This window comes from Battus philenor, unplaced genomic scaffold (genome assembly GCF_028537555.1).
Source record: "Battus philenor isolate CCGP_79_NKW_IND1 unplaced genomic scaffold, ilBatPhil1.0.hap1 SCAF_3, whole genome shotgun sequence".
NCBI classification, from domain to species: domain Eukaryota; kingdom Metazoa; phylum Arthropoda; class Insecta; order Lepidoptera; family Papilionidae; genus Battus; species Battus philenor.
In genome coordinates, this window is record NW_027181693.1 from 14672827 (window position 1) to 14943678 (window position 270852).

The 270852-nt window shown below is 34.1% G+C and overlaps 6 protein-coding genes and 1 long non-coding RNA gene across 12 annotated transcripts; 1 reads left to right on the forward strand and 6 right to left on the reverse strand.

Moving 5' to 3' along the window:
- Window positions 1-15720: 15720 nt before the first annotated feature.
- On the reverse strand, window positions 15721-17404 carry Chrac-16 (chromatin accessibility complex protein 1). The gene is made up of 2 exons (XM_068770732.1): window positions 17205-17404; window positions 15721-17081 (listed from the first exon to the last, which is right to left on the reverse strand). Exons 1-2 carry the CDS (start codon window positions 17328-17330, stop codon window positions 16812-16814), a joined length of 396 nt encoding a protein of 131 aa, XP_068626833.1. The 5' UTR covers window positions 17331-17404; the 3' UTR covers window positions 15721-16811.
- A 2513-nt stretch (window positions 17405-19917) lies between these two features.
- LOC137926934 (arginine kinase) lies at window positions 19918-23721 on the reverse strand. Of its 4 annotated transcripts, none has more exons than XM_068770680.1 (3): window positions 23615-23721; window positions 21472-21650; window positions 19918-21017 (listed from the first exon to the last, which is right to left on the reverse strand). In XM_068770680.1, the coding sequence occupies exons 2-3, from the start codon at window positions 21635-21637 to the stop codon at window positions 20116-20118; spliced, it is 1068 nt and encodes a 355-aa protein (XP_068626781.1). In that variant the 5' UTR covers window positions 21638-21650; window positions 23615-23721; the 3' UTR covers window positions 19918-20115. The 4 variants fall into 4 exon arrangements, with proteins under 4 accessions (XP_068626781.1, XP_068626783.1, XP_068626780.1 ...); XM_068770682.1 differs by lacking the exon at window positions 23615-23721 and adding an exon at window positions 23410-23550; XM_068770679.1 differs by lacking the exon at window positions 23615-23721 and adding an exon at window positions 23058-23318.
- A 25053-nt stretch (window positions 23722-48774) lies between these two features.
- Window positions 48775-87990, reverse strand: LOC137927106 (uncharacterized). The gene is made up of 3 exons (XR_011107741.1): window positions 87908-87990; window positions 84338-84448; window positions 48775-48914 (listed from the first exon to the last, which is right to left on the reverse strand). It is a non-coding gene; the product is annotated as an uncharacterized lncRNA (long non-coding RNA).
- A 159-nt stretch (window positions 87991-88149) lies between these two features.
- Window positions 88150-92791, reverse strand: Adi1 (acireductone dioxygenase 1). Its single transcript, XM_068770595.1, has 4 exons — window positions 92594-92791; window positions 91419-91585; window positions 90139-90271; window positions 88150-89004 (listed from the first exon to the last, which is right to left on the reverse strand). The coding sequence occupies exons 1-4, from the start codon at window positions 92714-92716 to the stop codon at window positions 88873-88875; spliced, it is 555 nt and encodes a 184-aa protein (XP_068626696.1). The 5' UTR covers window positions 92717-92791; the 3' UTR covers window positions 88150-88872.
- A 3309-nt stretch (window positions 92792-96100) lies between these two features.
- LOC137926837 (uncharacterized) lies at window positions 96101-231225 on the reverse strand. Of its 3 annotated transcripts, XM_068770552.1 has the most exons (7): window positions 231067-231225; window positions 199147-199184; window positions 152335-152381; window positions 134391-134452; window positions 115723-115813; window positions 97973-98688; window positions 96101-96521 (listed from the first exon to the last, which is right to left on the reverse strand). In XM_068770552.1, the coding sequence occupies exons 5-7, from the start codon at window positions 115778-115780 to the stop codon at window positions 96411-96413; spliced, it is 885 nt and encodes a 294-aa protein (XP_068626653.1). In that variant the 5' UTR covers window positions 115781-115813; window positions 134391-134452; window positions 152335-152381; window positions 199147-199184; window positions 231067-231225; the 3' UTR covers window positions 96101-96410. The 3 variants fall into 3 exon arrangements, with proteins under 3 accessions (XP_068626653.1, XP_068626654.1, XP_068626656.1); XM_068770553.1 differs by lacking the exons at window positions 199147-199184; window positions 231067-231225 and adding an exon at window positions 188289-188344; XM_068770555.1 differs by lacking the exons at window positions 152335-152381; window positions 199147-199184; window positions 231067-231225 and adding an exon at window positions 146209-146329.
- A 5475-nt stretch (window positions 231226-236700) lies between these two features.
- On the forward strand, window positions 236701-245362 carry LOC137927085 (calaxin). The gene is made up of 5 exons (XM_068770867.1): window positions 236701-236921; window positions 239670-239772; window positions 243175-243437; window positions 244599-244721; window positions 245260-245362. Exons 1-5 carry the CDS (start codon window positions 236701-236703, stop codon window positions 245360-245362), a joined length of 813 nt encoding a protein of 270 aa, XP_068626968.1.
- A 2552-nt stretch (window positions 245363-247914) lies between these two features.
- On the reverse strand, window positions 247915-257239 carry LOC137926952 (17-beta-hydroxysteroid dehydrogenase 13-like). The gene is made up of 7 exons (XM_068770700.1): window positions 257167-257239; window positions 252841-252979; window positions 252146-252297; window positions 251119-251296; window positions 250327-250512; window positions 249274-249456; window positions 247915-248031 (listed from the first exon to the last, which is right to left on the reverse strand). Coding segments are annotated over exons 1-7 (921 nt in total). The 5' UTR covers window positions 257169-257239; the 3' UTR covers window positions 247915-247950.
- Window positions 257240-270852: the final 13613 nt, after the last annotated feature.

Below are 270852 nucleotides of genomic sequence, written 5' to 3' on the forward strand. Positions count from 1 at the left end.
CGGGAGGTGTTGATCCGATGGACAGCTGTATAGGTCGATATCGCGTTTGCATAAAATCAAGAAAGTGGACAACAAGACTGTTCTATCACCTCTTGAACATGACTGTGATAAATGTTCGGATACTGTACAAAAAAGTATGTACAGCGAACGGAAAATCCCAGAAGGACATTATGAAGTTAGCAGACTTCAGAAGCGAGAGAGATACCTTAGGTGCAGATACCTTATGTCGATATCAAAGTCGCACAGAAAATAAAAGAGGGAGACCTAGTAGTAGCCGTCGCCGATAAGAGATATTAGAGCCGTCTAAAAAACCACGGGAGGGTATACAAGTCCTACCCTCTACTGACGTTCGTTACGATCGTATTGGCCATGAGAAAATATTTATGCATTCAAGAAATAAATGTTAATACAACAATTGTAGGAAACTTACTTCTTGGATATGTAATAAATGTAAAGTTTCTTTATACGATAATAAAAATAACCAATGTTTCGCATTATTTCATGCCTAAGATCATTGTGTATTAATCGGACATTTATATGGCCTTAATGCTTAAAGTATCAAAATTGTTAATTGTTTTTTTTTCCGAAATATCTACATAAAATATACGTTGGTTTTTTTTTATTATTTTTCCCTTTATCTAGATCTTACAGCTAACGCAATGATATTTTTTTAAATTTTATTTATAACATCAGGCTTCTAAGGGTTATCAATAGTAACTTTAGAATAGTTTGTTTAAATTTTCATTGTCCAACAACCGACATATAAATGTTTATTTATATATTAAATTATTTATTTATATGTTAAATTATATGTCATAGAAATAGCCTTCTAGAAGAATTATATAAGTAATTTTAACGTGATTAACATTTTTTTATACAATTTATAACAGTACTGTGATGTACATATTACATTTACGTGTATTAATATATGTTTTTATATTTATGCACGTCGACAAATTAGCCTCTGGAAGTTTTTTCAAGAGTCATGACAATTTTGCCGACATCATATGAATATCATAATTTTGGTGATTAAAAGGAACTTTTCCAATACGACACAGGTTTTAAAAATCTTATGTTCGATAAACAGCTCAACAATTACTCTACAAACAAATTCGAACGCTCCGCTCCGCTCTTTGTGCTGCCAGTGCTTTGTAACACCCAACATAAAGATTTACAAATATTTGTCAAAATTTTAAAATTATTTTTTAACAAGCATTTTCTAACAATTAATCGTTTGACAACGCGATCAAGCCGACATTTATTATTGAATTATAATAAAATGGAGGATTTTTAAAATGTTAAGATGTAAAATATTAAGTAAATCAAAAGAAAGTTTGATTTGTTTTTATTTATGCAAAGAGTTTTTAGTTTAATAACCTCTTTTGTATAATTTTCATTGTAATACATGGTTACATTAATTGATGTTTATCGTACATGTGTATGCAGTGTATAATCACTCGTACATTTATTTATTGTTTCTCTGATGACGAGGAGAATAAACTTAGTGTCGGTATCTAAATTCCAATCGGCGTTCGAAATTTAATTAAACGTCATATAATAATTTATTTCTAAAGAATATTGTGGCTCTAATGGCCAGTAATATAGTGCTGGTGAACTTCGTTTTTTTTTCTATGTGTTATAGACATTACGTCCGTGCCTTTGCTATTACAATAACATTTTTTATTTCCAATTTTTTTTGTTCTCGTTTTTGCATGTAAGTGTTTACGAATGTCGTTTTTCTTATTCCGCTATTTGAATAAGAGTCTTTACCAGGCTACTGACCGTCATCCAACATACAGACTGTATAAATATTTTATATTTAATTACGCCGTTTTTTAAAATGAAATAAGGACGCGTATATAAATAGATTGCACCAATAAGATGAGCATATTCAGAATAATCTTCATATTTATCATATTCATAATCTTTAAAATTAAATATACCGTATAATGTCTGGTAATTTCCTTTCATTAGATTTGATTGCTTGATTTAGTGTGGTCAGACAATTAACGTCAATCTGACATTAATCGGTTTTTACATATATAAGTTTCTTTGATGATTACTTTGACTTTTACGTTTACCGGTTTTTATATGTATTTATGCTCCATACTAAATCCGTTTGAAAATTGTTTTGGACGTTGAAGGCACTTCAAACATATAATCGTAGATAATTTCATAAAACGCTACCTACTATATATTTTCACGAATCATTCTTTTTAATCATAATATTTTTGAACTAACTAGTTTTTTTTAATCTCATCCGACTTAGAAGAATTATTAAACATACTTGTTTAAATTTATAATGGTACATTTAGATTAAGGAGTAGTAGTCTGCGGTAGAGGAATAAGGCTTGCTATCGTAGGTCGCGAGTTCGATTTCCGGAATACAATCTATATAATTCAAACTATTAAATTTGTGAATTAAAAACGTAACGCTGACACTACTCACAAACAAGTTTCCAGAGGATGGGCTGCAGCGTTCTCTGTATACTATTATAGCCTGCGATCGCTCACCCGCCTGCCAAGCAGGGCGATTATGTGTTTTCCCCCATAGATATGTTCGTGGAAGGCACATGCTATGCTGGAAGCGTCTATGGGCTGAAACGACGACTTTTATGCGTGCAGAACAGATGACTGCTGATGAATAAAGGTTCTAGAGTGGAATCTGTGCGCCATGTGGCCTGACCACTACCTAAAGTTGTCAATGTACTTGGCTATGCCTGTCATATTCGTAGTCGTTTGGTTTCATTTACGTATTTTTAGAGGTTCATTTCTAAATATATTTCTTAGAGATATACCGAGCATAGTTTATGGCCCGTTGACTGACTGTGAGGCCCGAAGTGGGAGACCACGTTTCTGTACCGAATATAAGTTAAATAAAGATCAATTATTCTTATCAAAGTCTATAAATATAGAAACGTCGAAGTGGTCTCTTTACGATTAAATAATCGAATTGCACTCGCAACGCTTCACAAAGATTTCGCTGTTACGTTATTTACACAACAACGTTCTATTTCTTTTTTTTAAAACCACCAAATTTTAAAGGGTCACTTATATAATCCAGTGTTGCCAATAGATATTAGATAATCGCTAAACTTGTTACAGTTTTGCAACCGGAAAGTAGTATTAATAGCGCATCTAAATTGACCAAATTGAACGTTACTTACCCGTGATATATATTGCATAATGACATTTAATAATACTTACGATTATTTATAAAAGAAGACTTTTGTTATCTCATAACCTATAACTTCTTCCTGTTTTGACGTCCGCCATTTTGACAGTTTGTCATAATATATTTGTGTTTTGTTTCTTGTAAAAAATACCGATTAATAAACTTAATTAGTACGTATGAAAGCAATTGGTACATTGCTATTATTATTATTATTAATGGTAACATTGCACCTGCAAGCAACAAGCGATATTAATGTCTCGGCTTTTGGTATATATTTTTAATTGAAATAAACTGGAAATAATTGTTAATATTGATTTATTCATCTTTAATTCTGTTTTTTATAAAAAATTGTTTACATTGTACACTATGATTGAATTTTTATTCACTTTGAATAATAATAGGATAATTAATTATTTGTGATATATGGATATCACTAACCTTATTCCAAATTGAAAATAAATTTTCCCATTTTATTTATAATTACTCAATGATAACAACAAAAAGGTTAGATATTTTTTTTATCAAAGAGGTCACTATAATAAACAAGTTAGAGGAAGACGCTTTGAGGAGTGACTGTGAACATGGCTTTCAGAAAGAAAACATACAGATTCAAACCACCGTGGCAAGTTTAATATTGCTTAATAAACTGTATTATAGCATCTTTTCTTAGTAAAGGAACATGGATCCTAAAATTGAGTGAACGAAACGCTCTCATGGAATCGCCCCTTAACCTACGAAAGAACTATCTTCTATGGATGATGACAGACTGTGGGAATGGTCACAAAAGCATATGATCATGGAATACTTGCTTTCCTGACAGCATGGGACTAAGAAGATCTCATATATCAAGCTTTAATTATGATAATATTAAATGATAATATTAAACCAAATCAAATAAAAATATTATTTATTCAAATATAATGTTACGTGAAATTTCGGATCATCGAATAACATTGACAGTCTTACAGAAAGCTACCACCAGTTCCGAAGGCAGTTTTACTAAGTAGAGCCGGCGAGACATTCAACAGTTACTCGTTTCAAATACATTTTCACAATGAGTTCAAATGAAATCAAAATATTCTTTATTCAAATTGACTGTTACAAACACGTTCGAATCGTCGATCAATACAAAATGTCAGTTATGTTAGTTCTACGGGAAGATACCATCGGTTCGGAACGCAGTTCTAGTGAGAAAAGCCGGCAATAAAACCTTTCGCTATTTTCAAATATAAATTTACAAACAGTCCATGGCGATAATTAGCTTCCATGGGGCCTGCTTAGGATTTTATATTTCAAAAATCGAAGTAGAAACCACACCGTTTCAGCTGAAGGACGTTCAATACTGGAAATGGTTTGCACTACAAATTTCCAATGAGACCGTTTGGATGCAGTTTACATCCAGCGCTTTCCTATGTTATCAGTCCAGTTTGAGGGCTGACGACCTTGGCTGTTCTTGTAGGTCCGTTATCTCTATTCCAGAACCTGTACTTCTCAGTTTTTTCCCTCTCTATCTATTCTGCGCGTGTTACATGGTCTGCTAACTACCACTTCAACTTGCCAATCAGATGATGATGATGATGAAATTATGAACATGTACACAGGGTATCTTTTACGTTTCAGGTAAATATAATGGCCTGATCAAACAATAAACGTTCGTGTAAATCACCTCTGACAATAAAGACGCGAGGCCGACAGCTAATGCGTAAAATGTAACGCGATGGTACACAGTCAGGGGCAATAGCCTTCATACGCTGCGTTCCTTTTCACGCAACAATGCCACCGAAAGTACACTCAAGGTTCGCTTAAATTATTGTTTTTTTTTTCTTTATCTAACGCAGTTAACCGGATGGTGGCATAATGATTAACCAATCTAACTGTCACTACATAACTATTCGGTAACCACAGATAAAAAAAACTTTGGTTTAACTGAGAAATATATGATCTAAAAGGAAACTATAAAATTTATTCACGTGTGATTTTAACTTTTTTATTTTTATTAATTGAATGGAATTCCAATTTTGTTAATTCTAAAAAAGAAAGCGTTTTTTTTTAAATATACATATACCTTTATTAATCCAACGAGTACACGAATACCACAGAATGAATCAGAAGCGTAAATTCGTATATAATTTAACGGTTTTCAACACTTTTTAGGCTTAAAATAAAAGGGACTGATATAAAACGCGCTGAGGGTAGACGGATTGATAATAATGCCAATATGGGAGCACAAGAAATCTAACACGTAGGCGTTAAAAACACTTCATTTTTTATTTAAATATTAAAAGAATCGAACTGATAACAGCATCTGATTAAGAGGTTTGATACTCTAAATCTGGTTAACATTACGACCATCTTATAGACCACTTTTAAGATTTAGCTGGTTCCCGGAAATCCTCTGCAACTAAATATATCCTACCATATTTCATAAACTTTTTGATTACTTATTCAAGCCAAGTTGTATTTCGCCCCTTTGCTATTCCGGCAGTTACGAACGATGGTATTGCTCTGGAAGTTTCGACACGATAAACTGAAGTCATGCCAATATTTTAGTTCTTCACTTTCGAAAGCAAATAAATTTTCGTGGATCCTCGTTTACGAATTGTGATCCCTTATTTTTAGTAACGCCCCTGTAGACCTCGTTGAGACTTCCGGGGGTCCTGAACCACATTAGAATCCTGTGATTTAGGATAATCAAGCTAATGATGTGTGTGTAAGTTAGTATTTATGTATTGAATTACAATTTTGAGGTTAGAAATGTTCCAATTCTGTTATTATACCACAGACCTAGCTAAATTCGAGCCTGTGTGTTAATTAAACAAAAATTGTTTGAGAGAAGTCGACTTCAATGTAATGCAATATTTGTTAGTCAGTTATTTTATGGGTCACGTTATGCAATAGACAGAATGTATATGTATACAGAATTAGACCATTATTTTTTAATCTAATAGAGCACCACGACTTAAAATATACCCGCATGGGCACACTAGAATTTGGATCCCTTTTGGAATGTAAAGAAAGCATAGAAAAAAATCACGAAGTTCTTTATTATGGGTAATTAAATAACATATACTATCTAATGATATTAACATGTGGCGTAAAAGTAATATCATAATATGAACGTGTTTTTATTTTTACAAATGGCGCCAAAATGTCACTCTGACGTTTATGATGTAAATATATAAAAAAATAGTTGTCAACAAGCATTGGAGCACCTATACTGTGCATTTGGCGCCCTTTATTGCTAACGATTGAGATAATGATTTCTTTCGGGAATTTAGTTCGGCAATTTCGTCTATTATAACCTAAAAGACAATTTTTTAAGGATATCAACTTCTGTGCACAAAATTAGTTTATTTAATTCCATTATTTTATTTTCAGCTGTAACTATTTTGGGTAATAAAAGTTACTGTATAACTCTCTTGTAAAATAGGTTCCTCGCGAAGCAATATTAGTTTAGCGCTGGTTGCTGTCAGCCGTTATGACTTTTACAGCTCTTCGGATCAGAAATACACAAGCTAATAAATTAAAAAAAAACTTTATCAGATTCGTCGCTCGAAGTATTGTGTTGACTAATTGATATCTACTCTGTTTTCGACGACATTTTTGCTGAATCGATATCAGAGTAAGGAAAGGATCGATTTGAGTAGCCGGTGAGTCGCACTCCGTCGCATACGAACACGAGGGGGATTTCCCACTAAGTGGACCGAAAACATAATCAACTTCACGGGAACTTGCTATGGGAGGGCTGAACAAGACCAGTAATTGTGGCGATTTATGCTTTGCAGTGGGAGTCGTCTTTTCTTCTTTTCTACTCAGGTCCGAGGCGTTTATCATCCGAACTGGTGGTAGACTCAACTTGATGTCCACAAGATATGTAATGCATCTTATGTTGAACAAATAAATTTTGAATTTTACAAAATATATAATTTAACCCTGTGCATTCACACGCGTACAGATATACAAATACACAAACACAGACGTTACGTAAATACCATCGTAAAATATCTTCGTTTAATTTTTTTATTACGGCTAATATTTATTTTTCTTTGACACTTGACCCAAATTTCAGAATTAATTCTTGTTAGCTTTTAATTTGCATATGCAACGTCAACATTATGCGTTGAGGTTTTTGTTATGGGAGGAGTCACACCGGCCTTGGAACATCTGTCGCTTACACCAGATACTATGTAACGTTGAGTCAGTAAAACATGGGCAAGCTAACAAAAACTCACACCAACTTCCGTAGTTAATTACGACTCGCTCTTTTCTCTCTTGCCCAAGCCGAGGTCTCCTTGAGAGGCCCTTGAACATGCTTCGTCTAAAACAGGGGTTGCCAACCTGCGGCTCATAAGCCACATGCAACACTTATACGCAAATATTATTTATTGAAGTGATTGTGATTGTTGTAAGTGAATGTTTGTTTTAATTTTTTATTTAATGGAATCAGGCGTTATTTTGCGGAAGTCCATCCTAAGTAAGAAAAGGACCGATATTTAGTCACACACACATTCCGCACATGCAGTGCAACAAAGTGCACCGCCCGCTAACCTTTTTCAAGCGGTATTCCTCCTCTGCTGATATCGTTCAGCTACCTCCTTCTGGACCATGACAGTCGTACAGCAACACAACTGCTGAAAAGTCGTCCACCTGGATCCACCGTCGGTATTTCGTGAGCATGTACGAGGTTAAGTCTTGTGACTACTAACAATAAACATAAATAAAATACCCTACATTCTAGGGGAAGGACAATTTATAGTATGGATTTCCACGCATTAAAACCTCCTTCGTGGTTGTTTTCCATCCCTGTGGAGGAACAATCAAAGCAAAAGTAAAGCACCAGCTGAATATAAATGTAACCTAACTTATTCAAATTTATTTACTTTAATTATTTATAGAAACTTATTAATTTTATGAATTATTTCGTTGTAAAAAGATAAAACATATTGCAAATTATCATTCGCTATATTTAAAATTACTCAAGGTTAAAGTGATGAGTTCTAATTATATCTTAACGGTTTGACACCAGACCAAATTCCAAGATTTTCGTAAAAACTATTCGTATTATACTAAATCATAACAAGTTTTTAGCAACATTGTATAACCCAGAAAATCGCATTACCGTGAAGGAGTCACGAAGGTTATATAAAACGAAATCTGCTTCATTTTCTAAATACGAAGCAATATGTTAATTTACATTTATGATCAAAACTCTACATAAAAACTATTTAGATTTAATATAACTATAGCTATGCTCTGTTTATTTCAACAGAATACTAATTAAAATAAAAAATAAGCAAAATTATTTATTAACGTTTTACGTTATAATAGAATCAGGCGGATTTTTATGGAGGTTTTTACATTTCGGCATACGGGATGAACAAAAAAGACCCCGAGGAAGATTTCCTGGATGTCGTAAGGTAGAACTTACTGGCAAAGAGCGGCGAAAGATAAAACAAGATGGAAGAGGATCGTGGAGGAAGCCAAAACTCACAAAAGATTTAGCGCGGTAGGAAGTAAATGTACAAGATTTTTTATAGCTGTACAAACTTTAAAGAGTTGAATGTAAAACTTCATTTGCTGTTATTTAAAATCTTGTCTACTATATCTAAAAATCAATAGATTCACAAATATTAAATAACGTAATGATATTACAGTAAGAAAAACCTCTTACATTATCTTTATTATCTGCTCCTGTAGACTTTCTGTCAGTAGTTTTTGGCCTGTTGCAATAAAAAAAATCAATGTAATATATGTCATAATAGATTGTAAATAGGTGTATAATATTTAAAGCTTTTTGCTGCCAAACGAGCAATACATTCACCTCTTTTACACGTACAACCTTTTATATTATTATCGTAATTTTAACAGTCGAATGTCCACTGTTGAAAATAGGGCATCCATTACAGATGTACAGGTTGATAGAAAATAGTTGTAAAAGCTGCTCGTTGACAATAAAGGTAAACATTCAGATATTTAAAGATTTTACACCTATAAACAATCAATCTGTATTTATTATGACCGAATTTAGATCGAAGCACGCAAATAACCAATTGAGACGGGAGAAACGTGACACATAATGCAAGACCTTTACCTCTATTCGTGAATTGTTTATTATTTGAGGGCCGAGTGGTAAACCACATAAAACCATTTAACGTGTGCGCCTTAACATGAGACAATATTTGGGCAAGCGCAGGGTCAAGGTGTAACAACAGTAAATGAAATAAAAAATGTTCGTCTTTCTTGTTTTACACATAATATTAACGACTTTTACAGCGCAATATTATTAAATATTATTATCTTGTATGTTAAGAAACAGTTGTAACTTTATAACCTAAAATTCCAGTTGTCCTAGTAGAGTTCTTATGGTTCACGGGAGACTTGAGGTGGATACGTTCTTCTTAGTCGTGCACTCTTGTCTGTGGTCATGTTCATGCCAAGATCAGCTCTGATGCCCCCGCTGCTCTATCTCTTGCTTCTTGTTGGAGAGCGTCTACGAGTTCATTTGCCTTGCATTACCAAACGTTTCATTGAGTCTTCATTACGGGTGGCATGTCCAAAAAAACTTGATTCGTATTTACTTATTCTCTCTTGATGTTAGAGCTGTTAGCACGAGGGCTGTTACAGCTTCATAGGTACTGAGTTCACGAAGCGGAAAGGTCTGTGAACTTATATTCGTGTTTGCATAGTTGGCGATAACCATTTTTTTCATAAATACTCTTTCGCCCCTATCTAAGGAGGGACAAGGTCGTTTCGTTGTTTTAAATAATTATTTCACGTTCATATTTATATTTTTTTTCTCTCCTTATATTCTTCTTAATTTATTTCATTGGTCATCTATTTTCCGGCACAATATCTATTATCTCCTGGCTTACTTGTCTCCTTATATACACCACCTTCCTCCTCTTCCGCTCTTATAATACTACAATAAATTACTTCTTTACATCACAGTACAGTTTTATCGATCATATTTTTTTCTCCCTTTTATTTAGTTAACAAAAGTGGAAGTTTAATAATTTGATGATAACGCCATCTGTTAGATACAAAACTAGCAACAAAAGTTAACTACCGCCTTGATTTAGTTCCTCTCGCTAGTGCTGGCGCTGTCTTTGCCTAAGTTAGCGAGGTCCAATTGAAATATGAAAGATAACCCTCTATTACGCTAGTATAGTTACTCCATGCATTGATTAAATGATAATCCTTATGTAAGTTAAATTTACAAAATATTAGTATAAGTGAAGGCAGTTGTTCATTTATGATTTATATCTGACAGTTGTTTTCTTTAATGTGAAACTTTGCCACAGAATTAATAATAAATATTTTTTTACATTTGAGGCGAGCACCCGCGGAAAGTGTTTTATTTGGTACCTTCGTGCCCTTAAATTGCAAAATATCAAAGATAAAGTGGCATTATTTGCTATTCTACAACAGTAAAATCATAAAAAATATGAGTATTATATTGAATACACATATTTTGAGCCTCTTTTTTAAAATCTTTTATTAAAGTCACAGATTCAAATAATATTTACTTTTATTTTACGCCATCTATTGGATTATTTGAACACATTAGTTTAATTAATTAACACATTAGTTGAACATTTATTCAACAGATGTCACTGACTGCTAAGTTTTGCAAATATTTTAATGAAAAGATTACTAATCTCTAATCTCATTCTCATTAGTTTTCTACACAAATCTCAAGAGAAGTGAGAGTTCTCAGGGGCCGGAATCGGCGTTATTGTAACAGAGTTGTACCCAAATATCACACAAAAGACCAGATTTTTTGTGGACTTAGCCCATTGTTTATTTTATTCCCATTACTGTTTAAACGTTAAAACTAACACAATCTATATCTATGTGTTTATACTGTTATTATAAAGTAGTTTTTGTTTTTAACCTTTTCGTTATCTTTGCCGGAGTTAGCCGGCTTCCACTGGACGCCCCGTGTTTTTATCGGATTTCCACTTTTGTTTCTTGGGAAAAGTTGTTCATTTTTATGAGTAGTTACATTTCCTTAAATATTAGTACACCTTTCTGATACACCTAGTATAAACATGCATAAACCACTGGAAATTCGTCAACAAATGTCAAACCATCAAACGTTGTCTTAAAATTCCAGGTTTTCTATAGAATACCTCGGTTATCTAGGCAGTGTATGAAATATGGTTTCTGTCATTCGTAGCCTAACCAATGCATGTATGTTTGTTTGTAGAATGTCTATGAAATTTATAGAATGCGAGATGGAGATCAGGTACTTAAGGTGTGAAATGTATGAGAAGTAAAACAGAGAACATTCATTCAATCAACGTTTTATTTAAAATTGCTTTTGGCTTAACATCCTTAACGATATACTTATCATATTATTAGAGTACTCAAATAATCATAAACCTAAAATCACTTCAAAAATTCAAAATATTTAGACATCCAACGAAAAGAATGCGTGTGCAGTGTGTCAATGAAACCCTGGCGCCCCATAGACCTAACCCCCCTTCCCCGCGGCTATAACTATTCACTTTACCGTCCTAACAAAAAAGTTTTTTCATATTCCAAATATTATTTTGAAAATATACCAAGTATATCAATTACAATTAAAATTTTTAACATTATTTCATTGTAATAAAGCCGAATTTGCAATGATTGTCGGCTTGGTGATTAAACGCGTGCCGGCGGGCGTCGGCACATGCTTCTGATACCAATGCCGCTTTACGCGAATATAAACTTTAATCACGTGGAATGAGATTGATTTTAAGTTGAACAAAATGGTCGAAAAAGGAGCCGCTCGCGTTTGACACTGCCAGACTACCGGCGCCGCGCTGTCTGGCAGCTTATAACCTTTAAAAACGAGGTATAAGGTTTATTTCGAGTTGAAACAAAATATTCGAAAAAGAAGCCGCCCATAGGGCATTCGCGTTTGATAACTGCCGCCACCACGCTGGCTGGTCGCTTCTGTCATATTATTGTTTTACTATGATGGTCCAAGACGTTGCTCTTAGCTGTCTCACGGAGCGCCGCGGCGCCCCCTGAGACGGCGGCGCCCGTGTGCATTGCACACCCTGCACTATAGGTTAAGCCGCCCCTGACTTAATTACATCTGAATACCGACAGTATTTACGTGACGACGGCACAGGTGATGTAAGATAGACATAATAGTCATTATCTTTGCGAGCACCCCACTTTTGTGAGTGTCGACTTGATACGAACAGATGGTTCCAACAAAAAATCTACGTCTATTTTAAGACCAAATGAAAATTATAAATTTATTAAAACTATTTTTTTTTTGCTGTCAATTCAAACATTTTTTTTTCGTGCGATAAATTTAATAATGTGTCCCTTACTTAACGGGGTTTCGCAGCTATTACACAAGGTTTGCTAAAACCAATAAGAAGCTGTCGAAGATGGCTTTAAATATCTCTTAGACTGGCTTAAAGACAGAAGGTCCGTGAACGTAGCTATGGTTCGTACAAAAATTAGAGTTTTTCGAAGAAGGTAATTATCAAAGAATTTTATGTGACCTTTTGCGGATAGCTTGCGGCCATTGTGCAGATTTAGTTCAACAGCGTAGAAATTGCTATATTGCGCTCAATAAAAGACATATGTAAAAGCCAGTCGTCGAAGAATTCCACCTTCATGCGAAAATCTTTTTGATTCCGATATTCTTACCAGAATTACAGATAAACAATGAGGTGTAAACATATTTTTTTGGCCAGTCTAATCTCAGAGTGGAAGCTCGAAATCTACAGCTGCGCAAGCTAATTCGCATCATAATAAAAAAACAAAGCTGCTTTCGTAAGATATGCCTAATTTGTTTTTATCCAGTGTAAATCGAGCAATGCAGCCAGCGCATAGTATACAATCCTTCCAACTTTCCCTGCGCAAAGGATATTCCCTTATTCCCCTAACTTCCATTTAATAGACGGCTTACGCAGGGCCCGGAATTTCGTCCACGTGGACCTAGACTGGCTGAACCTAAAAATCAAAAATCGGTTAATTTTCGCAAAAATAACCAAAAACGAAAATATTGACAAGATATTTTAGGCTTGGTGCCTACAGTAGTTTTACACGGAATGGGAGCACCTTCAGACTCTGGACTTGATTTTAAAAATAATATCTCGGAGGTACTGTAACCCCTTCGCTTCCAAGCATCCTTTGTACATGCCAAAGATGCGTTCAAATATACAAATAGTTTGCTCAGAAGAGATGTCTTTTCATATTCAACTGCTGAAAAACATGGGGTTCTAGAGAGTGCACAACTCTCTCCCAGGTTCATTTCAAACCTATTTCTCGTGGAGAAGGAAGACGGGTTCTATCGTCCCGTTTTCAATTTTAAAATGTTAAACAAGTACATTCATGTCGACAAATTTCAGTTGATAAATCATCGCAGTATCCCCACATTTTTACAGCCCAAAGATTATCTTGCAAATATAGATCTATCCAATGCTTACTTGCATCTTCCGGTCGCGAACTCTTACAAATGACAAGCCTTCCGTTTGGCTTGGCAACAGCCTCAAAAACATTTGCAACGGTAACATATAGGGTCGCGCAGACCTTACGGAATCGAAGCATTGGAGTCTTGATTTATTTGGACGTCTTTCTCTTGTCAAACCGAGGCAGTCATGTCCTTCTCTTGCACATCCAGACTGCAGTGACACTACTAGTCACTAGGCTGGCAAATAAATTGCTAGAAATCTGTTTTAGTGTCTCAAACATGGATTCAGTAGCTGGGATTAGAATGGGATACCTTCCAAAACGAGACCAAGCTCTAAAGAATTGGACAAATATTCAAGTCGATTTACTTCAGAAAAGTTGCCGTACATCCACTTTAAAGTCTTATAAGTCTGCTTGGAAGCGTTGGTGTTCTTGAGCTAGTAGGAATAAAGTAACCTGACGGAGACCATCTGGTTCTGACTTAGCACAGTTTTTATCTGACCTTTTTTCAAAAAGAAATCTTGACACATAGTACTATTTTTCTATAGTGTCTACAGTTTGCGATCCCGATCATTCACAGTGTGAGTTCCCATCCTAGAGGATGGCTATGGTAAGTTGCTTAATAAGCGTTTTATTGTTTGATAAAACGCTGTTATTATTACTTTGATTAAAACAAAATATAGTAATTGACAGTATTTCCACTGTACCAAATATTTATTTATTTATTTTATTTCAGGAACAAACAGTCGTTCAACTATTGTTTTTCTACGATAAGCTTCATTACGGACTTATAGTTCCATTAAATATAAAATTAAATCTTAACAATATAACAAAATAACTGCTACACATTGTAATACGTTCGCATTATCATAAACAGTTTAATTAAAGGTACAGTTCAAATTCGTAAAACATGATCAACAACAATAATTATAATCAAATCTTTTTATTTTGACTTTTTATTTACTTTACAATTCCTAGAAATTCCTTATATGTTAATATTTTGCTGTAAATCTGGCGGCATTTGTATAACTATTTATGAATTCTATGAATGTTATATTGAACAGTAGATTTGATGATTTGAAATTACTATTTAACTGTTATTATAATTTTTTTTGCTGCTTTTTGCGTTCCGTGGGGCTGGCAGTACTGACTTGAATTGTTATGGGGCGACGTCTAGCACTCACACAGATGTCAGATAGTGACAGTTAATCTGTGCGGTTAGTAAGGAATTAAACAAAATATTGTTGCAACATCTCGATAGATGGCGCATTAAAAATGAAAACTGAAAATAAACTGAAGTGAAAAATTTTAATGGTTAAATATCACTCGTTTATAACAAAATTATAATTTCAAGGTGCCATTTTGTGTCTAAATGCATGTGCTTCCTATCAAAGTTAGAAGAGAAGTGAAAAAAATATACTACAATGGGGTAAGTAGTGCCATCTGTTGCAATTCATACGTCGTTAAAAGTAGAATGTATGGAGCTAACTAGACATGATCAATGGATCATTTGCCAAAGTTGATAAGGTCAAGAAATACATGATTTAGTAAAAACCGTAATGTGTAATTTTTAAAACTGCCTAATGCCTAATTGTGAAATATAACATTTTCAATGAAAGCTTAATACTAATTTATTTTATTAGTTAAGTATAATAGACAGAATTACAGAGAATTATTATTTCATTCAATAATTATTTACAATTATCATGTACACTACTACACCTTTGAAATAATTTCCCACAGCATTATAACTTTTTAAATTCCAGATGATTATTTTTAACTACTTAATATACATTTCGAATAATTAAAAATAAAACAGAAAACCTTTCAAGTACTAATAAAAATTGAATGGAAAAAAATGTCTATATTATTACAATTTATAGGAAATATTTAATTTAAAATAAATTTAAAGATTTAGAAATTCATTATTGATGATTTTACAACTAACATCAATTCAAAAATATTTAAACCATGTGTATATATTATTCATATATATATATTGACAAATGAGGTATTTATATTTTTAGTTGTTATGGAGAGTGAAAATAAAAAAAAATTAGATAAACAAAGTAAAAAACATCTTTTTCCATACATACAACAGATTAAATAAAAACACCATTCATAAACTGTATTATGTTTAGGGGTGAACACAGTTTTGACTGTAATTCAACATGTATTTAGTAATTAGATTTATGGGAACATAAGTTGGTTGGCCTTATAAAGAATATCAACTGCTATTTTCAGATGTTGCCTTTAATTAATACAATATGTAATCTATTTCACATAAAGGAAATTTGTGTCAATGGACAAACCTACGGGTAAAATAATTGCTATGTTAATTCATTATAAAGGTTAACAATTTTTTTTCTCTCATCTCATTATAAAAATCTTAATCATCACTCTGTTAAAAGTGATCATTCTGAAACACTATTGGGATGCAACACGCCAATAACATTGGGCAGTAAAAAATATGCAGGATCATATAGTAAACAATAATTCATTTTAATATGTAGTAATTCATATTTTGATTAGAGGATATGGTGCATAATATTGACCATAAATGCTTTTACATCTATAACCAATTCCCATTTATATGCACAACAGATTTTTAATGTATAAGTTGAACATATCGCTGCACCCACTGAAGAAAATATGTCTGAAAATATAACTTTTCAGGAGAGACGATAAACAAAATATTGGAAATATAGTGAAAATATTTATATGAACATAAATGTATCTATTCCTGGAATGCCAAATAGGAGTAAAGTTTTTACTTATTTCATATAATCTTTATATTCTAGTTTGTACTTTATATTGTTTATTTAGAGAAATTAAAGATTATTTTGCCTGTCTCCACCATTTTTAGCCAGAAAATTAAGGAAAAAATTGCCTAGGTGTACTGAAACTTATAAATTCTAGCAAATAAATTAAAATCTATAATTTGATTCTGATATTTGAACATTATTTAATACTTTTAAACAATTATGAATTTTTCATCTATTAATGCTTAATAGAAGCATTGGCAATGGTGAGATAAAGGTACCAATCATAAATCATTATCAGTCACACTACATACTGAATTCTGGCTAAATGCAAATACTATCTTTCTGTTTTTTACAATTCAATTAAGTAAGAAATTAGGTTCAAAAAGAAAAAGGTAACCATAGATAGATTATTTTAGATTGTGACGGAAATAAACTTATTTCCGTCACAATCATTCAATAATCTCTACACCACTTGAACTTTCATCACTACTGTCTGTTTCGCTAGATTCTTCACTGGAGTCGTCAGATCGGTCGCCGCGCGCCGCTTTTTTAGCCATTAACTCTTTGTACTCACGAACTGTTATTTTTCTTGGCATTATTTCACGCAAGAAATCTAGTGTGTCGTCCTCTTGTACTACCTCAGCTATGTGTTTGTATTCTAACATGTTACCTTTTGTGTTTTTGTAAGCCCTTTTTGCCAAGTCTAAAACGAACAGTTCCTGAAATTAAGTAAAAGAATAAAATAAATATAGTACTTTTACGATCCATTTAGATAATTGTTAAAATTCAAAATTAGTAATTTTGAATAATTGTGCAAAAATTCGCGGGAAAATCTCACTCACTGTTACTTTTGTGACCAAATATAAAGGTTCTGGTCCAACTGCATCTACCTCTGGTGAACTTTTCATTATTGTTTTAACCCTAGACAGGGGTAAATGAAGATCTTTTTCGGATTTTGTTAGTGACATTTTTCTTTCTCGTTTATTTTCAAATTTAAATTTTATAGACAAGCAATGTATTATTAAACGACATTGACAGTCAGCTTGTGTGTAGTGTTTACCGTAATAGTATACTTACGCCAATGGAGTGGAATCGTAAAATAAAATGACATTAAAATTTTTCGCTTTTAAGTTTATTACTAACAATACTTTTAAAAATTAATTACCTACCAATACAATTTTCAATAAAGAATTTAAATTAAAGCTACGTAATGAAAACAAATTTACTTACCATTTAAGTTTAATTTTCATTAAAATATTTTAAAATTTTCGATTTTTAAATAAAAAAATTGTAATTATTATCACCTCAATATTTTTAATTGAAATTAATCGAAATTATAATTTTTTTATTAACGTAATGATTTTTATTTAAAGAATGTCTTGACACAAGATGGCGTTAAACACGACTACATTCTATATTATCATTCACTATTTCCACGAGAATAATTTCTTTTCACATTATATATTTTTCTCCGTTGTTACATGAAAGATCTGGTTTAAGTAATTTTTAATATGCTATAATCGTTGGTGAATTCCCATTCAAAATGGTTACCTATTAATTGGGGAATATGTTTCTTCACATTTTGAATTAAAATTGGAGACATTTTTCTAGAGAAAATTTACATTTGACTATAGTATCAAGGGCCATCTTATTCGAAGACATTGTCATTTTATAGGTAGTGATATGATGATATCACTATTGATGTAAATATTTTGGGACTTCTGATAAAAAAACCCATCGAGTATTTTTGTTAGTTCTCTCTTAGTGTTAACCTGACATAGCTTAAAAATCCTGAAGACACTGAAACATTTGGAAAATTGAAGGTGCAAGGTCAGGGATATATGGCGGATGCTTTAGATACATCACCTCACAGCCAAATTCTTAATCTTAAGGCCCTAAAATACGATACATACAGCTTCAACTTATTGAAAACTAAAACGGTTCGATTTTATTACGTTTTAATCACAACTAAGTACACGGTTCATGAAGCTTTTAGAAGCCAACTCTTGTGGTAAACAAATATTGAGCTTTTTGTATAAACGCTTAAACTTTGTGCTACGTTTACTGACTTCGCATTAAGTCCATGAATGTTAAAATATTCGCAGCTTGAGTAGCATTTTTTGATTTCTGGAGGAAAAAATTTAAAATGTATTGAAATCCTTCACAATTTTCACCCAATTTAACAAAAAGAAAAACAAAAAAAATAGCTCGGCTTCATTTTTGAAAATGTAATCTTTTAGCTGTGGTCAAATCCATCCAGAGAAGTGAACAGTACAGCCAAAGATTTTTTTTGTTTATAAATACTATTTGCGAAAATGCCGACTTTTATGATCAAAAGTAAAAGACAATTGTGTTTATTCTAATTAAAGAAAATAGTATTAATGATAAACCAGTTTTAAAAAAATGAAGGCATTTTTTTCGAAAATACTAAAACAGCGATTTTAAATTAATTTGTATAACAGAACAAGGTTCAACCATAAATCGTAAAGCGGTACTATCGTTCCTTTTAAAAATGGAATAATTATGAAGAATGTCAATAATACATACGCTTTTAAAATAACACGGTTCACCAATTTTTTGGTTTCAACATAAATCTTTAATGACATTTTTATACAGCAACAAAATACAACAGGGGGAATACCGAAACCTCCCCCCTCCTACGCATACAATAACGAAACACATACGATGCGACTACAAAGTCCAGATGCGATTCTTGTTGCACCTAGCGTATTGTAAAGGTAAAAGCAAGCATCTTTTTATTTATAAAAGCCGCTTGCACGATTTCAAGACTCAGAGCCAGTTCTGCCGAAATAACCTCACTGATGCACAATTTCTACATAAATTGTTCAGAAATATAATTAACTACAATAACATGTTAGCTTAAATAAGGTTTACTATCCCTTCCTAGTAATATTGAAATTAAATCTCTTTCTATAAACGGATAACTTCGAAGAACGGCCCTGGGTGCCAATGTCAAGATACTGCGAGAGTGAAATTATGCAGGACGCTAGAAGAGAAAGCGAAGGAGATTGAGATGGATAAGAGGAGAATGCAAAATAAAACAAAAAACTTTAAAAATCAAGATACTGACGAATCATAGTGTTAGTGACATGAGGAATTGCACTTTGCCAAATGATGAAAAAATAACTTTAGTGATTTCATCGATTCACTTTTTAATTATATTGTTGTGGTTTTCAACATTGTTCCGTGGACGTGGAACTATTCTGTAAGACATTGTTGTATAATATAAACATAAATAAATAATGTATAGCATAGACATAATTTAAACATGTCATGTAAATTAATATTGTTACATTAAACACATTTCCTTGCACTATTATTTCAATTACAACCTAAATCAATCAACAACTCCCATGTGCACTTTACTCCTATCTACCGAATTAAAATAACCTGACATTGATTAGAAATGCATGTTTGTGAAGTGTTGAAAAAAATGTTAATTTTAATTGAAATATGTAACAGGCCTAAAAAACTTGATCTATCATCATAAATGTCTAGTTAAATGAAATGGGGTCAGTAAATTAAACACGTTGGTATGGTCTTAACGCTAGCTGTCTTTATTTTCCATTTCCTTATAGAAAATACCTTTTCGAATACACAGTATAGGGCGGGCGAAGGCCCGGGGCCCGCGCGGGCCGTCGACTAGTGCCGCCCACTCGCACTGCTCAACATCCAATATGATAAACGATAAATAATACAAAAAAATACTGATAGCGCGAGATCGAAAGCTTCTTACAGGGACTTCTCGATTTTAATCAGTTCCGCGATGCCGTCGTACATCTCCTTGACGGCGTCGTACTCGGTCAGACCCATGCGCCTCTTGTTGGAGATGTCGTAGACACCACCCTCGGCCTCCGTGTGCTCGCCGCGGGTGCCGCGCACCTGCAGATGGTACTTGCTGGCGACCTCCTCCAGCTTGGCCTTGTCAGCGGCCAGCTTCGGCAGCTTGATGTGCACGGACGCGCGGACGGTTGTGCCCAGGTTGGTCGGGCAGAAAGTCAGGAAACCGAGGCGCTCGTTGTGCGAGAATGGAATCCTCTTTTCAATGTCGTTGACCGCAGTTACAAGCCTCTTGTACACCTGCTTCAGGTCACCGCCCATCTGCATAGAGATGATACGGAGGTGGTCTTCCTCATTGCACCACACGAGGAAGGTCTTGTTCTCATTGTGGTAGATACCACGGCCGGTTGGCCAGAAGCGGCAAGCGTTTGCCGCCTGGAGGAAACGGTCACCCTCCTTGAAGAGGAAGTGATCGTCGATGAGTTGTTGCTGGGTTTCCTTGGACATACCGGTGAGGGGATAGAAGGTTCCCTTCAGTTCACCCTCGAGGCCGGAGAGGGTCGACGAGACCTTGTCTTCCATCTCCTTGTACTGGGATTCGGTCAGGCAAGGGTTGAAGGGGTAGCCCTCCATGGAGCGGCCGCAGCGCACGCGGGTGGAGACGATGAACTCGCCGGCGGGGTCCAAGTTGCCGAGAGTCTCTACATCGCCCCAGTTCTTGGCCGGGTGCTTGTCAGTCTTCTTGAATCCATTGTGGTAGTCCTCGATGATGGGGTCGAATAGGTCGGCGAACACTGTATATGACTCGGCATCGGGAGCGTAGATTCCAACACCAGAGTCCAAGTTCTCAATACCTAAAAGTAAGTTTAGGCGTGTTATATTATGAACGACAAATATTTTGCAAAGGTAGCGTAATACGATACGAGATATCGTGAAATTTGCAACGGCTTATTTAAAACAATGAACAATAGAGCTATCAGTTTACTGTAAATTACGTTGCGTCACCGCCCTGAATGTTATCTATAGATGTGTATCGTGTAATCAATAATCTACCTTAATAATAGCACCTTGTCTCAGAAGTACCACGCCAAGAAAATAGTTGCGTAATCACAACGTGAAATTTAGCAAATAATTTACTTAATATTTAATAAAATAATGTTAATATGTTGTTAAACGATTCGTAATAACTTTTCAGTTCTACATACACTATCAAAGCCCTTGATATTTAAAGTTGTTTAGTATTTTTAAAATTTGTTATTTTTCTTCTTTGAATTAGCGATCTAATAATAAACTAGACAGTTCACTCACCCGACTGGATGCAGTCCAAGAGGGTTGAGCCGAAGGACGTCTTCTTGTTCTTAAGAGCGTCAAAGACCTCCCTGGTGAGGTACTTCTTCAGAAGCGACTTGGAGTCAGAAGCCTGGAGCTTGCTGAAACCAGCCTCCAATTTCTCGATGGTTGCGGCGTCCACCATAGCTGCTGCTTTTCTGCAAGGAATAATTTGTATCTTTAATTCTATTCGTTAACTTATATTATCAGTGTTGGTAGAATAATTATTCTAACGCTTTTAACGCAGCACACGTCGCCCGGGTACACATATTTATTATTTATTCTTATATCTAAAATTAGATATCAGGGAAATAAGGGATTTCCAGAAACTATGACGTTATGTGTCAAACGTTAATTTAAACGCGCGATCAATAGATATTCATTTTTTTATGAAAAAAAACATTGTTTTTGGAAAATCATTGCGAGTGTTAAATTTTACACAATTATTTTTATAATTTTTTTTAATATTTGGACATTTAATAAAATACGTAATATTTCCAAAGTAATACGAATGATTTAATATTGTATTATTACTTTAGTAGTAAATTACAAACCGCCTGATGAGGTAATACGCAAGAACTGCTCCGCCGCAAACAACGATTGGAATGGTAACTTTTAGTTTATAATTCATGCCGATGGATTATAACAAATGCAACTGGAGGATTTGCGAAAAGGGTCTAATAACTACGGGTTGGAAAGCCGCCGTGACCGTCGACCGACTAGCAACTAAAACACACCCCAAAGCGCTCGGTTTTAGTGAAATTACGTAATTTCGGTAGAGGTCGCTCGGCTGGCGCGCAAGTCGGGCGGATGTTTCACTCACTGCGCACCGTCTCGCGCAGCCCTGCCTCCCACTCGTCCCCGTACGAACGCATTACCGGGAGTCTCTCGTTACTTCTTCGCATTCAATTCTTTCGTAGGTATACAATAATAAGCGACATCGGATTACGTGTTCGTTCCGCGTATTGCACCTATCTTGCATCGCATGCATATATCAAACTATGTGTTACATTTAATATACACAAACTGTACATTGCATTTAAAGAAATCTTAGTTAAGTTATACCTATAATTATTTGACACTGAATAAAATATGCTCTTTTTCTCAAAAACAAATTTGATTGGTAAAATTATTATAAAATACCCACTAATATCGACTTATTACACAATATAGATAACAATAACGCTACTAGAAATTTATATTTACAAATATTTGTAGTATTCTTACATGTTGCAATGATTTAACAGTTATTAAAAGAAATTTCCAATCACATTTAGAATTACACCGTGTACCGTCATTGTTTTGATAACACGCATGAACAATAGCGCGAATAGTTCAGACATTTTTACTGCATCACAAAATGGATTACGTTTGGACTACCGCTACCGGTTACATACATATTTGAAACGAGATGAAATACACAAACGTTACGTTAATGTTCGTGAAATATGCACATTATGAATTAATGTTATCTCTATTTACGAAGTAAATCTTTGTGAAAAGCAAAAGTAACAGAAAAGGGCGGCGGAGACGCCGGAGATAAACGCCGGCACAGACATACGCACCCGTCGGCCTCATCGGCCGGTTTGTTTTCCTTATTTTCTTTCGTCGCACAGCCACCCATTTTCACAGTTATACTTTACAAATATCTAGCCGCTAAACATGCACTAAATCACAAAAAAACTACAGCAAATAAATAAAATGAACGGAGGATACTAAATGCAATGATGGAATGATATTTGTCGAAATGAATGTTGCCGTGGCGGAGTGGTAAGGAGTGGCAAGGGCGAGGGGTGGCCCGATCGATGCGCGGCTCGGGGCACGCAGCACGCACGCGGTTCGCGCTTCCCGCCCTTCGGGGATCACTTCAAAAGTTTTCGGAGGGAAACCTAGCCGCCGATAACTGCCACCGTTTACCTTCACACACGCTCTCCGAATGCAACACCAAGTTTCTCCGAGTGCGATATCATATCTGTAAGAGTACTCGACGTAATCTTAGCACTCGAAAACGTTTAATCTGTCAGTTGTCACGGGACGATTCGGTGAAACCGGCATGATGGTTACGGTGGCCCGGGAGACGTTCTACGACGGTGATGTAACGAGTCAGTTAGCCACCGCTTACCTTGCACTAGAACAACCGTCGTAGCCGACTGCGAGGTGTAGAATGGTCGAAGCGGGAGCGCGCGGAGCGTTAAGCCCGAAACCCCCCCCGCGCGCGCACCCCAGCCCTGCCTAACCTTGGCTTTGCTGAAACTTCGCGGCGGACTGCCCGTTGCAGATCTACGATTTCGTCGCGGTGGCCAGTGACATTCAAATGTTTTAACAATGAAAGCCATAACGTACCATGGACAACTTTTCTTTAATTCACCGAGCCCCTGACGAACGAAGGTCTAACGTTTATAAAATAACAAATCGATATAAAAATATTAATTAATTATAGTATTATTAATTAATTTTAATAAAAACATTCGTCTACATTTCTTTTTTAAAGAAATATTTAAGGAATCTATAAGATTTATTCATTTTCTTATTACGTAATGTTACTCTTATGTATAGATTTTAACATTTAATCTTTCATGTAGATTGAATTGGTGTATGATTATAAAAAGGGAATGAATGATATTGCTTATTGTGTGTAACAGTTTTGCCAATAAAGAATGGTTTAATATGTTCAAGTTTTGATATAAAATTCTTCGTTATCAGTTCTGGCAGCGGTGATTATAAAAATAGATTTAATGGAGATTCCTTTATCTTGCCTGGATCTGATCCAAACGGTCCAAGCGTTAGGGACTGTGCCAATGTCAAGTTCGCCTTTTAACTTTTCTAGCGTAATTTTTAATGTGACGTAACACATTTGCGGAAATTTTGAAATAATTTGTTATTTTTTCTATTGTAAAATGTTAGTTTGTATAGTTGCGGTTAGAAGAGTTCCAAAGTTATAAATTACTTAGTCGATATAGGTTTTATCATAATGAGACAAATAAAAACGCCATTATGATAAAGAATTTTCTATAAATACATGACAGCATTTACAGGGTAAATGTTTTGTTTAAATTGGTACTAAAAGGTACCAGAAGAAAAAATAGGTTAATTTATTTGCTGTTGCCTTTTCATTTCCATCAATAAAGATAGACTTTACAATCAACTTTTTAATTGAAATATAATAATTGAAAAGAAAACACTTTTTTGTTTTTTAAAATACACATTTTTTAAATAGGAAGGTAAAACATACAGTTTAAATCAAAAGAAAATAGAAAAATGCGATTATGGAAACGATTTCAAAGAAAACAGCTGTTGTAGTTACGTATTCAGTGTCCTTGGTGTTTCGTAACAGGCATGTATCCCGTGACCTTGACCCAGTGGATCGAAAGCGTGCGGTATTCTCGGGCTAGGTCGCCCACAAAGCGGAAACCATAAAAATTACCCTATTTAACGTTGCCCCTACGAAACTATCACGTCAACGAAATCACGAACGATGTTTTTCCTTGATATTTAACTATTTTTTATTTGTATACATATTTCTATAGCCAGTTCGATAGGTACTTGTTTGTAAAAGATTTTCACTTATGTATAAAGTCATGATCGTATCTCTGTAATCTAGCTTAAAGACAAAATTTGGTAGGAATATTTCTTTCGCCAATCGGCTAAGAGCGGATTTTTAACAAATTTAGCCCGCAGGGGATTTGGGGAGATATTTATTAAAAATAAAAATTGAAACTTATAGCTCTTATAGTTAAAAAACACGTCTATATTTTTGTTTTTTTTTTGTATGTCCTATACATCATGCTTTGATATATAATAAACATAACTTAAAGACATTTTAAAATTTTTGACAACTGAAAAATTGTCTGACGATATGTCAAGTTACGTTTTTAATTTCGTCTGAAAATGGTAATTGTTGTAATATTTTTTAAGCTATTAAAGTAAAAGAATTTACTGAAAAGAGTTTTTAATCAAAATGGAAGTGAAAAAAATCGTTAATACTATTTTATTTTAGTTATCATAGCTAAATATTTATTGTTTGTTCTTTTCTTGAAAAATTTGTATACAAAAATTAACGTTTCAGAAACATTAAATAACGCCACGATCAATGATAACAAAATACTGACAAAAGGTATTGGCCTGTCGAAATCCAGTAGAACAAATAAATGAATGCAACATATTTCAGAGTGTACGACTTTTTAGAGTGTGATTAGAAATAGATGTAAAATCTTTAAAGCTTTTACTTATTATTTTTTAATCACTCTGTATAATAACTAATACGATTTTTATAACTACGTATGATGTCATTGGCAGAGTATTGTTGTCCGGTGTCCATATAGCTGTCATGTTTTGAAAAGCGTCTGAAATTAGAAAAAAGTAAACTGGCCTTGACAGTTCTGCTTCTGATGCGGATAATTGTCTTATGCTATGCCGCTGCGAATTACGTACTTTTGCGTAATACGGGGTAATATTGTTATATATTATGATACGACGATTCCAACTTACAAAAATAACGTTTATTTATTGATATGGATTTTAAAATACATTTTTATTTTGAAAGCATGTTCCTTTACATCAAGGCTTCGGGTTGTGTAATTTTTTTATATATTTACTTATATTTCATCTTAATTCTGAAAATTTAATTAACAACATTAGATAATGGTGGTCTCAAGCCTGAAAAAGCCTGAAACAATAGCTTACGAAATTTTAATTTTGTACGTTACTTTTAATAGGTTATTTGAGCATGTTAATCGTTTGTTAACTATAAAGATACTTTTTATATTCTAGAATTTATAATCTATATCCTTTAAATTCACGCGCTGTGGCTATGACCTGTCATAGTTAATTAATAAGTAAACTAGCCTATGATTTTTTCCTTTAGTAACGTATAATCACGTTACTAAAGGAAAAAAATTTTTAACCTTTATCGATTTTTTAATTTAATTTTCGACCCCTCTTCTTTTAATCAAAGAATAAACTAGACTTTCGCCTGTGTGTTATCACACGTCATATTTACGAAAAGTTTATAATAATAAATAAAACAGTTCTAAACGAAGGAAAACTTTATAATAGTGAGAGGTCACGCAGGTCATTTCATTCATAAATCACGAATATGTAACGTTGTTCGTGTTGCCAGATCGAATTGACGTTTTAGTGAAAAAAATATAGCGAGCCGTGGGAAGTTTCTCGAAGGCCTTGGCAATGACACGAAGCCGCGACCTTGCGCGGTTTTCAGCGACTTTCAAAAATAAAAATGCCGGTTATTTGCATCTTACAGAAAACATCTGAAGTTTTGTTTAAAAAAGTTTACATGAAATGTTTACGGAATTTGCTATTGCAATTATGTTTTATTTCTTCGTCATGTATAATATATTCATTACAAGTTCACAAGTTTTCATTTAAGAATGACTAAGGCTGTTTTTCCATTAAAATCGAAAATAAAGTTTAATTACGTTATAAATGGAAAATAAAAAACCGGCAAATAAATCATTAAATTTGTAGAGCGTGAAAATTAAAACGTGTTCGAAATTCAAATCTGTACGAATGTAATAACGCGTAGTACATTGTTACATCATTGATGCAGTCGTAGAACCTGCACAGCTGGGCATAGGACTCTCCCAAAGATTTCCAAGAAGACAAGTTGGAAGCTGCCTACATCATGCTTCTTTAGACGAACTTAATAAGATCGTCGGTCCCTCCTGTGGCTGGACATATACTAAGCTTGTTGGTCTGAGGTTTCCACTCCAGAACCTTAAGGTCCCAGCGGCCATTTGTTCTACGTGCTGTAGAACAAATGGCCGCTGTGTCAGTTAGTTTAGTTCGTCTACGGATCTTCTCATTTCTAGTTCGACGGGTTTTGTTCATCTTATAATACCTAAGCAAGATAACAGACTCAAAACTAGATATCAACACAATAAAGATTTTGTATTACTTTTTACAATATATTTCTAATAGCAAGAGACAGTTTCATTTAGAAATAGCTTTACATTTCGTGAAATTACATTTAAATAATATGTTGTCTAATATCTAAAGGACTACAATTATATTAAAAAACCGGTGGTCGTGGTTACTATGTATTGCAAACATATTATAGAAGCCATAGGTAAGTAGAAAAATAACTTAATCGGATAAAAGTGAACACACGCTGGACGATTATTGACGACACCTTTACGTCACTAAACCATAGATAAAATAAACTATGTTGTTGTTATGTTTGTTTGTATGGCAATATATGGCATTGGACAAAATGATGACTTTCGTAATAAATTCGTAAGATATAAATTACAAAAAATATTAATAAATTATATATCCAATCTAATATCGTGACGCGTACTCGATTTTCCGGACATCGAGACTACACAGAGAAAAATAAAATCAACTTCACATCTGTGAGGATAGGTCGTCCTTGATGGCAAGTAAGAATCGCTTAAATCAGATACAGGCAATTTTTTCGCAATTAATCATAGAAGAGTTCTTCTACGTCACCTACCCTAGCGGCAACGGTTTCCGAAATAGTGGTTATAATAATTCGTCTAAAAACCAACCTTTTTAACGTTTCACTTTCTTAGGTATATAATGGAAAAGACTGACATAGTCCAACGGATTGGCAAGTTGAAGCGGCAGTAGGCATAACTCGGAACTGCTGGTCGCTGGTCCCCAAAAGGTACTGGAGTTGATACCATGGAACAGAAAACGCAGCGCTGGACGTTCACAAGTTGAACAGACGACCTTGCTTCAGCCGTTGGAATATTCTAGATGCAAGCTACTTTCTACCGTTCGTATTAGAAAGCTATGGAAGAGGTCTATGTTCATCAGTAGATGATGATGATATATGAGAATGCTAAACGTATTGAGTGACAGATCAAGTCGAGGCCGAGACCTCTCGTGTCCGGTCAGCGACCTTAGAGCTTGGCTATCTGGGTTCATCTAGTTAGTCACTAAATAAGACTTTGAAACTAAGTGCCCTTTGGCATTCCACCACCGACTCTCCACAGATACTTTAAATGCCCTAAAGGCAAAAACACGTCAGAAAAAAATGATTTTTTCCCAAAGAGTAAATTAAGCATCCATTCATAACTATTTACAGCATTTTGTGGATACACAATACTGATAAATATACTTAATAAAATAACGTAGTATACCTGTCACTTCGTTTAACATTTTTAATCTATGAAACAGATGTCAACTGTCAGAATTAAAAACGAACATGTAATGGTTATTAAACTTAAACGTTATTATATATTTAGATATAAATTTTTACTAAAAAGACTTAGAGATTTTAATTTAAATAGATAAACTACCACTGCAAGGCATTTTCCTCTTCCAAAGATCGCTATTATGATGGGTCCAGCTATTTCTTGCGACGTTAACCAAGATGTCGGTCTTCCGAGTATGGGGCCTATCCATGCCGCAAAATCATTATAATATTTTACAATAAAATATGCCATATTTAAGCAGAACACAAGTATAAATAAAAATAATTAAATATATGTATACGTATTTAATCACCTGTGACTTGCAGTGTGCGTCTATCGGCAGATATGATGGTGATGATATGTACTTACATAATATGACGTGCGAGTGGAATAATTTGTTACTAAAGTAACTTACGTTGAGCAATGTATCTTATCATCAAAAACGATAAATATTTCAAAATCTTTTATCGATGAAATGTTACAATCGTAGCTGATTTCCACTTACTTGTAACTGTCAAACGTAGCAAGAGAAATAACGAAGTAGACGAGAATCAAAAAGAAAAAACTACGTAGACAAGTTCCGGATAGTATTCTGTACGGCAACATTTTCGAAACTTCGCGATACATTGATAATGACGATAACTTAATGTTTCGAACGAATTGAACATATCGATAAGGGAAATTATATCTTCAGCAATCGTATAACTCACTCAATTAGCCCAGTTTCTAAATCGTGAATTAATGAAAAAAATAATCAAGTTTATTTTAATAACTTTATTTAAATAAATAGCACTAATTATTTTATAACAACAACATAAAGATGCAATAAAATCAAATGCGAGCTGGTAAGAACGAAATACTAAAATAACTGATGCACTACCACGTATCTTTTTTTTAAATGTCCCCGCTATTGTGGGCTTCTCGCTCTCCCCTATCATATTTATGGAACAGGGCATTACAATCTAATTATAACAGATAACATTATTAAATAATAATTTAATACTTATTTACTTTCACAGTTAAACAATATTTGCATATTTACATGTCTCTATTCTGTTCCTTTTAGCTTTATTTATTTCACTATCACATATCTTGAAACTGAAGTGTTAGTGTGATGGTCATGTATCGTATACGAGAAGTAAAATAGAATGGACCAACAGGAAAGAGAATTGGGCATACAAAATAAACGGCGGGCTGTCTAAACTGACATAGCAGAGAAAGTCTAGCTTGGATAAAGCAGCCACGGAAAAACATTATACATGGAGGCGGCATTCATGTAAAATGGGATGTCGCATTTACATTATTTCAGCCCTAAGACGTCCACTATTGGACCTAGCTTTCCCCAATAAATGTACAAAAAAAAGTCTACTCTTTAGATTTTTAAAAAGGACCAGTTGGAAGCAGTCTATATCCAATGTCTTCCGACGATCTTAACATGGTCGTAGATCTACCTCATGGGTTCTACAATTACTTGAATAATTTTTCTGTAATTGTATTTTAAAAAACCAAATGAGAGTCCTATCTATTAGTACAGGTGTTCTTTAAATTTTGGCGTATTCAAAAAGAGATAATATGGTCGTCATATATAATTATAAATAGGTTCCGATTCGTAGACCAAAGACAATACCTTTTGCTTTTCTTATTGTATCAGAATAGCTTCATGTAATAAACAAATAATTCAAATTTAATGAATCTCGTATAAACGCTTGCATGTTTCATAAACAACGCAAGTCATGCAATACGAAATGTTTTCGTTTTAAAATATCTAGAGAATAATAGATTCGTTGAGCAATTTTATAAATAATTTCTAGATGTTTTTAGAAATTCCGATGAGGGATTCAATGATAAACATAAAGTACTTGTCAAAACGAATGTTCAAGACGGAAAATAACCCAAATGTATTTGCTGGACATATCCAATATCGCAAACATGGGTTACTCTCTGCATGAGAGTTTGATAAGCTGTAACTAGATTAGATTATGTTTTGTGACATTAACAACTAAACGATGTTAGACGACTCACTGCGGTGTCATGAGTAATTCACAGATAAAATATATAATCTATTATTAAAGATCTTCTATTGTCTACGGATTTACCCACTGTTTGATTCAGTAACATTTGTAGCGCTATTTCCTTAATTATCTGTGTAAAAATGACAGTCGTGAAATATCGAAATAAAAAAAAATAAAAAATAAAAATGGCTGCTTCTTGTCATAACAACGTCTCGACTCACACAACTATGACTTCAAAATTAAAACTAGATACTTCTATCTCATTTCATATCAAATGAGTAAATTACGTTTACGTATATATTTTATGGCACCTCATGGAAAAAAATATGATTGCTAATTAGTGCCAGTTTAGGTTTTAGTTTAACTGTCAGATTTTAAATTATGGGCTTCTTAGTAATAGCATTATTAGTATTCTTATTAGTTGTATTTAATACTATATATTGTAAAAATATAAATATTGTAAACACGTGTACGTAAATTTTATTAAAGTACACTTAAGAATATAAGTCGCACGGATTCACGCCATCCGTACACGCTTAAAATCTCTTCAGTCGCACCAAGCATTTCGCTACTTCTTTCATAGTGAAACCAAAAAGGAGTGAAACAACCGACCTTATTGTTTCCAGTCAACTCAGGAGTCTTGAAGACAAGAGTGAATAGGTTTCTTCGAGGCAAGCACGTAGCATCGTAGACCTCGTCGTCGACATCAAGCGAGACAGACGCCAAATGCTGTGCCTAAAAACGATAAAAAAATAATTCAATTTCAACTTATACAAACATTTTGTTATACCTTCTTATGACCCTATTATCATAACTTATTCATCTAATGTTGAACATATTGATCTAGAATTAAGATGTCTTTATATGGAAGTTCAGTGGAATCTTGTATGTCATTTCTTCCTATAATATTATTTTTATAAAAGTGTTTTTAATAAAGTTTTGTTGACAATTTTGACCACGTCATAAATAAAACAGGTAATTATGTTTTTTGCGTGTAATATCTATGTTCTTTGTAATCTTTTTTGAACGTTACAGGAATATTTTAGTTAGGAAATATTTGAAAAAGTAAAATCGCGTCACTTTAAAAGAGTAATACGAAAAAAATTCGTATGTTTACAGTGTATCAAATGACGCATCTGACACATGGGTTACGTGATGAAATAGGCGGTAATTTTTAATGAATGAATGAGTTCTAGTAAATAATAAACAGATTGAAATGTATCATAATACGTCGCCCTTTTAATTATTTCTTTGTTTATATGTGTGTTGTCTTAAAAAGTTTGTGTTAAGGAGAATTCAAACATAATCAAATAAGACTAGATTTGTTATTACTTTTGTTCGACTTTTTTTTCGTTCATATTCTGGAATGTTCGGTGTCTTACATCTTTACAGCTTTTATAGCATCGTCGACTCTAGGTTTGTATATTTTGGATAACGCTAAAAACGAAAATTGTAATACACAGATGACAGTAGCATTTTAGCATGAAATATATGATACATTTTATTGTTAAACGACAATAAGCTAGTCACGGAGGTCCCGCGTCTATTAGTTTAATTGGCCAAATGAAAGAGTAATACGGGATGAGAGTTCACGTCCCATGCGGGTCGATCATTTTAAATTGATCGAGTTATACAGATAGCATAGTTATAACGTTTGCTTTTAATTGTAACATCGAGAATCGTGGCAGTGACAGAAGCATGTGTCAAAAAAGGGCTTAATTATTTATAAGTTACTAAGATTTATTTGACAGACTTCCTTCTAAATTTATTTTATTGGAGTAACGAAAAAAAAACAGTATAATATAAAAAAAATCGTAACATCAATATAATATCTTTTCTGTGCACGTTTAGATAAATTTGATATTTTTCGATGTGAACTTATTTTTATATATATATACACACCAGCATGCGATGAATGCTAACCATCATGATCAATTAAATTTTGAGTTCGTTCGTATTTAATATTTTTTTGTCGTGAAAAATTAAATCAGGAAATTATTAAGAAGGCTGGCCAAAGAAGTTTTATGTGAATTATAAATAATTACTGTTTTTTTCGTCATATGCACGTTAATTTGTTACAAGTGTAAAAGCATGAAGCGGTGAATTTTTGCTTTTACTCTCCATAAATGTACGGTATTATTGTGTACTAAAATAAATAGTTTCAGAAATAATAATTGACGTAATGATGATAATGTTAGTAATTAAGAAAAAACCATCTCATCATCAAAATTAAGATTACTACCTATTTAAATTAATTGTTGTTTACTATCTGTTCCTGCAGAATTTTTACTGACAGAAGTTATCGGTCTGACGCATTCCAATAGAAAAAGAAATTAATGTAACATATTTCAGAGTGATTATATATGGTTAAGTAAAATAGATGTATAAGGTTTTAAGGTTTTTTCGGTCAAATGATATAGCTTTCCCTCCCTTTTAAAGGTTAAGCAAATAGTGATATAATTATATAGTTCGTGGTAAAAAAAGTTAAGTCTAGAAATTATTCCCAAGAAGGCCGTTAATGCCGCAACAGATCCTTGATCCGGATTATACAAAAGACTGAAATAAAATATCTAAAACAATGAGCGCAATGAACGCAGAGCTCTATTTAGATTTATTCCTTGAAATAAAATGAAAAAGTAGCGAATTTCTTTTATTTATTTGAAATAGCGATACGCCGATCCTGTGAAAACCAGTTTGATCGGGATAGTGGGGCGAATGCCGCGGGAGAAGAGCGGGGAGTGCGCGGTATGCGGGCGGGTACAAACAATTTGTTGGAATATGAAGGATTTCCGTTAGCGTCTAGTACCGCAGCGCTAACAAATTCCTCCCGTCTGAAATGTAACGCAGATTGTGTATTACTATTATTATACAGTGTATATAATAGTAGATTCTCATAATTTTACGTCATATAATTAGTTTTTGAATCACAGATAATGTTTGAGTTTGAATTTAGAATATGTTTATCTGTACGCTTTGTGAGTGGATGTCCTAACGGTGGTCGATCCGAGGACACCATTGGATCCTTGAGGGTCAACCATCTGATCTGTGGGCTGTGTAGTCTGCCCACTGTAACTACAACCAGCCAATTCGCTGGGCTATCTAACCTCATTTTTTCTGATTCGATATCGTAGAGTATAAAGACACATTGTGAGGATTATGGCGTGTATTAATCTCAAAACATATAAGAACATGAAACATGAATATTGCATCCTATTTCTTATTCTCGATTGTTCTATCGCAGTCAAGTGATATCGATATTACTTTATCATACCGAAAATTTTTCCCATTTTCAAGTGAGTTCCTTAATACGTACGATAAGATAATTGTCGCGGCGTTCGTTACACGTATAGATAATCACGTTTCAATCGCATTTTACTGTTGGCGTTATGGTTAAGACAATTTTATCATTTCTTTAAATTGTTAATCGAAGTTTTTTTTCTGCAAATGTACCTTTATTCAGTTTTATATGAATCCATATGTTTATAACAAATTTAACAACGTTTAATGTCACTAAAAATACCAGCACAGGAGAACTGTTAAATAGGTCCTATTCACTTTAAACTAAATTATATGACTATAATAATGTAGCCGCTTAAATAATTTTGTTTTTTATTTATTAAATTTCAGTAATAACACCGTATGACAGTCTAAAGAGTAATTTCAAATATAATTTACGCTACGGGACAACCTTGTGCTATGCCTAATGTAAGGTCATGGCAATAAAAAGTATAATTTTTACTGTACAGGATGTTGCACATCTAATCAGCGATAATGACCCTATGTATCTTCCTCATTGGTTCACGTGAAGAATATAGGGTCATTGTTCTTTGCGGCGTAGAAATCACTCTTTTGAATACGAAAGAAAAATCGAGTGCAGCAACAGTTATAATTTAGTAAAATTTTCTTGGAATAGCACGTAATTTATACCTTGTTATTTCAATCACAGGTACTTGTTTACCATAATTATGTGGTCTTGGGATATACATGTTTGCCAAGGAACAGTAAGTTGTATTAATACGTTAAATGATTTGTTTCACCAATTCTAGTGCAGTGTTGCCTAGGGGTATAGAACTAAGACTTGCGATCTCAGGTAGCGAGTTCGATTCCCGGGATATTAGGATAGGATTGCCACTGCTCACGAACAAGCTTCCAGGGGATGGGCAAAAGCGTCCTCTGCGTACTACAATACAACACTGCGACCGCTAGCTCGCCTGCCAAGCGTAGCGATTATGGTATAACTCCTCATAGATATCTTAGGGGGAGATCTAAGTCTTATAGTGGGCTTCTATGGGCTGAAGAGATGACGATTGTTATAGAGTTCACAACAGTGATTCCCAAAGTGGTCTATATCGACCCCTAGGAGTCTATGACAAACCTGCAAGGGGTCTACGTCAGCGAAAAAAAATTTGGTGGTCTATGAAAAGAAAATGGGTAATCCACGATAGTGGATCTCGACACATACACTGATAGTACCTATTTACTTATACATCATACTATCTTATAATATCAAAACATTTACATTATTTATAAAAGTACCTATGAAGTAAAAAAAATTGTTTATTTAATGTTACGTATATTTTACATAACAGATACAAAATTTTATTTTGAGTAGTTTTAATTTAAATTCAATTCTTAAATGTCTAAATTAACATATGTTTTTACTTTAAGTTTTTAACACTAAATTTCACTACAGTTAGAAATTTACAGGAAATCAATATCATGTAAGTAGGGGGTCTACCCAACACGGAAAAACATGGCAAGGGGTCTACGACACAAAAAAGTTTGTGGAACTTTGGTTCACAACTACATAATTTCTATAAATCAAATATAATGCGATAATACGAAATGTTTTTAATTTATTTATTTTAATGCGTTTAGTTAGTTTTGTCTTTAATATTGGTTTAAGATTAAAACTAAAAATTCATTACACACGATTAGATTTCAAAATCGATGTAGTTTAGGCGTCATAAGATATTGTTTGGCGGGCGCCTAACACGATACAGAATAAGAAAAGGATCAATATTTAGCCACTTCCGCACATGCAATAGTAGTCGTGCAACAACGGGCGGTGCACTTTGTTGCACGAGTACTAATGCATGTGCGGAAGTGGCTAAATATTGGTCCTTTTCTTACTTACGATGAACTTCCGCAAGGTAACGCCTGATTCCATTAACAATACAGAATGTTTTAAAAAGAACTCCCTACTTTTAAGGATACTGGATTGATTATAGGTACAAAGTAAATAGCTGTAAATGTTAAATAATCGTCATTATCACCATGTCGGCCGATAGACACCCAAGGCATAGAGACCTCCTTCCAAAACCACCAGGATTGACCGTTTTTGCGCTGCTCGCATTCACCTGCTTCTCCGCTGCGACCTTGACTATGATGTCTGTTCACAGTACGAGACCATTTGACGTCAAGTCTGCCAGTCACCACGATACTGACGCAATATTATAAATGACTCTTCACGAGCCAAATAATACGCTACGCTTTCTGTTGGGGATAACAAATTAAGTTTGTACTACACGAATTTCTAGACTAAGATAACGGAGGAAAAAATCAGTACTGGCACCATCTCAAAGTCAAGCTGATCTACCTATGGTAGGGGAGCAAGCTAAGACTTATGAAAAGAGAGTTAAGAGAGTTATTTTTTAAACATTCTATATTTCAGAAAATATGTTTGAATTATCGCATTCTTTTTATAAACGTAATTAGTAATTTTTTTGTAAGCGTTTCTGAGGTATCCCACTTAAGTATTATGAAACATGATAGCGTGTAATCCGCTGGAAGCATTTTACAGCTGATTGTCTGTAGAAATCCTAGAAGGATGGATTTATTGTCTGGCAGACGATAAGGAGCTTACTCTTGGGGTTTCGTAACACTTTGTGAGGAAGCCTATGTGCGTATTTATATCCCACAATGAATTCATGCCAACTGGGTAAGAAAAAGGCATTGATAAATTGCGATAAAATGTTGGATTTTTTTTAACAGGCTCTTAATGCGTATCTAAACAGCTGATTTTTCTCTTTTACTAATTACCATAACATAGTTTTTATTGCTTAAATGTCATCTCTGATAGCACAAATATAAACTCACTTGGTTTCTTGTGTTATTTATTATAAAAAACAACGTTAATGTTAAATAAATAAAAATATATTCATTTACCGCTTGGACAAACAAATGTTTTTAGTCGCAGCAGTTGCGGTATTATCTTTGCGAAACTCAAAAGCATACAATGCTGAATACGCTCTTGGTATTTGACTGGCCGTTTCACGCTAAATTGCAAAACACGTCTTATATTTAATTATTCAGAAACAAATTTGATACAATAATCTCAAAATCAATTTGACACCACTTTTAAGTACGTAATGAGCTACCAAATGACAATCTGATATCGACATGTGCAGGAACGACATTACTTTCCGGTTCCCCTAATACAAGATGTTACATGAACAGTATACAATAGTGCAATTATATACAATACGATACTAGATTGCAGGTTAGATTTATATCTTCGTACTGGCCATCATATTATCATCTTAATATTAAGGAGTATCTGGAATCCTGTCCTGTGGCTATAAATTATGTTAAACTTCATTAATTTATTCTTCATTGCTTTTCACTGGCAAATGTGCTATACATACACCTGTTTATAGTGTTTACACCTATAAACAATTATCCTGTATAAAACAAGTTAATCTCACATCAGTGGACATAATTATTTAATACTCAAAGATCTAGAAATTGATTTAAAAAGTTGTATAGCAAATGCATTCGCAGACGCTATAAGTACTCGGAGGGAACACTTCCCCCGTCTTTTCCTTTCTAAGTCGATTGCGCGTGAGTCACTGCGGTGTCGTTGACCTGGATACGGCCCAAAGGGCTCGTGCCCATTGTGCGGCCCACGACGGTTAAGGTAACGGACGTTAGCAGAAATCGTAATTAAATTCAACATGCAGACAATCCTATTTAGTAACTGTAAACCATTTATTTCTCCTGAAATATTCTAATCAGAAACAATAAAAAGAAAGCATCAAAAGCTTTAAAAGGGTGAATTAAATAGAATCTCATTTACAATCGACTAATGTATGAAAAGGTCCAATATTTAGCCACTTCCGCACATGCAGTGGTAGTCGTGCAACAAAGTGCACCGCCCGCCGGCCCACTGATAAATGTATATGCGGCAAATAGTGCGAATTACACAACTGCCACCGTCAAACCACTCAAAACGTGTTTCACCCCTCCACGGGGCATCTTCAGGAGTTATGTTACACCGATTAGTGCCAAAAACAGAGATAAATATTGGTCCTTTTTTACTTAGGATGGACTTCCGCAAGGTAACGCCTGATTTCATTAAATAAACTAATGTATGATACACTCTGTATACTAGATGGATCGACGCAGCGAGTCGCTGAATGCGGGATCTTGGTGATCTTTAGGGAGGCCCGTGTCTTGCAGTGGGCGTCTATAGGATAATATGATGAAACCTTATCTAAAAATAAATGTAACGTTTGGAATTGGAGACTTCCTAGTTGACATGGATATGAAAAGCTGATTCTCCCGAGAAAACCTTCGAGGTAAGTTGTCGTCTAGAAGTTTTAGTCTAGAGCCTCTAACTGTTCCTGAAAAACTCTTCAGATGTATTATTAGCTTTGGGGGACATTTATGACGGAATTTAGAAGCATCACTAATTAAATCCGAATTCACAGTCATTCAACTGCAACTACTTACCCAGTTCTTAGTAAACAGACAAACAGGAAAAGTAAGCCTTGACAAACAAAGGCTCCGGTAGTGGCGTTGATGGAAATATTCTATTATCACGTACCTCAGGGAGAGATGTACAATTAAGTCTAATTAATAAGAATAAGAAAAGGAAATGAGTTCCTTGCAACAGCGTAATACGTAAGATGATGTCTGCATCTTCAGTAGATATAACTGAGTTTTCGATGCTGCTTTTTAAAGCTAAGCTGTATTCAGATGGAACTACATATATGAAAGGTATTTAGCTATAGGTGTGAAAACTTTGAAAGGAGTGAATGTGTCGCACATTAATCAACAAGAACTATTACATATACTTTACATATACTATATTTCAAAGCATCCGGTGTAATTTTTTTGGCACTCGCTATTGGGGACCTCTCCTTCCACCCCCTATTTAATTGGGAACAGGGTTTTGTATTTCTTAATAATTTTTTCACTTGAATTTTTATTTTCGTTCTTGTCTTCCATAGTACACAATATCTTTTTCTCTCTCCTATCATTCTACAATTCCATCTTCCTTTCTCAATCATTCCATTCCTTTCGTACATCCTCAAACACTTCAGTTATCCATTTCTATTACAGTATCACTGTTTTAATTGGTTTATTTATTTTCTCGTGTATCCGGTGTAAATTGGTTCCTCAGAAATATGTTACAATATTTTTTCTATTACAATTCAATAGGCAGATAAATTCTGGCTGTATAAACTCTGCAGGGACAGATTATAAAAGATTAATTTTAATTTGTAGTAATTCGAATTTTAAAAACGTTTTTTTTTAATATTATCACACTTATTTTTTTTCTGAAACCATTGATTTTTGGATATGGTGTACCGTACATAAATTGACAGCAAATTAGTTGTACATTCAACCTTTTAACGCTTTTACACATATAAAAAATCAATCTGTATAAAACCTAGAACTTTCCTTATATTTTCCTTTGGTTTTAATAAAAAAGATACTATATAATTTACAAAAAGTTTGCCCATATCATAGCCAGTATTATTTACATAATTATAAATGCAATTCTGCTCTATCTCCAAGTGAAACGGAAATGTGCACACCTTCCTTTGATCATTCTAAGCTTGCAGCAATAAATCTTCAATGCAAATAGTGGATATCGCCGGGGATTATAAAGCGACCAAATAGAAAAGTAAATCGCATTTGTCAGTTGAACATATTTGTCGTATTGCAGATATATAGCCCTTAATAACTCAAACTGACTGCTATAGCGAATTATTATTTTTAACGTTACATCATGTGTTTTAAAATCCGCTACTTAAAAATATATACGAAGCTATAATAACATACATTACGAATATATTCTGATTTACTAGAAAATCCTTTCCAATATAGTATTTTTTTAAATTTCGTCAAATGTCTTGCTATACTTTCATAGAGGCGCGGAATAGGAATTAGGAAAAAATAGTAGATAAAAAATACCATTGAATGACGACAGTGTGAATAAAAAAGTGTCAAATTTTTGACATTATTCTTAAAACTAATAACTTCATTTTGTCCTCATTTTATCAATTTCAAATATATTTTTCTTGAAAATTTAATGGAATCAGGCTTTACCTTGCGGAAGTCCAGTGATTTAAGGGTGGCAGTTGTGTAATTCGCATTGTTTGCCGCATGCACACTTATCAGCGAGCGGTGCACTTTGTTGCACGACTACCACTGCATGTGCGGAAGTGGCTAAATATTGATCCTTTTCTTACTTAGCAACTATCTGTTCAGTGCTCATGATTTATGAGAATACTTATTTCAATCTTTTACAAATACGATAGTATGACTGATGGGTGGTTTCATGATTTTGAGTAGTTTATTCCAATGCTAGTGCATTTTACGTTCTAGTTTTGAGATTAAATAAAATACGTGGTATTTTTATAGCACCGTTGATATTTAGATATTTGAACGCTACTTCAACGATTGAGTTTGTTAGAGTTAATAACACAATAACATAACCGATAAGCGACGGAAAAGTAAGATAAGCACACCTATAAGACGATTCTAGAAAGACGTTATTCTCCGGAGCTTTTTTCAGGTATTTAACAAGGATTATTATATTAACAAATAACATTTTTTATTGTCCAAAAGTGTAAAAGGAATTAATTACGGTCAAGCTATAAAATATGATGCAACAGATTATATTTATGACGCCTGCTCTCAAAAAAGATCGTAGAAATAATTTTTACTAATGTAAAGGTGTTAAGAAAATAATCTAGGTTAGCGACACCTCTTGACTAATACAATTATAAAGCCGTGTTCACATTGACCAGATGAAGTCAGCTCTTATAATTCATTATACACGGAGGTATTTATTTAATTATCAGGATGAGTCAGTATTTTTCTTAACGCAAATCGACAATAATAAAATTGTTATTCCAATATTAAGTAATATTACATATCGTACACTAACACAAAAAATATATATTGCTTACATTGATCCTTTTTTTCTCACGTGACGTTTTAGTAATGCCGGTAAAAAAATTAGAAAGAAGTTTAAATTTAGAACAAACATATTTTACTTTTACATACACGTTATATACATAAAAACTTTTTTCTTTCCAAGAGGCCTGATAGTTAACAAATAATATGTTTAGTATAGTAATAAAAATACACAATAAAATTCGCAGAACTTTACATAAGAGCTTTCGTCTGCCCGTTATTAGACTTGCCTTCTGCTGTTTTTGGCGGGAGTGCGATAAATCTCTTGAATATTTACCTCTCAGCAAGTTACGTCCATACAATCTCGCTGACGTCAGGACATAATGTTGCACTCTGATACTCTACAGGATGTTTGGCTATAAGCGTATTAATACGAATGTAAATACTATGAAATGCATTATTAATTTAATTTTTCTATTGTAATGCGACGCACTCTATAACTTCTGGGAGTGCAGAATCTGCAGAAACAAGTAATTTTAATATGTACCAATACAAACTTTAAAAACGTGAAGTCTGTATTATCTGTATTTTAATTACGTTATTTATTATTTTTAAAACCGTCTGATTTTAAATAAGGCGTGCACACAAATTGACAGCAAATGATTATATATACATTTTAAAGATTTGACACATATAACCAATCATTTTATAGACGCTAAGAAATATATGATAAAAAAAATCGATTTCGCCATTTTTCTTTTATTATTTGTTAAAATCATACGTCGTTTATTCATCTAAATAAACAGAAACTCTGATTTATTCCGTGAATTATTATATTATCAACAATTGTAATATTTTTTTTATTTAAGAAATCATAATACCTATATTTTAATTAACACCTATATATATATTATATTAATTAATATAATAATTTTTAAAATAATTTTCAATATTTCGTTTTTTTTTTGGAATTTTACGCGAATATATATATACAAAAAGCGACGAAAAGTTTAGGGAATTCTCCTGATAGTATATTTCGTGATAATGTTATTTGTTCATTTAATCATATTAATTAATATAATAATTTTTAAAATAATTTTCAATATTTCGTTTTTTTTTTTGGAATTTTACGCGAATATATATATACAAAAAGCGACGACAAGTTTAGGGAATTCTCCTGATAGTATATTTCGCGATAATTTATTTGTTCATTTCATTTTCCCCACATTCACATCACTTGTGTATATTTTATCAAAATGGCAGAAAAGCCTAATATGATAGAAATCAAATTGAGATGCACAATGCCATCTTTCAATACGTATCTTTAATTAATGTTTTATTTTGTCAGTAATGTATTATAATAAAAAAAATAATTAAATTCCAATGTTTTTTTTTCTAATAATTTTATAATGAGAATTGTAATTTAATTCGGAGGTTTGTCCTTCACAACGGAGGGCGGCAGTACTTTCTCTGCAGCAGCCGCCGCCGCTTCTGGCGGTCGCTCTGAGGAAGTCAGCTCCCCTTGCCACGGGAGCCAGCCCCTTCAAACAAAAAAAAAACAATTAAAAATAAATACATTTAAAAAACTTTTAAGTTAAACGGTTTTTTGATACCCATATTGTGGTGGTTGTGGAAAAATATGTACCTAGTCCGCCATGTTGGAACGACGTCCATCTTGAATTTTAAATTTTGACATAATCATCGTGTTTTACTAGTGTAGCCCTTTCATTTGATACCCATATTGAGGGGGTTAAGGAAAAGTACGTAATCCGCCATTTTGTATCGGCAGCCATCTTAGATTTATATTGTTATTGATTTTATTATATTGTATTGTCATCTAAATTAAATGTGTGTACCAAATTTCAGATCAATCAGACAACGTAAAGGTGCTTAAATTTCAATTTCTAATTTTGATCCAAATAATTTCCGTACGGGTCGAACTAAATAAAACCGTTTAATTAATTTTTCCTCACATCACGACTGTACTCACCAGTAAATATAGGGAACTGGAGTTCTCATTGTCATTTGATATATACTTATGATTGGAAGCGGCCTGCTTACAATGTCTTTCTACGATTATAAGGTGGGCCCAACTTAAAGGTGGACTATAGAAATCATCATTTCGGCAGTAGTACATTGATTTTTGTATTTAGATTTCCAATAGGATCTGTTGGAAGCGTTCTCGTCATTTCTCCTTCTTGTGGATTGACTACAGTGATCACATTCTTATATTTTTAGAAGATCGTCCACTTTAGATATTTGCTTCCCCCATTGATTTACAATAATATACCCGCAAAATGTACTCGCTAATATAGACTCAACTATTACAAACGCAAGCTTCTTTTCATACCATTACATCGTTCAAAAATATTTTCACATGATCCTGTTTACAGTACGTAGATACGTAATGTATGTTGTGGTATTATTTAGCATGGATTGTTTATATGACGTCATTCGTCCAAATATAAAGCCGTGAGTTATTCGCATTATAAATAAAAGTAATAAGATTTTTTATTGAATTATTTCGACCGTAGGAATTTCACATCTGGACAAAGACCTGCCCTTTACATTTCCAATAGGACTGGTTTAAAGCAGCCTGTATTAGCGTTTTCCGACGATCTAACATGTCATTGGTATACTTTGTGGTACTTTTATATGTATAACAAATATTGAGTTTTAAGTATAATATATAATAACTAGCTGATCCCGCAAACGTTGTTTAGCAAAAAAAATTAAAGTTTTTAATTAACAAATGTAAGATAAGGGTTGATCGTAGAGGGGTGAAAATTTAGGTTTGTATGTATTTTTGTATGCTGTATCATAAAAATAACAAAAAAATTGTCTAAAAAATTAAAAATAAAATTTAGGGGTGGACCACCCTTATCACTTAGGGGTATGGAAAATAGATAGTAGCCGATTCTCAGACATACTGAAAACGCATGTAAAATTTGGTAAAAATTGGTCAAGCCGTTTCGGAAGAGTTCAAGTTCGAACACTGTGACACGAGAATTTTATATATTAGATATATACGCCATTTCAAAGCAACCGTTTTAATAAAGGCTCCATAGTAATCATTAGAGGTTACTTACATTAATATCAGTAGCCGAATAAACCGCCAATGTACATTTTCATTACATCGTTCAACATGCGATAAACGTAATGCATCGAATGCTAAGGCGGCAATGCTTACGTGGGTGGTAACAAGTGATCTAATAATCTATTACACGTGATTCTGCAAATACATGAGTTTAGATTGAAATGAAACACTCCGGCTAAATTTACAACGATTTACATCAAAATCACGCCTTTTCTGAGATACTATTTACAAATAAATTATTTATCGATGTCATCAAATTACATTTATTTATACATATACATTATTTAAGTAATCTCAATGCGTCTTGCTCTTTTCTGTATCATTATCATTATTTCAGATGAAATTGTCCACTGCTTGATATAAGCCTCTCCCAGAAAATTCCAATAGGATTGTATGAAAGCGGCCTATAACTAGCATCATGATGCTATCGTCTTAGTAGATGTGGGTTATAATCATTACGGACCGCGGAGAGCGCCCACATGTACCCGTACTCTTCAAGCGGAAAACGCATTGTGCCGAATTGATGATAAATGGCGACTGCCAAGGAGACGGCAAGGAGCAGCCCGATATAGAAGACGAGGGAGCTTCCCCTATTCCTGGCTTAAAAACCAGCAATGAACTCGTGCCTCCCAGTCGGTAGGGAGAGTCGAAGGACTTCAGCCCGAGCTGATTAAAAAGTGGATAGCCCACCGTTGTCGTACGCTCAACCCGAAGGCAACGGTTAGATTTGAGGGGTACGTGTGCCTCCCCCATCTGGGCTATTCGAGCATCTCAGCTCGAACCTGGCACAGGTCATGCTTCGCCGTGAAGCTAAGCGCTCGCGCATGTTGGAAGAATCCGACAGACCTGCTGAAAAGCCTGACTAGCGCCGTAGGTCACAGACTAACAGCATTAGTGGAAATTGCGCTTCGTTCCTCGCATTTTTTGGAGGTGCCAGCGAGGGGTAGTCCTGCAAACAGCCACCACCAGAACTACTAAATTAGGACCTCGCCCCTTTCGGATCAGCCGAAAGCAGTGGCGCCACGTGCAAGCCCCGGTTAGGAGTTGAGAGACGAACATCCGCCTCCCGAGAAAGACGGACGCACGAATCCCCGTTGCTAGCCCCGATACGGGTCGTTATACAAGTGATCTGGGGCCGGCCGTCGAGTCCAGATCGACTACCGTCCCATGTATCGTGAGCTAGGAGCAAAAATGTCGTCTCCGCCCGTTAGGGCCCTGGCGTTGAAGGCTGCCGCCGGTTAAGAGAGTTATACATGCATATTACTCCCGCCATAAGAAGGTACGTCAAAGGTGGGCAGATGACCTTCTTAAGGACCTTTGACATCCTAAGCTGCTAGCCACGTCATCCTGTTGTCTCTACAGACCGGTAACTCAAGAAACTTAAATCCCTAATGGCGATCTGTTCTGCCCGCCATGTGGCCTATCGACTGACACTACGACTTGTCAATTCGCTGGGTTATGAAGGTTATTATCGATGCGATTTCATAGAGAAATAGAAAAAGGCTGAGCGACTGCTCACTTGCTAATGAGTCCCAGAATAAGCGCTGCAAAGTTCATGTTTAATCACTTCAATTTTAGTGTGTGATGTAATTGCATTGTAATGCTGATGATAATAATTCTGGATTTGATTTCGATGAGGATATAAAAGCCGTAGATACTAGCAGCACATGATATGATTCACACAGTGTGCAACTTGCCGGAAATTTTATTCAAGAATTTACGTAAATTTGTTTATCTAATTATCGTAGAAACACAATCGTAGCTACGCTACCAGCGGTAGAAAAAGAGATCATGTAATTCGTTTATTCATGTCAGCTGATAAACGCCCATTGCAAGGCCTCCCCCCAAATTTCACTACAGTTACTTCCACTTCATTCATAAACTATTACAATATTAATTCATGTTTCAAAATCATTGTACCATTACTATTCTTTCCATCTCTAATAATATCTTTTAAAAGGACTGTATGAGGTTAGAAAATCTGATGACATTATTATGTCACACAGATTATATACTCACACAACGCGAAGGTCAAGCTCGAGTGTAACAAATATAATCAAATTAACACTTCAAGACGGCGTAACCGTCTGTTGTCTGGCGGTGTTAATAGTTCACTGAGAAACATTAAACCACGAAATGTAAAAACCAGGTAATTCTAAATATGTCAATTTAAATTAGTTTCATCTACACTACTCTTCTTATATGTATCGGCACTACCTTTAGTATATATGGTCTGTATATTTAAAACTGTTTCAATTAGAATTACTCCAGAGCATATATGCATTAAATAATATGAATCTAATGTATAAAATTCTCGTGTCACAGTGTTCGAACTTGAACTCCTCTGAAACGGCTCGACCGATTTTTACCAAATTTTATATGCGTATTCAGTAGGTCTGAGAATCGGCTACTATCTATTTTCCATACTCCTAAGTGATAAGAGTTGTTCACCCTTAAAATTTTTTTTTTTATTTTTTGACAATTTTTTTGTTTTTATTTCTTTACGGTACAGTAAACAAAAATACATACAACCCTAAATTTTTACCCCTCTACGATAAACCCTTATTTTTTATTTGTTAATTAATTTTTTTTTGCAAAACAACGTTTGCGGGATCAGCTAGTGTATATATAAAATATATTAAGTCTGAATTTCTTAGCTTAGATTCGATTTGACAGCGACTTAGTTTTCCCGCTTTTTTTGCGAGAAAAAAAATTAAATGTCACAAGTGAATCATTTCTATGTTTTTTTGGCATTCTTATCGGCCAGTAAGTCACAAACAAAGGTATCTTCATATATATAGAACCTGTGTTCTATGTCGAACAGGATTAATCTTTTAACATTTTTTTCTTTATGGATCCACGCCTGGTAATTGCAGATTTCATGGGCTTCAGAGACTACTACACAACACAGGTCGAGGGTTCCTTTTGAATCTTCACACAAGGGCCGTTACAGCACATACAGGAGTCGAAGCCTGCCGAGAACTAAGATCATATTGGCGGACACTCTATGAAATGCGCCATATTGGGCCACCGTGCGGGGACATCGGCTGTAGCTGTTTTTAAATATACTTTCATTTTGACAAATCCGAATCTCAATTTGGTCGTTTATCTGGCTAACATTACAACTACTTCAGAAGTGTTAACTCTGGAAGAACAAATGACTGAAGAAACTCCAGCAACGCTTCTGTCTAGAATAATTTTTTCGAACTATCCTAACACATCAAAGTTTCAGCTATTGTCAATGTTTGTGAAAAAAACCCATGCCATCTTTGGCAATACCACGATGACGTTTTCCATAATTAAAAACAAACCGGTGCTCTCGATATAGATGATGTACTAAAAAACCTTATTGCATGGTCACACTACATTCTAGATGCATACGTGTCGTTGCGCTAACCACAACCATGTGTTAATTGCAAAATATTCCGATCTCTGCATACAATTACTGTATTCTGGTATAGATCGGGCATAATTTTGATTGTTATAGGTCTAACCTGTAATCCTAGATTATACAAAACAATTTTTTTTGTATTTCAGACTTGTAATACTTATCCTAGTGTTGCTATAATTCTCTATAATATACGCAATCTGTTTTAATGAAAACTCTATGGCTTACTTACTTAATGAACATCGATGAATAAGTGACGAGAGAACTCGACGACAAGAGATACTTTTATTTATAATAAAGCGGTGGCAACAAATACTCAAGAATGCTCAAGGTCATTCAGAATAATGGAGAGAGCTATGTCCGAGAGCTATGTTGCGAGATCAAATTAGGAATGAGGTGATCCGCAGAAGAACCAAGCTCACCACGAGTTGATAGACGCCACGTGACGTGACCTTGCAGTGGGTGATTGTCATCATCTATGATGATGATCAAAGATTTTAAGTCTCATATTTTAAGACATGTTATTGAATTTTTACGTGCTTTTAGCACTTTTAGCGTCAAAACATGATCTTGAAATTTGAAACACTACTGAGATACACTGTTTTTCAGGCGCCACAAATTTAACTAATTTATGGGCATCAGTGTAGGTTTTTGCTACACTCTCGCGTAATGATTCTGAATTATAATGTAATATATTTAGAAAGTTATTATTAATTTAAAGAATTAATTTCTATAAATATAAAAGAAATATACCCATTTAATATATTATAATTAGTAAAATTTTTTTTTCTATCTCCTTGAACTTGAACTCTAAATTTAAATAGCCAAATTTAAAACATTTGTATTAATTTTACCAAGCTTTTGGTTTTCACTATCTTATAAGGATAAATAATCGGTAAGATTCAGCATATTATGTTAAGAAAGAAAGTCTTTTTAATAAGCAAAAAGGTTGATTGTTTTCTAATAAAAATAGTGGACTACTATTTATGTTGCCAAGTATTTAAATAATTTATAGTAAATACCATAATTAACGAGAGGAAAATTACAAATTTCTTTAATACGCGTAGTATAAAATATAATTAATTATAAAATTGTAAATATCGTGCTAAATCAAAGTAAAGTTATAATCAAAATGATAATGTTTGTTTTCTGCGAAAGGGCAACCCAAGTTTTAGTCTTCATCATCAAAATCCTGGATAGGAAGTTCATCGGGATGACCTTCAGGAGGTTCTTCGGTCAGTCCATCAGGTATTTCCTCCTGGAGGAACTCTTGGTTGGATTCAACGGCATGTTCGATCACTGGTGCTGCATCTTGCACGTGTTCAGGAAAATAATCTGAAACTACTTCAGAAAGTGTTTCGGATTTTTTGGTAACTGAAGTGGCAAAGGAATGGTATGATTCCACAGTTACTTTTGCACTGTGATCAGCTGGTTCTTCAGTTATCTGGTGCATTGGAGCAACTAAAGGTGGAATGGCGGTAAAAAATGAAAACGAATTTGCGGCTTGCACATCGTTCGCCACTAGCTTGTCAAAGGAATGGTCGTCTGTATTCGTTTCGGCTTTGTTTGTCTCCGGACGCTTGCAGTAGTTGTCCCTGTAAAAAATATTACAGTATTCTTTAATACATATATCTCAAATTAAATAATTTAAAAATTTATTCAACAAAAACAAAAATAAAATTCAAAGGAAAAAAAAACAAAAACATACCATAAAAAATGTGACACATCACGGAATTTCATTTTGGCGCCAACGCCATCTTGTTTTCGTAATCGGTGGCCAATAATATATTTTTTAATATAAAGTTAAGAGCCATTACCGTGCTGCCTGGCAATTTTTCGTTTGGCGATAAAAAAAAAAAACAAAATAAACCACTTTGCCATGATCTATTAGCTGTTTATGGCGTCGATAATAGTTGAACACGAGCCAAGTACCTATTTAAACATTGTTTTCCATGAAAAACAAGTCACATACTTAACATAGTTGCAATACTATTTCTTTTTATACTATTTAATATATATAACAAATAAACTATATATAATAAAAGCTTTGTTATTAATGTTATAGCTGTCTTCAAAATGTTCTAAATATTTTTCCGATGCTAGTTGCCCTGAAACAATTCCTACTATTAAAATTTTTTTTATCTCTCTCGTTCAAAGAGAAAGTATAAATAATAGTGTGGTCTTTTTCATGTATTAACGATAATAAAAATAAACAACAATTTCGAATCTAAAAAAGCTTTATATTTCGTACACTGAAACACAAATAATGTGTGCGAAATGACAGGCGTTTTAAATTAATCTGTGGCGTAATCAACTTTTCCATTTTCTCTATAAAAAACTTACACGTGCCTTAACTAAAATATTTAAAAAATTTGTCCGAATTGATTGAGCCATTCTCTAGATTCATAATAGTTACATTATTAGTTATCTTTATTCACAATACGTTATATAATGCTTGCGTATCAATTGTGAGTATTATTATACACGCTTATTAAAATACATATCTTTTCCAATCCATCAAAAGTTTGTTTATAAATAATCGCGGTATGAGTTTAAAATAAATGTACCTTTGTACTGTTATTATAATGTTTCTACGTCATGATAACAAGATGTACAATAAATTAATAAATAAATAATAACTATTTACACGCAACGAATTCAAGTTAATTATAATTTAAATTATCTGATAAATTACGTTGCAATTTCTATAACGGTTGTTAGATTCGTCCGGAGATGGAACTGGGCGTGCAATGCAGCGGCTTCCTGGACGGCGTGGGTTGGATACGAGGTCGCAGTGTCTGGACCTAACAGTATCGTACCGCCTCCGTTGAAGATACAAGCGTAGGGATGAAGGGATACTACAGTATCGATACTTTTACTCGATACGGTATCGGTCGTAAAATATCGATATTTTTCGGTATAGGCCTTAAAGATTTTAATAGAATAGTTTAGATTGAAATAAAAAAAAATATAAAACAGACTACCAAATAAATTGAAACTTCACGGTTCTTGAATCGGCTCATTATTGTTTATTCCCCCATAGATGTTTTTGGAGAAGGCATATACCTTGCAATGGGCGTATATAAGCTGATAATCCTTAAAAACAATTTTTTAAGGATATTGGAGGAAAAAATCCACAATGTTCAAAATGATCAGCAGTTAAACTATTGTTAACCATGCCTGGAGTTTTGAAAACTTAGTTCTTTTCGACGAATTTACTAGCATTAGAACGCAAAGAACAAGATAAAGACGTTTAATAAGGAAAAACAAAATTACCTATTTTGCTACGACAAAAACCAGCAAAACTTGCGTCTATTGTCCAACATCCATGACAATTTATAGTAAAAAGGTTTTTTTTTAATATTACACGGTTTTATGGTATTCTATAATAACACAGCGTCAAATGTCAGGAAATCCAACGAACCGTAGAAATTATGCGGAGTCTGAATGGCAAAAGCATTGGTATTTAAATATCACTCGCAATCATTTTCTAAGTCATGCCGCAATAAACATAGCCTAGTTGGTATATTGTGTACGGTTTTACATTACTCTTCTGTATATCACGCATTTGAAATATCATGTCATAAATTGAAAAAAATCATACAAAATCTCGTAAAAAATCATATTAACGTGTAAAGGATTTGTTTGATTAATAATAAAGCTTGGAAATCAATTACTTTAACAATTGTATTATGTATAATTGTAGAAGTGATCACAAATAAAGTTTGTTAAGGGTTACTTAAATAAACGTATCACTCACACGCACACACGCATACAAACACACGCATACACATAAATCACTTTGTGTATGGGAAGAACGCCGGAAGAACGAAGTTGTGGGGTAACTTGAAATGGGCTCTTTTGAATTGAAGCAACAAAGGTTTCAAACGCACTGTGATCCGAGAAGAGCCCATGTTATGGGTATATAACTTAGATATATTTTTTTTGTGGTCACTTTAACAATATCATTAATATAGTAATATAGCATTTTATTGTCAACATTTATTTTTATTTAAAAATAATATTTTTTTACAATTTTCTGTTTAATTAATTTCCTATATTTATTTCAAGAAAATTTAAAGGTACCAATTTTAAGGTATACCACAATGTTGTCGATGTAGTTTTGCTTTGAATAAAACACGCTATTTACAATCTATAAAAATAAATATACAATTATTGTGAAAAAATGTCTTCATTTTATTGAGCTGTCAGGTAATCGTGTACACGAGAGCGTATTGTAATACACAATTGCTAAATTACTAATTTTATAAAGCTCTAGGCTGAAAGGTATAACAAACTTCTCTCTTTCAATATCTTTCTTTATAATGCTAACCTCATATACATCGGTTTTTTAAGTGATTATAAAGTCTGGAAGAGGAATACTGCTCGATTTATGTATGACGTAAGCAGCTATAAAGCTTTTGGTTACAAGAAAGCTAGGCGCCAAAGGTACTGAAGCCAGTTTCATTAATGTTACGGTAATATCATAAAAGAGATACGTGCGAGCAACTACAGAAGCTGGCACGTGGCCAAAAGCCCGGCGTCCGGCCTCGACGGCTGCCCGATACCGGCTAAATTCGTATCAACGAAAACAATGGCTATGTGGTGATAATTGATAAAAATTATTATTTTTAAAAACATACGACTCAATAATACAATACAGTAATAACAAGCTACAGCATTTAGTCAAAACTGCTTTAATACATGTAATCTGGCCCCTTAACCCTTAATAGCCTGATTTACGAAAGTGATTTTTTTTAATACTACTGTGTTTGCTTGGGGGTCTAGATGAAAGGAAAAACAGTTTTTTTTTTAATTTCGTTGGAAAGAATATTATACAACAGTAAAATACGTACAGCCAACCTATAAAAAACTAATAGTAATGTGAACATTCGATTTAAAATATTGGTATTAAAATTCGAAACTCTAGGCTATTAAGGGTTAATCTGCCTCATTGGCCTGCTTGACGAACCGTGGACACCCCACCTTTTGCGAATTTAAGATTATCATAATCATAAATTACAAATCAAATCAGTTATAATGTGAAGAAATGAATGTAAAATATTAAATTAATATAGAAAACTAAACTACATATTGTAAAGTGGCAGTCCGAAAGGAATGGTCAAGGAAAGAGGCGATGTATGAAAGGAATGAATAAGAATTGAGATAATGTGATGTATGATAATTGTCGGAGGAACTGAGAGATGTTGTTATTGCAACTTGCTCTCTCGCCTCCGGTTCAAGAACATAATGAACACACTCTCAACTTGTTAGAAGCATTCTTAGCTGAACTCTAAACGACAGAAGAAATACCCTTACAAAATTTCAAGTCACTTAGCGTTACGGTTTCAGAGATATCGTGATGAGTCAGTATATAAGTGGAAATCTCATAAATATACGTATATTATATAATAATATTTGTAATGTAAACATTTAGATCATGGTGTTTTTACCACAATAAATATTAAATTTATTGGATGGTTTCATAGCATATAAAAGCATTAATATTATAGTATTGAAAAAGTAAAACTCATTACGTTTCGCTTACGATTAAATATATGATTTCAGTAAGACTGTAACAAGCAATAACTAAAAGTGTTTTGTTTAATTAAACATTTCCGATGGAAAGGTTTCTCTATGACGTACTGTTATGATTTTCAATTCACCTCGCGTTGTACGGTATATGCTGTAATTCAATATGTTTTGAACGCATCGAGAGATAGTAGACACTATTTGCGTCGAGTGCGCCGGCGCACCACCGGAATGCGCTATTTGCGGGCGCGGGTTCGAAGCCGGCCGTCAACCTCTAGCGGAGTCATTTGCACATGAGAGCGCATTGCTCTCTGCGAAGGCTATCAAACGATACCTTATTTTGGAAAATGATTTTCATTGTGATATGATGATTTATATTTGTTAGTTTATTGTTAATTGCCACGTACAATATTAGAAAAACTTTAATTTTTTAACAAAACTTGTAGCATATATTTTGGTTGCGTAGTTTGAATTAACTTCTTTACTTATATCTATAGGAATACTCATCGGAATTTTTCTTCCTTTAATTAATAACATAAACCTAAAAGGAATCTTTAAACATTGGAGCTTGATGTGCCGTTTTCATGATATTGTAGTTACCAGAATCATTATTTCAGGAAGTAAACTTATAAGACAAATTTATTTCGAAATGTTGGCACATTGTCTCAACCCTCAAGGCATTTAACGGTCTGTAGCGTTTGTGCAGAGATTTGATATAAAATAATGCAGATATTAATATATAATTGACTCAAAAGTAGTAAATTATTTGGTTTATATGTGTAAATTTTAGCACTAATTACCTATAAGGTAAATTGTAAATAATAATAAAACGATGTCGTGACTCGCAGCTGGGTGAAGAAAGATCCGTATCAAATATCGTCATCCCTCTTCCAACTGGCTGCGCTCAGTAAGCGCGAAAAAAACTACGTTGTAAACAAAACACCCTATGTTTATTATTTCGTCGTCCAGTACTGTACTCTATGTCTATAGACATAGCGTGTAGATTTCCAATAGTTCCAGTTGTATTCAGCCTGCCTCCAGCTAATTCCGTCGACCTTAAGGATGTCTGTCTGTCCATCTTTTAGGTTAACGTTTTACGCTGCGCTTGCCGGTTCGTGGTCTCCAAAACCTTTAAGTCTTCAATCTTTTCTGCTCGTTGAATAGCTTGTCCACTGTCACTTTAACTTGCCAGCCCGCTGGACTATCTCAGCTATTTTAGTCCGTCAACGAATATCTTTATTCCTGATTTCATTTCCAAATTCACGGCTCGTTGAGCGACTATGAGCTTGCGTAGACTCAGAGTGAGAGATCATGTTTCAGTGCCGTAAGACATCACCGGTAACACACATTGATTGTAGACTTTCATCTTAAGGCGTTGACAGATATTGGACGAGAAGATGGAGCGCGCACCACAGACTAACAAGCGCAGAGTATGACGTTCATCCACTAAGATATATGACGTTAATAACCTCGTCTTTCCAAATGGTTCTATTAAAAAATTATGGAAAAGGTTAATGTCTAGCTGTGGTCATCAAACCGCTGAAATAAAAGTAATTTGCTTGAAACTAACTTGGAATTACGAACAAACTAAATAAATGCTAAATTGATATTTTCAACCGACAAGTCAATCAGTCCAGAGAATGCACCGCAAGTTGTCGCGACGACTTACGCTATCCGGTGCATCTGCACCGGTGTCCTACTTTTTCAATCGATCAGCAAATCGTCTTTAACCAATACGTATATGACGTGATGCATAATTATACTATATATATTTTTTTACAATCAAACAAAGTATAACATAAAACTAAAGACCATGAGGACTATAATTATAAGCGGATACAGCTACACAATTTGTCATTAAAATTATTACAAATTCCGATAATCAGTGTTAAACTTTATTAATGGATGTATTGTTGTGGAGTTTCTTCCCGCTTCTTCACCACATTTATAACACCGATGCAGAATAGAGTCAAAAATAAAACAGATTAAAAAAAAATAAGTTTACGATTAATAAGAGTTATGTGAAAAGTCCCAATGTTGAATAAATGAATTTTATCTATTATCTTTATCTTTTACTCTCGCCAAATAATATTTTACTACTTTGTCCCTTTCACAAATCCGACTTCTTTAATTTTTTTTCCACGTCCTATTCAAGTCCTAAGTCCATCCTAACTAAGAAAGGGACTAATATATAGCTACTTCCGCTATGCAGCAGTATAAATTATGAATGCATTTATCAGCGGGCTGGCGGGCGGTGCACTTCATTGCACGACTACTGCTGCATAGCGGAAGTAGCTATATATCAGTCCCTTTCTTGGTGAACATATAAGAGTTTGGGACATAGAAAGGTTTCGAGACCTATTGGCGGAAGAACAGTCGTAAGTCTAATAATTATATAGCAAATGTATATACGATTGTGTAATTTATTTATATATTATATCCTCCCATTTAAGTATGTATTGATTCGCCGTCCTTCTTTCCGCGTACAAACGCCCACTGCATGGCATAATGCCTCCCCCAGAGATATATATATATATATAATTTATGCACAAAGTGTAAATTTATAAAATTGTATCCTGGGAATCGAAGCCTTGACCTACAATCGCAAGCCTCAATCCTCATCCTCTACTGCTCGGCCACCTCCGCTACCGGATTTTTATTATTAATATATATATTACTGTGATCATGTAATTAACTTTTCTACAACGCATATCCCGGCCTATTAATTATCTCTGCATCATCTTGGGTTGATTCGTAGATCACGATGAGGCATTAAGTCGTCCATTTTTTTATTTAATTTCTTTTGTTTTTTTTTAATCTAGCTCCTTTTTTTATTCACAAATTCTTTCTCTGTTTCTTCACATTCTTCACAAAAACTTTTATTCTTTATAATGTTCTTTCACACATCGCCTTACTTCCCTCATCTACATGACTGGTTACCTTTGCTTCTTATATCACAGCATATATTATTTTTATATCGATATTTTGATCTTATTTATTTATTACATTTAGTTTTTAGTGTTTTGTTGTCTTATCCGACACCTTATTTTAATCCTATTAGTTTTATTCTCATTGCCTGTTGTACCACAACTTTGCAAAGTCCGCCTTTGCGGAAATAAGTAAAAAGTTTATATATAACTAGCTGATCCCGCAAATGTTGTTTTGTAAAAAAAATTGATATTTTCATTTACAAATAAAAAATAAGGGTTGATCGTAGAGGGGTGAAAATTGTGGTTGTGTGTATTCTTGTATGCTGTATCATAAAAAAATAAAAACAAAAAATTTCGTTAAAATTTTTTTTTTTTAAGTGTGAACAACCTTTATCACATAGGGGTATAGAAAATAGATAGTAGCCGATTCTCAGACCTACTGAATACGCATATTAAATTTGGTAAAAATCAGTCAAGCCGTTTCAGAGGAGTTCAAGTTCGAACACCGTGACACGAGAATTTTATATATTAGATAAATAATCACACGCATAGTAACATGCAGCTTATACTATTTCCAGGACCAACTGCCGACTCCCACGGGGTCTAAGTATAGAATGAACAATGCCATCGATTGTTTTATTGTCTGTGACAGTCCGCGCTAAATGCAGGCCGGAGACAAAGGGAGGCGACGGAGCGCCGGCTGCGGCCATGTAAGGACCGTCCTGGGAATCACTATGTCCCGGAATAGGAATAGTCAGCAGGGCTGCGTATGCCGATAGACCGTTTTTGATTTTACTGAATTATTATTATTATCCATAAAGCGTTATTCACAGTGACCACTTGTAAAGAGTTTTACGCCCAATTGATAGAACTGTAATCAGACAAAACTTACCTATAAGGTATCTTTCTTTTTTATCACTCGTAAATATTCTTTATACTACAATAAGTTTTTGTTTAATGATTTTTTTAAGTTTAAAGGTATAATTTAGACATTAAATAAGAGTGTATTGTAATACCGTAGATATCGCTGAAAAAGAAGTTACTAATTTTATCAAGATCATATTTATTTCTAATGCTAAAATTATATACATCGCTACCTTTTCTTGAATTTATCGATATTCTTATGTACATATACCAGATAGTCACGTATGTATCAAATATGTATCGTTATAAAGCTTTATTCACTGAAATTTTCTCTTAGAGATTCTATCGGGAGAAATGCTTTTCAGGGGTTATGTCTTGCGCAGATGATGAAGAAACATTGTGATAGTTTTTACAACGTTTCTTCATCATCAGAATCTTACAACATATCAGTCCATCATCCATCCAAGTATCATCATTCTTTAGTTTCTATACACAAGCAAGCACAGGGGGAAAACGTTCGATCGTAAGATGAACAGACGACCCTGTTAATGTCATCGAAAGATGCACGCATAGCAGTAGTAGTAGCTGTCCTATTGGATATCTATGGGGGAGGCCTATAGTCAGCAGTGAACGCCCTGCGACTGCACTAAAGATGATGACTAAAACTTAATATAACCAAGCAAAAAATAGTTAGAAATTTACATATAAAAATCATTTATTTTGTTGTGGCAAACAGTGTCAGTGTTTATAGATGTCAAAGTTTTAAAAGGTTATTTGTCAGCAAAAAGTTTTTATTACACTTATTTCCAATAACCTTGTAGAATATATATAAAAGATATATATTAGGGAATGCACGTTACTAGTTATTTTTTTTCTTGGTCACAAATTGCGTTCTTGGTAAAAAATGTATGAATGAAAAAACGATCTTCTATTTTGTTAGAGTTCGAACGACTTTTCAAGTGAGTCATCAAACTCTCTCGCATTTTTATAATGATAAACGTGAATGACGCTTTCTGGAGCACGACCCGTTCTAGATAAACTTTCTGAAGAGTTCTTATAAAGCGATGGAACGCGGCGATCCACTTCGCAACTCGTAAATGAAAGAACTATTAATGGAAAAATATATAGCGGTATTATTCCGTATTTTTATCTCTTTTAATATAATTTTCTTAATAATTTTAATAGGTAGACCAGCGATAGAGGAATGATACTCGTTTATTATATTCACTTTTTTTGCATTAATTATTTAGGATTACCACTTCTAAAAACAAGTTTCCAAAGGACGTGTAGCTTCCTCTGCGTAGCGTAATACCGCACTGCGATCGCCTACGTGCCTGTCAAATGTGGCGATTGTAGTATATCTCCGCATAGATATCTTTGGGGTAGGCCTGTTCTTTGCAGTGAGCGTTTATGGACTGAAATGGTAACGACAACGACGACTGTACCGTTATAAAATATAAAATGAACACGATTTGTACTGATAGCATTTTCATAGCTACAGAATGATTTCAAATAAAGAAATAATGTTGACGTAGTATTCTTTAAAATAATAGCTTACCACGCGAAACTGTTATGGACACTATTCAGCTTTTTTCATCATAATTTTAATCATAAGATTGCTGAACATAGGCTTTAAAACTTTAAGCTGACCAGTGAGCTATACCTTTATGATATTTGTAATCATCCTGTATAAAATAATCACGATCATGTAGTATATAACATTAATTTATTTTTTCTATTGAGATTCGACAAGTCGACAATAACTTCTGGCAGTACAAAGTCCACAGGGAGAGATAATAAACAATAATTAATTATCATGTATAGTGATCCGAATATTTGAAACGCTTTTTTACTATATTATCATTTCGGTATTTATTATTTAGGAAATAATAAATAGCTGGATAAGGTTCACTATGCGTTAAACAAACTCGTATGCATTCATTCCTTCAAAGTTCTTACACCTATAATCGATCATCCTGTAGACATGTATGTAATGACAAGCAGACATATATATTTGAAATATTACAGTGATAAATAGTAAAGTTTTACTATCTTTCTGAAACAATATAAGATTTTCAGTAGTTTTATCGACACGGCAATTCGTTTCACTGGTTCAGCCTATACTATTCATCTCTCTTAAAAACGTAATCAAAAAAAAAAAAAAAATTAAATGTCGAACGCATAACGAAACATAGTTGTAGGCCAGCCCTGGTGCAAGTGCATCGAATGCAAATAGAGAGGCAGGACCACCGCGACGTGCTTCGGACCCGTGCCGCTAATTTTAACTTTGGAACGACTGTCGTTGTCACGTTGTTACAGAGCTAGATGATAAATAAACAAAAAAAAAAACTTTCTAGCTACAGTAAATGTTCACACTATTATTTTATTTTGACTTAGACGGACTTTCACATGAAGTAACTACGCTACATCTTTACCCAGGAGTTATTCCTATATCCAAATAGCTATAGCATGTATAGCAAAGTTATATGTAGCTTTAGCTAAATGCTATATTATTTGTGATGCAAACAGCAGATTAAATTAAAAAAGTTCCCTAGCTGTCAAACATTTGACGTCAATCACGTCCTTGTAATCCATGAAAGATAATTATATGATTAGAAATTATTGTTTATTATTATGAAATTAAAAGTGATCGCACTGAAAAAAAAATTAACATTAATTGTACTGCAATAGGCGAATAGTTTGATAATTTCATATCTTCAATCATAAAGAATTTAATATCGTGGTAAAAACAGACTGGCTGAAAATACGATATTTTAAACAAAGTAAAAAATACCTAAGTAAGCTAAGTCTAAGCCATTTATTATCTGCTCTATAACAGTTCTATTCTAATGCGACAGTATTTTTGTCGCACAATACGCATTGCAATCGTAGATTGAGAATGTTTTTATCGGATTGGCAAGCGATATCTCTGCACCAATGTAGGATTATAACAACAGTTTGACGTCAATAAGAAATGTTTTTTTCTTCAGAATATTCGGTTACCACACGGAAGAAATTTCACAATTTTTTTAATTTTGGAACTACATGTATATCTATTTATTTGTTATACAGGGAGAGTTTAAGTAGCGTTTCTCTTAAATTTTGGCTGTTCTATATCAATTTTATAAATCCATCAATTGGATCGTCTGTCGTAAAATAAATCCAAAATTACGATGCGTTTTTTTTAAATAAAATTATTGATGTGTTTCCTAAAATTCTGATTCCAAAAATGGGTTACATAAGCCTCGAGCTCAATAACGTACTGAAGAAGAATCCCAGGCTTTCGTTTGGGTAAATTAGGCTATCAAACATTCAGTGACGGTCATAGCCCAAGTACCCCCCATCGGGGATCCTCATGCTGTTTTTTCATGTAATGTCCGCTTGAACTAACAAAGGGTTTGCTGGTTTCCCTGATCGGTGGAAAATTAATGGCCTGAGTAGACCCTCTCGAAGATACCATCGAGCTTAGTACCTCCAAAGAGGTCCCAGCAAAGGTGTAAATGCCGTCGGACAAACAGCATTCATCGATGATAAAAAAAGGCGGTGCCTTAGACAGCTTCTAACAAAGATGTTCAATAATGAAATAGTACATAAACATGCAACACAAAAAAGAAATACAATTTGTTCTAAATCATCAGATTCTATTACTGCCGTCACGCTCGACGTGTTTGTATTATTCGCACGGTCGATGTCCCACAGGTGGGTCCCCATTCAACTTTACCCTTGAACGTCTAATTGAACGATAGGCGAAGCGCGTTCATATAGATTTATCTAATAGAAGCACAATAAGTCGATCCGTTTGCGAGTTGATTGGAGGCGTTCCTTTGTTGAAACTTAAACTACAGGCTGTTCTTAGAACTGAATAAAGTTTTTCTTTATTTTCTATAACGTCTATATTATGGGTTTTTTGTAGCCTATTTCAAGTTAAGGGATGTTATTAAATTCTAATTAAAAATCACATCTGCAAAAGCACAGTGTATGTCATCCGCCCACAAAGTTGACAGACGAATTTTTAAGGCCGTTGGAAGACGTCGAATGCAAGCCTATATAGGCTATATGGTACTATATAGGCTAATACGTTTCATTTAGACTCACATTAATACACTTGTAGCATCTACGTAACCGCCATCTTGGAATGAAAATGTCAGTGCCAGTGGAAGATAAAAAAATTAGCAGTATTCTTTTGGACAATTTAATAAGACGACATTAGCATCATAAATAATGATAGAACATCATTATCATCAAAACCCAGCCGTACAACGTCACTTGGACATATTGCTCATCTATTAGGGGGACCGGAAAGTTATGTTGTTTCTGTTAACATATTTTACAGAAAAACCGATTGATTTGTTACCGCTCCAGAATTGAAAATTACTACTAATTACTATTATACTAGATGGCAAAAGGTTGTTGATAACGAAGGTGAATATTGTTGATTAGAAATAAAAAAATTGGTCAAATGTAGTCGTGTGAATTTAACTTAAGAAAGCGAAATTACTTTTCGGTCCTCCTAATAACATATATATTATACTAGCTAATCCCGCAAACGTTATTTTGCGAAAAAAAGTTTTTAATTAACAAATCAAAAGTAAGGGTTGATTGTAGAGAGGTGAAAATTTAGGGTTGTATGTATTTTTGTATGTGGTATCATAAAAAATAAAGCAAAAAATTTTGTCAAAAAATTAAAAAAAAATTCAAAGGTGAACAACCCTTATCACTTAGGGGTATGGAAAATAGATAGTAGCCGATTCTCAGACCTACTGAATACGTATATAAAATTTGGTAAAAATCGTTTAAGCCGTTTCGGAGGAGTACGGTAACTAACATTGTGACATGGAAATTTTATGTATTAGATTTACAATGGAACTGGTTGGAAGCGGTCTGCATGCAACGTTTTATGACTTTAACAATGTCTTCTATGTATCATGTGGGTGGAAATCCTTCGCTGCGCCGATTCGTGGTTTCCACTTCACCTTAAAGACCCTATCGTCATTCGTTTATGATATAACAATGCTTGTTGAAATGAAGAAATTGGTTCAGAGAACCATGAATTTCTTTAAGCACTAAACTCACATTGTCACATCAATCACACGCGCAGATTAATCTTCACAGTGATGTTTTAAATAAAACATACATACATTAAAATATGCTGAATAAATACGATAAATTTTTTTAAAAAGGAAAAAGAGTGAGGGAGTACGTAAAAGTTTGTAAATTCAAGAAAGTTAACAAAGATAAGATGTTAGAAATAAAGGTAAGTACAACTAGAAATTTTAGAGAAAACTCCGTTCCTTTAAACCCGTTATAACCAGTTCGTACAGACTCATTTCCGCAACACCCAATCTACAGTTTTAATTTCAGAGCCGTTAAATCAGGTACAGACGTCTAGCACGGCAGTAAAAAATTGCGGTTAAAAGTAAACTGTGGAAAATAAGTGGCTAAGGTATGACTCACTTAGTCACGTGGCATCGTTGTATCGATTGCCCTGACCGAGTGGTCGACAATCGTCAGGTAATGATTGAATTGTGACGCCATCTTGTACAGACTGAGATTTTTTTATACAAGCTTTACTATTGTATTGAATATATTACTAAAGTGACCACAGAAAACCCGTCCGAGTTTATTGTAGGCCCTTGTCACTTAAGAGCGCGCTTAGAACTCTTGTAGCTATAAATTGAAGCATGACAATAGCTTCCAGGGTAACTGTGCTCTTGTTCATTTTTCTCATGACGTACACAGGTCATCACCTAAATCAGTGATTCCCAAAGTAGTCTATATCGACTCCTAGGGGTCTATGACAAATTGCAAGAGGTCTACGTCAGCGAAAAAAATTTGGGGGTCCATGAAATGAAAATGGGGGTCCACGATAGTGGATCTCAACACATACACTGATAGTACTTTTCTTTTTCTTTTTAGTTTACTTACATCATACTATCTTATAATATCAAAACATTTACATTATTTATAAAAGTACCTATGAAGTAAAAAAATTGTTTATTTAATATTACGTACTCGTATATTTTACATAACAGATACAAAATTTTATTTTGAGTAGTTTTAATTTAAATTCAATTATTAAATGTATACATTAACATGTGTTTTTACTTTAAGTTTTTAACACTAAATTTCACTACAGTTAGAAATTTACAGGAAATCAATATCAGGTAAGTAGGGGGTCTACTCAACACGGAAAAACATGGCAAGGGGTCTACGACACAAAAAAGTTTGGGGAACTCTGACCTAAATGGATAGTAATATAAATAAATGAATAAGCGATCAACCATATTACATAGCTGCTTGTTCATTTTGAAATTTTGTAATCTGGCATATTTACCAACTCCGAACGTTTATAATTCTATTTTAAATTTTAAAAATATAACTTATATTGTATTCGTTGATCTATTTAATATTTATTCTGGAGTGTAGATCACGAACTGGCAAGCTGTCTACCTTACGTCTGCGAAGTTTAAAGAAAAAAAAAGAAATCCTACCAATTTTCTATTTACTACCATAAAAGAGTGAATAGATTCAAGATCCTCAATTAACGATATGAATCATACGATGGTTAGAATAGAAAGATATGCCATTGTTAATGTAATTGATGATAAAAGGGTCTTCAATTAAGATTGGCGACGTTAGACCTGGCGTATGAACAAGTCCCGCATCTGTCTCGTGCAGTATGGCCGTCGCATCCGGCGAGGTCGAGTCATGAGTCAAGTTGTTTCGACTTCCGGCAACGGGGTCAGCGCGGATTCAGCCAGTTTATCATTCCTCACGAATTATACAGTACGATTGATTATAATTGTAAATGCTTATTTTTTTTTAATTTTACTGTATTGGAGATAAACAGTTACAAAAGGCGGTAAGAAATTACAAACTTAGAAATATAAAATTAGTTACAACTGTTACCTTAAAACTATCTCACTAAGAAAATTTAATAAATCAAAGTCAAACAATAAAATAAAACAAAAACATTGCCAAACAGGGATCAATAATACAGCGCATTCTGCAGAACAGACAGTAATAATAACGAGTCACAGCTTACAGTCACATTCCAATGAGGTTTAAATTGTATTATGTATATCCAATAATATCGAATGAGATTGTCTTTTAAAAGATACAAGAGAGCATGAGAATATATCAATATTGAAATGAAAACCCTATTCAAAAATGGTTTCAGAAATAATATAACGAATATACCAATAATTGAAATGAAAACCCTGTTCAAAAATGGTTCCAGAAATAATATAACGAATATATCAACATTGAAATGAAAACCCTGTTCAAAAATGGTTCCAGAAATAATATAACGAATATATCAACATTGAAATGAAAACCCTGTTCAAAAATGGTTCCAGAAATAATATAACGAATATATCTACATTGAAATGAAAACCCTGTTCAAAAATTGTTCCAGAAATAATATAACGAATATATCAATATAGAAATGAAAACCCTATTCGAAAATGGTTTCAGAAATAATATAACGAATATATTAATATTGAAATGAAAACCCTATTCAAAAATGGTTTCAGAAATAATATAACGCAATGGTTATGTAGTAAGAAAACAGTTTTAAAATTCGGATCACTTCGTATTAAAATTAAATATCCATAATTGTCTATTCCTGCAAACTAATTTACCTTATGAAGTATAGGACTTTCGAATTCTAATAGCTTCAATAGATGTTGAAGCTGTAAAAATTTTTGTTGATAAATAAGGTATACATTCAGCATTTTAAAACGTTCACATGTGTATATAATCATCCTGTATACAGTTTACCTTCAGAAAAAGGACAGAGATACAATATTTAATAGTTTCATTGTATTTTTTATTTTGTGTGACTTATTTTCAACACACGAAAGTAGTTATTCAATAGAATTTTAGATAAAGTATTTCATATTGTCTATATTTGATTTTAGTTGATAAACAACTACGAATATTTTGACTATTTCTATGACAATAATATGTATTGTATTATAACTATGTAGTTTATGTATTATATAGTATGTAGTGCAATAGTAGTGTAGCGGTAGAGGACTGAGACTTGCGATCGCATCTCGTGAGTCCTATACAATTTTATATAATTCACACTTTATGTTTTAATTATACAAGATTATCACAGCTCATAAACAAATTTCCAGAGTATGGGTAGCAGCATTCTCTGCAGACCATAATACCACACTGCGATCGCCGATACGCCTGCTATTGTGGCGATTATCGTATATCCCCCCATTGACATATTTGAGAGAGACTTATGCCTTGCAATAAGTCTCAATGGGCTGTACTGCCGAATATTTTGTAATTATATTTTCTCACGTATATTATATAAGTAATATGTATGTACATCGTTTTTTACCTATTTTGTTCGTTCACCACCCATTCCATTGTGCCTTAATTATTAAACCATTTCAATGGTTTTCTGGAAGAAATTACTGGTAATGATAAGATAGCCCATTGTATTAATTCTTGGTCAATTACATGTGATATATTTTTATATTTATAGACCGTCAATTTAGTCAAGTTCACGGGAGGTCGCTGAATACAGGCAGTGTAAGACTGGTCATCGTGGCGATATTTAGAGGGTATCTATACCTTGCAGTGGGCTTTTAGGCTTTAATAATGATGATATAAAAAGTAAATAAAAAACAGTATTGTCCGTGGTTATTGCTGTATTTAATCTGATATGTTGTATTTAATATGATATATTGTATTGAAATGTAATTATGCTCATTTCATCATGATTACATCATCAGTAGGACATCCACAGCTGGACATAGGTCTTCCATACAGATTTCCAATAAGAGCGTTTGAAATCAGTCTCAATCGAGCGTGTTCTCATTATCATCTGTCCACTTTAAAGTGGACATTCATCACTTCACCTGCCGTGTTTTTGGATTTCCTATTGAACCGGTTGGAAGCGACCTCCACTGTCCCCCGATGAAATTTACATGGTCAATCCAACTTATGGATATATCAACTTCATAACTTTGGTGGTGGAGAAAGTTGGTGTATTATACACGATATAAATAAAAAAAATAAATCTTTGTTAATTGTCAATACACAGTGCAATATACCAGCGATCGATTTAAATTATTTAATCTATTAGTTAATAATTTCAGTGTGTGTCTGTGGTGCACGTGCTCTGCAAAAGACATTGCGTTGGCAGATGTGATGAATAAAATACATTAAGGCGCTCAATCGATCCGCGCTGCATTAGAAAAGTCACAGCTGTGCATTGTTTGACGTCTGTAATACTAAACGAGCCATTGACGACACATAAACACTGTTATATTTTATGCGAAAATAAACAGATTCAAAACGAAATTCTTCAAAGGTAACTTCTTTCAAAAACCACAGTAAATACAAGCGTAAAGGCATCATAACTAATTACAATATAATCATATGTAAAAATGAAGGTTTTTTTATGTGAATAGTTCGTTATTTTCTTTTAATTTTTTTTAAATTCATTCTTAATAATGACGGATTTATAATTTAGACCCGACAAGGACGAAATATTTGCATCAAATAACATAACATTTTTTTTAAAATTTATTATCAGAATGACAACCTAGCGGTGGAGCAGAGTTCCCCAAACTTTTTTGTGTCGTAGACCCCTTGCCATGTTTTTCCGTGTTGGGTAGACCCCCTACTTACCTGATATTGATTTCCTGTAAATTTCTAACTGTAGTGAAGTTTAGTGTTAAAAACTTAAAGTAAAAACACTTGTTAATTTATATATTTATTAATTTAATTTAAATTAAAACTACTGAAAATAATATTTTGTATCTGTTATGTAAAGTATACGTAACAATAAATAAACAAAATTTTTACTTCATAGGTACTTTTATAAATAATGTAAATGTTTTGATATTATAAGATAGTATGATGTAAGTAAATAGGTACTATCAGTGTATGTGTTGAGATCCACTATCGTGGACCCCCATTTTCATTTTATGGACCCCCAAATTTTTTTTCGCTGACGTAGACCCCTTGCAGGTTGTCATAGACCCCAAGGGGTCCATATAGACCACTTAGGAATCACTGCGGTAGAGGATTGATACTTGCGATCTTAAGCCGCAGTTACGGTTCCCCGGGATACAATCTTATATAATTCACACTTTGTGCTTTAATTATATAGGACATTCCTCACAAACTTCAAGGGAATGTGCAGCAGTGTCCTCTGCGTACCATAATACCACACTGCTATCGCCCACCCGCCTGCAATGTGTGGCGATTACTGTGTTATATATCCCCCATAGTTATCTTTGGTAAAGGCTTTTGAAGCAATCAATAAAGTAATATTTTACTAACTATCGTCTACACGAAAGTTATATAAAAAGGCAGTATTATTAAGTTTTGATTTTGTTTATATTTTAAACACGAAACTTTATTTAAAGTATTATCTAATTCCTAAGGAATCCAATAAATGAATAAAGAATGCAGACATAGCAAAAATTTATCTAAATATAACAAAGGGTAATGTTGCTGGTATGCGCAATAATGTAGTTGTGGTATCCAAATTATGAAACGCCTATTTAGTTTCAGAATGAGTTGTCTTGGCAAGGCTGGAGTAACATGATTGTTGGCATATAGTTCGAACACATATAATTGTAAACATTCAATAAGTTCATTCTCCATTGTTATTCATAAATTTTATTCTTACTGTAATTAGGCACACTGTTTTTATGTACTCTATATTTGTTTTTTTTTAATCTATACTTATGCCTGAGCGTTCGAACTTTAACTTGAGTCGTTACCTCACATGCACTGTCGAGCTCTGAGATGGTTTAGGCTAGCGCTTTCTTCAATGACATTGTGCAGGAATTCTCGACTCTTGTCACTCACCACGCATTTAGCATTTCGGCTAAAGAATGTGAGCCGAACCTCGTTTTGGTCGGTAGCTATTGCTTGACCAACATTAGCTTTTTGGAAAACGTAAAGTAGAAGATGAAACATTAGCAACGCAATCTAGGATGATTAGGAGATTCTTTACCTCTAAATGTGAATATAATTAAAACTATATACCTATGCTGTCATTAGTGATAAACACATACAGTATTTTTATATGTATATTTATATATACATATGTATCTTCTTCTTATATATAAAATTCTCGTGTCACGGTGTGCGGGATTGAAGTCCGAAACGGGTTGACCGATTTTCGTGAATCTTAGCGTGCATATCGGCCAGGGTGGAGAATCGGACATCTATTTTTCATCCCCCTAAATGTTAAGGGTAGTCCACCCCTACATTTTTGTTTTTATTTTAATATGATACAGCACATAAAAATACATACAACCCTAAATTTTCACCCCTCTACGATCAACCCTTATTTTTTATTTGTTAATTTAAAAAAATATTTTTTTTTTGTAAAATAACGGTTGCGGGATCAGCTAGCTAGTATATATATATAATTTACAACTTGGCAGGTTATATAGCACCTATAACGGATGGCCAAAGGGGCCTAAAAGCTGTGAAGTAAAATCCACGAACAGCAACTTTCACTCTCAAGATGGGCAGGTTGCCTTGTTGAGGTCCTCGCAAGACGCCGGAAGCAGGCCGCCACAAACCAGTCCTATTGGAAATCTCTAGGGAAGCTCTATGATGAGCTCTACACGTCTTAAAGCTTAAATGATGATACAATTAGAGTAAAGTTAATTCTTCCGTTATTCTGTCCGTCTATTTGATACATATTGAACATCCTATGACAGCGTTTTGGAGTGATCTAATTAAAATGTGATGTGATACAATGGAGATGCGCAAAAGTAATAAACTAGTTCCCGCTGTGCTTGGCAGAGGTGCTCGCTGTCGTCACTTCCCTCGTTCCCGGGGGTCGTAAAAGCTATTGTTGGAGCTGCCTGTAGACATCCACATCACGCGAGTTCACTCCGGCGGACCGAGAGCTTTGCGGTAGGTCAGAGTAAACAATGGACACGCGCATCGATAAAATTTACATAGAAATCGCATTTTTTGTATTCCCTTGTATTGTTTCACCGGACCAATCCACGTGCGGATGTATGAATTATATAGGCATTCGCATTTTTAATTCTAGATAATTTTTATATTATGTTTTTTCACTTCGCATTGCTCGCACTGGTTTTTTTTGGGTGCAATTTTATATAATCTATACTATATGTATATTTTTTAAAGATTATCTTTTGAAATGAACAGCCTCTGATCAACTTTTACAGCTAGAATTTCATAAAAGTGGTTCTTAGCTGATAATTTTACACAACTAGAAGAATATTTCCGTCATCTTCAAGTCTCTAAACCATATTGTTCTCGAGATATCGTGATGAGTCAGTAGATAGACAGAGGGTTTCGTTCCTTCTCATAAAACTAGGAAATTTTGAATGGCTCTACTGAAAAATTAAACCTTTGTCGGTTACTACGTTTTTACAGACAGCAGATCGCGTAGCGTGTCACGTTCTCGACCTAGAATCTAGATCGTTGCATGCGGGAGCGTTAATTGTTCCTATTTTTAGCGCGACCGTACTTTCAATTTCAAACATTGAAATGCATCCAATTCAAATTTCTTTATACAATGTAGAGTTCGAAAATAAACTTGGTCTGAATTAAACCAGTATATAAAATTATCATAGTACTGTAAAATATTCAATTGATTTTTGTATGGTTATAAAACGGTTTAAATGCGAGTACATACAAAAATGTCTTACTTCAATATAAACTTAAAAACTTTTTCGTCTGGAATCCATGTATAGATTCATTTAGATACAACGTTTGTTATAGTATTGTTGAACCTAAACATGTAACTAATAATAAACATTAAAGTAGTATGTAGAATTGGTAGAGTATTGATCTGATCTGATGATATTATGATCAAATAATCAAATGAATAGTACAAAATCTTCTCTCCGGAAAGCGATCTATAGCTCGTAAATTTCCATCAATAGGCCAGATTAGCAGAAACTTTAAACTTTATTATTTCACACGTAAGTCGTCCGCTGCTAGACGTCTCCACTATAGATTTCCATTAGGACTGTTTGCAAGCGGCCTGCATCTAGCATAATCCGGCGACTACAGCAAGTTAATATGTCCATCTTATGATTGGAACTCTTACATTGCGCTTGCTTCTGTCGTCTCTAACCCAGAACCGTAAATGTTTATTAGAACATATATACATTTGTATTATATAATTTTCATCGACTAACGTTTTCAGAACGTGGCTAGACTTCGTTTTTTTGGTTAATATTTTTAAGTGTTCATCAAAGTAGATTGAGCTTTCCACTGTTTTGACAGCTGACTCGGAACTATCGTTGGTTTTTGACGATTTCGTGTTAACGAAATCATTTTTTTTTAACGTTTTCAACCGGTTCTAATTTTAAATCGTGCACTGGATTGTCTATAGCCTTATCACACATGTTTATTAGTACTTAAATAAACAGATAACGTGTATATAATACAGTATTTCAAATATTTTAGATAATTTTTCTATTAAATTTAGGGGGTAACAACCACCTAATGTTCCTAAATAGAATCCTTTGCTAACGTTTCTACTGCCACTTCTTCTCCTATCCCTCATGCTTTTAGAGGTGGTTAATGTTGGTTAGAAAATAACTAGCGACCAAACCGAGGTATGCTCCTCTCCGACATCCTCGGGCCTGAATGCTGAACAAGTGTTGAGTGACTGCACAAGTCGAGGCTCATTTACGTTGATCCCTGCGCCAGGATATACCATGGATCGCCCGCCTAAATAATCTCAAAGCTCGACAGCCTCCCAATCCGGTAATATTGCTTGTCTGTGATCTCCACTTTAGTTATGTTCTCTGCCCATTGTCACTTCAACTCGTAAATCCGCTGGTCTACGGTGGCCACTTTCGTTACTCTACGGATCTCCCATTCCTACTTATTTTTCGATGTATCAAACGCGACACTCAAATATGTTACAACTACAGAGTAAGTCAAACAGGATACCTAACACTATCAGACCACCATGTGGCGGTGACGTCTTCTAGACTGGACTTATTCCTATTTTGAAGAACATTAAACCGTGTAGTACAAATAGAATTTACTGTTCCCTGGTAGACAAAACTAAGGTGAACAAGTAGTATGATCTAGTCAACAAAATGATAAGGAATAAAATCAAAGTGATTTTGTATTCGGTGGAGATAGGAGTGAGTGCTATAACAATGAAATCTCTCCATAACTTGAACGATTTAGATCTGTTAAAAGCATCTCCTTAATTTTGGAACGGTTTTTCAAAAGGAACATCAGTATGTCCATTTCAAATATGGTTAGGTGGAGGGTAGTCTGGTCGGTGAATGTGAACACATTCCAAGGAGGTTTTCCTAAACCCGTTACGCGGATTTTCAGCCCTGGGCACTATGGCCCTTTTCCCTACTACGTGATGGACCTGATGCCTCTACGTCTCTTTATGTTAATAGATCTCAAATAGTTATACAGGGTGACTTGTTATAGATGTAAAAGGCTTTAAAGGGATGAATGTATAGCTTATTTTCTATCGATAATTGTATGGTACACCCTATCCAAAAATCAATCGTTTCTGAAGTACTAAATAACATAATGATATCTAATACAAAAAAAGCGTTTTCAAAATTTATATTATTATGAATAAAAATAAGTGTTGTGTATTATCTGTTTCTGTAGAATTTGTACTTTTTGAAGTTTAGCCCTGTTGCATTCCAATACACAACCTAAACATTTCAAAGTGATCACTTTATAAAGATTGGAAATGAGTGTAAAAACTTTAAAGTATTTTGCCCACCAATCACCTGTATAATTAATTGTAGTTGTAGTTTTAAAGTTATCATCGGATGTTATTTCTGTTGTTATCGGCTCGGTAACAGCAGAGTAGTCTCAATGGTTTACCTTCACGGCCGGTTACTGCGCAGACACAAAGTGCTACGTTCATTACCGTGCAATTAGTGTGTCAATGCAGCCGCCCGAACGACGGACACGTAACAAGGACACGCTTACGTTAATTGATAGTAATTGTCTAGAGCAGATAACTTTGTATATATTCTAATGTTTGGTCACTACTTGAACACCTATGTGACCCAAGTGACAGCTACATAGCTTTTAGCAAATTTAATGCTGTAAGAAATGATTTCGATTGTGGATATAAGTAATTTATGTATCAAATGGAATCAGGCGTTACCTTGCGAAAGTCCATCCTAAGTAAGAAAAGAACCAATATTTAGCCACTTCCCCTCATGCAATAGTAGTCGTGCAACAAAGTGCAGCGCCCGCCAGCCCACTGATAAATGCGGTTACACCGATAATAATCGGTGTAACATAACTACTGAAGATGCCCCGTGGAGTGGTAAAACACGTGTTAAGTAATTTGGCGGTGGAGGTTGTGTGATTCGCATTGTTTGCCGCATACGCATTTATCAGCAGGCTAGCGGGCGGTGCACTTTGTTGCACGATTACAACTGCATGTGCAGAAGTGGCTAAATATTCGTCCTTTTCTTAATTTATGTATCATCATTTCAGCTTATAGACGCCCATTGCAATGCATAGGTCTCCCCAAAAGATATCTACAGGAGTATATACTATAATCGCCATGCTTGGCAGACGGGATGTCGACCGCAGTATGTGTTATTATGGGACGCAGAGGAACTTCTGCCCGTCCTTTGAAAACTTATTTGTGAGCAGTGGCAATCCTAGATAATTAAATTCACTAAGTTTGAATTAATTAAGATTATAACTCCGGAATCGAACCCGCGACCTACGATCACAAGTCACAGTTCTAACCGATGGGCTACAACTGCTCAATATATGTATATATTTATTTTAGTGAAATATGCAGTGATAAACATACATTTAAAAAAATAACTTGGTACTTATTATATGTTACGGCTTAAAGAACTGCGTCACTGTGAACTTAAATGAATTTCTGTTACCCTTAATAAGACTGTTAATTTCATTCATTATTTTTAATACTTTGTAGAAGGTTCCTATGGAAAAAAAATGGAAAAAATAGTTTGAAAAAATTAGTTAAACTTTGCGCATTTGACAGTTCGCTATGAACATCTAACTTTTAACAATTCGCATTGATTTTTGCGGGTTTTGTTATAAATAATATAGTTTTGTAATACTGTATTTAACGATCAAAAAATATTTTTAAAATCACATTTAACCAATAAATAAAGCGATCACTTTGAAATATACTTTTTCATTTTTTATCTAGTAGCGACAGGTCAATAAATTCTGGTAGTACAAAGTTAGTATTTCATAATTCAAAGTCTAAAGTAACTTTCAATTCAAATCGGTTTATTTAAGTAGGGTGGGGAAGCAATCACTAATCTTTCGCTATTAAAAATGAATGCCAGTAAAAAAGTGACATGTCGAATGATGTTGAAAAGTTAGTTACTTTCTTTCAATACATGAATAATTTTAAAAGGATGAAAATATAGATACTTTCTTGAAATTTCCTGAATAATAATGTATTTCTTGGATTTCCCGACGAAGCTGCTCTTACGAATTTTGAACAAAATTGTCGACGAGTAGTTATGTAAGAATCATTGTTCTTAAAAAATGTTCACTGAACCATTGATTGAAAAATCCTCACGGTCAGTGATTATATCGACATCACTTTTTCCCCGCACCGTCTGTTGCTGTTTGAGATAACCTTAATTAAATACTTAAATCTGCCAACATACACCCAGTAAAAATAAACAATAAGCAGATGATTTATTTGCTTTGTTTTTGGTATTTATTAATTCATTTAAACATCGTTATTATTGAAAAATTAGCTAGTTTTTCTGACGTTATATTTCCAGAGAAAGTCGTGGAAAATGTAACGTGTAAAGATTAATGTAATTTTTTTTGTCATTTCAGCTTGTAGGCGCGTACTGCATGGGATATACCTCATCATCATCATCATCATCAGGTTGGCAGTGTGGTATTATAGCACGCAGAGGACCATGCTGCCCACTCTCTTCAAACTTGTTTGTAAGTATCAGCAATCCTATATAATTATTGCAAAAAGTGTAAACTATGTAAAAATCTGTCACGGGAAGTGAACTTGCGACCTACGATCGCATGTTTCAGTCCTCTACCACTGATCACTCTGATATGAGTGAGTTACCAAACATACTGAAATTCGACCTTCCTAACGAAGTAACGAGTGCTAAATAAAATTAATTATCATTCGTTTGGCAGTAATTTCGATGTGTTAATTTTGTAATATAAACAATGTCATCAATTTATAACTAAAATAAATCTATCTACACTACCGATTAGAATGGATATGATTTTGAATAATGCTTACGGGACACTAGTGTTACTTCACATTTGTATTTTTTGTGGGATAAATGGACCAAATACATTAAACTATACTTAAAGCCCTTATTCGCGATATTGCGGTTAGTGTGAAACCTTTTTAAAATCTCATGACATACACAAACATTATATTTGGTATATGTTAATAAATAATTATAATAAGCAATAGGAACTGAAAAAATTTGGATTAAGTTATAAACGTTTTTTTTTTAACAAACTATTCCGGCTTGGGGCTTCTATGAACAGTTTTTACTAATCTGCAATTGCGATGGATGTATATACAGATTATTTATTGTTAGCAAAATGCTTTAAAGATTTTACATCTATCTCCAATCACCCTGAAATATTTATGTCTTTTATTAGAATTCAGCAGAGTAAAACTTTTGAAATATACTAATTCTGCAAAGACAGATAATACACTATAATTAATTTAAATTTGTATTAATCCAAATTTTAAAAATGCTTTTTCTAATTTAATTTTCATTACGTTACTTAACAGTTTTAAAATTACTGATTTTCAGATAAGATATACCATAAGTTAATTACCATCAAATGAGCTATAGCTTCCTTCCTTTAAACCTTTCAAGCTCATCTATAACCAATCAGCCTGTATACAATATGTAATAATACATTAAACAATATCAGTGTTGATCATGAACAATTACCGTATCTTATTCTTATAATAAACACGTGTTGAGTAATTTGGCGGTGGCGGTTGTGTGATTCGCATTGTTTGACGCATACGCATTTGTCAGCGGGCTGGCGGGCGGTGCACTTTGTTGCACGACTACCACTGCATGTGCGGAAGTGGCTAAATATTGGTCCTTTTCTTACTTAGGATGGACTTCCGCAAGGTAACGCCTGATTCCATTAAATATTTATGATCAGCATGCCAAGCTGAACAGGCGCGTTTATACATTAAATTACCGTATCTTATTATTTTATATCTTTTCTAGTAATATGTATATGATAGGAATGTTAGAGATTTTATAAACTGTAACATTTAGGTTTATTTAAAGCGATCGCTTGTATGCGTAATGAAAAGAATGTGAGATGGACCCAATTTGATTGAAATAAGAATTAAAATGAATTCTCATGTAATGGCATTACACAACTTAAATCTAAGTAGAACGCTCAAAAAACTCAATCATTAGTTCTAGACGAATTTATTCCCAAGCATTATTGTTAATAACTTAAAAATAATTTACACCTGTTTTTAAATTTATCATTAATTATAAGAGAACGAAAGCATATTGTAAAACCGTAATCGCAAAACTAGGAGAAATCCATAGTGTATTTCCAAGGCACTGTGAAAAACTGACTGTGCCAAAGTTTCGACTGTAAAAAGTCCCTAATTCATTTGTAATAAGCGAAATCAGATTTTTAATAAAACTCCGCAAAACATTATTGTACTACCATTAACAAAATTCATAAATCATATTAAAATAAATTAACGGGAAAAGCTTATTATTCAATAAACGAATATTTAAATGATAAGAATCCTTGGTAGTGATGTCGCCTGATTATTTTGAATTCATTTAGGCTATATCTGATAAAGTTTATATATATCTGTATTAAACTTTGTTAAAAGATGTGCTGTTGTGGAGTTTATTCCTGCTTCTTCTCCGCAACATTGGAAGTGGAATCTCGAAGTGGAGTCAAAAATAAAATAGATTAAAAAAATAATAGATAATAAGTTCACGTTAAAATATGAGTTCTGTTAAAAGTTCCTATGTTGTACATATGTTCCTATGTATAATTTTATGAAATATTTTATAGGAAAAATATTGATAAATTTGTCCTTGAAAAATTATAGGGGAAATCCCGACAAAAAATTGTGAGAAATTTCATAACTTTTAAATCGATTTCCTAAGTGAAGTTAAATTAAACAGAACGTATTCATACATTAAAATGGTTCTTTAAACGAGCTGTCAACATTTAAATGCAATTTTTGTTTGAAACACTCTCAAAGATATTTCTATCGCTAGAATAAAACTATTTGAAATTATGGCACTATAACTAACAGTGGGTTCGAAAAAGATGGCGTATGGTCCAGTTCAAAAGATGACGCGAGAATCCAAATAGTATTTGATATTCGTATTTAAATTTATTTATATTTATTATTATTTAGTATTATATTAGTTAACACGTTTCTAGTTATCTTTATGTAGAATTCCGTCTATAGCTTATAGACGGAATTCTACGTCTATAGCTGTGTTTAATGTGCTATATAAGTAAACTTTTATGACAGATAAACTCAATGACTTTTTCATTTATCTCAACTCGCGGTGTTACATTTATAGACGTCACACTAAAAGCTACACATTTACTCTTTGAGCGAAGTTGACTCCCTTTTGACAACTGTCGACGCTTTTTTTCGTTTTTGAGGTCGTTGTCTTAATAAACATCGCCACAACAGACGACATGCCATTTTATACGCAATGCGAATGCCCTGGAATGTTGTAAATACAAGCTCACCATCTGGAACAGCCATGCAGTTTGCTTAAGCCGTCTTTAAGCATTATTTTTTCTATCCGAATTGGGAGGCGTCCGAGCTGTTTAGACTTAGATAAGGGCCTCCTAGAGCGCGGTTAGGGCGGTCATTAAAATTGCCTTTAGCATTCCTATTCGTTAGTAAATGATAGAGCTAAACCTCTGCTCTGTCGGTTGCTATAATCAATATATGTACTACCACCAGTCTTTTGAATTCATAGTAGAATTTGGAGCAACATTTTGAACTCGTATTTTATCACTCGAGCCGCTAATTGTAATAAAAAGCGTTGGCTCGGACGAGCTCCGCACTATATCTTCCTTGGACTCAAGCCAGCGGTACCGCTAAACCTAGACGATTGTTTGTTTTAGTTAGATCCAGCGTAATGCTGTAAATGTTTAAATTACGCAATCTTATATAACTCGTATTTGTTTTAAAAGAAGCAATGGACATCAATATACTGAACTTTAACGTTAAGCGAATTTATTTAAAAGATATAATACACCTGTATTTATTTATTAACACTTCTACTATGTACAAAGCCGAACTGAATTACGTAGGTATTCTCTGCCAGTTAATCTTCTAGTGCAGAGATAAATTATTAAAGTTCGTTGAAATAAATATTAAAATAACCGAAAAGGAAACAAAGTGACCTTAAAAATAATCTAACATTAATATTATCTTTATCATATCAGCAGATGACGCTCGTTGTAAAGCATAGACTTCACTTGAAGATCGCCACGAGGACTATTCTTGCTCTGGTCGCTTTCAATGACTTCCCGTGATCTTAACTATGTCGTCGCGGTTTCCACTTCAGAACCCACGACCATCAGTTCCACGACCATTTCAGACGAGCAATTCTTCGAGCTTTTTGATTCAATCTCGCAGGGAAGCTTCGAGCACTGCTCTCTACATTGCTCTCTATTTGACTTCGTGCATTTTTATAAGGCCCACCGTAAGCAACCACGCCTAACATTAATATACTTATAAAATATTGTTTATACATCTCGGCATGATCGTGGTGTAAAATTACTTGAATGGTTAAAAAATTTTTTCATCTGGAGTAGAAATACAAAACGGGAACTGAGGCCTCTCAACTCTTTAGGCCTCCTCAACCTGCGATACAGCAGATGATAGCGACCCGAGGCAGGCTCACCAGGCAGTCCTTGAGCTTTTTTACCTAAAAAAGAGCCTAAACGCCGTGCTCTCTCGAATCCGCGGAAAATAAACTAAGGCAAATAAATTTCAAAAGCAAAAATAAAAGAAAATGTAAATCCAGCAGAAAAGGCGATAAAAGTAGGGCGACGTACGAAAGGGTAGGAATGATAAGAAATGCAAAAAAGAGCAAAAAATTAACAATAATAATAATCAGTGTAAAAATGATTATTTGTAAAAATAGTCCTTGCTTCACCGTGGTAGGGGTGAACGAGAATAAAAAACCGCGGAAATTACAAAGGAAACTTGAGCAGCTGTGTAGTCCAGATAAAAAAATACGCAGACAGTTTTCACTTGAAATGCCGGAGTGTTATGATCTCTCAAAGCATTGTTACACTGTTAGTGGAATATAAGAAGATTCTTTGAAGCTGTCTTATTAAAAATTTGATTTAATTATCAAAACTATTTTAATAATGACGGTGTAGTAGACTTCATTACTTTTTTGAACACCCTGCCGAGGTTTTTCATTTCATAAACTTATAAGAATATAGTGAAATAAACCCTCAGTGGGGTAATAGCGATAAAATAAACAAATACAAAATAAAAGGTATAAGTCATTGTAATAAGATCATGTAGCCAAATTTAAAGATTGTGAGACTTCTTTTTAAAAATATATTTTTTTTAATTTCACATAAAATAAAGAAATAAGTTGAGGTGCCATAGCTCGAGAGCCGATTTTTGTGCTCAGTTCTTTTAGCAGCGGATTCTCGAGATTCTACATCATTTCAAGTGCATCATATGAAAGATTAGGATTAGTTATGACTAATTCCTAACTTTCATATGATGCACTTAAAATTCTGAGATAAAGACTCCAAGAACGCCGGAAGTTGATACAATTCTTTAAGTGCTTACTGAATACGTTAAACCAAACATTTAAAAAAGCTAGCTTGCAGAAGAGGAGCATGTAGCAATTTTGAGAATTGTTTATTTTGTAAACAGGATACGCAGAGATACTCCGGAATTCATTTCACATTCACAACAACACTTAATATAAATTTTAGACACTATTTAAAACAAGAAAGACTACATGTAGTTATAATAAATAAAACAAAATAAAAATTATTGAATAGGACCTCAAAAATAATGTTCACTCAATACAATATGAAACCACATAGCATAACAAAAGGCCGGTGGGGACTTTAGATTCTGTAGTATAGATCACAGACCGACAAGCTCAGCGTATAACGTCATAAAGCAGACAGACAAGTCTTTCAAAGATCTTGACAAGATATTCGAAAAACGCTGAATGTAGGCTTTAGTCCAATCCTTTTGAAAATCTATAGAGGAGACCTAAATCTAAATTATGATGAAGATAGTGTGTAAGAAAATTGAAAATAACCAAGTCGATAACATGTGACGGTTGTACATAGAAAATCAAAGTAAAAAAAATACAAGATGTATAAGTAAAAATATAATCCGTATAATTGATTATATAAATAAATTATTATCAAAACACTAAATTAATATTTTTGGAAATCCTAAAAGGATAAATAAAGTGACAGTTTAAAACATTAAATTAGAATTTGATGTAATGGAAATTACGAATAGTGATTCAAGATGAAATCGCCAATTTGCCTAGACACCAACTAATATTCATCTGAAATTTCCGGACGGCGGAAAGGGACGAATCGGAATCGGCATGGCGCCAACAACTCTTGGCTGTCGGCGATATACAGTCGGCGTATGTATAACGACACTAAAATCTATTTTAATATATATTTCAGTTCGCCTTGCAATGTTTCCTTAGTATTTTGAAAATTAAATATAATACACACACATACGCTTGGCATCGTTCATGTAAAATTTTGATGATTTTAACTAAAATACATATAACATGTAATAAATACATAAATTATTTCTGACATAAACATACATATATATAATTCACACTTTGTGCATTAATTATATAGGATTACTACTGCTTACAAAGAAGCTTCCAGAGGATTAGCAGCAGTGTCCTCTGCTTACCATAATACTATACTTCGATGGCCAACCCGCTTGCCAAGTCTCTGGCAAGGCCAGTATGGTAGATTTAGAGTTGCGGAAAGTGAATAATATAAATCGGTTAAAAATTTCATGTAAAGGTTGCTTACATTATATTTTAATAGAACAAAACCACACCTAAAAATCTAATTATAACTCCAACGTGTTTAACGAAACTTACAAATGGGAAATGAATTTTTAATTCATCCCAGAGCTTCACCTTTCATAACTGCTTTGCACCTCGCTTCCATCATATCATTAAATATTTTATTAAATCACTTTGGCAACATTTCATATTTAAATTAATTGTAACATTTATTTTGATAATCTTATAATAACCTATATATTACTACTACTATGAGTATTTAGACCTTTGAAAATAATGTCTTCAAATTATTTATTTATTTAGGTACACCAGCAGTAATCATAAGTTAAAAGTTACCGCATGAAAAATGTTTCAGTTATGTGTTCCTTATTAGGTAATGCAACATTAAAAAATTTACTATGTACAACATTGTAAAAAGATCAGACTATATCAAGTCAAAAAAAAATTGAAGAGAAAAGTGATCGCACGTAAGAGGAAACATCTGTCTTACGGCTTTAGACACCAAAAAAGTTATCTCTTTTTATAAATATATCATGTTGTGAATTTATGTTGTCGTAAAATAAAGTGATCACTTATATATATGTTACATTAATTATTTTTATTGCAATGTAATACTAATCACACACACACACACATACGCGCGCGCGCGCTAATAGTAATTTATTATCATAAAACATATACTAAGTGAAGTTAGCTTACAATGGGATTACATTATATTAAAGTATTATATATATTAAAGTACATTACAATAAAGTAAAGTACGTATACATGTTTTTTTTTAGTTTTTTTTATAATATAAAGTACGTAATTACATTTAGTTTATTAGGTGAGCTATTGTATAAATGTATTCCTTCATATTACAACATTTTCTTTCAGTATTTAATCATGTTGTTTCATTTTAAAGGTCAAGTTTTTTTATAATAATACATATATTACAGTTTATTTTATAATATGTAAAATTGCTTTTTTTGTATTACGTTACTTTTTTCATATAAATATGTTATTAGTTATAGATAGTGGTAGTTATATAAATGACTCTATATGTTATATAAAAATATAAATTTAATAAGCAGAATTCTACTGCTATGCCATGGTATATATTTCGAACGAACTCGGACACTTAAATTTACGTAATACGAAACGCTCGACCTAAATATCGCGGCTTTTGCAATTCATTATAAAAACAATGCAAAGTTATACCGAGTTAAACAAGTATTTCATTTTCAGTTTCCTTAACAAAAGTTTTTGTATTTTAATGATGTTTATTTACATGAAAATTTTTTTTTGCCATTGACCGGCGATGTATAATGTCATCGCAAGTTCCTAAACGTAGTCCGCTTCCAACCGATCCTACTGTAAATCTATGAGGGAAGCCTATATTTAGCAGTTGACATCTTAGGTTGAAATTATGACCAATTCTCGAAGGTCCTTGAGTCCAATTACTCCATTGAGTCATTTGTACTGGCCGCTGGTGTAGGCCGTGAGAAGAATGCTAGAAGAGGTCAACTTGATAGTAATCAGTTATAATTAATTTCAGTTTCCTTATAATGACATCTAACAACTCAGAACTACGAAAGGCTGCAAATACCAAAGGAGGTTAATTTCATAGAACCCAGTAAAATTTTTAGCTACCTCATAATGGCATCTTTTAACTTAATATACAACACCTACAGATACCGGAGGTGCTCATTATCATATAAATAAATAACAATTTCAGCTACACCTATAATGTCATCGCTCAACTTAAACCTGCGAATGACTGGAAATGCAAGATGAGCCTGATTTGATAGAAACCAATCACAATTGCAGCTTTCTCATAATGGCATCTTTCAACGTAATACTACAAAAGCTACCGATGTTGGAGGACCTCAATATCATATAAGGCTCATATAAGCCTCAATGGCATCTTTTAACTTAATATACAACAGCTACAAATACCGAAAGTGCTCATTATCATAGTAATAAATAACAATTTCAACACCCCTAATGTCATCGCTCAACCTAAAACTACCAAGGGCTGTAAATGCCGGAGGAGCCCAATTTGGTACCAGTAACAAAAAGACCTTCTCTGTAATGGTAACAGCCTATCGCCTACCCCCTACCGCGTGCTCCGCAGTATCGAGGTGGACGCGGTCTTGGTGCAGCTCTTCACGGGGCGCGGGAGGTTCTCTGAGTACCTTCATCGGTTCAAGCTTAAGGAGGACCCCTCGTGCTTCTGTGAACCAAGCGTGGACCAGACCATGATCCACCTTGTGGCCCACTGTCCCGCGTTCGGAGGACTTCGGTACGATTTCGAAAGCAAGTTGTGTAAAAAAAATGAGAAGACACCATCGCCTCATTAATAGAAGAAAAACCCGACAGGCCAGTGTTCCTTGATTATTGCAAAAAAATCGCAAAACATGCAATAAATGTAAAGAAAACTAATACAGGCAGTAGTTAAAAACAATTAGAAATAATTATAAAGTAAATAATACAAAAACTATGTAATCTGTTTTAAAATGTAAAATAACCAAATTATAAAACGTAAAATAAAAGATAAGGTAAAGTAAAATAATGTGATAAATAAAACCTGTGATAATAAGGAACGAGGGGAAGGAAGTGGAAGATAAGCGATGAATGAACGGTAGAAAATAAGTAAATGAAAGACAGAAATTGTAGAATGTAAGTAGAAGAAAGATAGATCATGTGGAGTATGACGGAAGAGCATGGAAATAAAAAAGAAAAGAAAGTGAATCATTAAAAGATAAAAATGTCCCTTTCCCATAAATAAGACAGGGGAACGAAAGGCCTCTAATAGCGAGACCATAAAAAAAAATGGCAACAGCATAATGTAAATGACGTCTTCTTCTCCGTTGTTCCTCGTAACTAAGGGTCACGGAGAAGCATGTCAGCTTCTGCTACCTTTTTATCCAAGCTGTTCTATTTTATGAAAGTTTTAAAGAGCCGTGCACGGTGAGTGTTGTAGGCTTTTCTTTCGATTTTGTAGGCTTTTTCTTGAAATCGCGTCAGTCCAGCGAGTAGGTGATCGTTCTTTGGCCCTTTTACCCTCAACATTGTCGACAACTATTAGCTTCTATGTACGCTATGAGCGTACAAAGCGGCCGTTCGATTGTAGAACAATTTACCGCTGAATATAAGATGTTCTAAGTCACTGCCATTTTTAAGAAAAAGGTTAAGAAAAGTTTACTAGACCTATGATTTGTTACTCTATATTTCAATTGTTTTATTTCTGGTTTTTTAATTTTTCTAAGGCAGGTGCGATTCAGGTCAGTTTGATGTTTTTATTTATTATTATATTTATAAATATATATGTGCTAAATATGTATGTTTGTATATATGTATATTTTGTACACTATAACTACCCGTTATTTACACTTCTACTGTTTCCATACTATCGATGTCTGGAAGAAATTGCCTCGTGTGATAGTTGTACTTTACCCATTGTACTTTTTTCGTTATTTTTATGAAACTGTATATATTTTCTTGTGTGTACAATAAAGAATATTAAAAAAAAAGCGCGTTATGATCAAGAATCGCTCAAACACGATTGGAGTTTTTCAGTGGTCACTTTCATAGTAATTCATTCCAAAACTGTATTCCTAAAAATCCTTTACACTTGTTGGAATAATTATATTTTTGTTTTATATTCTAATATTCATAGTATGGTAATTAATAGAAGCTATATGAATTTATATTAACAGATCCAATAAATATAGAAAAGGACATACGGTGGGTGAATAGTTTACCGCAGGACGAAATATAGGACAGTAATACCGCCGGGTAGCGGGTTTGGTACCCACCACGAAGGTGTAAGGTTGCCACTGGCGCCAGCGGTCAACGCGATATCTTTGCGGTTTAACCTTAATCGCAATCTACGTTGAAACATTATAACTTAATTTGTAAACAGCCTTATTAAGAAAAAGACCTATATGTAGCCACTTCCGCACATGCAGTGGTAGTCGTGCAATAAAGTGCACCGCCCGCCAGCCCGCTGATAAATGCGTATGCGGCAAACAATCCGAATTACACAACCGCCACCGTCAAATCACTCAACACGTGTTTCACCCCTCCACGGTGCATCTTCAGGAGTTATGTTACACCGATTTACAAAAACAATATAATAATTTACTGTTATAACAAATCCCATGATCTTTCCATTAAAAAAAGAAATGCAAACTCAGTACTGTGTAAACATACTGGCAGGTATTTACCGCGACCATAACCACACCACAAATATAACACGGGCATGAGTTATCTCCACGATGCAAGTTTTCTCCTACTATAAAAATAATAGTTCCTGGTCTATCACTTCTGCTTTGAAAACCGCAGCCATGAAATTATGTTAAGCACTCCGTAACAGTGTTCCGTGTGCAAAGCAGCATTTAATTTTACACAACATTCCTTCATTTCAGTTGAGATAGAGTATTTCCCTTCCCCCTTAAAGTTTTCTTCTTCTAAACTGCTATTACTACGACTTTTAAAAGCGTTAGTGCTAGGAGAAGCAACGGAAGAAGTCTATTTAATATAAGATAAGAGAGAAGAAATAATAAGAGAAACGCATAAACAAAGCCGTTAACAGAAAACGTTAGTGCATTGTCACGTATTAAGAATATAAAACGTACTCACTTGATGTAACTAATAGCGATAGCAATGTACCACAGGGTGAAGATGATGATGCCCGAGCCGTCAGAGCTTCCGCCCTCGGAGCCACCGCCCTCCGCCATGATTCCGGTTGTTCTACGTCGGAGATAAATTCGGTAATTAATGTCGAAATCTTTTTTTAATTATTTAGAGCGTGTTTCTTTGAGAATAATACGAAAATTAAATTTTTTTTTAAATATTTATTTTTATTATAATTATTTTAATCTGTATAATATACCATGTCTGGAATAATAAGATAACATTATAAATTTGGTAGGAATATTCCTGTGAGATCAGCTAAGGATTTATTTAATGAAATTCTACCAGCAGAAGGAGAGGTTGTTCATGGTGTATTTTACGTTTAAATTTACGCCTGCATATAAGGCAGATAAGCTGAAATGTTTCACCTCTGTTCCTTTCCACAGGTTCTTCCTGTGGTATTTATTTTTTAGAAGGTTACACAACCACTTTGTGCCTTCCATTACAAAAGCTGGTAGCGACAGGTCAGGTTAGCAAAGCAAAGGGTTGCCGCGTTTTAATTTTTCCGTCACAATCGTGGCACATTGTCTTCAAGCCTAAGCCATGCAAAAGTACGAGTATAAATAGTATACCCTTTTATGTTTCGAGTAGGAGGAAGAAATCCTTTGGATTGAGAGTAAAGTTATCTGGGATTTATAATCATTAAAGCTTCCTGGATGGTTATTCCCTACCATCAATGAAAGTTTTCATAATAAACGAATCGCAATACCTCTAGCGCTGTCTAGTACAGTACTGTACTTGTGCATTAATCTAGCATTTACTCTATGATTCTAAAAAGACTGCCACGATATAGCACCTCTGCTATTTATGAATAAAAAAAATGGTTTAAATACATCTGTGTATCAGCAAACTGAATTTGGATTTCTTAATCAAAAGATCTCATTATATTCACATGATTATTTGCAGTGATAGCTTGTGTACGTAGAAACTAAAATAAGATTCAGCTTCCCTTTAATGACATCTTTTAATTTAAAGTTATAAGGGATCTTAACGCACTCTTGTCTGAGAAGAGAAAATAACAAACAATTTTTTTTGTTAATCACTTTCACAATAGTTACTACAGTAGAGCAATTAAAGTTAAAAGCAAAAAAATGGTTGGAACATTAACATAAACAATTAAAAATTCTTCAAATTGTAGTAGGATATCTTTAAGTATTTTTTTTAATAAACTTTAAATTTTTTTTGTATGAAATTTGGTGATATTACATGGTAGTGTATTATACCGTACACAATCGCTCACAATAGAGTTTGATATTTTATAATGCCTAGAAAAAGATATAACACATTCTTCAAACGCCTGGATAGAAATATCATTTCAGCTGTAAAACGTCTACAGCTGGACATAGCCCTCAGGCTTGCATCCAACGTATTCCCATGACCTTAAAAAGGTTTTCTATCTACCCAGCGCCTGTCAGTATAAAATAGTTTCACTTAAGATATGTTTTACAAACATTATGCCTATCAATAAAATTAAATATTTATTCTTACGAATATGCTTCGCTGGGCAGTTTCGAAAAGTCATGCCATTGATATAATTTACATGGAATATGACTTTACCCATAGTTATATTGGTGCAAATTTTCTTCATATACTACGATTGTCACTTTCGATATGTTGATTCTATCGATAAGAACCGAATAAGAAACTCGATTCTAATATACCTGTCATAAATCGTTTATTTGTATAATTAGAGATGAAATGTAGATCTATTATATATACATATTTGATATGTATTTCACATTGTGCTGTCTGCTGATGACTCCAAATAAATAAATAAAAATAAACTAACTTGAATAAATCGTGGCTATGGTTTGCGAAGGGGTCGTTGGATCATTTTTCGTTTTTGTATAACATGTATTGTTTACGTAAATAAGTCAACTGACAACTCATTCAAAGTTGGCTTGACATAGACGTCAATATTTTTCTTTTGTGTTAATAGGTTGGTATAGTATATTCATTTATATGTGTAACTATCCCAAACATTCCAAACCTTTTTTTGTTAAAGTTTACATATATTTACCGTACTGGCTGAATAGAAGTTTGAATTTAAAAGTAGAACATGAACAGGATTGTATAGATTGCATTACAGTTATTGTTTGTAAAGTAAGGGTCAAAATTAATAATAATAATATATAATGTAGTATCGACTGAAGAATTTAATACACAGTATTTTAATTATAGATTAAAATATTTTATCTTTGAGAAATACACGTGTTAATATAAAAAGGTATAATATCATATTAAACTAGAAGGGGTAGTGAAGAGAGCTTGTTTGTTTATCGCTACTATTTGCAAAATAGTTCTGTCTATTATCACTTAATAATTAATAGCAAACGGATTGGCAAGTCCAAGGGGCAGTGAGTAGGCTCCATATTAGAACAGATGGTTGTTGGGGCCTTAAAATTGTGAAGTGGAGACCACAGCCTGGCAACGGGCACTATGACGTTCATCCACAAAGTGGACAGACAACCTTGTTAAAATTGTTAGAAGATGGTGGATGTAGTTCACTTTTCACCGATCTTATTGAAAATCTGTAGAGAAAATCGAGTCTAGCAATGGACATTCAATTATTGAAATGACAATAAATTACAAGTTTTCTCCCTGAACATACTTTGCATTGTTGCGACAAGTACAATTAATTAAAGATATAAAAACATGTTACAATTATAACAAAATTTAAACTTATGTAATGGCTTAAAATTCTAAACTAAATCCATTGATTATTACACAATGAACATATACATACACATTATAGACGACAGGACATGAACAGAACATTTCATGAAAAAAGATGAATTTTTATTGTGTCAGTTAAAATAGCTAACTAAAACAATTTAATATACAGGGTGACAGATGTCAAAGCTATAAAGAGATGAATTTAAAGCTCATCGGCCAGCAAAAATGTTTAAAAATATCTCCAATCACCTGTATAAAGTGACTGCTGTGAACTATTTTTTCTGTCGGGATGTGACATGCCTATAGCTTCTAGCAGTAGTCTTCAGGGACACAGTAAATAATTGATTTTGATATGTAATGTATCATTACAATTTACTTACTATTAACTGCTCAGAGTATGATATATTAATTATATTGGGCTTATGAGAATGCCTTATACCTATAGTGGTTTAAAAAATACTTTATGCAATTATCATTATTTCAGGGATACGACGTTAAAAGTTGGACATAGGTCTCCCCGTAGTTCTCATAGGGCCGGTTGAAAGCGGTCCGCATCCTGCGGCTTTCGACTTTAACATGGTTGTCTGTCTACTGTGTGGGTGGATATCTTACACTGCGCTTACAGTTTCATGGCCTTAAAGACAGAGCCTTCAAAGCCTTAAAACCCCAATGGCCTTTGGTTCTGCATGCAATGTGACCTGTCCACTGCCACTGATTTATCTTTTCACTTCTGATTCATAGAGAAATCTCAAGCATCACCCTCTCTGTCCATCATGGAGCGACAGCTAGCTTAATAACTCCATAAATGTAATTGAATTTTTTATAATTAATTTTACCTACCTGATTATCTACCGCTTTTGAATCACACGATTTAAACCAGTTATTATTGATTTTTACTCTTCAACAAAATCGAAAAAAACGATTAAAAATATATTTAACATTTTGACTCCCTGTAAGATTTAAACTTAAACAAATCTTGTTTCAAAGTTACATATCTAGAGGGTCGTGGAAGTTTCGTCAACTGTTACACTGTTACAGTTAACATTTAAATAAAAAACGAAAAAAATAACATGATTAATTTTACTTGCATAACTTATGTATAAAATATAGTAATAATAAAATTAAAAATTATTTAAAAATACAATTGTTTCTTTTTGTATCTATTAAAACTATATTGTTATTATTTTAAAATGGCAACACTTGGACATAACTGTATATGACAGATTACATATAATAATAAAAAAAATTAACTAGTTGTCCTAAGCAATCAGAAATAAAAAGATATATAATTGAATCATTCTTTCTAAATCCTACAGATAATACAGGGTGGTCTGGACAAGTGTCCCATTTTCAATTTTAAGTAACTTTTTTTTCTACAACTGTACAATTTTGTAGCTTACAAACACAGAACTTGGTTCCAACACAGTGGTTTGATATCCCATACATCAAAAGAACAAAATGTTTAAATATCTAGAGGGGATTCCGTGGCATCTTCGGAGATCAAATCTCACGCCACTAGATATTTATTTCTGGGTGCCCCTCAAAAGCCGCGTTTAAGCTAATAAACCTACGATTTATCAACTCAAATATTTGCACAGAAATGTCCACTATTCCAGGAACAATGTTGATATGAATGTATCCATGAGCAAAAGTGTCTATGTTTAGAAGGCACACACCTTAGTGATATCAGTGATATTATTTTTAATAATAAAAATCCCATATTTTTAATATATTATGAATATATATTCTGCTTGACCTAATAACCCACTTCATATAAAGGCATCTATATAGTGGATACTGATCTCTCAAGCTGCAGTGACAAAGCCTTTTTGGAGTTTGTCCACGTATTCCTTGCGGCACGGCATGTCGTCCGCCGGTCGGTTATATGGTAACCACACTGGCTCGCCCACGAAGAATCTTTTCGCTTTGATGAAATTCTGAAATGTTTTAAGTTTATATGTTTATAGCGGTGACCAGAAAGTTATCAACATATTAATGATTTAGGAGAAGACAGGACAACTAAACAGTAGATAAACCAAAAGGTTATATGACACTTAATTTTTTTCTATTAATAATAATGTTCATAAATAATGAAAGAAGTAATAATAATTTTGATAGGATTAGATCATTTCAATCAAAGGATGTCCATGCTGGCCCACAGGCCTCCCTCATTGGTTTCCTAAAATACCAGTTGGAAGACCTGAACATCATCTGTTCAACTTAGTGGTGGACGCCTTGAACTGTGCTTGTTAGTTCGTAGTCTCCACTTCAGAACCTTAATTCTCTAGAATGATATAGAACCTATATTTCTATAAAATAAATCACCTAGCATTCCTCAAGTACAAGCTTTCGAATTTTTCACCACATCACCAAGATGCAGATTCACATAATTAAACTATTTTCTTTTATTTTTTTATTACCTTAAGGCTCATGGAAGGTTCTTATGCAAGAAAAAATTGAGAAATTGCGACCAAAGCAATAAAAAAAAACAATTTTCTCTTCCCTTACAAACCTGACAGCTCATTTTTAAAGACTTGCTAAGTAATTAACAAAAATAGTTTTTGTTTAAATTTAAAAATCTATGTAAAAATAGTATTAGTTTCTTACTATAAAACTAAATCAATAATTAAAGTGAACTGTCTCTAAAACACATTTCAATTATTATTAAGTACTGTATGATAATAAATGGCATTTCCTGTTGGAAGTTTTAAGGATCTATAATATTTTGCTTTTCATAACTTTAATAATTTTCCTAACTTGATGCATCATTTACTTACAATAGTTGTACACCAACAATAAAGTCTACTTTCTATAATTGGTTATAGCTGTGCAACATTTTCAATTTCATTAATTTTATTAATGGATTTATTTAAATTGGATTCAGTTAAGTAAATAAAAATACTTTATAATTTGATACACCCACACATAACAGGCATTTAACCAATGTGCTCTAGTGCAATGGTTCAGACCCTAATGCTCTTAACCATTGCACTAGAGCATTCTCTCTCACTCATCACTTTTACAGTTTAATTAAAAGTTTTTAAAATATTTTTGATGAATTTCATACTGACATTAGTATCAAGGGTGAAGCGGTGATAGATGCCACTTGGGATGACTATCATATCTCCAGCAGTCACTGAGATGCGAATCCACTGGTCGCTCCCATCGCGAACATCAAAGTATCCGGAACCTTCCAGAACCAACCTGAAATTATACATTTATATTTTATAAATCAAGAATCTGTAAGGCAAATTAGTTTTTTGCAACAATAAATTTTAAATATTTCATTAAACATTCAAGTAAAAATTAGTGAATAAGAGCATTAATGAAAATTATTTTTTTTTATTCACAATTATTCTATCATTTATGAAGAAGAAACAATAATAAAAAAGGTATCATATAATAAGACAACCAAATCCATATATATGTAATTGTATATATATGTAGTATATTTAATACTCTAAAGCAGGGGTTTAGTTTAGTTTAGCTTGGCCAACTGCGGCTCCAGCGCCACATGCGGCTCTTAACAATTATTTCTAGCTTCGATTGATTGTCAAATTATTTCAACATTTAAATCTATTATAACCTATGTCAGCTCCTGAGGAATCGAAACAAACTACTGGTATGAATAATTATTATTATTCCACTATCAAATTAGTGAAATCCAAATACCGATCACAATTAACTGGCATTGTAAGTATTAGTAAGAGTACTGTCATATATGTGTGCCATTATATGTAAGTTCAATACACATGTTTGCACTTTTGTTTAAATAATTTCAATAAATATGAATTTTGCAAAAAAAAAACATTCTTTTGCGTGTTTTGAATGCATATTCATTTGCGGCTCAAAAAATGGCTTGCTCTATCAAAGTGCTTGGCAATATATTTTTTTATATGTATACCCCAAAACTGGCCTTTTTACTAATTCTAACATTTATTTCCATTTGATGTCTGGTAGAAGTCACTGATAACAATAAAACTGGCTTTTGTTCTGTTGGTCCATTGCATAGTGTACAGTTACATAAAATAATGCAGCAGAAGCTCATTCCAGAAATAAACTGGTGTTCACTCTTCACAGATTTAAATTGTTCAGCAGGTTAAAGAGAACTTTCACTTTTATATCTTTCACTTATAAATCCACCATATAAATATTCAAAATAGCTTTACCTAGTTATTGAATACAAGATTGTACTTGTACATCTTAGAAAATAGTAACTTCTATTTGCACTACACATTCCATGTTTATGAAAATAAGCAAATGTTTGGTCATTAGGGCAATATCCTTTTTACACACATACAAAGGATGGATAAATATATGTATTAATTACAGATAAGTGAATAGTTTATACCTGATTTCTTCATCAGTGTGCAAGTGCTCCATGAAAAATGCTTTCAGTTTCTCTTCAAAGTTTGGTATGCATTCCTCAGAGCATGTTATCTCATCCTCATAGCTGTACCCGCGCTCTTGTTTAATTTTGTCTAACACTCCGTCCGTTTTATATGTGCTTACATTAATCTGTAATAATTAATTTTTTTACATAAAATCTCATTTTTGCTTAAGCCAGTTGTCCTTGATTTTTAATTATGAAATGTTTTAGTGATGTGTTTCTGTTATCCTTAACACTAAGTAAGTTATTTAGACTATATCTGTAATTCCAGGCCAAAGACCTTATTTTGCGTATTATGATATTGTAATATAGCTTGGTTTTAAACAATGTAGGCAGTGGTGGGATATTCTTTATTAAATCTGCAGTGTGAGTAGTCAAAATCATTATAAATTAAAAGCAAAATGTAGACAAGTGGTAATTAATCAAAAAATATTAATAAATGAATTGCTATAAAATTAAAAACTGTAATTAATTTCATCATACTTTAAAAAAATTCATTTAATAAGATGAAAATTTTTAGACCTATGTGTAAACATGAATATAAAATATTCATATAATATGCATTTTTCCATCACCACCAAAAATCAAGTCTGAAAGTATATCCTAACAAATAGGTATATTTTTAGACTTTTACCAGATATACCATTATTGGCTTCTGGTAGTTTTGTAAATTTTCTAAATGTATTAACAAAGCGACTAGTTTATTACTGATGAACATACAACCTCATAAATTACTATGTATTTGTTAATAGTTTTTGAGAAATATGTTTATAATAATAGTGGATGCTACACAGTTTATTCAAATCAAATCTATTAATAAATAATAAGTATCCTCTCTCTGCAAAGAAGCTTATATTTGTCAATGGCTAACTTTGAATTAGTTTTTCCTCACAGATAAACCAGATATTTATTTATTGGCAAATAAAGAGAACAAATGTTATCATTTTTTTAATGTAAATAGTATATGACGCAATAAGAGTGCTCGTGATCCCTAGGGGTTATCATACACCGTTGGTATTAATATAGTTAAAATTCAAAATTATATCATGTACTGGGTACTTTGAAGGACTATGCATGAATTAAAAAATCAAGACAGTTCAAAAAGTTTTTAAAAACTTTATCAACAAACAACTTACTTTAAAATATTCAACACCGGTTTTTTTGAACAGATCGTCGATGGAGATGTATTCTGGTGGATTCCTGTGATGTTCCAAACGCTGATCAGAAGTTTCATTATCCATATACCAGGCTTTCACCATTTTTAATATTTGTGGATAACTAACAACGAAAATATGATTATATATGTAATTTGTTTTGGACTCTGTCTTTATCAGTATACGTCAAGACTTGATAGTGACATTGACGTTTAAATTTTATTTTAAAATTTTATGCCTCGGCCTCAGATATATCGCCCAACATTTTATACCACAAGCAAGTGTTCCTAATTAAACTAAAATTAAAGTTTACGTACGTATGTGTATTTACCAGATAGAGTCGAGACCAGATCATGGATAAATTGCCTTAATAAATGGTACTAACGAACTAAGGATACGTTAACATTAGTGAAAAAATGTCGTAACTAACGTAATTTTCGTAAACGTAAATTTCACCAGAATGGCTCATTTTCTTTTACTAGCTTGTCAAAATAAATCTTATCACAATATCATTGTTTTAACCAAGTAGTCATTTGAAATGATTTTTAGCAATTCTGTCGTATGAGACATAGTTTATTCCACTGCTGGTTTCTCCTGCAGATTTTCAAATAGGACCGGTTGTAAGCGGCTTGCCAGCGTCCACCCAACATTTGATAATTAGATGTTTCCTATAATTTCTGTGTTACATAAAAACTATGTCCTGACCAATTATTATAAATCGTAATTGTTTTGTAAAACTGTCGAAGGACAAAATTATCTTTAAAAGCCTGTTTAGGATAACATTACATATATTTCAGTATATTGTATATTCTATTATATATTTATTCAGGTCATTGAAGAAGCTCTCAACACTGTTTCTAATTAACAGTTTAATTTTTTATATATTGGTTACTGTTATCACTTGGAGAGATTTTATTAAACAACTTCTACTGAAATTATTCGCCATAGCTTTCGTGGGAGATTTTTAAAATTTCTTAAACAATATCGCCTTTAGATTTTCGAGGTAAGAAAAACAACGTTTACAGGTAAAATAGATTTAATACGTTATGTTCAATGTAATATTACATCGGTTTATTTTATACTTGCACTGCAATATGGGTTATAGCCATTATAGAAAACATAACAAATTTCAGTGACATTTAAAAAGGGTACTACACTCTATCACTGTTTAATAGTTTTAAAGAAAATCATTACAAATTATTTATAACATGTTACATTCTGAAATTTAATTGATACAAAAATATTAAAATAAAGATTATAGGTGCTTTATTATATACCTTTTATTTTAATTTACTTCAACATTTTTTAAAAGTTATGCCAATTTGGCACATTCCTAAAACAAAATTTAAATTACCGTTAAAAACCTGTGTGATTGTTGCCAGTAATTACAGAATCTTTTACACATACTATTTAAGATGAATATTTAATAAACCTTATATGAACAAAAGTTGTAATTCCGCTGCATACAAGAATAAAGAATCAACACCAAAACAAAAATAGCTTTTGAATTTACAAAAAATTACGATGTCCTTAATACATTAGATTAAATATCATCAGATATTAATACACAGTTTCATCATATTATATTGCGCATGCAAATATAGTAAATAATATTTATAATAATAAATATTTACATGGTAAATAAAAAAATATAGTATCATTGTAGCATTTGTATGTAAATAAAGCATACAGGGTTGCCAATAAAAGTAGTATTCTATTTTCAAAAATCATTTGTAAAAATTTTCCTACGAAAATTTCAACATGAATTAGTCATAAAATTACAAAATTTCATTGAAATTTTACTGGTTACGTTTAGTACAAAGTTCAGCTATATTTAATAAAAATAAGCATACGTGATAACGAAAACAGCACAACACGTGATAAAATTAACATGGGACGGATGTTAAAATGGCAATGTAATATTATCATGAAAATAATTAAAACAAAATAAATAAATGCTAAGTGCAATTAAAGCTAACTAACAAATACATTTAATCACTATCTCTAAAACTATATTAAAATGATGAATTGAGATCAAATTCTTGCTTCAAACTACAAAGAATGTAAGAAACGACAACCGATGAACGTAACAGTAACCCGAAAATTGTAAATTTACTTGAGAAGCTTCTAAAACAAAGATATAATATAATTTATTTATAACTAAAGCTAAAATAATGTTCGTCCTTCTGATATTTTTGTAAGATTATATTGTAAATACAGAATGATTGGTTATAGGTGTCAAAAACTTTAAAGGGGTCAATGTATAAGTCATTTGCTGTCAATTGATATATGGTATATATGCAAAAAGCTATGGTTTCAGAAATAAATAAATAATGGCAAAGCATTTTCAAAATTCTGATTATTAGATTTTAACTTTATTATTTACCTGGTCATACACAGAACTGTAATAATTTTAATTATATTATTCTTTAGAATACATATATGTATTCTAGCTGGGTTTAATCAACTGATTGCGGTGAAGTTATTTGATTTGATGATGAATTATAACTATGTTACTACGTTCCTTTTGAACGTATACATTGTCACACAGAAAGCAAGAATATACTAAAAAATAAACTAGGCGAAATATACAACAAACAAATATCACAACGAATGTTAAGTACCTATATACAAACCGTACAATTCTATTATAAATTATTAATCACTATAAATCTAAGAGTCCACATCGATTGTTAAAATTAAATTATTGTTTTTTAAACTAAGTCACTAGAATTACTTTCGTATAATAGCTAACGTCAATCTCGAGCGCTTAAAGATAAAAAGAAATAATTTAAAAACGAAAACATGTGAAATAGAGTTATTGGAAATTACAATATTTATATATATACATACATACATATATATGTATATAATTGTTTTGAGAATAAGGCATATATTTCTTTTTATTTTTAAACGCGTTATTAACTAAATGTTTGACTCACTCGTGTGTCACCGACTTTTGTACTCATATTCTCATTGGGCAACAACAAATTCATGATGGCAACATGCACACCGAATTTCTACAGATAATATGAAACTTTTACTTGAAGGATTGAATTATTCTATTTCCATAATATGATTAATATTTAATATTAACGTAAATGTTTATCTAAACGTACATCCTTTATGTTGTATGTCAGATAAACTTGTATGAGAAGGTACAGACAATAACTAATTTAGAATGACATCCCCCATCTATTGACTTTCCATTACACTTTACACAATTGTATCATACAAGTATATTATGTTAGAGCATGGAAAGATATACTTTCTGGATTTATTTGATGTATTGATATGAAAAATATCTACTTTTGGACCAAAAAGCTAATCCAATGAAAATGTAATATGGAGCAGTCTAAGCCGAGGCAACCCAGGGAGTCTTCGAATTTGGCTATCTTAACAAAGGTTATTTAAATCTTAGCACCCTCCGCATCCTGTTGCTTTTGGTCAGGAGATTCTGCAAATTTTACTGGACAGCGGTGTAAGCCAGATAAAAATGAAAAAAAAGTAAGTATTAAAAATTTAAAACATTTGTAGATAGCGATAAAGATTTTCATAAATCTTTGTTCTAGCTATCTTTACTAGAAATATAGACAGTCATTGAATATGTAAACCTACTAGGTGATATATAGTATGAAGTTGTTCCTCAAATTCTTGTAATTCATACTATAACATAAGAATTATTCTGAATTGTTAAAAATATCAGATGTATGTCAGACATTGTGTTGCCCAAAAATTGGTTTATGACATGCAGTTGGTGTATCACAACATGAGTCAGATTAGTGTGGACTCGTCTACACTAGAGCTTGGTGTGCTTCACGGTGTCCGTCCAGTAGTTCTGGATGGTCATCGCCTCTAGCGAGTTGAGAAACGAGTCGTTGTCCAAACTGTACATCTCCTCGGAGTTGTCCTGGAATGGAGAAACAAAAATCAGATCAAATCATGGGTTTTCCAACTATTTATAAACTACTACACCATTCGCAATAGAAAAATTCCATAGTTCCCTTTCACAAAATCAACATCTGAAATAAGGTTATATGTCGTCCACAGCTGGGTATAAGCGTAACCCATATACTTTTCACAGACACCAAAAAAAGTACTTAAACTTAAATTCTATCGGAATACGACAGGCCAATAAGGTTTAGCAGTAAAACCCTGCAGAGATACATAGAAAACGATATTTAATTATAATACAATAATCCAAAATTCAGAAACGTTTTCTTAGTAAATTATAAACACTTCATTTATTATTTCTGAAATCTCTAATTTTTGGATGGGTGTACCGTACATTATTTGAAAGCAAATGAGCTATACATTCACCCCATTAAAGCTTACACCTATAAATAATATATACTATACAGTAACAGGCAATAAATATTGCACATCGACCTTTAGAAAGAGAATCGGCTAATTTCGGCTTAGTAGATCATTATCGCTGTCGAACGATATACGACTGACAATACGTCACATAGGTAGTGTGGGACACAGATAGTACTCTACGAAGCCGAAATTAGCTGATTGTCTCTTTCTAAAGGTCGATGCGCAATATTTATCGCCGGGTATTGTACATAATTTTTGGTTACAAATTAAAGTCTTAGCAAACCTAACTCGCCAATAAGGCCCTTAGGTAAGGAAGTTACCGGTAAATTCTTAAGAGAGTGGTGATCTTAAAAGTTCTTCCATAGGTGCCTTAGAAGTTTGGGACGTTATCATAGTACAACATAACATATTGTCGAAAAAACTCATATGAAAGCAACATTTTCTACAAAACCTGATCTGTCGACGTAATGGTAAATAAAAACGAGATGCTCTCGAAGTGCGATTATGAAAGCCATTAAAACAGTTTATTGGGCAAACGTGACTCGCGAAAACATTTTGCTGCGTCATGTTTAGGTGTTATATAATTCTAGCCACTCTAGGGCCATATACTACTAGTTCAAAAATATAGATTTATACATAAACATCCATTTTGTTGCTTTTAAAGAAAACTCCTTTAGATCTTGGTCATTTCCTAAAGTTTATGCAACAACAAAATGACATTTTAAATGTGTTGGCCTGTAGCATTATTTGTGTGAACATATGGTATATAAGATTGTGATATAAGAGTGTGATCAGTAACGCGCCTTAGGTATGCCGCGCAGCAGGACGGGGGTGTATTAGCTGCTAGGTTAGTCATTCTCTCACGCGGTTTCCCAAGGCGCGGTACAGCGTTTTCAGTAGCAATATAGTACACTGTTATAAACCAACTATTATCACTTGCGTTAGTTTTAAGTTATATTATATAGGTACTTTTTAAGTGTAAATATATTATTACAACCATTGTTAGAGTTATTTATTAAAAAGAAGAATGATATTACTCACTCTTATAGTGCTATCGTCGAGGTAGCCGCTCGAGTCTGGGTTCGAGCACTTGTCATTCAAGGTCTGCGGTTTGTTGAGGTACCGCCGGCGGTAAAGCACAAAGGCGGTGCTGCCAGCCAACGCGGCCAGCACCAGCGCCGCGAACGATATCCCAGCGATGACCCCCGTGTCCATCCTGTTCGCGTGGTCAATCACTTGCCTGGACGATTCTATGATCGGTGGGATTTTGGTTTGTAGTAACGTTGTCTCCAGGGACAGAGGTTTCTCCGTCACTATTCTGCTTTCTGAGATGCCTTCGACGCTGGTGTCTTCCCTGATGAAATCCGGTCGCGTGAGATTTCTTCTCCTTGTCGTGTATGTTGTGTTCTGAGGATCCGTCAGATTGGTATAGGGCGACAATTCCGTTGCGTTAGAAGTTGCATTCGGCACAATGATGGCCGTGTTATTGACCCTGGTGGAATTGACCGGAGTCCATTTGACAGTTGACACTTCAATGGTGGTGTTAAGTGTAGAGTTCGTGGGTGTGGTTTCGGTGGAGTTGGTTGGGTTGCGCTCGGTCACGTTGGAGGTGGGCCTGGTGGGTGCTAGCTGCGAGGATTTGGTGAAGTACATGGCCCGAGCCTGCCGGTCTGAGTGCCGCTGCGGTTGAGCTTCCGCGTCGGTCGTCACTTTCAACTCTTCGGACTGAGGCGCGGCCCTGGAACCTCGGTTGCTTGCTGAAAACATTAAGGAATTACACGTTGTATTACTATTATAAAACAATTTGTATCTATTCGTTGAATAAATGGTTGCATAGCCAAATAAAGAAAGGAGAGATAAGAAATAAAAACTGAGTTTTACTTGGCTTTTTTTGAACTAGGAAACTTCTAAATACTATCAAATGGTGTACTCCTGTCATTCATGTCTCGATTTATACTATTTACTTATTATGTATAATTCAAAGTGTGACATACAGTTATTGAATGAATAAAGTGAGTAATAATTTATTATATTCTATTTTACTACGTCTGCATGTTTTACGCCAGGGGGTCCGCAAAAGCTCAAGTCTACAACAATTTCGCGTTTGTGAAGTAGCTAATTTTCCATCAGATTCAGGAACGAACGATGTTCATTCGCAATATCCGTTTGTGATTTCATTGTAGGAATTCTTAGTTTTAATGCTTTCTTTGGGCTTAATTTGACGAAACATTCCATTATGTTTTATTTGAAGAATTTTCCTCAAGTTTTTTTTAAATCGTAGTAAACTCTTGGGCGTATAAAAAGTTAATTAATGTTAATTTGGACATAAACATTATAATTTATTTAAATTGTACAAAAGGAAATCGTCCGTTTTATCACTCCGAGTGTAATAAAACGCAGCTGAAAGTTAAAGATATTCAACCGCTCTGTGAAAACTGAATAAATAAAAAGATAATCCGCCAGACCCACGCTGTAAGCTCGCTGTCGCTCTATACCGACGTATCCATAGTCGGCTTTAAGTAAACACACGATGAAATAATAAAATATATTTAAATATTTTCTATCTGAACACCAGACGAAAATTACCATCTTTGTAATTAAAAAAAATAATTTTAATCATAAATTGAAATATGAGGAGACATTTACGAAAAACAAAACAATGGTTTGTGTGCGTCAAGAGAAAAATATCATAAGAGGACAGTTCGTATATATAGTACGAATTGAGCTGTAAGAGTAGCTCGGTGTAGCCGATAACAGCAAGTAGTTGTTTAAGAAAATCACAACTTAAATACAACGTTTGGTTCTTAGGGCGTTCTCATAAGAACCCAAGACAAATTCAATTGTGTTTTTCGGCGCTTCTCGTCGCTCTTAAATTGGAATTTAAATAAATACCCCCGTTGATACACATCCCACAAGTTAAAATAGATGTTTTAAACCTTAAATACTAAAGTCCAGCTTCAACTACAGGGTGGCCCATAAGTCCTTTGATATGAAAAAAATTTATTAAAATAAAACTAATTACATTATGAATTAAATTTTTATTTACAAAAAAAGCTTAAAAAACGGGAATTATTTTTTGAAAATAACATCTTCTAAATGTAATCCGTTGCGATCACGGCACTCTTGCAAACGACGTCTAAAATTGTCGATGACTGCGCGGCAAGTCACTGCTGAAATGCTTGTCATTTCTCTGCGGATGTTTTCTTTTAGGGCCTCAATTGACCGCGGGTTTGTATCGTATACTTTAGCCTTAAGGTAGCCCCACAAAAAAAATCCATCGGGGTCAGATCTGGACTACGTGAAGGCCAGGAAATGTCTCCTCTCTTAGAGATCACTTTGCCAGGAAAAAGTTGACGGATAACGGGCATAGCAGTGTTAGAGGTGTGAGAAGTGGCCCCATCCTGTTGAAACCACGTCCTGGCATTAAAGCCTGAAAAGTTTTGCAATTCTGGTATGAAAAACTCTTCGATCATAGCCACATATCGCTCCGACGTAACAGTAAGTGCGCGCCCTATGCCATCCTCAAAGAAGTAAGGCCCTAGGATACCATGGGCTGACATAGCAGCCCAAACAGTCACTTTCGGACTATGTAAGGGCTTCTGATGCTTAAGTTTTGGATTGATGGGGCTCCAATAGCGGCAATTTTGTTTACTAACATGCCCGTTAAGATGGAAATGAGCCTCGTCAGAGAACATTATGTTATTGAAGGAAGTAAACCGATTCAACATTTCATTCGCATAATTTTGTCTTTGAATACCGTCAGTTTCCTTTAATTCTTGAACCAACTGAATTTTGTAAGGGTGCATATGTAAATCTTTCTTCAAAATCCGTTGTAACAATGTTCTGGCGTTAATACGTTTAATGCTCTGGCGCGCTTACGAGTTGACTGTGTCGGATTTTCGCGAATAGACTGTGTCGCTGTGTCTATGTTTTGTTCCGTACGTGACGTCCTTGGGCGACCCAACCGCGGTTTATCTAACTTCGAACCGGTCTCCTCGAACTTAGCAACCCAGTTCTTAATCGTTTGATGAGTTGGAGTGTCGTCAAAGTTGTGTAAAACTTTGTGTTTTCGAAATTTACGCTGCGCAACGGTTGCCGAATTGTCGTTTTTATAAAACTCGCGCACACAAAACGCACGGTCTGCTCCGGTAAAATGCTCCACCGCGACTAAATTCCCAGAAACCGAAGTTACTCCCATCGCTTCCCCTGCACCGCTCACGCGCGCCCTGTTCGTTTTATTCAAATTTTACTTTTCAAAGGACTTATGGGCCACCCTGTATATAAGCTAGTTTCAACTATATAACCTTTTAGACTCTGTTTTTTTTTCTAAACATGGTTTAATATTCTCCTGTCTGCTTATGAATTCATTGTCCACCAAATAGAGCCCAGAGAAATCAGCAATACTGTTTTCGTGTTACTGTGATACAAGGTGGATGTCTAGACTGTTCTAGATCTTTCCCTGTCAAGACTATAAATCAATTGCACGTACGCTGGATAGAGCTGCCCCGTGTGAAACTACGCTTAGGTACCCGCTAGTGCATGGAATTTGTGAACATTTTTCAATCGTCACTTTTCCAATTGTAGACTTTGTGTAAGCAATTAAATTTGTACAATGCGATCGCACCTAGACACGCGCATTCGTACACCGACATCTCGACAACAATCGTAATAAACAGAATCGATTATTTCATATCCACGTACGAGGATTCAGTACGTTTAGCAGTCATATCGCGTGATATTGACTATAATTAATTTTTATATGTTTTGGTATATTAAGAGTAAATTTAAACACATAATTATCAAGATCCTCTGTTTACCTATAATTTAACATAAGTTATAGTTCAATAATTTAAAAATATCTTACAGTGAAATAAAATATACTAATTTCTAACGTAATATTATAATTTTTTTTTCCATATAAATATAGATTTTTTTAATGGGTATAACATTTTCAATACTTATACACGGTGAATATACATCTGCAACCGATCGAGACTTCGCCACACCCGGATCCCACATATGGGATTGTTAAAAGCAATTCGAGTGACAGCAGAAGTTAAAATCGCTTTTCCATGATCTTTGCTCACAGCCTATGTCTAAGCGATCTCACAGCTTAGTAGTCTTTAAATTCAAATCTGCCACTGCCCATGTTCTTGAGGAAGCTTTCGAATTTAGAAACTATAAAAAGTTGTCATAGTTGTAATAAATTAATTTGCAAGGGCAAACAATATTTGTTCATTACTAGAAAACGAAGGAAAATCGCTTACTTGGGACACATTCTTCGACACCAACGATACAATCTCCTTCAACTTATCATGATGGGAAAGGTCGCTGGTAAAAGGAAGGTTGGTAGGAGAAAGAAGTCGTGGATTCGTAACATTAGAGAGTGTTCCGGAATCGCCAGCGCTGCTGAGCTATTACGCAGAACCAAAAATAAGGAAGAGAGCAGGAAGCTGATAGCCAACCTCCACTAGTTGGAGAGGCACTTCAAAAGAGAGACACGAAAACTGAATACGCAAAAATCTATTTCCTCCATATAAATCGCAGATCTCATACAATGCGGTTCGTTATCGAAACGGCTGGGAAAATTGCGTATAGAACAGATTATATAATCGTCAAGCGTAAGTGATATAATCGAGTTTGTACTGTTGCGGACAACGTGCTGGGTTTCTTCGGGATCTTAGATCTGATGAATCATTTATTTGCAAGTGTCTAGCACAAATCCTGTGCCACGCGGGTAATTATGATTTTCAAATTATAGACACACCAGCAATGTTATGGTTAATTTCAACAAATGGCGTCCAAAGGAAAATAGTAAAATTCTCGTTATGACGTCAGACTTGATCCTGTATAAGGGTAATTCTCATGGAATCTCGAAATTCTTGTCCTTTTAGTTTTTACACAGTTCGAAACTATTCATGGTGGTATTTTTTTTTTTTTTTTAAAGAACATCACTTAGGCTAATAATTTTGGTAATAACCTTAAAACTTTATGTATATCTGTAAGGAATAATAAATATATAATACCCTTAAAATCATTCCCTCACTATGTCCCAAACTTTAAAATAAAACATGTTATAATTTTTTAACTAGAAATTGCTTAAAATTTATGTTTGCGCGTGTGACTATTTTATTAAAAATACATCAAAATTTTAAAAATTCTTCGAATTTAGGATTATAGATCGTAAATAAATGAGGAAATGTTGATTTGACATGTGTCCCTTAAAAAATAGTCATTCCCTCACACCATTACCGACAGTCGATAAGTTAGCGTACTTGAGATTTTTTATTGGAACTTCTATTAATTTTTGATAGTTGGTGACACTAACAATTGCTCAGAATGGCGAAGTTGTATTAAAATTGTCGGAGTACTTGTTGGAAGAAGATTAAATTACAATTTTTCAAAGATTACATTTCAGACAGTCATTCCATCACTGAGAAGAAAACAAAGAGGTAATTACTATATTCGAATATAAATTTAAAAATAAAGTATGTTTTTAGAAGCAGTAAAATCACCGAAAAATTTACATACAGCAGTTTACTACATTTGGAGATTTTTGAGGTTATGTTTTATTTTGTCATTCCCTCATTTCATTTCAAAATGAGGGAATGACAACTAATGAGGTAATGACGTCTAGACTATTTTAACTTAGTTTTTTAATGAACTTGCTTATGTCAACCTTAAATTTACTATTCTGTTTTGTTTTAGAGCTAAAAAATGGCACGAGGAAAGAAACTGTCTGATGCAGAAGCAAAATTGAAAAAAAAAGAATATGATCGAAAACGTAGAGAAAAAATGAAATCTAATCCTGAAGTGTTAGCAAAACTTCGCGAGAAAGAACGAATTTCATATCTTAAAAAAAAACAGAAGGGCCAAATAAAATCTGTAACTGCCATGAGTTCCAGAGAAAGAAGATTAAAGAGAAAAAATTGGAAAAAAAACAGTCAATCGTACAGACACCGAAAGGCACAAGTCCGTAAGAATCTGACAAGTCTCCTCAATAAAGTATCACCTTCAAGTTCTAGACTTGCAGCAGACCCTGTTCTTTAAAATAATAATAAGCGTGAAAGTATGATAGCTGTTTTGAGAAGGAAGCAATTAAGAAAACGTAGAGCAATACAATATGCAAAAATTGCTAAATTACAAAAAGAATTAAAAGAGCAAATTCGACAAAAAGAGAAGTACAAGAAGAGATCTCAAAGGCGAAATAAAAAGGTTTTATCCTCTCCTGAAGCTAAAGTATCAGCACTTTTGAAAAACGTTCAAGGTGTCACTATTACGCCTTTCCGTGGAACGCAAAAAATTCGCCAATTTGTGTTCGCTAGTGATATATTAGAGTTTAGAAGCCTTTCTTGCTGTCAATGTATTGGAGAATGTAGCCATTTTCACCTGGGATACTACTTATCTTCGAAAACTCCTCATGTTGAAAAAAGACTTGGAAAAGTACAAACGCGGTCTTGTGGTAGACAATCTGCGAATAATTTTTTCAATGATAATGATTCCCAAATTGATGAATCTTATGATATAGGCGATTTCGTTCTCATCAAGTGGAACGACGCAATTTATCCCGGAAAAATAACTTCAGTTTCTGATGATGCCGCTGTGGTAGATTGTATGGAAAGAGTAATTAAATCCTGGAGATGGCCTACACCCAAGGATGAAGCATTGTATCCCTGGACTGATGTTGTGCAGAAAATTGAACCTCCAAAATTTATCAGAAAAGGATATTTTTCCGTAAAGGAAATAAATCAGCTTAAATTGTAAAAGTTAAGACTTGACTGCAAGGTATTCTATTGTAGACTGATTCGGAAAAGACTATTATATTATTATATTCTAACTTGTGTGATATAATATTGTTTACTTTAAGACTAAATGTTGATATTAATGGTTTTAAACAATATTTTAGGATTTATATAAGAGATTTTGAAAATTTCTAAATGAGTTGAATATTTTTAGTCATTATTAATTAAGTTTCATGTTGCAAAGAAAATGCAATTAATATAAAAATGAAAGCAAGTTTTGCTGTAAGCAATTTGAGTCACTTTCAGAGCTGTGTTATTAGATAACTCCAGAATTTTCATATATATATTACCTACTAAAGTTATACATGTGTTCAAAAAATAAATAATTAAATTTTTCATAATAAACTAACATAAACATCATTTCCTCACCACAGTCATCATTCCCTCACTTTTAAAGTTTATCAATATTGATTTACTTCATTTAAAACTCGTTTATTCTGGGGACCACTATATTCCCTAAAGTTACTAACACATATAGTACAAATTTAAGATAAATTTAATAGATATTAACTAAAATAATTCTGAATAATTTAATTTACATTTTTTCGAGATTTCATGAGAATTACCCAAGGTAAAGTAAAGATGGCGCTGTAGAGGTTTGACTAGGTAGGATTGAATGGAAGAAAAAGAAGACTAAGAATCAACTTTTAGATAGACCGATTAAGAGAAAGAGCTCAAGCAATCACTTCTAAATCTGTGCATGCAAAATTCTTGAGTTAGAAAGAAATGACGTCTAAATAAAAAGGCCGCGTAAAATTCTATACAGTGACTACTGCTCTACCAAAGGCTCACGATTAATAAAAAGAAGCTAATACTTATATTAATATAAAAATATATATTACAATGATCACTTAGTACAATTAGATGTCATTTGGACCGCTTAGTCAGTAATAAATAACATTACATTTTTAGATTTTCATATTACGATACGTAGGCCTACAATAAAATGAATTTACAGACCAATGAACACCAGATTAATGGAATAAAATGCTGTGCATGGACCCTTATCCTCTCTGCAGCAAATGAATAGGAACAAAAAAAATTACGAACTTATCAATGTCTTGTATTGTCACAAACGCGATTGCCATGCACTCTTAATATAGAGATAATGATTGCTTACTTTTCACTGGCTAATTTGCGAGGTAGTTTTGGCTTAATAACATCAGCGGCAAATTGTAAACCTCTAGTTGCACGCAAGTGTACCTGTTAATATTCGGGTTGCAACGCTATTGTTTGCGTAGTTTGAATGGCGGATTGACCTTTTCACGGCACTTTGTGTAATGGGAACGCCGTGTGTGCGGGGCCGCTTGTTGGCGAGATTGAAATCGCGTTTGGCCGCACACGTTGTAAAGTAGCAGAAACAACTTTATCTGAACTGCTATTTAGTCCGTGAAGAATTATATTAGCGATAGCAAGTTTCTATTCCCTCATAAGACAGTTTAATTTGATAATAAATGAACAAGTTAGATTTGTGTGCTACACGCAAAGAGACATATCGCTATATAATAAAAGATCCAGTTTACTCCGTCACTGGGATTAGTCTTATGTACTTCTCTTACGTGTATATTTTAGTATTCATGGCCACCCCTTTTAAACCGAAGCCGTAGTATAGTTAAGCGGGTTATGAAGCCTTTCACAGCCGGCCCGTAGCGTCCGCACTGCAGGGCAGGAGCTCAAGGGTAAATTTATTAACGATGTATTAGATTAAACGATCTTTATTGTTTTATATTTATGTTTTGTTATAACAACTTTAATAAATAAATCGCCGCTGTTTAAAAGTTTAATATATCTACAGACAATAGAAGATCCATGTTTAGCAATTCCGGGAAAGTACAAATTAGCAAACTGATGCATTAGTAATACTAACATATCCGTTGATATTTTAGATAGCTTTTGTTACAATGATCAAAATAGTCTATTTTATTAAATCTACTATTTGAATTTAATTGAATTCAGACTTAATCCCTAGTACATAAGTTAAATATTAGATTTGTCTATCCTTTAACTTATTTTTAATATGTGTTTATGCCCAATGCACTTTTTTATTCCGTATATTGTTTGTGAAACTTATTCTAAATTAGTGCTATTATAGTGATTTTTACAACTGTAACTGAATAAATTAAAATGATATTCAGACATTGCGTAGTATGAGAGATGAGATAAAGTTTTTGGAATATCAAAAATTAAACAAGGTATCGACTTTTTAAATGATTTATTAAATTCTAAACAGCCCTCTTGACAACATATTCATTGTTGTATCCTTCAAACTACACTTAAACTTTACATTAGAAGCAATAAACGTATCGCCTCTATGTAGGTATTTTCCACGGTGTTTCCTATCGCAGCTACTATTTCTCGGGCAATTTGCAAACGTATTTATTTTAGGGAATAAATAAAAGTCGTAAGGTGAAAGGTCAGGAATGTTAGGGAGGTGCTACAACAACTCCACGCCCGTCACCGTCAAATTTGCGGTTGTTCGATGTTGAATACGAAAGTTTATCATTTTATTAAACATAGTGAAAAGTGTTTTTAGTATAAAAGCTCTTTTTACAGGGAAATTAGGGGTAGATTAGATAGATCTAAATGCAAGGCCAAACATAAGTACGCCTTCATAAGCATAGAAAAAGGAAACGTTCCGCTTCGCACTTTTAGTAGGCACTACACGAAAGCTTTCACTAACTAAATCTGAAATATAGCAATTGAAACGTATTCCATATCACAGTTTGACAGAATTATAGAAAAGAATTGATGCAGAAATCTCAAACGAAAACGAAACTAATCGATGCAAATTGAAGTAGATCGCGCTATGCTCGTGTGGGTGGAAAATTCAAGGTAGTATCAATATTTTAATAACGAGGTATAATTAAGTCTGGAATACATTTATTTGTTTTAGATGTATAATTAGTTTAAAATATAATAATATTTTAGTGATTATTTTAATTATATATTTTTTTATTTTTACTCGTTGAGGAAACTTAAATACTAGTTACACTATAAAAGGCGACTTATACAACTAGGGATCATTACAAGTTTGTGCCTTTAGCATCATTTAGATAGCGAGGACGTGCAAAAGGATCATAATCATACGTAGAAGACAGTTACTCAAACTTTAAAGCGTATATAGGATGTGTCTTACAAGATAAAAATATACACGTCACATACACACACGCACATACACATATATACATGTACATACACACACACATACGCATACAATATATAAACAAAAAAATTTATTATCTTAAATTGGAATTAGCATAACATACAATGTCTAATACGTTGCAAGACAGGAAAAACTGTACGATGACTCTGTGAGTAAGAAAAGGACCAATATTTAGCCTCTTCCGCACATGCAGTGGTAGTCGTGCAACAATATGCATCGCCCGCCAGCCCTCTGATAAATGCGTATGCGGCAAACAATGCGAATCAGACAACCGCCACCGCCAAATTACTCAACACATGTTTCACCCCTCCACGGGGCATGAGCGGAAGTGGCTAAATATTGGTCCTTTTCGTACTTAGGATGGACCTCCGCAAGGTAACGCCTGATTCCATTAAAGACTCTGTGAGTCTAAGGTGAGAAGCGATCCTCCCGGAACCTGGCTCAGAACTGCTTCTACCACCGTCCCACATCCCTTGTATTGTCCAGTTGTTTTTCTCGAAAAGAACGTCCGATGTTAACACAATCTTCCAGACAGATCACTAGCAAAACAGATGTTTAAGAAGTACATGTTATCTCTTGCTTAGTTTGCGGATCAATCCGCAACAAGACGTCTGCTGTGTTTATAACTAAATACCAAACACGAAACAAGACGACAAAATAAGGATAATTTAACCAAGATATTACTGTAGGTATAATTGACTCCTCAACATGAAATTCCCAATATTTATTTTAATTCGGCCTTTTACAGTTAACTACTGTAAATTAGTACTATTTCTTTTCAGAGGAGGTTGTGAGTTGATACCCAATCTTCTGAGGAGTCGCCTGGCGTTACATTGCATTTTTATGCGTCCATCATCGTTCTGACCTGATCCGTAAATCGTACACTAGGTTTCCTACGTGCCTTTGTGTCCTCTATTAATCACCTTGTTCTCTGCTCGTATTATTGCTTCTTTAGGCAATAGTAAATATAAATGGTGATGGTTTTTAAGTGTAAAAACTTAGAGAGGTGAACGTAAGGCTTATTTGTTATCAAAAAGCTTTAAATCTTTTATACATGTTCCAATAAACCTGTATAAAATGAGCACTCAGAAATATATTAACATAATTTTTACATTGAATTGCGACAGAAATTTTGGCAGAACTAAGTCTGCAGGTACATTTGCAACAATTATTTGAATTTTGAAAACGCTTATTCTTACTATATTATAATTACATTATTTATTTATTCTAAAACTATAGATTTTGAGAGATTTTGATGTACCGTATGTTAATTGACAGCAAATGAACTATAAATTTAAAACTTTTACATCAATGTATAACCAAACATCTTGTGTAGAAAAAAACTCGTTACAAAAATATATTCATCTATCGCGAAATAATATAAGTTCTAGAAATGATTATGATAAAAGCGTAACTCCTTTGAGGTTCGCGCCGTAACGCGGCTCGAAGGCTGGGTTTAATATTGCAGCGAATTCTTTATGGTCTGCGATATGACTTCTTAACACTCGCGTCATGCATTATTTAGCGAGGCGTGAATCATTTCTTATAGCGTAGATTGCGCGTATTGACCGATATATTCTATAGTTGCGTTTCGTTTTTTTTTTTTAATAAAAACGAAACAAAATCCTTTATGCAATTACTTCAAATGACAGATAAATAATTCTGGATTTGTTATTATGTATTAACATATTCATATTAAAATAAATTTAAGAACGAATTGATTACATATATAAATGTTATAACTCTGTTGCATGCTATTTTGCATTGCTTCATAACGCTTACATATACATAAGGCTCTTGGAACACATCGGTTTTTTTGTAGTGAAGCAATAAGTAACGCTTCTAACGCCTCTAACGCGTGTTAGCCGCATTTAAAACGCGCAACGTTGAAAGAACGAAGGTTTGCTGAATCGCGTTTGCATCGCGACAGTATCGCCTTTGTATCTCGAAAGTATCGCCTTTGTATCTCGACAGTATCGCGTTTCCATCGCGACAGACGCGCGACAGCATCGTGTGAACAGTTTTGTGAGTAAAAGCATACATCAAGCGACCGGTTCGCGACTGTATCGAGGCAGAAGCGCGACAAAGTCGCCACTGCATCGCTACAAAAAGACGCCGTAGTCAAGGGGCCTATGTCTGTAATGATAGAGTAATTTTATTAGCCACAACGCCCATTTAGACCAGACCGTAGTGCGCATTGTCGCCGGCTGTCCTGCGTTTGGAGGAGACCGCCTTGATCTCAAGGTTGAGATCGTCAATAAGGTGGAAGAGAAAAGTGTCGGCTCCCTCATTCATGAGTGACAAACAATTTCTTTCCGCATTTCTGAGGTCCTGCAGAGAAGTGGTGCAGCAATTCATTGCTCGGAACAAGAGCAAAGACTAAAATAAAAATATCTACACCCGCATTTTAACGACCCTGCCCCAATTAAAGCAGGGAGATCGAGTATACGTTAAAAAAACGTCCATTATAACACAGAAAATATGAACCGGTAATTTAACGAAATTAGGTTAATAATAAATGAAATAAAATGTGCTGCTCTTATAAATAAAAACAATTTAATTAAAACTTACGTACTCTAAACCTTCACATGTTACTGTTTAATGTCGGAAATATATCGTGTCAAGTCTGTAATGAGCACGTATGATAATAAAACAAACAATTATACCCTTCTCTCAACTGCGGTCGCTTTTAGAACAACCTTGAATTATCTTTTGAATTATCATCGAATAAATAAATAAAACGCTGAATGCAGGTCGCTTTCAACCGGTCTTGTTGGGAATGCACAGGGGAGGCCATGCCCAGCGGTGAACGTCCTATGAATGACAACGATGATGAAATTAAAAGGTTCATCAAACAATATTAAGCATAAAATACTAAAACAAACTTAATTATAAGCGATAATACAGCTTGAGAATGAAAAAAAAGAACAAACTAGTGTAATTAACACGTTTTTTAAAAAACAATTAGCAAAAAATTTAATAAGTTTCTTGAGGCGTCTTCTTATACTAGAACGCCTTTGGAATCGTCAGAGCTATATTTCAAGTTAAATGATGCCATCACAGAGAAGTTCAATTTGATACCAGCTAGTACCGATTTAGTTTTTTTAGTTTTATTTTCCGCACGCAAGAGAACATTATAACTATTTAAAGTAGAAGATGAAATGAATAAATAACAACAATAAAATCTTTCTATACAAATGATTGAATAATCCTATTTCTCTTGGTCGCGCCGTAACTAGAGAACGATTGCTCGTTTCATACAACTTATTTTGTGAGTATCTTTCCTTTTCTTTTTTTATTTTGCAGAGGGCCTTAAAATCAAAACAGGAAAAAAAACTTGACAGCTCGATTTAAATTTGGCGCATACAATGTTACAACTGCATTGGATAATCAATAATTAGTTTAGCATTTAATCAATATACAAAATAATCACTGTCGAAAAAGTTACATTAATATATTTTAATAAAGGAATGCGACAGGTACATAACTTGTGGTAGTGCAAAGTCGGACAGCTAGTACACGATAAAAGTAAATAATGACAGGCATTCATACAAATGACATTCTTTATTGTATCATCAATTTATAACTATTAATGGAATTAACTAACAAACCAGCTAACCGCGTTCAAGTTTTTTCTAGCTGGTACATACATGTTTATCTTATCGTGTCATCGCGTATCTTGAAAGCACTTTGCGGTGAGTCATGGGGGACATAATTGTACAGCGTAGATAAGCTGCAACAGTGTGCAAAAATATCAATTTAGTGTAAGTGCTTTCAGTATATGTGTTACAGTTCCATGGTCAGGTGAACTCCCACAACGCCTACCCATAGTTATGCAGCAATAAGATTAACATTCCACCATCCTTAAGTTTCAGAAGTTGAGACCACTGACCAGCGAGTGCAGCGCGACGTTTGTCCACAAATTGGACAGATGATGACCTTGTCAAGGTAGTTAGAAGACACTGGATGCTGGTCGCTACCAGCCTATGCCTGATGTCGTAATGATGACGATGATATTTATAATAAATACATAACCCATGAACTCGATCAAAATGAATTTAAAAATATGATTCCTTGAGTATACTTGGCAAAATACATGATTATACGAGATCGTCACACGCAAACAAATAAAGGAGGCGATTCCATGAGCATCTTAATACTTAATCCATCTCTATCACCTGAAAAGTATTTTAGGGTAAGTTTTGCAATTGGCAGTGGTGGAAACACCAAGATCATCGACTTTGCTCGAAGAATTGCTCGTTTGAAGACGCAGGGGGCGGGGCAAATGACTCGTGCAACCGATGGCCGTTGGGGCCGAATGGTTCTCGAGTGGCGACCACGAGCCAGTGGACGCGGCATGAGCAGGCTTCCCATTAGGTGGACAGAAGATACAGTTAAGATCGCAGATAGTCTATGGATGCCGGCAGCACAGGACCGGTCATCGTCACGATCTTTGGGGGAGGTCAATACCTTATAGTGTGTGTCCGTGAGTTGAAAAAAAAAGAAGAAGTACCCCTAAACACCGAGTCTTCGATTTTTAAGTTCATGCCGATCGCCAAGTAAAACAAACGATTAGGTGTAGTAATTAAATTTTAAAATATACCCAGAGTGACTTAAGTGACTGCTTGAACGAAAACTCTCATAAGTGACAAAAAAATTACAGTAGCATGTATTTTTGTACAACCTTATTTTCCTAATCTGTTATTCAGGACAGGTAGGTCGCTTTTACCAAAAGGAAGCATACGTATCCGAAAAAATTTAAGCAGGAGTTACGTAGAATCGGATTCACTAATATAATACTTTGAATTCTCTTTTTAACGTGATTTAAAGTAGATTTTAACTATCTATACGTTGATCAAATGCACTATTAATTTTACCACGTTTTTCTTTTATCAAATTACAATTATTAAAACTTTAGTAGCACAGCATATAATATAAACTATGACATATTGGCTATAAGCACAATAAGAATGCCAATAAAATGTTATCGCCTCATCACTGCAGCGGAGCTCTCCGGACGAGTAGACGCTGACATTTTCATAATGAGGCCTAAAATGGCGGCAGTCTTTTAGAGACCTCTTGACATTAATTCCCTTTTATCTCCAACTCTCTTTGGCTGCCGGTCGCGCCCGTACATACAAGGCGAGCGTTTGCCATGAGGATAATATATGATAATGCGGGTAGAAAGTATCAAGGAATACGTAATGTCATATATGGAATATTTTTATTCAGAGTGTGACACTTCTTTCTCTTTTTGAAATATACGCGTATTCATGACATATTTTTTTTTCCAATTAAGTATCAAGTGTCTTTGATCTATTTTTCGTACTTTTAAATCAGTTATTTATTTACACTTTTTATATATGGATGAGTTCAGAATTTACAAATACAATGTGATTATTGTCAGAAGGAAGTTTTGTTTTCCTAAAAACACTAAAAACATAATGTCAAAGATCATTATAATTTTTAAAAGTGCTTTTTGTAGGATGTTGGTATTCGCTTTGTGGTCGCAATACATTATCAAAACATAACATGTGTTTTTACGTTTAAGTTTTTAACACTAAAATAAAACTACAATTAGAAATTTACAGGAAATAAATATCAGGTAAGTAGGGGGTCTACCCAACATGGGAAAACATGGCAAGGGGTCTACGACACAAAAAAGTTTGGGGAACTCTGGGTTAAAACGACGATTAGTCTTAACAACTATATCTGTTTCTCTGATATATAATTTTGTACCTAATAAATATAATTATTATTAAGAGCACCGCATTACAGTTAAAGCGGCTGTATAATAAATAATAAATCGATGTCGAAAATAACGCTACAAACGTAACATCGTCGCTTTCTTTCCGGGTCGGAAGCGCATCCCGTCCCTTTTTGGGGCAATCGATTCACTCGCTTACAATAATAATAAGATAACCTCACATTAATCCCTTCCAATGTGTTCCGCTACGGTGTATTTCCGTCAATTTTGAAGCTAACATGTTTGAAAAGGAAAATTGAAATGACGTGATTGTAAATTCGATTAAATGTCGAGGCAAGAGAGTTGTCACACTACATTTACTATTTTATTAAATACTAATTGCCTGTCGCAGTCTGACATAAAAGAAAAAAAACAAAGCGTATAAGTGATCATGTCATTTATCAATTTAATGTATTAAAAATATAATACCGACTATTTATATTAAAAAAAAACTGTTACGTGTGTCGCAGGGTTTGCCGTCATTATATTTTTAGTAATTGATTTTTTTAAATACATCTAATACATTTTTCTTTTGATAAACGTCATATGTTTGCCAGCTGAAGAAAGATATTTTAATTTAAAGTTTGTTTTGAAAATAAATAGTATTGTTTTTAAGGTAATCATTTTATATTTTAATATTTGTGCATCTCATTTTTGTTATAGGATAACAGAAATGAGATGAATGAATCATTTAATATCAGATAAGCAATAGGTTTGTCAGTAAACCTTAAGCGAAATTTCAATATTTTATTATATTATTTTTTCTGATATTTTATTTCATGGCCCGTTTTTTAAGGCTCTCGTTCCCTTACATATGGTATCGAGACTTTGTTTACAAAGGTCACTTATTCACTTATTCAGTTTCGATTTTAATTTTATTTTCTTCTTTCATGCTTCGCATATTCTTTTGTTCTACATAATTTCTTTTTTCACATTACCCTACATTGATCCGATTGATACAAATGTGCTACTCTGTGGTTGCACCATGTTTACTCTGTGGTTGCCAAATACTGATTTTCACCTACAAGTCAACGCACGGTAAGGGCTACTGTACTACGGTAGCCCTTACCGTGCGTTGACTTGTAGGACTTGATTCGAGTAGCCCTTACCGTGCGTAGCCCTACAATAGCGAGGACCAAATTCTGAGTAAGGAGACATACAAACTCAAAAGTTACGATAACAAAACACATATAATACAAGGTTACATAAACAAAAGGTGAACATTGTCGAAGAAATGGAGTAGACGCATCGGAAAAAGAAAAAACTGGCCGACCGTTTAAACCAAAGCAACGATTTTTTAGAAATCACAATAAAGGCCTGGTTTAATAAGACAAAAGTATAATAAACGGAAAAAAATTGATTAGGCCCAAATCGACTGGTCCGAATCAAATGAAGAAAATTTAAAGATTATACTAAAATTAAAAACTAATAACAACTTTAGGTGTTTGTATATGTATTGAAAATTCTTGTTATATACATTATTCTTATCAGCCCATCTGTGTCGCAGTTTTCTGATAAAATATTGAAACGTGTATACCAACGTGAAGCCTCCGTCGCTAACATTATAACGTGATCTTGAAATGTACAATGTTATCTTCCATATTGTTTTTAATTTCCCATTATAAGATTATGTGGGTAATGGACAATTATATAAACAATCCAGTCAACTTCTCGTTAAGGACAGCCATTGTTGTGTTTTAAATTGTAGTTAAGAAAGATAAACATCAACAAATGCTGACGAGATCTCACGCGTAGAAATGAATTTAGTTGTTAAATATAGTTTTTAACTGCAGGGTTGGATTTAAGTATGGGCAACATGACCCCGGGCCCCGAGTGGCCAATTTTAAATGCCAGTTAAAATATCGACTTAAAAAAAAAGTTTTTTTTGGTTTATGTTTTGACATTTACGGGGCACTTGATTCGTCAAAAGTTTTTTTTTAGTTTGTAAAAAAAGTGTAGCCTCAATTTTAAAAGCAGCAACACCAACGTGCAAGACTTCTAAAAATTTTCACAAAATAGAAAAGCCTAAAAATTATGGTAGCAGAACAGCACAACAGAACAGAACAGCAGCACAACGTACCTATAAGAGACAGCAACAGCGTCACCCAGAACCAGTGCATCCACCAGTGCAGCGTCATGACAGCAGTGTCACTTGGTCTGTTACGCCCGCACTGAAACAAAGAAATGGATTAAATGTAATCACAACATACATATACGTATATCGATGAATAACCAACAAGAAACAACGAACATGGAAAAAGATAAAAGTTATCATTTAACAACAACATCATATTTTACGAATAGCTAATTCACTATGTGCTCAAAGATTCGTAACAAATTATTGGATATTTGAAAGTTAATAATTACCCTTTTTTCTCTAACTTTGAAATGTGTAACTTAATTTATTGTTTTTGGTTATTATGGTTACTTAAATAAAATGTTGTTGAGCAGTGTAGCCTAGCGATAGACGAATGAGACATGCAAGCTTGCGTCGCTGGTTCAATACCGGAATACAATGTTATATAATCACAGATAATGTATTAATTAAATTTTATTCCCACTGCTCATAGAAAAGTTTCCAGAGGATGGGCAGCAGCCTCCTCTGTGTACCACAATACCACACCTCGATCGCCAACCCGCCTACCAAGCGTGGCGATATGTTATATCCCTTCCTAGATATCTTCAGGGGTGGCCTACGCAATGTAGTAGACATCTACGGTCTGAAACTGCGTCAACGAATTATTATTATAATATGAGTTGCCCCGAGAGACTTTGTGCTTCCAATAATTAATTGGCGTATCGAATTTCAATAGAAAGAAATAATTTTGTAATCAATAAATATGATAGACTAACCGATGCTATTGTTAAACGAAAATTTAATAAAAGCAAATGTAAAAAAAAGTCAAACGCGTGAATTTATAGAGAACTATGAAATGAGTAAAGTTTCAACAATGTCAATATTTTCTCCTGTTCATGTTTTTAGATCTCTTTTTAAGAAATTTTAAGAAATATTTGAAAATATTAAAAAAAAATGAAATTCGTAAACAAAATACAGAAACAGTAATGCTTGCCACACGGTGTCCTCCTAGGCGGCCTCTTTTAAAAACATTTTTACTCTTAAATATACCATTCAAAAATAAAAACGTAAAAAAGGGCAACTCTTCATTCAGAAATTCAATAGAAAAAATTGCGCAAACTCGTCACGTTCGTATTACAAGTTTGAAAAAGTCGCGTGAGTAAGTCGTTAGTAACTGTTTCGGTTTAGTATGTAGTACCTTTTTAATTTAATTTATTTCATAACAATATATTCATGGGTGAAAGTAGATAAAATAAATTAAATTTTCGAAATTCTTTTAGGGCTGCATAAACATGTTTAAAGGGCCGCAAGCGGTCTGCGGGCCGCATGTTGCTCATCCCTGATCTAAATCATGATTAACATCTAACAATTTTAAAATTCTTGATCTTGAATGGTAAAAAGATTCAGTTAAATTAATTATCATACAATTTCAATTCCGCAGTAAATGATAAATATAGATTATTAATATGTAATTCTTTTAAATTAACACTCAACAACAACTCGCTTCAAGTCTCATTAGCTGGAGGCGTAGGTTGTGAGATCGTGCGATATGACACAGAGAAAAGAATTCCATGACTAGAGAACATTTTGTCGACTGCAGCAACTAAAAGCGCTTATAAGCAGAGCTCCAATTAGCAATATTGTGAATGACACTTCTTGTTTGACATTTAATGAGGAAGAAGAAAGTTCGCGTAAGAAAAAAAAAAAACTAAAATTGAATAAAGTACTTTATTTTTTTATCTATTTCAAAGTGGTACCTATATTAGTGAAATCTAAATTTTCATAAATTCGTATAGACACGAGGAAAGTTCTCGTGGAGAGAAAAACTGGAAAATTTACGAGAGAAATTCACAGAAACGCAGCGTAAGATGGGTCCAAACACGAGGTGGACACATAACTTTGCTAAGGCCGTCGTAAAACGCTGGGTGCAAGCCGCATTCGACCGGTTTTATAGGAAATTCAGCAATGAACGCTGGCTGATGATGATGATAAGAATAATGATGGTGAAACATTCACAAAATGATAGCGCCAACATTAGAAGCATTTTCAAGGACTTGCATTGGATCCGTTTTTATAGCGTAATTCCCTCCCACATGTGCCTAGCAGTCAAACGTTTGATCAAACAAAACCTATAAAAGGCGTTAGGATTATTTTTGGTTAATAACACACTAAAGTCTTACTTTGTATGAAAAAACAAAGGTATTTTTAAGTAATCTTTATTAATAAATATAAAGCAATAACTCTAAAATACGTTATATAAGTATTAAATAAATTTTAACAATACGATTCAAATATCGAAAGCTAATTATTAATACTTGACATTTCGACAAAACTAACAAATAAAACCTAATTATTTATGTCTTGTTAACATAACTTCTTATCGAAAGCCACTTTGTACATACCATCTGATGTTTCAATTATATATTTTTTCTCCGCATATAATATAGCAAAGTCGCACTGGCGAGATGAAACACAAAGATATTGACACCTTTCTAATCTCAATTTATAACCTATCTTTTAATGGTAAAAAACTATAGTTGTACATAAACAGAATAAAACACACTAAAATAACAATAAAAACAATTTCAATTAAAGTAATTAATACACACGTATGATTAAAAGTGACTATCAGAAATTATCAACGTGATTACAAATTTACATACCTATACAGCACTATTAAGATATGCCATGATATATCGTAATATTTAAGATTATATATATGACATACAGACTTAATTCTAGATAAAGGAAATACCGCGTCTATCTATTGCTTGCTTCCGTCGAATATTTGTGTTCTGTCATAGCTATGTTCTCATTACCTGGGAAGAAAGAGACATAAGTCCCACAAAACTGTGACAGGTTGTTATTGTACAAGAATATCTGATCAAATTGTCTATGATGAGGCCAAGACCTCCAGAAATCCACTAAGGAAGGCGTGCCTTGAAGGCTATTACTATCAATTAAAGTCGAATAGCGTAGATCTTGAGTGTAAAAAAAATTATGATCATGAACAAACAATTAAGGGATATTAATAGATGTTCAATACTCGTATATTGGCGTTAATATGTGATTATAAATTATAAGTAAAAATATTTGTAGCAGCGCGAAAATACTTGCAGTCTATGACCAACACCTGTACGCGATTTGGACGTAGTGTGTCGATCGAACATACATAAAACAAAGTGCATATAAAAAGCCCATGATACTTTATATCTACGAGTATTTTACAATAAAAGCAAATAAAACATCTTTACAATTCCTTCATAAATAATCTACAAGGATATTTGTTTATTTATGTTGGAAATTGGCGCTATTAGTAAAAGCGAAGGGAAATAATATCTGTAATATTTGATACATATTTTTCCTATAAATAATAAAAATCCACGGAATATGTACAATCATTGTTAGAACATCACGATGTCAAATTTGATAAGAATTGAACAACCAGTAATAGTAAATTAAGGCGTTGTTCATCAAGGTGCGAAGGCATACAGACAGTTAACAACATTTAGTTCAAGGATTGGGCATTAAATTTTAAACTAATGTACACACAAAGACCATTGTTTTTTTTCTTATATACAAAGCTCCTTGACATTATTCACAAGGATGTAGAGTGTGACGCGCACACATCGAAGCAAACACGCTCTTCACGCCATATGATCCGTTCGAGAAATGTATCTCATATTTCAATCGGAAATTTTGACTTTGATTATTAGAAAGTACTAATTCTTATTCATTTAAATGATGCAACTGTTGAGATTTTGATCGATTCCTCGCAGCAGAACAGCATACCGAGCCAGTAGTAGCTTTTCACTAATAATTTTAAAATAATCGACAGTTTAAAGGTGCGTGTAAATGTCTACTTCAATGTAGTTTGTTTTTTTTTTAATTTATATTTAAGTTTGCTTTAGTGAAGGTCGTTTATCGAAAGATCCTTATTTTGTTTGTTGTTTCCTTTCACTTCTCTTAACGCAGCTATTATTGCTAAAGCCTCCTACCTCAAAGATCATAGTAGGAGGAATATCAATAATCACACCAGCGGTTTGGTGTTCTGCCGACTTTTGCCTTCTATCTTATCAATAGCAATAACTAAGATTTTTTAATTGTTATTTTATTTTTATATAGCAATGTTTAACACAAGAGGAAACCAAATTTTACAGTAACTTTTCTATTCAAGAAAAAATAACACGCAATATAATCATTTAAAAGAAATATTGTTAGTTAGTTATACAAAAAGATAAAAAAACGAGTTATGTTTTCGGTTTCTGTTACGTTTCTTATTGTACTCTCATGATTAATTCATTTCAAAATATATTAATGTGTTTCAAGATACTAATCTGTTACAAGAAAGCAATAAGAATTTTTTGTACATATTAACGTTTGTTTTAGCAAAATATCGCATTTCTATGCATTATTAATATCCTACTACTAATGATATTTGATATTAAATCAGTAACGTGTACTTTCGTAGACGAACGAAGATAACATAGCTCAACGGATTAGTTAGTTGGAGAAGTATTGAGTAGGTCATGAAGCGCGCAGAACAGATGGACGTTGGGTTCTTGAACTTCTAGAGCGAAGACAAGCAAGCGACAAGCACAGCGTTTGACATGTACTCAACGAGTGGAACACGACAATTGAAGTCGTCAGAACACTCTGTACACAGGTCGCTTTCAACCGTATCTATTGGAAATCTCAAACACATGTTTAATAGATGACATCTTATAACTGAAATGATTGTAATTAACTTAACTTAAAAAAAATCGTTTTAATGTCACATTTTAAGAAAGGAACTAAGTTTTTTTTTAAGTTAGGTAACGTTTTAATTTGATTTTTTCGGGGAAGAGAAATAAATTATTAATTTATTGGACGCTAGAAAGGGGTTTCGTAACATCAGTTTCTAAATACCGTGCGTGTTGTAAATTTCCTTGTATTTATACTTAATTTACAACGCCCATGTGTTGCAAATATATATTACCTTTATAAGTAAATTACCGAATGTGAGTTGAGTATACTTGTCATTTATTGTTCCCGGTCTACCATCAAAACTTGTTAGCCTTTATGATCTTACATAGGAACAATTACTATTATGAAAAGGAAAGTAAATTGTTATTTAAAACCGACGAGCCTAGCGTCCAAAAAAATTTTGGCACTTGAAAATCGTTGATTGACAAATAGAGACCTCGCTTACAGTGTTGGAATATCATTTGGCTCAGTCCAAATTATTGTGGACGAACTTTTCTGTTTCAAACCAATCAAGTTTCGTTAGATCGATGTCATACTGCATCGGTTCTTCCCAACTTTTTTCACATCGTTCCGCAACCACCGTATTCGCCTGATTTGGTTACGTGCGAATTCTGGCAGCAAACTCAAAAGTGAAATGCGGGGGAGCCGTTTTGACACGAATCGAAAGAACCGATTCGTAGAAGGCCTTCAGGGATGTACCGGAAAAAGACTAATGCAACTTTTTAGAGAACTGGAAAAAGTATTGGCAACAGTGCGTTTTATCGAACGGGCATTACTTCGAAGGAGATGAAATTGATTTGGAAGGATAAATAAAGAATTTACATTTTATAAACAATTTTTTTTTACAAACACTTTTAATCACGTAGTTAAATTATTAAGAATAAATTTTCTATTTCTTACAATACGGGACTTCTGATAAAAATGTTATTATATTTTCATTGTGATGCTGTATGGTAGATTTTTTTTTTGTTTTATTTTACAGCACGCCTTATTTGGTTTTAATTGAACTCTTTCCTATTATCCTTGTACGTGTTTCCTTTTAATTCCGTAATACCCTTACTTGTAATTTAAAGAAAGTAGGGAAAAAATTAACCGAGGCTTTTGCGGAATTTCTCCTCAGCGAAACCTTTTGGCCATATATATTTTTTTGTATAAAATATTTAGTCCCCGTTTTTTGTTAAATTAAAATTTAGTAAGCCGATTATGTCCTCAGTGTAGAAGAAATGTTACATTCAGTTCATGACTTCGATTTCTAATAAATAGAAATATGTAACAAATGTGTAATACAATCATATAATGACGTAATTTTTCTCAGTGAAAACAAAAAAAATCACCTTTTACTTGCCTGACAACAGATTAAAGGCGAGAAAAACTCCAAGGTCATCTCGAACAAAGACTGGAAAAACGAAACTACGCTCGTATGACAAAGACGTGTTTTTTTTCGCTGTAATTGTACACGCGATTTGTTTTTCTTCGATTACAGAACGGATTAAATTTAATGATCGCTTTTGTACAGCCGAGTATCCGTATTAACTGCGCAATAACGATTCATTCAACTAGTTTAAATAATTCGGTATCTACAGGGTGATTGGTTATACACCTATTTTCAATTCAAGCTTAACCTAAAATGAAATATGTGACATTAATTTATATTTTTCATTGTAAATATTTATTTCAATAACATCTGGCAGTAAAAAGTGCAGAACAGATAGTAAACATTAGTTAATTTTAAGAGTAATATGGTGGTTCGAATTTTGAAAATGCTTTTTTTTATTATATTATTCTTGTTTTCAGCCTATGGACGCTACCGCGCGGCATAGACATTCCTCAAAGATCGCCACGATGACCGGTCATACGCTGCCCGCATTCAGCGACTTACCGCGATCTTGACTTTGTCGTAGGCCCATCTGATGGAGGACCTGGCCACACCGCGTCTACCTGCCTACACTGCCAATTCCGACGAGCAATTCTTCGAGCTACTTCGGTGATCTTGGTTTTATTACAATGAAACTATAGATTCTTGGATAGTTCTTTTGACAGCAACAAAGCTATACATTCACCCCTTTAAAATTCCTCTAACCAATCACCCTAAACAATTGTTTTCATCAAGCATTGACGTCTGACATTAAAATGAAATGCCACTGTATTTACGAAGGCGATATTTATAAATAATCGTTGATATTTGGTAAATAATCGTTGCAGTTTTGCAGTTACTTATTATAATTATGTATCGTGAACGTTTTCTGGAATTTTCCATTTAGACACTTGACACGTACAAGGCAAAAACGGCGTATAATTACGAGCTTGAAATAACACGCTGAAGCCGGCAAGCATGTCCCGCGATATTACATTTTGCTTCGCCATTCTTTACAACTCATAATTTTATAATAGTATCTACATAGAAGACGCGCTTTAGGGTGATGTTAATGATTGTTAAATACAACTCATGTAGGGGGCCCATGCTCGGATTTTGTCCGCAAGATTGAATCAAAGACGAGGAAATCTGTAGACGAAAGTTGCTAACACACGTAACACAGTGGATTGGCTAGTTTATATGGTAGTGGGCAGGCGTAGTGCGCTGTAAGCTACTGACACCCAAAAAAAGCAAAGCAAACGTTGTTTTGCAAAAAAAAAATTAAGGGTTGATAGTACAGGGGTGAAAATTTAGGGTTGTATGTATTTTTGTATGCTGTATCATAATAAAATAAAAACCAAAAAATTTGTCTAAAAAATAAAAAATAAAAATTAGGGGTAGACGACCCTTACCACTTAGGGGTATGGAAAATAGATAGTAGCCGATTCTCAGACCTACTGAATACGTATATAAAATTTGGTAAAAATCGGTCAAGCCGTTTCAGAGGAGTTCAAGTTCGAACACCGTGACACGAGAATTTTATATATTAGACGTACAGAAATTTATAACTTTTTGTTAATTGCCGAGGACAATGTTTCGCAGCTATTATAATTTAAACGCATAGAATAAATTAATAAAACGTACATGTTATTTGAAACTCCATCGATCGCGATGCTCTAGTGTTGTCAGCTAGCAGCAAGCTGTCGTTTATGTGGTATCGCATGTATTGGTGTCACGGTGAAGCTATCACCGTGAGACCCGGTACGCGTTCACTTATCAATACTACTTACAGGCCAAATGCGATGTGATAACTTCGAATTTAAATTTGGAACACTTGTTACGATCGGCGTTTGGTTACATTATACAGTGTGATTGGCCACAAAAGCTATAAAATTTGAATGTATTGTCTAGACATTTGTTGTCAAGAAATGTATGGTACACCAAATGTATAAACAAAAATCAATAGTTTCAGAAATAATAAATAACTAATTATGACGCTATAATAAGTAGAAGTATGAAACAACAAAAGTTTACTTTTATGTTCGTTGTAAAATCTAAGTTTTGTAGTTACGAAAGTTAAAAACAAATGTGTTTCAAATCCAAGCCCACAATGGGCCCACTCGAAAGCGACGTTAGTACTGTAACAATGCCTCCTCACGACACAGACGCGAAGCCGTAAAGAGTCGGCCGTAGGAACTACCTCTGGCACTTTCCTTTATATATAACCCCTACTATAAATTCAACTCGAATTAATTACACATTTGCCAGTTGCGACTACAAAAAAATGTATAAAAGTAGATAGTAGTCAAATTTTGTATATGGCCCGACTAGTTACATTACGTCGCAAATTATAAATGTTTTAAGCATTAAAATAGGAGAGGAAGGAGAGTTAATAAGAATATTATTAGTAAGAAAAGAACCAATATTTAGCCACTTCCGCACATGCAGTGGTAGTCGTGCAATAAAGTGCACCGCCCGCCAGCCCGCTGATAAATGTGTATGCGGCAAACAATGCGAATCACACAACCGCCACCGCCAAAGAAAAGAGCCGCCAGAGAAAATCCATTCCACATCCAACAGCACTCGGAAGTGGCTAAATATTGGTCCTTTTCTCACTTAGGATGGACTTCCGCGAGGTTACCTTATTCCATTAAATAAGTAGAAGTATTTTCAAAATACGCATAATTACATAATAATATTAATTATTGTTTACTATTTGTCCCTCTAGACTTCGTCGTACTGCCAGAAGAAAACATGTGTTAAATCTTTAAATCATTTTCTGAATAATGTGCTATACATTCACAAGTTATAGACGTGTGAATGTATAGCCCTGTAAACGCAACCGGTTCTTCAGTATAATGGCGGAAGCGGTTCGGCTCTTAAAACAAAATTATATTACTTATTATATGTTTTCAATCATCAATTAGTTTTATTATATCGTGTTTGTAATCTTCAAAACGAAGCGGCAATGTATGCACTTTGCCGTTTGACTGTATTGACAAGTGCCGCTAACACCATATCAGACCGCGAAGACAATTATTGTTTCGTCATTTATGCATCTGAAGAAACTAATTCCCATCACTGGTGATGATTCGACATCCAAGCCAATATTCATCATTGTTATGGAAAAGACGAATCAATATTTTTGCCGACATGTCGCTGTTGCTTTACCAGGATTTATAGAGACATGCCAAATGCGTCTATCCTGGGCCTCTGTTACAAAATAAGCTTGAAGGGTTCCCTTAGCATGGGCCGTTACATATATTTATTAGCAGACTTAGATACCATCGAACTTTTAAGTGAACACTTTGAGCATTTCTAATCAAGGATGCTCGAAAGGTCTGAATCACAATTTGCTCGGTTGCAATTATTCTAACATCTTACAAACTATCTAACACTCGTAAGTACTTTATTTACATTTTAAAAAACAATGGTTGAATTTTAATAAAGCCAGAAGCGCATTTTACTGCTGCGCATTTTATAACGAATCCTCTGTGGAATAATAAAGAAATATTTGAAATGGAGTAGTAAAGAAAGTAATTGTTAACCGTCTATCTGGAGCATAATAATTTCAAAGGTCAAAATAGTTAACAAAATTAAATTCCGTCGCAATATTGAACGACGGCGTCTCGCTTCCCCGACAGAGTAGTCACGTCGTGAATCTTGCTTAGAGATAATTAGACGGATGGGGGATGAATTAAGGGAAATTACGGCGCAAGGCGCCACGAGATATGGCCGCCATTCGTTGTTTAATGGCCAACGACTGGTCGTGCAGCGTTAGGAACGACGTCGCTTCTACGAATCTAATTTATACTAGCTTTGCCAACGACTTCGACAACGTGAAATATAAAATAAAACATTAAGATTTTGATTTAGTTGTTTTTACTTAAACAACTTTTCTAATTTTTTTTAAAGTACCAGCTACATGCTAGTAGTATAAGTACAGGCAAAATCAAACATTTCAGAGACTAACCGCAACAAACAGACAGACAGATAAAAATAAAAAAATGTAATTTTGGTATATGTACCGTATAAATATTCAAAAGCGTATAGTAAAAAGCATTATAAATGTTATAAGTGGTTGAAGTTAAATAGTTTTTTTATTATGTTTTAGTATACTACTTATATCCTAAGCCGTAGACATGCAGTTATGGAAATGAAGAGATCACATGATGAAGGCCACCCAGGGAAAATAGACTAAGGCAGTGACTGAATGGTACCCAAGAGACAGGTATAGAAGACGACGGAGTCAGCGGAAGAGGTGAACAGAACACATCAAAATGGTACTTGGTCACTTGTGGAGCATACGATAGACCACAGTGGAAATCGCCAAACGAGGTTTAAGTCAAAACGCATACCAATATTATGGACATTTTGTAAATTCATGTTTTATTAATACTTTTTTTCTCAAAATATTTTTCTAATAAAATTATTATTTTCTTAGTGTGATCAATCATCCCAACGATGTGCATACCAGACCTAAAATTACCACTTTTGTGACTGATAACATTGTCTAAAAAAAATAAACTAAATTATTTTAACACAAAAATGATCCCTATGGAAAAAGGTTGAGTGCCACTGGTTCAATTAGCTGCTCAAGTCCAAGCAATATATTTGTCCGTGTTTTAGCTTACGTAATGACTACACTAATAATATGTATCATCTTAAATAACAAGATGAGCGAACATGTTACGCTGGATTTGTATTACCTTACATAAAATTTACATACATTACGGATTATACACGATGATTAGTTACAGGTGTAGCTTTAAAATGAGAGGAATACACTCTCTATTTAGCTTATTTGTCAGCAAAGGAGCGAAGTTTATACGCTTATTTTTAATCAAATGTTACGATAATTTATTTTTTCTAATCGCGATAAGCTAATATCTTCCGGCAGTGCAGTTTCAAGAACCAAATACTGAATAACGTTTAATTTTAATATGTAGTAATTCGTATTTTGAAAACGCTTTTTCTTACTGTATTATTATTACATAATAAGATCTGAAAACATTGATTTTTAATAGTGTATCATACGTTAAATTAATGATATATACATTCACTCCCTTTGTAATATAACTGTATAACGCGCTACACCTGTCGTTGTTTTCTAATAATAAAATACATAAATTATCTTTTTACTTAATTGAGCCAATGAATGAAATTAAAAGAAACAATAATCACAATGCGATTTAAAACTGATTTCTATATTTTAGTGGTTACGTATCAAACTTAATATTGTTCAATCTACAGCAGTGTCTGCAAAGCTGTTTTCTAACATAAATATGCAAAGACCGTAGTGTGTGCGTATTGTGTTAAATACACGGTCTCTTCTCTTATGTAATAAAAACCACGATGTTTTACTTTAAACTATGAACTCTCACCTTGTCATTCTATTCACGCTTACTGTATGTATAACTCTAGTCCCGGTTCACTAGAATAGGTCAAAGGTATTCCCTGCCTTTCATTAGAGGCGACTAAAAGGACATCGGGTTCACAAGCGTTGAGGGTAGTAGGGCAGCAACGCGAAAGGGTCTCGTGTCGCTGTGGTACAGCGAGTTTGTTGGGGGAGGCACAGCGTTCACCCGGGATGTGTCTTGGTACAACCGTGAGTTCCGTAGGAGATCCGGCGGCCCCTCTGAAGCTCCCGAAGACAACCACCGATGGGGTTTTAGTGGGTAGAAATTCCAGCCAAGCTTTTAAGACAGTAAGCAAAAAGTGATCTTCCGCCAATAAACACGTGCACATTCGAATCTCTTAACACACCATTATGATATTAGTCAAAAAGATTTTCCGAAACTTTGTTTCACTGGTAGAAGAATAGGAAAAACCATTGCACATTATCCAAAAAACGTAACTACGTGACCCCTTGAGAATACTTTGATGTAAAACCGTCCAACTTAACGGACCTCCTCAAGATAAAATCTACTGCAAAATATTTTGGTGACTTGGTCCGGTACATTGTCTCAAATCTCAAGCAATCCAAAGCAATCTTGAGCAGCGCGAGTTCATATAAAATAATGAAGAAATTAATGATTAATTTAGAAAAAGTCCTAAATAATTTATATTTACATATATATACATAAAAAGTATATATATATATATCTAACTGTATTTACCCTTAAGAAAAATTGTATATTTTTTTTTAACAAATTTACAAACGCTGTTGTAACTCGCAGCTGGGAGACGAAAGATCCGTATGAAATAGTGGCAAACCATCTCCCATCTGTCTGCGCTCAGTAAACGCGAAAGAAACACATTATATGGAAGGCATCCCAGCGATAAAAATTAGATTAAATAATAAAAAAAGGCAACAAAAATTCGACTAAGGTTAATTCCTTCGACACAGTGTAATATTATAGTGTTTTTATTCTACTCAACATACTCAATCCAAATTACATTAAACTATAGTATGCTAAGATTTATGACGACTAAATTAAACACGTGCATAATTACTTTTCAAGCCTTTAATGACGGAACGGCAGCGTTAAAATTATGATTTATATGTATGTATGAGATACGATAGATACATATCCCTGGTTGCAAAACCTTAACGTATGTTAAATATTTTTAGGTTTATTTTTGCTTCATTACTTTGTATTCTTTTAAACGCCTGTAACCAGTTTAATATAACATATCACATGGAATTGGACCTTTTTACACCAATTGCTCCGTGACTTAAAAATGTTATAAGTGACGCGTTAGTCCTTTGTGTTGGACAGTGTATATGTTTTATTAGGTATTTACTGTAGGATATGTATATGTGTTTTTATTATCCGTGTATATATATATATTTGAAGATATGGTTTCTCAATCTGAGCTTCATTGCAAAGCTTAGATGCACATTAAGCCCTGGAAAGGACCGCGCTCGCGATTTCTCCACGAGCTCGAATCAGAAATTAGGAGATCCGTAGATGAAAAAAAAAATCTATATAGCAAAGCGAAGTGGTAAGTAAAAGTGACAGAGGGTAGGTCAACAGATAGGTGCGGAGTTCTGGAATAGAGACCACGGATTGGCAAGCGCAACGTAGAAGGTTCCTCAGACAACGCTAGGTGTAGACTAGCTTTCAATCAGTCCTATTAGAAGTCTTTTGATGATGATGTCCTAGGACTGAAATTATGACGAACGGTGAAGTTACTTACTGACTTCTTAAAGTGAAAAGTGGCCTTACTAATATTTTTATTTATATGTAAATATGTATTTACCTTCCATAGGGATACGCTCGTTTGTGCTTTAAATAAAGATTTTTTTCGGCTAAATTTGTCGGCTGCCAAAACTAATTAGTCCGTGCGAGGCGCCAGTTCTCACGGCGCGCGGCGGCGGCGTCTCAGGCGCCGCCCGTTCTTAATATCACTCGTAATCACTTTATTACTGCGTTGGCCGGTGAAAGTTTTGAAGATGAAAGTGTGGACTAGAAAACAGTTAGTGAATTTAATAAAGTTTATTCATCTACCCACAGATATCGCGTACCGTTATATGTAAACAGATTTGTAATCAATTTGTTTTCATCATTATGTAATTTTAAATTATAATATTACATTGAAGATTATTAAGGCCGGAAGCAGTTTATTTATAAGTGACGATTTTGATTACATAACGTTTATCTTGCTAAAATGAGTATTTGAGGTCATTTTGGGTCCGTCGGCATGAGAATGTTTTTGTAACAATAACTCGACGGCTACGTAACCGAAGCTTAGTTAGTCCGGTGTCACTAACGATTGCAGGTAGCGGGTTTGATTCCTTGCCGTAAATGCTCTTTCCTTCTACGCACTAAAAATTGTGTGCAACCTTTACTTACCATTACCCTGCGGAATGAACCTTGTACAAAACATGCAACCATTGTGAGTTCCATTGTAGTTACGCGTTCAACATTATACCTAAGAATAAAATAAAAACTAAATTAATCTCTACATTATTATGTACACAGGTGGAAGTTAGTATTCTTTTTAAAGTTAAATTAAAATTTAAATGCATGACTAAGCAATTAGTCAATTACACAACGAATTAAATACACAACATTGTAATATATTATAAATTAATATATTATATAAAAGAGAACAGTAAATAACAACTAACGTAAATAGAGTTTAAGAAAGTTTTCATTTTTTCTATGTTACGTCCCTTCATCTTAAATATGATATGTCCCTTCGTCTTAAAATCAATTTAATAATTACGAAGTGTAAAGAAATACTCAATTAGCTGCATGATAATAGGTCTATACTTTTTTCTAAGGTTTTGTATCCTATAATTAGTCATTATTGAGCTGATCACAGCAGAGGAAAAACGGTGATCAGGACGATTTTTGGTGAACGACTACGCCTTGCAGTGGTCGTCTACCGGCTGATCACATTCAGACCAGCAATCTTAGGTCGCATTAAATCCAGTAATTTTATATCTTAACAGTTACCTAGAACTCTGTCATACTCATTACTACTTGAAGATTAATAAATAGAGAGTCGACGATATTCCATTAATCCAATATTTCAAGTATTGTTGAAGCCTCTGAAATTAAGTCGGTTCAATATTAATTACATATTAGTCGCCGGGGAACCTAATACCGTCTGAAGGTCACCGGTCGGAGAGAGGTGACCTCTCTCTTACACAGTCGTGCCCGCGTTGAGCTTTCGTCTTGTACCAGATATATTGTTTGTTTTGGATAGTTAGTAGCTGCCGTCTAAATATTGTGTTACCCGGCTATGGTCGACCCACGCGCGCCACTCTCCGAACTTATATATCCAACCTTACTACACATGCATATACATAAAATGGAAAATTAGATTTGAAACATTATACTTTTTATTATATATACGTTGTGTACGAAATAAGCTTTTTTTTCCTCTATAAACTGAAAAGTTAGATTGCCTGTGTTTTTGCATATAAACCACTTGAAAAACGAGGACACATGGTAATTACTACGAACACTCGAATTTAACTGTTCAAGATGCGTATCAGCTCTTTCGTACATTTGCATTATTTCCTCTTAATAGTTGGATGAAGAATACAGCGGACACGACACGGGTTACCGTCTTTTAGGAAGATTTCTTTAAAGTAAAAGTAAGGTAATCGGTAAGGTCCGCAAAATAACATGAATTAGATTTAAGTCAAAGGTTCAATGTTATCCAAATTTCAGTGCAACAATGATATTCTTAAATATTTAATGGAATCAGGCGTTACCTTGCGGAAGTCCATCCTAAGTAAGAAAAAGACCAATGTTTAGCCACTTCCGAGTCTGACTCTGTATTTGGCAGTAATCGGTGTAACATAACTCCTGAAGATGCCCCGTGGAGGCGTGAAACACGTGTTGAGTGATTTAATGGTGGCAGTTGTGTAATTCGCATTGTTTGCCGCATACGCATTTATCAGCGGGCGCTAGCGGGCGGTGCACTTTGTTGCACGTCTACCACTGCATGTGCAGAAGTGGTCTAATGATATTCTTATTAGCTCTCCTTCCTCTCCTATTTTAATGCTTAAAACACTTACAATTTGCATCGTAATGTAACCAGTCGGTCCACATACAAAATTTGACTACTATCCACTTCATTTTTTTGTAGCCGCAACTGGCAAGTGTGTAATTAATTCGAGTTGAATTTATAGTAGGGGTTATATATAAAGGAAAGTGCCAGAGGTAGTTCCTACGGCCGACTCTTTACTGCTTCGCGTCTGTGTCGTGAGGAGGCATTGTTACAGTACTAACGTCGCTTTCGAGTGGGCCCATTGTGGGCTTGGATTTGAAACACATTTGTTTTTAACTTTCGTAACCACAAAACTTGGGTTTTACAACGAACAAAAAAATAAACTTTTGTTGTAATGTATACACTGGATAATTAGATTTTTATACAAGAACGGTGGTAATGTTAACGCACATGTACCCATATACTATATTTATCTTCATCATATTAGCCTTAAGATGGCTCCGACATATCTGGACATAGGCTTCTGACCAAAGACTTCCAATACGTCCGGATCAGAAGTGTAATCACTCCATGCAAAACATATTCGCTAAATGTTAAATCAAAGTTTTAACTCTATGCAAAAGTTAAGAGTAAAATATTGTATATCAAAAAGTCAAACTTGCTTATTCTTTTCGAGCTAAAGCCATTAGGGTAACTTGTTCTAAATTATCACATCTCTCATTCATAATAATATCGCCATAACGGGAGAAAAGCTACATTCTGAAATTCGTATCCGTAGATGTCGAGCTTTGTATGTGCAGGTAATTTGCTATGGAAAGCGTACGAGATATGATCCTCTCCTTCTTTTCTTTGTTTCAGTCACTGGACCCCCACCGCTCTCTCACAGATCTCCTCCGAAAATCGCTAAAAGGTCCGGTACTGTGCTGCAATTCCTGCGACCTTTCGGACATATAATCACCACTATCGAATCTGTTGCGGAAGCAGCAAGTTGATGAAAGTCTCCCTGCTTCCGCATCGGCTATATTGCCGTCTTCCGAACCCGACAATGAAGAGAAGAAGGGAATGCCCGAGAATTTGATAATGACATGGGGCTCTGCGTGACTATCGCTTTAACTGAAAAAAACTTTACCTTAAAGCTAAGATATTCTATTCACACGTTCTAATGCTTACTTAGTTGTAAGAAAGTATACTTTATACAGATATATAAATTCATGATGTGGCCAGAGCTGCTGCTAAGACCAGATGCTGATTCCTACCGATCTCATTAGAAGTCTATGAAAAGGCCCAGGGCATGGGAAATCTATCGGTTAAAATTATTGTAATCACGATAAAGTATATAGCCTCTTTTTTAGATTTTTTCAATAACAATATAAATGTAATGTCATTAGAATATCCTCGCTTAATGTCTTTAAATTTGTGAAACATAAACATGTACATATGTAGAAGACGCATTAAACCATAGTAGCTTTGTGAGGACGCATGTGTCTCAGTGGTGGAGAGGAAACCAAACCCAAATAGAATGTTAATGTAGACATCTGACTTCGCATAGAGCGGTGCGCTTAACTAAAATCAATTTCCATATAACATCGTCAGTAATGTTGTAGTATGACGCGAAGTAAAAATGTAGTTTAAAATGTTAAAATAGCAACATAAAAACAGTTTTATTATTTTCGCTGTTTGTGAGAGATCGTTGGACTGCAAACGCAATAGGTTGTTCTGATCCATCCGGCAGTCGAGGCAAGGCATCTGTGGCCAGTACCAAAGGTCCGGATGGGTCAAAGTGTATAGGATCTCTTTCGGTAAGAACTCCTTTATTCATTTTGTGAAAATTTTCCTCACATTTTTAAGATTATATGAATCGTATTCCTTTGTTAAGTCGTTCAACGGGCTCGTGATAGATTGGTTTGGTAAGAATGTTTTGTAATGGTACAACATTGTAACAGATGAAGTTATCACATCAACCAGCTGTTGTCGGCCCCTCTGTTACCCTAGCCAGATTTATGATTGAAAGAGAAATTGGAACGTATGACAGTCCTTTTTTAATAGATTATTCATTCTAATAAAAATGCTTAAAAGGTAAACACACATTTTACTTTAAGTGAATTGAACAACACATTCTTTTATAAAAAACACTACTAAACATTTTCTTTGCGTGGTTCTTCGATACTGGTTGTCTATTTGTCTATACGGTAGCATGATAGAGCTGTAGCTAATAAGCGGGTAGCATCACGCATCGGCATTTGTTAAGTACAGTCAGTAACTTTGGCGCGTGTCCAGGAGCCAATGAACTGAATCTCATTTTAACTGATTAATGTTTGATATTCATCATGGCATAGATAAAGCATATTACCTATGTATTTATTTGATAATAATATGACATTTATATAGACTTTAAAAACAAATGAAATGCTATAAATTTTAGTTGAAAATTTAACTATTTTATCGTCGATAAAAGAGGAGTTTTGCACCGATTCTCGCTAAGCTTGACATAGTGATTGACGAGTGCAGTTCTTTTTCGATAAACGCTCCCGTCAATTGTTGTAGAATAGTTTTAAGCGGGCTCTTACGGCAACTGTGACAATTCATTCTGTACGCGGGTAGCACTTCGGCAAGACGCTGTATGCAAGCCGCTCGCAGCCGGTCCTATTGCAACTTTATAGGGGTGGTCTGTCTTATCACTTTTTACGTTTCATTATCATCATCCAGTCGTTCTTGAAATGGTTCATATAAAAAACACACACATACACACATACGCACGCACTCACGCACACACACACACACACACTCATATATATACATATATATTTATACGAGTATATATATAATTTTATATTATATTTGTAGATTGTCCAATGGAAAAACATCCGAACTTATTTCTAAAATTTTAATTAATACAACTGATTAATAAGTCCTAATCACAACAACGACTGTCCTTTGTCAAAATATACCGTCGTCTGACATCATAAGTTTTTTTTAAACGTTACTACAAAGTTCAAGTAAATGACGCCAGGAGATGTAAAATAACTTGTGACGTGTAACTGTCTCACCTTAACAGGTGAGACAGTTACACGTCAGCTTATGATATTAGCAGCCAACCTTCAACAGTGAAGGATCATATATATTTCACTGTTTTAGAATAAACTGAGAAAGCACTTACCGTATCCAACCGCCTTCCGATTTTCACTAATTCATCAGTAATGGATCAGTACGCATCACCCTCTGGAATACAACAAATCAATTTTAGTATTATACAATAGTTTCTTTACGAAATTAAAATGCGCGGGATCAATTGCACATTTGGACTGTGTATATTAATTTGTTTATTACGTGGCGGCTAAAAAATACAGAGCGTACTGTATCATGCAATTATTTACTCATCTAAATCAAAACAAAAGCGGTGGTTTAAAGGCAAATATGGCGTTATGAAATCCCTCCACTTTCATGAAATATTTTTTGATCAGCCGTCTATGTTTATCTTTCAATTTTGGCATAAGTATTCATCGAAACATTTAAAAAAAAGCATTAAATAAAGATCTGTAGTCGAACAAAAGTACTGACACAGCTCAGCGGATTGGCAAGTTGAAATGGGCGGTGCGCAGGCTATACAGCGGCTGGAGCCTTATTCTGAAGTGGAGACCATAGACCGATAAGCACAACGTAGAACGTGGTAGTATTCCCAAGGTGGAATTATAACCTTGACTTTAACGTCTTCGGAGAAAGCTGCATCCAGGTCGCTACTAACTGGTAATCTATTCTAACAGGAAATCTTTGGGTGAGGTATATGTATGTCCAGTAGTGGATATCTTATAGTAGAAAAGAACAGCGCAGAACAGATGACCGCTAGGATCGAAAGGCCTTGGAGAGGAAGCTACGGACCAGCATAGCGAAGGACTCCCAGCCCCGCACGGTTGATAAACTTGTCAGGGTCGCTGATGAAGTTTGAAGAAGAAACGTTTGGGAGAGTCTTGTGTCTAGCATTGAACATTAAGCTTAAACCATCTTATTGATATACATGTTACATGTTGATTTTTTAAATAAAACGAAGCCAAAGTAATTTATGTAACAAAATATTTAAATACTCTTTAATTATAAAATTAAAATTTGATATTGCACTGTAAAGGCCCGAATAATTATCATCATAATAAGGCAGTGGTTTTATCTCTTGCTAATATATTAAACACGTTGATATCTTTAAGAAAATTAGAAATAATTATTTTTATAGATGATAGTACAGTAAAAACTTGGTCATAAAAAAAGTTGAAAAGAAAAATGACAAGTAAATCCTTGAAATATCTCATTTAAAACTTAAATAAGAAGTTGTAGGTGTAAATCGATAGTCGAGAAGCGAATTGTTTGTTATTATTGGCATGACTAATACAATGTTTGCTTCAATATCGACGCGAGCGAGTACACGTATTGAGTTAATCTCGCGCGAGCAATCTGGGCGTTCCAATTACGTGTCCACTGTTTACTGAAACAGCTTTAGTGAACAAACAAAAAAACATTGAATGAAGTTATACTGGCTTTACTTTGATTTGGGATAAACAAATAATTTGAACATTCATGTTTCTTCTATTTTATATCCAACATGGAAATCGCTGGATGCGAGGAGCGCGGGATCTATCATCTTGGCGATTTTTGGAGGAGCCGCCTTGCTGTGGGCGTCCATCGGCTGCAATGAAGATATACAACATGCCTATTATGTTATTTTGAAATACAAAACCCGTTTGTACATTTTACTTTAAAACAAACGCACGTCTTATTATTACCGTAATTGTACTATACAGATAAAGCACCTTCATTTGAACCTAGAGGTTTATACGTAAAAAAAAATACAATTTTTTAATATATCGATTAAGATCAACCTGCCGAGCCTTCATATATATGTATATGTACAAGTGATTTGTCAGCCATTGCGATATCTCTGGAACCGTAAGGCATTTCTTACGCGTAAGGATTTCAAATTTGATAGGAATATTTTCTTCCCCAATTAACGGTCTGTTATGGCGACATTTTACCAACTAGGGGTTGACTGTGCTTTTATTAAGTTCTCGAAGCGGGCAGAGTACAAGTCGTACAATTTATAATAATATCTAACATATCAGTGTTTTATAAATTTTCAATACTAGTATAACTATCAAATAATAACTTTGTAACAAACATTGTAACAATACTATTTTAATTATGTAGTAACTAGCTGCCGATACCAACTTCGTACTGATAAAAGTAATAAGCTGGTCGTAAAAAATAAAGAGTAAAAATTTACTACTAAGTGATCTCATTACAAATTTAATCTATTGATAAATAAAAATAATTACTTACAATTTTTTTTACTCGCACACTGCATTTTTGTATTTACATACATATTACAGTAAATAATACATTATAGTGATTGCTATCTGTGCTCGCGACTCTTTTTTTCGTTTAAGAATTTCTATAGAATAAAAGCTAAGTTACTCCTTATTACATCAACTATCTGCCAATATAAGTCCCGTCAGAATCTATCAAGTCATTTCACAGATTTGCCGAAACAAATAGACAGACACACAGTCAAGAATAAAAAAAATAATTTTGGTATATGCATTCATATGCATGCAGTAAAAAGCAGTTATTTTACCACAACTAACAAGTAAGTATTATTATTATTATACCATAGCACCTCTTTATTTGCGGTATCGATTTACGTTCAATATTTAAGCGAGAGAGGTTTCTTATTTTTTTCTCTCCGTAATAACTTGTCTTGTTTCTTGATAAAAATACAAAAAATTGTAGAATTGATTGAACCAGCCTCCAGTTTTATGCTTAGGACACATTTATCATTTAAATTTCAATTGTCTACATAACAAACTAATTTAGACGTTTAAATTTAAATTCACATACAAGTAGTACAGTTCTAAAGAGTTTGTATATATCTTTCAAAGCATTACTTATATTCCATTAATTTTAATATTGTTTCAATAGCTATAACTACAACATGTTTCCACATCTGATGTAAAAACATAATAATGGAAGTATTTAAAAAAAATGATAATTAAATAAATAGAAGTGAGACCGGAGACTGGAGTTCTAAATTAATTCAGACCGAAAGGATAACACGACCGGTCTTTACATTGTTCGCAGTTGACAGAGGTTGAATGACAGGTGAATGGGAAGAGCTTAGCGTAACCGGGGTGTGCTCTGAATAACGCGTACGTGACCATAATGGAACTAGGTGAACCGGTATCGTTTCAAACATACATAAAATACTTTATTTTTCAAATTAAATTTTCATATCAATAAAAATGTTTGTGTGGAACAAGAGCAGCACCTTGTATACAAGGTGATTGGTTATAGGAATAAAACCCTTAAAATAACGTATGTTATTAGTGACAGATTTGACGCCATCTTGAATGAATATTTCATTTGCTCTTGGTACAAAATTCGTTTATATCAATTTGGTTTAGTAAAGTCGAATATAATATTTGCCGGAACGGCTTACGAATTCCGTATGACGTATATAATATTACAGAAAATACATAAACATACAGATATATTTTAATTTATTTAAACACTTATACATTTTAGAAATAACAGAGAAATTAATGATAAAGGCATTCTTTACCAGTTAATCGTTAGGTGATGCAGAGATAATTCAATAAAGGTAGGTGTTTCACCTTGTTTCACCAAGTTCGTTTCATAAAACAGGAAAAATAAAATAAAGATGTAAATTTAAATTGGGAAGGAAAATAATTACATAAAACACCTAAGATCGTAAGACAGATAAGATCTTTAAAGCTTTTATTATATCTATATATATATCTATATAAAAAAATAATGTATATATTTTATAGCCTGTATATCATAGCATTATATATATATTATAGCCTGTTTCAAATCACCCAGTATAAAGTGGTCACTGAAAAATATTACATTATTTTTTTTTATTGGAATGCGACAGGCAAAGCACATTTGGCAGTAAAGTATGCAGGGGCAGATAGTAAACAATAATTTTGATATGTTTATCCGAATTTTGAGAACATTAATTATATCATTACGTTAATTATTTCCTTTTCATTAATAGTTGAATAAGGTGTACCCTACATTAATCGATAATAGCAAGTGAGACACAAATTCGCCCCTATAAAACTTTTACACCTAAAACTACGTATTCCGAATACATCCGTTATTTTGGTTTCTATCGAGACAGCCGTCCTTCATTGTCAATATAGCCAAAACAAAGTTGTACCGAAAAACAATCCGCAAACAGAACGTGGTTCTCGGAAAGGAAATAGAAAATGACACGCAAGACAATGAATCAAAACAAACAACGACCTACAACAGAGAACCGGTCCGCGACTCGTTATGTATTCCCGATACGCGCGCCGTGCGTCGGCCGGGCTGAGGTCAAAGCCGCGACGCTGCTCTGGTCATGTCGAACGACCTTTCCCTTTCGCGGGCTAGCGGGCGGACACTGCTCTATAAGTGACGACGGCTTCGAATATCTCCGCAACGCTCGCGGAAGTGCAAGCGGATTTGTTTCAAACATTACCACTTAATGTTTCGCTATATCCATGCCAAGTGATCTACATATTTTTTTCTAAGTATTATTTTTAAAATCGACTGAATTACAATATGGAAAAATAACGTCAAATACAAAAAATAACCTATCGTCTTTAACATTTTGGGAAAATTACAAAAGGAAATGCAAGGTACGACTATAATTTTAAAAACATTCATTCCAGCAGAGAAGATATAAATTTTCGATATTTTCTTATTTCGTTACCATATTTAGATAGGCGTTTGAATGCAGGTCGCTTTCCAACCGCTGAAATAAACTAAACGATAAACAAAATTTACTTTAACTCCCCTACCTTGAAAAAAGAGGTAAAAGCCTCAGAATTACAACTATCAAAAATAATTAACAACTCAATTAGCTAGTTTTTTAGAATGCAAAAAACAACAAAGATTTCATTTCCACCGAGTGACCTCGTTCTTGCGAAACAAGATAAAAACTGAACGGCGCCCCCCCTATACCTGCCGGAGAGGAAAAACACACTGAGATAAATCTTTACACGATGATAATGCTTCATGGATTAAAATTAAGCGGTTTATCACTTTCGCTGAAGGCCTTTAAGATGTACCAGTGCAACTAACAATTAAGCCAGTCTTCTCCTTGCGTTGTATTATTTAGTACTAAGAATCGTGACCCTTCTTGGAAAGATGGTCGCGCACTATGTTACACCATCTCTCTGGTCTTCGACGGTGTGTATAGCTTCGTCTACTGTGGTATCAAGCGTGATTAGGATCACTGAGGTAAAGCAACCAGCAAATATTGGTGTATCAGTAAGAAGAGCTGCGTAATTATTATAAATTGAATTAGTGATTCGATTCACTTTACTTCAAGAAGTTCAAACGCAATCATGTAGCTGCCAAGGACTTTGTATTTCAAAATCCTTGCTAAAAAGGCACATTAATTTGAATTAGTAATATTTTAAACAAGGTTTTCCTAACAGAAAATAATAAAAAACATTATCGGCAAAATCAAATATAATACAGATGATCTCGTCGATGACAAAGTTGGATCAACACCTCGCAACTAATGCAACATTGAAAGTTTTTTGTCTCCCATGTCTTACGATGTCAATAACATAGTTTCTCTGTGTATGAGCGAGGTTTATTAGATTTAGGAGCTCAGGTATTACTAATGCCAAACGATTTATTTGATTATAAACTTTTTGGCGATACGAGATAGAACTACCAATAAGTCTAACGTATCCAAAAACTATTTAACATGTACATTAAATTTGTAAACTACAATATTATTATTAGCAGTAGACCACTTCCTACTGTTGTAATAACGATGATGACGACAATATTGTCTTCATTTGTTATTATTCAATATTTTGTTACAATATCAAAGGAACAGTGTAGTACTTCAAGGTCTATCAAGAAAATACTAGCGATTTAACTGCAAATATCACATAATAGTTCCTGCTACTCCTGGACATGAACGCCTTGCAGCTATGCGTTTATTTATATACCAGTATACCAGTGTCTCCAGTTCGAACAGACTTCGCTCGACACATAGCTTTATATGAAGTCTTACTTTTTTACAAATTCACGCAATCAAATCTTCAACATGATTTATTAATATATATAAACTGACCCTACTTATCGATTCTATACAAAACTTTTAGTATCCATAGCATCATAGTTTTTTCATTATTTTGATCTGTTGTTTTTATTAATTATTTGTACTTGACCTGTATTTCTTTTAGTATTGTTCCACACAGCACATTTGTTCAAAATGTTACTCCTACGTAATTTTCTCTAATGAACAAACAGTGCCTTAAGTAGAGTGAATTACCAAATATTATCGTATAATTCTGTTCTTATAGAATACTGACTGCTAGTTGGCTTATTAAAGATACCATAGTATTTTCAACAGGTTCTGATTTCCAATATAAATAAAGCATACAGACATAAAGTCAGAAATAAAATAAATAAGGCTACTGAACATAAAAAATGTAATAAAAATTACATACAATTCATCATCTTACACTAACAGGCTACCTGTTGCGGGCAGACCTTTGAGCAGTTCGGGCATGCAATGCAAGTCATGAACCATCAATCAAGCTGTCGAGGAGAGGCAATCAATTTCACTGCGACACTACCGCACGCGCTGCACACGTATTGAGCTGGAGTATGCAACACTTTCACTGATACACCACGATGTCATTAATATTAGGACTAATAGAAACTGCTAGCAGTTGACAACTTCGAATTCCGAAATCGAGTTTTGATAATCATGAATAAAACATTTAGTATGTTGTTAAATCACTTTTCTATACAATACATCGATTCATATAACTTTAATCGTATATTTATTGCAATGAAATGAAAGATTTTGTCCGTTGGGTAGCTCTATTCGATTTTACGTGCCGTGTTAGTTTTGTTATTGTGTTCTTGCTGCGATCTTATCATTAAAACATTTTAACAAAATTTGAATACAGAAAGCAGGTAAACGCAACGAGTTACTCTTTTAGTATTGAGGGATCAGTGTGCAATCAGAGAAACTCCACAACACTCTGAAAGTGCTTTTGGTAAATTGGGTGTGTTTTAATAAAACAGAACCTTTCTGAACTTAAGCTCGTAATAGCATTAACATACATCCCACTTAACGATTTTCATAAATATGCAACGTTCTACTGTATTAGGAAGTAGAACTCTAATATAGGGTTAAGACAAAGAAAATTGAAAGCTAGCATTTCGTATGCTTACAGCATTATTTCGGTTTGAAAGTCAATATGTCATGTTCTCTTATATTTGTACCCAAATGTCTGAATAGTGTCAAATTGATATAAGTAGGCATTTTTATTTGAATTAAAAAGTAATACATTGGCAGTGTATATTGTTGCCCTTTAGTAAGGGCAGTGAGTTCTTAACACCATTATAGCTAAGACATAGTACAGCCTCTAATCAGTCTTAGTTTAGATTTTACGCCTGAGTTTTCTTTTTTCGCGATAAATATTATACTTATTGTTACGCTGTGAGGTTTTCATTTTCAAGACCCCTATCTGACCTCCGAACATTACAGGTGTCTAGGTTAAAGATGATAAAAAAATTTAAACATCTTAATTCGCTGGTGTTATATTACTATCAACATGTTCAAAAGGATTATTCAGATAAGTATGAAAGGACCAATATTTAGCCACTACGTACTACGCATTTATCAGCGGGCTGGCGGGCGGTGCACTTTGTTGCACGACTACCACTGCATGTGCGGAAGTGGCTAAATATTGGTGATATTCTTACTTAGGATGGACTTCCGCAAAGTAACGCCTGATTCAATTAAATATTAAAGATTATTCAGATGGTCAAGGACGTTTGATAGAAAAATTATTGTTGGAAGAAGAACATAAAAGTTTGAGAGTCACTGTAGTGGAGTTGTCTACTACGAGTGATCTCGTGTTCGTCTCTTCTATTTACGAGCATACAGATAATTACTAAGTTAAAGATTGTTATTGTTAAGAAGTACTAGATATACTTCTAGAAGGTAAGGTAAAATATTAACAGGCTTAACTTTAGCAAATTCAAAAAATTTCTCGTCAACCGAGGACTTATGCTTGGATGCGTGTTTAACATGTAACCAAACTTGTTTCCTTTAGTATTTCTATAAAAAGTTCAAAGTAAACCGAACCAAACTTACAACTTGAACTTAACGAAATCTCCACAAGTGTTAAGCGAGTAGAACACGATTTGAAGCAAACTTCGGTAAACTTTGAAAGCCTTTAGATGAGAACTTTTCATTGTAACCCTGTCGTAAGATGATTAAGAAAATATTTTCTTACAGTACATATTGGTTAATTAAAACTGCGCTAGATATAATATTAGTATTACACTAACTCTTTGTGATAAATGGTTTACTTGTGAAATGAGATTAATTTTGAAATTTGCGTCTCTTTTTTTTTAATTTAGACATAAGCCTATCCCACAGATATAGAATCGGACTGAATGCAAGCGGCCTGCATCATGTGTCTGAAATTATGTTTGAACTTATGTCTTATTGAACACGATTAACCCTTTCGTTACTAGCGCCCGAGTTAGACGGCATCCACCTTGTAATGTGAGCTTATGTGTAGATCCGTGTTTTAAGATTTATTACAGCCAAATAAATTACTAAAAATTATTCTAACTTCTATTTTTAATTAATATACCAGTAAAATCTTCAATTATGTAACACAAATGAGAAAATTCGAACATCAGCTTACCGCCATACAATGTGCGCACTTCGCGGCGCATATGCCCGGTTCAGTAGCGTCAATTCGGCGGAACGGACTGCCGTAAGGAAAGGGTTAAAAGCTCTTCTCATGTAGTTAATAAATAATATGCTGGATGTAGGCTTCCAATCGGACCGATTGGAAGCTTCCAACGACTTTGTCTGTCCGCCTTGGGAGTCGATATTCTAAGCTGCGCTTGCCTGTTCATGTTCTCCACCTTAGAACGTTAACTTCCCAGCGACCACGTGTTCTGCGCACTAGAATTTCCTTTGTGGCACGGTTGGACGAAACATATAAGACCAACTGCTACGTTTTTAATGACACGCGAAGCAGATGAATAATTAAAACATGAAAAAATGTTTTTAAAATTAAACATTATATAAACATCATTGAATCAATCCAAAATATTACTTGTTACGTTTGCTATGAAACTTGTTGTTGCTGCGGACATCGCGATACTTGATATAAACGTACAATCGCGTGTATTATGCACATGTGAAACCTTAGCTTCGTGCAATAAGAGCCTTTATACCACCATGCTAAGGTTCAATATTTTAAAACTAACCGCATTATAGGTTCATTGTAAAACGAAGAGTTAAGCTTATGTATTGTTCATACCATTTCGATCGCTTTCAATCTCATTAATTAGTTAAGCCGTGTCTGATTATTTCCGTGCCATGAGAGATTAGGTATTACTAAGGATTCTACATTCGTATATATATACGCACGATGCAATCCTTGTGAACAGCTTATAATAAATGCTATTTATAAAAGAATATTAAAAATTAATAACAAACAGCTGTCGTTGTCATCCAGTCAGCTATTAAAATATTTTTTTTTAAATCAAGTCAAAGATAATGGTTCCGTATAGATAAAATTTTGTTGAGCAATGTAGCCCTGCGGTAGAGGACTAAGGCTTGCAATCTCATGTCGCGGATTCGATTCCCGGGATAAAACTTGTTAATCAACACTCTGTGCATTAAATAAATATAATTGCAACTGATCACAAACAAGTTATATATAGGATGGGCAGCAATGTCCTCTGCGTACCATTATATCACACTGCGATTCCCTCATAGATATCTTTATTCCCCAAAGATCCCTATGTCTTTCAGTGTGCTTGAAACGAATAGGTTATATGGGATTGACATAGATACAACAAAAAATATAAGATAAATTAAACGTATTTTAGTACATAACATATTTGAACGACGGTGTCGAATAAATGGAAAGGAAAACCATAATAATATTATAAATATAACATAAATTGTTACCTATTAAAATATTTAAGTTTAAACTTTTGTTTAAAATTTATTTACCGATGTACATAACTTTTACACAGTTTTACACTGCCTGATCACTTGGTTTTCTAGCTGTAAGCATTAAGCGGCAATAGTGTATTCGACCTAATACTTGTCTAATTAGATCACAGTAAATAAGAAGTCCGTATTCATATTGAACAGGAGTAAGCCCTTCAGAAATTCGGGTGATACTTTTGTCAAGTAAGAAAAAGACCAATATTTAGCTACTTCCGCACATGCAGTGGTAGTCGTGCCATGAAATGCACCGCCCGCCAGCCCGCTGATAAATGCGTATGCGGCAAACAATGCGAATCACACAACCGCCGCCACCAAATTACTCAACACGTGTTTCACCCCTCCACGGGGCATTTTCAGGAGCCATGTCACACCGATTAGTGCCAAACACAGAGTCTCAGAGTCAATCAGAGATCTCTCGGCGGTGCATTTCATTGCACGACTACAACTGCATGTGCGGAAGTGGCTAAATATTGGTCATTTTCTTACTTAGGATGGACTTCCGCGAGGTAACGCCTGATTCCATTAAATATACTTTTGTCAATTTTAAACATAAATAACCTCACCTGTTGGTGAAGGGCGCTAAAGGAAGTGACAACAATCAGTCGCTAAGTTTAATACTTTTACCTTCGATTATTCGGAAGATCTTATTACAAATAAAGAATGTCTTATTGATAAAAAGTTATAATGCCAATGAAAAGTATTTCATGTAATTAGTGAAACTTTGTAGTGTCTGTAACACTTTTTTTTCAATCGATGGACGCTCACTGCAAGGTAAAGGCTTCTACCAAAGATCGCCACGATGTGGGGTTCTGCGCTGCCCGCATTCAGCGACTTCTCGTGGGCTTAACTATGTCGTCGGTCTACCTACTGGTGGGCGTACTCACGCCGCGTCTACCGGCTCGTGGTCGCCACTCGAGAACCTATCGGCCCCAATGGCCATCGTTTGCACAATCGATGTGCCCCGCAGTTACGTCGGTGATCTTGGATCTTTTGCAAATATTCTTATTTCTGATTCGATCTCACATATTTAATAATAAATCCTAAGGAAATCTTACTTATATTTTTTTAATTACTGCCGTTGTTTTTATTAAAAAAAAAAAACTGGAGCATCATCCGACAGGTATGAGAAAATTTCTAGCTTTAAAACTTTTAGCAAGTCTTTTCCATTTAAGTGTCGACCAATAACTGAATAGACCAAAGACGGCAATTGTCAACACTACCCTTTGGGTACAAGAACAGCAAAAATATTTAACGAACAGAGGTTTACCGGTGGTTACTTACGACCACAATATCAGCGTTCAAGCCAAAAATAAGCAATGTACGAGGAAATATGTATATAATGCATTACTCACAACAAGGTTGGCAGTAAATTCACACTAAGGAAACACCAGGGAGTTATTCCGAAAATTTCCTCAATCTCGTCCATAACATAAATTTACCGAAAGGCGAGGCTTTGTTCAAAATTTACGATCAATTCCATTTACTAAGAAAATCAGTTTCGCCAGAAAATCCTTTGTTATCGGAAAACAAACTGTTAAGTCTATCAAATAAACCAATGCCCCACCAATACATAGCTAAAATATATTATTTTTAAAACCGGTATTCTAAAATAAATGCAATGTGCCGAAAGATTAAAAGGAAATAGTTTGTTTATCAATGCAAAAATGATTTAATAATCTAAACTATACAATCTGACATATGACAGACGATGACAACTTTTGCGTCATGTAAATAGATTCGTCATTAACTGTCATCACAATCAAGTAACTCTAGTTGAAAATGTTTATGTTGACGCATAAAACATACACAATGCAAATTTGTTTTTAAACTGTTAATAATTCAAGACACATAGTAACACAACATTTTATATTAATTTGCTATAAATAATATTATATACCTTTTTGAACGAATCAGGAAATATTTATTCTTTAAAAAAACAAACGACACAAAAACCGGTACGTGTTTACAATATTATAATGCGCAGAAGACGAACGGAAGCGTGCACAGATAATACGTCCGACCGCAAAGCGCGCCAAACCGCGACTGGCCGCTGCGGCTAGGATATGCGTCGTCGACACATCCATTGCCACAAGCGAGTAGTGATATTACAGTGGTAAATATATGCCAGGTACTTTTCGTTAATTGCATACAATAATTGCACTAGTTTTAAAGCTGCGACGTTGTCTTACCCGGCCGCAACAAGCGTAAACCAAAATAGTAACACAGATATTGAAAATACAGAATTTGTCTATTTTATTTAGAATAACTACAAGACGATACGGCTCGGAGCTCCCCTTAACAGGTCGACCGACGACATAGTAGTGCGAAGTCGGTAGATGCGGACAGAGCAAAACCGGTAATCAGGGCAATCTTTGGGAGAAGCCTATTGGCATCCAGACGATTTGCGATAGACTTTATAGCATAGAGGAGGGGTTCAACCTGCGGTTTTCAAACCTCATGCGACTCTTTCAAGTATTATTTGCAGCTTTGATAATAAACTTCAGTATCATTTTCATTTTTGTGTTCAAAAAGATATGTTGTTTTGTTATTTTAATTTATATATATATATATATATATATATATATATATATATATATATATATATATCAAACACCGATCAGTATTACCTAACAAGTCTCTGTAAGAAATTTCAGAAAAGTGCTTTTACCAATTATTAACCCAATTTGAAGGAATTATCAAGAGAAGTAAAATAAATCTGTGTTAATATTAAAATTTAATTTTAATACACATTTTGTACTTTTACCTATATGATATTAATAAATATAATTTCAGAGTCATACCTTTTAAATACGTAATCAATAGCGACTCGCGAAAAAATTAAATTTTGGAAAAAATGGCTCAGATTATAAATGAGTTTAGCCATCCACGTGTATAAAAATAAATTTTGATTGAAAATGGCACCAATACGACTTTATTGCAAAAATTTATTACAAAAATAACGCAGCGATTCCTTGAAGGTTCCGGCGAATGAAACGTATTCTATATTATTTATTAACTATTCATTTAAAAACGTTGTAAATTTATCAAACTTTTTTTGGCGCTGAAACACTGCAGTGTCCTTGACCTGGCAACATGGGTTCTCTTACGTCAGCCTAATTGTAGTACAGTGTCACTAACACATCGATAAAAAATTTTAATGTGTTGAACGCTGAGTAGAATCCATTAGTTATAGAACGCGTTCGGTTCATCACCACCACGTCAACGGATAGATAGCCTCTAAAGATCGCCACGACCACCGGTCCAGCGAATTGCAGCGACCTAGACTATGTCGTCCCTCCTTGATAGGCGGAAAGGATACTAGGGAAGAATTCCTCTCATACTGCAAGGAAATAATTAAAAAAGTGATACAAAAAAATAAAAATTAAAGAAAATAAGAAAAAATTTAAATAGACAATAAGAAAAAATGTGATAAAATGTAACTCAAAATGTGATATAAAATGTAAACGAAAATAAATAAAGATATAATGTAACATGTAATGAGGGAGGAATGAAAGGTCACAGAGTAAAAGGGAAAGATAGCAGAAATGTGGCATGAAAGAATAGATTGAAAGAATATGTGAAGAACAAAAGGAGAGAATGGAAATAATAAATATGTGAAAAAATAAATTGCCCGTAAAGTCCCTGTCCCACCAAAGATAGGGGTACGAGAGGCCCCCGCAATTAAAAAAAAAATAAAAAAAGACTATGTCGTCAGTCCACCTACTGGAGGGCCTATCCGTCCTATCCTAACCGTTGCGTCTATTGCGTCTATAGCGAAAAATAATAATGTGATATAAAGTAATAACACAATATAAAGAAATTGTAAAAGAGTAATGAGGGATGAATGAAAGGCGATACAGAGCGAAAGGGAAAGACAGAAGAATTGTCGTAAGAATGAAAAGAACGGAAGATACCATATGATGTATGAACGAAGATAATGAAAATATGAGAAAAATGTCCGTGAAAAAATAAATACATGTAGCTAGTCCCTGTCACACACCAGATAGGGGGTACGAGAGGCTCCCAAATAAACAAAACAATACTAAAGTGCTATCCGTGCCAGCGCATAAAAGGATTAGAATAATCGAATGCATATACAGGTGTAATCATATGTACGGTTTATTATTTCTTTTAAAATAATCACTTCTATAAATATCCTTAATACAGTATTTACAGCAATTCATTCGAAAGCTCAACTATTAACTACAGTTTTTACTCATTTTAATTTAATAAACTTTTTAAAAACCGTTTGTATAATGTAAAACATAATATAGTTAGGTAAAAGGTTTTTTTTTAAATTTGTGGTATATTTGTATTAAAATTTATCAATATACGCTACCAAATTACGTTTTAAATCAAAAGATTACATTAATACAATTTGAATATAAATGTAGAAATTGATATAATCTTCGCATCTAATCTTCGAAGACCGTAAAGCACTTTAAATACTACCGGAGCGAGGCTCCACGTTCTGAATATAAAAGGAAAAGTTCGTAAGCCTGTGGCATTGCGGCAAGCTGTACTTATACAGGATTAGATACAGGTTATACAAAAAGAATGAAATAATTATCACTCGGTATGCCACACACCTTAGTATTAAACTGAGCTCCGTGGATTTTCTTTGTACATTGTTCGTTATAATAGATATTTTTTTTGTCGATTATCTGAATTGGCAGTGGGCGGGGCATTGCTCGGACAACAGATCGCCATTTGGGACGAAAACTTCTCGAACGTTGAGAGTCAGTAGACGCGGCGTGAGTAAGCTGCCCACTGAGTACCAATGACAAAACCAACGTCGCGGAATTTCGCTGGATGCGGGTAGAACAAGATCGGTCAGCTATCTTTGAGGGAGGCTCTACCGCTTTGTCGTGGTCATCTATTGCCTTGCAGTAGGCACCTATGGGTTGATATGGTGATGATAGTGAAATTCGATATATACCAATAACTCTCTCTTGGACCATTTCTTTCGAAATGAACTAGACATAGTTATGTGCCCTTTTGCACATCTTTTTTATCTTTTATGACGGACTTATAGAACATTGTAAGGGGGAAGCCTATAATCCGAAAAGCTCTCAACTCTTCTTAGAAATAATTTTATTCTTTACCTTTGTTCACTATACTAAAAATAACGCTAGCCGACAATAGGCTTTGCCTTAGTGACTTCATTCCCGGTACAGCCATTAAAACGCGTGTACAAGTACGTAAGTTTTGTTTACCTTCAGACATTAAACACGCGGTGCTGGCGGTGTAACATACCGAGCAAGTTCCCTTACAGTGTTAAATAGGAAATATGTTGTGTTTCCTTTTTTATATTTTAACTATAAATAGGAATGGTTGTCAATGTTGCCATTATCGGCGACACTGGCTTTGGTAAGACGGGAAGAGCATCCGCATATTTAGGAGTCATTGCTTGTAGTTGAATGATATGCAGTTCAGTTTCTAAGAAGTCTTTAAGAATTATTTCCTCTAATAAACAGAGATGTCATGCTTTTCTATCGTATCTAAAGTGCGTTTTTTGCGTATTTATATTCAGGCCTTAAATCTTGAAACGGAAGGGGTCTTATCTTTATTAACGGTATTTTTTTATTAGAATCTTCATTATTTAAAATTTGTTGCTAGCTGTTACTCTTTCACTAAACACTTAGGTTATTTAGAGTCATGGCGCTGGGATAATGATGCGATAAGTCAATAGAGAGGTACATTCTCGAGTTTTCTAGAAGTAAGTATTAAGAATAACGAGAATCTTAGACAAACATAACGGACTTAGTTATGTGGCTCGGCAAGTTCAATTGCCAGTGGGCAGGCCACACACATGACGCGTTTAACTGATGGGACTGTTGGGACCTCAGGGCCTTGAAGGAGACACCACGTGCGGGATATATTTATCATAAAAATTATATTAATAATATACTAACTAAATATATACTATATTAATAATTATCCCGATTATTCATCGTATACGACATTTACACACAAGGTAGACAGACAACCCTGTTAATCGTCGGAAGACACTGGATGAAGTCCTGCTTTGTCTGTCTTACAGGAAATCTATAAAGGAGACCAATAACCGCCATTGGACATAGGGTAAAATGATTATGATTAGGTGTTGTTCTTTATCTAGTCCTAGTTGGACTAGATAAAGAACGTTGTCGAAGTTGTTCTTTATCTAGTCCAACTAAATGTGCCATTGTGAGAAAAACTACCTCGTGTTTATTTGACTTTAATTTTAAATCGTTCAGTACTTGCTTTTGTTATGCAAAATGCATCTATTAATAATACTTTTCTGTATTGAGACACTTCTAGCAGTGATTGTAAAATGTTGAATCCATCGATCGATTAGTGTGATTTGTGTAGTGTGATCAAACAGAAAAGTTCACTAACTTAAAGAGTATGTGTGGGCAAAACATCGCATGTTTTTGTTGACCCGGCTTCGAGTGGGAGTTCGCTACCCACGCCGGGTGCTATATTACGTTATCACTAATTACGTAACAAAGTTACGTGGCTCTAATTGAGTTTATATTGTAACTTTATTAAGCGTGTTTTTATATTTTGTTTTGTTTACGTTTCTGGGATAAGCAACAACAAGTATAAAACATGATACAAATGTCAAAAAAAATTCCTTGAATTCATCATTTTTACTTCAGCTACAAGACAGTTCATTGTTGGATGTAAGCTTCCCTCTAATATTTTTAGTAGAAACTTTGCTTTCTTGTATTTAACAGATTTGAATGTTGTATTCCAACTTATATATTTGTGTATTTAAAAACTAATTATTTCACTTTTTCCAAAAATTGTAAACATGCACGCCTATGGCTAAGAAAACTAGTAAGTTTTTCTAGATTCGAAAACCTTAAAATATTCTCTCCAAGTAAAGGAGAGCCGGACATTGATAGAGCAAATAATTAGCCTGGCCAATAATACTGTTACAATTAAAAATAAAAATGTTACTTTTGAAATTCGAATCTGACATTATCATATGATTGTTTATTGTGTCTTCTTATTTTTCCGATAATATATAGTAAAATACATTGTAGTATTACAATAGTGTGGTGATAAAGAGAACCGAATAGCCTGGCCATTAATACTGTTATAATTAAAAAATTAAAATGTTACTTATGAAATTCGAATCTGACATTATCATATGATTGTTGTGTCTTCCTATTTTTCCGATAATATATAGTAAAATACATTGTGGTATTACAATAGAGTGTGGTGATAAAGAGAACCGAATCGCTGTGATTGCTTTACATAAAGTATTTAGGTACAGAGCCAAAAAAAAGAAAATCCTCCATGTGTTTGGTATAAGTCAAATATTTGTAATTACTTTTGTATTTGTCTCTGTGTGACAGAAATAGATCAGGCCGCCCACGTAGTGTTCATATATAAAAGGTTATCAAAGCAGTGAGGGAAAGTATTCGAAGAAATCCTGTACGTAAGCAAAAGGCTTTAATTCGGGGACGGACGTATTTTAAAAGATGACTTAGGTCTTGCGGTCTAGTGTCTTGCTATAAGAAACGCATTGATCATTTCTTAACTGATAATTTAAAAAATAATAGGGTACAATTATAACTTCTACTGAAGAGATACGCAAAGAGAGGTTAGAGAAAAATTCATTTTACTATTTTTTTATTACAATTGAGCAACAATTTTTTAAAAATAGCCGTATACCTAAAGCTCTAAATAAGCTTTTCAAATTCGTCAAAAGAGTAAAAGGTAAAATGCTTACCTCCGACTTCAGTGATGGTTTGGTAAGGTATTAGCTATGAGGAGTAACTCATTGCTTAAAGGACTCTAATGCAGCCAATGAACACCACTTCTAATACTAATTATATATCTTTAATAGTTTTGGATTAACGTATTAAACTAAACCACTTTACTAAGTGTATTGCTTCATAGTTAAAATGATTAATTAACTCATACATATCAGCCGATAGACGCCCACTCTTATATTGATCAGGACATTTTAAATTTGATTTTATGCAATTTTAATTTAATAGTTAGAGATTAATTTGATTAAACTTACCACAGCACGGTTTAATGTTCACTCGAGCATTGAAGAGGTACCAATGCCTGTAAAGGAATAGTTAAAATTAATATAAAACTTAAAATAACGAATATAGAAAAAAAACTTAAGGGAATACGGTTACATGAACTTAAATGACTGTTTTAGTACCGGAGAATTGAGTAAAAATCACACGCTGGTTGTTTTATGAATGAAAATCATTAAACGTATGTCAAATAATAAAGGTTTAAAATTAAGAACCCAAAAACAGATAGTCACACAAATAACTTCATATGATTATTGATATAATGCTTATCGTCATTCGGGGTAAGATTCTCGTAATACAAAGTGTTAGTAGAAGATGGAAATCCTGGTTAAAAATCTGACACCACTGAGCCGCAATGTCAAAAATTAAGATTGACCTAATTCGTCGACCTTCGTAAGAAGACGGCACTCTAAGAAGATATCATCATCATCCGCTTCCCCCATACAGCATCTACCGACAAGTGGTCGCAACTTTCGGTCCCAACCACCGCTGGTTACACGAGAAATGTGCCCCACTGTCACTTCAGACAAAGCAATTCTTCGAGCTGCGACAGTGATCATTTTTTTATTTTATTCGATCTCGCAGCGAAGCTTGTAACACAGCCCTCTCCATTACCACAAGATAGTTCCAAATCCCTCCGTGAATCATGGAAAAACCCCAAGATCAAGGCTCGGTTATGTGAGTCACTTTAGAGAGTAACTTATTCTCTAAGCAAAGGAAGTATATTTTAGCTGTTGTAATCGTGACATTAAGCATTCGTGGCATTTTAACTTCACTGGTTATGTTACCATTACGTGGTAAAACATTCAAAGTTCGATTTATACTACTGTTTGTATCTATCCTGAGATTTTTTCTATTTTGTTATTCCGTCAACAGTGATTGGTAAACGTGCGGCCTTAAGAGATCGCGAACCGTAGCCTAAACAAAAAAAAAGAATATTTTGATGCCATGTTCTTAACTCTGTAAAGTAACTCGTCTGGATTACTTGATACGACATATTTTTTATTTCATTCGTTTTTCAGACGCATATTTGTTAAAATGTTAAAGCGCTTCAGTAGTTGCTACCACAGCTTGCTTCTCTTAGCAAAGTTGTCGTTCGGACGACAGAGATCAATTTTGATAGTCTCGTGCCCAAAGTAAACAAACAACAATACCAGGCAACTTTGATGAGGTTTATAAATGTTCTAGGGTGCTATAGTTTCACGATGGCTTCGAAGATAGCTTCGGTTTATTTCTATGCATATTGAAGATAAGACAAACTAATGCATGATGAATATTATAGCCAAAGTAAACAATCAATATTTTTATCTGGAAACATAATCCTTCACAATTATAAAAGACGTCTATTACAGTATTTTTGCAACTGAGGCAACAATATTAACATTTCTAAAATGGTTTATTGTGTTTTGTTCACTTACAGTTTTATACCTAAACCCATCTCTTCCTAAGTGATGACGTATTTATTATTTAAAAATTAATGGCACTAATGGGGTCAATACTATATGCCTTTCTATTTCAATTTATATAAGTAATTATTAACCGCACGACGCAGAGAAACAGCGCGGAAACATGTCTCAGGTATATCTTAGCACTTTGAACAAGTGTTGAATAATGTTGTACCTTTTCTTTGAGAAAAGGGGTGTCAAATTCAATAGTCTACCAATAAATTGGCATTGTTTTGTTGATCTTATAGTGCTGAAAGAAATTAAACTGTTGTTTTGTTGCTATAAACGCTGACAAGATACACGTATGCGTACACGATCTAATCTCGTCACAACTCACCGCTCGACGGCGCAATAACAATGCCCCGATTAGTCAAACAAAAGAGTTCACTTGTCTGACAGAAGCCGAGCGTGTCTGCTCCAAGCATACGTACATTATGGTTTTCTCGCAAGACAATCAAGTCATTAAAATAAGCTTCGAGACCTCACCGCGGTTGTGGCACTGACGGGTTAGGCCTTGCTGTCGTAGAACAACATGATAAATTAGATTTTTTCTCACAAAACAACGATGATATCTAAGTATTGTTACAAATTATACTTTTTCTTAATAAGGAATTAAGCAGTCCACTGCTTAGCAGTAAGCCGATAATGCGACGGGCCGCTCTAAGCCTCTTCGCATATAAACATGTCGCCTTAATGAAATAGAATATATTTAGTCATAATTACTTTGTGCTTTCATATTTTAATCTTGCATCGTATTCTCCTCCTAGTCGCATCGTTATCCTTTTCTTTTGCATAATTCATTATTAATTCTAATTTGTATCGCTAGGCTGTGAAAATGACTTCAGATAGTTGAGAGAGCATATCTTTTTTCTCCCAACTGCAAGTTACGACAGCGTATACAAAATTACTTATGGGTAAATGTAGTTAAATTCATAAAAATTAAAAATATTAATTTATGACTTTTACTAAATTAAATGAACCATTCATTTCTACATTATTATTTGAAGTCGCAGCCATAGCGCTACAGACCGTTAACTGCCTTGAGATTTAAGCCAATGTGCCGGGCAAACTCAGTAAAAGATTCTGCTGTGGATTTTTTTCTAGAAAAAGTCCAGTAACTTGAATGGAGTTATATTAAGGTTTTCGCAAAGGGTCACGTGGTTATGTCTTTTGGTTACGAATCGGGAACAGTGTCCGAGTAAGTATTGAAAAGTCTGTACTGTGGAGCCGTCACATGGGTATTCGATTCATTTCATGACCTTAAGCTATTAAGAGGACTTAAAGCCCTCACGGCTATAGAGCCGCTGCATGCAATTCGTATACACATGTCGGGATACTCAACCGTAGCCTGATATTCGGCTTTGTCTTCAACAAACCTTACTTCTTGTTGTTCCGGGCTTAGCAAATCAAATCTATGGGCTAAAATTGAACATTAAAATTATTCTAGGCAAAACCATCTGTACCATTGACAAACATGGCAAATCAGTGTCCCTCTAACGTCTTTTTTATTCTGACTCTGACTCTGTGTTTGGCACTAATCGGTGTAACATAATTCCTGAAGATGCTCCGTGGAGGGATGAAACACGTGTTGAGTAATTTGGCGGTGGCGGTTGTGTGATTCGCATTGTTTGCCGCATACGCATTTATCAGCAGGCTGGCGGGCGGTGAATTTTATTGCACGACTACCATTGCATGTGCGGAAGTGGCTAAATATTGATCCTTTTCTTACTTAGGATGGACTTCCGCGAGGTAACGTCTGATTCCATTAAAGTCTTTTTTATTTACTATTAACCTGTAGTACTCCTAGGGTTAAGTGGAATTCCATTGGAGGTTCAAGAAAACTATATCGCTAATGGCGGAAACATTGAAAAATGAATGCAGGGTGATAACAAGAAAGGTTTGAAGGTGTAAATGTATAACATATTTGTCTGTAAAAAGATTTAAAACTTCTCCGCCTATGTACAATCACTCCATGTAAATTAATCACTCTGTGGTAGGTAATATATTTCAAACATAAATACAGACCTTAAAAAAACAAAACAGAATTTCAAGAGTTTAGGTTAGCGAAAGTTTTGGAAGCACTGACCGACTAAAGCATTCGAAAAAAAAAACGTACAACTTCCCGCGCTCAATTTTTAAACAAGCGTAATGTTTACTAAAATATTAAAGCCGTCCTCTTTTCATTATTAATTTTTTTGTTCGGGTGTTTTTTGCTTAGTGAGTGTTGTTTTTAAATAATTTAGCTAGCATTATATTTCGTCATGTACAACATGTACGTATTTGTATCTCAATTGTAAATGTTTTAATACCTTGCATAACGTTTTTCTTGTAAAACATCGGCGAATGGTTACAAGGGAAAGACTCGGAAAGATTCCACCAATTTGGATAATAAATTTTCATTAAGGCTCTGTGAAAGGTTGTTCGATATTGTATCCGAACGTAACACTTTTTATTATTGTACTTGAGTGCGTGTGTATCGGAACGCACGGCGTCTTTCACCGGCTTCTGTCAAAGGCAATTTTTATTGCAACGTCTTCCATCAACGGACTTTACAAGTGTAACATATTTGATTTCTTTACATTAAAAATTAATAAAATGTGCTTGTTTTATATCGATATCCAACAAAGGTGTTAAGGTAACAAAATAGCTTACACGGCACTTCTTTTCCTATACAAATCGCAATGCAGTGTACCTAAAGTTAATGCAGGAATTTGATAACTTACTTTTGGAACTAATCGTTGTTCGTTTTTAAAGAAATTAAAAGATAAATAATTCACCATGAAACATGATTTATTTTTTCCCTTTGAATGCGACAGCCTGAAGGGACAGGATAAATAAAATATTTCATGTAACTTTTACTAATTCACTCAAAAGTTTGAATTAATTCCGAAAACTTTTTCAATAAAAATGAAAACTCATTTAATACTCGCCCTCCGCTTAGCTCAAGGTACGCTGTTATAAAAAAACTTTTTCAATAAATAAATTACTTAAGACGTTATACGTGAATTTGTGTAACAAAGTTCGTTTCTGAAGTATTTTAAAGAGGAAAACAAGTTCTTTTTTGGTGTTTAAAATTAAATTTTGATAGTAAAGACGTTTGTGGTAACATCGCTGTGCAGAACCCACGTAATTTGATTTTTTGCGCAGTAACCTCAATATTTCGTGCTCTTTATTCTATATAAAACGTGACTTACCACGGTATCACTCGTTTGTAAATATTACAATCTGCCCATAATAGCTACAGACTTGCATAAGTTTTTAAAGTGCAAAATTCTGTAGCACCTTGTATATGTATCTTACCTTATGGCACTATTTGCCTATTCAATCATTTTAACGGCTACGGTAACAAAATTGTCAATATTTTGCTGACTAAACTTTTTATTTGTATGTTACGGTAATACCGTTTTCAGATGATATTTTACATAGAGCTAAAAACCTCTTTACATTAATGTTGCTACTGTTTGGCTGCAAATATATAGTTTGATATTTATTTAAAAATAAACTTACACGAAGTCAAAACTCGAAGACAAAAATGTGTCCAATTAAATTTCGCTGTGACAGTTTAAGCTAATATCAACAAATTATAATATTTTTTTATTCGACTTTGTAATAAAGATTTATAGAATATGTTATTTAATTTTCTGTATTAGCATGTGAAAGACCGATAACTTTTAACAAGTAAACTCTGTAGGAACAGTTCATATGTTATATATATTCAAACAAGTATGTTTAGACTTTAATTAGCGGTAAATAAAATCTAAATAAATTGTTGTATAATATGTTTCAAGGCCATTGAGCTCTTTTACTTCAATGCTGTAGTTAGAGGCTATAAGATAAAGCCGAAGTATCCACCATCCGTCACGGAAAACAAATAAACAAAGCTCCGGGATCGCGGACGGGGATTATTATCAGCTACCCGGCGAAATTGCGAGCAACAAGTTGTAGTCACGCTGTCGGAAGATCGTATCTCGCTAAGGACACAGCATCAAGGGACAATGCATTGGCCAGAATAAATCTATATAAGATATAGTGTGACCTTAACATATAGGACCTTTAAAATATAAAGATTGTATGATATCACACGTTGGTTTGGTCGACAGATTCCCGAGTACGAGACGCTTGGCGTCGGTGTCTTCGACTATATGGACTGTCGACAAAGTCAAGGTTGCGAGAGATCGCTAGAGACCGTTCATCGCAGCGATATTTGAAGTCCTATGCTTGCAATGGGCATATATCAGTAGTTGGCACGATAACGACATGTTGGTGTCCAGTAATATTAATGCGTTGGATATTACACTTATTACTATTTTATTTTATTTAATATTCTTTACGTGTACAACGTTAAGATATATTTAATAACTTTTACAATAATATACAAAAAAGTACAATGGGCGGTCTTATCACACAAGGCAATCTCTTACAGACAACCATAGTAAGGAAAAGATAAAAGTACTTAACTTAATAAAGGGTAGTCTACGTGTACAAAAAAACATATTTACAAACCAACGAACCAACATTCATAGACATACGTAGACATACATATTTAAACATACATGTATATGTATATAACAAATATACTTATAATAAATAAGGTTTAATACATGTTATAAATATAATACAATAATAAATAAAAACATCTAACTGACTTCGATCAGTATTGGTTCGATCGCACTTGCCTCAGAAAGAAACAGAAGAAAAAGAAATGAATTAACAGATAGATAACTATAGGTCTAGTAAATGGTTCTTAACCATTTTCTTTAGGTAGTGAGTTAGCACGTCTTATATTTAGCGGTAAATCATAAAAATAGTATTTATTACTCCTTGTTATAATAAATATCTGACATGATCTAGTGATTAAGATACATTATAATTTCAAACTATGAATCATATTAAACAATTTAAAAATAAATTACTAGTACAGTTTGCGTATAAAATTTCGTTTTGATATTTTGTATTTAACATTTGTCCGGTGAGAGGAGGACATAATAATCCTAGCCGTGGATAACAACCGCGAAGGTTTTTGTTAAATAAAAATCGTTTCATTCATCTTCTATTATACATCCTCTTAGATTATATTTAAATATATTTATATATTCATACATGTAAACTATTTAAGTGTGTGTATGCGTTTAAGTGTGTGTATGCGTGTGAGTGTGCGCACGCGCGTGCTTGTGTGTGAGTGTTTTTGTAAGTAACGTAAGATTTTGTTTAAAGTTGTTATGGAAAAAAAAACAATTTCTAGTGCTGGTGTACAATGAGTTGCGTATTTGTAGCATTTAATTCGAAAATCTGTTTTTCACATTACCAACTGTCAACGAATTAAACCAACAATTGTGTATTAAAAAGTATTGCAATAAACACTATGTGTTTGATATAGCTTTACATTTATTTATTGAGATTCGAATTGATTATTCATAACAGAGACAGGATATTATTTATAAGATCAGCTATTGTTACATAAAAATACTCATAAAATTGCTTTAAATTAACTCATAAAAAGACTATTATGAATATTAAATTACAATTTTTTTTCTTATGAATCGAAGTAGTAGCACGACACGGCCCGAAAAGGAAGAGGCCTCGTTACTTTATAAACCTTTTTTTTTTAAATTTTAATTCTTAAAAATTCTTTTATACCGTAAGTAGTTTTCATTCATCCGAGGGCAGTTGAAAGCTAACCATAAACTGTTTAGAATTACATTTATTTTTGTAGTACAAAACCGATCAAAAGCTTTTACAATCATTGTGTGTATTTCTATCACCCCTCTGTAGCTCTTAGTGACTAAAAAAGAAGGTTAGTTTGATCACCCTCCACGGACTCTCCCCTCTGGCACTAAGGCAAACATTGACCTTACGATATAAAAAAATAAAATGACGTAATTAACATAAACAAAAATACGATTTTTGATTTGTAACTAAATTTTCCATTACAAAATCGTGTTTGCGTCACTTTAGTCGTATACACTATTCGTCATCTAGGAACATTTGCCCTTTTTACAATGTAATAATAAATATGACATCGTGTTTTTTTTATTAAGGATTAATTAATATGCGAATAATAAAATTTAACGTAAAACACCGCCTACAGACTTCCTCGAAACGCAAACTACCGAGCGGATGTTACTATACAATGCAACGTAAAATGAAAATTAAATTTAACGAAATCTAATAAATATTTATTACTAAAATCACGAAACTGAAGGTATAAAAGTATGTAATAAAAATAACATATCCCAAACTCTACCTTTGAATATTGTCAGGATGCGATCACATTCACACTCACAAAAGTGTTCGTCACAAAAATACAAAGTACTAGGATCACATAAACATAAAGCACGACCGACGGTGCCGCACAAAGGACAGCGACTGAGCCGCGTGACCGCTCAGCCACCGCTCTGCGTCTTCGAAACCAATTAACGTCATCTTATTAAATTTTAAATTAATTCCATTTTTAAAAATTATACCGGTATTTCATATTGAGCGTATTGGTTTTCTCTATTTTCAATACTTCAATTTTTTTTCCGTCAAATATATATCGTACACCGCGTTCAAACACTGCGGTGTCCCTGACCTGATAGTTCCCAACGGATTTATGTCAGCCTAGTACATTTTGATTTAATAACTACGCGAAAAAAAAATGTTCTACCCATTCGTTCAATTTTCACGTACAAATATATTATTTTCTTTCGACTATGGGAGATTATAAAAGTTCTCTACTAAATAATATTGTAAATTTGTAACAATGTACTACGTCTCTGTACTGTTAGGCTCCGTGGGTTATATAGAGAAGTCCAATGCTCGTATGCCGGTCATGGTGTAGAGCTGGTCATAATGAAATGTAATATAAAGTAAAAACAAGATAGATAAATAGTAAGTCTACGACTACGCGCCTATTGTATACAATCTAGTTATGACTGATTCGAAAAAAAAACCGGTTTTTTACCGTTTCCAAGGCTCGAGTTAATAAATATTAAAATAAATTTTCATTTTATTTATATCTCTGCAAACTGTACTGCAAGTTTTTTTTATGGCCCGCGTTATTTCGGACTATTCCCTATTTAAGTAGAAACTGGGAAATTTATTTTCCATTTAAGTTATTTTTTCACATTTCCATTTTTATTTCCATACTCTTCTTTCATACGTCCAATTATCTACCTTTTCGTTCTTTGATTATACATATTCATCTATCTTTCTCTTCTATTCAACTACAAGAAGTTACTGACCTATCGTATTCCAATAAAAAAATAAATTAATGTTTTATATTTCAAAGCGATCTGTTTATACAGGGTTATTGGAAGGTGTAAAATTTTAAATCTTTGTTGATAAATAGGCTATACATTCACGCCTTAAAGGTTTTACACCTATAACCAATCATACTGTAATTTTGTTCTTAAGCAAGACTGAATAATACTGCACCGTTTTAAGCGTTCGATAAATAGCTGGCTAGACAGATTATTATATAGCTATTTAAGTTATTACCGTTTTTTAATAACTCCCAATAGATACATTCCGCAAGTGACCCATTTCAAAGTCCATTACAGCGACATTATAAACGCCAGTTACGCAAGCTATTTCTCAAAGAATATCAATTACACGTTCTGCGTTGGCGTTCCAAATCGATTTGCTTAAATGAAGACGACGGTACGCCTACAAACTATATTAAATACATAAAGACAGCGTTAAACAATCTTTATTACATAAATTTCGTTACTTATAATTAAGTAGGCGGCTTTTTGATTTATAATCCCTAAGAATTATCCTGTGTCCATATTCTGTCTTCAACAATTAATATATGCAGGCAACTCCCAACTGGTGCTTTTGTAATTCCATTGTTGAGGTCTAAGTCCAGCAATGCTATGACATCCTGTTGTAAATTATTACGATAAAATAATTTACTTTAAATTAGCACCGCATTTAAAGTTAAATATTTCATCATCATCACCATCACTTCACTCACAGTAAGCCTTTTGCTATACATAGGCCTCCTTATAAGAGCTGAAATGATGTTTGAACTTATGTATTATGGGGCCTGATTAAAAACTACATTTACGTAGTTAATTTACAGCCGTAGAAGGTCCACTACTCGTCATAGATCAACCCAATAGATTTTCAAAAGGATCAGTTTGAAGCGGTCTGCATCTTAAAGTCTGTCAACCTTGTGGGTGGACGACCTGCGCTGCGTATGCTGGTATATGGTCTTCATTCAAGAACCTTTTTTTTTGACCAGACTGTTGCTGCTGCCCAAATGGAATTTTCAAAATCCGCGGGTTTGACGTGGCAGTGCACAGACTGTGCCTACGACCACTTTTAAAGTAGCTAAATGTGAGAGGTAAGAGCTTCCAGGATAGCCTCACTTCGGGCCGTTTTATCGCATTGGAAGCCGCCGAGCTCTTAGATCGATTCGGTGAACGCTTCATAAAGTGATTGGACTCGAAGATCACCCCTACGGGAGCACTCGTGAATAATACTCGCGTAACATTCCGACACGAGGGCGCCCGAGAAGTCCATTCAAGAATCTTAAGACCCCAGCAGCTATCTGTTAAGTTAAGCTAAAAGAAGAGGGTGTAACCTTTTTTTTAAACTTTTGTGGAGGAAGGAGGGATATTTAGGCGCCTGTTGTTGAAGCTACAAGAAAGTTTTCGCACACCACCGTACTTTCAGCAGTCATGGTCTTGCATCATGTCATACCGCAATGTCATTGGATGATGTGCCCAGAGTGAACTCTTCCGATGTCCACGTATCCAAATGCGGAAAAGGAACTAACCTACTCTCGGAGCGCTACAAAAATGTAAACTAGATTACTAATCTAATACATCAAAAGAATATATAACATTCGCTATTGGTTAACATAACAACGTCATAATAGATTTGTGATTTGTATATCTGTTTATTAATATTTATGTTAATGATTTTAAAATTTAAATGTTCGCTAAAATTTGTAATTCAAAAATCTTGAACACATCGGAAATTATGTAACTGTAACTTATGTTTTATGGCTCGCGTAGTCTAGAGGATTATGCAGACAAATGAACTGAATTTCGCAGTCGAATTAAAATATTTTTGGCATTTTATTTGGAATAGCTCCGGTTGTTTTTTTTTTGCAGAGATGACGAGGTTAGTATTGGGAAAGACGAGATGGTGTGTATCAGAAAAAATCTAGAGCTAATTTTTAGTGCTACAAAACAACAAGTGGTTTAAAGCGTGGTGCTCAATCAAGATATCGGCAGAGCGGGCCACTTTCACCGCGCGGTAGGAAATTAACGCGTACAAAAGTGAAACACGCGTTCGTCGTCCACACAGCAATTAGAGCGCACTTTTGTAAATGGTACTTACACGTTTATTGTTCATCGTGATTTACATATAGATTTTCATGTGATTTCTCTATAGTAGGTACATGACTATGCAAGTTAGATGTCCCTCAATGATGGCCACAATGACCGGTCTTGGGCTCCCCGCATCCAACGACTTCCCAAGACCATTATTACCACTATTTTTTTTAATTGGCCCCCGTTATTGGGGACCTCTCTTTCCCCTATCTTGTGTGAAACAGGGACTATTAATTTTTTTATTAATATATTCACAAACATCTATTTATTTTCATTCTCTTCTTTCATATTTCTTATTATCTCTCTCTTGCTTCTTCATTCTTTCTACAGTTTTCCCAGTCTTTCACTTCAATTCCGTTATCCTTACATCCATCCTCAGCCACTACATGCTAATTCTAGTTTACAATTTTATTTTATTTATTATTTATTTCAATTTCGCACCATTTTATTTATTACCCATTTTTATTTTACAAATTAATTCTTTTACTATTTTGGTGCTTTCTTTACAATATAATTTCTAGTAATATCTAAATCACCTATATCGTTTTATTTTTATATATAGCATTTTTAATTACCTCTTGGCAGTAGCCGAGGAACTTTTTTTACCTATACCTATTACCACTATTTCGTTAGTCCACCTATTAAGAGGTCCTATCTTAGGTAACCACGCTGTATTTACCGGCGGCTAGTGGTCACCACACGTCGCCGTCGGTTGCACGAGCAATGGACTCCACCATCTGCCACTCCAGGCAAGCAATTCTTCATTTATATATATAATAACTCTTAAGGTACTATTATAACGCTTAATCGTACCATAATGTGTGCTTTTCTGATGAACAAATTAATACGCAATTACATGCTTTTTATTCCACTTATTATAATATTTTCAACATCAATTTATTGGTCCCGTTAATCAATTAACTTATATCTAACATTAAGATGCAATTGATTTTCTTAGTTGCGTATCTGTGGAAAATCCTCCTTGTCCTTATGCCAGAATTCTCTAATCTTGTCAAACGCCATCCAGCCGTGCCCTACTTTTATATTATTATACCAGCCCACCATCCTTCGTCTTTAGGCATTTTTACCCTCCGATCCACATCAATTTTTCTTGCATAATTCTCTACCATATGTGAATATCGTAATGTGGCCATTAGCAATTTTAATTTTCGAGGGCATCTTTTTCTGAGATTTAATACATTTATCTTTGCTGACCTCTGTTTTTTCCTTGTTGCATGTTTTAAGTTTTGTGTATAGCTCCTCATTTAACAACCTTGTATTACAAAACAAAGTGAAAGACAAGAGTCCATCACGTTTTCTTTTCGCATTTATTGTATATTCTTCCTTTAGTGTTTATTTTAGGGACCAGAATTTCATGTAGGTTATTTTAAATGTTCTTTAGTTAATAGGCTTCATGCTACAATATATGTTGAATAATAAAATAACGATGGACAGTGTGATTGGAGATAAGCGTAAAGACTACAGCTTTTTGCTGACAAGTGAGCTTCGTCTCTTTAAAGCTATTAAATCGATAACTATTCAATATACAGGATATAGTAGAAGTAGTAGTATAAAGTTAATACATGAATGGGTAAGCATCGAGCCCGTATTCATGTCCAAGAGACCGACGAAGGTGTCATTCGGTGAGCAGTAAATGTATCATAACATCGGGTGGTTTTGCGGTTGATCCGGCTCGTGTCGTTTGCGCAGTCAAACGATATGCCTCATTATTTTTAAAATTTTATTGCCATATTAATTATCAGTCACACAGTGTTTTTAAATGTGTTGAGCTGCGGTTGGAGGGATCCAAATGCCTTGAACTCCCGACGGCCAAAAAAAGGGTCTATGTTACAGACAAATCTTTATTTTTTTTAAATAAGAAAAAAAATTACATAATTATGACAATGTTAAACAACGAAATGATTTTCTAGTATAAGTTTATTTTAATTATTTATGTGCGCTGATTTTGTACACGCCTAGGAGCTGCCAAAGCGAAAGGAAGTTTAGTAAGGCCCTATCTTAACCACTCCGGTACGAGAGTCAACTATAGCCGTCGCAGGTGAATGCGCACGCACAGCCGGTTCTTACCTGCCGCGACACTGCGCGTTTACTCTTTGACGCACTTGTGACGAGATTGTTTTACCTTAAAAGCTGATACAGAGATAAACATTACGTTCAATTAATGTTATTATAATGAACAATAATTGCAGAGAAATTTAAAATTTCTTAAAATTTATTTGACCCTGTGTTTGGCACTAATCGGTGTAATATAACTTCTGAAGATGCCCCGTGGAGGGATGAAACACGTGTTGAGTAATTTGGTGGTGGCGGTTGTGTGATTCGCATTGTTTGCCGCATACGCATTTATCAGCTGGCTGGCGGGCGGTGCATTTCATTGCACGACTACCACTGCATGTGCGGAGGTGGCTAAATATTGGTCCTTTTCTTACTTCTTAAAATTTTCTTGGTTGACGGCTAAAGTCGACGCTTGGCTATGAGTATGGTTTTGTGGCCGACAAGAACCGTATTCACGTGGTTAAACACCCATGAATCCGAATGTCCGTTTTAGTAGACGTATACTATTATCCGGAGAGCCGTCACGAGACGCGTCTGCGCTGACGGCTTCGTCTCCGCGCGATGTCTCCTCTGCCCTCCCCGCTATTATCGTTAAAATCAAGTGCAAATTGTAACAAATAAGCTTCAATTATAACGACACAAGTAGAAGTAGTCATCTTATGTAATTGCGTAACCTTTTGTTTGAAACGCATAATCTGAGTCAAGTGTTGTGACATTTAATGAAATGTCGTGGGTAATAGTTGACTCATATGAAACGCGAAAGAAAATATGGAGTTGCATAGACAGGTGTTTGATACATAAACTGTAAATGTGAATGTGAAAATTTCGTTACACATATAACTTTATGATTATAATACGGCTATCTTGAAAAGAAGTTAAATTCATGAATAAGACGATGCATAGTGATTATTATTTTGTATTATAAAATCTAATTACATTCTTATACAATTGTTATAATTTTCTAGTTATAACATAAGACCTATTCACAATTTATTCATTTCTGAGTATGACGTATTGTGCCGATTAATGGTAAGTTGCAATTGCTGGTTGTGCGGCGGGGAGAAGGCGTGGGTTAGCAGTTGCCTGGGACTTAGAGACCTTAAGAGAAGTTTTAGTCTAAGCGCCCTCTGTGCTCTGCCCCTCGAACCCGCAATATCGACCAATGCCACTAGGGCAGCTAGGTCAAAAAAAAAGCTAGGCAACCTAACATGGCGGTAAGCTTTAAACTCGTAAAGCTGTTGATAAAGCACCCTACACCATTAACAACAAACCTTCAGACCCGAGTAACAACGGCGAGGTAATACGTTCTAACGTTTGTTTATAATTCTAAAACTTGATATCGAATACAAATGAAGTGAAATTCCTATTTTGCATAATTACGTCAAATTAGGTACAAAGTTGCATATACAAATTGTTTTTGACTTTCATAACATTATATTAATTTTTAGCAAGACATTATGTAAAAAGTATATTATGTATATGTATTATAAGTATATTATAAATGTAATACGGTCAAATGATTACTTGAAATAACACCAATAACGTGTTTAAAACTTCGATCCAACGCCGGTGCAGTAAATGTTTATTGAAAACTTATTTTAATACGTACAATTATTAAGAAAGTGTTTCAAAGAAAGCTTTAAAACTTCATCTATTTCTAATTCCCTTTCTTACTTTCAGCCGATGCACTGCAAAGCCTGGGCCTCTTCCAGAGATCGTCACGATGACCGGTTCCGCGTTGCTTGCATCCAGCGACAACACGTGACCATATGTCCTACCTATGTCGTCGGTCTACCTAGTGTGGGGGCCTGTCTAACTCCGCGTCTACCGGACTCGTGGTCACACTCGAGGTCCTCCGGAACCAACGACCAACGGTCGCACGAGCGATGTGCGCAATCATATATTTATTCCAGTTATTCTTTATAAAATGATCACTCTGTTTTTTTCATTTGGAATGCGACAGACATGCAACAACTAGCAGTACAACGTCTACAAGTACAGATAGTAAACAATAATTAATTTTAAAACGTAGTTATTCCAATTTTAAAACAGAATTCTCGCTATCATTATGTTATTTAATATTTCTGAAACCATTGATCTTAGATAGGGTGTAACACATATTAATTAACAGCAAATGAGCTGTGTATTCATCCCTTTAAAGCTATTACATACAACCATACACCCTATATAATAAATAAATATGCTACCATGTTCCTGTATATGTGTGACTGTATCCCAACGTCGAAATCGTGATTCATTGATATTAAAAAAAAAACAATTGTAAAATAAATCCGCGATTAAATTGATGTACACGAGAAAATAATTAAACCAAAACTAACTTAAGCTGTGACACTGTAATAGAAATGGATAACTGAAGTGTTTGAGGATGTAATGATTGAATGGAATGATTGAGAAAGGAAGATGGAATTGTAGAATGATAGAAGATAGATAAAGAAATTAAGAAATACAAAACCCTGCTCCCAATTAAATAGGGGGTGGAAGGAGAGGAAAAAAAAGTTGAAATCGTATCTTTTTACTGTTTGTACACTTCTCTTTGTTAAACTACCTGCATACAATCTAAGCGGTAAGGAGTCATTATGCGACTTTATGTATCGCCGACTAGAGGGTCAACAAACCTGTATTGATCGCTACAAAGTATTGTTCTAGAAGGCCACGCTGGACTGTGGTCACCAACATTTTATAATTAAAGAAGAGAATCATGGTCGTATATAAATACCATACGCGTTTCACTCTTACAACTTTTTCGGTAAACTTGGTTCTTCTTCGGATCTCGTAGCGTAACTCAAAGCATTAATGTAAGGTACTCTCTATCTAAAAATAAATAGTTTAAAAAATATTAAATAACAAAATGATTAAAGAGTAAAAAGGCCTTTTCAAAATTACTACATACCATAATAAATTATTGTTTACTATATATTCCTGCAGACATATTGGGCTGTCGCATTGCAATAGAAAAAGATATATCATATATCAAAGTGATCACTGTATAGATGGTGATAGGAAATATTTGTAAAAGCTTTAAAGATTTTCGCTGACAAATGACCCCTTTAAAGTTTTATCACCTACCACCACGCATCCTAAACAGCTCCTCCGTCCTGCGGCTAACTTCATGGGGATTACCAACACTTGCGCTTATTTTCGCTGCCTGATATAAGTGGGTAGTGAAATGACGGATGGCGCGGTTGTCAAGACGCACATGAGACATTTAAGAACAGACGACGTAACGTTTGTCTATCTCTGCCGTCCTGTAGCTCACGTAGAACAAGATTTGACTAACACTTGCGCGAACACAATAGCACATACGCAGTGCGAGGTTCAATCATGTTATTATTTGCACAAAATATATAAATCAAAGACTGCTTGATATTTTATATATTGTCAGTAAATAAATGCCTATACATACATATCCATTTATCTTTTATATAAATGAGGAAATATTTCGATACCGAAGAAAGCTAATTTTAAAAGGTGAGCGTGCTCTATATTCAAGTTGAGATAATACTAAGCTCACTAACTGCAAATATCTCCGACTATAAATAACCTGATTTACCAACACTGCACGACGACAGTATGTTTTGAATAAAATTGATTAAATATTTACAGATATTTTACTAAAGAGCTGTAAGACATTCATTAAATAATATGAGAACAAATACATTTATTTGTAGGAAACAAAACATTGATTCCTTTTTAAAATCTATTTTTTATTAACATTGTTTCAGACCTTAGACGCTCATTGCACGGCACAAACTTCCCCCAAAGATACCTATGGAAGGATATCATACAATACTCCAAATGCATATATAGCATGCGGATTGGTGGCCATAATGCGGTATCATGGTAAACAGAGGGCGCTGCTGCTCATCTTCGAAAAACTTTTTCGAGCATCTACACACAGTGTGAATTATGTAAGATTGTATCCCGGGAATCGAACCTTCGACCTGCGACGTTGCCCTTCTACCGCTGGACTACCAATGGTCATTTTTTGTGACGAATATTAAATTAAAAAAATAGAAATAATTACAGTTAACATTAAAAATATGGTATAAAAATGTGTCAAGATACAATCAAAGGAGACACCCAACATGTCGGCAAATATATATGTAGTAACTACGAAATAATATAGACAAAAATTATTAATATTTCCTTTATACGAAACAAAATAAATAACTTCTTAAACACTACTCGGTAACCTTTATGTTCCGATATAATACGTAATGTGATTTTAAAAGTATGAAAAGAATTTCTTGTACGACGGTTTAACAAAAACATAATTAAAAAAAGAAAACATTATTATTCTCCTAATAATAAAAATAAATTTGCTGTAAAATTTAGTAAAAATAAATACTTAATGTTTTCTTAGAGTGATGTCTAGACGATTGCTGTTAATACAAGCACTTCCAGTATATTAGTCACGTTCCTGCACGCGCCGGGCCGCTGCCTCGTTAGCGAAGATCCTAGACGTCGTTCGGGTAGAAAATTAAATTATACACTTCGTTAGCACGAGCGTTCGGTTTCTCTGCTAACTTTAGTGTTTATATTTATTTAATGCTAAGTATCTGTCGATATTATTATAACATTCCAGAGATGACCCCCTCACTACGTAGATCTATGATCTAGTTAAGATTGTGGGAATTGGCATGATGCGGTCAGCGCAAGAGCAGTCATCGTAGCGATCTTTTCGGGAGACCTGTGCCTTAGAGTAGGTATCTATCACCTGAAATGATGATTATAATTTGTCGATATATATGATTAGTATAGTACCTTCAACTGCTGAACATAGAAATTTACTGTATGGAAAGACACTCGGCTTCAGTCGGTTCGCAACCGAAACTGCGGGTCGGGTTGTTTGGACCAGAGTACTACTACACCAGTTGTTCGCCTTCTGCGTGAGCGGCAGATTCTGATCATTGGTGTTAAATTCGTAGCGACTATCTGGTTAACTTCAAATGAGTGGTCATCATCACGGATCTTGCGAATGGGCCACCACATGGTAGGTGATCACGCGGTTAGGAGCAACCGGCAACTTGCTGCAGATGTACTTGCCCGCTCAGCAAGAGGTATTATATGCTAGATTCCGTGATGGGAATAGTGAAATGAGTGTGCCAACAACTCCCTTATTACAATATGGGAGCCAGCTTATCTGGTGTCCCGAGTTAGGACTGAATCTTTAATGAGTTCTCGGTCACGTACGGGAAGTAAGTGTGCCTTACAACTCTGTCACCTGCTTGGAGAGTTAGGTAGTGCGTACGCGCATAGGGCCTTCTCTTTAAAGAGTACTGCTGTCAGAGATGATGGAGACAAAACATACCGTAAATGAGACTCTGCCCTCGGGCCGGTGTACAGTCCCCGTTGGTATAACCTAATGGTTGGGAGGTTAGGAGAGAAGGTAAACTGGACATAGGCCTCCCCGTGAATTTCAAAAGACTGGTTTGAGGTAGTTATTATCCAGCTTATTCCGACAACTTAATAATGTCGTTTGTCCATACAGGTGCGCATGTCCCATGCAGGCATGTGCATTGCTGAACCGTAGTCTCTACTCCAGAACCTTAAGCCCCCAGCGGCGATACTTTCTTTTACATTATAAATTTAAATAATTATAAAACTATTCGACCGTATTTATCAAAGATTTACTTTACCGTATCAATCATCTTCCTGATAACTTTATTATTTCCTTTGCGTATCACAAACAAGATTTATCTACTAGAATCTACAACGCGCAACATTTAATGTATTGCCATTAATATCGTTTGCCAGTACTAATGTCAATAGCTTTTTAATAGCCTGTACTTTATACTTTGGATAAAGTAACAAAAAACCTGCATGAAATACAAAGAGAAAACGAGAAAATCCTTGGGAAGGAACAAGAACTCTGTGACATCACGTTCCTCGCTCGCTTCGACGACCTTACGTCATCCTAAGTGATTCACTCTGTAGATGTTAAACAAATACCATTATTTAACCAAGCTACACACAGAAATAAAGTGTATGATGTGTCGTATCGATAAAGCAATAGTAATAGTCAAGGCAAAAATTTCGTCTTCATACTGAAAAAAAAATCTTTAAAGGTTCATCATCACCATCGTTTCAGCCAAGACATTCACCGTTGGACAAGGACTTCGATATTTTTAAACTTCATCATTCTTCCGGCCAAAGGACGTCCATTGCTGGACATGAGCCTCTCTATGTATTTCCAATAGGATCGTTTTGAAGCAGCGCTGCATCCAGCGTCTTCCGACAACTTAAACAGGATTGTCTGTCTATCTTTCTCCTTTTAAAAGTCCTACTACAAGGCAAAGTTCTTTTCCAAGATCGTTACGATGTCAGGTCTTGCGATGCACGCATCATTCTTTCGGCCAAAGGACGTCCATTGCTGGACTTGGGCTTCCCTTTGTATTTCCAATAGGATCGTTTTGAAGCGGCGCTGCATCCAGCGTCTTCCGACAACTTAAACAGGTTTGTCTGTCTATCTTCCTCCTTTTAAAAGTCCTACTGCAAGGCAAAGTCCTTTTCCAAGATCATTACGATGACAAGTCTTGCGATGCACGCATCATTCTTTCAGCCAAAGGTCGTCCATTGCTGGATATGGGCTTCCCTATGCATTTCCAAAAGGATCGTTTTGAAACGTCCATCGTCCATTCAGCGTCTTCCGATAATTTAAACAGGATTGTCTATACAACTTCCTTCTTTGAAAATTTCCACTGCAAAGCTTCCTATCGCCACGATAGCCGGTTTTGCGCTGCCCGTATATGCCCGATTTCCCGCGACCTTAAATATATCGAGTCCACCTGGTGAAGCAGATACTGCGTTCCATATTTAGCATGGCAGAGCATCACATTAATATTAATACGGTATCTAAAATAATCGGTGTCCCGGCTAGTGAAAACACTAGGATATCTAAACGTACCTTCCAAATGTCCAAGATGTAAAATAAAGTCATGGTATAATTTAACTTCGATGGCGGCAAAGTAGAATGCAAACATGTTTACCATAGCAACTTTAAGGAGAGAACAGCACATTTGTAAGCTCACTGTGGTAATTTGAGAGCTGTAGACCAATTATAATAAGATTTCATTCAATCAGCCTATAGACGTCAACTACAAGGCATAGGCCTCCCGTCAAAGATCCTCACAATGACCAGTCTTGCGATGTCTGTATCCAGCGACTTATTGATTATGTCGTTGGTACGCCTGGGTCCTCTATGATACTCTGAGGCGAATGATGGATCGATGTAGTTTTGATCCATCGTGATAGCACCACGATGGTTTCGGAGGCAACGTGGACTACGCATACCCCGGAACTGGGACTATCTAAGCGTGAGAAAAGATCGCGTGGTGATCCCTGACCCGGACATACCGCGATCCGCCACAATGCGAAGAGGGCGATCACCAGGGTTTAGTGGGTAGCAATTCCACATAACACTGTCCTCCCCCCGAGGCAGAGATTTCTCCCCCGAAACACAAAAAGGTCCTTAAGTAGAAATTTTAAACTTCTAAAATATTAACGAACAAAAAGTAACGATATTTCAAAATTCTAAATAACAGCGATAAAATTTTATGAACAAAAACATTTTTGTAAAGAAGCTATCATAAATTTTTCGATTAAAGATGCGTGAGTCAAAACTAAGGCTACGTTTAGTGCAGATTAAAAATCAGCATTGAACAACCCGTATTTTAAAAATGGAACTAGTGTAAAGACATACCTTATTTTTTTTACAAACTTGACTTAAGGCTCTGAGGGCAACTGCGTTCCCGCGTAATGGATACTTCTCTGTACAATACCGTACTAGCCCACATCCTTCGCATGACAGCACATTGACAATAGTCAAAGTCAACGGTCGCGTCAACTTCGTTCACAAAAATCGGCATTACGTTAAAATAGACCGTATAGTCATAATATTAGGGCTCAGAATAATTAATTTCGGAGCTTAATGACTTAGCGTGTCGTCATAAGGGAGCGGCGTGATGGAGTAAGGTGATGCGTGCACGGTAGAGCGACAGGAACTGCGGTTGAATTGAATTGGTTGATTATTCAATCTGTCCTAGGAAATGGTACTTACGAATACATTAAACTAACGTAATGTACTTGAAATATTTTTTTTGCTCGTTGTGGTGTTTAGTGTGGTTATTTCATTTTAATTTTCTCGCTGTTTTTGGTGCTTTATAGCATCCACGATCACAGTTAGGACTGATTTTATTTATTTATTCATTTTACACAGTGTATACTTAATATAAGTATAAGGTATAAGTATTCTCTACCAGTCAACCAAAAGAGCGTTTTGTAACAAATTGGCAGATGTGTAAATGTTAAAGATAAAAAAAATAATTATATAATACTAAACATGATATAAATCGTGTGTGTAATCGCGTGAATCGCATTTTTAAATACATAACGGTTTCCTGAGTCTTATTTCGAAGAAACTGTACTCTATTATTTATTCGAAAGAAGAACGCTTTTGACAGGAAAAATCTACAAAAATTTTGACGAGTAATGTACACGATATTTTTACTTATATTCTAACTTTTTTCTGTATTGATAAATATCAAATATTTGACAGCAAGACAATTGTTTTATACTTATCTATTGTGTACTTAGTAAGAGTAGAGAAAATAGTTGTTTTTACTATTTTCCGTCACATTTTTCCCTTTTTTCTCTTTTTATAAGTGCCAATACGAAAATGTAGAGAAAAATTAAACCAATTGGGTAGAGAAATTGTCGTATTTTGAGCTAAGCATAACATTTATGTATCCATTTTCATACATTTAGTAGTGCGTTTATTTGTAATAAATGCGTGGCTATGATAATTATGACGAATTCCTATTTAGGAAAAAATAAACATTTAAAAAGAGAACCAATATTCAAAGAGCACAAAGAAATTCGAGTTGAATTGTAAAGTCGGGCTTTGTGGTATGTGCTCTATCTCCGCTTATTGCTCGCCGGGGGCAAAGTACTATTGCCAACCTATTTTAGAATAGATTGTATTTTGGTCGACGGTTCTAGATAATTATTTTTCTTTGTGGGATACACTGCAAACAAGTAAACGTTGAACGAACAAAGTTTTCTACTGTATAAACTGTTATTTTATCTGTAGATTATTATATGATTAACCTTTATTGCGGAGTTTATTAAGCAAGCTATCCCAGCAATCAATCCCATGACGCCGTGAAAATTTGTAGCACATAGAAGTAACTCGCACAAAGAATATACATCATTCTTAATATATATCAGTATATCGAAGAAATAGGCTCCGGTGAAGTTTTTTTTGTGAGAATCTTGTCAACTCTGCTGGCTTCATTATTTCATCCCACAAGATATCCATGGGGAGACATACAATAATCGCCACGAAAAATATAAGGAAAAAATCAACTACATAGAAACGCAAATATAAAAGATAACATCTTGATTCAATGAAGATAAAATCCATTTATACAACAATGGAACTTGTAACGGAACTCTTATTGATCGTCGATGTATTATTCATTTACTTTTTTAAACTATTTTATTTTACTCTACTCTGCTTCGCAAGGTGTTATAGATGTGTAGAAGAAGTAGGAAGAAACTCCACAACAACACATCTTTTAATAAAGTTTAACATTGTTTTATACATTAACACTTTATCAGATATTGCCAAGGATACTTGTCATTTGTCTGTGTATGTCAACAAAAAACAACTTTTATAATAAGGCTCATTCCATCACTAAATGCATAATATAGCAATTTCCCAACAAAGATTTTCTGAGAAATTAGTTTTAAATTAGTCACTAATGACTTTAAAGGCGATTCGATTAACAATAACGATTGCTTCTGTTCAGTCGCAACCACCAGCAATAAAATAAAGATTAGGGAACAAAACACGCGGTCGAATATTGAATTGCGTCGTCAATGCACGATTTGGAGAATTTATTTGCAACGGAACTTATCTCAAGGATGGTCGTTAGGATCGAGAAGCGCTGCAGCGATCAGATAAATTTTATGATCACGAAAACGACATTATCAAGTTACAACTCCAATCTTTTGTTGTTTGATACAAAGAAGCACGTCTTTTACATAGATATATATATCAATACTGAGGGATCAGATATAGGTGCAAAACTTTTAGAGATGAATGAATAAATCATTTTCAATCAATTAATGCAAGGGACACCCTAAAAATTAATAGTTTTAGAAATAATAAACGAATAAATACGTAAATAAAGCTTCCAAAATTCGCATTACTACATATTTAAATTAATTATTGTTCACTATCTGTCAGCGCCGTCGCATTAAAATATACATAAATTAATGTAACGTAATTCAAAGTTATCACTTTATTCAAGGCAATAGAAAATGGTTGTAAAAGGTTTAAAGTTTTTTTGGCATAAAAGCGTATAGCACGCTTACACTTACCTCTACCACACTTACCTTTTTAAAGATTTTACCAAATCCAAACCAATCACTCTGTATATCTTTATCAATTAGGTGTTACTTTTTTATAAAAAAACGATACTGTAAAAATATGGTAAGGAAGCGTTTTAAAAATTCAGATAAATACATATTGTAATTAATTACTGTTTAGTAAGGAAAGGACCAATATTTAGCCACTTCCGCACATGCAGTGGTAGTCGTGCAACAAAGTGCACCGCCCACCAGCCCGCTGATAAATGCGTATGCGGCAAACAATGCGAATTACACAACTGCCACCGTTAAATCACTCAACACGTTTTTCACCCCTCCACGGGGCATCTTCAGGAGTTATGTTACACCGATTAGTGCCAAACACAGAGTGGCACTAATCGTGCGGAAGTGGCTAAATATTGGTCCTTTTCTTACTTAGGATGGACTTCCCCGCAAGGTAACGCCTGATTCCATTAAATATTTAATCACTGTTTACTATATATCCCTGCGTATTATGTACTTGCCAGAAATATTGGCCTTTCGTATTTCAACAGAAAAAAAAATAACGTAACGCGATATTATCTTATGTAATTTACATTTTGTGTATTAATTATGTAGCATTGTCACTGCTCACAAACAAGTACCATAATACCACACTGTAATCGCCAACCCGCCTGCCAAGCTTAGCGATTGTGATATATCCTTCCATAGATATATTTTGATTGCATTGCAGTAGTCGTCTATGGGCTGAAACGACGAAGATTTATTGTTTTCGTAATTTAGTTAAAAATAGTAAAATAATATTTCTGGATATAAGTAAAGAGTCCTAGTATATTTCTTTGTATTATATGAGTAAAAATTTTTCACAACAAAAAAACGAAAAGGCGCCACAGGAAGAAAAAAAACTTTGTGGGTAGGCCTGGTTCAGCCGGCAAACAAGTAGTAAGCGAACATTACAGTGTTCCGCGGTTATGAAATGCGCCGTAGCAAGTAGGCTAAACAAATGCATTTCGTTTCAAGATGACAAGCGCAAAGTTATACACACTCCGTATCACAAAATTCTATATATTACCACAGGTGCATGGCCTCTTGACGGTTTGATCACTGTAGCATTAAAATACTTCTAAATATGCTATCTGTTATATCATCGATCTAACATCGGTACGAACGCATAACTCCAAATCACAATTAAACTCAAAATTAGTTGTTTTTTTTTCAGTCGTTAGACATCCATTGCAAGACATAGACCTTCAACTAAAGGTCGGAAGATGATCGGTCTTCATCCCGCGACTTCCCGCGACCTTAACTATTCTATTTAATGAAATCAGATCAGAGTCAAAAAAGTCACTTTGTGTTTGCCACTAATCGGTAAAACATAACTCCTGAAGATGCCCCGTGGAGGGGTGAAACACGTGTTGAGTGATTTAACGGTGGTAGTTGTGTAATTCGCATTGTTTGCCGCATGCGTATTTATCAGCGGGCTGGTGGGCGGTGCACTTTGTTGCACGACTACCACTGCATGTGCAGAAATGGCTAAATATTGGTCTTTTTCTTACTTAATCATGTCCGGTCCAGCGCCGCGTCTACCGGCTCGTGGTCACATCGCACGAGCGATGTGCCCCGTACACCGCCACCTCAGACGAGCAATTCTTCGAAATACGTCGGTGACCTTGGTTCTTCACCAGATCACCTCATTAGTTATATTTCGTACATAGAAATAAAATTAAAATTATCGAAAAATTTATTAAATCCACTGATTCTTTGATTACGTCTTAATTTACGTTCGTAATGGCATTATATATGTATAAACGACATAAATATCATAAAACAATCAGTTTCATTTTCGTCCCGTAAAATTTACGTAAATGGTGTTACGACGTTTGATAATTAGACCATTGACATGGAGTATGAGTATAATTATTAAAATATTGAACTATACTATATGACGATTGCTATTGCAATTAAAGTTTTAGTTTAAAAGCTAACTTCCCTCAGTTTCAGATTATTACCATCGCTTCAACGAGCATACTTACTATTAAATTGTTTTAAAATGTGTGTATTTATATTGAAAATGTAATACCGAAGAATAAATTTAAAAATTGTATCAAACAGACTGATAAAATACGGTATAAAAGTGTAAAGCATTTATTGAATAATAATACATCTTCGGAATCATATTCCCCAGCTACTGTAAAAATATTTGTGTTCATAAAACAAATTCTTATAAGTTCTTCGTTTATCTTAAGTACAAGATGTGTCATTGTATCAGAGCTCATTTTGATTCGTGTTTCTATTGACGTTAATATAAATTTAGTTATTATTTTGTATTTTGTAGAAAATATCAAGACTAAATAAATTTTTAACCGCTTCAAGTTGAATGATGTGATTGTTGGTTAGCTTAATTTGTTTCTAGCTTCTCTATTGAGCTCATCTGACATTGTATTCTTCTCACAACGTACACATAACACACACACGCAAACTATATAACATGAATGGATAAATACTTTTAGGTATACTTGCTAGTGTAATATTTTAATGAAATGAAGTATTTTTATTTACGTAAACATGGTTAAAAGATTGTTACAATTTTATAAATATATAAGTATATAGGTAATAAGTATCACATATTTAGCCAGTATCGGCATGCAAAAGTAACTGGTTATTATACCTGTTTTAAAACCATTCTACTTATAGCTACTATCTTACATTACGTATTTATTCTATTCAATATCATCTAAAAAATACTTAACAGTGTTGCAGCATTTATCTACTAACCATATCTTTAAAATATGTAAAAATAGCCTATGTGTTAGTTTCCTTACATGCAATGGTATTTTATTATATATAATAATGGACATCACATAGCACTTTTTCTTATATTGAGATGTTCTACCAGATGACTTCACTAATGCTGTAATATTTCTCAATCTAAGATTTTGAATTTGTTTAGTAAAATAACTAGGATATCTGAGTACAAATGCACACATAATCGATTTCGTATGCCATTTAAGCGTAGGTTACCGAGCGAAATATAGTTTTTGTCGCGTCCGCGCGGAGATTCGCGTTGTATTCGGCTGCAGTTCATCGCACCCGTCGGAGGCGGGCAGTGTCGACGACATCGCGAATGCGGGAGATGCTATTCTTGCGTGCGATTCGGTCGCTGGACGCGAATAGACCGTTTCGGATTTCTGTTTCTAAATAACCCTTTTTTGTCGACATCTGTTTGGAGATTTGTTGAACGTGAACCGAATAATTTGTCAGACTTAAACATGTTTACATCATTTAAGAGATTTTACTATTCACAAAGAAAATACGTGTTAACTATTTGAACAATAAATAATGTTGCAAAATAAAATAGTAAGGAAACCTAGAATGTAGTGGTTGAGGATGGATGTATGGCTAATGGAATGAAAGAGAAAGACTTGGAAAATTGTAGAATGAAAGAAACAGTACGACAGATAAGATGAAAGAGAAGGATGATAATAATAAAAAAATTGAATAAATTTCTAGAATTAAAAAGTCCCTGTCCTACACGAGATAGGGGAACGAGAGGTCGCCAACAGCGGGGACCATTTAAAAAAAAAAAGAGATTTTACTCCATATGCGCTTTTTTTAAACTAGAAATGATATTTTAATAACTTTAAAGTTAGATATATTTCCATGCGACTTAATTTAGTTAACTTGTGCTTTTTCCCGATCAAATTGGTTTCCTCGTATACACAAACGTGATTACACATTTATCACATAGTCTAACGCAAACACATATCATAACATAATTTACACAGCCGGTCTGTATTAGTATTTATTTACACTGTGGCACTCGTGTCCGGTAAGCCGGTAGCGCGTCCATGCTAATGAGATCCGGTGCTCCGGTGCGTGCGTGGGCGACTTGTGAAACGCAAGACGTTCGATGTGGGTTACGGTAATTGTGTTATGACACCGCCACGTACTGCGAATGCATTGTAATACAACACAGGTTGATGGGATTATTTCAAACATATCACTGTTGCTTGACAATGTATATTCATCATCGGACGACGTCAACTACTGGATATATGACTCCCTTTATAGGTTTCCAATTAGATCAGACGAAAGCGGCCTGCATTCCTTGGTTTACCTTATTTAGGTCGTCTAGCTTTCTATATTATAAGCAGACGTCTTACGCTACGCTTGCCGATCCGTGGACGCCAGAAGGAGTGGAATCGACCTTAGGGCCCCAGCGGTCCTCTGGCTTGCCACCGCACGAAGCTATGTCGATTACTTTCCTTAGCCTACGCATATATCCACATTCCTAGTTGAATCTTGTAGAGAATACCCAAGTATAGCCCCCCCTCCATGGCTCGTAGACCAACTGTGAACTTACCAATGAAGCCAGAACTGAGAGATCATGTTTCAGCACAGAGGTCATCTCGATGGCAACGTAAAGGTATTATAGTTTCAAATTTTTAATATTACTTGCAAACTTACTAGCAAACAAAAACATGACTGCCATCATCATTTATAAACCGTTTCCGGTCTATTTTGGATTTAGCACATCTTCTGAAAGTTTATTCCCGCCGGAACTGGAACTATGGAAAGTAAATATAAAAATAAAACAAATATATGGAAAAGGAATGACTTTATGTCACAAATCAAAGAAAGATGTGTGGAAGATATTGTGAAGTATAAGAGATGAGGATGAAAATAAAATTATAAAATAAAAACTAATTAAGAAAAATAATTTATATGCCCCCTTGAGTCCATATATACGACAGGCTCCCAATACCAGAGGCAAGAAAAAAAAGTATAAGCTAACAGTGGCCTTGGTTAATGGTGTTAACATTGTTCGGAAAAAACAGAGAGCATTGCTGCTAAACATACTGTTGGAAAAAAGTTTTAGTTTTTTGTGTAGTAATAATATTTCAGTAAAATCTCTCGAATAAGTAATTCTTGAAAAGAATAAAAAAACGCTCCATTGTTTATTCGTCCGCCAAAAAAAATTGTTAACCTATAGAAATTTTCAAAAATGTATTATAAAATAGGTAAAATGTCTATGAATATATAAAATGTCCATTATCTCGTGTAAAGTTATTGCTGTTAGCCTTGCGGTTACAGCTTCATCGGAAACGAGTTCACGGAACGGAGGGGTCCGTGAACAAGGTAAAATGCCGACGCAAGCGCTCTATATAAAGTGGTTCACTAAACGCAGTGTCAATAGGAGAGAGACAAAATTATGTCAAGTGTTTCCAGTTCGGGAACTTGTTAAGGTGAAAAAGGACCAAAAAATCATTTTTGAAACGTTGCAACGTTATCAAGTTAGTAGACAGTTAGTAGTGACAAAAACGCTAAGGGTTGACCAATACAATTTTTGACCCATTTGGTAGTCTGGCTAAACAAAGTCATTTGGACTCAAAAAAAACTCTAAAACTTAATAATAGTGTCGTTATTTGATTATGGCAATAAAAGTATAATAACAAATTACTTTAAAAAAATAAAGGAGTCAAAAACAATACATTTGGACACAAAATTAAAAAAAAGTTATTAGATCAAAAATTAATTACTCTATTTATGATTGCCGATGAAATTTAATTTTACTGTGTGTTTCTATACGTGTCTCTCTCTCTCCCTATGTATATGTATGTGTATGTGTATGTGTGAGCGCGTGCGCGTGTAAATGTCTTAAATATTAAAAGATGATATCTAGTTACGGCACAAATACATAATGAAAGCCAATTATTACAAACCTTTTTTGTTTCATAGGTAGTTGTTGTGACAAACAGACAAGACAATAGAAAACAAACTATGTTGGTTGCAAAAGACTCAATATGTCGGCAATAAAGCAAGTTCTTGTCTCCCGTTGGGCCTTTTGATAACGTATTAAATAAAGGTTTACAAAAATAAACCTCGAAGCCGTACGTGCTGTGTGACAAAAAGGATGTAACAGAAACTCACCTAAAGCTGCGAGGGGAACATGTGAAAGGAAACAGTAATAAACGGAACATCGGCATGTATATATTATGTATGTATATGTTGAAATATCGTAGAATGAGTTGCGGGTTACATGTGTTAGTTGTCCATTAAAACAGTGCTTCCGCAAACGAAATAATTAGTAAATTGAAATGTTACAATTTTTCATTACACATATTTTGTATTTGAGACTCATCTCCCGAATTAAGCTTTCGGTGTGCCATAGACGAGAAAAGGTTGCAGACCTATGCATTACAATATGGGATGTAAGGCTTCACACCAGTCAAAATGTTCGACTAACGACTAACATTAAGGCGATATCGGGTAATTTTGCAGGCAAACCTACCCAAAATAATTTAAAGAAATTTTTTTTACAAGCACTACGCCTTTTGCTCGGGCCTTTTTTAAGCGATGCAGTAGCGCATTGGCATCGCTACTATAGCGTGTTGCAAATGCGACTAACACGCGACAACATGGCTACAAAAAGTCGCTTTATAAAAATTATTGCTATTGAAAAATGTAAATGAATTCTCTAATCTGACACTATTGTTTGACTATATATCATTATATGTTCTCAGTGAGATAGTTATAAGGTAACAACTGTAACTAATTTTATATTTCTAAGCTTCTAAGTTTGTACTTTCTTACTGCCTTTTGTTACTGTCTATCTCCAATAAAGTAAATAAATAAATATAAGTCATTAACATAACAATACATTTCACTTGTATATAACCTTGAGTAACCCTTCTATAAACAAGAGAAAAAAAATCAATTATAAAACCTGGTATGGAATAAAAGTAGCATTGTTGTAAAACCATATATTAAAAATTATTACAACATAAAATTTACCCGTTATGTTGTAAAAAAAAATAGATTTGGTCACATAGTATTAGATGTTTGAAACTTTACTGGTATTATATCATGAATAATTACATTTTTTGTGTATATATTACTGTTTGCCGAAAGGGAAGACTAGACAATCGCTGGCTGCAGGGCCCCTTCCTACCGATCCAACTGGAAGATAGAAGAGATCAATCTAATTCTTGTATTTATTTAACTTGATTCTTCTCATGACATACACAAAAGCTCACTTTAAACGATTGTAATGAACGTACGAATACTACATAAGGTATTGATATTGACCCAGGTCAAGTAGTGGATATCCAATGGAAGATTTGACAAAGATACAAGAGTAAGAAAAGGACCAATATTTTGAAGTGGCTAAATATTGGTCCTTTTTTTACTTAGGATGGACTTCCGCGGGGTAACGTATGATTCCATTAAATATTAAAGACACAAGAGTTGAACAACTGTTACCTTATTTCTATATTAATCTAACTCGTACTTCGTTATTCAGGTTAAACTCACGTGAAATCAACATCTGTTTAAATAATTGGCGCAAATACACCACAACCAAAAAAAACTGACCCAATATAATACGATAGTTTTATAAAAAAACATGCAAATGTTACAGTATATCTGAGCTGCCCTAAATTCTATACATATACTCGATGTTTAATAAGTTTATTTTTAAAATTACAAACTCGTACATATTTTCCAATAATATCATTAAAATGTATTTCTCTTTATTTTTAAATACTAGTGTACTATATAAGCAAGAAATAGCTTTAAATTATGTATGAACCAATAACAGAAGTAAATGGAGAAATTAATTTGTGCACGTATATAATTCATACCCGAGTTTCCCCAAACTATTCTGACCACATGCTTTTCAAAAACGAAATCATACCTCGGACACCGATATCTAAATGACTTTGCAAATCTTATTTCTAGGTGTATTCCTATTGATATAATTTATCTTATTGGTAATATATTTTGCACAAACTTGTGCCCGCTTATCGACTATCGTTTTTATAAACAGAAAACTAGATTCTACCTACTAAAATATAAGTCATTCCTATAACAAGTTGGTACACATAACTCAAGTATAATATGTAAAGTATCTCAGAAAGTTTTAAATAAAAAACTCACGTTAACACTAACACTTACTAGCTACCTGTTTCTACCATAGCGGGTCCAATGACTCGACTTTAGGTTTCCTGCTTGAACGTATAAAATATGGTTGTTAGGAAGGAAATAAAAAATAAATTTATTATAATTAAACAAAATAGAATATGGACCAAGTTCATCACAAACGCAAAAAATTAGAATTTTCGCATCTTTTACATTTTTAATGGAAAAGTTAAAAATAGGTCATATGAGCTGTTAATTAACTCTTAACATAACATACATTGTTTAGTGTTAATTAACAGAAGTTAATTTTTACACATCGTAATCATTATTTCAGCCCGAAGATTCCCAATAGGACCAGTTGGAAGGGGTCTGTATCCATCATCTTCCAAAGACCCAAGCAAAATCGTCTGCCCACTTGGGTGAACTCCCTTATCGCTCCTCTCTCCAATTTAAATCCTTAAAAATCGAGAGACCATCCAATATAAGAATGATAAAATAATTATTTTCTCATTTATATTCCCGTGAGAGATTTTTGTTGAGATAATCTCGCACATCAGTTCCACAAAGCAAATTTTAAATAACCCATCATTTTGTTTAGTCGAAGATGTTTTCGCTTGAGGCAAAAGCGATTTCAATTAAGGGTGTTTCAACAAATAATTAATTAAGTTCAAACAATAAACTCCCGCTATAATACGATTAAATTAAAGACGTTTAAATTACTCTTGTCTCGAAGACTCAAGTCGTCAACAGGTATTTGTATGAGAAAATCTTAGTGTTTACCTTTTGTAGAAATAATATTTTGAGGAATAGTGTATTAACCTGGGAAGGGAACTTTAAAATTTTATAAATAGTTATATTACTAGATTTTTATTTTAATCCCAACGGAGCAAAGTTTTTTATTTAAAGTGTAACACGTGCCATTCTACAGAGATTGGTGTGTGTTGGCGTTCATTTGCCTGCAAAAAGCTTCGAAGATTTTAGATCTTTTTCTTATCTTCCTGTATTGAGTTATCAACTCTATATAGTATCTTCTGCATAGTAAGGCAACTTTGAAAACGCTTTTTACTCATTACGTTTTTATTTCGGAAATCATTGCTATTTTTATAAGCATGGCTATTTTAAAATATCAATCAGCTGCAAATGAGCTATGCATACTACATCCCCATTTCGAAAATTTTATATCTATAATCAACCCCTATATATTCAAACCGGACTCTGTTAATATGGCCAACTCACATAGCCCCTTTGATTTTGTCGCTTTCTAGTGTTATAAAAGATTTCATGTATATGTTTCAAATATCTATACAAATAAATAAAATTGGAGTGTCTATTCGTAATATTAAAATAAATATTACATCTTTTTTTAATTTTTGTCTGTCTTGTTTGTTCCGGTGAATCTCTGAAATGGCTGGACCGATTTTGAAGAGACTTATACTGGTAGGCAGCTGATATATTGAGTAACTTATACTACTTTTATTTTAGAAAAAATTTCAAACAAAAAAAAACTAAATGGACTAAAAATTTTTGTTCAATTCTACGCAGTCAAAGTCTCGGGCACAGTATTATATAAAATTAACACAAATGTTTAATATATTTACATTGCCCACCTAAACGTTGTTGGAATGGTATGTAATGTCTATACTACATAACTACCGAGGAATGCCAATACCTCCTCGCGTAACAAGCTGCTGTTCTTGCGAGAAACTCGATAAGTGTTCTTCGTATTTCAGGTGCTTTAATTACTAGCATAAGGCGAACTGGTTGCCTAGAACTCATAACAGTCGATAAAAGATACAATTAAAAATAAGTCTAAATGTGTTGCTACTTTAAAACGGTGTCAATAATCCGACAAGTTTTTTTTTAATCTTCGTTAACGGGCGCGGAAGGTTCTTGTAGATAAAATAATAGATTAAAAGTAAAAACCACACTGCTTTTTCCATACAAAGCACAGAGTATATTGAAACATCTATAGTATTAGTTATGAAGCTGTGAAATATTTAACGTGAATTTAAGGGGTATTAGAAATGTGATCAAACAAAATATTTCGTGTACCATAAAGCATTACAGTGATATAATAAATCACTAAATTTGAAAGAAATTTTTATTAAGTAATTGTATGTCAGTTGAATAGGCAGTGGACATAGCGTCATAGCCTACATAGCGAGCGGAACATATGGATGTCGGTGCCATAAGGATCCTGAGTGAAGATCACTGATGGACAAGCGCAGCATAGAACATCCTCCCACATGGTGGACAGGCGACTTTGATAACGTCGCCGTAAGTCGATAATACATTTCTGCCGGTCTTATTGGAAATCAAAATAAGGTGGACTCTGTGTTTGGCACTAATCGGTGTAACATAACTCCTGAAGATGCCCCGTGGAGGGGTGAAATACGTGTTGAGTAATTTGGCGGTGGCGGTTGTGTGAATCGCATTGTTTGCCGCATACGCATTTATCAGCGGGCTGGCGGGCGGTGCACTTTGTTGCACGACTACCACTGCATGTGCGGAAGTGGCTAAATATTAGTCCTTTTCTTACTTAGGATGGACTTCCGCGAGGTAACGCCTGATTCCATTAAATATTTAAGGTGGAAGGAAGCCTATGTAACAATGGACGTTCTGCAGTTAAAGCGATGAAGTAATTCAAATTCAAAGTATCTTTATTCAAGTAGGTGTTTACATGCGCTTTTGAATCCTCGATTATTTTAGCACTATAAGTAGTAAGCTACCACCGGCTCGGAAGGCAGTTCTGCTGAAAAGAGCTGGCGAGAAACTAAACACTTGCTCTTTTAAATGAAAATTAACAACTTTTTATGTGTACATTATATCAACCATGAAAATGAGACTGCAAATCAAGTTACACACACTTCAAAAAAAACTTTTGATTGATCGTTACTAAGTTATCACTTTCAAATCCGTTTTTTTTTTTTTTGTATTATTTTGGCAGTACAGTCTCTCAGAGCAGTAAGTTCTTGATAAAAACAAATAGAATTAAACAAACAAAAATTAAATACAAGAGATATCGATTGATGTATTTGGGGAGGCTAATGAAATGTCTAAAATATTTTACAGGTGGTGAGAATCTGACCAACTTGACTTTTATATTATACCGTCAAAAAGTTTTGAAATATCAATAATTGATGAAAAAGGCTTATTATTTAATAAAGGAATATTTATATGACATATAAGTATTAGCTAGATTATTTTGATTTCATTTAGGCCATATCTAAGTGTACACGTATAACGTAACTATGTAACTTAAAGATGTGAAGCTGTGGGATTTCTTCTTGCTTCTTCTCTACAATCTATAATACCTAGCGAAGCAGAGTAGAGTCAAAAATAAAATATATTAAAAGTATACTTTCATTGTTGAATAAATAAATTTAGATTAAATTATGCAAAAGCTAGAGAAATTATTAGAACTATAACAAAATGCTAATGTAAAGGTAATTACTGACATTCAAACCGATCATTAAAATAACGTATCAACAACCAAATTAAGTCTATTTCGATTACGGGCCGAAGATATAAACGAAAAAATAAGAAAACATAATTCAACTTAAAAAAGTGTGATATGTTAAAAATGTTCCATACAACAAAGAAGCAAACTAGTAACGTTACAATTTACAAATTTGTTTTTACATGACTCTAACAAGATGTAGTAGAATCGGTTAATTGTAATTCAACACGGCGTGTCCCGATGGCAAGCAAACGTATAATACCGCTACTTGTCCCGAAGTATGCGGCTTGAAGAAACTCCTTTTATTTTTGAATAGGTCACGAAGTAAAGATGTGTGGGAAATAAGCTGTATCGTTGATGTTTTTTAGTTAACCAAAATTATCACATTAAAGTTTTATTTCAAACTGTATTAAAAATAAAACTATGCGATATATGGTAAATGAATCATTTATAACGGCTATAGAGAGTGTATACTCAGCGCTCTCTACAGTATTCTCAAATAGAAAAAAAAAACTTATAACAATAATTTGCTGAAGGGTCATGTGCAGATATAGCACAGCGGATTGTCGAATACACGTGGCAGTGGACTATATAACACACAGAACAGAGGTAAGCTCAGGCCTCAAGGTTGTCGAGTGTAGAATAAAAATCACAGCGTAGAACATCCACCAATAAGGATTTCGGATCCGGAATTGGAATGTCGTCCAAACCACTTTCAACCCTTATTGAAAATCTATGAGGATTCTCTCATAAGTGTTGACTTTTTATATTAAACACCATATCTAAAAAATAAATACGTGTATTTCTACACTAATAATTAAACAATATTAATCTTAACCAAAATTGGATTAAATAAATAAATTTTGTAGTTGATAAATATTTACCAATTCAACTGTCAAACTACAATAGTTTGCAGCTTGTGAACTGTCTAACTCGCGAAGATCTAAGCTAAATTGTAAACGCATGGTTTTAAATCATCAATTTTGTAAATGATATCAATGTTCTACATAATTATATATATAATTAATAAATTAAACTTAAAATATAACAAACGAAAATGATTTAGGAAATAGGTAGTCGTTCTTAAGTTATGACGTGATATAGATACTCAAAGCCTGGCCCCTGGCGTAGTTGACTGCCAATAGAGTTTAGAAATTGATGGTTTAATTTGAACAAATATTATTAAAACCCTAATAATTGGTCCAAATTTCTTAGTATTCTTAAATCTGCATACATTAAAACTGATAATATCATTGAATTATTTACATAAATAATTTTAAACTATAACAATTAGGCGTTTATCATACCTTATTATTCCGTATCGCATACAAATCTTGATATCAACGAGTTAGGTTTTCGTGGAAATTCACATAAAGTTCGTCTAATACAATTTCAAGGCTTTGTGTTTTATAGTACAGAGAAATTACGAAATATATTTTCAGTATACATTCGCACGTGTTGTACGGAAACGACGAGCGAAGGTCGCGCGTCTATCACCAGAGCGCGCTCGGCGGTGACTGCAGGTACAGCGCTGTACACTCCTCGTGGAAACAGCTTCCCCGATGAAAATCAACGATGCTGCGTCTGTTTCAATTTCATTGTTTTTAATACCACGAGACTTAATACGCGGTAAGGCTTTTCAGGTTAACATTAATGCAGAGTTACAAGTGTAAAGACTTCAAAGATGAGAATGTGTCATATTCGTTGTCAATTATTGTAGGATACACACCTCCCAAAAACCAATTGTTTCAGAAATAATATATAACGTAATAATTAATATGTATTACTCTGGCTACATATTACAATTATTCTTTACTATCTGTCCCTGCAGACTTTGTACTGCTAGAAGTTATTGGCTAGTCGCATTCCAATAGAGAATATAAATTAATGTAACGTATTTAATGGAATCAGGCGTTACTTCGCGGAAGTCCATTCTAAGTAAGAAAAAGACCAATATTTAGCCACTTCCGCACATGCAGTGGTAGTCGTGAAATGAAATGCACCGCCCGCCAGCCCGCTGATAAATGCGCATGCGGCAAACAATGCGAATCACACAACCGCCACCACCTAATCACTCAACACGTGTTTCACCCCTCCACGGGGCATCTTCAGGAGCTATGTTACACCGATTAGGGCCAAACACAGAGTCTTGATGTCATTTTAGATTATCTCTAATCTTAAACCACCGACGAGATTCCGCCTCTAACCAGACCTTCTGAGCCTTACGTATAGCCATATTAGCCGCATGGCTGACTCTGTGTATAATAAGTAATATTGGTCTTTTTCTTAATTAATGTAACATTTTTCAATATGATTTTATTGGTTGATTTGAACGCTTTTTACATATAGCCAATAATCCTGTATAAATCATGAAATAAAACAAGTTTTTAACGAATATACCTACCATGAATTGTTTGAAAGACTACTGCAATGTAAAACAACCAAATATTAAACAGAGAAGATATATGACCTCTTCTATCTACTTGGTAACTCATAATATAATCAAATCTAAATGAACACCTCAAGAATACCACGGAGTCAGGTGTTAGGTGTCTCGGAATAATTGTGACATATGAACGTCCAAAGGCACTACGTTGGTAACATGTCCGAACCGAAAAAAAGTCACAATATAAGTTACAAAATTTAGTATTATTTCACAAAATAACATTTTTAATCATCACCAACATCATCATTTCAGTCACTGCTGGATAAGGGTGTGGTATTTCACAAAACAATATTTTAAATCTTTATCAACATTATCGTTTAAGCTACTGTTGCCTGTCCCTTATTTCTAATAAAACCGGATGCAAGCGGCCTGTATCTAAGGTTTTCCGACAACCTTAACAATGTCATCTGTATACATTGCGGGTAGATGTTATACGTTGCGTTTGCCGATCTGGTGCCACCACTACAGATCCTTGAGGTCACAGCGGGCATCTGTTCTGCACCCTTTATGGTCTGCCAACTGCTATTTCATCCTGCCAATTCACTGGATTATGTCTGTTACTTTCTTAAGTTGTAAACCACATGAAACCTATTAATCCAAATATTTGCAACTATACAAAGGACTAAGTACTGTAACGCGAATATGGATCTAAAACTTTTGATGTAAAGACTATATTATAAAGGAACTAGACAACTTTGTAGCACAATGCAAGATATTGTGTTTTCAAACCAAACATGACCTGACAATTGAAAACCGCCAAGTGTTGGGAATGATACTTCACAGCAAATTCAAACCGCGTGTTATTTAAGACTACTACTTTACATCAATTGTTAGAATGACCACTGTAATAATTATAATAGGGCTATGACAATAATATAACATAACAGGATGGTACAATTTATCCGTTCAAACAAACAATTACTCATCGGTTACACAACCAAAATGTTCCACAAGTAAATATATATGTATAGGCTTTAGAGGGGTGAATGTATGGCTGATTTATCAGCAAAAATCTTTAAAGTTTTTACATCTTATTTTTTATATAGTTGTAATGAAATAGGCGTTTGTCTTTTATCTCACCTGATGGAAAGTGTTGATGAAAACGAAGGTGGTACACGCCCATCCAGAAAGAAAAGAAACCTGTTCGCTCTACTCTTAATGGCTCCAGAGTTCAACTCATCAGGAAAAATAGACCCAGGCAGGTCGTTCCAAATCTTAGAAACTCTCACCAAAAACGAGCTGTCAAACCGTTTAGTTCGATTTTTGGGCATGTCAACAACGTATGGATAAAACTTTTGCCTGCGCCTAGTAGTCCGATAAAGGAGCGAACCTTCGGACACTCTCCAAAGTGTATCTTATAAAAAAATTCCAATCAACCTACTTAAAGTGATCGACAGCGATGCCAATAACTTATGTTAGTACATAGTCTGCACGGACAGATAATAAACATTGATGATTAAAATACACTAGTCACAAATTTTAATGTTTTCGAAGTCCTTAATATATTAATATTATATAACGTTATTATTTTTTAAAACATTGATTTTTACATGGGGTGATCTATGCAGTAATGGACAACAAAAGAACCTAAAAGTTCATTGCTATAACAATAAGTCTCAAAATACATGACAATAAAACTTTCATATATTAAATAATACCTGACGGAGTATTTTTTTTTAAAGAAAGAGCATTGTCGGAATCGCTGACAAAACTTTGCTGAATATATTAAAGTTTCGGAGAGTCCTCTGACAAACGGCGTAGCATTATCTCCAATGATTCCAACGTTCCAGCTGTAACTCCAAGTAGTTATTTAAACTTTTAAATTTCTTTATTATTTCTGTTGATATTTTCGCTGTTATCTAAAAAGGCTTTTACAGCTTCATCTGAGTTTAGTTCACGGAACTGAAGAGTCCGTGAACTTACAAAAATTTTACAGGATAAAGTTCAAGTTGAAAGAAAGCTCTACACTAGTTCCATATATTTTGATAATCCAAAAACTTTTGTATGCAATTAGATTTATTTAATAATTTACTTATAATTTTAGATTTTAAAGTTAGAAACGAATGGTCTAAGATATCACGTGAAACTATATTATACATACGTAGCGAACACCCCGTCAATCCATGAATTTAGATATACCTTAATAATTAAACTCTAGATTAGGTTGTAAACGTACCGCTTTTAATAACTACACACTGTAATAAACTACAGATTATCACATTTAAACACGTTCATATGACACGTAGCGATAATTTAATTCAAATAGTTCGTTAACGGAATGAAAGTGAGCTGGATACAAAGTTAAATAAATTTCCAACGTCCCGGTGGCAACGGGTTTTCGGCTCCCGTGCGGAATCGACGCTGGATTAAAATTCTACGCGGCAACTGCTAACGACGGAATTGGAATAGCGCGACGCGAAAGTTGCCGCTTTGGAAATTTTTAATATAATTAACGGTTGCTTTGACAGCTCGCCGCTAAACTGTCAACGGCCGAAGCGAGCAGAGCTTTTGATTTTACTATAAAGGCATATGTCCACACGAAAGCAGACCTGATACTCAATAGAATATAATACAAACAGATACTAAATCGCATAAGTCAAAATGAAGTAAAACTTTTATACTTTTATTCTTCATACAAGTGGCGAGTCGAAGCAAGCGTACTTTTTCTTTTCAGCCTATGGACGCCCACTGCAAAACTGACCAGTTCTGCGCTGCCCGTACCCTGCGACTTCCCGCAACCTTAACTATGTCGTCAATCCATCTGGTGGGGGGCCTCCTACCCACGTAGCGTCTACCGGCTTTTGGTAGACATTTGAGAACCTTTCTATCTCAACGGCTATCGGTTGCACGGGCGATATGCCACGCCCGCGCTGCCATTTCAGACGAAAATTTCTTCCACTTACGTCGATGATCTTGTTTTTGTTTTATCTACGAATCTCCTTAGTTCCGATTAGAGCTAGCAGAAAAACTCCGAGCATACTCCCTTCCATTGCTCTCTGGGTGAGCCTTCTCCAGGCCCATCTTAAGTGACGACCTCCCGGATTCGTATATCATGACCGACAATACACATTGGTCAGATCTACGTCTTTATAATATATATAGCGTTTACTTAGTGCTAAGTAATTCCATCCACTCTTAAATGCAATTCACACCTGCGCTTATCATTTTAAGTCATGATATAGTACTTTTCATTAGCCTGGTACATTTGACACTGCCGCGAAGTAAACATAAATACATAACACGACTTATTCCTCTTCTATTTCCATACTATGGTTGTCTGGAATAAATTGTCTCCTGTTATAAGACCGCCCTTTTTACTTTTACTTTACTATCATGCAACTATGTATACATAGCGTATACAATAAAAAGTATTAAATTGAATAAATTTCATCTTCTTCGTCGATAAATATGATCACATATGGTAGACAAAATATTTTAAAATGTTTAAATACAATCTTGAATTAATTTACTTTTTTAACAGAATAGTTGTGAATTTCTTCTCCAAGATTTATATAAAATGAAAAAAATGACATATAAAGTGGGTCAATAATAAATAATAAAAAAACATAAGTACGTTATAAAAGCATAACTAACTAACGCTGCATTTATGACTGGATGATATTAATATTATATTAGATCGATAAACAAAGTGATTTGAAAAACAAGTCAAGGCAACGAGTATTCGATTTGATAGAAGCGCAGACGTCATGTCAACATTATTACAAAAAAACAACCAAACATTTATTAAATAAAACTCACCCAAGTCCAAAACACTTTTTGCGAAAATACATATTAAATTACACTTGGTTCATCACAGTGTATATTTTTATTCTAGTGATGCCTCTCGTGGTAAGCAATAAATCGAATCATACTTTATCAAAGTGATCTAATATTATGTGTATCTATGAATAGCGCGTCTGAGTGTCGATACACAATATATAGTCGTGCGTTATTTCAGCTATACGTTCCACGAAGGCGCAAATGTGAAGAGCCTCGATATTCTAATAGCAAAATCGTTTTCGTTTAACGTTATGATCAATTCCGATTGGCGCGATGCCAGTGTGTTAAAATTTATTGCCACTGAAATGCAAGTGAGATTTAACTCGGCCAAATTGTTTGCTTTTCATGTGAAAACTTCGGCCGTCTCAAACATGACATATTTTCCATTTATCTTGATGGTCTAGTGATTTCTGAGGAACTTGCTTCTTTAATATAATCCGACTATAGAATTCCATAGCGCAAAGGTTTAGGTCTAGACTCGAGGACTTTCGGGGACACAATTCATCATTTCAGCCGTAAGACGTAACTGGACAGGGTTCTTCCAAAAATTCCCAAAGGGACTGTTATAAAGCGACCTGCATCGAATAACGAGATTCTTTGTCTGACACTAGTAAAATGTGGGTGAGCCGAGAACCTATTGCGTTGATGTAAGTTCTCTCTAATCGCAAATTAGAGTATAAGCAAAGATATCTATATATTTAATGTAATCAGGCGTTATTTTGCGAAGTCCATCCTAAGTATACATACATATATATATATATATATATATATATAAGTGTGTGTGTGTGTAACACAAACACACCTGCCTACTAGTTGTTTGCACCACCTTGTGTTCATCGATAGAAAGTTCGCCATTGTACAAAACATAAAATAGATTATATAAGTTTAACTATTTTTAACAACACGTTTCAAGGTAACTTACGTTGCGCTAGGTCTCTGATTTAAGCAAACAAGTCGCCCAAGATTTGCGTAGGCTATTTACTGTGCTCGCATGTCGTCTGACTCGTGTAAACTGCGATACGAAATACTCTCGTCGTGCACAACTAGAACGTGCAAACAGTCTAACCAAATATTAGCTTTATAAACAAGTTCTATACTTACTAACCTAACTTATTTGCAAATTGCATACAGAAACAACCATATCTAATACTCGCTCCACTCTGACTCTGTGCTCTCAAAATTTTGTAACCCTGTACAGCTGGACAGAATAAGCAACAAAATTGTATTTTAGTAATCTCATTATTTATTGGTTTAATGTATTAATTATCAACAACGATTACTTACAAAAATAAGTTTTGTATTTCATATTCTGCAACACTTCAGTGATAATGATTATAAATATATTATTTTTATTGTAATACTTAAAAATCAACGACATTTCTTTAATAACATACTAATATATATTTTTTGGTTTCGAATAATGTTATATTATTAAGTATTTAACAATATTAAATATTACATATATTATATGACAGCTAGAGACTGATGTCATAATTTACTATAGATATTTTGTTAACTTTATTCTGCAACAAACTTAGTAATGTTAGCCCAGCCGATAGAGAAATGCGACTAGGTATAGGAGGTCTTGGGTTCGATTCCCAGCATGCAACCTTATACAATTCACACTTTGTGCATAAATACATACTATTGCCACTGCTCACATGTTTCCAGAAGATGGCAGTAGCGTCCTCTGCGTACCATAATACTATACTGCGATCGCAAACCCTCCTGCCAAGTGTGGCGATTATGGTATATCACATACATCTTCGGAGGTGGCCTATGCCTTGCAGTAGGTGTCAGAGAGAGGGAGTTCTACAACTTAGTCATCGGTAATATTATTTCGGTGATGACAATACACTACACTTTCTGAGAAAATTTCGTATATTCGACTAGCAGTGTTATAACTTTTATAGAGATCAACGAAAGCTCTTCCTTGTGCCTTCGATGCATCTAGTATAACAAATCACTTGCTTATATTTCACTACCCTCAATAAATACTTTTTAACAATAAAATGTTTACAAAGTATGCGTCTACCCTACGAAACTATTTTTTAACAAGTATGCAATTTCATAACGCGGTCATGCCGACAGGTATTGTACATATATGTTATTTTAGCTAATATATTCAAGTCTAATATTATGTTTTCGCAATTACCAATTACATTACCTTGGTTGCACACAGATATTCGCAAGACTGTAGATTAAACAGTACGTCTATTTGCATTCTAATGCAATTACATTTGATGTATTTGTTACGTTTCAGTCTAAATACATTTATCTTTATTTCGTTCTCTTTGTATTAAAGTTAATTGGCTCAGTGATAAGATCTTTAATAAACAGATAACTAACCTCATTACTTTTAACTTGAAAAGTAGCAATACTTGGTAGGATCTGCATTCGGCGAAATTGTAGTGCCGCTAGCACGAGGCTTCTTAGCGATCCCACGAGCTTTACCACCTTAAAAGCGATTTCAGGCGACTCGCCTTCAGCGCTCTACCCCCTTTAACGCGTGGAATCTGCAAATGCCACTTACGTAGCAGTACAAGTCAGGTCCTTTAGATTCTGGGTTGAGTGGTAGAGAATGCGTATAAGAAATTAAGTCCACAAATACATAATATATGTAAAATGTGTAAATAAATAAAATACAGTCATATAAAAAAAATGTGGTCGTAAATAAAAATGAAACTTTTTAAAGCGAGTAAAGAAGGCGGCGGTTACGCGTCAGTGCGGCGCAGGTCTGCTTAAGAGCTGTAGTAAGATTTTTAAAGAGCTGCGGTAGCCTGGGATAATATTTTCCTATAAACTGCTAAGGGTAAAAACTCCATCAAACTTTTTATGTAATATCAGCTTTCGAAATTCCCCTAATAGCATCCGATCGAACTCGATATTAGAGTCGCTCCCGGGCATTCCTGAATCGTAACTCTAATTGTGTGATCATACACTCTCTTAATCGCCTTAAGCTACGCCACTTTAAACCAAGTGAATCTGTAAATCTCTAAGTACAAGAGCCTGTATTTACCTCTTGAAACAGGTTTCTTTTTCTGCAGAGGAGAAACAGCTAGAACTTATGTAATTAGTAAAGAACTAAAACATGTTCTCAGTTTTTGTTACGCCCGAGAACAATATCTTAATATAAGTTAAATAATGTGCATAAACTTTACAATTTAACTCAATTTTTACTTTTTAAATTTCAGATAAGAATCCTCATAATAAAAGAGAGATGAGTTTTTCAAATTACCTTAAATTTCTATATTATATTCTATTTCTTAAATTAGGATAGTAAAACAACCGCATCCGTCTGAGTGCTTGAGTAGCTAACAAACTTAACTACGTCTCTGTGTGGTTTGAGTTTTAAAACTTCGATTTAAGATACAAGTTTACTAGGTTTCAGTGAGTAAAAGTTTTGAAATTTAGTAGCAAGTGTTTTTTTTTAAAACGTTAACTATAATTCAGACAATAAGTTATAGAGGTCGCGGTGAGGTTCACGACCACTGCTAGACATAGACCTAACGCTCATATATTTCCAATTGGTTTTTTTTTATGATTGACCCACGCTATTGGGGGCCTCTCGTACCCCCTATCTTATATGGGACAGGGACTTTACGGGCAAATTTATTTAATTATTCACATCTTTTTTATTTTCTTTCTCTTCATGTATACTTCTTAAGATCTTTCATTCAGTTTTCTTACACATTTCTCCTTTCATTCTCTTTATTTCCAATTGGTTGGAAGCGGCCCGTATCCAGCTATTTCTAAGCAACTTAAAAGCTGTGCTTACCGATTCGAATTATCGATTCCAAAACCATAGTTCCCCAGCGGCTATTTATTATTGGCCCAGACTTTAGTACACTGCGTATAAAATACAATTAGAAAATCTCCTTTTAGGACTAAAACAATAATAGTACAATAATTTATAATGACATTTTTCGGTGGCCTATTGCTGCTTTTAAGCTCTAAATCAGTATTTTTCAACCTTTAATGTGCCATGCCCCATCTTAACCTTTCAAAATTCTTACGCCCTCTATATTCATACTATGCTTGTCTGTAATAAATTGCGTCGTGTGATAAGACCGCCCATTGTACTTTTTTGTTTGATATTAAGACACTAATAAAGTATCCTAGCGTGTATAATAAAAAATATTAAATAAATATGTAACAAATATATTTTTAAAAAGCAAAAGGATTAAGCTAGTGTAGAGAATCCACTTTCGGTTTGCCTCCCATAACAATCAAATTGCCCACTATGTGGTGTGAGCCCCACGCTTGGAATCACGGTTCTAGACTCAAACAAAGGTTATCAACGAGTCTGAAGTTATTTTTGCTACATTACACTGTAGTGAAATACGCTTAAAGACCACGAGGACGATCACTTTACAACTGGTTTGATCAGAACAAAGTTATCATATATCTTTTATACTGTGAAAAACGGAAGATAGGATGAAATGTAAACAATTTGTCATCGATTTCGTCAATTCGATTCAAGACGAACACGACCTACAATGACAGAAAAACGATTAAAAAGACAATATTTATATATTTTTATACCTCTATTTTTTTCTCTATGTGGATTTGCAATTGTATTATAGAGACAGTCAGAAATACTTTATTTTACCATTATAGCAAAAAAGTTTTATACAACCTTATAGAATGGTAAAGCCCAACACAACACTGAAATGGCTTCATTTCAGAAATAGATTGTGTTACGTTTTAAATTTCTTTAAGCATATGCATAGATTTTTAAAAAACTCAATGCTTAATATGAAATTTTACGTAATGGCTCAAATACGTAAGAGGCTTTTATAGCTACAAAGAACTTTACGTAAAATAAATGACGTCACATTTAACGACCTTAGACGTTCATTGCGTGTAAGATGTTTTAAGCTTAACATTGAACTCACTGAGGACACGTATTTGCTTTTAGCAATAAATGTCATTATCATACGTTGGTATACTTAGGACTTAATATCCAGTGATATATATGTGACTAAGGCACTTGAACTTGAACACAATCTTTAGAACTACTGTATAGTAAAATGGATTAAACATGGCGAAAATTAAAATTTCTTTGAATTTGAACTGATAGACCGAGTTTAGATTGTCGGAAATCGCTGGAAGCAGATTGTCTTCAACCTGTCTCACTACTACTGCTGCTGCTTGCTTGGCTGCTTAGTTTCGGTTGAAGTTGATGCTGAAGTACATGAAGCGAAAGGGTCCGTGAACTTAAAAATAAAACAGAAGCAGACGTATTCCAGCTGTACGATGACGTTCGCACGCAGTAAACCGCTCTACTCGAGTAGAGCTGTGCAGTGTTAATGTTGAATATATGCTGCTTTGGACGGCAGCTTAGGCCTCTGGCGAGCGAAGGTTGGATCCAGATCCAACCTTGGTTCGCTCATGTTGTTCGCAGTCAGGGAGCGGGCGGCCGCCTCCTAAAAACCGGTGTTGTGTTGTGGATCGGTCTTACTGGAAATCTTTTAGGAAGGCCTATGGAAGACCTATGGCTGAAATGATCATGATGTGTAAAAGGAAAAATAATCACTCAGCGAGTCAATAGAATTTTAGAAGTTTTTACTAAAAGCCTTTTGGTTACCATCGAGTATAGTATCGAGTCTGTTTATTTAGTTTTTTACTTATTTTGGGGATATATAATACATAAATATCAACTGCAACCAATCTACATCTAATGGTATAAAATGATTCATACAGTCCAGCAATCTTCATAATTTGATAAGGACGAGCGCGGATTAGCTTGGACTAGCGCGGACTAGCGCGTACTAGCTCAAATACATATATAAATAAATACGCATAGCATTGATATTTCACTGGAAATAGTAGTGTACAATAGTTTGTTCATAGACTGGACAGCTAAAAGAAAACAGAAGGCTTCGAATAATATTGTCTTATCAACCTTACTAAATAAAGATACTATTGTAACATACCTCATAAGACTTAGCTTTCTTCGGTGTGTAACTGTGACCTGAAAAATAAGGTATTTCTTTTTAATAATTTGTATTGACTTTCGACAATTTTAAAACTAAGAAAACGGGACGAGAAGACATCAATGCTTGCTAACGTTACGGCGATATCAATTGTTTATTTTTCCTAAGATAATGTTATCAATATTGTATCTTCTGTCCCATTACGTTATTGTTCTCAATTCAGAGTATCGAAACAATAGAAAAAATCGAAAATTATTGTAGTAAAGATTTTCAAGAAAAAATAAAAAACAATCGGTGGGTCCTAGCGTCCTCCTCCCGTATCAGATTTGTTAAGGGGATTCAGTCCATACAGTCACTGCCTCATATGCGCTAAATTCGCCGTGGTGACATGTTATTTTCCTCTACCTGACGCTTGCTTCCTCTTTCGCATTCGGGCCTGGAGCCGGCATCATCATAGTTTCTTTATATATTATGGAGAATCTAATATTTGTGGTACACGAGCATTAGTTAAGAGAATATTGGTTTAGTCAAATAAAATTTTAAAAATTAAAAGGTTACTTATAGCTCTGCTTAACTTCCAAAAATACTTTCTTTGTAGCGCTATAGGAATATGTATACGCACCTTCAATTAGGCAAGTCACAAACCAAATCATACGCGCTTTATTAATTTCATTGGCGTATTTTATAAATATTATGATTATAAGTAAAAAAAGAACTAATATATATCTACTTCCGCTATGTAGCAGTAGTCGTGCAATAAAGTGCACCGCCCGCCAGCCGATAAATGCGCATGCGGCAAACAATGCGAATAACACAACTACCACCGTTAAATCACTCAACACGTGTTTCACCCCTCCACGGGGCATCCTCAGGAGTATTGTTACACTAATTAGTGCCAAACATCGAGTGATAATTTTGTTTTGGTTTTTTACCAGTAAATATGAATTGGTGGTATGCATTCAGCATTTCGTGGTGTGTGTGAGGTGCTCAATGCAAAACCCGCAAATTTGCTTTTAAAACTGATTAATACAACTGCTTAACAAGTCCTCTTAATCACAACAACAACCGCCATATGTCAAAATTTACCAGACGTCATAAGATTTATAATTTTGTTTCTAAAACTAAACACAATTATATATATCTACTTCGTAAATAATTATAACTTTCGCTACAGTGTCACCGAAACCGCTGTACCGATGACTAAGTGGCGGAAGGTGAGATAGGAAGGAGCACCAAGCGCACCGTCGGTGTCCGGTATCGTCGCCGTCACCGCTTTGAGCAACACTAAATTAGCTATACTCTATATTATTCAAAATATTTTCGTTTCATGTTTTTTTTTATTATAATGCCGATATATAAATTAATTTAATTATTTCTGTTTAATGCTTACCTAAAAGAATCTAACGATACTTAAAGACTTGAACGCATAAAAAGCAACGTTGTGTTGATATGCAGATTGATCAAGCCTGCGTATTCAGTGAAGCGTATAGACTCGCTTCGCTGTCGATTACGCCGGGATCTCGACCTTGAGAGTCGAAAGCCGGTAGCGCTTTGCTTGTCTTTTTTACATTAATAAGTTTGTTCATTTCTCTGTAAATAGCAAGATCGTAGTGTCGTACTCATTTTAATTACACGAATCGGTGAGCATTAGTTTGTTTTTGTTTAAATGATCCCCCTCCCCCCTCCACGCTAATGGCGGCCTCTCGTTCCCCTCTCTTATTTATGGGACAGGGACGTTTTTTATTTCTTTATAGTATTTCACTTTTTTATTTCCATACTCTTCAGTCATTCTTCACATGTTCTATCTTTCGTCTACTTACACTCTACGATTTCCTATCTTTCTTTCCCTTCCTAACTACCGTTCATTTATCGCCTCACTTCCTTTGCCTCGTTTCATATCACAGGTCATGTTTATCACATTATTTTACTTTATCTTATATTCTATTTTATATTTTATAACTTGATTATTTTACCATTTACCACAGTTTACATTTTTTCTCATTGTTTTAGCTACTATATGTGGTACTTTTGTTAATATTCATTACATATTTTACTATTTTTTAGCTATAATCAAAAAACACTGGCCTTTCGGATTTTTCTTCCATTCGTGAGGCGATGGTGTCCCCAATTAATTTTTTATTCAACCTGCTTTCGGAATCGTACCGAAGTCCTCTGAATGCAGGACAACTGGCCACCAGATGCACCACGGTCTGGTCCACGCCCGGTAGCATTAGTTTGTTATATTACAAATGCTTTGTCTGCGACCTGGTAATGAGGTATTGATCTACAAAAGGTCATCATCTTAGTACTATTTTAGGAAGGCCTTTACCTTCCAGGGAACGTCTATCAGCTGATATGATAATGTCTAATATAAATGCAAAAACTTTCCCCTAAGATATCTATGGACACACCATAATCGCCACGATTGACAGGCGGGCTTGGCGATCGCTGTGTTATTATGGTATGACGACACGTTCTACGATTCAATTTAATTCGTTATTATCTGTATACATCAATAACAGCCTATCCAACTTAATTAACTAACGCCTCTTAGGATACTTAGTTTACTTTGGCGGGTGCTCCATGAAGTAACTGGATGTAAGATCTGTCGAAGGGCAACTCCGCTCAAGGCTTTTATTTTATTACTTTTACCGTTCCTGTTATATAAATACTTAACTACATTATTCTATTATTTATTATATTGGTGAAACTCTAGAATATGACTATTGGTGTTATTCAATTGATGTTGGGTGCTGGAAGCTATTCTAGCTTTTACAGCTTCGTCGGACTCATTCTCTAGAACAATTTTTCCCAACATGGGACCCACGCCCCACCGGAGACCAATTCAAAAATAGACTTGACGGGTGTAACCCTTTCACGTTAATATAAAAACTACGTACATTACATAGGGGAAACTAAGAATTTTAGAAAGGTTTAGGAGGAGCATGGCAAATAAAAGGTTGTACAACACACTACGAATAAAAAGTTTATTTTATATTACAAATCTACAATTGTAAATGGGTGCGTAGTATGATCTACTTCTGGAGTATAATAAAAATTAGCCAAATTTATTTTTAAGACATACAGACAAAGGTATAACGTATACGTAAATAAATACTGCCATAGCCGTCATATGTCTCTACTTATATATTTAGTGTAGAAAGTACATAGTATATATAAATTAAATTTATGTACTCCATGTATATATCACTAGAATATATTACTATTATATAGAATACATACATTTATGCTAAATTTAAAATTACAAGTTCTAGAATAGTAAATCTGATATTACTGAATACTACATAAAAATATGATAATCATATGCGCCATATACGATATAACATAACATGTGTGTTCTATGTTTATACATTTTAGTCTCTTTTATAAGTTAAATAAATCTGACGACAGCTACTTACAAAACCACTGTTTCAAAACTTACGTGATAATTAAAATTTGCCGCTTCCACTCAGAAAATTATTCTCCTGAGAAATGCTCTAAAACTTTTATGGGTTGTGAAGTGATGGATATAATTTTCGCCACATATCTACATATATAAATGTAAATGAATATGTGCCTGTCTGGCTGTACTCGATAGACCTAAAAACAAACATATAATCGCCATGAAAATTTGGTCAATTATTCCTTCAAGGTTTTTGTACTTTTTTTATCATTTTATATTTGAGGTATCGAAACTACGTTTTTATTCACATTTTGGATTAGATGCCCAAAACAGCAACGCTTTGTTTGTTATAAACATGAAATGAGTCTTGTTTTGTTACCCACACAACTCTAGAACGACTAGATCAATCCGACCATTTTTTAGAGCTTTTGGTAATTTTTTTTTAGAAAAAGCTAAAATTTAAAATAATGCCAGGATAAAACTACTCTAAAAAAACATTGCTTTTGACTTACAAATCAATAAATTAAACTAATTAATTAAAAATTTTGTCTGTTGATCCCCACTCCAGAAAGGTGTTACAATAAAAGTTTTGTTGCAGATAAAGCCGATTACAACATTTAAACCATGCAACGTCCACCGCTGGATGTACACTGCCCCATGTCCATCATCATCATCGCAGTAATAAGACTTCCTCCGCTGGACATAGGCTTTCGCTATATATATATGTATAGTTCTTGTTCGTATATAGTTCGTGTTCTTGTGTATATATCTATATGTTGTTTATATATATATTGAAATAATAAATACAATGGCAATCTTTCAACACTATATTTCACAATTTTATTAATTCTATGTTGGACTATCAAATAACATTGATTCCTTTTACAAGCAGCATCAATTGAACTCCTCGATTAAAAACCCAAAAGGATTTAATTTAATTTAATAATAGAAGCTAGGCTAAACAGCGCTCAATCCGCAAACACTAACTTATGTAACACCGCTATACACAAGTGTTTAATGCTCGTATTCGAATATTTGCTTTCGCGTTATCATTAATTAGTATGGAATATTTGGCAGCGTGAATAACACAAGAAGCATTTACATACAAAATTATCATATACGGTGTAACAATTCAACCATATATATGGAGGAAAAAATATTTAGTCGATAAAATCCGATAAACATTTTTTTAAATAAAAAGTGCTATCTGTCCGTTGGTATACAGATTCAAAGGCGCTTAGGATAAACCTCTTTGAGGTCTTTAAACTGGAAGGCTTGCGTTTAAGATATCGTCAAGATCTACAGCCATGTAAATTATATATATATATAAAAGTAAGGCGTTTACAGCCAAATCAAAATCTGCAAAATAAATTTAAAAATATAAAATAAACAAAAGGTGTCAATCTCTAATAAACAACGTACAAAACTGTAATCTGTTAATGCAGATCAGGGAGAAGGATAAAGTATGCATAATAAAAAATTTAAACCAGTAAAACTAATTTTACCAGATTTTCTAATGTCCCTGCCTCACACAAAGCAGGGCGAACGAGAGGCCTCATAAACGGGGGTCCACTATAAAAAGGCTATTCCGCTGTTTAAATGGAGGCTCTATGCAGCGGTTGTAAAAGCCTACGCGTTAAGACATTGTTGTAGGCCGTTAATTTATAGTTTTATTGATTGTGTACTGTATGTACTGTAAGACGTGAGGACCAGCGCCATGTTTACATTACGCAGTAATTTCAATAAATAACTGTCGGGCAAAATATTTAAGTTCCAAATTGCGGAGTTTAACTATTTGACTAATACGCGGTGCAAAATCGCTGCGTTATTTTGTCTCGACAATCGCGACGCATTACTTTTGCGCTGCGAGTTTCAGTGTGTTTTTGTTGCTCCTACATGTGCGCCTCCCCCTAATGCTACACCCAGTGGCGTAGCTAGAATATTTGAGGCCCCTGGCAAAATTGTGGTCAGGTGCCTCCCCCCCCCCCCATTTTTTTACTGAGTTTAAAAATTTTTAGATTTCAGAAACCAATGGCCTTATCTTTTCACGCACATAAGACCATATGGTGTTCTCTTGGGGTGTTTTTTTAAAACTTCATACGGTGTTCTCTTCAAATGAATCTTTTTTTCTGAAAACGCCATATGGTGCTATCTTGAAGGTTAAAATTTACCAAAAAATATAAGGTGCCATCTTGAAGGAATTACTTTTAACAAACACATATTTAGTTATCTTAAAGGATTAAAAAAACGGGCGTTGGTAGCTTTGGGGAGAGGGTCCCAAAAATAAAACGAAAAAATTACCTTGTAAAAAGAAATTAGCCGAAATTTTAAAAATAACATTTACCGAACAGGATGCATTTGAACCTGATGACCAACTCCGACTAGTATATGTTTCTGTAAAATATTGTGAATGCGGCTGACCCACGCATATTGAAAAGGGAAGGTTCGCCACGCTATTGACGGACGAATGAGGTGTTCACAGAAAACATGTAAAAAAAGACTTCTCTATTTTATAACACAATTTCGAAAATTAACATATGGCGATTTCGGCCACTATGCGCATTTTATATATAAATTGTTTAGGCATGAAAATGAAGTATATTTCGGATGAAACAGATGTTAGCAGGTCTGCGATTTATGGTATAATTCATGGCTTCTCAAATTATTTAACTCACGATACCCTTTCGGTTTATAAGTTTTTCGCGGCCCCATTCAATAAAAGATTCCTTAGCGACCCCCTCCAAAAAAATAAAAAAGGAAAAAGTCTTATAGAAATTCTTATTTTCGAAATCTCGCGACCCCCTAAAATTTTCAGTAGACACGCTAGAGGGTCTGAAACTCAGATTTAGAAGCCTTGGTATAATCTATATATTTTTTAATAAATTCGATTATGGTTTTTTTAATACTTATTTCGATAAATTTGGGCCGTTTGATACGATTGCGGAGGTGGACCAACCCCTACATGCAAAAAATAAATGAACATAAACGAATTTTACAAACAAGTGACTTATTATTAGAAGTGATACAACCAGTTAAGTTCAAACGTTTACGTCGCGAAACAGTCACCACAATCTACACTTTGTTGACCCTAACGAATTAATAATTCATACACAAAATATCGAATGTTTATGGAAAGTCTTCAAGACTGTTTGCGTTAAAACAAATGATTTAGGTCTATTGAAATAGCTGCAAACCGTTTCGTTTTCAATAAAAATATGCGGCTAGTTCCCTATTTTAATAAATTCTTGGCCTATATATCTATCATTAAATTCTTGATTTTTAATTTTGGGGCCACAAAAGGTACCAACTCCCAAAAAAAATTAAATAATAAAAATCTCTGACTAACGAACCGAACCAGTTTCGGCATATATTAAATTTGTAAATGTTTTTAGGGCCCCACTAATCTGTTGAATATGTCATTTTTGGCAAAAAAGGCCCCACTGGAGATCTGAACTCTGACATCTCTAGTTAAAATCGTGGTTTTCATTTTTCTTTTAACATTTTTTTGTTCATCAAAAAAAATATTTTCAATTTGGGTGCCCCCCTTGCTCGTGGTGCCCTAGGGCGACCGCCCCTCTTGCCACCCCCTAGCTACGCCACTGGCTACACCTAATATTTATTTCAATGTTTTCAAGCCCTTTAGAGGAAAATCGTACGATAAGGTTAATTAATATTAATTAATTAATATTTGTCTCAATGAGAGAGTTTTATTTGGCAACAATAAGTCATATTTATCTCGCAGTTTTCTTGCGTTCATGCGAGAATTGCTTTGCAGCCAAATGGATAATCGAATCACAATTAAAAAACTGTCGGCAAAAATAAACATCTTATACCGATCGAGTCGATTAAAGTCTTTCGAAAGTTAAATTCGAAACATTCTAAATTTAGGATCATTAGATCTGCACCTATTTCGAACTAAGAATCTTTGTTCTCCTGCATTCCTGAAGTACATTCTGAGTAAAGATCTGTTATCAAAAAGAAATCCTTATTGATAAGAAATATTTTACATCAAAACATCAAAATAAACTTATGAAAATTGAAACTTATTGTCATTTGGCTTAACCACTGATGACCAATTAGATCACAGAATTTACAGAGGGTTAAACAGATCAATGTGACCACGGCTTTCTAATTTAATTAGTAAATTAATTTCTTAACGCGAATGTACCATAGTACTCAATAGTGCAGCGTCGTAAAACATTTTCACAATTGGTAATAAGTACGACGCAATAAGTGCAGACATCGATCGGTTTTCCCTTGCATCGAAACTGATACAAGGACACCTCTTGTTTTATCAAACCATTCGGATACATTCACTGGCATTAGGCAAAGGAACTTTTGGTACAGTAAATATATTTTATGTTCTGGAGTTAATTTCAAGTCATGTGTAAGTACGTAAGTAAAGCAATAAATGAAAACAAGGTTTAAGAGTAGTACAGTGGTCGGACAAAACCCTAAGGCAAGTACACTGAGTAATAAATATTGTAAGAAAGAAAAATAAAAATGGCGCTTGCTAAAAATTGTTATAATAAAAATTTAAAATAGAAATAAATAAAAATAAATTAAATAAAAATAAGTCAACACTGTAATACTAAAATTTACCTGTGATTCAAACTGGGATTTAAGAGCAAAGATAAAGGAAATAAGGCAATGAAAAGCATGAAAATAAAAAGCAAAAAATAAAATATGGAAGCAATGAAAAGATAAATATAGTGAACGACGAAAGGAAGGAAAAGAGTAAAAGGAAACTGAGAAAAAAGCAAATAAAATTTTTTTTACCTGAATATGTAATGTCCCTGCCCCACACTTGAGCAGAGGAAACGAGTATAACAAAAAAACTACGCGAGTAAAGTTTAAATCCACATCTTTTTCAGGAAAATTTCCTGTTATTAATATTGACTGAATAACATCGCATCAAGGAATCGTTGTACCTTTAGCTTAGTAAAAGGAAGTCATAAAAAAGCTCAGTTTATTACTAACTATATTACTAACTTAGTTTATTTAAATGGTTCTCTATGCACCAAATAATATAATCATGACTCCCTCTAACTTTAAATAAAGCTACTACCATACCGCGCTTAGTTTACTAAGTTATACGTAATTTTCTGAGTGTGAATAAAAATTCACTAAACTTTGACTTCTGTTACATCCTGTACAATGGTTCTCAATGTCCGTCACTGAGATCACAGGAGTGATGTGTCTAATCGTGAGCAAATTACAATTACCGCGGCAATTGGCGCAAACTGTGAAAGGCCTCTGTTCGGCTAAAGTTCAATGCACCCTCGCACAGGTGATTCAGCGTCAGTATCAGACGGGAGATGAGCGACTCGCGTGCTGCAAATCCATTAGCAAAGATAAAAGATAGGACATAGTATAATGTTTATAATTATAATCAGTATGTAAATAATGTACCTAAACCTCTTTGCGTCGTGATTACGATCCAAAAAAAAAAACGACGCACAGTGAGTTAAGATTTTCTATAGCAAGAACTATGTAAAGACTTGAAACCAAAACAACGCAACCTCGCAAAGCTAATGACGCACAGTGAAAATTAGTACTAATTAAACAGCGACGCAACTTCAAAAATACGCAAAACGAAATGACGCAAAAACGAGGTGTGGGTGTACTAAATATTAGAAAAGTGATATATAGTCTTAAAACCTTTTTTATTTCACTCCTAAAGATTTTCCTTTGCGCCTTTAAAAAATACGAAAGAAAATCGAACAATATGTCATTAAAGAGAGCTTTAGCTAAAGTTGTTATTAACTATAAAAAGCCCGTTTGCCAAAATTAGAAAATCTAAAGTAATAGCACTCGTAAAGAAATTTTTAATAATTCAATTATAGAAATCGACTGTACCGATGTACTCTTGCATCATTGTTGAATAAGAACGCGAAACACGCAATGAGCAACGACCCAAGTTGAGGACCGCGTCGTGCCTGATCTCCCCATGGAACGTCCACACAAACAGTCTAGGAGTGAAGCATTCTCCCAATCCAAAGCAATGTTTTTTTTTTCTTTTTTTTTATGGCCCACGCTATTGGATTCGTACCCCTAAATTGTTGGGACCAAGGTCTTTGTTTTCAAATAAGTTTTTCAAATTTTTATCTTCATTCTTCACTCACTTTTATTCTTCTCAATTTCTTACCTTTTTTCCTTCACAATATCTTTCATTTTGTTCTTTCATTCCTTCTTGCTTTCATCGCCTTCCTTCCATCATCTTATTGCTCTTAGGTGGCTAGGTACATTTCTTTTATTCTTTAATTTATTACTTATTCTATTTTTTTATACCACAGTTTTCTTTTTTTTTGGTTTGACTTTTTAGTACAATACTACTTTTTTCTTATTCTATTTTTAGTTTATTTTTCCTATTATTAATTAACTAATTATTTGTGCAGTTTATTTTGTACCCATTTATCTATACTGTTTTATTCCTTTTAACAGTATCACTCACCACCCTGCGAGCAAACGATAGGAATGATGGGCGAAGGTTGTGGTCTCTCATCATAAGGCGATACTCTCCAAATCTACTTTTAGCTTTACTTCCGTTTCCAGGGCACTGCGCAACCCTGCACGTGCGGGATATTAGACCACAAGTTGGGCCACGGTCTGGCTCACGCCCGGTTCGCAGTAGCACGAGGGGTCCTCAAGGAGCTTAAACCTGTGAAGGTAGTCAGAGAAACCCCTCCAAAGCAATATTAAGTCACAGCAAGTTCTAAGGACTCATAGGAACCCTATTTTTTCTGTAAAGTAAATTTAGATGAATAGTCTTTAGCGCTCGATGAACTAGATTCCAGAGAAACTGAATGCCCACAGGCAACAAGTATTCACACAAATATAACATCAAGATTTACGTAAATCTATAACATCGTGTTATAAATGCACCAATTATGAATGAGTGTCTCTCGGCACGAAATCGGCACGTTTCTAGCCAGCCAGTGCCAAGCGAAGCCTGGAAATTGCGTTTTAATGACACGATAATTTTATTAAACACTGCGGTGAAAGCGTAAGATGACTACGGTAAGAACTTGGAAAATATTGTCATTTGAAAAAAAAAATAAACCTTTTTTGAACAATTTTTATTAAAAAAGCAAAGTATGCCACATTTTTTTAGGTTGTTACAGCTTGCATTCGTGGTACGGGAGATTTCTCAATGCATGCCTTAGAACGTAGGCCTACCTTCTTAACGGTCTTAAAGGAAATCTTCGCAGATGGCCAACAAGGTATGCTATGCCAGCGTAAATAACGATGATTTTAGTTTTTATTAGTCGATGGCGCTGCTTGCTAATTGCTTATTCATTTTAATTCCGCGCGGCTTCAGTTCGCATCTAGCACTCGAAAACCGAGTCTCTGCAACACAACTGTTTTTTTTAAAAAGTGTCTATCTGCCCGTTGGTATATAGCTTCAAAGGCGCTTAGGATAAACCTCTTTGAGGTCACTAAACTCGAAAACAACTGTTTTTTTACACCAATAGGAGAATTCCGGTTAGTGGTTAGCAGGAGGGGATGCCCGATGATAAACTTAGGAACAGTGAAAATGAGCCTTATTTTATGATCTATTCGTGTCGGCAAGTTGAATTGGAAGTGAACAGGCCACATAGCGCACAGTAAATATTGCCACTGAGGCCTTAAGTCTGGAATAGAGACAACTGATTGATCCGCAAGGTGGACCGATGACCTTTCTAAGGCTGTCGGAAGGCGGCTTCCTACAGGTCTTATAGAAAATCTTTTGAGGAGACCTAGGCCTAGTAGTGGGTGGCCTACGGGTGATATGATAATAATGATTATTAATGTTAAATTAGAAACGCAGTTCATTTTGAACAATTTAAAACCACTTAAAATGTACCTTTCAAACAAGTACAGAACTTGACGGTTTAATAATTAAAAAAGATTTGTTTTCTTTAAGTGCCGAGTTCCTGCGTTGATAACGTATCGTTAAACGTAATGACAGCGATGTCTAATTTAAAAGCTGATAAGACAAGCTTTGAAAAGAATTTATGTTTTTATCATAGATGTATTTCAAATTGTCGTTACCTAGACGACCAAGGCCGCTGTATATGTCTGCCTACTTCTTGTCGATTATCAAACAGGTTATACAACAGTTTAAGTACCGACTCTCTCTCTTTCTTGCAATTTGTTGCTTGGTGGCCTTGCTTGCTTCCGCTAAGCTTTGCTTTATTGACTAATTGGTGACAGTTTTGATGATATTTGTTCATCTCGTTGGAGGACGTCCACGAGATGGCTTTCCTTCCACTTTGTATTGTACCACCAAATGTTCTATAGAGTCCTCGTTACCGATGATACGTCCAAAGAACTTGATGTACCTACTAGCTTACAAGGAATATTAAAACTATACCTATATACCTTTTGGCTCCAAAGAACAAGTAGCTCCAAACTATCATGTAAAAACACACTAATGTCTCAAGTAACACATCTCACTATTCAAATAAAAACACACTAATGTCTACAGCTTTGTAGTAGCTAGTTATAAATACAGCAGATTAGTTTCTAAAAAATATTGCGTAGTTTAAGCAATAGGTAAAAAAGCTGTTCCGAAACAAGAAAAAAAAGAGTAAAATAGTAAGCATTATGTCCTCGCAGTATATATACCGCGAGGACATAATGAGGATAAATTTGTCAGATATATCTGACAATAATAATTTGGCAACTAAAAGAACATCAGAAGAAGGTGACTACTGACCTAACTGGTCACTAACAGGGAATCGTTCCTCACCAGGAGAGTTCTACTTAGGCTCATCAGGAATCCATTCTCATAAAATCTACACGCGACGATTTCGTTCAGTACTTAAATTCATAGCAAAATTTTGTAGTGTTTTTGAAAACGAAGCCTAACAATATCCAAATTTGAATACGGGTATCTATCAAAACGGATATTATCACGATAGACCTACCATAAACAATGTTAAACTGCTTACCCCGACAGACTTCGTAATGTCAAAAGTGTCAAAGACAATCCTAGTAACTTTTTCAATAAAGTCACAGATTTGATAGAGAAGGTGTTTTAATTTACTTTGTAGTTTGTATGAGAAATTTTTTATTGATATATTTCACACAAATTTCATTTTTCTCTCCAAAACAATCAACGACCAGGTAGTTACGTAAATAAGAAAAAAAATGCCAATTCAAGCCGTTATGTAAATTTGCATTTAACAACACATTTTACGATACATTTTTATTTAAACAGATTCATTTACATATACTTTTCGTGTTAAATATTTAAAAATTAGAATGTTAAACGTTTTTAATCGAGAATAAATGTATTCATATGTTTTGTTTTAAAGCATTTATACTATCTTTATGTAGTCTATATCTATATTAATTTGTTATTAAATCTATTTATTACCTTTTTTGTATAGAAAGTTGCAACTTCGAACAAACAAAATCGTTTGCTACCACATTACGCAAACAATTCATTACCCGATATATGACGCTAAATATTCATATGAATTAATTCTATTATTAAATTTCTACAAGTTCATTTAAATGCAATTACCATGTTTTTCACATTTAATTACATTTACAGTGTTGTTCTTGGAAATGTATGAGAGGCGTAATGCCCAAAAAAGGTCCTATATTATATTAACTTACATAAAATTATCAATCTGTATTATATGTCAATGTTTTTCTATAACAATCTGACACTTCAACAATTATTAATTCCAATACGTTCCTACGTATTCCAAATTTGAAAACGCTTTTTTTACTCTAATATCATTACGTTATTTATTACATACATAACATTTATTAATTTAAGCTTTTATACCTTTAACGAATTATTATGTACACGGTAATTTGTTCGAACTTATAAAAACAGTGAGATTCACATATCTTCGGACATGTTGGTGTTTTTGGTTAGAAATCAGTGAAAACGGCTCTGACTTGTTTTCTGATGTTTCTGACACGAAGCATGTATATAACGAAAATTTGGAGATGTAAAGTACTATTATTAAAAGAGTGTACTAAAATTAACTCGATATTTGATATGTTGTCATTTGTGGCAACCCTTAAAAAAATCTAAAGCTGACAGATTAGGGTCAATAAAAATGAAGCGTACATAATAGAACATCGCGTTTACATTATTGAACCATATTTTATTAGCGGCCTCAATTCAAAATACTAAAAACCGTGTTTCTATTTAATTCAAATCTTTCTCTGATACTCCCTTAAAACCGAGATGTATAATCATTCGTTGTGTTAAAACAAAGTATCGTTAAATTTTATTGAATTTCTGATCAAGATTGTACACTAAACAAAGAAGTAAGCGAATGTGTATACATTCTGATGTTACTCCGTACCCGCAAGTTGTATTCTGGAACAATGAAATCAATCACGTACCACACGAGGGTAGTTGCCAATTATCGCAGGTCTGATTGGAGCGTACCGGCAATTAATTCCGAGCGCGCTCTCCGAGCACACATGTTCTATTATTGTTCAACTATTGTTTTAGCAAACTGGGATAAGGTCTACAATACTGAATTTATTTCACCGTGACCGTAAATGATTGATACATTTAGATAATATATACGTTTATTGTTTGTTTTTCTGCAATAACCATACAGATGATAGTTTAGAACTAACTGTACAAAAATCAATTACTATTTCCTACGACCATTATTACGTTAGTAAGTATTTATTCATTTCATTTATATTTTTTAAAGTTTCATAATACTTTGAAGAAGGTTCTTATTGGTTTTTCTTCTTTTCAGTCGATAGACACCCACTGCACTTCAAAAGCCTATCCCAAAGATTGTGACGATGTCAGCGATTTCCCGCGTCCTTACCTGACCACTTCTACCGGTGGTCGTCGCTCGGGTACCTCTCGGCCCCAACGACTATAGGTACCACTTGAGACGCGCTCTTCGAGCTACGTCAGTAATCTTGGTTGTACAATATCAACTACTTTTTTTTAAATTACGTTGTTTATTTAGTTTCACATAGATTATTTATAATTTTTGAAACCCCAGTGTCATTTTTCGTATAAACATTTTTGCGGGATGGCTTGATATTAAAAGTAAATAATATACTTTACATTCATACCTCAATGCGTTTGTTTTCCTCTGTAAAAATTATTTCTAATAAAGAATTTGGGATATTTCTACAAAAAAAATGAATCGGATAAAAATCAGGATGAACCTGAAGGATAAAAGGATCGATCGCTAAAGTCAAGGACGTACGTTGAACCGTACCCTTCTCGAACAGACAGGCATGTAGGGACTGGCTTACAGTGTTACATTATGGTCTATTACATGACTGATGAAATTCGCAGGATATTGCAAACTGATTTTACGATCTTACGCCTATGTTACCGTCCAATATCTTTAGTATATAAACTTCAAGAATAGTAAATAGATTGCTATTACCTGTCTTATTATCTTAGCATTCATCTTATTGATAGATGATTCATCACCATCACCATAATGTCAGCTATAAGACGTCCATTGACAGAATATCCCTCCCTCTCCAGATTTCTAATAGCCGGTTGGAAGCGGCTTGCATCCAGCGTCTTCCAACGATATTAAAACAAGGACTTATGCAGCGCTTTACCAGTTGATGGTATCCACAGCGGTCAGCTGTTCTCGGGCTAAAAGGCCTCCCCATTGCTACTTCAACTTGGGCTATGTCGATTTATTTCAATTGTCAACGAATTTCATCATTCCCAATTCGGTACCGAAGAGTAATCCGATCGAGCACAGCCCTCTCTTGCTCGATAACGACTGTGAGGTTGCCAATAAGACCCACAGTGACAGACCACATTTAACACGTTCCCTGCCAACCGGTCATCATTGACCGCGTTACATTGAAGTTCCTCTTTAGTATTTTTAAAAATCATAAATCTGTTTCAAGTTTACTATTTTCTTTTGTTATATGCTTTTATATTTCACTGCAAAGATACTTGGTTATAATAAAAGTCAATATAAGCCATAATTTATGGAAATAATTATTCAGCATTAACCGACACGGCCTGGACAGGAAACTGCGTTTTTTTCTCGGTATAGAATATTAAAATAAAGTTAAATACCACAAATCATCAGGGATAGATGGTTTTGTAAGCTTATATGTTTTAAAGGTATCATCTTTGATCGTATTAATAAGGTTATAATTTGGCAGTTTCAACATAATTACACGCAAATCTTTTACGAACAAAACAATTGAACATTACTCTGTCTCAGCAACGGATTCTAAACTACACTTTATAATGGGTTAATTCAGAGCAAATCGGTTCACGAAAACTGTCATTATATCGAGCACAATACGTGAACGTCGTCTGCAAATACGTAGTTGACTTTACAACGCCCAAGTACTTTGAGGTAATAATATAATACCTTCAATGTATGTTTCGAAATTCGTTAATATCATTTAAAGTTTTGATACGATGAAATTTTACATATTATACAGTTGTCCGATGTTTTAGATACACATACATTAGAGGCGATTTACAAGTAAACTATTCTCCTTAAACATTCCTTTACTTAGAAATAAGAAAATAAAATCAACAATTAGGCGAATAATAATAAAGGCACATTTGCGCTTTTATGGATGAACCGACGACATTGTCGAGGTGTCAGGAAATCGTTGGATGCGAGCAACGCAAGACGGGTTATCATTGCGATTTTAAGGGAAGACCTATGTCTTGCCCTAGACGTCTACCGACTGTTATAATGTAGAGGTTTGCACTAAATATATTAATAAAAATAATGGCTGAAGACGCAAAATCACGAAAACTATGAAAAAAAAGGCCTCAGAACTCTAACATTTAAGAAGAAACTAAGCAACAAAAAAACTTTCTATGTATTAACAGATGAAACTGATCATCTCTATACTTTTATATAAAAATGTAATTACTTAATAAAGGAACTGAATATTAGAAACAGTTTCTATTGATGCCGCTATTAGTAGAGTCGAGCGTTAATTTAAGGCTTTTATTTAAGTTGAGTAAAAAGAAATGTGAAAAGACTGCGAGGACGGACGCCCAAGCGGTAAACACAGCAAGTTCGTCCTGTACTTTTTTTAATTAATAATTTGTGTCCCTAGTGTTTTTTTACAATTTTTTTTTCGCTTTTACTAAGCGCAGACAGTTAGAGAAGGTTACCGCTATGTGATACGGATCTTTCTTCTCCCAGCTGCGAGACACGACAGCGTTTTATAATTTTTACAATTTTTCTTACACAACTTTCTCTTATGGGTAAATACAGCTAAAAATTATACATATTTACAATAAAATTTGTAAGTTTTACTCAATTACATATTAGTTGGTACATTATTTTATTTCAAGTCGCTGCCCAAGCGCTGCAGATCGTTAAATGCCTTGAGATTTAGGACAATCTGCCGGGCCAACTCATCAAAAGATTCTGCAGTACTTTTTTTTGAGAAGGTCCGGCAAGTTGAACGGAAGTATATTAAGGTTTTCACATAGGGTCACGTGGTTACGTCTTTTGGATTCAAATCGGGAGCAGTGTCTGTGATGAAAAGTCTGTACCGTGAGGTCGTCACATGGGCAAGTCTCATTATCGATTATTTTAAAACGGTTCGTCCTGTACTAGTCTGTCTGTCATATTTTGGGACAGAGACTTTGTTTTCACTAAGTTTTTCAATATAATTTTATTTTTCTTTCATCCGTCAAAATATCAGGCATTCTATATTTTTCCTTCCTTCACGTTTTTACATAGCTTCTGTGTATCGCCTTCCATCCTTCGCCAATTACTTACAATATTACTAGAACATATTCGGCACATGTAAAGAAGTCAAACAATGAATAATAAAACGCAGACATTGATCAACTGGATTCACGAAACTGTCCTGTGCATTTTATCAGCGGGCTGGCGGGCGGTGCACTATATTGCACGACTACTGCTACATAGCGGAAGTAGCGATATATTAGTCCTTTTCTTACTTATTTTTTTTCTCCTTTGGCAAGGAAACATTAATCATTTGTAATCTTTACCTTGTCTAAATTTAGTAATGGTAGAGACATTCCAAATTCCTTCCAAATTACCGCGTTTAAATTCCAACCGGCTTCCGAATTCAAACAAGTTGTGACATATAGCTAACAGGCATGAATGTCAGGAGCGACAGGTAAATATGTTACAAAAATGGTCACACTACCCTACGGTGGATTCTGGTTTTATGCGTGACAGGTGGGCGTACTATTATACTACCTAGCACTTAAAAAGTAGTAGCACTAGTAGCCCGAATATCCGGTTATAAGAATCGTTCTCAATGAATGCTAAATCATCGTACGGAACCTAGTCTCTCGCGTGTTATGCGTGCATAGTGACCACTATACTACCGACGAATGAGCACTAAACATTACATAACGGGTCATATGAACCGTTTTAAATTTTTGCATTGTAAATGTAAAAAAAAGCAGTGAGCAATGAATAAAAAATTGTATTCTTGCCTTTGTAATAGAAATGATCAATATACTATTTTCTTTGATTATAATAATTATTATTTTTATATCCTTCCTAACATCCGTACTTCTTTCAAGCAGGAAACAAAGTCGAGACATTTGACCCGCTACGGTAGAAATAGGTACCTTGTGTTGCTATGATCAGTGTTGAAAGTATCAAAGGCAGTATTGGCCAGTGTATGGTATGTCTAATTATGGGAACCTTTATCATCTGAACGCTACAGATCTAAAAGGAAGTAACTACAAGACCGTGTGTCTCGGAAGTGTCTGTTTGCTATATTAAAATAACCGATTTTTACTACGGGCATACGAATATATACGGTACATATAACATTATTATGTATTCTAATTTTTGTCTGTCTGTCCGTTCGTTCCGGCTAATCTCTAATGGTTGGACGGATTTTGACGGCAGGTAACAGCTGTAATGAGTAGTTATCTAGGCCACCATCTACTTTTATTTAAGAAAATTCTTAAACGAAAAATTGTTTTATTTTTGTTAAATTCCCCGCAGCCGAAGTTGCGAACACCGCTAGTATAATATATAATAGAAAAAATCATTTATATTCAAATAAAACGTGACATCTTACTAAAAGCGTGAACGTAAACGTGAATCGTACTTAACAAGAAGTACCGCCAAAACCTCTGGCGCAGACAAGATGATTTATTGAAGTAGCGGCCATTAAAATCGAGACAAGATCATCACGTGACAATACAACAGTCGTACAAATTTAAAGGCTCTTGAAGTTAATTAAGTTATTATACGGGGTGATTGATTATAGGTATAAAGGCTTAATGTTAGCGACAGGCTGCGCCGCTTAAAACCTTTTTTTTATACTATTTACATTTGACAGTATGTGTCGCTAAACGGCCTTCATGTGCTTTTGTATCTATCTGTGCAGTCGATTGTTACGCGTCAATTTACTCTTACCTAGTTTTGTGAAATTATGTTTAAATTACCAACATCAATTGAATTTATTTAATTCGTTTATACAGTCCACACACGCTCGCCAACACTTTAAAGGGTAAATGTATATAGTTCATATGTCAGCAAAAACATTTAAAGCTTTTAAAGCTTATTCATTTTTTAAGGCCCCCGCTATTGGAGGCCTCTCGTACCCCTAATTATTTTTGATCAGGGTCTTTGTTTACAATCAAGTTTTTCAGATCTTTCATCTTTATTCTTCACTCACTGTCATTCTTCTAAATTTCTTTTATTCTTACCTTATTTCCACCACAATATAAAGCTCATTCATTTGGTTAAAAGGCGTGATTAAGCCAGATCACAACACTAACACAATTATTTTACGCGAATTTAATGGTGTTAAGAATCGCGTCTTACCAACGTAAGCGAGACAAGTGTTTATGTCAACCTATCTTTATTTTTACATCGCTCTTCTTATTGCTTTCCACACTATTGTGGTAGCACAATAGTGTGGAAAGCACTAACGGCTTTTATATCTCCTTTACCTTATTCATTTATTCTACTTCTCCCAAAATGTGCTACCTATTATGAAGTCACTTATATTATAGTAACTCTTAGCACATGTGTTCATTGACAATTTTTTAATCTAGCAATAGATGCTTTTTGAACATAATCTAGGTTCCAATCGTAAAATCGGCAAATGCAATTATAAAAACTTAGTAACTCGATGAAGGAATCAAAGAAACGATCAATTTTCACGTACAGTTTTGAAAAAGCAACAGTCGAGATTTTAATTTCTTTCGTTAAAGATTAAACTGAGATCGCTGTCGACGCCGGTATAGCACAACAATGTAGTAACTACATTGCAAGTCACAATTCAGTGCCGGTCCAGAGCGCCGTCTCTTTGATTGCCGGAACGATCGAAAGTAGATGACTAACCCGCTTTCGCTTTTTCCTATTAACAGCCAATAAATGTAACTGACCAGTTACATCTGTATATCTATATGTATCCCAAGTGTATATTAAAATACCAAAGCATCGTTGTCAAGCCATAGACAGCACAACCTTTTGATAGCTATGGGCAGAGATGTTCGGATGTATATTTGTTCAAAGTAACGTAATCATCGCCTTCATTATTTTTTTTTTGGCCCCCGCTGTTGGGAGCCTCTCGTACCCCTGTTTTGTTTGGGACAGGGACTTTATTTACAAATAATTTTTTCATGGTTTTATCTTTATTCTACACTCACTTTCATTCTTCTTAATTTCTTTTATTCGCCTTCATTATTTCAGACGTAGTTCTTTTACTGTCGCACTTATACATTATCATCATTATCATCATATGTCCACCACAGCTAGACTTATATCTCCTCCATAGATTTTCAATAAGACCAGTTGGAAGTGTTCTGCGTTTACCGCTCTCACGACCAGGTCGGTCCACCAGTTCTGCTCGCTATGTGTCCTGCTCTAAATTAGCAGACTCATATTAGTTACTTATACCTACCGGAGATATTTAAAACAAATATTTTTATTTTATTTTTACTCGTTCAGGAATTTTAAAAACTAGTTACAATATAACAAGCGACTTATACACCAAGGGGTCATTACACGTGTCTGCCTTTAGCATTATTTACATTGTGAGGACGTGCAAAAAGATCATAATCATACGTAGAAAAAAGTTACTCAGTACACTCTATAGAACTAATTATTAAATACATATTTCTAAAAAAAGTATCTTATTTTATCTAAGAATATTATATTAATGTAAATTTGTGGAATTAAATGTTATTGATGCTCACTCTGGATGCTAATTATATTCATGGACTTATTGTAAAACTTTTTTTGAAAATACAAACTGTTGAGTCTCTTGTCGACTCTTTTTAGCAGAACTGCCTTTTGAGCCGATGAGAGCTTTCTACAGGGCCAACCCGAAATTTTGTTGATTGAAAAGTGCTTCTAGCAGTCTATCCGAGGATATTTATTATTTATTATTTTGAGTATGTAATAAGTTACATTCGAAACTATTTTCCGAGTCTACCTGCGCATAAGCAGCATGTCAGCACAGGTACCACTCATTCATAATATCCTTCGTAAGAATACTATTTATCACAAGCCAACACTTTAAATTTAGATAAAAATTTTAACCTTTGATGTTGAATGCATTATTTAAATTAAACAATTTATTGTTTAATATCGTATCATATCAGACATGGGCCTTATGAGTTTAGCCTTGTTTCTCTAATTACTAGTATTAAAAATGACAATCGAATGTTAAAACATACTTTTAAAGTCTAAAAGTTTTATTTTAAAACTCATTTACGGTAAAAAATACAGCTAATCGATCTGATTCCTATTAAGGTAATAAAGTAGCTCTCTCTCTATCCTACATTTTTATTGCATACTTTTGCAGTTCCAAGAAGTCACTCGGAACAATGAGCGAGTGGAAGAGAAAGCCACCCTCGATGTTTTCCATTCGAATTACTGCAGTCAACTACTACCTGTTTCGCGTAGACTATAGAGTCGTATGTGCACACGATGACATTTAATGGGACAGTCCAATTTTAAACATCGACTCATTTATAAATGGTTAAATGCAAACCGAAATGAAGTAAAGCCTACGTCACCATCTTTCAAATAAAAATCAAAGGAATTTATAAAAATTATTTGTTACAAGCATTATGGCTTTGAAGGCGTATAATATAGTCGTTCATTTAATCTGTAAATAAATGTATAAAATTCTCTCTCAAAACTTCATTGGTTTCAGAAATAATAAATAAAGTAATGATCATATAGCAAGAAAAGCGTTTTTAAATTACAGATTACTAGATGTTGAAATTAAATATTGTTTACAATTTTGCTATGCAGACTTTTTACTGCCAGAAGTAATAGACCTAACGCGTTACAATAGAAAAAATAAATTATTAAAACATACTTTAGTGTTTCCTTTTCAGGCGATAGACACCCACTGCGTAGAACTCTCCCAAAGATATCTATGGGAGGATACAACATAATCGCCAACCTTGGCTTCGGACGATTCTGCCCATCCTCTAATTACTTATGAGCAGTGACAATCTATATATATAAAACAAAGACTGGTTTGTTACAACACTTATAACTCGAGATCCAATTTTCATGGTTATTGATTCGTTGGATTTGTCCCCGAATAGCAGAATACATCTTAAAAACAATGAAAACTCGATATGTGTAATGATCATTTCAATAAATGTAAAATGTCAAACATCAAACATTTTTTTGTCTAATCCTGTCAAATAATAACTATTCATGTGTGCGTTCAGAAATTTATTTTGTGTAATGTCTTGAAAATTCAGGTACTTATTTTATTTGTTTGTTTAAGACATTAATTTGTGTAAATTATTTATTAATTAAATTTTTTATTTCCGAAAATTAACCTAAGATTTATTCTACAGGTTAACAAAAGTGTAAATGTCTTTTAATAGATTGTCTATATTTTTTCTTGATAAGCTATTGTCTTTTTTTTATTAATTCTAATTTGTATCGCTAATCATATATAATTAATGCAGTTTGAATTAAATAATATTGTATTCCGGGAATCGAAACCGCGACCTACGATCGCAACTCACAGTTCTCTACCACTGTGTTACCTCTTCTCGTATTTACTGATACTTTAGCGCGATGACTTTACATAGGTGATTGAAAATCGGTGTAAATGATTTAAGACTTTTTGTGGCAAATATGCTATACTTCACCCTTTAAAGCTTTTGGACTTATAACCTTATATATTACCCTATATTCAAAAATTTTATGAAAATCTTGCTCTTCGGTGCATTGTAACCATAATTCCTCTTTCCATTAGCTTATTTAGCTTCCTTATATAGCAGATAAGTAATACTCAAAATTTCAGTAATCCCCATTTAGGTCTATTGTTTAAATACTAGTTCTTAATGAAAAATAAAATGGAGGTCAACATTATACCAAACAAATGAACACATGTCCCTCGATCGATGCACGAACTGAAAAGCTTCAACTCGATTTCGTTCAACAATGCCAATGTAATTAAAAATCCACGCTCGCGCCCGTGATTGTGTTCGAAGCGACTGCGAGAGTTCGCATTCAATTAGTTATAAACTACTTCAGTTATGCTCTACACGAGCTCGTATATTCCGTAAAACATTCGCTTTAAAAATATATTTCAACTAAGTTAATAAGGGGTTCAAGTTTTATTTTTAACTCAAATACGTTTTCACAACATTGAAACTATAGCAACTGGATTAAACAAATATATGAAAGTACTTTACATTGAATGTTTTATTTTTGTTATTATTATATATAACAGAGAAGAAAACTAAGAAGTGTTTTTACAAAGAGTGATCACTGATATAACTTTCTAACTACTTCACTAACAGATTCAAAGTCGCTGGGATGTTGGCAGTCCTTTGGGTGAGGCTCATGCCTTGCCCGTGCGTCTATCGGCTGACATAAATTTAGCAAGAAAAGAACCAATATTTAGCCACTTCCGCACATGGATTAGTAGTCGTGCTACAAAGTGCACCGCCCGCCAGCCCGTTGATAAATGCATATACGACAAACAATGCGAATCACACAATCGCCACCGCCAAATCACTCAACACGTGTTTCACCCCTCCATGGGGCATCTTCAGGAGTTATGTTACACCGATTAGTGCCAAACACAGAGTGACTAATGGTGGTGAAAGTGCACTTTGTTGCACGACTACCACTGCATGTGCGGAAATGGCTAAATATTGGTCCTTTTCTTACTTAGGATGGACTTCCGCAAGGTAACGCCTGATTCCATTAAATAAATGCAGCATTAAGTGATTACCAAAACAAGGCTGAATAACTTATTTATTTTTAGTCTAAGTTACAAGAACGCAAGACCGGAGAAGCCTATACTTTGCAGTGGGCGCCTACCAAGACGACGAATCGTCTCACAAGTGTTCATAACTCAAGATTATTTCATAATTACTTAATTACTACTTAAAATACATAATGAAATAAAAAGAGTAATTAATAAACCTAGCTGATCTTAAATAAATCTCGCCAATTAAACGCCAATTACAGTTTTGTGATAAGCGACAGTAATTAGTTACGCGATATATCTGTGAGAAATCTGCCGACATTGCTCGGCTCGTTGAGCAAAAAATGAAATAATTTAGCGAGTGATTCGCGTGATTACGCAATTAATATTTATGCGGTAATATTTCGCGACTTTATAATGAAACGATTACATCGTTAAATACCGCACGTTAATAATTGGTGCCTGTGCTGTGCTAAAAATAGAAACAGACTGATTTTCTGGTATTTTTATAAAACAATAAATATATATGAAGACTATTTTAATAAGATAACATTTTAAATAGTAATGTAAAGGTTAAACACTTTACTAAAGATGAAAGAAGGAGCTTAAACAAAACTAAGACGAAGAAATCATCTCATTAGTCTTGTATCGGCCGCCCCTACCGAATAAAATGAAAATCGCCTTTATCATTTTTATCAAGTTATTAAATATTTACAATCTACAAGTTCCAGTACACCTTGTTGATTTTTTTCATAATTTTCTTTCTAAAATGGCGGAGATAGGCAAGAGTTATTTCTTTTCTCTAAATAAACAAGGTGTACGTTACAAACAAGAATAATAAGGTTATACGCAAAGCGTTTATTAAAAAATAAGTATTTTAAAATTGTTCTGTATAGAATAAGCTTTCATACAGTACAAAGATTGTAATTCGAAATGTATCAATTTTTAAGATATATCCAATATTTACTCTCGCCTGGAAAGTTGCATTTTAGGACTAATCATTTTATTCCGTGGGGGCCGGTGATATTTATTTTACAATGGAGTCAGACTTCATGCTAGCAAGTCATTGGCTTGCAGCTGTACAATTAAAGAAAATTCATTTGAGTGAATAAAACGCAATGTACTCTACATTAAGATTTATTGATTATTTTAAAGTCGTAATAAATGTTTACCCACAAAATAGGTTTTGTACAGCAAATGATTGAAAATAGGGGTAAAAATCTTAAAGAGGGTGATTATGGTATTGCTTAATTGTCGCAAAAAGCTTTTACTTCTATATCCAATCATTCACTCCGTGTAAAGTGACCACTCTGAAATATTTTGATTTTTTTTCTACAGGAATATGCCAAGTGAATAACATCTGGCAATACAAAACCAGCTGAGGTAATTAGTAAACAATAACAATTTTAATTTGATTTTTTTAAAAACGCTTTTTCGGAAGGATACAAATCACTATATATTTTACAGGACAGAACAATAAAGTAGAAAACCTCCGCGTTATAGGAGAGGTGTCATAACTACTCGTCCAACAAGGGTCATTACCTATGTAATATAAACACGCGTTGTAAAACCATCATGTCATGGAAGGTTGTCTGTATAATTGTATCCTACATTTTAAATGGTTTTCGGACAATAAACATAAGGCCTATACATTGCAGTGAGCGTGTCTTGGCTGAACAAAGAAAAATATATACAACACGCAAACATTCGATGTTAAACGAATGATATATAAGACATATTTTTATTACAAAGATATTATAGAAAAGAATTAGTAGAGAACGACGCGTTGTATAAAAATGCGTTTAATTATTTCTATAATATTATATTTATCAATATATAAGCAAATAGTGAATACAAGATTAAACTACAAGTTTCAATTTAAACTATAAATCAGTAGTCACTGTTTTATTACTTATAGAATGATAAACTAACTTACCGACATTAAGTTATTCAAAGTTATCGTTTCACATCTCAAACTGTCCATAGTAAATGCAGATTGTATTTTTTGTTATGGAATCTATATGCATTTGTAGTTATGGCATAACATACGTTTAAGTTAGTGCTAGTTCAAATATATGTATAAAATCTTTTGTTGTAGAAAAAGAAAGCGATTCCTACTAAACAAATTTTAATAGAGTATTGAAACATATTGAGTTGAACGAAAGCATTTCCGTACCTAAGTAAGCTGCAATTTATATTTCTATTGAGAACTCGACAGCAACACGACACGGAGGTCGAATTTTAAACAGTTGACTGTAAAGGTTGACCCACAATGCTTGCCGAGAGATTGGCCAAGACACTTTGAAAGTCCCTTTGGCATTATAGACTATATTCATAGAATTATTTGTAAAGGTGAGGAAAAGACATTGAAGTTTATATAATAGTGAGCCAGGGTTTTTGCAATATAAAATCCCATTCGACATCAGATTTGTCCATCCGGTAAGTTCAATGTACGGCGTCTTCAATGTGTACAGACCTTGATAAGTTAGTCTGAAGATGAAGATACGGACAAACTGGTCCTATTGGATTTTCGTTGTTAGTTCAACATAAGTTGAACACAGAAACCTTAAAATTATTGGGAACCTTTACTCGTACGACCTAAGTTGTACTAGATCGTTGTTTTTTAGTAAATCGATCCAGTGATGTACGGATTTATGGAATAAAATACTTATAACCCACCGTTAACGCTCGTAAATCACACACACTAGACTTCCTATAGAACCGGTTGGAAAAAGCCTGCATCGGGGGTCTTTAATAAGGTCATCTCTCCACCTTACGGGTGGGCGTCCAGCGCTGCGCTTGTCGGTCCGTGGTCACTCCAGAACCTTAAGGCACCAACGGCCATCTGTTCCGCAAGCCAGGTGTCCTACCCACTGTCACTTCCGTTCGTCTACGTATTACCTCATCTCTTACTCAATCTCGTTAAGTAATACCGAACAGAGCCTTCTCCAAGGCTCATAGCAATCTCCGTGGCCCATAGAGATTCGTCGCGATGAGTATACCATTTGTGAAAGAATCATCTGTGTCCGTGCAATTGTAATATATGTAATAATGTTTTGCTTGTTTGCAAAAACATCTAAAATTATTTTAAAACGCTTATAGATACGGTTTTAATACAAGGAATATAAGCTGTCTACTCCCAATTATTTATTGCAAAATTTATTACAAGATTTACGTATGTACAATAAAATTCCATAATCAATTTATTGTAAAAAGTATATTATTGTAAACAAGAATGCTATACTAGTGTTAATGCGTGGGATTAAATGTTGTTGATACTAACTCAGAAGGTTGTTGGATTTCTCGTCGGTTCTTCTCAGAACTGCCTTCCTAGCCGGTAGGTGGTGGCAGATTTCTGTAGGGACATCAATACCGACATTTTAAGTTAAAATACAATTCGAAAGTGCGTCTGATGGCCTGATCGAATATAGAATATTTCGATTTTGAAATTTGTTGCAAAGTTATTATGAATTCAAAATAGTAATCCAGTCATTTAAATGACTAAGCTTGTTCTGCCAAATAAATAAGTATACCATAGTTATTGTAACAGTTCCTTACAGTAAATTATGGTACAGATATACGATTCCGTGGTGAAATTTTTAAATTTATATTTTGTCGTCCTTGGCATATTTGTCACCACGCTTACAATAAGGCTTGGCGAATTAACAAGAAATCGTCCGACGTGGGAAACATCCGCAAACAAAACGAAGGCTTCAGATTCTCTAAAAACATAATTATCGTTAATAGTGCGAATCATGTTTCTCCTTGTGAATATATTTCTTTTGGTTATCGATTGTGAAATGTTTCTATTCCTTTTTTGAACAGTCAAATATTGAATTGGTTTCAGGAAATATAAAGGCTGTAGCTTTCATACAAGATAAGAAAGAATTTGAAGCTATGTCGTCGTTTCATCCCATTTTCGCCTACTTCAAAGCATAGGCCTATCTCTGAGATATCTATGAGGGGATATACCATTATCGTCACGCTTAACAGGCGGGTTGGCGATTATAATGTGGTATTATGATACGCCATCCTCTGGAAACTTATTTGTTAGCATTGGCAATCCTGCATAATTTACGCTCTAGTGTGATTAACATAAGATAGTATGCCGGGAATCGAACCCAGGACCTACGATCGTGTCAATCCTGTGGCGCTGAAGCTACTGCTGTCTATTATCTCATGTGAAGTTTTTGCTTCCTTGCGGCTTTTACAGCTTCATCGGAAACGAGTTCACGGAACGGATGGGTCCGTGAACTATATAAAATTACAGGATTCGAGTTTCCGAACCCGTATCAGTACTCGGCGGGGAGACGAGTAAGTCACAAAGGTAGTGGCCGCGAGATAGTAGCAGCGGGGCCCACCCAGCCAGCCCTCGAGGACACAAACCCAACGCGACCCAGTCGGCCGGCAGAACTCGCGGCTAGCGCGCCTGTCTGGTCAGTGAGCTATTGCTGCTCAGAATGAACCTTAATGACTTTATAACATTCTCTGGCTACAGCTTTATAATGTTGTCATTTGTACAATGTTCGCTCTAACAAGAAGTATGGCTAAAAATATTTTCATTATTTACTCATTATCCCAGTTTAAATATTAAAGTGTGTTTAATTCTCAGATAAATTCAATTTATGAATTGTGTGATTATATTTTTATTACAATGTGTTTTATTTTACAAGCAGATTTTAAACTGTGTCACCGGTTTCGTATCATCTCGATGTACTAAAATAAATTTAGGACTTCGTTAATAGGAATAAAAAAAGTAACTTTGTGCTAACATAGTGATGTTAGCACAAAGTTATCGATTCGCATAAGATTAAGAAGTTGATACCTGTACACAATGAAAATCAATTTACTACCAAAATATATTTTTCATAAATAAAATAAAAAATAACATTTTGTGAGCAAGACGAGTCTTATTGGGAAAATGTCGAGAGAAACTCACTATTCTGTTCTTCTGCGGACTCTCGACTTTAATTCCTTTGCCAATCCATCTTTTGTATTTAAATTCTCAACCGAACTAACGACTTCCAAGTTTAGCGAAACGAGCGTCGTTACCGTAAAGCGATTTCAGCGCTTCGGTGCGGTCCATTCAAAAATTTTAAAAAGAGTTTAGCGGTTTCACGTTGAAAGCGGGTGCAGCGTATCGGCCCTGACCGCTTTCGCTTTGATGCAATTTACTGAAAATGGGTCGAACGGGTGCCGCGGTTATTGTGTTCACCGTACACATATTGCGAGTATATTAAATTAAAACGAGATTTAGCAGTAATTACTAAAAACTACGTACAAAGCCGAACTACATTTTTATAATTAAACCATGTCATTCTCGCCATACGGTTAACATACTTTTACTGTAAAATCATTTTTGCTCGGCTGGTAACACCTTCACCGGCTAAACGCATACAAGCTAATACGGGTCATCTTAGCAATCTTTTTAGCTCGCGGGTGGAAGACCCTGAAACAGACGAAGCTGTAACAACCTCACGAGACTAGCAACAGATTCAACACCCAGAATACAGTAGCAATCTTTGGTGGCGGCCTTTACCTCGAAGTGAGCGTTTATCAGCTGACGTCATGATAATAAAAGCTATCTGAGAAGTCCGGATATATATTACCACTACAACGGCCTGTTCCATTTTTAATTTTTTTTTTTTTTCATAGATAGAGAATCTTTCGGTTTGTTCGTCCGCGTATTGAAGTAACAGCTGTTTTGATCTTTCGACTTTTTTTAGTGCCTGTTTTAAGGTATGTCCTGTGTATCCCCGGTAAGGCCCTAGACCTAAGTTTTTTTTTAACAAATAGTAATACAAACAATCTTATGGTATCTAAATCTATATAAAATATCTATTCCTTTGTATATATACTTCAGTACAAAAAATAAATACACAATTTTAATAATCAAATTTAATGTAAAGATTTTATTTTATTTAAAAAAAAAGCTATTAAAACGTCAATAAAGTTTTCGTCGGTTCTGTTTACGATATCGTGAACAGGACGCATTACTACAGACGTAACACTATCCGATCACTATCTACGGAGCAGCCCACAGGTCCCATTGCTAGAGATCAAAGACCTCACGTCCCTTACCAGTTTGTCCGGTACCGGATCACGATGTACCTATTACGTCCTATATGGCTTTCCGTTGCGGTCAGCGAGTTCGATAAGCAAGCGAGTAGAAATAAAATACTATTGCAGTTTAAATACATAGTACATATACATACAGTATTCGCGTATACAACACGGTAAATAAATCCAGTGTCCTACAAAATCATTTGGCACTGTGTAACGCGTTATAAAAGACTGACTTTTTTAAGGTTTATATCAAACCTATTACAATAACTTAATTGGCACAAATTATAATTTGTACAATTCGTAAAAATAACTAAAAAATAACAATACAGAAACATTAAGCAGTAAATCCCCGCGTTATAGGTGAGAAAGATTCACATTCATGATAAGAAAATCACATAACATGAAAATGCAGTATAAAAGAACCTGGTTGGTTTTTTAAGGCCCCCGTTTTTTGCATTCTCTCTTACCCCGTTGTGGGATATGGACTTTATTATACAGGGTTTAACAAGTCTTTTATTTAATGTTTATTTTATTTCATTTATTTATTTATTTCTATACCTTTCTTCACATATTCTTTTACACATTTTCTTCCTTCGTAATATCTCTCATTCTTGTCATTTTCTACATTTCTTTTAAACATCGCCTTCTATGCCTCACCTTTACTCATTAAGTATCACAGTTTGGTTTCTAATTTTTTTTATTACAGCACAATAACTTGTTTTTTGCATTATGGACTATCAAATAGTGTATTTTTCTTTTACCTGGCACCCATCAAGATAAAAATATAAAAAAGAATTAGATAATGCTTAAATTTTTTTTTTCTTATATTATGATTATATTTGAAGAATTTAAAGGACATAGTATATATTTTACCGATCACATTTAACTTTATACTACTTAGACACGTGAAGAAGTCTTAATGAGAATCTGTGTCATCATCATTATCATGTCAGGGGAGCAATGTTAAAGTATAGCCATTATCATAGTTAAAGTGACAAAATACTTAAGCGTAGGTGACAGTTTTTGGTCAACAGACCTCACAAGACTTCTTTTGGGAAGTAATAGAACCTATGATATCCAACAAATAAAGAGTATAATTGAAATAATTAAAATAAAACAAAAAAAGAAAGAAATTTGATAATAAAGCGTGACAATTTTAAGAGTGTACTAAAAATAAACTAAAATATAGATATAATGAAACAAATTAATATCAAGCTACGGTGAATAATTTTTTAAAAGCCAAAATAATAGCATATGTAAGAGTAAGATCCTACAGACAAGGTGATGAAAGTAAGTCAAAGTATGAAAGAACAGGTAACCAAAATATTATGAAGGGAAAAACAGAGTAATGTATGGAAGATATTAAGAAGGATGAGAGAAGAGCATGGCGATATAAATTTTCAGTTAAAAAATTATTAATAATATCAATATTCTCTGAAAATTATAAAAAATAGTACAGGTTTGACAACAAGTTTCAATTTACCGAGACCAAAAAACATGGTCTCATTTTCATTATATACTTCTAATTTGGGAGCAATATTGTAGATTTTTCAATATCTATCTGTTGTTCAGTTTTCTTGATTCACCCTTTTATTGTTTAAAAATAATACTGTATGATTGTACATAATAGGCCCACTATAAAATGGATTTCAATGCAAATTAAAAAAAAAGTAACTAATCCTTATTTAAAAAAATTAGAAAAGAATATTTACAAGGCAATGTTAACAATTTTTACTTCAGTATATTAAGCAAATGCAAGATATAATATTTTAGTTTACATCTTCAGTAAACAAAGGTACACATAAATGTCCAAAAATAAATTAGTGAACAAAACAGTGCTACAGTTAAATTTAAAGATATTCTAAAAGTCATTTAAATATATTCAAAATAAAAAGTTCTTATAAATAAATAACTTCAGATAAAATTTACTGCAATATCTACATAGATAACCACTTAAACGAAAAACTATATTATGTGAAAAGTAGGAAATGATCATAACATTTCATGCATGAAAACTGTAATTATGGGTACTTTAATCTAACTATATTTTATTTTCTATTATATGAAACTTATAAGTATGGTAAAATATAATGAATAGTAAAAATAAAATACGGTTTTAGAGTAAAATTAAAGAAGAATTTGGTTTGGATTAAACCCTCGCGCATTGGAAATTTTTAATAATAATAATTTTAGCTCCATAAATAAATAAGTGCTACCAACAAATAAATATTTTTTAAATTATTTGAACGTTGTCCGATACAAATAATAGCTGTAAACAGGTTTTAAATGAAAAAAATACAAACCTCTGAATTATTCTTGGGAATATTAATAAAAGTCAATCGTAGAATACACTAAACACTGTCACAAGCCCACAAGAAGTTCTTTTAATAGAAAAAATACACTCGTTTATACACCGATGCCGGACAAAAACAAATATTTTGCGGGAAGCAACAAACCGCCATTGTTTCTATTCCTCATTTCTGATTTGTCAAATTTATGTTGACGTTTTCTCTCTATACTGCCAGCTACAATTATGTATCATACTGTAATACTATTTTTGTGTAATACACCAAAACATTAAGAAATGAGCATTTAGTATTTTACATGACACATTATTAATTACTTACATTGAAAAAGTCCTGATTAATATATTGCGTTCTAAGAAAACAGAAAAATTACTAAACACAGTCTTTAAATACTACATAAATTAACGACTTTATTTAGTAGCATATGATATTTTTCAAACTTAAAGAAATGTGTTTTTAAATTTGCGAATAACCATAAGATATTTAAGTATCAGTAAGCCTTTGGACATTTAATTGTCGAATAGTTCCATACGATATTAATAGATGGCAGTATTTAAAAATATTATTGTCAACTAATCATGCAATTATTAAAGTGTAACAACTTTAAAAAAGTTTTGACTTTTTAAAAGTTGCAAAGAAGGTAAATAAGGCTTCAATAATATTTTGAAATAATACTTTTGGATTGGTAGTCAAATTAGAGTAATTTTTTTTTTATTTGAACACATTGGTTTCAGAGTCGTATATTAAAATTTTTATTGAAAAAAATTAAGAACTCATAAAGAACAAGGTTCATCTTTCTGAAAATTAGCAGCTCTAATAGAGTTTTGAGTCTCTGATGGTAGATATAATAAAATTAGTGACACATATAATATAGCAGTTTATATGATTAACAGATAAATTTAACCAAAAAAAGCGATGAAATCGTTTCAATTTCGTAGTTAAAGATAATACTTGTACCACGCTAGTAAAACAAAAAATTCGATATCCTCGAAGTTTGTAACTAAGCAACTGTTGGGGACAGTCGCCACGCGTCTTGTGGTATGCCAACGATAAATCAAAACGTAGAACCTTAACTTACGTGTGGTGTAAATAGAGGGTGATACGGGCATAAACATCGCGTGGAGTAAGTGATATGTTGTTGTTTCTTTCTGTCTGTCTGAATTTTAAGCTACGTCGATATAACGTTCACGTCCATACACAAGAAATGTGCGCGAATCGAAAACTAACCTTCATATCTATGATTGTAGTTTAGTATCAAAATTCATGTGAATTTTGTAGAAGTTAAAGTTAAAGACTCATTACGAATCCCTTAACAATAAGTGATATTAAAAGGTTGTTAAAGTATGCAGGATTTCATTTAATTTTAAAAAAAGAATTCTTCTCAATTTCACAGAAGACATTAAAAATATATTGTGAAAAGCTTTGAAGTATAAAAAATAACTAAAAAATTGAATAACGTAAACAAAAATATGAATAATGACTATTTGGATAATAAATATACAAAATATGTTAAATATTATTGATTTTTCTACGGTTCATATCTGTCACCTGGGCTATTAAAGTTATAATCATACTTTTTATGTTTTTCAGAATTGCACCACAATATTCATTTTTGTCTATGGTTATTTATAAACGCGTTAGGTATTGAAAATTTCGAAAATTGATGTAGCCACCGAAGCTCAAAGTGCCAAACTTTAATGGAATATATTAGCGGTGGCCAATAACCAAGGAGGTTTGAGCCGTTTTTGAAAATTTGAAATTTGCGAGCCGCAATTAAATACATATTTAAAAATTATGTTAATAAGTATAAATTATTTTACAAAAACTATTTTTATTGAAAACCTAAATAAAAGTATAAAATATGTTGGTGAATAATTATTTGTTGTCAGTAATTTAAAAGACACTAAAACATAAATGGCTTAATACTAATAACATATGAAATAAAAAAAAGGAACTAGGATACATTTATACAGCCAGAAATATTTTTTAAAGAGCGGCTTGTCACTGCCTGCGTTCCACGTTCTTTTCTGAGGTATTTGTAATATTGTCAACGTATATGAAAAATATTTTATGTGAAGAGTAAAAGAAAATCAAATTGTACTTCCGATGGTTATTCCTTGTCACGAAACTACGAATTTAAATGGCGTGTATGTTTGGACTATATAAGGAACATGTACATCAGATGTATATGTAAATCAAATGTATTAAATTTACATACACATCTGTTATATCTTGCAATACTTTGCTTATATGGTTTCAGTGCATGCCATGTTTTACGAATACGAATGTTTATAGTCTGTGTCCGGTGGCAGATTTATATTTACGAACTAATTTAAAAAATGTAATATATGACATATAGTTTTAACAAAAACAATTTACGATAGAAAATAAATGTGGATTTTACTTTTAAGAAATTTCTTATCCAGATATGTTCCGTGACCTTGCACACAATTTTATAGACGGATCCTTATGTTCAGTGCCATACATAGATATTACAGATGGTCAGTTTTTAAATCAGTTTGTCGTTCAATAGCCGTCTCAAAACTTTTCCATATTCTTCTTTCCCTTGCTGTGCACATTCATTCTGAACTAGCCATTTTTCGAGGTCGTCTTCCCATCGTTTTTTCTGTTACCAATCTGTTATCAATAACCTTGATGGATATTTATTTCTTTTAAATTCACAAGAGTTCAGAATTGTTATTGTAAACTCTCTTTGAGGTAGTCCCATGGAAAAATACATATAAGTAAAACGGGTAACCTTGGTGACCACAGAATGTCACCAAAAGCGACTGGTCGATTATTGGGGGAATATTTACCAAACAAACTCATCGAAACTACAGAGTCTGTAGTCGTACTATCCTATTGGAATCACGTGTGAGATGAGTACGATGGATAAGCTCGCGAGTTCTGATAAAATAAATTCGTAATAATTCATCAATAATTTTAAATATTGACATTCTTCGCCTTGCCCCGTGAATTTTCGAAAAAAAATGGTCGAATTATTTCATTCGCGAATATGGTACACGAAACAGAAAACCCTGGGGCAATGCAATGGCTTTTAATATTTCAGTCGAGGGTTTTTTATGGCCGCTATGGGGATCCCTCGTACCCCTATCTATTGTGGGACAGGGACTTTGTGTTAATTTAATATTTTTTTCATGTAATAATTTAATTTTCGTGCTATTTTATCGTTCCTCCTATGATAATTAATTCCTTTATTTTCTTTCAATTCTTCTTTTTTTCCCTTTTCAGTCTATGGTTATGAATTCTTGGAGACATTAACGGCAGTTTTGGTTTGTTGACGTGGTCGTTTAAATGAAAATAAGCCCGGTGAGGTTGCTCTTTTCAATGTTAAAAATCGTGAATTTTCACATAAACTGCTGTCAACCATTTTAATGTTTTCCTGAGTCCTTTAAGATCGGCTGGGCTTTGAACGTAGATCTTAAAAGTCGAAGTAGTTCAGCGGAATCCCAGCACCGAGTAATAAATTAAATTTACACTCGGTTCATCATTTATCCAATGGATTCAGGCGTTATTTTGCGGAAGTCCATCCTAAGTAAGAAAAGGACTAAAATATAGCTACTTCCGCTATGTAGCAGTAGTCATGCAATAAAATGCACCGTCCGCCAGCCCGCTGATAACTGCGCATGCGGCGAACCATGCGAATTTCACCGATTGCCAAACATCTTTTATCCGTCGCATACCAAAGTGTAAACTAGTATTTACCAAAAAATCAATTCTCTCAAAAAATGCTTCGCTGGCAAATGCGCGATTTTCACATAACCAATGTAACAACGTGAGTAGACTATCCACACTGTCAGTGATTCCAACTTTACTATCCTTTCCTCGAAGCTTAGACGACTTACCTCATGTATGTACACCGTTGTTTCTCTTAAGTTCATTTCTTTACAAAAACCAGATTGTTATTGTATATATTAACTATGTACCGTCGTAATATTTATATTTTGCTATAACAGTGTTACATTTAAAAGGAGATGCTTTATATTCTGTTACGCTCCACGGATTAACACACCTTAAGTTAGAGCATCCAGAGTTAATTAACAATATATTCAGTGTTGCACCTAGCTGGTGGACAATGCGTGGATGGGCTCCCCGCTAGATGAACAGACGATATAGTTAAGGTTGTGGGAAATTGCTGGATGCGCCCAGGGCAACACCGCCCAACGTGGTAACCTTTGCAGGAGATCATAGATCACCACGATGTCTAGTTGACCTTGGCTATATTATCCACATGATCGACCGACACATGCCACTCAAGAAGCTTTCAGTCTCGACTGCCGTCGATTTCACGAACCAGGCCATCAGTCATCAGTCCATCCTAAGTAAGAAAAGGTACTCTGTGTTTGGCGCTAATCGGTGTAACATAACTCCTGAAGATGCCCCGTGGAGGGGTGAAACACGTGTTGAGTAATTTGGCGGTGGCGGTTGTGTGATTCGCATTGTTTGCCGCATACGCATTTGTCAGCGGGCTGGCGGGTGGTGCACTTTATTGCATGACTACTACTGCATGTGCGGAAGTGGCTAAATATTGGTCCTTTTCTTATGTAAAGAGAACTCTGATAAATCTTTCTGTAGTCCTTCGTGTGGCCCGCCAACTGAAATCCACTTTAATATATAGTATTCAACAATAAATATTTGGAAGTAATTTCAGTGTTAATTGGTAAAGTTTTAATTCACCCGTGGGCTTATATCTAATCAGAACAGTAATCCAGGCGCGGGTGGTATTGGCGTGGAATATTCAACCAAGTTCGCGTGGTTCGTACCTCGCGCCACTCGGTGCCTAAGTACCAACTTCCTTTCAGATAATTACTCTTCATGTTACACCTATACGTTTGATAGGCGTCTATTTTATCGACACTTGATATAGTGTTGTACCAGATATCGATAATTTAAAATAATAATTTTCTTTTTAATATCGGTACAAAAAATTGCGGGGCCCTGACTTGATAAGTATTCATTGTATTGCAGAAGTAAGTGTGTTTCTAATTTTAATCTAAGTCTAGGTTTAATAATAAGTAAAAAATATCTATTTAAAAAAAAACATTTTTAAGAGAATACAGGAAAAAATATAGTATATAAAAGAAAAAAAATAGAAAACCGATAATTACGTTTTCGGCGACTATAAGTGTACGTTTATATATAATATATGTGTATATATGATAATGTATGTGTATTTGTTTGCATATATGTTTACGTGCATACATGCACCTAACAGTAAAACCTATTTCAACACCATGCTGTCAAGTTTGACGGAAGACACTGGATGCTGGCTGCATCGAATCTTTGTGGGAGCCCTATGTCAAGCAGTGTTCGTCTTAAAATATTGGTGATGATGATCCTAGTGGGTACTCCCCCACTAAATGACGACATAGTTAGGGTCGTGATAAGTCGTTGAATGCTTGCAGCGCAAGACCAGTTATTGTTGAGATCTCTGGGAGAGTACAATGCCTTATGTTGAGAGTCACTTTTATACACAAAATATTAAAAATAAATAAATTGTTAACAGGTCTACCCAGTCCGCAACTACCGTCTTGTGGCCGCCACTCGAGAACATAGTCAACTAAAATATAATTCATGTTTACAATCCTGATTGGTTAGGCAACGTTCCAGATGTCGTCCAAACAGCCAAGACAACAGCTCAGCATGGCGGCCAGCGCGATCGCCATGCGCGGAGTACAACTGTTCTTGACAGCGGGTCGCGCGGCTCAGGAGAGGAAAGCCGCCACACCAGCCCCCGTGCCAAGAAAACCCAGACTCAAGCCCGTCCTGCCCACAAATAAACTGCAGCAGAAGACGCTGGAGCAGTTGCTCAAAAATACCAAGTTCACAAAGTAAGAAGAAAACAAATCTAAATTTAAATAACAACGAAGTCATCATGTCCACAATTGAACATGAGCCTTCTCCAAAGATTTTCAATTAGAGCATATTAGTCTATTCCTTTATCTCGAGCATCAAAAGGTGTAGAAAAACTTTCCATTGAGAATATTTAATGGAATCAAGCGTTACCTCGCGGAAGTCCATCCTAAGTAAGAAAAGAACCAATATTTAGCCACTTCCGCAATATTTAGCCGAATCACACAACCGCCACCGCCAAATTACTCAACACGTGTTTCACCCCTCCACGGGGCATCTTCAGGAGTTATGTTACACCGATTAGTGTAAAACACATAGTGTGTATGTGTGCACGCATTGTTTGCCGCGTACGCATTTATCAGCGGGCTGGCGGGCGGTGCATTTTATTGCACGACTACCACTGCATGTGCGGAAGTGGCTAAATATTGGTCCTTTTCTTATAATACTTTCCATTGAGATTCTATTAACAAATAACAAATATTTATACGTGACTTACATTATATAAACAATAAACAAATAAATACAAAAAATTATTGACAAAAAGAAAAAAATCGTCCTGAACGTTCGTTGTAAGTGTAGTTGTTGTGTCTCTTTCAGCACACCTCATGAGCGAACCATAACGTTCGTCGTTTCTCTACTCTACTTTCTCTTTTTTACTTACTGTTTCTCTACTCTACTAACTCTATCTTATAGCATCTGGTTTTGATTTGACAGACAGACGACCTTACTTAGGTCGTCGGAAGAAACTGGACACTGGCAGGCTGCTTCCATTCAATCTTGTTGGAGATCTATTTGGGAACCCTAAATCCAGAAATGGATGTCCTGTAGCTGAAATAATTACCATATTATCTATAGGATTTTCCAATAATTAAATAAAAAAGAATAAAAAACCAGTTAAACAAGTATGAAGGCCTTATATATATGTTTCATCAACAGTTATTTTTTTAAAATGGCCCCCGCATTTAAGGACCTCTCATAAAACTCCCCTCTTGGGTTCACATCTCACTCTTCTCAAGTCTTTCTTAGTATCTCTGACTCGTTCTTCTTGTGTCTGTCCATATTATCTTCCATTCCTATCCATTTATTTACCTTTCTTACCATATCCTTCATTGTTCCTTCTGAATTGCTACTTTACAATTTCGAATCATTTATTTATTTCCTTTATTTCACATATTTTATATTTTAATTTTATTATTTTCATCGTTTTAACTTATGTCTATATCACAGTGTTATATTTTAATTTCTTCATCATGTTTTGTTACCTTTTTTGTTTTTCAATTATTATTGCGTTGTATTTATTACCTTCAACAATTATTAGTTAAACAAATGACGATGTCGCTTACAATAAATTAAAAACTGCATCGATAGTATATGAAAGTCTCAATTGTCCACCACTGGCTTATGTTTATGCCGCCTTCGACTCAACAGTTGTGTGAAGGTTGACTTGTGGGGCGGGCGCACCGACTCTCTCGCGATGCCGCATAGAAAGCTTAAGGAAAAGGCACTCGAGTCCTTGTATAAAAACACCCGTTTCAGCAAGTGAGTTTCTCACATTGTTACAAAAGGAGTTTATTAAAAATAGTTATGTTCTGTTTACTAGGAAAATTACGTACAAGTTAATCGTTTATAATTATTAAAGTTTTAAAAGCTTGAATATACAGACCCTTTGATGTTAATTAATATTTAGTATTTCCTATCAAAAATTAATGGTGTCTGAAATAATAAATAACTTAATACGTAAAAAGCGTTTACTACATATTTAATTTAATTATTGTTTAAGAAAAATTAATTAATATAACATATTTAAGAGGGATAACTTTATACAGAATGGTAGAAGGTAGTTGTGAAACATCAAAGTATTTTGCTGATATATTCATTAAATAATTCTCATTTACGTATTATTTTTTTGTAAATTAAAAGCAGTCGTAAACTTCAATAAATGTTTCGATTATCTGAACGGTTTAAAACCTTCTCACAAATTTTCATACAATTAAAAAAAAACAACTAGAAAAAAGAATTTTTGAATTTAGTTTCAAACCTTAAAAAAAAATTTATGTGACGACACTTGAAAATTAAAATGAAAATAATCTCAAATAACAATGCAATACGTATGTTTTAATGTTACTTTAGTCGAAGAAGATAACTGTCACATAACCATAAAAAGCTTTTCAATCATTGAGCCTACACAATATTGTCTAAAATTAATTACAATATTCAATATTACCGTATGACCTTATCTGTTTAATACAATATGATCAAGTAGGAATATAGAAAACAGACTTGAGTATGTGTTAATTTTAAAACAATAATTTAGTTAAACTGAAGTTTAAATTATTGCCGTTAAAGTTTATTTTACTTCTAGCTGTGTATGCGACTTTGTCCGCGTTGAATTATAAAAGAACTATTTGGGTATATTTAGTTTGCGTCTAAAATTTTTTGAAAAATAAAATTATTAGCCTAGGTTACTCCTTATCATTTACCATGTACTCATCAGCTGTATAAGCCACGTCTAAATCGGTCCAACCGTTTTAGAGATAAGAACAGACTGAAGCAAAAAAAAAAGTGATTTTGCTGTATATACATATATATATATATACACACACACACACACGTATATATGTATGTACACATACATATATATATGTATTCAAAATTTCTTAGGCTCTTCGCCATCTAAACAATGCATTAAGCAGCGAACCAATGATTTGATCATGTTATATTTTCAGAAATGAACTGGAAGCACTGTATTCAATGTACAGAAAAATGGTAACCGCTGCGCAATCCGCCATAACTGCGTCTGCGATTGGTCAGCCGGCTGCCAAAGTGGATGTAAGTTTTTTTTTATATTTTGAAATATACATAACAACACAGTGTGATCGTTACATTCTTTTTTTAATAATTATTATTTAATTTTCGATATGATATACATATGTCGATATACATACTCGTATATATGATGACCTTGTCTATATGTAATAAAAATAGCGATGGATATAAGGTTAATACTAGAAATAAAGTTCTTTCATGGGCAACTGTATACAGTATAATAATACACTTCCATGAGATGTTTATAAATTGTTATGATATAAATTTAAAAAGTTTATCAAACGAAAAGTTGTAAAAAAAAATTATGGTGAAGAAATTTTTAAGGGATAAAACTTACTTACTCTACCACTGCATTAAGGATATAATAAAAGTGATCACACAAAAAAACATTGATATCCCTGTATTTATTGAGGAATCTTTTCAGAAAGGTCACACTCTAGGAGAGTTCAATCGGATTCTAGTTTTAATTCCTATTAAATTGGGTTCTTTTGACTATCTCATGAAATACATAAGAGGTTACTGTAAATGATCGGACGTGGATAATATAGTGAAAAAATAAATAAATTTTATTTTGCCAGTAATAATATGTCCAAGATTAAGGTAGTTATTTTACAATTAAAAAAGCTACAAAAATATATTTTGTAATCCACTCGCGTGTAATGTTTTTTTAGTTATCGTGTTGTTTATAATGTTTATTGTACAATATCTCGTAAAGAGATCAAACATTAAAATCGTTTACACTGTAACAGTGTAATTTTGAAGCAGAATTTTAAATTTTGAAATTGAATATTACTGTATTCATTTTTTTATGGCTTCCGTTATTGAGGACCTCTAGTACTGACTTCTAGTACGATTACAGGGTGTTATTAAAATGATAAAAAACCAGTCTGATTGTGTTGTGGTTTTTTTAAGTTGAGAAATGACGTAAATAAGATAGAGTTCGTCTAAATTCTCTAATTATTATCTCTAATTAATATCTAAATTTACGATTCAATATTTTTTATGGTCCCCGTTGTAGGGAATCTCTCATTCACCCCTATTTTAGTAGTAACAGGGATCGCCTTTTTCAATGATTTTCAATATTATTACTTTCGTTTAATTCTTCTCCTTCCATATATCTCCTAACACTCTTCTCTACAATTTCTGTAATCCACTTTATATGTCACTTTATCAAGTTTCTATCAAATTGGATTCCCATGGCATTCGTCTTATAACATCACTTGTGTTCATTCATTCATTTATGTCATGGTTACACAGACTTATTAAGACTAAGGGCCACTCGGGCAAATCATGAACTGATGGCGGGCCGGCCGCCAGAAGTATAGGTAATTAATTTTTTTGGTTTTATTCTGGAATAGAATTCAATATTTTATGAATGTACGAGAGTATTATTTTTGCTGTCGGCGGGCCACCAGTATTCGACCGGCGGGCCGCGGTCTGTGCATCCATGCTTTATGTCATCTGATAGACGCCCACTGCAAGGCATAGGGCTCTCCCAAAGAATGGCCACAGCGACCGCTCTTGCGTTACCTGCATTCAAAGACTTCTCTTGAATCGAGTACTTCACTGAGTCCACTATAATATACTTCACAATAAGTAAACTCTCGTTACATGAAAGCCTGTTTCCAACACTGCGTACAAGGTTAAAAAAGAACATTTAAAACGTATTGGAAAATAAATCATATCGCACAGATTTATTTTCGAACTTCGCTTATGGGGTTGCGTGTGTTTCCCAGCTGAACGCACCATATGGCCCGACGTTTATGGCCTCTGAAGTTTTCTTTCCTATTACACAAGAAAGCCGACTACGATTTGAATGTCGTAATAAAATACGAGATATTTTTTTTACATAGCTTACATAACTTCTGTATTTAAAAAATCAGCGTGTTCGTGGTACCAGTGCAAGGCAGGGGGCAACAAAGCTGGTTCTTAGATCGCCAAAAAGGACACTCCATGGAGTTATTAGACTTAAGACTCCTCCCCCACACCGGAGATTTATGATTGGGCTGTCACTTGTCGATAATATCGAGTTTCACATTTCAATACAAATATGCTTGAAAAGAAAAGACCGTCTGGACGTAGTCAGTAGCTATTACTTGGCTATTACTTTCACTTCCGAAAGCATTACTCTGGAAGAAGAAGTGAAATTCCAATAACACTTTCATTTAGTAAGATATTTTTAAGTCCTCCTGTCTTGGGGACATGTGGACAATTTTGGCGTAATATTTTTTCCATTTTCTTTTTTATTTGCTCACTCTTCTTATGTCCATCTTAATATCTTCCACTTATACTTCTTTTTTTCCATGCAATATCTCTCATTCGTATTCATTCACGTGTCTGAAATAGAAACGAAAACTACGTAAAATTTAACTTTAATATATGTTTAGTTTTAAAGTATGACTTAATTAATTATTATCACATCATTATTTACAGTACCTTCGGGTAATAAGCACGTATAAAATAAGTCCGTGATTAAGGCTTTATTCAACTGTAATGGTGTTTAATACTAAAAGGTGAAACTTTAACAATAAATTATAACTGAGGAATTTCAGCAACAATTTGAAAACAACTGGAATTGTCTTAGTTAAAACTATTTCAACTTTGCTTCACATATTTGATTGATGCGATTCGTATATTCTTAACTACCTTGTACCGTTAATGCTCCGTATTACCACAAGGCTATAGTGGCCAGGAATAAGGTGACACCAGGATACTTTTATGAAAAAAATCATACTTGGGCGTTCGAATTATAAATATCTTTTTAAAACTGTTAAAAGTGCTCTTACTTTGGAATGTCAAATTATCAGCTGAAGATAGAACACGCTTGTTCTTTCATTTATGGCAATTTTTTTTGTACTAGTATTTGGGGCCTCTGATACGTCCCCTGTCATGGGTGGATAGGAACAATATTTATTCAAAATAAGAAAAGGACCAATATTTAGCCACTTCCGCACATGCAGTGGTAGTCGTGCAACAAAATGCACCGTACGCCAGCCCGCTGATAATTGCGCATGCGGCAAAAAATGCGAATTACAGATCTACCACCGTTAAATCACTCAACACCTGTTTCACCCCTCCACGGGGCATCTTCAGGAGTTATGTTACACCGAATTGTGCCAAACACAGAGTCCAACTACCACTGCATGTGCGGAAGTGGCTAAATATTGGTCCTCTTCTTACTTAGGATGGACTTCCGCGAAATAACGCCTGATTCCATTAAATAATATTTATTCAAAAATTTAAATTCTCTCGCTCTTCTTTTATCAGTATCAATATCTTTTTTCCATTACATTCTCTTTTATGCCTTTCCATTTTTATGACAATGTGATGGTGAAAGATTTGTTGAAGTGTTTTCAATTAGTTAGAATATTAGGAATATTTTCATTGTTATTTACATTTTCACAGGGTATAGATCAATGTACATTCAGAGATGTAATGCATAATACGTTTGACCTGGTCACGGAGGAGGCCGTGTTGGAAAGGGTGTGGGCGACGTGGGAAAGAGGCGCCGGGGGTGGAGAAGGCGCGATCAAGTTCGAAGCGTGGGCGCGAGGACTTAGCAAGCTATTACGAGGCTCGAACGAGGAGAGGCTGTACCATTGCTTCTCCGTCTACGACCTTAACGCCGATGGTTACATAACTAGGGACGAAATGTTTGTGCTTCTAAAGTGAGTTCAGATTTTTACGTATTCATCTGCATCATTTTACCGATCTAGATAGAAATAGATAGACCGAGATAGATCTCCCTCATATATTTCCAGCACGGCTCAGCAAATTAATGAATTTATTTACGATTAACAGACACAATAAAGTAACTCTATTTACTGAAGTTTTGCAGAGAGTTCTTCATATTTCTCTTTATCCTTAGGATGATGAAAAAGTGGTAGCCCAGCAGTAGAATGCCGAGACAATATTATATAATTCACACTTTGAGCTTTAATTATATAGAATACTTACTACTGAATAAATTTCCAGAAGATGGGTAGTAGCGTTCTATGCATACCATAATTTCACACTGCGTTCGCCAACCTGCTAAGCGTGGCGATTACGCTTTATCCCCCCATAGATATCTTTGGGGAGACGTATGCCTCACAATGGGCATCTTTGGTCTGAAACGACAACGACGAGATAAAGAAGTCCCTTCTCTCATGTTAAGTCAAGACTGCTTCGGTCTGATCTTTTCTTCCCTGCGATTTTAGTGAACTTATACGACGTGTGAAAGATAGCTTCTTAGATAGATTTCTTGTTGTTTTTCATGTATATTGGTGCTAGCTTATAATGTATTTACCAAATTAAAATTGTGCTGTAAATCTTGTTTGTATTATATACGTCTGTTAATTTTTAACAATACTAAGATGAACAGAGCGTTCGTGTAATGTTTCACCTGATCATTAAAATCAGGTAAAACAAAATATGCTGAACATCTTAACTACATTTATAACCTTCAAACTTTAAATGGTCACCAACATAGGCCAGTTATTAAAACCTGTAAAGATATTTTTAGCCTCAATTTTGAGTGGTACATTGTATTAAGTAGAAAGAGTATCGACATGCAGTGAGAACCCACCCGTGCTCATATTTAGGCCAAATGAAAGCCTGATGAGATCGAGGTGTAATATTTACATATATACAGGCACTATTTTTAAATCGTGACTTTTAATCGAAAAACAATTGCCGTAACCATCTAACTGATACATCAGAATTCAAATCGGCATTCGAATTTATTTTCGAATGCGCATAGACGGTGGCCATTGCGGCCAGTAATAATGAGCGCTCACAAAAACTATACAAAAGGTGACACTAGTGTAATGTAAAGGGAAAACTTTCAGGAATTCATTATTAAAACAACCAGGCGACGAGGACCCAGATGAAGGCGTGAGGGATCTTGTAGAGCTGGTGCTGAAGAAGCTTGACGTGGATAAAGACGGTAAAGTGTCCCTGGATGATTACAGGTGAGCTGAACAATATCACTAACGATCGCAATGATGACCAGTCCTGTGCTGCCTGGTTCCAGCGACTTTATGCCACTTTAATGATGTCACCGGTCCACCTGGTGAGGCAAAAAGCCGTTGGTATCCATACAATGATCTTTATCTTAAAATCAATATACCAGATTTACAAAGGCGCGCCAATCTGATGAGCCCATAACGAATTCACACGGATTTTTTCACATAGTTGATAAAATATCAATAAAGGTGAAGGTAAGAAAAGGACCAATATTTAGCCACTTCCGCACATGCAGTGGTAGTCGTGCAACAAAGTGCACCGCCCGCAGGCCGCTGATAAATGCGACAAACAATGCTAATCACACAACCGCCACCGCCAAATTACTCAACACATATTTCACCCTTCCACGACACGACTACCACTGCATGTGCGGAAGTGGCTAAATATTGGTCCTTTTCTTACTTAGGATGGACTTCCGCAAGATAACGCCTGATTCCATTAAAAAAAAGGTGAAGGTAAAACTATAGATTTTTTCAATTATAGGGAGGCGGTTGAGGAGGAACCATTGCTGTTAGAAGCTTTTGGCCAATGCCTACCTTCGAAGAGACAAGCCAGTGCATTCCTGAAAACCTTGAATACTAAATAAAATCAATGTAATTTTTTTATTGTAAAATAAAGTTATTTTATTTTTTATTAATTTCTTTTAAGGACTTTAAAGTGTTTTTAATATTGTAAGTGCAATGATTTTTCATTGTAAACTTGTTTTATTAATTTTTTGTAAATCTTACTGAATTCGTCGTTCGTAAATCAACTGTGTATATATTGTGATGTGTATATACATGACGTTCACGGTACGTGGGCCAAGTCTGACTGCCAATAGGCCGAATACTGCTTGACTCTTTATTTCCATGCAACCAGTACAAAGAGTGTTACCCAAACATTTTTTCAGCGTTACGTTCCGCTTTTCTAATTTTGAAATTTTCATTTGTCTCGTCTAATTATTGGTATTAAAACCAGCCAGATACAAACAATACTACTAAAGTGTTGGCATCTTATTAAAAGATATTTGTAACACTTTATCAATTTATTTAACACACGAACAAATTTTTATTAGCGCTTGAGGACGAGCAAAAAAGGCGTGTATTCGTCGTGGAACTCCGGGGCGCACTGTGCTCTACGACCGAGTGAAAGCGGGCAATAGAACAAAGGCGCAAAAGAAATAAAAGAAACAAAAGTAACAAAAGGTCTGCGCCCGCGTCACCGGTGCGTGCATGTGCCCGCTGCACTAATTCGGCACACTAAGTTCGCCCGTCGGCTACGCTCGCCCACAAAATCTTACACCTATTATTCATTCAGACATCACATCAGTATATATACGACTCCCACACTACTAATAATCATGAAGGTTTTTCTGCAATTTGTAATTTAAAATTAAGAAAAAAAAATTTACTCGCTTATTTATTTAAAAGCGTCTGCAAAAACGCAACAGAACTTAGAAAACTCGAACATACAACTAATATCCAAGACGCACATTGTTATAAATCTTTACTGAAATAACGAACTAAAGTCTATTACAACAAGGAAATCATTGGTTACATAATTTATGGACATATCGTGTGCGTTTTGACGTGTAGCGATCACCGCAAATTGCCGATTTGCCAAAAATATTAAACCCATTACACGAAACAATGTCATCTCACATAGAATATCGCATAAATTCGATGAACATAATGTAAAACGTTTTGTATATTATCGTGTCACAAGTTCAAAGTCAAAGTCAAAGTTTTTTTTTATTTTGTATTGTATGATCTAATGATCCCTTCTGGATCAATCGTGCTACAAAGATCTCCCGTACCTCAACGCACGCCGCGGTCATTTGTCCGGTTCGAACAGGGCACTATGGATTTTATGTATTTATACTACCAGATCTATCAAAATATTCACGTGTAATTTAAAACGATGGACTCTAATTTTACAAATATTATTTAATTAGAGTGTTTGTTCCCTCTTCTTCTTGGCTTCTTCGTCATCATCATCAACATTTCAGCTATAGGATGTCAAATGCTGGATCTAGGCCTTCCTATAAAATTTTGATACGACCGATCGTAAGGTCCCGAATACAGTGTCTTTCGGCAACCTAAACAAGGTTTTTTTTATATAACCCCGTTTTCGAGGGCTTCTAAAACCTTCTGCCTTGTGTGAGGCAGGAACTTTACAAATATTTATTCTGCATTCTTTTTCGTCCTTCACATTATCTTTTATTCCTTCCTTTTACGCTTCATATGATCTGTCATTCTTCGCTTGAAGATCATCTTTCTTGCATCTCCTTCCTTCGTCTGCGTTCCTAGATCATAGTTTTTTTTTTATTACAGATTATGTTTTATCACATATTTATGTTATTTATTTACATTTCTTCTGCTATGTTACTTTTTGGCACGATGTTACTCCTTTTTCTAAAAAACCTTAATTTTAATACTTTTTTTGCCTTATGCCTTATATAAATTATTTTTGACACTAAGTTTACTATTACCTTTTTTTGTGGCCCCCGCTATTGGAGACCTTTCCTTCCACCCCCTATTTGATCGGGAACAGGGTTTTGTATATCTTAATAATTTTTTCACTTAAATTTTTATTTTCGTTCTCGTCTTCCATAATACACAATATCTTTTTTTCCTCCTTCTATCATTCTACAATTCCATCTTCCTTTCTCAATCATTCCATTCCTTTCGTACATCCTCAAACACTTCAGTTATCCATTTCTATTACAGTATCACATTTTAATTGGTTTAATTATTTTCTCGTGTACATCAATTTAATCATAGATTTATTTTACAATTTTTTTTTTACCTTAACAAGGTTGTCTGACTGCCTTGTGGATGTAAATTCTACATTGCGCTTGTCAGTTTGTTATCTCCGCTCCAAAACCTAAAAAAGCCTTAGCGATAATCTCTTATGTGCGATAAGTTGCCCAATGCGACTTTAACTTGATAATACGTTGGACTAACAACACAGAGAACAAAAATAACCGATATAGCAAGTAAACATTTTTTACTTTCTTTTGTCTACGGATTTTCTCATTCCTGATTCAATCTCGTATAAAAATCTCGATGTATGCCTTCGTTGAGTAACTGTGACCTTGCCAATGAGTCCTAAAGTGTGACAAGAACATATTTGATTTAACAAAATAAAACAAAACTAAACCCAATTTAAATTTTTATTTTAATATATAAATTTTCAGTCGTGTGATTCCACACCGGTGTCGAAGAATTCATTGAAGGCAGTGATCGCCGCAGTCGGTAAGAGGCGATACATGTACTGAAACAGATTTAATTAAATAGATAAAGGTTACACACGACCCATGACTAGCCTGTGCTACACAAGACAATAAAATAAGCCTACTTATAATACATAGTAATAAACGTGATCATAATAAGCAAGCAGTGGTAGCTCTGCGGTAGAGAACTGAGACTTGAGATCGCAGATCGCGGGTTCAAATCCCGAGATACAGTCATATATAATTCAAACTTCTTCGGTTAGTTATACAAGATCGCTACTAGTCACAAACAAGTTTGTAGAGGAAAAGCAGCAGCGTGTTCCATAACTATACTATGATACCACACTGGGATTACCAACCGCCTTATATCTTTAGGGGAGGCGTATCCATTCGGAACCTATATGCTAAGACGACGATAATTAGCAAGCGTGAGAAATTATAATATTACTAGAGCATTTAGTGAAACTACTATAGTGTTTGAATGAGATTCCTTCATGTTACCGCGATACTGGCCACTAAGGTAATTTATATTTTATGAAGTATATTTATTATGGAATTCAAATTCGAATTCCGACTTGAATTCGAATGCTGACAGCTAGATTCGTTATTTTTGTTGGGAACATCGTCATTTTTAATATTTTCTGTAACATGTACCAGATATATCACAGCTGTTTTATGTTTTCCTTGTCAATAAAGACGGATATAGTATATATGCATGAGTTTCTTCTACCATCCGCAAAACGTGTATTCCGTATTTAGACCTAGGAACTAAGTAAGAAAAGGACTAATATATAGCTACTTAAGCTATGTAGCAGTAGTCGTGCAATAAAGTGCACCGCCCGCCAGCCCGCTGATAAATGCGCATGCGACAAACAATGCGTATTACATCACTACCAACGTTAAATCACTCGACACGTGTTTCACACCTCCACGGGGCATCCTCAGGAGTAATGTTACACCGATTAGTGCCAAACACACGAGTGACTCGGTTAGATACCTAGGAACTAGACCTATCTTAGAATTGTCATCAGATATTCTATTATGAGAACATAAATATCTCACCTGATGCATAAATTACTAGTCCGTACAGATTTACAAAGAAAAGTTCAGATAAGACACATATGCTTTCTTGTTCAGAAAATTTAATCAGTGCACTATAACTAAAATTGTCATCATTGACTGCAAGGTACTTACTAAAAACTTTTATTTTTCTATTCTTCTCTTAAATTGGAGTAAATGAAAAAGAGATTTTTCTAGAAATATTTAACAAGTATACAACTTACCCGATAAAAGTAATAATATTCACTAGGTATGGTGATTTCTTGATAGTTTCTCAGAACAGCATCGACTATGATATCCGCAGCTTCTCCAGGGTCGACGACCTTCATGAGCTTTTCAAAACGGATACGGGGTTTGTGACAGAGACCAGTGTCCACTATGTAAGGGCAGACCGTTGTAAAGTGAATCTGAAAACAATGAAACAGATGTTTATTCTTTTTGGCCTCGCTTGCACTTGCGAAAAGTTGAAACATTTAAATATATATATTTATACATAGCATCATTGGTTAAAATTACAATTTCCCTGTTCCTCCGTATATTATTGCCAGTTTCGGAAAGTTTATTCTATAAAGAAGCGAAGGGTAGAATATCAAAATACAAGGTGAACAGATGACCCTGAGAAGATGTTGGATGCACAAAGCTTCCAACAGGTTCTGTTGTTGGAAGGAAAGTATGGAAGGAAAATAAAGTGAAGGAAATGTTAGGATAGAAATAAAGACACGTTGAATGATGAGCATGGAAATTAATTAAAATAATGTGAAAAATTACAATGTAAATAAATACCCTGTCCGACCATGATAGGGGTTGAATGAGAGGTCTCTAAAACGGGGCCATATGGGTCAAGCATAGAGTTTACTTTAGGCAATAGTGTTTTATTTAAGTAAGAATCCTTATGTGATGTATTCAAAAAATTTAGTGTATTCGCCCTTACAAAATTAGAGTTATTAGATCATAGTAAATTATAAAACCTTATTCATTATGACAAGTTGAAATAAGCTCCTTAAAACCTCACTGTACACTATTATTGTAAGACGAATATAGGCTACCAGCAATGGTTAACAACAACGCTGGATCGTCGACCCTATTTACTGTTTACAGCTCTGTCGATTTCCATGCGCGCGTATAATCATTATTTAAAATATTAGCTTTACAACTTTCTCCGAAGTGCAGCCTTCCGCACTGATTTAAATACCCTTGACATAAATCGCCATCTAGATGAATTGCTAGAAACATTGCCATATACTTTCCCGAAATGCTTACAAATGTAATATACTAACACCACTGGAATCCTTTGAATAGCGCTGCAGTTCGACTGCCAGTGCCTCCATAATGCCACGCACTGCGAACTTGGATCCACAGTAGGGTACCAGATTTGGAGTACCCATCAGTCCGGCGATAGATGACATCGCCACTATATGACCATGATTTCTTTCCACCATTGACGGCAGGAACGCTTGGATGAACTGAAGAAACAAAGAAATAACTGTAGTATTAAAAAAAAAATTAAAAGAACTCTGTAGTTTCAGTCGACGTCGACTGGTGGCGCTAGTTGTTCGTAAAAGTATAAAAGGGGCACCGTGCGGTAGAATCGGCATTAATGAAGAAGACTCGATAACGACACAACGTATACAATAATTTTCTGGGAAAGTTCTTATCAGTTTGTTGTGGGCCCTTTTCACATCAGAGTTGGTTTGGAACACTTGTACATTGATATGTTGAAGTATGCCATTATGGGGGAATTTAATCTGATTCTAGTTTTTATCAAAATGGTCTCTCATAAAATTCTACTCATGTCTTACATGAAGAGTCGCTCTAAATAATTCGATGTGCGGAATTTAATAAATACATTAATACGTAGAAAATAAATAAAAATAGCGATGAAAATAGTAAAACAAGTGCTTTTCATTGTACACAATATTTTTATATTTAATCAATGAATATAGTGATTGTATTTCTTTTGTCTTTCAGCACAGACGTAGCTTTTTAACAGTACGTTGTCAGTCCAATCAGATAATATTAATATTAATGTGGTTACACTACATTTTAAAAGAATTTACAGATGAACTTACCCAGATGTTGGCATTGACATTGATGTCCATCATAAGTCTGATCTCCTGCTCGGTCTGGCGCGAGATCGGCTTGCACGGCATGATGCCGGCGTTGTTCACGAGGATGTCCACTTCTCCCACCTCCTTGCGGACTTTCTCAGCTAACTTCATCACTGCGGCGCGGTCGGTGACGTCACAACTGTAAAGCATACGAGATTTAAACTGCGTGTATTTGTACTTACAATAAAAATTTCAAAACAATATTTCAGATTACATTATCATCTCAGACGACAGGGCAAGGCATTGGTCTTCCTCAAAGATCGCTACAATTGCAGGACTAGCACTGCGCGAATCTAGCAACTTCCTATGCTAACTTCATGTATAGGTTTTGAAATATATAGTATCCATAATGTTAATTCACTACTGTTAACCTCTAGTTACCACCCATACCTCTAGTGCAGAGTTCCCCAAACTTTTTGTATCGTAGACCTCTTGCCATGTTTTTCCGTGTTGGGTGGACCCCCTTCTTACCTGATATTGATTTCCTGTAAATTTCTAACTGTAGTGAAAAACACATGTTAATTTATACATTTATTAATTGAATTTAAATTAAAACTACTCTAAATAAAATTTTGTATCTACTATACCAACTAAACCAATCTATTACACCAACATCCTACAACTTACACAATTTTATACATATATATATTAATTTTTTTACTTCATAGGTACTTTTATAAGTAATGTAAATGTTTTGATATTATAAGATAGTATGATATAAGTAAATAGGTACTATCAGTGTATCTATCGTGGACCCCATTTTCATTTCATGGATTCCCAATTTTTTTTTCGCTGACGTAGACCTTTTGCAGGTTGTCATAGACCCCTAGGGGTCGATATAGCCCACTTTGGGAATCTCTGCTCTAGTGTATAGTGTAATTTAATAAGGCAATGTGTGTACATTTGTACAGTAACTGCGAAGCGTTCTTATAAATAAATATTATAAAAAATAGACGTGTTTTAAAAACAAAATAGTGTAAGCCCTTACACGTAGTTGTAAGCTTTTCCATTATCCGATGTAATCATCTTATAAGTTTCTTCGTTGGTCTTTTCATTGATGTCCACGCAGACGACTTTAGCGCCAAGCCGCGCGAACCGCAGCGCCATCTCGCGGCCCATTCCGTGACCTGTACCGGTGATCTGGAATTTGGAATTATTTTACTAAAACGAATACTATTTGATTACTTTGTTACATAATAGATGGCGCTTGATTTAATTTATCTTTTCTCTTTAATAGTGAAGGCACAAACAAACATGCTTTTCAATTTATTGCTTTCTATTTCGAAGGTAGAAATAAAATAAAATTAATTAGTCATCGCTTTAAAAGCAGAACTCGTCTGGTATTGTTTTTGTCATAGTTGTCGTTAGCCCGGAAGACTTTTGCATCTTCATTGGAACGGAGTTCGTGGAACTAAAAGGTTCGCGAACTAAGTCATCTGGGCAGAGACTCATTTCATCTAAGCTTCGCCACGTCACTGATTAAAATACGGTACTTTGGATAAAAAATATATCTTTTTTATTAAATTTTTTACTAAACCAGTTACGATGTATGAAAGACACACATCTAATCTATTTACCCCCAAATTATTTTTCAATTTTATATTGATGAATTATTTTTTCTATGAATTTAAAGTTTAACACCTTCTTCAACTATTATTGTGTTATATGTCAAGGTATACGTACCAGAATAACCTCATTGCTCACATCCTTGCGTTCAACCGGTATCAGCCATCTAAAGAAATTGCGGAGGATCTCGAAGTTGATCACAAGTATAGTCCATAGCGCCTCGCATGTCACACGCAGCGGTGAGTTGTCCCTGGCCCTGGAAACCACAGTTACTTTACTCTGTGATAAATTTCTTGGAATGTATTCACAGAATAATAATACTATATAGAACTATACAAAAAATTAAAAACACGCTGTGAAAATTTATTATATTGTCAAACAGCTTAACCATGCCATATTAATATAAAATCATAGGTTTTCTCTATAAAATCAAATCAGTAATGAGGAGATTCGTAGACGAGCGAAAGTAACGGACATTTCCCAGCGAATTAGCGCGTGCTCTTTTATTATTTTAAAAATACTCTTTCTTCGATCTTGTTTTCGGAACAAGGATATATACCCTTCTACTTTCACCTTCCCCCTCTCATACTTTGCAATTCCTCTATTGAATTGGCATGTCGAAGTTATGTTAGTTAAGGACGACGGAAGACGCTGTGAAGCCTATATCCGCCAGTGGATATCATACAGCTGAACTAATAACGTTGAAACTAAAAAGCCATCTCCACATTGACCACTTGACGTAAGCTCTTCAGAAAATAAAGAAGCATGTTTAGCTAATTTTAAAAATGAATAACTCGGCTGTTAGTCGAAGAGTGTAGCAATGTTGGTTCACAATGACGTATCGATATTTTTTATGGTTTTATATTTTTACTGTGGACGCATAAACACGTAATTCGAGTCAGAGACTAACAGATATAGCATAGGAACTCACAATGATAAGGATGTTTTCAAGACAAAAACAATTCACGTGGGATCCTTCCTAATCCAGTTTGTATGATTTACGGCTATTTCTTTCTTACAATTATTATTAATAAACATTATATACACGCATTTCAGACTTCTAGCCTATTTAAAGACGCTAGCCTACAATCGTTTCGTAAAACTAATCAGAGTAACTAATTCCAGATACAAAATGTCCAAATAGTCGACTGCGCCATATTAAAACTGGTTATTAAAATGATGAAATATTGTTCTATTACTCAATTAATTATAGAAGTAGTAGCTAATACATACTTAATCTGGCCATAAATACTGTTATAATTAAAAATTAACAAAATACTACTTTTGAATTTGGAACCTGTTTATTGTTTTTTTCTTATTTTCGCCCCAATATGAAGTGATATACTTTATGATGTTAAAATGGAGTGTGGTGATAAAGAAAACCGAATTGCTGTGATTGCATTACATAGGGCATAAGGTATGCTGTCAAATATATTTTTTAAAATTCTCCATATTCTTGGTATTAGTCTAATGTTTCTGTACCGGACTATTGATAAATATAATAAAACCTCCTCTGTTGGTAATAGGAAAATATCTGCCTGTCCACGTAGTGTTTGTATAAAAAAAGCTATCCAAGTAGTAAGGGGAAGAATTCGAAGAAATCCTGTCCGAAAGCAAAATATTTTAAATTGGGCGACGAAGATAGCACCTAGAACCACGTCACGCATTTTTTTCGAGCCCGCCCGCCCGAACTTGTGGAAAAACAAAAATTGGCTTTTGCATCACGATAACGCCCCTGCTCACACATCCCTGCTTGTACGCGACTTCTTGGCCAAAAACAACACACTAATGATACCGCAGCCACCGTATTCCCCAGATCAGGCCCCCTGTGACTTTTTCTTGTTCCCGAAACTGAAGAGGCCCATGAAAATAAGCTTTATATATTTTTAATGATTTTATATTAATGTATTTAACTAACACACTGTAATAATGACAGCTGACAAAGTTGTTTTCTAAAACACTATTGACTAATTCTTATACATATACGTAATAAGATATAACGTACATAATATGTCATACGATAACTGGGTTCGAAGCTATCGTTTAGTTATAAACAAAGTTAATATTAAACGTACCAACGATTTTGTAGTAATGTGATTAATAAAATTGTTTTTAAACGTAGCGAAACACGTAATCACGTTTTATCTGCGCTGTCAAAGTATTCTACATGTAATAGTTTTGTTTCTTTAATGTTGCATTGTCTCTTGTTGCATTTATGTAGTATAGTTTTTTAAATAGACTATGTTCTGGAATTGATATATTCAAAAAATTCAAAAAATTTACTTCTAGTCATTTACATGCACTTCTAAATCGTTGTTTATTTTATCATTATGATTAGCTACTGGCACGGAATGCTGATCTGCTAGGAAGAGCCGACCAGAAACTCAACAGTTGCTTTTATAAAAATGAAATTTAATAATTTTCTATGCGTATATTGCCATATGAACCATGTAAATGAGGCAACAAATCAAATTCTACAGATTCCAATCAGCTATAAACTCCTGAATGAGTTACACATTCGGCGGGGGATCTGGTGAAATTGTGGTATGTACTGGCCCGAGCCGAGGATTTATAGGGAGTCCTTGAGATTGACTAGCTTAAAAGAGGTGTAAGAATTAGGGTCCTCATCGCCTTGACCACTCGCTCCAGTGGAATCTGTAAATGACATTTGGCAGCAAAGAAAGTCAGGCATAAGAAACATTTTCTAGAGGTTACTAGATTTTTTTTCTTATAGACTCCATCCAAGGTAATAATTGTAGCATTTTACCTCCACGAATATATAATTTGAAAGTATTACAAGTAACAGATGCTGAATTTCTTAAAATACTACCAACATTGATAAGTAAAGACAATAACCGCCGACATTTTAATTCTTATTATCGTTATCGTACTCTTAATAAATTTATTATTGTTCGGTGTATACATTATAATATCAATTATATAAATAAGGTCAAATAACTAGTTTCTCACATTTTGTTCAATTAAAAATTCTTGAATGCTATAATAAGACGTATTTAATAATATACTTTATTTTTAGATTTAAAGTCTAAGAAAATTAATATCTAAGATATCTTGTTGAACTTTATTATATATGCGAACACGTATGACGTATTTATGTTTTTATATAAGAAATTGAGGCGGGTTTATTTTTTTTCATGTTTATATCATGTGTCTGTCAATATTTTTTGTATAACATTTATAATTTTGGCGCATTAATAATATATAATGTTTTATACATTCATTAATTGACTTTAATATAAAATTTTAAATATATCTCGCATAATATTTGTATCTTAGTAATCTTGTTACATCTCAGGAAGGAGACATTATGAACCTAAAATGATATATAAACTATTATTAATAAAATCTTTATCGCGTTTTATCTAAGATAACTGTAAACAGGCCGAATTTGGTAGACGGTGAGTTTAAAGTCCGAAAATCGACGTAATTATAATGGTTACTCATTATAATTATAAGATACGAAATTAATACGAAATAATTATTTTTCTATTGCTAACTTTCTTTAAGTGATATGAAATATATTTTTTTATCATCACAATCGTCATATCTGGACAAAGGTCTTCATATAAACTTCCAATAAGACCCTAGCAAAGTCGTCTTTATGGTTCTACATAACTTCACTTCGTCCAGTAACTTGAGGCAGCAACTGCCAATTCCGCTGTGCTCTGACCACTGCCATTTCAAGTTCCCAAACCTCTGGGTTGTATCGGGAAAATACGTTCGTCTACGGGTTTTCTAACTGCTGTTTCGATTCCTTTTTTTACCACAAATTTCCAGATATACGAAATTGAAATTGAACTGTACAGATCACTATAAACTTCATACTTTAGAAATATAACGCAGGATATCCTCGGGTTATTGGATGGACACTTGTTTGATATGACATGAAACACGTTACCTATGTTTAAAGGAGGGAGTACTTTAGTTAACTTTATATATAATGTATATATATACACTATATATAAAGTAAATTTATACATATACACACAGGAAAATATTATTAAAGATTCCTTTTAATACAAAATATTATTCGCGACACAAGGTTTGAATTCTTTGGTTCAATTGATACGTTAATATTACCTAACCCGTTGTTGATAGCACTGACATAAAAAAATTATCTAGTTTACTAAGTTATTTTCCGTTTAAGAATTTACAATTTCAAACAGAGACAAAAAAATTATAATTTTAGTATTTATACCATATATATATTTATATGCATGTGGTAAAAAGCGGTTATATTAATATTACAAACAGACATTTTATTTATTTCAATTCCTAAAACCAATTTTATTTAATTGCATAGATTTAATAAAAAAAATACTCATTTGTCATTTTTAATAATCACATATGGATTTTTTGAACTTCACATGAAACGATGACAGGCATTATTATTTAAGATAAGTGTATTAATATAAAACTTACATCTTAACAATCACACAACCACCGATCACAAAAATAGACTGTTAAAATTACTTGGAAACGCAAGTACTATTACAGCAATAACAAGATAATAAGAGATAAGACTAATTAATTAGGGCTGTCCATGTATATTTTTCAAATACAAAATGTTTATTATTTTGTCAGTGTTAGATTTAGGTTATGATCATGAACTAATTTTAAGTCATATCGCCTTCATTTACTATTCGGATCCCAAATGGCATTTGAAGATTCCGCAAATACGAAGTGGCAAGGTGCAGAAGGCGTCTTGCCTAAGACCTCTTTTAAGGTATCGGAGCTCTATGTCCCGACATTGTTCCATCATTAACGGAACTAATTATGTCCTTCCAACCTGTATGTATACAAATTAATACCCATTTCTATGTTTCGTAGATGATTTTCATAAAAAAAAAACTAGATAACTACACTGAAACCGGAAAAACTTTACAAAAATAGTTAAAACTTTCTTCATTTGACAGTTCGCTTTGAGGTTAGAATATATTATTCGTAACTCAGGCAAATAATTACTCATAAAATTATTAAGGAGGTCTGGCTTCTATTTATAACTAACGTAATCCTTTTCAAATTATTAAAATAATGAACTTAATATTTCGTAAAGTACAAATACACTACAAATCAATCAACAATTTTCTTTTTGTCATTTAGAGATAAGATAGTTATATCGTCATCTTGTTTTGCAATATAAATCATAATCATGTTTATGCATAAGTTTTTGGCAGTAAAAATAGCTTCATTCAGAAATCTACCTCAATCAATCATTAATAGTCTACTAATGACTATGACTACGCTATTTTAATTGCCTATTGACAATGAGTTGCAATTATACGCTACCAAATAATTGCTATTTTATTTTGACAGGTGTTTTAATAATAAATTAAAATTAAAATTACCAAATGACTGCATTTTTTATTTAAAATTATAACGCATATGGAGACTTTTTAAAAAAAATATAGGTATTGAGATTAGTCGGATATTATCTACCTGATACTAAAGAGATTGTGGCGACATAATGGCCACCACAAAACTAGTCACTCCTATACAGTCATTTTGATATTTCTCATATATATGTCATTCATAGGCATTGACACTTCACGAATTTTTAATGACGTACGCTTGTGACTGTATTATTATTTTTTAAACATTGGAGTCAGAACAAACGGGAGGTTTCTTTTCTTATCACCTCCCAAAAGATTTTTAAAGGTGTTAATCAAAGGTTAAAAGGACTTTAAGATCATCAGGGGGATTTCTCGTTATTATCGCCCGCGCCTGTCTTCGTCCTTCAGTTCCGTCTGTTATCTTGTCAACGTCAGACGCACTTTTATTTTTATTATAATTGCCCAGTGGTGGTGCGAGCTTAACTGGCGCCCAGACACAATACCTTTTTAGCGATTCCTTCATAACAAACCAATAAAATAATACATTTGAAATAAACTTGCAAATTAATAAATAAGCAAAACAGTATCGCCTTTGCATGGCGACTAAATCGTAGTTATGTAGGCGGGCACATAGTTCGAGACTGCTTCCTAGCTGTATCGATACGGACACGTGACAGCATCGCTAAAAAAGTCGTATAGGCGTGGAGCCTAACGTGCTGAAGCTACCATACGTCGGAGACTATTGTAAGTTGAACAGAGAGAGAAAATCTGCAGAGATAGATAGTGCAAAATAATTACTTTGATATGCAATTTGAAAAAGCGTTTTTTAATGACATTATCATTAAGCTATTTCTGAAACCACTCATTTTTGAATACGGATTACATACATACACGCCTTTAAAGGTATTACACCCATAATCAATCATCCTATATAGGTTTGTGTATTGTTACAAAAAAATCGGAGGTTCGTTATCTATTCAGAAAAATGATTCAACACATATAAGGGGGTGAGAGAATGCTTCCTCAGCTACTGCAGGTGATATATGCAACAGGTAAAAACAAAACACAATAATAGACTCGAATAGACCTGAATATAAATAAAACAGTAAACTAAACACTAAAATAAGGAAAGAAAATAAATAAAGTTGTAACCAAAAACAGTGCAATAAACAGTATAATATAATATGATAATTATAAAGAAAATATGTGTTAAATAACATATATGAACAATAATTGTAATGTTGCAAAAAAACGTAAAATGTGATATAAATAAAATTGTAAGAAAACCTAGAATGTAATGGTTGAGGATGGATGTATTGCTAATGGAACGAAAGAGAAAGACTGGGAAAATTGTAGAACGAAAGAAACAGTACGACAGATAATATGATACATGAAAGAGGAGAATGATAATAATAAAAAAATTTATGAATAAATTATTAGAAATAAAAAGTCCCTGTCCCACACGAGACAGGGTAACAAGAGGTCCCCAATAGCGGGGACCACAAAAAAACACATAAAACAAATCGCCCAGAAGCTATGATTGTATAAAATAAATACATTAGTAATAAATGGCGTTCGAAACTTCGGTGATCTTGCTGTTAAAAGCATAATGCTTGTGACGTCATCGTTGTTATTTTAATAAAATTAATGCTAACCAAAGTAGAGCGATGAGGCAACGTCATTTCGGCAATTCTTAATAACCGGCTGAATAACCATCCCACGTTCCATACGCTATTCCAGGGGTGTCAAACTCAAGTGCTATCTTAGACCAAATAAATAATGCTCGGTTGATTGACATTGTAATAAATAAATCTTGGTCAGCGGCGCATTGAACAAGGTAATCACACGTGAAAGCGCTTTATTAAACGGTTTTATTTAGGTCGACCCGTACGGAATTTATTTTATCAAAATTAGAAATTGAAATTTAAGCACCTTCCCGTTGTCAGATTGATCTGAAATTTGGTACACACATTTAATTTAGATGACAATACAATATAATAAAATCAGTAACATTATAAATCTAAAATGGCCGCCGATAAAAAATGGCGGATTACATATTTTTCCTTAACCCCCTCAATATGGGTATCAAATGAAAGGGTTACACTAGTAAAACACGATGATTATGTCAAAATTTAAAATTCAAGATGGACGCCGTTCCAATATGGCGGACTAGGTACATATTTTTCCACAACCACCACAATATGGGTATCAAAAAAACCGTTTAACTTAAAAGTTTTTTTTAAATGTATTTATATTTACATAGAGCGAAAGAGGGCTCTAAAATACTTCTCGCCTTGTGACAGACAGACTGTTGTTATTGGTTGAATATTGTTTTCATAATTTTACACCAGCTCGCGGACTACTTGTTTCCGCAAGCTCATTGCCGTTAAAGCTGCACAAACGTAAGCTGGCTAGCATCATAACTCCCGTCAAATAACAAAGCAACATTCACACTTCTACGTTGGACTTTATATTGTCAATACCTTCAAGACCTGCCAACACTAGGAAAAATCCCACAAATATATATAAAGTTGTAGAAGGTGTGGTTTTTTTAATGTAACCAATTTGGGATTCTATTGTTAAAGTGAAAAATGTCGGTGTCGCTAGGTGTGTTAAGAGAGTTCTACATAACAAAACAAAACATCACCCACCACACCACACCACAACACCCGTTGTTAGTGAGCGGCCGCCCGCTCCCTAACCGTGAACAGCGTGGGCGAACGGTGGTTGGATCCGGATCACTCTTCGGCTTGCCTGTGGTCCACGCTGCCTTCCTAACCCGCAAGCACACTCCAGCAACACACCCCGTCAAAGCTCTACTGCGAAGAGCCTTAACAACGTGCAAGCGTCCCCATGCGTCCCTCCAGCTTTTAGTTTCTAGTTTTAAATCTAGACCCTTCCTCTCCGTGAACTCGGTACCGATGAAGCTGTAAAAGCCTTAGGGCTAACAGCATTAACATCTTCAGAAACAATATAATTTACATGTCGGAGAAACTACAAAGTTAAATTATTGTCTGCATCCTGATACTAGACAACTTTTCTCTTTCCTATTTTGAAAGAAATTTTATTGCGCGAAACTAGTTTAAAAATTAACCCATCGTGCTTATGGGCCGCGAGTTTGACACCCCTGCGCTAGTCGACGGAATAATGAACTTTTGAAATAGATTTACATGAGATAGAGATATTGAGAAATTTTATTATCGATTACCAACTTTGCATCGAGGAACTTCTTGTGTGGCGTCGCAACTAACAACTTGTTTTTATTAAAGTTAATATACACACGACAGCAGCGTATAATATACGCAGGTTTGACGCGGCATGGCGTCGATGGCGCTTAGTTTAAACTTCGTTTATGTGGCTTAGCTGATTACATGCAATGTATGTAAACATTCCCGCGGTCCTGCCTATAACGATGACGTTAGATAGTATATATGGTATATAGATAGCATAGTCGATGTAAGACTAACTTAACTCATCCTTGCCCCCACAAAGTGCAATTAAAAATGAGCAATAAAAGTTGTAATATAGGTTATAACAATAAAATAAATTAAAAACTATAAAGCAGAAATGTTAAAAATACATGTAAAAAAAATAAGAAGTCTAGAAAGAAATGGTGAAGGTAAGGAGGCGATGTATGAATGAAAGGCAAAGGAATGAAACAGAATGAAAGATTATGGGAGAGAAAAAGAGGAATGAGTGAGAGAAATTGAGAAGTATTTTTATATTTAAAAAAATATCACCGCGCACCTAAAACAGAAAATGTAAGAGAGGTCTCCAAAAAGAGCCATTAAAAAATTGAAAAAAAGGCGATTTATACCATTATTTGGTGTCTATTTAAAAAAAAAAAAACATTAAAATAGGTAGATTATTTATAACAGAGTTTTAAATTATGAACATCTATATTTAAGTATTTACGTGCATTTTTGAATCGAGAATCATTTTTATCCTTTCAAAATGGTCAGTCCGTTACGCTACCACCAGTTCGAAATGACTATTGAGAGTCAACCAGAAGCTCAACAGTTTCATTATAATATCAACAATGTAAACATTTACATTGTTGATATTATAATGAAACTGTTGAGCTGTTGATCAACAAACTAAATTCCTCACATTTCGATTAACTAAAAACTATAGAATGTTATAGTTATATTTATTTAATACTTTATTTTTAATTTTAGATTTAAAACCAATAAAAAGAATGCCGAACTTTATTGTACATGCATACATTCAAAAATATGTATTGTAAATTTTTGATTTTAGAACAATTAATAACCAGGTGTTAATTTATGTTGTACGATGTCAGAGTATACATGGCTTTTAGCACTTGGCTAAACACTTATAACAAAAAAATGTGAAAAACAAGAGGAGTGTTACGCTGACAGCTATTTATATATTGATTTAAGATGTATCAATTATGACCTTTATAATTTTATATTATTTGTCTATGTCAAAGTAGAAACTCTATGATTTTTTTTAAATGGTCAAAGATCACGCACACACAGCCAAGGAGCTTGTAAAAACGTACCCTACGATCTTCTTGTATTTGTCATTCCTTCGTATTTGTGTAATACATATTTCGGTAGGTGGTGGAAATAGGCATAAAAGCCCTAAAGTGTGGTCAATTAATGTGTGATATTACCATACCTAAACTTCTATGGTTTCAGAAATATCAAAAGTAAAGTTCTTTTTTTTAATAAGAAACCCTGATTCTCATGAATAAAAAATGTGTGATCCTAAAAGGTTTTATTGTCTTTTTTAAATCGTTAAAAAAAACATATAAAAAAATGGCTTCACGTGATTTAAAATATAGACTAATTAAAAAAAAATGTTTTATACAATTGTTTACTTTAATACCAAGTAAATTCATTGTATAAATACATTTCTCGTTTAAATAGCTTTCTCAAAAAGCATAAAAAAAATAAAAGTGAGCATTAAAAAAACTATTTTTAGTACCCATATCGAAATTGTTTAAATAACTACCAGTTTTCAGAAGAATTACCTTTGTCTGTTTTTACGGACTGACGTTTCTTTTTCTTTCATATGGCATTTCCGAGGAAAATAAATATAAATAAAACAAATCATAAATCAATTGAAAATTGAATTATCATTAGTCGCTGGAACATTGAGCGAATATACCATAATCGTCACGACACTTGGTAGCCTCCGCTATTGGGGGCTTCTCGTACTCCTAGCTTATTTTTGGGACAGAGACTTTTTTCTTTTAAAAAAAATCATTTCATGTTTTTATTTTCGCTCTCTTCTATCATGCATCTTAGGTTTTTCTGACTTTCTCTTTTATTCCTCACCTCACTCCTTAATTTTATATTTCTCAATATTTTATTATTTTTACACATTTTGTACTGTTTACATTTCTTTTTATTTCACCTAATTTATTATTTTATTATTTTTACATTTCATTTAATTTCCTATTTATTACTTTTTTCACGATTTCCTTACAAAATCGCAGTGTGGTGTTATGGTAGGCAGAGGACGCTGCTTCCTCACATCCTCTGGCAACTGATTCCTCTGTCGCCACGTACGATACCCACTAAGTGGACCGACGGGAAATCACTGGATGCGGGTGGCGGGAGACCTATGTGGACGTATGTCGGATAACATGAATGAATGAGTGAATGAAAGTTTTTGGATGCAGGCGGGGTAGGTCTATGCCAGGGATAGCCAACATGCGGCTCTTTGAACGATTATTTTTGGCCCGAATTGATTGTAGAATTATTTCAATATTTAAATTTATATTTCGTATATTATACTTCATGGTAAATCGAAGCAACGTACTTGTCTGTGTAATTTTTTTCTACCATAAAATTAGTAAAATCCAATTACCAATCATAATTAACTAAGCGGCATTTGAAATTATTACAGAAAAGTTCTGTCGTAACCATTCATCAAACTTGAAATAATTATTTTTGTCCATTTTTGTAATTAAATTAAATACAAGTATTATGTAGTTTAGTTTACATATTTTTAATAAATGTGATTTCCCCTTTTGCATCTTTTAAATGGCTATTCAATTGTGACTCGCGAAAATTTGAAAAATGACTTTGAAACCTATGCCTTGCGGTGGGCATCTATCGGCTGATATGATGATGAAGGCTTGTTCAAACTGAATGCCTCGGTTTCTGAATTTCCTCGGTGCTTATAGCACGAAGCGCTTTTTTGACTCAAGTGATTCACTTTGTGAGCTGTCATCTTACAACAATACACCCGACGAGACTTCTGCCTGATCGTAGAATATAATTATTACAATCGAAGTTTGACAGAAACGGCATTACAAATTTCCATATGTTTCCATGTGTTGGGTTCTACGACATGATAAATTCGCCCTTCTTAAAATAAAGGTTAATAAATAAATTGCGCATTCGAAATCTTGCGTATAAAATGAATAGAGAACAGCAGTGCTGGTGAGGAAATTGGTATTTCTCCATGAGGTGACGCAAAGCACAACCATGTGCCAACCGCCCACAGATCATCGGCCGTTGCAGTCCGTAAGTCAGCTGTGAAAGCAATCGATGGGGTATAGTGCCGACGTTCCGCATCGGACGGTTTTCTTGGCAATTTAAACTAATTAATATAAAAATATATTATTATTTTGTTTTATTGAGAGTTTATCACAGACAATGTATAGCTTATAATACACAGTTATTATTCATAAAACAGATTTCTTTTACGTACTGTATGGCGGCATAAATTGTTTCTCTACTTACTGTGAATATCAGCATGCCCAACTTACAGTATTAACGAATTGAAAAGCAGTAAATATAAATAAGCCTAACACAAATTAAAAAAAAAGAGAGAACATCGCCTCACTGGTGAGTAAATCGGATTGTCGTTGTCGCCAAAGCTTTTTTGGTTCTGCTAGAAGGTAATGATAAAAATAAAAAGCAATAAATAAATAAAAAGAACAAGACTAATGAAAATAATTAACAAGAGTAACAAAATGGTCGTGATATTAATAATGTAAATTAAGTACAATATATATAGTAAGAAAATAAACAGGTATTAGTAATATATAAATGATTAAAGAATATAAGATAAGACAGTGAGGCTGTTCTATTATTTTTAAAATTTGGTACCTTACGCTACAAGGAAATAAATTCTTCAGACTTGTTTTTTTAGTTATTTTACAATATTTTTATAACTTAATGCTATATTCGGATAGATGCCACAATATCTAGTATTACCCTGCCCGCTTCCGCGACTTTTGCCATCTTGGTTATGTTGTCGTTTCACCTACAAATGATTACGTAATACATTTTGCTAATAATTAATTTCTTATCAAAAATGTCCTTTAAACAATAGGCTATTGATATCATTCTATTTACTCGTCATCGGTATGTATTATATCAATTTTTTGTATTTATTCTATGATCAAAAAGTAAGGTGAAATTGTTATTTGAAACCTACCGAACCACATGCAAAAAATCAAAGATTTGGTTAATAAATAATCATATCGATAGACAAAGCAAGACCTCGCTGATAGTGTCGGAATATCATTTGGCTCAGCCTTAACCATTTCGAAGGATGTTTTACATCACAAACATGTCAAGTCTCGATTCGACGATGTTATATTGCATTGGTTCATTGCGACTTTTTTTTGCCAAAAACTCAACTCAAATCATTTCGCAATCACCGTATTCGTCAACACCTGATTTGGATCCGTGCAAGTTCTCGCTATTCAGGAAACTCAAAAGTCACTTCGGGGACGCCGTTTTGACACGATTGAAGAGATAAAACCCGAATCGAAGCTCTTGAAGGCTATGCCGTAAAAGGACTATTTCGACTGTTTCTAATACTGGAAAAGGCGTAGACAAAAATGTGTTTATCGGATGGGGATTACTTTGAAGAGGATGAAATTAATAAATTTAGAATAGTAAATAAAGAGTTAACATTTTATAAACAAACCTTTTGATTACAGTATTAGATCTAATACTTAATATATTACTTTGCAGGGTATAACATTGTAAGTACAATGATTATAATTGTCTTTTTATCTATTAATCTCACATCAAACAACTATTCTATAACTTATTATTAGTACTTCTACCTTTCCCATACTATGGTTGTCTGTAAGAGATTGCCTAGTATGATAAGACCGCCCTTTGTACTTTTTTTGTATATTATTGTGAAACTATCTAAATGTATCCTAACGTGTACAAGAAAGAATATTAAATAAATAAATAAATTATACATGTGATCATAGTTTTACGATTTCAGATGATAACTCAACATAAAACATATTGGATCAACACGCATATTCGTGGCGGGTTTACTATATAAAAATTGTCGAACAGCGAGCGACCTTGGACTAGAAAGTAGGCGATGTTTAGTTGCGAGGCGCGGGGCAAACCGCCGCCCGTTGAGGTCTAAGGCTCAAGGTCGCCCTTTAATGGAACGCAATCAAAAAGTTGGTAACATTGAGTCGACCAGGATAAACACCGAATGCGGATATATTTTAACACCATTATTATCGGTAAAAAAAGTATCTTTAGTATTTTTTAATTATGCTGTAAACATATCCCATTATTAATATTTTTAATACCATTTAAGTATGAATCATAATCTAAATCGGTTTTTCTTGCATGTATGTATTATACTAAAATTGCCGGAAACTAAATCTAAATTTATAAAAAATTGAGGAAAACTTCTTACATCAATTTTTTTATGACCGTTATTAAAGTAATCTAAACAGAACGTAAGCATTTTAATAATACAAATTATATTTTAAAATGAAACGTAGAAACTAATTTTGACATTTTCACGGCATTTATTAAAACTAGAATCTTTTTTTAATATTTTTACGGAATAGTATAATCTTATATACTTATATATATTTAATATTATATAACATTTTAACATGAAATATTTTTGTTAAACTTACATAATAAACAAAAAATATATGTTTTTAAATATAAATATATGAAATGTCATGATTTGGAAATAATTAAATTTTGGTATATAATATTTTTAAAAAACAAGTTATATAAATTTCATTTAATACTAATATTTATTCAATTCAATCTTCAGTGTTATACACGTCGTGCAAAAAACAAAATTTTTTTGGCTTGTCATAATATCGGAATATAGCATCTATTGTCGAATAACATTCAAGTACATTTTATTCAAGGTGTAATAATAAATTTGCTTGTGCAGTTTTTGTTATAAAAATTATACTTTTTGTTGTATAAATTATAAATTTTAGGTAATATAACGTTAGTTTATAAAAAATATAGCGTCCGTTATAGCATTTTGTTTAAATGCGTTTCAAAATTTGTTATTCCGAATTATTAATGATTTATGAATATTTAATTTTATAACTTATTAAAAGCGAATAACGAATAAATATTGCTAACGGGATACCGTTGCAAAACACCATTGAAGGGAACCAGATTATTTTGGTTATTATTTTGAAAAAAGAATAAATTACAACGAATCTTTATTTACAACTTTATTCGTTTTAGTCAATTAAGCTTAAGTGGCAGTGGAAAGGTAATAGCACGCAGAACAGATGGCCTTTGGGATATTATGGTTCTGGAGATCACTATTCTAATCTATTGTTTCTGAAGATGTTAATGCTGTTAGCCCTAAGGCTTTCACAGCTTCATCGGACCTTTCCGCTCCGTGAACTAGATAATACTTCCAATCACAAGATGGACAGACAAGTAACTGTGTCGGACGAGTTGGATGCAGGCTTCTTACCTCCAGGGACCTGTTTCAAATCAATGGAGGAGGTCTATGTCTAGCATTGAACGACTTTCGGTTAATGACAATAGTATTAATATATTTGGGCAACTATTTTTGTTACCGTACCAACATTACGACAATTACAAATATGACGCAAATGGAAGAGAAGTTGGCACACGTAGAGTTGAGTTCTCAATTAATATAATAATTAAGAACTCAACCATTCCAAGAAAATGATTCCAGGATTTTCAGCGTCCCGGGCAAAACAATATTTAGCTTCTCTCTATACTAGAATATACAAATTTCCTCTTAAATGAATGTGAAAGTGTATCTAATAAAAGCAATTATAACTTGATAAAAAATCGACGACTCATGAAAAATTAACTTAAAAACATATTTTATTTTTATGTCAGTGTCTCTCAAAATTTAGTTTCGTGGTCAGTCGCCCGGCTTAACCCCTTTATCCTGCGCTGCAGGTGTTTGTAAAAAGCAACAGCAAAGATGGAGCCAGATGAAGCGTAAAGCCAAAGATAGATCCAACTGGAAATTAAAAATGGACGTCCTTCGCACGGGACCCAGAATCAAATACAGTTCAGTAACTTAAAGACAAAAATGTAAACCAAGAATTTAAACGTCTCCACAGATAGGAAGTAGATGGAAACAAGGGAAATAATGTAGATTTAAATTAATAAACGTTTCGTTCGCCTCCTTCCTATAATTAAAATCACTTTATTTGTAATTAAGGAGTTTTATTAAAAAAAAAAACCTTTATAACAGCTGGCGTTTACAACTTTTTGGCAAATAAATTATTTTAATGGATTCTTTCAATGTCACTTCGACATGGTGCAAGTTCCTCGTTTTGGCCGAATTTCATTATCTGTATTTTTTAAGGAAGTGGGACGGGGCATTCATAGAATTGGTTTTCTAAGTTTGCCCGACCGGAAACATTATTTCGATAGAAAAAATTATAATCTGTCTATTATCTGTATTCCTTTATTCTCCTATAATCATTTATATGTGCACATTTAATAACACATTATTTACGCGCCATAATTTAACATTTTAAGAGAAAAATAGTAGGCACATAATAAATAAAAGAGAAAAAAAAACTCGTAACGCCTAAATTTCATCTTCGAAAAGTTAACAAGTCCTTAATAGATATAAGCGTATACGTATATAATTGATTTCCACAAGATATCTTAGACTTTCCTTTTCGTAGTTTTAAATCTAAAATTAAAACTATATTATTAAATATATTTTATTGCAGCATTCAATATATTTTTAGTTGATCGAAATGTCGAACTTAGTAGACTCATTTACATGTTTGATATTATAATGTACACATTCAAATTGTTAAAATTTATTTGAAAGAGCAACTGTTGAGTTTCTGGCTGGCTCTTCCCAGCAGATCAGAGTTCCGAACCTGTGGTAGCTTACTACTTATAATACATATATTAATCTAAGGTAATTAATTAATAATTATGATAATCGACGATTCAAAAAGCGCATATAAATGCCTGCAAATTTTGAAGACATTTGTAGAACAGTGACAAAAACGTTCTCCTATAAATAGTTTATTTATTAGTAAACATCTTACAATAGTTTATTCTAAAAAAAAAGTAATTTATTCTATAACCTTCTTTATTTTTTCAGTCAGTTCCTCTTCTAACACAGTCAATGTTTACTACATTGCCAGTTTTTTTTTACGTCAACTTGTGATTATTTTTTTATTAAATAAAATAGGTCATATTTTTTTATAATTACCCGGAAAATGTTTAGAAATATTTTACTTGCGTTATCTGATAGGAGATTTGAATATCCGTGTCCGCTCGGCTAAATTATTTCGGAGCATCGAGCAAAGACAAACGGAACGTAATGTCATTCAGTCATTCGCGGCATTTGTGATACAGTGGACGCATCGTTGCGAAACGCGAATTAAAAATAAAAGGTCTCCCGCTCAATTTGAGTTAGAAACGTAGTAACGTGCGGTATTTATTTAGGAGATTCAAACGAAACGTAAGTGAATTGATGTATTTGTAGAAATATCACTTGTGTTAAATAATCTGTGGGAATATTTCATTACAATAAATCTATTATGAGAGCGCTCGTTATATTGTGTTTATAGTACATGTTTGTGGCATCAGGGCGTTATCAGTAACGTTTTACGCTAAAAGAATCATTTTGAAATAATATGTGGCATTATTATAGCAATATAATTTTATTTATTTTCTATAGACAATAATAGTGTAATATTATTTATTGTGCTAAAGGGTATTAGCAATAATTTAAATGAAATCACTAAAAACTACATAAAAGTGACAAATTAGTTCACAGTTAGTATAGTTCATCAAATACCATGAAAAATATGCGTTACTATTTATAATTCTTTTAATTGTAATTTGGTTATCTCTATCAATCGTCTTCTTCGTCGCTTCACAATTACTGAGGGTTGTGGTTAAACATACCTACCTATGTTTGCTAACATTTTTCTACGGGCTGTTCTATTTTGTGAAAGTTTTAAGAAGCCATGTACCGGTGGTATCGCACGCTTTTGAAACTTCGTCAGTCCAGCGACTTAATGGCTTTGCTCTAGACCTTTTACTTACTATAATGTCATTATTTATATTACTTAGCAGTATTTAAGTTATATTGTAATATTTATTTACCCTTGACTTACATGTACTAATTGCTTTAATAGACGTAATAATTATCTTAGCCGATTCATGACGGCCATACTGTTCAAAAAGTTTTTATGTTCTATAAAAAAAAAAATTGTTTCCTATTAATTTTTTTTATAGATTACAAAAGCAGATATTTAAGCTTATTAATATTTTTATATTTTAATCGTATTAATTCTTAACCATAAACGAAATATGAAATCACAATTAATTTATTCAAAACATCCTTATGACGAAGGGCTTATGAATGCGTACATTCTTAACGAGTTAATTTAGTGTTACGTATCTTTTTTCAATAATAATATATTATTTAAGATATATTTTTATTAACTATAGTTTACCTTCATTTGTTTTGAGGGCTGTGCAAAATGGACAAGTTTGCGTAAGTGATATAAACA

Excerpts from the sequence above, each read along its gene's own strand:
- Chrac-16 (XM_068770732.1), bottom strand. The coding sequence starts at position 17,330 with ATGTCACTAACAAAATCCGAAAAAGATCTTCATTTACCCCTGTCTAGG. Across the intron at positions 17,082-17,204 it reads ATTTGGTCACAAAAGTAACA|GAACTGTTCGTTTTAGACTT; the intron begins GTGAGTGAGATT and ends ACTTAATTTCAG.
- LOC137926934 (XM_068770678.1), bottom strand. The coding sequence starts at position 22,123 with ATGAATTATAAACTAAAAGTTACCATTCCAATCGTTGTTTGCGGCGGA. Across the intron at positions 21,651-22,046 it reads GCGTATTACCTCATCAGGCG|AAAAGCAGCAGCTATGGTGG; the intron begins GTTTGTAATTTA and ends TATTCCTTGCAG. Across the intron at positions 21,018-21,471 it reads CTTGGACTGCATCCAGTCGG|GTATTGAGAACTTGGACTCT; the intron begins GTGAGTGAACTG and ends ACTTACTTTTAG.
- Adi1 (XM_068770595.1), bottom strand. The coding sequence starts at position 92,716 with ATGGTGAAAGCCTGGTATATGGATAATGAAACTTCTGATCAGCGTTTG. Across the intron at positions 91,586-92,593 it reads CCGGTGTTGAATATTTTAAA|ATTAATGTAAGCACATATAA; the intron begins GTAAGTTGTTTG and ends TAATTATTACAG. Across the intron at positions 89,005-90,138 it reads GCTTCACCCTTGATACTAAT|AATTTCATCAAAGCGAAAAG; the intron begins GTCAGTATGAAA and ends AAAACATTTCAG.
- LOC137926837 (XM_068770552.1), bottom strand. The coding sequence starts at position 115,780 with ATGACGCTGCACTGGTGGATGCACTGGTTCTGGGTGACGCTGTTGCTG. Across the intron at positions 98,689-115,722 it reads GCTGTTGCTGTCTCTTATAG|CAAGCAACCGAGGTTCCAGG; the intron begins GTACGTTGTGCT and ends TAATGTTTTCAG. Across the intron at positions 96,522-97,972 it reads TCGACGATAGCACTATAAGA|GACAACTCCGAGGAGATGTA; the intron begins GTGAGTAATATC and ends TCTCCATTCCAG.
- LOC137927085 (XM_068770867.1), top strand. The coding sequence starts at position 236,701 with ATGTCGTCCAAACAGCCAAGACAACAGCTCAGCATGGCGGCCAGCGCG. Across the intron at positions 239,773-243,174 it reads AGCCGGCTGCCAAAGTGGAT|GGTATAGATCAATGTACATT; the intron begins GTAAGTTTTTTT and ends ACATTTTCACAG. Across the intron at positions 243,438-244,598 it reads GAAATGTTTGTGCTTCTAAA|GAATTCATTATTAAAACAAC; the intron begins GTGAGTTCAGAT and ends GAAAACTTTCAG.
- LOC137926952 (XM_068770700.1), bottom strand. Across the intron at positions 252,298-252,840 it reads TGAGCAATGAGGTTATTCTG|ATCACCGGTACAGGTCACGG; the intron begins GTACGTATACCT and ends TCCAAATTCCAG. Across the intron at positions 250,513-251,118 it reads ATGTCAATGCCAACATCTGG|TTCATCCAAGCGTTCCTGCC; the intron begins GTAAGTTCATCT and ends TTGTTTCTTCAG.